The 288,358-nt window shown below is 38.8% G+C and overlaps 1 protein-coding gene across 1 annotated transcript; it reads left to right on the top strand.

Moving 5' to 3' along the window:
• The first annotated feature begins 57,690 nt into the window (after positions 1–57,690).
• On the top strand, positions 57,691–284,660 carry LOC139744111 (uncharacterized). Its single transcript, XM_071654568.1, has 32 exons — positions 57,691–57,801; positions 85,932–86,045; positions 105,475–105,588; positions 112,888–113,001; positions 119,514–126,578; positions 128,325–128,452; positions 129,119–129,353; positions 131,078–131,159; positions 136,066–136,103; positions 137,826–138,113; positions 146,737–146,933; positions 157,394–157,631; positions 160,560–160,661; positions 165,788–165,978; positions 190,649–190,789; positions 199,141–199,220; positions 204,432–204,472; positions 206,559–206,655; positions 208,381–208,486; positions 222,931–223,050; positions 226,519–226,622; positions 227,063–227,201; positions 230,383–230,472; positions 231,080–231,370; positions 252,995–253,126; positions 253,591–253,750; positions 254,656–254,894; positions 260,723–260,824; positions 263,407–263,628; positions 266,075–266,125; positions 280,789–280,843; positions 284,008–284,660. The coding sequence occupies exons 5-32, from the start codon at positions 119,663–119,665 to the stop codon at positions 284,358–284,360; spliced, it is 10,938 nt and encodes a 3,645-aa protein (XP_071510669.1). The 5' UTR covers positions 57,691–57,801; positions 85,932–86,045; positions 105,475–105,588; positions 112,888–113,001; positions 119,514–119,662; the 3' UTR covers positions 284,361–284,660.
• Positions 284,661–288,358: the final 3,698 nt, after the last annotated feature.

The following is a 288,358-nucleotide window of genomic DNA, read 5'->3' as shown; positions in this document are numbered from 1 at the left end:
GCATTTCTACAGAAGAGGGATTTTTTACACTTGCCATTTGAGGCAGTATAGCAAACACCGGAAAATGGTCTGTCATATCAGACACAATTATCCCTGTTTTGGGGGTTGGATTTATGTTTGTAATTATATTATCGATAAGAGTATGTGACTGATCAGCAATACGAGTTGGCTTGGTAATTAACGGGAAGAAGGAATAGGATAAGATGGTGTCGATGAATAATTGACAGTAAGGATTTACCTGAGAGCACAGTGATAAGTCAATATTAAAATCTCCAACCAGAATACAATGTTTGTTGTTTACCTCACTGGAAGACAATATATCATTCAGAGCCGTCATAAATTCATCTTGTTTAGCTTGGGGAGGCCTGTAAACCACTCCAACTAAAATATTTTTGCAGTCAGAAGATTTGATTTCGATGAAGAGTGTTTCAATAAAATCAGTCATATGTGTTAAATCGTCCTTCCTGACATATTTTAGCTTAGATAGAACATAAAAGCCCACTCCACCACCAGTTCTGTTGGGTCGACTATTGGCTATAAAATCATATTCCTCCAAAATGAGGATGGTGTAGAATTGCGAGTCCAAGTCTCAGTCAGAGCAATTACTGAAGGGGAACCTGAAAGAGTATTGAGCAATTGCTCTAAGGGATCAAAATGTTTATTTAGGCTCCTAATATTGAGATGTAATACAGAAAAATCATTTTGCTTCAGATCTGAAAGTGCATCACCAAACTGTTGAGCTGTACAGTACATAGACTCAGTACAAGAGACACTTCTATCGTTGTCATCGCAACTGATTTCAAAACTTGGCATACCTGCATTTAGGTCACTCAGAATGGTTTCATCAGAGATACTGTATAATGGATTTGAAGATGAACTCATAGAGTTGTCTTTTCTTCTACTTTCACCAACACTTTGCACATTTAAAAAGAGCTCATCATTATCTAATGTATGGAAAGGAAACAGGTTTACAGAGGCCATGACTTGGATACTTCAAAATTGTAGGGGATGAACATGCTGCATGGATATAAGAAATTTGCACGTGAGGTCAGGTACAATGTAGCAACTGGATAAGATACCAGTTGACGTAAGTCAAAAGTGAGAACATTACAACATGTAGTGCGAGATACATTTACTGATAAATCTGTTGTATCATTCAGCCCGTTCCTACTGACAGTTACGCAGGTATTTTCTTCTAATTCAATGGAAAGGAGAAGTAGCCATCTCATCTGCTCTAATAGAATTAACAGAACACTTGTCATAACAGTGTACAACAATATTGTACATCAATAATCAACATGAACAATAACAATAACTAGCAAAAAAGACCAGTGCATGTGCAACAAGAAAAAAGGGTCAACACCATCAACGCAGTATTGACTAATGAGAAATAAGAGGGAAAAAAAGTGGCAAAAAATGTACACTCGGACCATCGCATGGTCTAGGTCAGCATTGTAAGTCGTTTGAACTTACAATGTACATCTCATCGGCCTAGGTGTTATGTTATTATTAGCCTAGTAGGCAGAGACATCGTGGAAGAGAAGGGATGATAGAAGAATAGCGGAAAGGGTGAGGACAGAACAGAGAAAACAGACAGCTAGGGGGTGGAGGGTGCTGAGCTCCTCTCTCTGACATTACCCGTTACCCGTTACCAAGGTTGCAAGCATGGGATGTGAAAATGAATCACAAATAAGAAGCGTTGTCATCATCGGTCACGAGACGACGTTGAGTATATCGACGTTGAGTATATCGATGGTATACATGTGTATGGAGTTCTCCCAGTGAGTGGGTATTTAAATGAATTCAGACGATTAGAGACCTCTACCAGCATCAGGCCTATAGGTAGTGGAATAGAGAAAGAGGGAAAGAAACATCAAATATTAAAATACTGGTTTGTGTCCTTTACATACTGAAGCAGGTAGTCCATGGACTGCTGGTTCGAGAAAAGATCAGACAGCTGTAGGGTGGATTTATTTATGTAGTCTTTGTGCTAAAGCTGTACGTTGTTTTAGGAATCGTGTGCAGTATAGCAGGTAGTGCCCTACAGTTTCTGGAGAGTTGCAGGTATAACAAAGGCCAGTGGGGGTGTTTGTGAATTAATGTAGGAAAGCAGGGAGTCGAGCACGACCCATCCTGAGTCGATGAATGATAATTTCATCTCGGCGGCAAGTGCAATCGATGGAGAAAAGCTGTTTGACATTACTATGAATGAAGTATAGATGACGACCATGGGTGGATGTGCGCCAGGCCTCGTTCCAGGCGTCCAAGCATTTTGTCGAGATCAATTGTCTAATTTCAGAAACGGTAGGAGGAATCATAATGGTTATGTAATCTTTTTTTAAGCTTTGCTTTGCAAGAAAGTCTGCACAGTCATTACCTTTTAGACCACAATGTGAGGGGATCCATACTTATAGGGAGAGAGAAAATCCATTTGATAATAAATTTGAACATTTCAATAGAATATCGCAAATTAGGTCGAGTTTATTAGAAGAGTAATTTTCTAATAAAGACAGAGCGCTGAGGGAGTCTGAAAATATCGCTGCAGCTTTCTGCGGAGAAGAAGTTTCTAGCCAGGTAAGCGCTTCTAAAATTGCAGTGAGTTCAGCACGGCATATGGATATCCGGGAGATTCTTTCATGAATTTTGATTTCAAATATATATAAATCCCAATACCAACCCTGTTGCTGGTGGGGTCATAGGAGCCGTCCGTGTAGAGATGAAGATGTTTAGCATAAGTAGTGTTGATTATCTGGAGAGCAGTTTGTTTTTGCATTTCAGGGTGGGAAGTCTTTGAGCAGTGGTCATGAATAGAGAGATCAATAATTGTTGGATATAATATTGACCATGGCGGACACGGGCAGTCAGATTGCGGGATGAGTTTGCTGAAAGTGGGAAATAAATATGAGGTACGGAGGGCAAACGGTTTTTTGTGTTCCGGCCATTTTTGACTGAAGCAAACTGCCAGCAGTCCGAGATGGCGGCCCGGGCTTGGTGAGTGGTGGAGAGAGTAAACATGCACAGTAGTTGAAAGCGGCCCTCTCACGGCGTATGTCTAAAGGAGCTTCATGGCATTCCACTTGGAGAGAGTGTAGTGGGGTGGAGGGGAGAGCACCAGTGGCAATACGGAGGGCGTGGCCTTGGATTGAGTCCAGCTTCTTGGCGAGCGTTGGGGAAATGGAATTGTAGATTTCACATGAGTAATCAAGGTGGGGACGAATTAATGAACGATATAACAATAGCAAAGTTTTAGTATCAGCACCCCATGACGTGCCGGATATAGACCGAAGAAGATTAAGACGTCTATCACATTAACATATTCAGTATGTAATTTACATGAGATGACCACGTTAACGAGGAGTCAAAAATGACACCGAGGTATTTGTAATTTTGCACAATTTCTAAAGGAGTATCAGATACATGTATATTGAAATTACTGGCGGCGACTGATCGTGGATAAAAAATCATTACTTTGGATTTATTGCTTGATAAGGTGAGGCCCCATTGTTTCAGCCAAGAGGCGATGTTGTCGACGTCCATCTGTAATTTGAAGTTGATGTATCGTAGGTTGGTGGAAGTGCGCCAAATCGCTACATCATCTGCGTAAAGAGATTTATTGGATCTGCTGCAGTAAGAGATGTCGTTGATGAAAAGAGTGAAGAGAATTGGACTAATAACGCTTCCTTGAGGAAGACCGATATTTTGGTGATAAAATTATGTGTCTGAATCAACGCGTACTTGTGGAGTCCGCGAATCTAAAAAGTTGCGAATCCAGTCAAGGAATCTACCTTGTAGTCCGATGGATTTGAGTTTGGCAATGAGGGCGTTGTGGTCGACGGTGTCGAATGCTTGGCTGAAATCTAGAAAAATAGCTGCGGTTTAGTGATTAGGGATTTACGGACATCTGATTCAAGAAGATGAAGGTTGTTGGCTATTCTGCGATGAGGTAAGAAAGCGGATTGAGTGTGAGACACCAGATGGTGTTTGTTTATAACATATTAAGTTAATCTGTTGGATATCATTCGTTCCATGGTCTTGCACAGAAAAGGAGTCAGAGAGATAGGACGATAAGAACGTATGTCGTGCTTATCCTTGCCGGGTTTCAGAATGGGTATATTGTAAACGACAATAGAGTGCTTCCATTGGGGTGGTAGGGTGGAAGTGTCCCATATGTGATTTATCATTCGTAACAGCGAATGAATCATGCTATCACAGTCAGGTGGGATATGAGAGCTTTGTTGATCCCGTCAGCACCAGGTGAGGAATTTTTGGCTATGCGGATGGCTCTTTTCAGTTCCCTGAGTGTAAAGGGGGAGTTTAATGGGGAGTTGTTATCATAAATAATATTCGGTGTAGCCAGAGTGGGTAGTTCACGTGTTGAGAAGGGTGAAGAGGCGGACTTCTCACAGAAGGAGGCTGCTAAAAACGTTGACTATAGTTAGAGAGTCAGATGTGTGGGGGATTGGTAGAGGTGTTAATGTGGTGAACTAGTTCATGCCCGTTGGACGACATTCCACGGGCGTTCCACTGCCAGAGGGTTTAAACTGCATAGTGAACAGGGGAGGGGAACACAGTATAAGACAGAGTAGCAGTATATCCATAATTGAGAGATGGATGTTAACAGCTCATGGATTTTTTCAGGTGGTATTATTGTGCCAAAGCAGGTGTTGGCGGCCTGTACTGTTAGCTTTATTCTGTTGCTCTTCGATTTGGCAGTCTCTAGGTTATTGATAACAAAAACGAGGAAGGTGACCAGGTTTTCGACTGTAAGTGGAAAACCTGGAGAGCATTGCGAAGACTGGTTGACCTTGTCTACCTGTGTTGAGGCGTCTGAAGTCGAAGGTCTTTTGGGGGGAGGGTTTGGGGTTGGGAGGACTCGAGATGAGTGTTTGGCTGTAGCGGGAAAGTGTTGAGGATGAGGGGTGGCAGACGATGTAGCAGTAAGGGGTGGGTTCGTATGGGAAGAAGAGGGTTGGTTAATCGGCGTGGGGAGAGTGACGGGGTCTGAGATGACTTGAGAAGCTGTGTTTTCGGGAGAAGAGTTATGGGCAGATTGTGCTGAGTTCCGTACGTGCTGGACCGCATCGATCTGCATAAGATAATTTGTTTAGTACTTTAACCGATTGTATTTTCCTTGCTTGTTTGTATTCTGGGCATCCGGCATAAGCGGCACTGTGGGGACCTCCACATCTCAAGCATCGAGGAGTACCTTTTATGGGACACTGGTCAAGTTGGTGGGGCTCGCCACACCTGACACATCGCAGCTTGAACCGGCAGGTGTCGATGCCGTGCCCAAATCTTTGGCATCTGAAGCAGCGCGTGATGGGTTGGGAATGTACGTCGATACCTCAAAACGTTCGTACCCTAATGATACAGCTGAAGGAAGAGATTTGAGTTTAAAAGTGACAATGACAACGGATGTGGCAGAGCGAGTGTTATTGACCTTTTTGTAAATGCGGGGTACATCGGTGACTCCCTGATCCCGTAATTCTTGATGAATTGAGTCGTCTGATAAATCAACTAGAACGCGCTTTATTACTCCCTTTGTTAAGTTGAGGGGGGTATTGGTGTTGGTCACAGAGACTGAAGTGTTGCAGAAGTTGGTTGTCGCTAAAAAAGAATGGACTTGTTTTGAGTTGGCGCATTTAATGACGAACGATTTAGGGTGGCGTTGTACTTGTACGACGTGTCCTGCTATGCGGTTGATTTCTCTTGCTACTTGAAAAGGGTTGGATTGAGTTATGTTTTTGTCAACTCCGGTTATTGTAACAAGAAGTGAGATTGATGGTCGTGAGGGGGTGTGGAATTCATCTTCGTTGTCTTCGAGTGATATAGTGTCTTTTCGGGATCGGTTTTTTTTTTTTTTTTCTTTTGACAGGAGTGAACATAGTGTCATTGGGGTCAGGGTCAGGTTCCGTTTCAGTGTCCTCCATCTATTTGATGGATTTGATTGAACTGAACCTATGTCTTCTAGTGATTGTATGGGAGTGCTGAAAACACAACAAAACAAGAGAGTGAGAAGAAGGGGACTGAACAGGTGCACTGGAGAGGACCTATACCACAGGCACAGATTGGTCCTAATTCACTGATGAAAGGATTAGGGAAAGTGCGAGGAAGAAAATGTGGAGGCTAAATAGAGGTCGTCGGCTTGTGAGAGGTGCTGAAAACGGATTGTTATTGCTGAGGGAAGAAAAGAAATTCCCGGAAAGTTTCAGATGAGCTTGCAGTGAGTATCTGGGCTAATCTCCGTGCTTAGGATGTCCACTGTTCGTTGAAAGAAAGACAGTGTATGAAATATGGAGTATAGAGAAACTGTACAGATCTTAGTGCACCTAACTGTTGTAGTGAAAACTGTGGAAACCAGTGGGAAAGATAGGGAGCGTTGTAGTTATACCGCGCTCAACTGGAAAACTAGAAGAGAAGAGAGAGAGAAAAAAACAGCAATGCGGGGTGTGATGGAAAGTTCTCCACCTCAGCCTGCGAAAAAGATATTAATGAAATTAAAAGACTGTTGTATAATACAGTGATGAGTATGCAGATAATCGATACAAACAAAGATATGAGGAATAGATGGTGTACGGGTTTGCAGATAATCGATACAAATAAAGATATGAGGAATATATCGTGTATAAGTATCCAGATAATCAATACAAACATAAGATATAAGGAATAAATCGTCTGCAGGCAGAAGTACTATTACAAACAACAAAAATCAAAGTATACTTAAAAAGCAGGCCCGTAGCCAGGGGGGGTGCGTCGGGTGCGTACGCACCCCCCCCCCCCCCAAATTCTGAAAGGTCCACTTTTTCATAATAACGGTTTTTAGCAATTCTCAAGATAACAATCCAAATGAATATAAAGACACATTATATGCTACGTAAATGTGGAAGAGTACGTTTAACAATGTTAAAAATAATTGTACGAAACCCTTTTGTTGTATGAACCATCGGATCGTCCCCATGCACACAAACACAAATGTTATGTATCAATTTGTGCGAGCTATTATTATATTGGCACTGCATGCCATGGCCCTTGGCGCGTGTGACCGGTGTTTTTTTTTTCCACTGGCCGCCCGAGTACGTGCGATTCGTGGATGACATTGAGGTTGACACTTGCATTTTTCACAGGAACAGAGGTAAGTGGATGAAAATCTAATAGCCTCAAGTTTACATATATGATAAAAATTAAAGAAATTTCCTCGAAATTACCATAATCGAAAACCTGAGACATTTTATATCTACGTCTCACAAAGATATAGTACCTTTAATAATATTATTAAATCTAAAATGATTATTTGAAAGTTCGGAAATGCTGGAAATATCCTACCACAAGGAGGCAAAATATAAATGGTTCACATTTACAATTCATTTTGTTTTAAAAATTTTCTTATTTATTTTCGTTTTTGACAAACTCGCATACCAACGGCTGATATACTGTATAGTAAAGTGAATGTTTCATCTTCCAAACAGCATCCAATGGGATGGAAAATTCCAACTGAAAGGTGGACACCGTGACCATATATACTCGCTAAAGAAAACGCGTAATAGGGGTCGTTTTTTCTCACGGATTAGATGGAAAGTGTGATGTACGAGCGTATATAATCAAAGGGTATCAAAAAGGCCGAAATTTGGGAAAATGGTATATTGTTCAATCATGATGAAGTACTTCTTTAGGGTGCAGGAAACATTTAAGGAATACTTGTTTTTAAGGCCCGAAAAAATCATATGATCATTACTCGTTTAGGGGCCATTTTGAAAGTCCATGTATGAGCATGGTGTCCACCTTTTAATTGTCGCTACCCCTCCCGGGACAGTGTCAAAGGACCGTTTTGTTAATTAACGCAATCCCCCCTTCCTTTAAAAATCCTGGCTTCAGGCCTGCTAACGCGGGTATACAATAGAAAAAATAAAAGTTAAAACAACACCAGGAAAATCACTATTCTCAATTTTGCGGCGCGCTACGCGCGCAGAGTCTCGAACACAATTAAACTTTGCAACTTCCTGGCAAAATGAGTTTTTACTATTTCCTAGATGAAATACCGTAACGCGATTGCATGCAACAGACAAAAATACAAATTTCCTCGAAACTTTAAAACGTCATTAAAACAGTCAAATTCACAATTTGCGGCGCGCTTCGCGCGCAAATTCTTATATAACTTCTGTAGTTCGGTCGTCCAAAGAATATATATATATATATATATATATATATATATAATTGTGTGTGTGTGTGTGTGTGTGTGTGTGTGTCATCATTGGTATTGGTACCGAAGGTCCGTTTTTTTAGTGACCGCACCCCCCCTTGAAAAATCCTGGCTACGGGCCTGAAAAGTATACAGTATGATTGTATGTAAGCGTAGCAAATTGCTAAGCGGAGGGCCGGTAAGTGTGATACAAGGAATGGAAAGGTATCGGGAGAGGAAACACGATGAGATATATCACTCAGAAACCGATGAGTATTAATGAAACAGAACCGTGTGTATCACGGAAAACTGAAGTAAAGAGTAGGGAGAGAGAGAAAAAAAAAGAAAAAAGAAAAATAGTATAGACAGACAATGTCAAAGGTATTTAGGGGCACAGGTGCCTCAGAGAAAAGCTACTGTAAATTACACAAATTTTATTTATAAATTATCCTAGTATTTATTAAACTAACATTATCTACTGATTATCTAAAGTGGTACTCATCAAAAACCCGGCTCAGCCTTCACCCGTATCGCTCGCGAGAGAGGTCCACGTGAGGAGAGGGGCGAAGGGAGGCGGAGAGGTGAAGAGATACGTCCGTCACCGATGACAGCCACCACCATACACGTGCTGTAGGCCCTACGTATATAGTACGCTCATGGGCGAAAAACTGACGCCATTAGCCGACAGACAGGTAGAGGGCGTATATTACGTGATCATAACCCTGATTTTATAGTAGTGATGTAGTCTGCCTTTCATTTTTCCCCTTTTTAGGGGGTATACGGGGGAAGAGATGTATACTTAGGACTTCGTTTTAATACAGAAGTATCATTCCTGTCTAACCATGAAATGCAAATGAAGAAATGTCATTTATTTTCCAATATGCAGTCCCACAAAGTTTGAGCTAAAGTAGCCCGAGAGAAAAAGAGAGAGACGGCGTTTGTCAGCTCAAATACAATCTTTGAAGGACTATAGATTAAAAAGTAATGAAATTTCTTCAAATTTTTTGTAACGTATCGACAGAAAATATACTTCTGCTGATATTTTGAGGTCTGAAACACAATTCTACCGCTGTGTTTTTCCTTAAAATGAAGAAAATGAAAGGAAGGTAGGGTTCGCTCCATAGGCTTACGTGTTAAGAAGCTCGCGGTTTTATTACTAAAATGGCCACCGTTGGGCTCCATATGGGGCTCCATGGCGTACTACACCCGTTTGCGTGCGTAATCGCGAGAGTATACCCTCTTAGCGTAGCTTCTATACTCTTTGCTGGTAAGCAAAGAGTATAGAAGCTACAGAAGCGGATCTAGGGGGGGGGGGGGGGGGGTTGGGAGGGGGGTTGCAAACCCCCCCCCCCCCCCCCCCCCCCCCCCCACAAAAAAAAAAAAAAAAAAATCCGGGGACCATTTTTTTTATCTTATCTTTTTTTTTAAACTTTATTAAATAGTGGTGTTTTAGATGCAAGAAAACGCCATTTTCACACACAGATTTTCAAAAATTCTCCCTACTGTGCGAGGGGGGACACCCCCCTCCCACACCCTCCCCCCCCCCTCGCTCGCTCCGCTCCCTCGCATACCGCCCCCAAACCCAACCCCCCCCCCTTTATAAAAAGCTAGATCCGCCCCTGAGCTACGCTACTCTTTTCTTACCAGCGTGAAGTTAGTTACTTTTTCCCGTTTCCTTTTTCAATATCCAAATACGGTGTGAAGCAAAGAGCGTAGAAACCTAAGAGGTTGCACTCTCGAGAGTTTGCGTAGTACGCTCACGGGCAGGTGCAAGCGCCATTTTAGGAAGCATAGCGATCGATAGCGGGCGGATTTTTACGTGACCCTCAATGGAGAGGTGTCTGCTTCCCTTTCATTTTCTCCTTTTTAAGGAGGCATTCAGGGTAAAAGAGGAACTTCGGACCTCATTACGGCATTTATAAGTATCATTCCTGCCTAAGAACGAAATATGAATGAAGGAATGCTCTTTAATATCCAATCTGTTGTCCCTCAAAATTCGAGCTAACTCCTAATGATAGGGAGTATACCTAAACCATGATGTGTGATATGCATGAGGGTGCTCACAGCTTCAGAGCCCTCTCTCACTCTCTCCCTCCCTCCCTCCCTCCCTGTCAACTCTTCTCTTGGTCAGCAATGCAGGCTAATATACCATGATTTTCAATATAGAACAACTGATAGAAATCATTGTAGGCTGTCAATACAATTTTCCTTTCTATACAGTCGTTTACAGAAAAGCTGCAGAACATTATTCTATTGGATTTTCTTCTTTTGGGGGTTATCTTTTTTTCTTACTTTTTTGTTGATGGGGGGGGGGGTGAATACCGTAGATGGGGTAATGTAGACATCATGATAGGTGTGAACTTTCTCGCTGTGTTGTACTTTTACAATTTGTGAATTGTATGTCTCTTTTTAGCACTGATCATAATTATAGACATGAACACGTTAATATCCCTGCATAATGACCCGGTCGCTGTGTATATTTTCAACGACACCCATGTCAAATTTCACATAAATTCCTCGGACATTTTGTTGAAAAAGTGAAAATAAAATCTGAATTTAAATTGGAATTGGAATTGGAAGGACCAAACGGATGCGGTATTATCATTAACATAATTATTATTATCATTATTATTATTATTATTATTATTATTATTATCATTATCATCATTTTATTGTAATGATGCACGGACATGAGGAACAGCCCTTTTGGCTGAATAATGTGCCGTCCTGGGGGTGTCCTGGGGGCGCACTCGACTGTACTCGTGCGCAAAGTGTATACAGTATACCTACACTGTAACACGCGTTTCCAAGAAGGTTTCGTTCAGCAAGCCGTTAACTTATTCCCCGTATCAAGTACAGCATTTTAGTACATGGTCAGTAATCAAGGACCGATATAGGGACACCAAAAACCACATGTGCCAGGCTCAAACTTTGCCAGATTGTTTTATATTCAAGTAATTCGCTGACAAACAGAAGTAACAGCCTTTCAGCCGGGCCCCATGATGGTCAAATTTAAAATTATTTTCTGTCTTTTTTTTTTTTTTAGAAATATGTAGACCCTGCTACATTCATTTTCGTTAGATAATCGGATTCAGATCTACGCAGGGTATACACTTGGGCATGGGCCAGTCTCAAACGTATTTTTCAGAGTGTTTCATTTTTTAATGGAAAAAAAAATAGCCCTTTTCCCGGCCCTTGATGGTCAAATGTACCGTTTTATACGCCTACTGTTGAAGATCGCTACTATATTTTCGTTTAATATCATCATAATATATTGACTTGAATATAATATATTTCATATAAGTGGTACCATTTGGACACCAAGAACAACATGGGCCAGGCTCAAATTTTGCCAGATTATTGTATAATACTTGACAAATAAATATAATAGCATTTGACAAGGCCCATGATGGTCAGGAGAAAATAAACGGAAAGATGTTAACTCCGCAAATGCCATGGGTCGTCAGCAGCACACCAGGGATCACCAGTGTTTCGGCCATTTAAGTGCTGTACACCTCCCCCTGGCTGGCCGGTGCTGCGTTGGGATCCCCTTGACAGCACCCCCATGGCATTTCAAAGAGAAAAACAAAAAACAAAACAAAACAAAACAAAACATCACAAAACAAGACAGAAAAGAAAAAGCTTGGCATCAATCACCTCTCCTCACTCCCGAAACACTCTCTCTACACCCCCCTATTCCCACCACCCCCCAAGCCTTCCCTACTATCCATGCAGATCCTGTCTCCGCTGCCCCACAAATTCTCCTGATCCACCTTTCCCCGTCCCTACCACCTATTCCCATCCCTCTGACCCACCTCCTTACCGATCGACCAGCATATCCCCTGCACCCCACCTCCACAGTATGCACCTCCGCTCTCCACCCCCTTTTCTCACACTCCTCCCTCAACTCAGCATACCTATCCAGCTTCCTTTCCCTTGCCTCATCCATCCTTGTCTCCCATGGCACAGTCAGCTCCACCATTGCTAACCTGTGCACAGACCTAGCCACCAGCACCATGTCCGGCCGAAGGGCAGTTACTACCACCTCCTCTGGCACTGTACGGTTTCCCTCATCCACCCGCACCTCCCAATCATCCCCCGCTGCTAAGATTCCCCCACCATCATCCCTCTGACCCTTCCTTCTCACACTGCATCTCACACCCTCCTTCACAAACCGGATTCCCCTCACCCTAGGAGGCCCATTCTTCTTCCTTGCCTCCACTGCCACCCTCGCCACCTCCGCCATCTCCTTCAACACCTGGTTATGCCTCCATGTATAGGCCTGTAATAGACCTCTACATGCTGACAGAGTGTGCTCTAGTGAGCCCTTCGCCTTGTTGCAGACCCTGCATCCACCATCCTCCACAATGCCCCATCTCTGGAGATTTACTGGAGACGGCAAAACATCAAAGGTGGAACTGATCATGAAGCGCACAGCTCCAGAGGACATTGACCAAAGGTCATTCCATGACACCTTCCTCTGCTCCACCCCTTCCCATCGGGTCCATGCTCCCTGCACTCCCTGCTGTACAGCCTTGGCAAAGCGGTACTCCTCCTCCTTCTCCTTAACCGCCTCCACCACCAACTCCCTCCTACCCTTCCTGCCTTGCTTGCTGTACCATCTGACACCCTGATGAAACCCGACCCCTTTCCGACCCACCTGAACCGCACCCTGCATCTCCTTCCACTTTGCCATTGCCACTGCCTCGTCCGCAGCCTCCTCCGCCCTCCACTTCCTCCCTGTGCGGATCGGTGGCCTAACTCCTGCTATTACCTGGTCCTTTGACTCCCTCATCATCATCACTAGCCTAACCTTGCCAGCTTTGAACTCCTCCACCACTGACGTCATAGGCAATTGCAACCTGCCTGATCTGCAAAAGAATGCCAGATCTGTAAGCATTCTTGGAACGCCTAACCACTTCCGGTAGTATGAGTTCATCTTCTGCTGCATCCTCTCAACCCTGGACACTGCCACCTCGTACACCTGCAGTTGCCACATGATCCGTGGTAGCAAGCCAAACTGGCAGCACCACACCTTCGCATTCCCAGGGATGAGTGTCCTGTCCACCCTCTTCAACCACTCCACCACTTTCTCATAGATCTGAACTCCTCGGTGCCTGTCATTCAACTTGCACTCATACCACCGCCCAAGGCTCTTTACTCCCTGCTCAGTGACCTGAGGGATATCTTCTCCCCCAATCTGAAATCTCCTTGCGACCACCTTCCCCTTCCGCACTGACACTGAGCGGCTCTTCTTGGCCTTGAACTTCATCCGTGTCCAGGCCACCAACTCCTCCAACCTATGGAGGCCATCTTTGACCTGGGTCTCGTTGCCAGACACGATTGTGAGATCATCCATGAAAGCCCTAATCGACGGCACAACCACATCTGCAGCCAGCATCAACCCTTCAATTCTCGGGCCACACACCGGGTTAACACTTCCATCCCAAGGACAAACAGCAGCGGCGAGACTGGACACCCCATGGGGATGCCAATTTCTAGCGCTTGCCATTCTGTTGTGTAAGTCTGGGTCGTGAATCTCATCCTGAACTGGCTGTAGTAGCTCTGCACCATCTCCCGGATCACCCTAGGGACCCAGAAAAACTCAAGAGCAAAGCTTGAGATACCTGTGAGGAACTGATCCATATGCATTTGCAAGATCCAACCAGATGACATCCACATCCTCCTTCTCACGTTTGCACCTCTGGATTGACTCCCAAATCATCTGGACATGCTCCGTACACCCAGGGAAACCTGGTATCCCTGCCTTCTGTATAGAGGTGTCCACAAACTTGTTCTTCATGACAAATTCTGACAACCGCCTTGCTAAGACACTAAAGAGGATCTTACCATCCACGTTGAGAAGCGAAATCGGTCTAAACTGGCCAATGCCTTTGGCATCCCTCTCCTTTGGGATATATACCCCTTCTGCCACACACCAGCTGACTGGAACAATCCGCTCCCGCCATAGCACCCTTAGGATCCGCCACAGCACCCTTCGGACACGAGGACAGTACTTGAACAGCTTGTAGGACAAGCCATTCTGCCCAGCTGCACTGCCAGCTCGGGCCTTTTTAACCACGGCTTCAACCTCCCACAACTTCAACTCACTCAAGTCAAAACTGACCTCTGGCTCCTGTGGCCTCAATAGCCCTGCCACCCCAGTAAAAGGCTCCTCTCTCCTCTCATCACAGTATGTGGCCTTCAGATGCCTCTCGAGCTCTTCCTTCGACACCTCCAAACTTCCTGAAACCCCTTCCTCAAACAACCTCTTTGTGAACCTGTGCGGATTCTTATAGAACTCCCTCCTCTCCCTCCTCCTCCTCCTCCTCTTCCTACACTGATATTCGGCCCTCCTAACATCCGCATACCTCTTCTTCAGGTCCTCATACAAACCCTTCAGACTAGCCCTTTCTCCGTCTGCCTGCCTCCACCTACGCCGCAAGCTCTTCTTCTCCGCCCTCAATTGGGCCATCAACCGCTGTCTCCTCGACCCTGACTTTCCAAAATCCCCCTCCACATTCCCCCCACCTCCACTACCCACAGGCTTTATCCCAAACTCTTCTGCACAAGCCCCATAACACAACCCCTCAAACATACGCATCTTCTTTTCAACACTCCCAGCCAATTCCACTTTCAAAACTCCCGCAAGCTTGATGTCAAAAAGCTCCCACTTCTCACTTCTCGCCGGTGGCCATGCAATCGGCTCCTTCCGCTCAAACACAGCATGTAGAGCATGCTGAGGGTCTCCGGCTCTGTGGTCTGAAACCTGACTGGGACCTCCCACTGTCTCACCCAGCTCATTGCTGGTGCAGTCATGCCCTACTGCCACTCTTCCACAGCTCGTTCTTGCTCTGTGAACTGCCACACCTCTCTTCCCCTTGAACCTCCTCCCGCATCCCGCACACACACCCTCTTGATCTTTGTTCATTGTCGTGAGTCAAAGTACCCGCCCTTTCAGAATCCAGTATGGATTCTTATTCAGCACGACTCAATGCGAAAAAGCGGATGAGGCGGGTGAGTAGCCTTTCAGTCAAGTGGGCACACACTCACCAATAGGGGTGAAAACCCCTCCCACTGCCACCCCTCAGCCCTGGCGCACAGCCCTACGCCGCAAATGGGCCACACTAATTTAAAACCGGTAACTCTGAGGGGCCGGTTATTTGCTTGCCATAGCCATCAGGGTAGCCTTCCCTGATGCCCCACCTATCCGGGGTGTCACTGCTCTATTCGCAGTCGTCACCTGGCCTCTCCCAAGCGTCTCAAAAGCAAGAAAATAAACGGAAAGATGTTAACTCCGCAAATGCCATGGGTCGTCAGCAGCACACCAGGGATCACCAGTGTGTCTAAATTGGCTATATACTTCTTGCATTATACATTGAGCTTCATATCTATATTATGACAAAAATGTACTTTTTTTTTTAATAGCAAATGTGAAAGGATGCGTCATTTTTGTCATAATATAGATATGAAGCTCAATGTATAATGCAAGAAGTATATAGCCAATTTAGACACATAAAACAGCATGGGCCAGGCTCAAACATTGCCAGATTATTTCATATTTACTGTAAAATAAATGTAATATATTATGTACTATCATTTGTAATTCGGAGCCAATTTGGGCAAGTAAAACAGCATGGACCAGGCGCCAACTTTGCAAGAATAGCGTAATTTAAGACTTAATACAAAAAAAAAAGTACATTGAACCACCATGGGCCAGGCTAAAAGGCTTTTTTTTTTTAAATTTGTCAGTAAATATAAAATAATCCGGCAAAGTTTGAGCCTGGCCCATGCTGTTTTAGGTGTCTAATTTGGCTATAATACTTCTTGCAATATACATTCAGCTTTATATAGGATATCATAACGGAAATAAATGAAGCATCCTTCCACATTTGCTATTTTTGGAAAAAAAATAAATAAATTGGACCATCATGGGCCGGGTAACTTCACATTGGTTTACGCACCCATCGAATATCGAAACGGGAATAAGTAACTAGCTTCACACCGTATTTGAATATTGAATGAGGAAACGGGAAAAAGTAACTAACTTCACACGCTGGTTGTTTACTTGTGGATTCGATCTTGCATGTTGGCGTGCGCGCTAGCACGCACGGAGATCCCTCGCCTCTCGTATAGCTCGATCCGTATAGTTCGACTGAGCTAACCAAGCTTGCCCGATCATCTCATCAGCAGTAGATGCTGTCTGTAGGCCTAATTTAGGCAAAAAAAGTTTTCACACTGTTCAAATGGGAAAATTGAACATTTTTTCACGTATCCTTGATTGTTGTGTATGCAACTAGGCCTATAAGATACATGAAGCCTGATTTTTTTACTTACCAGGCACTAAACTGAATTTTAGTATTATTTTTTCATGTTTTTCAATTTCAATTACTTAATTTAGGCCCTAAAATTCGATTGTTATTGGAAAAAGAAAAGTATTTTTTAGAAACAAATAATGGAAACTTCTGTTCTCTCCAGTGGCGGATCCAGAGGGGGACGGAAGGGGGCATACGCCCCCCTTTATTTATCGTTAAAAACGAAAGAGATAAAAAGAAAAAAATTAAATGAAACCCGGAAGTGGCATCAGAAATATTAGTTGCGCCCCCCCCCCCTTTACGGAATTCCTGGATCCACCCCTGCTTTCTTTATCTTTTGAGAATTAAGCACATTTGTGAAAGACATAACAATAGACTTATAAGTATAACTGTTACGCAGATGATTATAATTGTGTCTTTTCCACCAACCAGGATTGGATTCTCTGCATGAAGCTTTAAAACAATTAGAATAGGTAAGCCTATGTATTGATATTGACGGGATGGCAGGCCTTATATTCCGTTGAGGTGGGGCCATGGACGTAAATCGGGGGGGGGGGGTAATGGTGGATGCAACCCCCCCCCCCCCCCCCAGAAATGGAGGAGGGGATGGCCTGTACAATCATCCCCCCCCCCTTGAAATTTGAAAACAAAAATGAAAGAAGCAGAATGTAATTGTATCACTTTTGGCATGCTGCGTGACGATTATACGCCCGCCTTCAAAGAGCTATTTAAGGAGGTGTGACAATTTTATTTATCCTTTAGGGTATAGTTCATCAAGCGCGAGCTCGCTCGCTTCGCTTGCTCGCGAAAACATTAGTAATACAGTAACATCGACATAAGACATGCATGCTCCAAGCGTTGACAACGTCAATTTTTTCAATTCAATTCAATTCATTGACAACCAAACATAGTCACAGCAATGAAAGAACATGAAGCAAATGGATATGAGTCCCCAAGAAGCAGAACTTGTGAGTGGGGCCCATTATGAATGGATTTCTCGATCCCAGCTGACCAGCAAAGAGACCCACAACACCCTACGGTATACGGTAAACATTATATTATTTTTTTTAAAAATCCAACCACCACCGTGCAGAGTCCCAAGAATAAGCAGATCCCATGCAGGGCCAGCCAGCCGAGATCGAGAAGTAGGCCTACATACATGAACAACGACATGGTAATATAAAAAATGGCAAGGTTTGATGTGCAGTGCGACCCAAAAGAAAGGAAACTTGATTATATAGATGAGACGTCTCCATTGCCTCTCAAAAACTCTTAGAAAAACCATACCCTCCATTATGAAGATCGGCGTCACATATGTACCAGAAACGAATTTTGAACATAATGTAAATCCTCCCCAGGCAGTAAAGAAACAGTTCCCTGGCAAGATAAATCAATGCATTGAGTTTCCCTCCTCACACAATATATAACATAGTTATCATATATAACAGAAGTACGAGAAAAAAAAACTTAAAACATTGAAGATAAAATGAGTCCCCCCCCCCCCCACGCTGATAATGATATTTGAAATGTGCTATATACAGAGCAATCGATCACACACACACACACACACACACAGAGTGGTTCGTCGGCACCACAGAGGAAAATCGATAGAAATAGATGATTATATCCAACAGGCCTATAACAAAACCTGGTAAAAGCAAACTGATTTCATCAGTCCCAATTACACTTTAGGGCGGTTTTGTACTTTTTTTGAAAGTATAGGCCTGTTGTATACATGCTATGACACGCGCAACTCGGGACCATCTGCAAATTACGTACGAAAACAAAATAACGCACAAACAGACAAACAAACAAACAAACTAACACCATAATTGAACCCCTCCATTTCCTGAATCACTGAGCAAACGATGATGACTCAGTCAGGATACATATTATTATGGGCATACACAGGGATGATCAGGGCCGTCGATACGGGGGTGCAAAGGGGCATTTGCCCCGCACCCATGGAAATGTTGGGGGCAAACAACTGGTACCCCCAAACGATTCCCGAGATGAGGACATCTATCGGAAACGTTCTTGATGAAAAATTGTCCAAACACCCCCGGGAAGTATATATACTGCACAAGATCGTTAAATTGCAATCATAAACATGCAGAAGCTCCCCCACTGGGTTCCTTTCGATAGACTTTGTACATTTTTTAGATTGACTATTTCCTATCGAATCATTTTATCAAAGCGTGTGAAACAGATCTTTCACTTACAAAATTTCCCTCATAGCAGAGGCGTCGATGGGGATGGGGGGGGGGATGGTTCCCCCATAAAAGTATTGGGAGCAACAACAAACAAGGAAATGTAGAAATTACGCGGTGCGTAATATATGTCCCCGCCGGAAGTAGCATTTTGTAGCAAAATGTGCAATATAGGTAAAAAATCAAGGTCAAAGGTCAAAGAAGTCAAAGGTCAAAATTCTGTGTAAAAGTTTTGAAGCCCTCACCTAGTGCCATCACATAAAGCAAACGGAATCGAAATCGGGTTAGAAATGGCGAAGGAGTAGCATTTTGTAGCAAAATGTACAATATAGGTCAAAAATCAAGGTCAAAGGTCAAAGAAGTCAAAGGTCAATATTCTGTGTAGAAGTTTTGAAGCCCTCACCTAGTGCTATCATATAAAGCAAACGGAATCGAAATCGGGTTAGAAATGGCGAAGGAGTAGCATTTTGTAGCAAAATGTACAATATAGGTCAAAGGTCACGACTGAAATTCTGTGTAGAAGTTTCAAAGCTCCCATGTAGTGCTATCATATAAAGCAAACAGAATCAAAATTGGCTCATAAATGACAGAGAAGTAGCAAATTGAAGATTTTGATCACACACGGACGCACACACGGACACACGGACGGACGGACGGACGGACGGACGGACGGACACACGGACACACACACGTACGGAGCCCGTTTCATAGTCCCCTGCTCGAACTCGTTCGGCGGGGACAAAAAATATCATTTTGCTCCTCCTCGTAATTCCCGAGATGTGGAAATTTTCTTGCTATTTTGATAGAAAATTGTCTAAATATTTCACCCAAATATGGCTGAATTTCAATCCTGAAAATGCAAAATCTCTCTCGCGTGAGAAGGGGATAGGTTTATCCCCATCCATACCTTCCCCGTTCGGTCCTTTCTGTAAATATACTTTTAGATGGACAGATTTCCAAATTTTTCATCTAAAGTGTGCACCGGGTCTGTCACTTCGGTTTTTTTTTAAAAATGCACAAGTTCCGTAGTGTGGGTGAGGGGAGATTTTCTAGATGCTTCTCAATTAACGGAGGGGTTTCCCCATAGATTTAGTATACTTCTGGGATTGAATTTTTCCCAGATTCCAGCATAAGTGTGTTTACGACATAATATCATCTTAATTGTAAAAATGCAAAAGCTTCCTCGTATGCAGGGGTGACGATCCTGGAGGGCTACAGGGCGCAGGCATGCCATTTTGTCCCCTATCAAAAGATTCCCGAAATGAGGACAATTTCCCTGTTTTTAATAACAATTGTCCAAATATTTCACCCATAAATTATATGCACTGGATCCTTGAATTTCAGTTCTGGAAATGGAAAATCTTCCTCGCGTAGGAGGGGTATAGCCCCACACCCTCCCCCATTTCGTCTCCTATCTTTATACTTCTATAATACACTTGGGAGAGTTGGGCAAGTGCAGAATATTTCATCAAAAAGTGTTCATCAAAATACATCTGTCACTTCAGTTCTAATAAATTTAGAAGCTCCCTCAACCCACTCGGTTCCTATCCATAAAGAATTAGACCTGGCACACCTTGGGGATTGACAATTTTCTGCATCCCACAAAAGTGTGCATCAGATCGTTTTATTTCAATTCTATAAATGCAAAAACTCCATCGTGTGGAAGCGGACTACCCTCTCCCACACAGTCCCCCGTCAACTTCCATACACTTGGTACACAGTGATAACGCACACGATGATCAAGAATTGAGATACCGCGATTTAGTTATTCACATATACATGTATCTGTGAATATTTATTTTTCTTACCTTTCTGATAGGGAACAAATCCAAAAATTTCACCAAAAGTGTGTACCGGATCTCTGAAAATCAGATCTGAAAAGGCAAAATCTCCCTCGTGTGGGAGTAGCCACAATCACACACATTCTCCTAAGTCTAGTTTATATTTTACAATTCTTACTCTTTCCATAGAAACAGACCTCCAATATCTCACCAAAAGTGTGCACCATAGGATTATCTCTGAATTTCAGGCCTGAAAATGCAAAATCTCCCTTGTGTGAGAGGGAGCCTTTATATATTCCCCTCCCACACCCTTTCACAGCACATTTTCCTGAATACAAATGTTTCTTACTTTTTTGATGGAAGCAAAACTGGAATATTTCACAAAAATGTGTGCAGATGTGTAGATCTCTGAAGTACAGGTCTGATATTGCAAAATCTCCCTCATGTTGGAGGGGGTAACCCCCTGCCTATAGATGCGTTGATCCTGGGGGCAGGGGGTAGTTGCCCCCCCCCCCCCCATGAAAATATTGGAGGGGCAATCATATTATTTTGCCCCCCCCCCCCCCCCCATAATTCCCGAGATTTGAATCTTTATTTTTTGCTTTGTTGATAGAAAATTGTTAAAATATTTCATCCAAAGTGAGCACCAAATTACTGAATTTTGATTCTGCGAATGCGAAATCTCTCTCGCGTATAAGGAGGGGGATATCCCCTCCCACACCCTCCCTCGTTCGGTCCTCTTCCTATATAGAATTAGTACACTTTTATAAAATGACCGATTTCCAAATGTTTCAGCTAAAGGGAGCATCAGGTCTGTCACTTCGGTTTAAAAAAAATGCAAAAGTTCCGTCGGGTGGGTGGGAGGAGACATCACCTCTATAGATATACTTTCAATTAACGGAGGGTTTCCCCCATAGATTTAGTACACTTCTGGGATTGAAATTTTCCCAGAATTCATCATAAATGTAATTACGAGGAATCTTTTATTTTTTGCTTTTTCGATAGAAAACTGTCTACATATCTTATGCAAAGTGTGCACCAGATTGCTGAATTTCAATTCTGAAAATGCAAAATCTCTCTCGCGTTGGAGAGGGATACCCCCTCTCAAACCCTCCCCCGTTCGGTCCTTTTCCTATAGACTTGGTACACTTTTATAGATTGACAGATTTCGAAATGTTTCATCTAAAAGTGTGCGCCAGGTCTGTTTGTTTTTTTAAAGTTCCACTTTTGTGCACTAAAGATTGCTGAATTTCAATTCTGAAAATGCATAATCTCTCTCGCGTGGATCCACCCCTCCCCGTTTCGGTCATTTTCCTGTAGACTTATTACACATTTGGATTGACAGATTTCCAAATGTTTTATTTAAGTGTGCATCAGATCTATTACCTCAATTCTAATGAATTTAAAAGTTCCCTCATCCTCTTGTAATTTACCTTTCCCCCGCTCGGTTCCCATCCATTGATTTAGACTCTGCACACTTTGGGGATTGACAATTTTCCGAATGTTTCACGAAATTGCACATCAGTTCGTTCTTTGTCAATCCCCAAAATGCAAAAGCTCCGTCGTGTGGGAGGGGGCTGACCCCTCCTACACCCTCCCCTTCCCCTGACAACTTTCATGTACCATTTAGTAGGCCTACACAGTGATGTCGCACACGCGGAGCAACAGCTGAGATACCGCGTGATTTACTCATTCAATTATCTGTGAATATTTCTTTTTCTTACTTTTTTGAAAGGAAAAAAAATCCAAAATTTCACCAAAAGTGTGCACCAGATCGCTGAATTTCAGGTCTGAAAATGCAAAATCTTCCTCCCACACCCTCCCCCGCTTGGTCGCTCCGCTCCCTCGCACAGATATTAAATTCCAACTCCAAGTCCCCCCCCCCCCCCCTCCAAATCGTGAAAACGGATCAACGCATGCATATCGGGCAAACACAAAGTTGGTAAATCTTTCAAGGAAGCGCCTAAGAATTTTTACTTTGGATTGCTGGCTTCTCACTAGTTTTGTGGGTCCGAAGGTGCAGCTAAGAAGGGGCCCTCCATACCTCCTGCCCAATTTTCGTGTTCAAAAACAACATCAACAACAACAAAAACATGAGAATTTCGTCTAAAGCGACACAAGCATACAAAACTCTTTTCTCAGGGAACAATATCTGTTAGACGCAATTACTTGTCTTTGAGGAACATCTCATCTTAATATTGCCATGGGAACTATTATGTTTTTGTTGTTTCTTGCGTTTGTAATGTAATGTATTTTTGTTAGGCAGCTCACCACAAGCTCTGCTTTTTTGAGGTTCTGCCTTCCTTGTAGAATCTTATGTATGTGATATACAACATGAAAAAGATGGAAAATAAATGCTTTACAAACTTGAACTTGAAACTATATGATTTTTTTTATATAAGATTAAGTTGGGAAATCTTTCAAGGAAGCGCCTAAGAATTTTTACTTTGGATTGCTGGCTTCTCACTAGTTTTGTGGGTCCGAAGGTGCAGCTAAGAAGGGGCCCTCCATACCTCCTGCCCAATTTTCGTGTTCAAAAACAACATCAACAACAACAAAAACATGAGAATTTCGACTAAAGCGACACAAGCATACAAAACTCTTTTCTCAGGGGAACTATATCTGTTAGACTGCAATACTTGTCTTTGAGGAACATCTCATCTTAATATTGCCATGGGAACTATGTTTTTGTTGTTTCTTGTGTTTGTGATGTAATGTATTTTTGTTAGGCAGCTCACCACAAGCTCTGCTTTTTTGAGGTTCTGCCTTCCTTGTAGAATCTTATGTATGTGATATACAACATTAAAAAGATGGAAAATAAATGTTTTACAAACTTGAACTTGAAACCATATGATTTGTTTATATAAGATTCTGTTTTTAGTGGCAATCATACATATGTATAAAAACAAGGATATCAGATCTCCCCCCCCCCCCTCTCTCTCTCTCTCTCCCTCTTTCTATCTATCTGTCTCTTCCTCACTTTATCAGGACCTATAGCCTCTTCATTCCGGGCGATGCCCAAATACTTGCTATGCACATGCAGTCCCACTATCACATACAACCACAAAGGGACAGAAGAGCCAGTTTGGTCCTTACTAAAACGGAACATTTTGAAGAGCGCGCTAAACGCCCTTGATTGTTAATGAGATAGTTATGAAGTCGTACAGTCTCAGCACTCTCACGAGTCAGAAAAGAAAAACGTTCCTCTTCAGTAGCTTGAATCGATCAAAAACGGTCATTTTAGCATTGTTGGAATAATAAGGCTTTGTTGTTAATGCACTCTGTAATAGGGCCTATAAATGCTCAAAAAGATAATTGAGGAGCTAAAGAGCTGTCCTGCACTCGCCTCACCCTCTCATCATATCCCGGCTACATCCAGGAGCTGTATCACAACACTGCCAGTTGGATCTCGTGTTTGCGAGACCATGTTTTTTACTTTACATTCCATGAACATTGTAAACTATCTAGTCTAAAGTCGTGAATCAGTTACGAAATGTGATACCAGACGTTGATAGATAAAAACTTTGCCCAGATTAAAAGTTATTGTGTTCGTATAGAATATGAACAGTTTAGTGTTTATTATCAACTGCGAAATTAATGAATGTTCGTTGCAAAGGTCCCAATGTAGGGAAGGGGCATGACCTCCTCCCTTGCTGAAGAGCGTATCCATCTACTGCATAGACTATTAAGTATAGACACACACGAGAGGTGACAAACAGCGCAATTTAGCTGTTCACATATTCCCTGAATATCTTCTTTTTTTCGAATGACTATATATTTCCCAAACTATTCTACCAAAAGTGGCCACCAGGTCGTTGAATTCATGACCTTTATTTGCCCATGGGTGGGGGCTAACAGAAAAAAAAAATGGTCATGAAAATGTATACGCTAATGGCAATGGGTGTGGTGTACGCTGACGCCGGGCTTGCTACCGTGAGAGAACTACAAAAGTGGCACGGTAAGAGAAAACAGAACTTGTGTGAGTAAACAACTGATGCGTAAATAGGACACAAAGACATGGAGATGGAGTTCGTTATGCGTGTATATGTCAAGACAGGGAGGGGTTATGCAACAGCCCTATTATTTCGTTTATTCGAGTTCTAGCTTATGACGATCATGCGAAACCTTGCGAGTACCTCGCCCAATTTGCCATCGGCGGTTTTTTTGTTAACGGGCGGAGTCATTCTTTGTTATCATCTTGGCAGGCATAGTAAAATGACGGACCTCTCTTGCTTAGTATCTCAGCAGCGCGCGTGCCGCTCCGCATTATTTTCTTCACCAGGAGATGTAGTGGTACATGTACTTACTATGCAGTGATCTCTTATGGATACTTGAAGAGTCATTAAGGAATCACCAAGCTGAGAAATTTCAACTTGAGACGAATGAACGATGCGCAACGACTAAAAGATGCTTATAAGCGTTTCAACAGTTCCTGCTGCTCTCGTTCTGGTTGGGCTGATAAGCTTTTGTGGGACTGTGCGCTGCCAAACAGGTGTGTTAAATCTTGAGAATAATGCATGCCGACTCCATTTGAAATAATCACAGTAAAACAAAACATACTTGTATACGTAAACAAGGAAAAAATAGGATTCCCATGGTTTGTGTGTGTGTGTGTGTGTGTGTGTGTGTGTGTGCTCGGACATATCAATGCTCTTGTTGAAGATCCCAGATGAGTTTGACAGAGAAAGAGAGACATAAACTCGTTTGAGCATGAAACAGAAAGTTAAGATCAAAAAGTGATTGGAACATTTTTCTTGAAAGTGGTGTTTCTTTAAATGTTTGTTTGTCTGTCTGTTTGCTTGTTTTTAGAACAGTCTTTTTTTACAGTAGATCTGGTTATAAGACAAAGGGAAGGAGATCCTCACATTGAGGACTGAACGAACGCACTCACATACACACACACACACACACACACAAAATATGTCTCTGTGAGTGTATGTGTGTGTGTGTGCGTGCGTGATGTGCATTTTAGAAAAAGCAAAATGCCTGTTCTCTCGTCAGAACGGATCTATATTTTCCATTTCTTTATCATAAACTTGCTTTAAGTGTTATTTTCACCCTTCTCTCTCTCTCTCTCCCTCTCTCCTTTTGAAACGTCCGCTGTTAAAAACATCATTATGACGTTCGTCTGTGCGCATGCACACAAAATCCACAATCGTAAGACATCCCAAAGATTCCTTTAAAATCAGCATATTCTGTAATAACGGCTATCCTAATGCTCCCTTCTCAAACCTCTCTTTCTGAGATGCAAAATGCACCTACTTTCATAATGAGACCTGTAGGCCTATACTGACTGCACCAGAATATTAATGCTTTTTACTTAGATAAGATAATAGCACACGGAAGATTTTTCTTGTTTCGTGACAATTTTCTAATGCCTCCTTATGATAATTGTAACGTATGATAAACATCAACTGATAATAAAGATCTATTATAAGAGAAAGGGAGAGAAGGGAAGAAATACGACCTCGTCTCACAGCAGCCTGAATATCTGACTTATATAGACCAGCAAAGAACTCAAAACTTGTATAACTCCGACTGGATGATACTTCATATACTTCAATATCTTTATTAGTGTATAACCATAATATTGTTTCATTTTTTTTTTTCTGTATAAGCCCTGAGTATATCCAACGTATCTGTCCGGGTAATCCACATAGTTTCCGAGCTAATAAACGTATAACATCATGATCACTGCTAATATGCACTGCCTTCAATGTCATTGTTCATTTAACACCATTAAGTAATTATTACTTGCAATGAAATTGCAGAAACTGCGACATTATTGATTATTAAAAAGTGATGCTTATCTTTCTTTCATTTATGACCTCATATAAATGTTATGTGGTTTTATACTACGCAAGTTTTTAAATATGTCCTGGTATCAAATTGTTAGTGAATGGTTTCCGCTATGAATATTTGGCCACAAAAACAGAGCAGGGACTACAATTCTTTTCTTAAAAAGAGCATACGAAATTTTATCTAACTTTAGATTAAATTGTGGCAAAATATAAGTATACATTGTGTGTACGTCTGAACACAAAAACAAAGCAGGGACTATACACATTGGTTCCTTAAAAAGAGCATACGAAATTTTATCTAACTTTAGATTGAATTATGGCAAAATATAAGTACATTGTGTGTACGTCTTAACACAATCGAATGTCGAAATCAACTATGATAAACTCGCAACAGCTAAAAAACGATGCTTATGATGCTGCAATTTTATATTTTCCATTACCATCATGACATCTAAATATATGATGCATTTCTATAGGTATGATAATGTATGGCAGTACATACATAATGATTATTTCTACATGTATATCTATACATTTTGTTGTACAGCCGCTATCATTAAATTGATTGTGTCTTGTGTGCTGCTTCGAAACTACAGGAATTAATTAAAATGCACATTCATTGCCGGCGGTTGGTTACCTGTTTTAGAACTATAGTATATGCAAATATTTTGATTATAACGTACAATGTTTGACGTTGGGCAGCCTCGCATTTCTCGTATAGGCCTATACTGTGGGAGCGTTGCTCTGTTGTATATAATGTGAACAGATAAGAACCAAAGAAAAGACACCAAGAAATACAGTATTCAGGAGCCACACAATCCGAATTTGTTGGGTTCGTAAATATACAACTGATAAGATTTGGCATTACTCGTTCAGCAATTTGCGTATAGAGATATAATGACCACTCTTTATTATCAATTTTTATGAAATTTACTTTGACTGTTATACGAGAAAATGACACATTCATCAGGTTTCTGATCAATACTCTGGTATTGTGCTATCAACTTATGGGAGGCCTCTCTCCTTTTTTCTTTTTTTTTTTGTTCGTTAATTTGCTTGCTTTAGCGTCTTGACAGTGTTCAGAAACAAGAGTAATACTCCTTTGTTTTAGCAGCATTTAAACACACACAAAATCAGACGCACGAATCGTAGGCATATTATGTTACTCGTGTAAAATTGCCTTAGGAGCTCCCCGATTTATTGTCGGATATGGTTGTGATCCGCAAAAAAATATATATATATATTTTTAAAAATCGTATAATACATAATTTCTTGTGTAAAAGCTTAATTCCTTGTGTTAAACGGTCGTGCATTTCCCGGCATGTAAAGTTTTACTGAGATTAAAATGAATGCGCAGGAAAACATTGTAAACTTAGATTTGGGGATGATTATAATAACCGGATTATGACACTTTAGAGTATTTTCTGATGTGTGAGCAAATTAACCAAACACATCTATATAACGAAAGACTGGATAATCACATAACACAAGGTTAGATAGATTCTGTGGTAAAAGATTGAAAAAAAAAGAGAAAGTAGGCATGAGTATTCCATTTTAAAGGACAATTTACTTCAACAATTCATGTGGATTCAGTCGACGCAGTAATGTTATTGTAATATATCAAATGGAGAAGTGTTGTTGCTACAAACCAGAGCTTCACTACAGACATGGGGGAAAACTCCTTCAGTGCTATTCCTAGAATTTTGTCCTACCCGACTGGTCATCACATCCTGTGGTCAGTCTACACACCCTACCTCCCTAGTAGCCTAACCTCTCCCATAAACATTTCTGGATAAACTTGTCTCCCCATTGTCTACCAGTGCTAAGTTTCTCCCCCATCATCCCCATCATATAATATGTGAGTCACTGGTGTCAATGACCCATTGACTGACCGTGGTCAGTACCAACCTACACTTTTATTTTTTTCTAATTTGAATCCCTTTATTTTGAATATTGTAGATTAAGCCCCTCCTTCTAGTATACATGACATTGTATTATAAAAGTGCACATGTGCTTTGGAAAAAGAGTTCTCTCTTTCCCCCTCTTCGGGTAAAGACATATTGCGTTGGTCTCCCTTGCCATCCCTCTTTAGGGCAATACTATTATGGCCGTCGGAGGGGAGTACCTATTATCCCAAATATTAAATCTTATATCTCTCATCGTCGCCTGTGATTAAATAAAGAGGCTGGATTGTACATGCATATCAACTGTCATCGTGGTCTTTTCTGTGGAGCTGAACGTCGAGAAAAGGTTTATACAGTACCAATGTAACACCGACATTAATACGCCATCGAACAACACAACTACAAATTAAAAGGTGTTACATTAGTTTACTGTATACAATTCCCATAAGTGAAGTTGGGGATAAATCGTGCAATACGTTCAAAAAGTATGATTAGCTGAAAATTTTTTGACATCACTGGATAAGCACACTACAACAGTTCGTGATGTCACAGTAGGGCAATGATATAGAGAAAATATAAGGAAAATTCAACTCCAAGGCAAGCTATCCGCCTGTATCCACTCAGTAATACTTGGGTTAAGAGGGATATTCCTGATGAAACATTCTCTCCAAAAACCAATGTACATCTATTATCTATTCTGCGATGACACATTTTTTTTTCGAATTTACCCTAACGTATATACAAAATAAATTAGAATGAATAACAAAGAAATATGATAGTAATAATATAATAATAATAATAATAATAATAATAAGGTCTTATTTATCCAGGGTAGCCTCTTCAGTGTTGTCACTGCTCTACCAGAGGGCCCTGCCATTATTATTACCCTAGCGTTACCAGGTACCCATTTATACACCTGGGTCGAGAGGGACATTGTGGGTAAAAACATCTTGTCCAAGGACGTAAGCGCTGAGCGGGACTCGAACTCGGGCCCTCCGATCGGGAGTCGGGAGTCTTATCCACTATGCCACAGCATAGGAAGAAGTTTCAATTTATTCAGACATCGAATTAGCAGCTCATGGAATTTCAAGTTTTCGAAATGTCTAAACGGAAGCGATGTTAGTGATGTAAATCACAAATGCACATATCTATATTCACTGAACATCCTGACTTCAAATAAAGTAAAAATAAATAAATTGAATCCCTGCTCGCTTTTGGTCAAATATTCAATTTTTGTATCTATCAAAAAAGCAAGGGAAATATTATATTGAGGAAAATTCGACAAGTGGGAGAGGGATACCCCTCCCACACGAGGGAGATTTTTGTATTTTCGAACTTGAAATTCAGAGATCTGGTGCCTTTTGGTCAATTATATTGTTGTTTCTATCAAAAGAGTTAGAAAAATATACAGTAAGAAATGGTAATAATGATATATTGTAAGAAACATTAATGTTCAGGAAATGTGAGGGGAGAAGGTACATAAAAAGGAAGAGGGGTAGGCCCTCTCCCAAACGGAGGAGATTTTGCATATTCAGACATGAAAATCAGAGATAATTATGGTGCATATTTTAACGGTGAAAGATTCGATTGTTGTTGTTGCTATCAAAAGAGTAAGAAAATATATACAGTATAAAGAAGTATTCAGAGAAACGGACGGGGGAAGGATACCCCCTCCCATGCACACGAGGGGAATGTTTGCATCTTCAGAATTTAAATTTAGAGATCTGGCGCAACATATTTGTTAAAATATTCTTCTTTTTTTTTATCAAACAGTAAGATATAATTATATATATATATATATATATATATAGTATATGTATATATATATTCCGGGAAAAGTGCGGGGGAGGGTGTTGGGGGCGCCTCCCACACGAGGGAGATTTCTTGCAGTTTTCAAGACTTGAACAGAGCTCTGCTGCACCATTTTGGTCAAATATTAGATTTTTTTTTCTATAGATATCAAAAGAAAAAAAAGAGTAGGAAACATTCATATTCAGGGAAGCGTGAAATTCAGAGATCTTGTGCACCCTATATTTGGTCAAATATTCGATTTTTGTTCTCTCTCTCTCTCTCTCTCTCTCTCTCTATCAAACAGTAGGACCTAAGAGAAATGTGCAGGGCGAGGGTGTGTGAGGAGGGATAGCCCCTCCCACACGAGGTAGATTTTTGCATTTTCAGACTTGAAAATCAGAGATCCGGTGCAAACTATATATATATATATATATATATATATACACACACAGCTATATTCAATTTTTGTGTCTATCAAAAGATAAGATAATATATATATGTATATATATATATATATATATATATATATATTATGTAATAATCGAGTCAACCCTAAATGTAATACATTTTAACACTAAATGTAATAACCGGAGACAACCCTAAATGTAATAACAACCCTAAATGTAATGTCGACCCTAAATGCAACTAGAACTATCACCCACAACTGAGGGAATTAGCTCAACTAGGAATTTTTTTTTTCACTTCTTAATGGAAAAAAAATGTTACCATGGCAATGCACTGTTCAACAGTGAATAAATGTATTACCACTGTTAGTCTCATGTCCCAGATCTCTAGTCAAGTGCTCAAAAACTGAGTGAGCAAGATAAATAAACTGATGATTTCTACTATTTTCATTAAAAATTGTGTTACCATTTCAACTCAATATTGGACATCAAGAAAAAAATGAAGTTTGCACAACTATAATATATCATAGCCGTCACATGTGCCAAATTTTAAGAAAAATGCTATAAGGCTTACAGGCTTAGTTGTATTCACAATATCAGTTTATGATTTGTCATTCAAAATATGCTGTTACCATGGCAACGCATTGATCAACACTGACAAAAGATATTTTTTGCACATCTAGGTAATGTAGAGGTAACATGTGCCAAATTTGAAGCCAGAATGCTCTAAAACTGAGAGAATAAGGAGAATCGAAATGTTTGTATGATTTTCATCCAAAATACACTGTTATCATAGCAACACGTTGTTTCAACAATGATGAAATATGAAGTTTGCGTATCTCTGTACTGTAGTGGTCGCATGTGCCAAATTTCAAGCCAAATGCTTAGACTAAGGGAGTTACCTGAATCCACAATACTTGTGTATGATTTTCATTCAAAATATGCTGTTACCATGGAAACGCACTGATCAACAATAACAAAAGATTAAGTTTGCACATCTACGTTCCATTGTGGTGAGGTGTGCCAAATTTCTGAAGGACTGAAGGAGTTAATCGAATCCACAATATCTTGGTATGCTCTTTAGTGAAAAAATGCTGTTACCACGGCAACGCACTGTTCAACACTAATGAAATATTAAGTTTGCACATCTATATGCTATGGTGGTCATTATGTGCCAAATTTCAAGCTGAATGCTTAAAGACTGAGGGATTTAACTGAATCCACAATATTTTTGTATGATTTTCATTCAAAATATTATGCTGTTACCATGGCAACGCATGGTTCACCACTGACGACAGATTAAGTTTGCACATTGAAATAGTGGTCACATGTGCCAAATTTCAAGCCAAATGCTCACAGACTGAGGGAGTTAGCCGAATCTACAATATCTTTGTATGCTTTTTGGTGAAAACATGCCGTTACGATGGCAACGCATTGTTCAACACTAATGAAATATTAAGTTTGCACATCTATATGCTATGGTGGTCATATGTGCCAAATTTCAAGCTAAATGCTTAAAGACTGAGGGGGTAATTAACTGAATCCACAACATTTTTGTATGATTTTCACTCAAAATATGCTGTTACCATGGCAACACATTGTTCACCACTGACGAAAAGATTAAGTTTGCACATTTATATACTATAGTGGTCACATGTGCAAAATTTCAAGCCAAATGCTCACAGACTGAGGGAGTAAGCTGAATCCACAATATTTTTGTATGCTTTTTAGTGAAAATGCTGTTACCATGGCAACGCATTGTTTAACACCGACAAAAGATTAAGTCTGCACATCTTTATGCTAGAGTGATCACATGTGCCAAATTTCAAGCCAAATGCTCAAACACTGAGGGAGTTAGCTGAATCCACAATATTTTTGTATGATTTTCATTCAAGATATGCCATTACCATGACAACGCATTGATCTACAATAACGAAAGATTACGTTTGCACATCTATGTACCACAGTGGTCATGTGTGCCAAATTTCAAGCTAAATTCTCAAAGATTGAGGGAGTTAGCCGAATCCACAATATTTTTGTACACTTTTTTGTTTAAAAAAAGCTGTTACCATGGCAACGCATTGTTCAACACTGACAAAAGATTAAGTTTGAACATCTATATACTATAATGGTCATGTGTGCCAAATTTCAAGCCAAATGCTCAAAGACTGAGGGAGTTAACTGAATCCACAATATTTTTGTATGATTTTTCATTTAAAATATGCTGTTACCATGGCTACGCATTGATCAACAATGACGAAAGAATTTATAAGTATGCACATCTACGTACCATAGTGGTCACATATGCCAGTTTTCAAGCTAAATGCTTAAAAACTGAAGGAGTTAGGTTAATCCACACATTTAAAAAAAAAGAAACTGCTGTTGCCGTGGCAACAGATTTGTTAACACACACATCAAAGGTGTCTTGCACAACTACACATTACATTGATCGCATATCCCAAATTCAAACTGAATTAGCTACAAAACTGAGAGAGTAGTTTGATCCACAACATTTTGTAAGATTTTTATGAAAATCTTCCGTTGCCATGGCAACGCATTATCAAAACACTAATGAAAAAGATGTCTTGCACATCTGCCCGTGATAGTGGTCACACATGCCAAATTTGGAGTTAATTGCTCAAAAAATGAGAAAGTAGATCGATCCACAAGTTTTTACGAAAATTTGCCGTTGCCATGGCAACGCATTATGAAAAGGCGTCTTGCACATCTATCTTTGATAGCGATGTCAGTTTTGGTGTCAATTGCTCAAAAAATGAGAGAGTAGTTCGATCCACAACATTTTGCAGGATTTTTACAAAATTTGCTGTTGCCATGGCAATGCATAGTAAGATACTAACAAAAGAGGTATCTTGCACATTTTCCTTTCACAGTGGTCACACATGCCAAATAATAATAATAATAATAATAATAATAATAGTGGCTACTTGTATAGCGCACAGGTCCACTTTTCAGTGCTCATGGCGCTTCAAAAATGAAAAGATATCATATATTTACATGCATATATCAGGGCTCAACACTAACTTTATTTTTCGGTGGCCCAATGGGGCCACCAAAATCATTAATTTCAAATTTTTGGTGGCCCGAGAGAAAAATTTGGTGGCCCGAAAAAAAAATGATAAGAGTCCATTTATTAAAAATAAGTCGCACACTCATTGCATGCATTTATGCATTTCCGGCGCAAAATGTTACGAGTTTATTGACATACTTTTCAAAAAATTTTGGTGGCCCGAGGTGGGCCACCAAATTTGCCCTTTTCTGAAATTTGGTGGCCCGACTTTCATTTTTGGTGGCCCCGGGCCACCGGGCCACCGTTAGTGTCGAGCCCTGCATATATACATATTCAAACATTTCAACAAATAAGAAAATGGTAAACAAAAACAAATATATACCAAATAAAGAATACAACATCTACCAATTAAAAATACAATATTGATCCAATATTAATGACATACAGCAATTACAGTCCTCAGTATGAAAGGAACAGATAAGTTTTAAGTTTGGATTTGAATGACTCTGTAGATGACAGAACTGAAGAGGTAACTGATTCCACAATTTTGGTCCCATAACGGAAAAAGCACGATCACCATACCCATGTTTTACTCTGGGTGTTTGGAGTAAGAATGCATCTGATGATGAACGTAGCCTTCGTGTCGGATTGTATTTTTGAACAGAATTACTTATGTATATTGGGGAAAAAGAATGAACTGAATGATGTACTAATAACAGAATCTTGAAAATAATCCTTTTTTTCTACAGGTAACCAATGTAAGGAACGGAGAACTGGTGACATGGAATCAAACTTATTAGTAAAAGTTAACAATCGGGCAGCAGAATTTTGCAACCGTTGAAGTTTTGTGACATCTTTTTTTGAAAGATTACACAACAATGAATTCGAAAAATCCAACCGAGAAGAAACTAAAGCATGAATAAGTATCTCAGCTGCAGATTTAGACAAATATTTCCTTATGAAACTTAAATTACGCAACTGATATCGAACATTCCGCTGAATATGAGTTACATGACTTCGAAATGACATTTCCTGATCAAATATGACACCTAAATTACGGGCTGTTTTCGACGGAGTAATGCAAGTGCTACCGATGTTGACATGACATGACTGATAATCAACTTTGCTTAACATATGCTTTGATCCCAATAACAGAAACTCAGATTTATCATCATTTAGTTTAAGGCCATTGGATGTAAGCCAGATTTTCAGGTCTTGCAAACATGCTTCGAGTTTTGCAATGGCGGATGACAATGAAGACACAGTGGGTTTAAAAGACAAATATAGTTGTATATCATCCGCATAACAATGATAACTAATACAATGCTTGCGAAATACTTCACTAATTGGTTGCATATACAGAGAAAAAAGCAGCGGGCCTCCAACAGAACCTTGAGGTACACCAAACTTTGTCATAGTTTTACAAGAGGTAGAATCACCAATTCTGACATAATGAGATCGATCACATAAGTAGGATATAAACCAATCAAGAACAGTTCCTTTGATGCCCAAATATCTCAGTCGTTGAATCAGAATAGCATGATCGACTGTGTCAAAAGCTGAGCTCATATCAAGCATGATAAGAGCAGTGATGTTATACCACTATCTAATTCTCTGAACACAATATCTGATAAGTTGACTAACAGTGTTTCTACACTATGACCAGGCTTGTACGCAGATTGAAATGAATCAAGTAATTCATTATCTTGCAGATACATTGTCAGTTGTGAGAAAACAACCTTTTCAAGCAATTTACTTAAATAAGGTAAATTTGAAATTGGGCGGTAATTTTTTTAGACACTCCTGATCTAAGCCTGCTTTTTTCAAAGTTGGATGAATAACTGCTTTTTTACACACCTGTGGAACTACACCTAATCTCAGGCTAGCATTTATGATTCTTGTGATAACGGGTGTTAAAACTCTGCCACACTTCTTAACCAAATCTGTTGGGATTGGATCAAGTTCACATGATTTGTTAAGTGAGTTCTTAATAAGCTTTTCTATCTCATTAACAGTGACAGACTGAAACTCACTCAATTCTGACTTGACTTCACATACAATGTCATTTGGCTGTTCACAACGAGTTGGGAAACTCCGTTGGATTGCCACAATTTTATCAATGAAAAATTGATTAAATGAGCATTTTCACTCAAAATTCACTCCAATTTCACTCGAAATTCACTCTTTTTTGTATTCACTCTTTTTAGAGTGAAGATTTTCACTCGATTTTTTTTAGAGAGTGCAATCAACAAGTCAGACGAGCAGAGAAGCTGTCTATCGAGCACATTAGAAAACTCATCCAAGAAAATCTGAAACTGTACTGAACTGGGTGGACGATATACATTGATGAAATGCAACGATTTCTGCATATAATTCAGAGTCATCTGAATCATTTCAAATGTTGTAACATGTGGGGAATCTACAATTCTGACATCTAATTGACTTTTAAACAACACAGCTATTCCTCCTCCTCGTTTGCCAACTCTGGGAATGTGCTTAAATGTGAAGCTATGTGGTGTCAATCGACCAATCGGAGCAGCATCATTAGGCGTAAGCCATGTTTCACAAATAGCAACAATGTCTAATTCATGATCCAGAATATAATCTACAAATTCAGCGGTTTTGTTCTTCAGCGATCTGGCATTTAACATAGCAAATTTCAAATTCATACATGAAATATCAGAATTCACAAATTTTCTTTCGTGTAACAACTTCACAGTTTGATCTCTATTTTTTGTCTTACTACTCTTTTACCTCTGTCTTTTTCACTCTGTTAATCTGTAGTGCTGTTATTCGTTGCCATGTCACTTCATTAATCCTAAGGCACTTACAAGAAGGTTTAGTGGAGTAAACATTGTAAGGGTTCAGCTGTAAAAGGTCCGAAATACTATATGCACGTCTTGTACTGTTATCAACAGCATGATCTTTGGTAGCTGACACACTAAATGACGGACCTGGGTTGATTTCAACATATCCACTGGTAAGCAGTGACATGTGAAAAGTAGAGCTTGCATTCTTATAATACAAAATGCATGCTTTCGAGTAGCCTTTTACTCTGATACCGGTATGGTAGGTGTATAACCCACCGACCGGGTCCATAACGACCGACCGCGCATTATAATGGCATTGCGCGTACAGACAGAAAATGTACGCATGGGACTACGCGCAACGGTGTTCGATTCTTCACTGGGCTACGCTACCGAGTAAAATGTGGCGAAAACAACTAAGTATTCCCTCTAAATTACGGAAATTTAGCAAAATCGAATAAGGTTTATCGTGTAACTACATATAACTAGGCCTACCTTTGCTGACTCGTTGTTAGATGTAGAGTATCCTTCCGTAATAGATTTGACGATTTTGACCGCAAAATTGTCACCGCCGCTTGTACGATCGTGCACACACGTTACACATACACATGACAAACATTTTGTCGCCCGCTACGACCGTACGAGTTGATGCAGAAACGAGAAATGAATGTGAAAAAAAAACCGACTCATCTAATTTATTTCAATTACGATGAAAAGTTTCCTAATGAAAATCAAGTCAAATTCATCAAACAGTCCTTCAAAAGTAATATCGAAGGATTCCAAATATATTCAAATATTATTGGGGAAAAAATGACGGCTAGAAAAAAAAACAGCGGCCTGTCGAAAAAACGCATTTAAGTGCCCTTTATACGTATTGTCAGGGTGATCGGTAGAAATGAGCAGGGCAACTGAGTGCGGAAAAAATGACACCCCACGCGTTCGAAGCCGCCATCTAAGAGTGCGTACCTCAGATCGCATTTTCAGTGCGCGCTTGTGAATCCGGAGTATTTTCTCCACACGTGAGTAAAATTTCAGGCAAATTGTGAGATTTTTCACGTTTCTATTGATAGAAAAACGTTAGGTGTCCGGTATTATGAACACCCAACCATACTAGACATGTTCTTATCATTCTTCACAGTTGGTAGTATAGACCTACTAAAAGTGCATGTGGCTGTACAACAATACATACATGGCAAAAGAGTCAGTATTAGACTCACAACAAACATATACCTCATTCGTTCCATTATACTGATCATTATCATTACTGCGTTGTGCAAAACGTACATAAAAATTTAAAAAAGCTACAGCACATTCAAGTACAACAGTTGAGCGCATGAACACAAACGCGTATGACTTCTACGCGCTTAACAGCTCTAGGCTCGCATGAGCGCATAAACACATACCTGAATATGAAGGCTGTAGTGTGGCTCCCGTACAAACGATATCAAACCCCAAATCCAGTTTGCCGATTTTCAGCCAAATCCTCGAATTACCTCACACAAAATGGTCCAGGAGATTCACAAAGCACATACAATACAGTTGGCACAGTGGCACAAAACTGAATATCACAGAACAACACAAAAATCATAAACAACTCAGAGCAAAATCAAATCTGGGGCGAATTGCTCAAAAAATGAGAGAGTAGTTCAATCCACAATTTTTATGAAAATCTTCCGTTGCCATGGCAACGCATTATTTGATACTGACGAAAAAAAAACACCTCTTGCACATCTTCCTTTGATACCGGTCACACATGCCAAATTTGGAGTCAATTGCTCAAAAAATGAGAGAATAGTTCGATCCACAAGATTTTTGCATCGGACCGACCGACCGACCGACCGACCGACCGACCGACCGACCGACCGAACGCCCGACCGACCGACCGACCGACCACCCGGCCACCCGCCATCCAAGTGATTCCTATATACATACCCCCTTACACACTATGTGTGGGCGGGTTATAATAATTTTAACCATAAATGTAACATCGACCCTAGATGTAACACATCTTAACCCTAAATGTAATATCCATCCTAACATACTACATGTATATATCTTGACCGCGTCTTTTAGGAGCAGCAATATCATTGCTTAGATTTTTTTGTTTGTTTACCCAGATAAAAATCACACAGTCTTATTTGTTCCGTTGTTTACTACAAAGTTAATAAGGTCCACGTGACATAGTTTTTCATTCTATTACCTTAATCATGCAATCACACAAACATTTTGTATTCCAATTGTTATTCTGTGTTCATGATTGTTTACTGTTTTGTTGAAAATAAAAAAAGATAGATGGGTAAAAACGCTTTGCAAGGAAAATCTGAATCTGAATAATATTGCAAGAAAAAACCAACAACATAAGCCTACTGATGAAACGGGATGAAAGGTAGAGCGAGTAGGTTTAGAAAATTAGAAATTAAAAAGATTTATAAAGATATCGCAAACAACTCTTTATGAACCATAATGTTCTATATCGTGTTTCAATAACAAAATACCTGTCCCACATTGACAGGGCAGCAATTCACTGTCCGAAGTATTAGCCTCATGTTCACTACTCCTTGCAGTCACTTGACTACACTTAGTGACACGATACTGGGGCAATTGGGGTACATTGGGTACATAAAGGCAACAGCTCTAGTGCCCGTAAAGTAAAAGGAAGCATGGAACAAAAGGAACCGACTGATCTTTCAGCCTGATGAAGCGTCCCGGAGAGGACGTGAAACGTCGCTACTCCAATAATTACAAGTAAACCCAGTTGACTAGATTTACTGATAGTTCATGAGATACTTTACCTGGATGACAGAGAACATTCACAGACATGTCTTTTTATCATCTTTGAGTCACCATTTGTATCATTGACTTTCCTATGAAATATGAATGTATGAGTAAGGCAACTGACTTTAAGCGAAGTCTGAATTGTTGACTGAATTATAATATCAATTTTGCAGAACGTGAAGCAATTGATACATTACATGTATTATGCTGCACCAGTCCTTGGAAGGCCGCACAAGCTGCACAAGACAACCAAGAATAAATTCCAAACGCTCGTGTCATTGCCTATTGCATGATAATACCTGCGACTACTAAAGCTTCTTTCATATAAATCCTTTAAAATCCTAGAGTCTCAAACCGAAAAGGGGTGGATATTAAATTGAGGGGTCAAATTGAAAAGTATTACATTTAGGGTTAGCATGCATTAAATTTAGGGTTGTCTCCGGTTGTTAGAGTTCACGCACGATCATTACACTTAGCATAAAATGTATTACATTTTTAGGGTGTTATTACATTTAAATAGGGTAAAGGTGTATTACATTTTGGGTTGTAATTACATTTAGCTTTAAAATGTATTACATTTAGGGTAGACATGTATTACGTTTAGGTTGTTACACAGTAAGGGTTAAGGCGTATTACATATAGGGTCGTTATTACATTTAGCGTTAAAATGTATTATATTTAGGGTCGGTATTACATTTAGGGTTAAAATGTATTACATTTAGGGTGGGTATTACATCAAAGGTTAAAATTTATTACATTTAGGGTCGATATTACATTTAGGGTTGACGTGTATTACATTTAGGGCCGGGAAATGTGCAAATGTCTTGCCAGGAAATGTGCAAACGCCGGGAAATGTGCAAACGTCTCGCCGGGAAATGTGCAAATCATTTACTTTAGCGATCATATTGTGTATAAAGATAGTAGATAAACTCCATGTCAAAACTGCCCATGAACTTCCAGTATTTATATTTTCTTAATGGATTCCTTGACAAATTTTCAACAAAATTGGCAAGTAGCACGATTATGGCAATGGGATCTCAATTTGTTTATAGTAACCCCCCCCCCCGAAAAACTCAAAAGTCCCAGAACTACGGTTTAATCAAAATTCTTCTTATACTCTATAACCAAATAAGAATGAGCTAGGTTAGTTCTATTGAAACATTGATGACATAGTTCAAGTTTAATGGCAGATCCAGGGATGCAGGGCACGGGGCCATAAGTGGGGAGGAGGCTTCAAATTGAAGCCTCAGAGTCCCTAAACTAGTGTTATGAAGACATTAATGACTGGAATTGCATGTTTGATCATGACGGATTCAGGAGTGCCCGGATCGCTTGGGGGGGGGGGGGGGTGATGGGGAGGAGAGGGATTGTCTACATTTTTGGTATCTTCTTGAAAAGTCTAGGACAGATTTTCACCAAACTTCACGTCAGATAGCCTCATTACGGTGATATGATCTTTATAAGTTGAAAGTAGCCCCCAATCCCCCCCCCCCCCCGGCCGAAGGGGGGGGGGGAAGGGGTTGAAGCCTCAGAGTCTATAAACTCTGGATTTTTTAATCTTCTTCTGTTGTCTAACAAAAAAAGATAGAGCTAAGTTAGTGCCTTGAAGACATTAATGACTGAAATTTCATGTTTGATTATGGCGGATCCAGGTGTGCCCTGATCGGGGGGGGGGGGGTGGAGGGGAAGTGATGGAGAGGAGGATGATTTTCCACATTTACTGCATCTTCTCGATAAATCTCAAGAAGGATTTTCACCAAACTTGGCAGATAGCATCTTTACGGTGTGATATGATCTTTATTAAATTTTGTTAAAATGAGCCCCACCCCCTCCCACCGCCAAGGGGAGGGGGAGGAGTTGAAGCTTCAGGTCCCTAAACTCTGGAACTTGTAATCTTCTTCTGTCGAACCGAAGACTATAGAACTATGCTATATGAAGACATAACTTACTAAAATTTCAGGTTTGATTATAGCGGGTCCAGGAGTGGTCTGAAGGGGAGTGAGGGGGAGGAGGAGGAATTTCAAAATTTTCTCCATCTTCTTGAAAAATCTATGACGAATTTTCACCAAACTTGGCAGATAGCATCTTTATGGTGATGCAATCTTAATTTGTTAAAATGAGCCCCCCCCCCCCCCTCCGCCGAAGATTGAGGCCGGGGGGGGGGGAGGGGGAGAGTTGAAGTCTCCCATTCGCTAAACTCTAGATTTTTCTTTTTTAATCTTCTTAGATCTGTCGAACCGAAAAAAAGAAGAAGATAGAGCTAAGTTTTGTGAAGACTTTCACGTCTAATTATACTGGATCCAGGGGTGCCCTGATAGGGGCAGGGGGGGGGGGGAGGTGCGGGATGATGAAGGATTTATTTTCAGCATCTTCTTAAACAAATCTATGTGACAGATGTTCACCAAACGTGGGAGGTAGCATCCCTAGTGTAATAGAATTTCACCAAGGGGCAACAAACCGCGGGGGGGGGGGGGGACGGGCGTGGTTAAATGGGGGTGAGACGAAGGCTCAAACCTAAGGGATTAAGAGTGAGTATAATATCTCTCTCACCATACGTGAGAGAGATATAAAGCTAGTATTGTGCTTTATTAGTACGTACAGTTAATGCATGATATAGGCTCAAGTTTACTATGACAGATGAAGGGATGCCCACGTTTGGTGAAAATCTCAAAGATTTTTCAAGAGGGTGCAGAATATGTGAAAATCCCCCCTCCTCCCCCTCACTCACCCCCTCCCTTCCCCCCCCCCTCCCCGATAAGGACACCCCTCGATCCGCAAAAATCAAACGTGAAATAAAATTTCAGGCATAAAGTCTTCATAGCACTAACTAAGAAGAAGATAAAAATTCCAGAGTTTAGGGACTCTGAGGCTTCAACCCCCTCCGCTTCGGCGGTGTGTGTGTGTGTTTATGGGAGGGGGGCCCATTTAAACAAATTAAGAGCATATCACCATAAAGATGCTATCTGCCAAGTTTGGTGAAAATCCGTCGTAGATTTTTCAAGAAGATGTTGAAAATGTGGAAAATTCCTCTCCTTGCCCTCATCCCCCCCCCCCCCCGATCTGGAGACCCCTTGATCCGCCATATAACCAAGCATGAAATTTCAATCATTAACGCTGCGTCTTCATAGCACTAACTTAGCTCTATCTTTTTCGGTTTGACAGAAAAAGTTAAAGAAATTCCAGAGTTTAGGGACGCTGAAGCTTCACCCCCCCCCCCTTCGGCGGTGGGGGGGGGGGCTCATTTGAACAAATTAAAATCATATTACCATAAACATGCTCACCCCCCCCCCCCCGATCTGGGCACCCCTTGATCCGCCATATTTCATTCATTAATGTCTTCATAGCACTAACTTAGCTCTATCTTTGTCGGTTTGACAGAAGAAGATTAAAAAAAAATTCCAGATTTCAGGGACGCTGAGGCTTTAACCCCCTCCCCCCCCCCTCCTTCGGCGATGGGGTGGGGGGGAGGGACTCATTTTAACAAATCAAGATCATATTACCATAAATTATTATGTATGCCAAGTTGGGTGAAAATCCATCCTAGATTTTTCGAGAATATGCTGAAAATGAGGAAAATCCCCCTCCTCCCCCTCACCCCCCGATCAGGGCACCCCTTGGTCCGCCAAACATGAAATTTCATTCATTAATGTCTTCATAGCACTAACTTAGCTCTATCTTTTTCGGTTCGACAGATGAAGAATAAAACATTAAGCGTTTAGGGACTCTGAGGCTTCAACTCCTCCCCCCCCCCCCCCCTTTAGGAGTGGTGGGGGGCTCATTTTAACAAATTACGATCATATCACCATTAAGATGTTATCTGCCAAATCTGGTGAAAATTCGTCGTGGGGTTTACAATAAAATGCTGAAAATGTAACAAAAAAAACAAGACAGATGGTCACTAAGACAGGTGGTAAAGACGATAATGGTTAATGCGCAGCTTTGATTGAGAGTTTCTCTTCCATCTATACATAATATGATATATTATGTGAAATAAATGATTTGCACATTTCCCGGCAACGTTTGCACATTTCCCGGCGTCACGTTTGCACATTTCCCGTTGACGAAATTCAGGGATTTGCACATTTCCCGGCAAGACGTTTGCACATTTCCCGGCGTTTGCACATTTCCCGGCGCCACAAGGGTTGTCTCCGGTTGTTATTAAAATGTATTACATCTTAGGGTTGACTCGATTATTACATTTAGCGTTAAAATGTATTACATTTAGGGTTGATATTACATTTAGGGTTAAGGTGCATTACATTTAGGGTCGATATTACATTTAGCGTCGATATTACATTTATGGGTGACACAGTGGATACCCTCTTCCACGCGAGGAAGATTTTTGCGATTTCATACTCGAAAGTCAGAGATGTGGTGCCTTTAGTCCCCGACGGAGAGGTGGGGACTTTCGGATGTCACGATTTATATGTCCACCCTTTTGTTCAAATATTCGATTTTTGTTTCTATCAAAAAAAAAAAAGAGAAAAGAAAACGACGTACGAAACATTCACATTCAGGGAAACGTGCGGGAGAGGGTGTTAGAGGGGTATAGGCCCTCTCCCAAGCGGTGAAGATTTTGCATATTATGACTTCGTCATCACCTTTTTCTGAAGACATTTTCGCCACAAATGTACATTGTATTGTACATGCGTTGCGTGTACGTCATACTACTGTATTATTATAGATACACTACAATAGCAGACGACGCTAAACGAGCGAGGCGCTGGTCCGCTGGTGCCGGTCGGTCACGCACGCACGTCTTCACGCGACCAGCCGGCAGTCCGTCATTCATTTTTACACTCTGTAAAACGTAAAACCCACAAAAGTGGGTAGACTTCAGACTTCTACTGATAATAAATGATAGACTCTATTCTATTTCGTGGAGAATGCCCTATGTTTGATGGGGATTCAGAACCGTAGAGTGCCAACTACGTGCCTCGGCGCATTCAGGTCAGTAGTCTGCCCTGTAAATTTACGTTTCGTTCGTAGCAAATTGTAATACAGCTGTATCAGCATTTCTAACTCATTGGTGTGCCTAAGTAAAACACAGTCCCACACGTACTACTACAAGTAAGCCTACTATAACTAACGCGGTTAGACGTAGACCAATCTAAATTTAAGTGGTGCATGGTGTAAACAACCACCCGCACTGCACTGGATGATCGAATTAAAAACTCATATAGATGTCTACTAAGTAAAATTAGAAATAATGCTTCGTCAAGGGATTAGAAGAAAATAACCCCAAACCTTTCATCATGTTTCATCCTAACTGCGACCAGCCCCAACACTGTGTATACGGAGCGTCCCGGGGTTAGTTTCATCCTAACTACGACCAGCAACCCCATGGCCATGGCCTGTTGCTGGTCGTCGTAGTTCATTGTGAGTTAGTTTCATCCAAACGACATATAGTATCTAGATAGAACAGGCATCCGCATCCCCCCCCCCCCCCCCCCCCCCCCCCCCACTCAAGCAGATAGGAAACCTAAGGCTAAGTAAATTAAGTAGTAGGACCTAATCCATGACAGCAAAACCAGTTCGGGAAACCCACTCACAAGGGGGGCCCCTCCTTATAAGTAACCCGTCCCCCTTATAAGTAACCCCGTCCCCCTTATAAGTAACCCCCGGGGCACCCCTTATAAGGAGTCTCCACGCTTTTTTGCAATGCAACGCGAAAATGAAAGGACTGCGGCAATTCGCTTGATTATGTCCATAAAGCTTCACAAGTTTCCTAGTTACTCACGAAATTTGAGCAAAATCGGTTTGAGGCATCATATCTAAAATCATGGATTTAAATGCGATGTCAAACGACCCATGCGAACGCTGAAATGCGAGCGATTACTGGCGTGAGTGTCGCCAGGCGCGGCGGCGCGGCAATGCTTGAGTGCAGACGTGGCGACTGAGTACGTACTCAGTCGCCACGTCTGCACTCAAGCATTGCCGCGCCGCCGCGCCTGGCGACACTCACGCCAGTAATCGCTCGCATTTCAGCGTTCGCATGGGTCGTTTGACATCGCATTTAAATCCATGATTTTAGATATGATGCCTCAAACCGATTTTGCTCAAATTTCGTGAGTAACTAGGAAACTTGTGAAGCTTTATGGGCATAATCAAGCGAATTGCCGCAGTCCTTTCATTTTCGCGTTGCATTGCAAAAAAGCGTGGAGACTCCTTATAAGGGGTGCCCCGGGGGTTACTTATAAGGGGGACGGGGTTACTTATAAGGGGGACGGGTTACTTATAAGGAGGGGCCCCCCTTGTGAGTGGGTTTCCCGAACTGAAACTAAGGCACAGATGCTACTGAAACTAAAGGGCAATTCCGTGGGAATGTGGACATGGCACTAAAATTTAAAGTTTATCATATTGCAAAAGAATTACTCATTATGTATTACCAATATATTGAAGTTAAAGAAACTCAAAGAATTATATCAATCGGTCAAATATTTCCCGAGAAACAGCTACAAGTGTTGACTACAATTTTTCAGTCATCCAAGTAAAATGTTTGTTTAACTTGCTACACATTTTTTTAATAGAAAAATTCTGCTAGCACTTCAATTATTTTAAAGAAGCAAATTGGTTCTACTTCAGTCTCCCATGAGGAAATTTCTATGCCACCTTCAAAAAATTTTAATCACCACATGAAAGTTCAGCCCTTGAGCCATGTAACGCGAGTTACCAAAACAAGAAATATTTTTCATTCTGAAGGAAGCAGTGGAGGTAATTTGTTGGGAATCATAATTTTCTAAATTCATCACAACCTGAGTGATACTGTACACAGGATGTTGACTTGAATAAACACTGTCATCACATTGAAAAATGTCCATGAAAAGTGTAACGCGAGTTACCGACTATAAACACAAGTTTCCACCAACGTAAGCAAATTTTAACACTTAATTGAGCTAGATTGTGGTGAAAACAATCAAATGCAGTGTTATACACAATATGCTGGACTGAAACAAAGGAGGGCAGGCTAATAAATTGTGATTGTATAATACTAGCATCAAGGCCACTGATCACATGCCACATTGAAGAGTCTAGCTAGGCTTTCACTGAATGTGTACATGTACATCAAGCAGTGAATGAGAACATAAAGTTTATCTTCTGAATTTCCTGCACCAGTATTACAGAATTTTTATTACAGAATGCTATAAAGCAGCAAGTGTTGGTTCTAAACCTCATTCGGTGGTCTAGTAAAGATGACGCCTGTCCGGAGATCAGGAGGTTGTGAGTTCGAATCCTGCTCGAGTATGTATGCCCATGATTTTTTATCATGGCTACTACTAAAACACTGATCAATTCAGTGCTTGTTTATGTTGATGTAGGGCAATTTGTCAATCAGTTGCAATGAAAACATCTCGATGGAAAAATTTCATGAATTTGAATAATTACGCACTACCCGCTGCATGATATAAGGATTAGAAGCAACACTTCCTGTCGCGCGGAAGTTCAGTGGTCTAGTGGAGATGATGCCCGTCCGGAGATCAGGAGGTCTTAGGTTCGAATCCTGCTCGAGTATGTACGCCCATGACTTTTTTTATCATGGCTACTAATTGATCAATTCAGTGCTTATTTACATCGATGTAGGGTAATAAGCCAGTTCGTAGTTACACTGTACCTCATGTACACATTGGTGCAAATGACCTTTCTTTTTTTCTCAGTTGGTTCGGCACTTTACTCGTTTTCAAAGCAGCATAATGCATACCCTTGGTAAGCTTGCCCAACATAACAATTTATGGAATTCATGTTCAAAAAAAGAATGAACTTGCGTTTAGATCAGGGGATCAGAATATTCCATCAGTTTATAATTTAGCAGGCATCCATTTCATTGTTTTGTATTGAATGCAGTAACAGCCTATTTCCTTTTATATTGCAAAATACCATTCTTGCTGTCAGGTAGATGTGCTGGCAAGCACCATTTAGATAAGGATCATATGAATAATCATCGCATCACATACAGTGTAGATGCTAATATCTCAGTGAATTTACAAACCAAAATGCCTGTTCGAGTGGTACAAATGACCTTTTTCTGCTCATGCGCCAAGTGGAATTACGAACTGGTCTGTTTGTCAATCAGTTGTGAAGAAATACACTAGTTATCACTCCACACAAAGATAGGATTTTAATTTTTCAAAGATTGTAAGCTTTTTTGTAAACTTGTACATAGGGTTTGATACTTTTATGTAATGTTTTAGAAAGACTTTCAACATTTTTCATCTTTACACTCTGAAACTTACAATGTACTTATACACATAAATCATTTGGGTATATTTCAAACATATTCAAGGTCTACCATATATGAGGAGTGAAGCTCTTATTAGTCTTAAACACATTCTTCTTCAATTGGGTTTATTAGTAAAACATTTGTTTAACATTTATTCATTTTACTATTTACAAAAATAAGCATCTCTCAAAATATTCAACACAAGATTCAGTGCCATCTGAACAGTACATGTCATCAATTTGTGTCACCCTGTGTTAGTGGACATAATGTAACGTGAGCTTGCTCCAGGGTTGAGAGATGCTCTGATCTTCCAGCTGTCGGTTGACACCACAGGCACCCTACCATCTGACTGGAGGTCTGCTCATGTTACGCCAGTCTTCAAAAAGGGAGATGTACATCTAACTGGAAACTACAGACCTGTCTCCCTGACATCTGTGCTATGCAAGCAACTTTAGCACATTGTATGTAGGCATTAGCTGTCTATATGTTGCAACATTTGGAGGATCATAATATCCTATCACCCCTGAATCATGGATTCAGAGCTTGCCATTCAACAGAGACTCAACTTCTCACCACAATGCATGATCTTCTTCTAGCCCAGACCCAGACGGACATCATCATTTTGGACTTCTCCAAAGCATTCGATACAGTACCACATGATCTACTACTACACAAACTAACCCATTATGGCATAGACGAACCCATACATTGCTGGCTTACATCCTTCCCAAGCACACTGGAACACTTTTGGGTTTTTTTTTTTTTTTTTTTTTTGTTTGTTTGTTTGTTTGTTTTTTTGGGGGGGGGGGCAAAATCTCGACGGGGGCACATTATGTGACGGTGTGAAATCCTCGGCGAGGGTGTGGGAGGGGGGTATCACGGTAGGGACTTTTTGTAAAAACAGAGTGTAAACGTCGCGTTTACAGTAATATTTTAATTCAAATTTTTAGGGAATTAAACATAGTAAAACAAACATCACTGCAAAGGACTATCGTCATAACTTATGACAACTGTTCATTTTACTATATGTACGGGCAGAGCGAGGGAGCCACTTTCACTTTGCCATTCGTCTGAAATGTATTCATTCAAAGCTTATACGTGATAGCATTGTTTGAGCAAAAAAAAAAAAAATTATTCTTACATTGCTAAAAAGCAAAGAAGAAAGGGAAAATGTAAGGTTTACTATAGATATGTTTCAGAGGGCACACTCGAGGATGCGAGGCTACCATCTACAGTATACACTAAATTTAATAAGTAAATATTAGTGTATAGATATTATAATATATATCAATAATGAATTATGATTTTCAGCCCGTTAGGGGCGAGTGAAATTGACAACTTTTATACAAGAAAAGTGCCTTTATTGTTCATTTTGGTCTTCAAATACCTGATTGATTATTTGTTACAGGGGGCACTTTGGGGGGGGGGGGGGGGGCAAAAACTGGTTTTGCCCCCCCCCCCCCCCCCAAAAAAAAAAAATACGAGACATGAAAACTCGTCACATTGAGGACGAGTTAGGTGATACGCTTGTGGTCATCAGATGACGGTCATCTGTGATCGACAAGAAAAGAATGCGATATAGGCACCTTGAAGTTATATTGAGCGTGCATGCGAAACCGTTTCTGTAACCACTCGGCCACGGGTCATCCACGGAAATGGTAAGACAAAAAAAAAACCAACAATGTATAGATATAAGAGGGGGAAAGTCAATGCCTACTCAACTAACGTGGCCATGTGAACATCTATTGCATTGCTAGACGGAAAAGCGGCCTTGTAACGACTGAGGTCGCTATGCCATTTCTGGCAACTTAGGAAAAATACGTCCCGCAGACATAAAACCTATAATCGGCTGGTTTTGATACCTTGCCTTTAATCACAATTTTCAGTGTAATGACGTCATCAAATTACAAAACAATGACATCGTCTTGAAAGACAATTGTTCAAAGTACAGTGCACTCCCGTTATAACGAACACGGTTATAACGAAATTCCGGTTATAACGAAGTAAAAATTTGGGCTGCAATGCCATCCACACTATGTATTTCTATTGTTTATTTGTTCGGTTATAACGAAATTCCGATATAACGAAAGAAAACTGCTGGTCCCGAGGACTTCGTTATAACGGGAGTCCACTGTACAACACCTCAGTCGTCGTCATTACATACTATGATCGGTTTGACAAAGTCAACCTGTAAAATTTTGCTGCAGTCGAAGCAATGTGGTCTCCAACACACAAAAAAGAGGGATATGGCGTGTGTGTGTGTCTGTGTGTGTGTATAGGTGCGTTTATATACGAACGTGATTTCTACATGGACAAATATGTAATACAAAATTGAAGAAAAAAAAAGTAAAATAGCTAAGTATTTTGTTTCGTGATCTTGTGGGGTTCGAACCCGCAACCTCACGTCTCCGAGACGTCGACTTTATCCACTCGGCCATACGTCTCGACGAGAAAATATGGGGAACGTAAACTTATGTATGTGAAAGATACATGAGGAATCGTTTTGTCCACATTCCATTTTCATTTTCAGTTTTAAACTGCAAAATTGTCAATCTGATGAGAAGATTTCAAAGAATAAAATGCATGATTACTGCAGCTTATTGTTTCAGCTACAACATACTAAAGTTTCAGAGGAAATGAAGCAAAATCAGCTGAGATAAAGGTGCTTAAACGTTGTTAAGTCAATGCATGGTTTAAAAAAAAATCACCTCCCATAGACAATACACGTAAACTTGTCCGATTTTGCGTGTTTACCTTTAATCACAATTTAAGGTATGATGACGTCATCAAATATCAAAAGCATGACATGGACTTAAAAGGCAAATGTTCAAAGTACAACATATCTGAATTTGGGATAATATTCATTCATTCATTCATTCATTTTATTTTGTCACGGTACCGGGCTCAGCCGGAGGCTGTTTTTCAGCCAGTCCGTGAATTAAAAATACACGTTACACAATGAATTGTACAATACAAAAGTTACATAACTGAAAATGAGTAAGAAAACAAACAAAACAAAACAAAACAAAACAAATCAGCATAGCAAAAGTTTACAAATAACATGAGGTAACATGAGGTAACAAAAGTACAAAACTTAAAACCTACAAATATGTACAAAACAAACTTATCAAAAAATAATACAAAATTTCAGATAATTGTCATAGTAAAATACACAAACGATATCAGCTAATTGCAGACTGATCCCTCCCCCCCCCCCCCCCCCCCCGCCCACTCATTTATACTAATCTCCGGTGTTTACTACACTCAAATATTTCACGTTATGAAATTATTCACCTGTCTCCTGAAATCGTTCCAACCAAGCCCTTTTATCTCATTCGTTAAACTATTCCAAAGTCTTACCCCACTAAACGACAAACTTCTTTTTTTGAATTCAGTACGAACTTTTGGTAATTGAAAATTATTCATTTGATGTCTAAGATTATACTCATTCTTAAATTGAAAAAGTTTACAAATAACATATGGTAACATTTCATGTGCGATCTTATACATTGTATAAAGAGTTCGCTTTTTCCTCCGAATTTCAAGTTTATCAATTTTCAATTCACGATATATAGATTCGGAAGGAAATTCCCAGTTTACGCTCATAACTGTTCGAAGGGCACAATTTTGTTGCTTTTGAAGTCTGTTCTTTAATCCTATCCCCATAGTCCCCCAGACAATATCACAATAATCATATTTTGACTGAATTACGGTCTTATAAAACACCAATGCAACCTTTTGATTTATAAAAGTCTTAATCCTCTTAAGTAAATAAATATCCTTATTCACCTTTTTGATAACAAATTCTGTTTGAGCAGTCCAATCCAGGTGTTCGTCTAACATAACCCCTAAATATTTACATTTTCGTACTCGCTGAATTTGTTTTTGTCCTATATAAACACCTGGAACAGAAGCTTGTTTGATTCGTTTCCTCGAACCCATCATCAGAAATTCACATTTCTTCGCGTTCAGTGCTAATTTGTTATCATTAAACCATACATCCACTACTTTAAGTTCCCTATTCAACGTATCAACAACACTATGTGCATTCTTGCCATGCGCATAAATTAACGTGTCGTCGGCGTACAAAGAGATGTTACAATCCTTCAGACAGGTTGACATATCGTTAACGTATATAACAAAGAGAAGTGGGCCGAGGTTGCTACCCTGTGGAATACCACACTCGATCGGTTGCATTGTAGACGATATACCGTTAACTACAGTACATTGTGCCCGGTTCGTTAAGTAACTGTGGAACCATTTTAGTGATATTTCTCTAATCCCCAGACGTTTGAGTTTGGAAAGCAACAAATCGTGATCAACAGTGTCAAATGCCTTTTGAAAATCGAGGGTAAGTATTCCAACTACGTTCCCTTTATCGAGACAATCAGCCCAATTTTGTGTTACATTTATAAGTGCCGTCTCCGTGGAGTGTTTTGGTCTGAATCCAAATTGATTTTCACATAATAATGAGTGTTATTTAAGGTATCCATATAATTGTCCGAAAACGATTTTTTCAAAAATTTTTGTAAACACATTCAAAACTGATATTGGCCTGTAGTTTCCCAGATCTAATTTGTCTCCTCCCTTAAATATTGGAGTTACTCTAGATAACTTGCATGGTACAGGTACCGTTCCTTGAGTGAGAGACAAATTAATAATATAAACTAGTGGTTTAACAATGTAAGATGCTGTCTGCTGCACTATTGATACAGGTACGTTATCTAATCCACTTGCTTTCTTTACTTGTAAAGTTTTGATAATATCTAAAACTTCGCTTTCACAAATTTCACTGAAATGAAATAAGTTTGTATTTACATTTGGAGTGGTTTGCTTATCATTACAATCTTTATCTGAACTTATTTTAATGTTACCTTGAATCTTTTTACCAATACTTACAAAATGAGAATTGAATAACTCAGCTATTTCTTTTTTATCACTCACATCATTACCGTCATGCTTAATCTGAGTGATTGCACACGATTTATTTTTCTTGGGAAGTACGTATTGTAATGATTTCCATACGTCTCCTGATTGCCCCTTGCATAATTCTATTGAATTTGAAATGTAATGTCTCTTTGCAACTCGTATTTGAGAAGTTACTTTGTTACGAAGTTTTCTATACAGTTTCCAATCCTTATCCAGATTAGACTCCTTGGCTTTTTGTTTTTGCTTATTTCGCTCACGTATCATTTGCAGTATGTTATCATTAATCCATGGTGACTCTTCTGATGGCTACGAGCAATGTCCTTCTCATCTAGCAGAATGTTGAGGTGTTGCTGAACTACGTCACGTATGACGCTATCTGTGTCTTCCGATTGCTTTTCCGGCACACCGAAAAAGCGGAGGGACTCTCTTCGGCCATATTGCTCCAAGTCATCAAGGTTTTCTCTGAGTTTTTCCATTTCCTTTGTGATCCCTTTGATGTTTTCGCTCATTCTTTCTTGTTCCAGTTTGATGTTTGACAGATCGTGCGTCAGAGCCTCGTACACATCCTGTGTCACCTTCTCCACGATTGCCTCCATTATTACGGACTTAATCTTTTCAAGCACCTCGTCCGAACACAATGCACTCTTTATTCTGGGTTCAAGATTCTCGCTTATCTCCTCTAGCGTCTTTGGGGCATCTACACTTGACCGACCAGCCAGGCAGATGGGCTTTTCTGGGCGGGGACCGACCGGGGAACTCGGGCGAAGTCGTCCTGCCCATTGTCCGTTGTTTCCCTTCGTCTTGTTGTTTGCTTTTTGCGACGACATTTTCTCGCTAATTATCACATTTCTTCCAATGATTTTCACTCGGGTGCAATCAGTGACCAATTCTTGTTCAGATTCCAGTGATGGTTTCTCCACCTACTACTCAGGTAAACACAGAAAATGAGATTTCAGGGGCAAAATCCGTATCGAGCGTGTTCGAGCGTGTTCGCCTCCGTCTTTATATTGAGCTTAACAACAGAGATACGAGCAAATGAATGTCAAAAACAGTACCTTAAAAAATTAATTCCACTTTTTTGATTTCAGATGACAATATGATGACGTCATAATGTATTTATGGAAATAATGATACTTGAAACGTTATGTCCAATTTATAGGCTTTTGTAATATGCAATAAAAACATAGGGTCACCTGACGTTTTAAAGAGCTATGGCGAAATTAATAAAGACATGTTTTTTCACTATATTTGCACATAGATGCGCACGCGAAATTTCAACTTTGACGCCAGTGCATTGCTTTGTTATTTGTCAGAATCGATCAGAAATCAATGGATATTGTTACTCAAAGTATCAGGAATCCAAATCAGTCAAAAAAAGTGCATTTTCATGTTACTGACGCGCTGTGCGTGCGAAAATGCGCAGACGGACGCGCACGCGCAAAATTGTTTGAAACGCTTAAAATTGTCTGAAACTTCGAGATTTCCCATTGGAAAGTTGTTTTGAGCCTTTTAGATGTTTGACGCGCGCTTACGCGTCCTAGATGACGTCGGTAATTAGCATCAGAGAAAGAAAGATAGAGCGTGACCTGAACTTTATGTCCACAAAAAATGATGCAGAAATGACCTTTAGTTATGAAGTTATGATCGATCATGTAACATGGTCCGAAAATCACAAAATGGCGCCTAGATGATGTCATAGAGACGTTACTGTCATGAAAACCTTATTGTGGCTAGATATTGTCATGAGACATGTTGACTGAAAATGTCATGTTACTCCGTAATGTCATTCTTGAGATATTGACGACACAAAATGTGGCAGAAAGAGAGAAGAATAAGAAACGAGATATGAAACTCGTCACGCTGACGAGTTAGGTGATACGCTTGGGGTCATCAGGTGTCGGTCATCTGTGATCGACAAAGAAAAGAATGTGATATAGGCACCTTGAAGTTATATTGAGCGTGCATGCAAAACCGTTTCTCTAACCACTCGGCCACGGGACATCCCCGGAAATGGTAAGGCAAAAAAGAAATGTATGGATATTACACGGGGAAAAAGTCAATGCCCACTCAACAATCGTGGCCGCGTGAACATGTATTGCATTGCTAGACGGAAATGCGGCCTTGTAACGACTGATGTCGCTATGCCATTTCTGGCAACTTGGGAAAAATACGCGCCGTAGACATAAAGCCTACAATCGGCTGGTTTTGATACCTTGCCTTTAATCACAATTTTCAGTGTGATGACGTCATCAAAGTACAAAACAATGACATGGTCTTGAAAGACAATTGTTCAAAGTACAACACCTCAGTCGTCGTCATTACATACTATGATCGGTTTGACAAAGTCAGCCTGCACAATTTTACAGCAGTCGAAGCAATGTGGTCTCCAACACAAAAAAGAGGGATATGGTGTGTGTCTGTGTGTCTGTGTGGGTGTATAGGTGCGTTTATATACGAACGTGATTTCTACATAGACGAATATGTAATACAAAATTGAAGAAAAAAAAAGTAAAATAGCTAAGTATTTTTTTTTCGTGATCTTATGGGGTTCGAACCCGCAACCTCACGTCTATGAGACGTCGCCTTTAACCACTCGGCCATACGTCTCGGCGAGAAAATATGAGGAACGTAAACTTATGTATGTGAAAGATGAATCAGGAATCGTTTTGTCCACATTCCATTCTCATTTTCAGTTTTAAACTGCAAAATTGTCAACCTGATGAAGAGATTTCAAAAAATAAAATGCATGGTTACTGCAGCTTATTGTCTCAGCTACAACATACTTAAGTTTCAGAGGAAATGAAGCAAAATCAGCTGAGATAAAGGTGCTTAAATGTTGTCAAGTCAATGCATGGTTTAAAAGAAAATCACCTCCCATAGACATAACACGTAAACTTGTCCGATTTTGCATCTTTACCTTCAATCACAATTTAAGGTATGATGACGTCATCAAATTTCAAAACCATGATTTGGACTTGAAAGGCAAATGTTTGAAGTACAACATATCTGAATTTGGGATAATATTGAGCTTAAACAAGAGAGATACGAGCAAATGAATGTCAGAAACAGTACCTCAAAAAAATTAATTCCACTTTTTTGATTTCAGATGATGATATGATGACGTCATAATGTATTTAGTGAAATATTGGTACTTGAAACGTTATTTCCAATTCATATGCTTTTGTAATATACAATAAAAACATAGGGTCACCTGACGTTTGAAAGAGCTATGGCGAGATAAACAAAGACATGTTTTTCGCTATATTTCCACATAGACGCGCACACGAAATTTCAACTTTGACGCCAGCGCATTCCTTTGTTATAGGTCGAAATTGATCGAAAATCAATGGATATTGTTACTTAATGTATCAGGAATCCAAATCTGTCAAAAAATGTGCATTTTCATGTTGCTTACGCGCACTGCGCGCGGAAATGCGCGGACGGACGCGAACGCGCGGAACGCTTAAAATTGTCTGAAACTTCGAGATTTCCCATTGGGAAGTCGTTTTAAGCATTTAAAAACTTTGACGCGCGCTAATGCGCGCGTAATGATGTCCTAGGCAATTAGCATCAAAATGTAAGATAGAGTGTGACCTGAACATTATGTCCATCGAAAATGATACAGAAATGACCTTTAGTTATGAAGTTATGATTGATCATGTAACATGGTCCGAAAATCACAAAATGGCGCCTAGATGACGTCATAGATACGTTACTGTCATGAAAACCTTATTGTGGCTAGATATTGTCATGAGACATGTTGACTGAAAATGTCATGTTATTCCGTCATGTCAATGTTGAGATATTCACGACACAAAATGTGCCAGAAAGAAAGAAGAATAAAAAGAAAGAAAGGAAGATTTTGACAAACACAATAGGTGATACGCTAAAAGCGTATCACCTAAAAAGACAGATTTTGACAATCACAATAGGTGATACGCTAAAAGCGTATCACCTAAATATTTGGGGGGGCAAGTGCCACCAGCCGCCCCCCACTTCTGGCACCCTTGATCCTTCCTCACACAACGGAAGATGTCTGTCGTCATTGATGGTATACAGTCGGACTGTGTAGATGTCAGCTCAGGAGTCCCACAAGGAACAGTCCTCGGTCCGTGACTGTTCTTGTGCCACATCAACAATCTACCAAATACTGTCAAGTCCCAAGTACGTCTTTTCGCTGATGATTGCTTACTGTATCTACAAGTTAAATCTCAGTGAGATCATCTCAAGTTGCAAGAAGATTTATCTCAATTGGAAAAATGGGCATCTGACTGGGGAATGAGGTTCAATGCTGACAAATGCCAAGTGACAAGCACTGATGCCAAATCCTCATATTTTTATCATATGAATGGGCACATCCTCACGTACACATCACAACATCCATACCTTGGACTCACCATAGCTGATGACCTCAAATGGTCCCACAACATCAATAGATCAGTGAAGAAGGCAAACACAGAACTCGCACTATTACGCAGGAACATCAACTTTTGCCCTGAAAACTGCAAGAGAACAGCATACATTGCATTGGTACGGTCAATCCTAGAGTACAGTGCTTGTGTATGGGACCTGCATCTGCAAAAAGACATTGAATGCCTACAAAGAACACAACAGAGAGCAGCATGGTTTATATGCAGTGACTACACCTCCCGCAATCCAGGCTGTGTCACCCAAATGAAGGAAAATCTAAATCTGCCAACTCTTGCCTCGACACGCCAGGTCCTGAGATTAACATCCTTCTTCAAAGTGGTCGAGGGGTTGGTCCCAGCCCTACCTGTCTAAAACTTTCTTTCAAAAGTAAGACCAGAGCGAAATATCACAGCAAAGAAATCTGAAGATTGTAACGTAGACAACATTGTAGAGAAATATGTTACAAATCATACAAGGTGTTACTTAGTAAGACATTGTAAAACAGAGCAACTGATTTTTTTTTTTTTTTTGTGAAAACAACTCTGGCTCCCCACCGAAGGCGTCAATAGCACATCACCTAAAGTTTTCAAAGCAAAGATTGAGAAAAGTCATATTTGATTCGACCAGAGTACCACGCACCCTCTCTCAACCGGTGCCTTATACCGAAAGGTCCTGCACTGTATTACATCTAGATCCAGATCCAACTTCTAACAATTGTTAGATCTAAGCACCTAGACTGCTGTACTACACCTAATTACTGCGCCGGCACTCTCGCTACGTGGACTTTGCATATATATGTTCGAAGTCTATGTAGTGGAGACCATGCAGACTGCTACATCAATAGCAGTTCTTGCTGCGCTCTCAGTATGCTGTAGGAGTTCCCACTGTGTCATGGCCAATTTGCTTGGACGCAGCGAAAACTCCATGGACGTAGATCTGGTGTAAAAGGGGTATTACTATTAACTGACTGGTGACTTTGTGCAAGAGTGGAATATAACAAGTGTTGATGTACTATTTGTTGATTGCCATTGCATATTAATTTCAAGTGATTCCAGCAACCTGTGCATATGATGTAATAAGGACTTGGATATCATATTGCTGGTTTGTGTAATTCCTTTGTCCTGTGTTTATTTTGCAGATGTCAATGAGTGTGCCAGTGAGCCATGCTTGAATGGAGGAGTTTGTGTAAACTTTGAAAGCTTCTTTTTCTGCCTGTGTTCTACTGGTTTCACTGGAGTAAGGTGTGAAAATGGTGAGTACCAGTAAAAGTGGGTGAGAAACAATTACACTTCGGAACAGCATTCCTGTACTTAGTTACTCTGAAGTTACTTGTATTAGTAATTTATGCTTATGGTATAAGAAGGCATACGTCCTCATCTGAGATAAGAACCTCGTGAACTTTGGAAACAGGTGTGATTACTGCACTGTCTTCATAGCAGCATCTAGAAACAGGCGTATGTGCTCTCTAGGCTGGTAACACGTATGCAATATGCACCATAACTAGTTATCCTTCAATTATGACATCACCAGATTATTAAAGAATCGGTGAGTACAAACTCATTGTCCATTCAGCTGTAATTATATCTTGCTTGTCTCTTTCCTTCACTCTTTCATCCATCCCTTATCTTCCTTTTTTGATGAGTTTCCTGCCTGCTAGATTATAAATATTCTTGGGTAGGTAGGGTATAGGGACTCGCCCCCTGGAAAGGTCAAAATTTCACTGCCATGGACGGGAGGGCCTTGACCCAACGGCATAGCCAGGATTTGATCTTGGGGGGGGGGGGGGCGGTTAGTCTGCGAGGGAGCGAAGCAACCGAGCCAAAGTGAGCGGAGCAAGCGATGGCGGGGGGGGGGGGGGGGGGGGGGGGGGGGGGGGGGGATCCGAGGGTGTGGGAGGGGAGTGTCCCCCCTCCCAAGGTGAGAACTTTTTGCACTTTGATGTTGTAAATGGTGCAATTTGATGCATGTTTTTGCGTGCTTTATCGACTTGAAACAGTCCCACTTGTTTAAAGGTAGCAGTATATTTTGATGTGAATTATTATTGAACAATTTGCTTATAAAATGGTATTGTTAGATAAACTTCTTGTATTAATTCTTACACTGAATATCATGTATGCGACCGAACCCGAGCGAGCGGAGCAAGCGAGGGGGGGGGGGGGGGAAGGGTGTGTCCCCTCTCCAACGATGAGAACTTTTTGCATTTTTGACTCTTACATGGTGTAATTTGATGCATGTTTTTGCATGTTTTATCGACTTGAAACAGTCCCGCTTGTTTAAGGTAGCAGTATATTTTGATGTTGATTATTATTGAACAATTTGCTTATAAAATGGTATCGTTTAAATAAACTTCTTGTATTAATTCTTACACTGAATATAATAAATGCGACTGAGCCTGAGCGAGTGGAGCAAACGAGGGGGGAGGGGAGGGTGTGGGAGGGGGGTGCCCCCCCCCCCCCTCCCACGGTGAGAACTTTTTGTATTTTGAAGTTGCAAAGGTGCAATTTGATGCATGTTTTTGCGTGTTTCATCGACTTGAAACAGTCCCACTTGTTTAAGGTAGCAGGGTCATTCCATGGAGTTGGGTCTTCTCTAGATTTTCATGTTGTGTAGGGAATGAAAGTCATATTCTGAAAAATTTATCAAATGATTGTCTGCGGTTTGCGGTTATTCTTGGCGAGAAATGTGTGAAGAATTATATGATGAAAAAAAAACAAGCCTGTGTACAAAAGTATTTTGTCTGTGACTGTTTCACTATTGATGTCTCATGGTTTTTTGTGGTTTATGTTGTGACATAAATATATGCCATTTTCATGGCAATGTAAAACAGGAATATACAACCTTTCAGCATTATGCTTATCATAATAAAGAGAGGCCAGGTGACTTCTACAAAGACTATAAGGCACATAAACATTTGTAGCAAAATAAGAACACCAGAGCATCTTGAAAGCCACCTCATACCTATGTTACAACAAAGTCCGCGGCGATTTTTGTTGTAACATAGGTATAGCATGGTTTTACATACACTTCCAATCATAATATGATCAGAAACTTTATTTCTATAATGAGAGTTATATTTCAGGAGTATTCTTATCCAAAAATTAGCATCAAAATCCTCCAAATAAACGAGAAAATACGGAACATATCACTGTACTTCCATGCGATGTCCGGCCTCTTCGTGTAACGTAGGTAAAGAAAGTCGCGTCTCGCGACAAAAAGAAGAGCTACTAACTTCAGCAATCGTATTCATGTCACTGGCAGTCCTCCCCCAATAGCAGGAAAACTACTCACAGCCAGTATACACCTACTTGGACAGCGCAAGATCTGTTTTTCTGCCGATGTCCATGTAACGTAGGTACAGGAGTTTTGATGTTTCTGATGTCAATTGGTAAGCTTTTACGCTATTTTACGAAATAGATATAAACATTCGTCATATTCTGTAACTGTATTGGAGGAAAAAAACAATATCTAAACCTCTGAACTGGCCAAAAATACTGTGGACGATGATACTCTAGTCCCACATACTGAGATATTTGTTACTGGTTCATGTTCGTAATTTTGATCGCCAAATTTTCCTTCCATGCCGGTCTCTGCAAAAGGAGCACATATTCCTCTCTTAGAAAACCATACAAAAGTATATCAGTGTATCTTCACTGCAATATGAAATTATTTTACCTCCCGATTATTGTGAATTTTTGGACCTTACTTTTGTCATTAGGTATCTACCAAGGTAGACGTGCTAGAGTTAGTATTAATCACTATCATTTTATAATAGTTTGAAAACGTAGACGTCCAGACTGCATCTGAGCTAGAGAAATAGAGTTTGCCTTATTTTGCTGGTGATATTGAGGGAACTAGGAGCTGTGAAATTCTTTCTCTTTAACAGATTTACTTCGAAAATGTCAATGTTTTCCTTCCAAGATTTCACTGACCTGTTAGATGCTCTGATGAAGTTGTTAACATTTCACAAGGATACACCATTTCCATTCCATGTTCACCCACTGTGAAGTCTCAAATCTAAAATGCCAGTTTCCTATTCAGTTTGGGTGGGTAGTGGGTAGTAAAGACTTCAATAAAATTATGAACCCCAATCAAAATTGGACTATTATTGCTCTATACTATCATTCAAAAAGAGGGTGACAATTTTGATGGGGGTTGAATAAAAAATGGGGCCTACACTGTAGTATTTTGTTTGGAGTCTATTAAGGACCATAACCGTAACCGTAACCCTGACCCTAGCCCTAACCCTAGCTAGGACACCGGGGGCAGCGACCTGCCCTTGCTAGCTTACATCTGAAAACAAGTTTTTAGGGTAGAGTATGAAAATGATATTTTCCCATGTTTTACATGCTATATTATTATCATTGATATTTACATCATTTTAAGCATAACCCTTTTTTTTTTCAATTTTGGTGGGGGGTACACATGGAACTCTAGCTAATGGGTATGCCAAGAGGAAGAAATGTAAGCAAAATTGTTAGAATTATTTGATTCCATTCATAAACACACAGATACATCAACAGGAATATAAAGTCAACCCCGACAAAAATGTTCTTTTAATTTTTTTATTTTATTTCCCTTTACACCTTTTGTTCAGTTTGTTGATGAATCTGCCATGGCTCCTCCTCTGCCACCGCTACATGTTAAACTACATGAAAGAGTGAAAAGGACACATACACAGCACTCCACAAACAGAGAGGAAACCGACAAAGCAACACCCAAGAAGAGCGAACGTAACAGACTAGACAAGAAGAAAACTGTACAGAGGGAAAATGGACAGAAGAAAAACAAAAACCGAGGGCTAAATGGACATTGGACAAAAGAGCAGAAATTAACTTCAAACAAAGAACATGGAGAAGACAAGAAAACTTGTATGATTTCTCTTTATTAGTTTTCTTAGTCAGTTGACAACTAGTTGATGATGTTGTTAGTGTATATAAGGTCAAATTGTGTAAAGCTTCACTTTCTTCTTCTTCTTCTGATTAAGTTTGCCTTCTTTCATACCAGAGTTACAAAGAATTGAAGTCTGTGTAACATAGGTATTGTTCCACAGGTGTGCAGTAGGTATGATTCCAAAGAACTGTTACAATTAGTGTTATTTGTGGGAACATACATAAAGTCTATATGTGCAGGTTTTAACATCTCACACCACAATAAAGGAAATCAGTTGATATGTCGTAGTGTACCTATGTTACAAAGACACACCTGTACTGTCCGTGTATAAGTAGTACACTGTGGGCGAGGTTGTTGTATGAAAACCCCTGATTATAACAATAAAATCGTGTTTTCACTTGAATACCCATACAAATCACTTGCTTCAATTGTAGTATTTTTAAGAATATTGTTATTGTGTCACTCTCGATGAAAAAGTTAAACCTTTGATTGAAATTGTAAATGGTTTGTAGAAAAAACATGCTAATAAAAGTGGCTTGCAGTTGATATCAGAACATACAATCTTAACTAATAATGCTCTCATGCGCCTGTTAGATAACATGTTGATGTGCTATGGTGGAAAAAAACGTGGATGTGTTCATTGTTATCATTTCAGAACACAAAATTATTAAAGGACAAGTTCACCTTCATAGACATGTGGGTTGAGTGAATGCAGCAATATTAGTAGAACACATCAGTGAGAGTTTGAGCAAAATCGGACAATCCATTCAAAAGTTATGAATTTTTGAAGTTTCTGCTCAGTTACGGCTGGATGAAAAGACTAAGTAAGCTTGTGATGTCACATGAGTACAACGATATAAAGAAAGAATAAAGAAAATTCAACATATTTCCATTTTTCTTGCATAACAAAAGAACACTCGACTTCTCTCTTTCAGAAGGCAGGGGGAATAATATTACCCTTAACATACGTCAGTAGCAAGTCGAAGAAATGTGCACTTTATTCAAAAAGTAAAGTTTTGTGAAATTCTCTTTTTATTTTCCTTATATAGTTGTACGCATGTGACATCATACACTGTAGTAGTCTTCTCATCCAGCAGTGACTGCGCAGATACTTAAAATATTCATAACTTTTGAACGGATTGTCCGATTTTCCTCAAACTTTCACTGATGTGTTCTACTAATACTGCTGCATTCTCTCAATCCTAATGTATATGAAGGTGGACTTGTCCTTTAATTAAGGATGTCAAAAAATGAAGTCCATGTAACATTGGTATTTTGCCATACCTGTTTACCCATGCTGACTGAAAGAGTGCGAAGTAATAACAGATTTGTAGTGGAATAAGTTGAAGAATGGGAGTAACAAATCGGGGGGAAAAAGGAAATTTCAATTTACCCAACTTGAATTTTCAACTTGTATGTCACAATTTCAGTCCCAGCCCCATGGAATTACCCAGCAGTATATTTTGATGTAGATTATTATTGAACAATTTGGCTATAAAATGGCATCATTTGAATAAACTTAGCTTGTATTAATTCTTACACTGAATATCATGTACAGCTGTACGCTGTCTGTTCAGCAATCAAACAGAAAAGGCATGCACACGATGGTGTAGATAAGGAGCATTTCTCCTCCCACACAAAGGTGATTTTGCATTTTCAGACCTGAAATTCAGCAATCTGGTGCAAACTTTTGGTGCAATACTTGGAATTTTTTCCAGTGCCAAATGATAATGGAAATAGATAGGGTTTTTTCAGGGAAGTGCTAAAATCATTGAATTTAGCTCTTTTTGAGCATCATCTCTGTGTATGTACAAAGTCTAGTGAGGTAGAGCTTAGGGGAGCGTGAGGGAGGGGGATTCCCCCTACCGCTAGATGGAGCTTTTGCAATTTTAGAATTGAAATAAAGCTATCTGGAGCACACTTTTTTGTGGAAAAATCAGAAATTGTTTTTTCCCAAAGTGTACTATTAGAGTCTATGGTTGGTACCAAGCAATGTAAGGGTAGCAAAATACCTCTCCTATATTCAAGGGAGCTTTTTTCAGTTTTAGAACTGAAATTCAACAATCTGGTGCACACTTTTGTTGGAATATCTGGAAATTTGTCAATCAGAAGAGAAGTGTAGCAAGTCTGTGGAAGGAAATTCTGTATAATTTTCTGATTGTAGTTAAATGTTTTGGTGCACACATTTTGTGGCATATTTGGAAAACTGTTTATGTTCAAAGTGTAGCCACAGTCTACTTGTATATGGGGGGGGGGGGGGAGGGCTGGCGAGCAGGGTCTCATTTAAAGGGATAGTACAGTATTGGTGGAGATGAGAATTTGGATTTTAACTTTTTGTGAGATACCAAGAAAACACTAATTATGATATAGTACAGAGCATACCATTTTAAGAGGAATTTAAAGTTTAGTTGATGAAAATCGGGCTTGGAATGACTGAAACATCCAAAAACAAAGTAAAACAAGGTGATAGTAATAAAGTGTGGGTCCCACACTTTATTAAATCGCTCTTTTTTGGATATCTCAGCCATTTCAAAACCAATTTTCATCAAATAAACGTTGAATTCCTCATAGAATTACATGCTCTTTCATATTTCATAAGAGGTTTCTCATTATCTCACAAAAAAATGTTAGAAACCTGAAATTAGGTCTTAACCAAAACTGTACAATCCCTTTAATCACCTTACTTGTATTTTATGTATTTCTTTCATATCGACCTTTCTTTCATGTCCAATTCATCCCTAACAGTATGGATGTAACATTTAGGAAATAGTCATATCCTAGAATATTTTAGGGGTCCTATACGTCCAAATCCATATTGATCCATTTTGATTCCATTCCCTATAGTTCCCTGTGTCCCCTGTGTCCATATCATAAGTTGCCACAATTGGATCAGCTGTAGATAGACCTATTTCACCAAAGGATTATATCACCAGTTTTGCTGGTTGTCAAGGCGATGCTTCATTCACTAATTCTGTCTGTATTTGAGATGTTCATGCATACTCTGTATTGTAGCAATGACTAAAATCGTGCATGAATAAAGAGTAAATGCATGTGTCTGAAAGTGGGTTTATGAAGAGTTATTAGCTAGTATTTATTAAGTCAAAAATCATGCATTGAGGTATATCCAGTTTGCATGTATTTAAACAGCTGAGTATCTAGAAAGAATAAAAGCAGCAATGAAAAAGACTGCCCGTACTTTGTAATTATTTGCCTTATCATAAATTTGAATTTCTTAATGCTCTCCATGGCAGTGCTGATGTAAATTTGAATGTGTTGCACATGCATTTTTAATTTGAATGCCCCTCTTACACCCTTGTGTGAGAAACTCGTGAAATCGCATGCTGATGAAATTAAATTCAATGAAGTAGGTACGTACCTTTTTTAATGTCGATCTCGGCGATCATTCATATATTCACTCGAACTTGAATGACCGCATCATTAAATTGAATGCAAATCTGATGAAATTGGACGGGAAGACCTATATTTGTAGCCAAAGCCCCTATTCCACTATGCCATTCTCGCCACAATTTGGCAATTTCCTAAAGGCCGTGTCACACCATAACGCGGGCTTGTGGCGAGGAGGTAGTTTCCAGCACGTAGAAGATTTTCAGCGGGCGAACAAGAATGTTTGCAATTTTCATTCATGCCTTGTCATACCGTACGGGGGAACTTCTGCGGCTTGACTTGCGGGGGGAACAAATTTACTCCAAGGAGCTCTCCGCAGTTGGTCCGCACCTGACAGTATCTAGCGCGTAGTTTCCCGGAGGTGTTCACGCAAGTCCGATTTAACCGCAGCCAAGTTTTGAGCATGACCAAAACTTTTTCCGGGTGAGTCGCGGGAATGCCCGTAGAGGTCCATGCAGAATGCCAGTAGGAGACCCTTAGCGGCAGTACTTCCCAGTCAATTCCCACGCAGGTACTTCGCAGTCCCGTATGCAGCCAAGATAATGAAATTCTGTGAGATTTCAGCCATTCCATTAGAGGAATTCCTTCACTAAGTTGTCAGCCCCACGCGACTGGTACAAAGGTCACACAGTATACTCGCAAGTATAACGCATCCAGCAAGTAAGACACATGCGCTGACTCGCAGAAATCCTTTTCCGCCCTCCGGAATGTCCGGTATGCTAGAAAATCCCTACATGTAACAAGCCCGAGTAGCTTGCCCGGAAAGGTATGACAGGGCCTAAACACGGTTGCGGGTAAAAAAATATGCGTGCGCACCTCCGGGCGACTACTTTTGAGATACATGCTAGGTACTGTCATGTGCGGATATCTACGGGGACCTCCGGGTAGTCAAAATTGTTCTTTGCAAGTCGCACGCAAGGCTGGTGTGACACGGCCTTCAGATCTGGAAGGATCGAATAAAACATGAGCCCATTTGGAAATAGTACGATGTGAGAATGCTAAAGAACACTGTATTTACGACCAACAAGTGCTTCCTACACTTTTATTACGATGATCGGGAATGAGTCATTACAATCTCTGATGCTGCAGTCAGGCTTTAGAATAATGCTATACGCTGTCAGTGTGATATTGCCGATGTTATCCAATCTATGCATGCTGAAGTTATGCTGTGAAAGATTACAATCTTATCACAATGTTCCCACATCTAGAGAGCTGAAAAGTGCCCGATGTGCCCCGATGTACTCCGATTCGACTGCTGATCCCCAGTCAGTCAACTTGTCAGCATGCAGAACCAAAGAGATATAAACTGTGGACCTCGGAGAGGCTCCTCAACTCATAGGTCTTCTCCTACAGCAATTCATAATTAATCAAGACATGCTAATCTTTCCAAGGCTTTTTCTTGATGTCCTTGCTTTTATAGTCAATCTTCTTCATGTTGTACAGATAAGTACATGTAGATGATTTCATTTATTTTTAAAATTTCTAACATGTCCTCTTCTCCCTCCTCTGTTAGTATCACATGCAGTCTCTCTTTCTTCACCGTCAAGGGTAGCTGCTTCACTGCTTTCTTTTCTTCTTTCTCTGCATTCTCTTCTTCTTTGAAAATTTGCACTCTTTCTTCTTCATATATATATTCTGCCTCAATAGGTACAGCGACAATGTCGTCCTCCTCAACAGTTTTGCCTCTTGATCTCTTTGATCTTCTGGCAGACATTTTGGCTGCAAATTTTCAAGCCTATTCTGCAGCATCCCTTTTATATATATAGAGAGTGGTGAGAGCAGAGGACGTGAGTCTGGGAAGTCATGGAAAGCATAGGAATAATGTAGCTAAAGTGGAAACATTGTAATGAAAGTAGGTACACAGCATACTGAGAGCATTATTGAAACAAGCCTTAATTTTTTACGAGATTTGAGAATGTAGTGAGAGCAGCATTAAGGCGGGATGGTCGTGCTTTGGTCAAACAGAGTGAGTCGCAGCAGGACCACATTGGTGTCTAGTTTACTTCCAGATCTTGTGCTAATGTTGCCTGCTCAGAACGACTGTATTACGCTCATCCCATGGTGTTTTGCACTGTCAGTACGATCTCCCCACTTGCTTTATGATTCAAAATGGGACAGTTTTGATCAGGGAGAGTGGGAAAAATTTTTGAACATGTTCAAAATTTGTTCCCAATCCTAAAAAAGAAATGCCCGCTTCAACCCTGTCCTTCGTATGCTGCTGCTACGATGTTTCCGATTTAAACCGATCCCTCAAAATGCTTTTGCCCCTCTCTGCCGATCTAGATTGGGGTCAAGATCGTGGTAGTGGAACGAGGACTTAAACAATAAGATATCATTTAGTGTTGTCCTATGGCACTGCATCTGTGCCATGAGCATCATCACTGTGTAATGAAATGCAGTTACTACTGTTAGTATCTATTGATTCTTATACCATTATCATATCAACTTGTTCTTTGATGCTTTGATACTGTCATATTTTGATACATGTACTTTGTGCTGATCTTTCATTGTGTAACACTCATTCACTGCAAACATACACTTTAAAGGCCTCTTCTGTGCTGTTTGTATTTTCAAAAGTGATATGTTCTCTCAGACCCCGTTTACAGTGCGAGGCTCGGCCACGGCTCGGCTGCGGCCGTGCCCAGCCCCGCTTCAGTGTAAACGCGCAAAAGGCCAAATGCGAGGCCAAAATTGGCCTCGCATTTGGCCTCGCTCTGGAGGTGGTCTCGGCCTTTTCTTGGTGTAAACGCAAACTGGGCCAAATGCGCGGCCAATTGCGCGGCCAATTTTAGTCTGGCTTCCAAACCCTCTGCCTGTATCTTTTGCTATTCAGGATATTAACCCCCTCAACATCGAAAACTAGTATAGTTTAAGGTGGTTTTGTCCTGCAAAGGATTTGTTCCTTCGGCAAAGGCCTTTGCCCGAGCGGCGACTTCGTCGCCACGGAATTCATTTGGCAAAGGGTCTGAAAACCAGACAATACCAAATTGCGTTTGTTTACAAGCAGAGCGCCACTACGACAAAATATTTAGAGGTTTGAATCAAAAGCGCGGCCGAGCCCGGCAGTGTAAAAGGACAAAATTGCGGGGCCCGGCCTCGCAATTGAGGCTGGGCTCGGCCGCGGCTCGGCTGCGGCTCGGCCCAGCCCCGCACTGTAAACGGGGTCTCATACATTGTCAAGCCATGATCTGTATCTTAAAATGGGGAGGGAACTGCAAAAGGTGAATGTTGACTTTACTTTGCTAATTTCGTTGTGCGCATGACAGATTGTCTTTACAGCGCTTCCCTGCGCCAGGCAGATTGTTGTTAGCGCACTTCCCTGCGCATGGCAGAATGTTGTTAATCCTATGCGCATTCCCACACCAGAAGAACAATCTGCCATGCACACTCCTACATCCTAACACCAATCCACTATGCACAGGGAAGCGCAGTAACGACAATCTGCCATGTGCACGACAATTTGTTTTTTCTTTCACTCTCAGATCACTATGTTTTAAAGAATGTATCTTCAATAATTATTCATTGTGAATTTGAATGAAGGATGGGCAGTATCCATCGAATATATAATCTTTTCAAAGATAAACAAGAAATTTGCAAGTACAATACTCTCTGTGTAATAGGGTATCACTCCCTTTAATTGGGTAGTAATGTCAAAATCAGTTCCAATGCACATTAAAATTACCTGATAATCAGGTTGCCTCTCCGCATAAATGGGTAAATAATTTTTCTTCTTATCTAATTTCTACCCGCATTTTATCGCAGATATAACACTTAAAGAAATCATAAATGTCAAATTTTCCACGGCTAAACGCATTCTCTGCTTAATTTGCAAAGAAGACTGATCATTTGGGGAGTGATTAAACATGAAAACACATGTACAATTGTGCCAGCACCGACTTGCCACACGTAAACGAAAATTACACATGTAGCTGGCACTCACAACTGCGTAGACAGACAGGAGTTGAACACACTTGCGCTCCTCCCTTGCTCTGCAACAACATTCACAATACAAGAAGTTTGCAACGAAAATCAGGCCATTCACCAGCTCCATTATTTTGCTTTTCCCCAGTCACTTCTCGAAAAGTAACCCGACGTTCTACCTGACTAGTGCAGGCAAAGAGACATGTTCATTTTGGAAAACGCCTGCGTGTTTGCAAGGAGTCTATAGTCAAATGACAAAGTTTTCTGAAGACATAATTTGTTCATAAAAAGAGTGTAAATTATTGCTCGTGACTGAGCAAGTGTAAGGTATGCATAATGTGCCGTGCAAGCACACGTGTTAAGCATACAGTGTAGGTGTTTGGTGCAGTGTACAATGCATGTACATACACATTGTGTGTGTGTCAATTGTGAGTGAGACATGTTCTTCTGTTAATCGGGTACTCCGCTTAATCGGGTAAGAAACGCTCTGCCCGAGCCTACCCGATTATGCGGAGAGTACTGTATTCCCCTTTCTCCATATAAAAGCGCTTGACATTAGCGGTAGACAAGGCTCTTGTCCTTTTTTATGTCCTATCCTTTTTATGTCGGCCTCAAATTGCTACCCCACAAAAAAAGGTACTGCCTCTACGATCTACGAGCCCTTTCTGATATTGAGCTACAGAGGGCCTTCGGTTTACTGTTAAGTAACAATTGGGGGAAAAATACTGCCCGGGCAGCAGGCTACATAAGCGGTGACCCAGGGGCTACTAAAATTTATGTTTGGCCACCGAATTTCCAAGCAAGTTATCTTTTGATATCCTGATTGGGCATTTCAAATTTAAAATGAATTTTAGTATTTCCTCTTATTTTAAGCCACTGCATTTCTCTTTTGCACCAGCAACATTTCAGATTCCCCAGATTTTAAAAGCCCAAATGGGCCTCCAGACAAAAAAGAAGTGAATGTCAAGGCTTGCAGTACCAAAGATATATGACTTGTTTGTGTTGTCTTTTAGCTTACTTCAGAACAAGTACACTGATATATATATATATATATTTTTTTAATATCTGTTTTCTTTTGGGCAGATATCAGAGCTTGTAGTAGTGCTCCCTGTCAAAATGGTGGCAACTGCACAGATTTGACATTGAATTTCTTCAGTTGTACCTGCCCTCTTGGATTCAGTGGTACACGATGTCAGAGAAGTAAGTGATTTTCTATATCAAGAGATGTTTTAAAAAAAGAATTATGAGCATAACAGTGTGATAAAGTGTGACTATTTTAGGGGATGATATCAATCATGTCTTTAGGTATTCATTGTATTTTAGAACAGTCCAGTTGTAAGGGATATTACAACAGCACAGCAACTTAAAATGCTATTTTGATTGTTCCCAACAAAGACAATCCACTGCAATAAATTCATTCTGTTTTCATACTTTATCAACAGGGAAGAATTCAAGTTTCAGGCTTCATTAATTTTTTTGACTGTTGCACTTGTAGCATGTGTGATATCACTTTTTTCATCCATTCTTTCGAATTCACAAATGAAGCAAACCTCTCTATGAACATGATTGGTGTTATTATTAGTATATCTTGTGTTATTATCCACAGTTTATAATTGTCACATGTGTTTCTATTTGATATGTGACTTTGCATATTTGTATCCCCCAAACAGAGTTCGGAGGATACTATGGATTTGGCCTTGTTGCGCCGCCGCGTCTGCCGCCGCGTCCGCCGCAGAGATTTTCTTGTGAGCGCTCTACTGGCTGCAGTTCTTCTTAGATCATCTTCAAATTTGGCATGAAGGTGTATTATTGTAAAACGAAGACGCCTATTGTTTTTGGTGATGGCGCCCTTGCTTGTTCCGTCTTTATACATGAAAAGGTAGATTTAACAGGGTCTGCTTGTGTGTGCGACGCTGGCCTTGTTTCTTGACCGATTTTTTTCAAATTTGGTATGTAAATGTATCATAGTCAAATCTATACACCTTTACCTAGTGATAATGCTGCCCTCACTGTTCCACCTTTTACAGGGTCAAAGGTCACCCTGATGTCAAAATTTGCAAAAGTGCTTATTTATGCAATAACTTGATTGTTACTTAACGGATTTTATTCAGACTTGCTAAGGTGTATGGGTGGTCATTCTACATGAAGGACACAACAGTTTGTGGTAACAGCGCCCTCAGTGATCCAACTTGGATGCCATGTCACATTTCTTGTGTGCGCTCTATCAGCCACGTCACAGTTCTTATCAGATTTTCTTCAAATTTGGCAAAAAGGTGCATTATAGTAAAATGAAAATGCCTATATTGATTTTGGTGATGGCGCGCTCGCTTGTTCCATCTTTATACATAAAAAGGTAGATTTAAGAGGGTCTGCTTGTGTGTGCAATGCCAGCCTTGTTTCTTGACCGATTTTTTTTCAAATTTGGTATGTATATATGTATCATAGTCAAATCTACATACCTATACCTATTGATTATGCTGCCCTCACTGTTCCACCTTTTACAGGGTCAAAGGCCACCCTGATAATATCAAAATTTGCAAAAGTGCTTATTTATGCAGTAACTTGATTGTTACTCAACGGATTTTATTCAGACTTGCTAAGGAGGTGTTTGGGTGGTCATTCAACATGAAGGACACAACAGTTTGTGGTGACAGTGCCCTCAGTGTTCCGACTTGAATGCCATGTCACATTTCTTGTGTGCGCTCTATCAGCCACATTTCTTATCAGATTTTCTTCAAATTTGGCAAAGGTACATTATAGTGAAATGAAGATGCCTATTGTTTTTGGTGGTGACGCCCTCGCTTGTTCCGTCTTTATACATGAAGCGGTAAATATTTCAGGGTCTGCTTGTGTGTACAATCCTGGCTGTGTTTCTTGACTCCAAATGGGAAGGGGGGGGGGGGGGGGGGAGAGCGGGTTCGGGGGATGCATGTGCTCGATCAGGTCCCCCGGCCGAGTGCTCTAGTTGTTAAACATTATATGCTATATGCCTCTGTTTTTATTTTCCTGTCTCTAATGAACAAAGAAATCCAGCAAAAGTATATTGTATATGATATACTCACCTGAAGAAACTACAAGTAACATAAGAACAGCTTTCTTCATGGACGCAATTCTTTAGTGTATAAGTAATGATACAACTTGCCAATTAAAAGGAACCCAAACTCAAAGAGCAATGTGGATTGAGTGAAAGCAGCAACATTAGCAGAACACATCAGGGAAAGATTGAGGAAAATCGGACAATCGATGCAAAAGTTATGAATTTTTAAAGTTTTGGTGTTGGAACCGCTGGAAGAGGAGACTGCTAGAGGTTATGATGTATGTGTGGACAGCAATATAAAGAAAATATAAAGGGAATTCCCCAAAAATTCATTTTCCTGAAAACTACACATTTCATCAACTTGATACTGACATATGTTAAGGGTAGCAATTATTCCCTTACTTTCTAAAAGCGGTTAGTCAAGTGCTCTTTTATTAAGCTAGAAAAGTGAATTTTTGTGGAATTTTCTTTATATTGTTGTCCACACATCCTCAAACTTTCACTGATGTGTTCTACTAATGATGCTGCTTTTACTCAATCTACATTGCTCTTTGGGTTTGGGTTCCCTTTAAGGTATCTTAATGATTTTCTCTCATGGAAGAAAAGTAATCACTGTGCATGAATTTTTAATAGCTTCTCCTTTTTCAAGCTTGCACAAAAGAAATGGTTGAACCTAAAATAACCATAATGTAAGGAACATCCTTATTAACACAGGAATACTAAGAAATATATGCACGAAATAGAAACAGGCCTTTATTCATCCTGGACAATACATTTCATTAGTATGTAGATGTTGTGGTTACAGTTAATTATTACCTCCGCCAAGGGAGGAGGTTATGTTTTCGTTACCGTTGGTTTGTTTCTTTGTTTCTTTGTCCCTGTGCAAAATAACTAAAAAAGCAGTTAACGGATTTGGATGAAACTTATAGGGAAGGTTGAGAATGACACAAGTAACAAACAATTAAATTTTGATAGTGATTTCAAATTTTGGGGGAATTTATGAAGGATTTTTGATATTTTGACAGGTAGGGTAAATGAACTTGGGAGTTCAAGCTGCGCATTTTTGAGGTTTTCAAAAGCGCAGTAAAGTGTGTGCTCCAGTTTCTGCAGCTGGGCGAGGCGCGCCTCATGGCTGAGGGTTTATGACGTAACAAAGGCTTGTATATTGAGAAATCGGGCGATTTTTCAGCATGTATACCTATGGGTGTGGAAATCACTGATCTCTATGGAAGAGCCCAAAGAGCTTTTCCCCAGTGGTGGAGAGGAAAAAAATCTCTTTGGGAAGAGCAAGATCATCGGTGGAAAGTAGCTGCTTGGCGGTGGTCTGCGCTCTCAGAGTGCTTTTCTAGTTTTAAATATTTGTTAATCAGAAAATGAAAGAAGGTTCGTTATTCCAAAGGTTCCTTAATGCAAAAATGAAATGAAGTCTATTTTTCTGAAGGTTCGATTACTCAATTTTTTTTTAAAATTGTTATTCTGAAGGTTAGTGAATCCGAAAAGGAAATAAGGAAATCCTACGTAATTCTGAATATCCATTAATATGTACATATACTCAACTTACAAAATGCAGTACATGGTAACACTACTGTGATTAAGCTGTAAGTCCATAGTTTTATATATATATATATATAATAGCAAAAACTTTGCTCAAAGTTTTTGCTATTTATTATTAGGTGATACGCTATCAGCATATCACCTATTGTGATTGTCAAAATTTCTCTTTTTTTTTATTCTTCTTTCTTTCTGCCACATTTTGTGTCGTCAATATCTCAACAATGACATTACGGAATGACATGACATTTTCAGTGAACATGTCTCATAACAATATCTAGCCACAATAAGGTTTTCATGACAGTAACATATCTATGACGTCATCTAGGCGCCATTTTGTGATTTTCGGACCTTGTCACATGATCGATCATAACTTCATAACTAGATATCATTTCTGTATCATTTTCGGTGGACATAAAGTTCAGGTCACGCTCTATCTTACTTTTTAACGCTAGTTATCCAGGTCTTCATTACGCGCGCGTACGCGCGCGTCAAAATTTTAAAAGGCTCAAAACAACTTCCCAATGGGAAATCTCGAAGTTTCAGACAATTTTAAGCGTTTCAAACATTTTTTCGCGTGCGCGTCCGTCCGCGCAATTTCGCGCGCAGAGGGCGTAACCAACATGAAAATGCAATTTTTTTGACTGATTTGGATTTCTGATACTTTGAGTAACAATATCCATTGATATCCCATCGATTTTGACCTATAACAAAGGAATGCACTGGCGTCAAAGTTGAAATTCCGCGCGCGCGTTTTTCTGCAAATATAGTGAAAAAACATGTTTTTGTTTATGTCGCCATAGGTCTTTAAATCGTCCTGTGACCCTATATTTCTATTGCATATTACAAAAGCATATGAATTGGAAATAACGTTTCAAGTACCAATATTGCCAGGAAAACTCATGACGTCATCATATCATCATCTGAAATCAAAAAAGTGGAATTAATTTTTTTGAGGTACTGTTTCTGACATTCATTTGCTCGTATCTCTGTTGTTTAAGCTCAATATTATCCCAAATTCAGATATGTTGTACTTTGAACATTTGCCTCTCAAGTCCATGTAATGATGTTGAAATATGATGACGTCATCATACTAGAAATTGTGATTAAAGGTAAAGACTCAAAATCAGACAAGTTTACGTGTTATGTCTATGGGAGGTGATTTTTTTTTCAAACCATGCATTGACTTGACAACGTTTAAGCACCTTTACCTCATCTAATTTTGTTTCATTTCCTCTGAAACATAAATATGTTGTAGCTGAGACAATAAGCTTTAGTAATCATGCATTTTATGTTTTCAAATCTCCTCATCAGGTTGATAATTTTGTAGTTTAAATCTGAAAATGAGAATACAATCTGTACGGAACGATTCCCAATTTTTCTTTGCAACTATATATTGATCGAATCCACGCTGCCACTTGTGGGAAGTTGAATAGCGCCATCACAAGGCAACACACTCACGATGGTATTTAGATTTAAGTTTCGCACTCGATCTTCAGGACAGCCATGTGGCATAATCGGTTAGCGCGCTGGTTGTTCATAACGCCATACCGGAAGGCGAGAGGTTCGACTCCCGCAGGACTTTCATCCGTTCTTTCTTTTTTTCTCTTTTTTTCGGCAGTTCAGCTTTACTCCGATATCATTTATCGTATTATTTTATCAAGTGTACGTAACCCGTGAACACGGCTGCTCTATTTCCCTTGTTTTGTATTGGAGTTTGGAGATTGGGTTTGCTTCATTAATTTTGTCACACTTAATGTTGTAAATTGCCCCCTGTTACAGTGTCCCGCTTACCACCTTTCGTTTGCTCTTTCCTTTTCTCTTCATTGGTTATTGTTATACTGTAACAGGATAGGTGGTAGGAACATGTACGTTTAAATAACTGGCAGGAATGGGAGCTGAATTGATTAACTCTAGTCCAGGTGTATGGCGTCTCGCTCATCTCTTTGAAATTCCAGGTTGTTATTGTTTGACCCAATAACGGAGTTGTAGACAGGTTTTATGTTGCTATAGAGGTATCTTGTGCAACATGAATAGAAGGCATCACTGTTTAGTAGTAGTAATGAACTTTTTCATGTTGTAAATGATATAAAGATATGAATTTCATATCTAATCTTCGGGACAGCCGTGTGGCTTTATAGTCGCTTAGCGCGCTGCATGGTCATTATGCACTACCTTAGGACGAGATGTTCGGGACCCGCAGGACGCTATTATTTTTTTTCTCTCTCTCTTTCTTTGTTTTTCTTGTGGCAGTTCAGCTTCATTCCGATGTCATTACCCCACGACACACAGTCACTCAGGTTCCCTTTTTTTGTCGGAGGCTGGAGGTTGGATTTGCTTCATTTATCATACGTAATGTTGTAAAGTGCCCTTGGTATACAGTGCCCCGCTTGCCACCTTTCGTTTTCTCTTACCTTTTCTCAACGTTTGTTCCTGTTACACTGCACAAGACAGGTCGGAAAATAATTTACATAACTCAACTGGAGCAGGAATGGCAACTGAATAAATTAATTCTAGGCCAGGTGTATGGCGTCTCGCTCGTCTCTTTGAAATTCCAGGTTGTTATTGTTTGACCCAATAACGGAATTGTAGACAGGTTTTATGTTGCTATAGAGGTATCTTGTGCCACATGAGGAGAAAGCATCACTGTTTAGTAGTAGTAATGAACTTTTCCATGTCCCTCCATGTCAGTTATAGTGTGTTCAAAGGGGTTGTGTGTCTATCTGCCAAAGAAAAGGAAAACCTTATTTTAGTCATGGCTGTTTCTCTATACGTAGACGTAGGTAATGAGTGTTGTTGGTATCTGAGCAGTGAATAACACAGCATCAGGCTAAAATCCCCCTTAGTTATACGCGCTAAGCGTTCAATTTGATATATCTTTATTATTTTGTGTAGTCAATCACTGCTAATGGAGTTACAGAATTATGTTATGACACCTTTCACTGAAAGTTTGTAAAGCAAAGTTTATGGACAAGGCAAGCAATTGTACATGAATAATACCAATTATTTCAGAGGGAAATTATGGTATACCTAAATGTAAGGGTATCATTGCTTTGGAATTGCTGAGACAATAATCTAGGCACGAGGGCTTCCACTTCTAATAACTGATCCCTTTGAAGATGTGTCGGTCACGAGTGATCGTCATGATTCATCTTTCACGTAGAAGCTTCCGTTCCACACTCTTGGTTCGAGAAGACTTACACCATCATACTTCAAATTGTTATTAAAGGTAAAGACTCAAAATCGGACAAGTTTACGTGTATTGTCTATGGGAGGTGATTTTTTTTAAAACCATGCATTGACTTAACAACGTTTAAGCACCTTTATCTCAGCTGATTTTGCTTCATTTCCTCTGAAACTTTAGTATGTTGTAGCTGAGACAATAAGCTGCAGTAATCATGCATTTTATTCTTTGAAATCTCCTCATCAGTTTGACAATTTTGCAGCTTAAACCTGAAAATGAAAATGGAATGTGGACAAAACGATTCCTCATGTATCTTTCACATACATAAGTTTACGTTCCCCATATTTTCTCGTCGAGACGTATGGCCGAGTGGATAAAGGCGACGTCTCAGAGACTTGAGGTTGCGGGTTCGAACCCCACAAAATCACGAAACAAAATACTTAGCTATTTCACTTTTTTTTTCTTCAATTTTGTATTACATATTCGTCCATGTAGAAATCACGTTCGTATATAAACGCACCTACACACACACACACGCCATATCCCTCTTTTTTGTGTGTTGGAGACCACATTGCTTCGACTGCAGCAAAATTGTGCAGGTTGACTTTGTCAAACCGATCATAGTATGTAATGACGACGACTGAGGTGTTGTACTTTGAACAATTGTCTTTCAAGACGATGTCATTGTTTTGTAATTTGATGACGTCATTACACTGAAAATTGTGATTAAAGGCAAGGTATCAAAACCAGCCGATTATAGGTTTTATGTCTGCGGGACGTATTTTTCCCAAGTTGCCAGAAATAGCATAGCGACCTCAGTCGTTACAAGGCCGCTTTTCCGTCTAGCAATGCAATAGATGTTCACATGGCCACGTTAGTTGAGTGGGCATTGACTTTCCCCCTGTTATATCTATACATTGTTGTTGTTTTTTTCTTACCATTTCCGTGGATGACCCGCGGCCGAGTGGTTACAGAAACGGTTTCGCATGCACGCTCAATATAACTTCAAGGTGCCTATATCACATTCTTTCTTGTCGATCACAGATGACCGTCATCTGATGACCACAAGCGTATCACCTAACTCGTCCTCAATGTGACGAGTTTTCATGTCTCATTACAATTGTTTCTGGTCAGTTTTTCCTTCCTTGTTTCAAAATGTATCTACATATATATATATATATATATAGTGTTACAAAGTACACAGAGTATAAGAAGCATAATTATGATACAATCTTATGGGCCCAATGTAAAGTTTTAGGACTTACACCAGTGCTCGTTGCTGATACATACAGTATTATCCAGCATCCAAAAGCACGACTAGCGATAGGTATAAAGGACGCGTGCCTAATATGGCGGAAATTCAGAATGTTAGGGCAGTACCTAACTAAAAGACATTAAAGCCACGAAAGTAGTTTTTGATGTGTTATTTTAAATTTACTGCAATTTTATGTTCATGTGCATAAATTGATGGTTTTTAGTACACACAAAGAACACGATCACAACAGATAACTATCATCAATTCACTCAGTTGACTTCCTAATGCCTTTGTTTACCTCCACATACAGAATTGGGCTCCTCAGGTCCTATTTAGGTATTGGTACTTCCAAAAACATCGTACAGATTTAGTTTCCAATGACAATATTACATGGGAGGAGATTGGAAGTGATCAACACCCGTATTAAAAGAGACTTTTTGTAATACGCAGGTATGCCTCTTTTTTCCTGTTTTCCTATTGTTGGTACATTAAAGGGACTGTACAGTTCTGGTTGAGGTGAGGATTTAGCTTTTAATGTTTTGCGAGATATTCAGAAAGTACTCTATGAGTACATTGAATCCTACTTAAACTGACATGCTCTTTCATATTTCATAAGAGATTTCTCATTATCTCACTTGGGAATGTTAGAAACCTGAATCCCCACCTCAACCAGGGGAGCATTTCATGGAGGAACTTGTCGGATAAAATGTCCGACAAGTCAATTATATCCGACAAGTTCAGAGAAATCAGCCAATCAGACTAAAGAATTTCTCAAAACTTGTCGGATAAAAGAGACTTGTCAGATTTTTATCCGACAAGTTCTTTCATGAAATGCCCCCCAGTACTGTACAGTCCCTGTAACAACTTGCAGCAAACTGCGCCATAGCCGACAAACAAAACGTACCGACTCATTCATACAGCGGTATGAACACAAACGCACCAAAATTTACATTTAGGCTGCCGTATCGGTTGAAATCATTGATGATAGACCAGTCCTTTGATTGGATGATTGTCTCACACACCCATGCCATTGCCTTTAATGTACAAATGGTAGTGTGAGCAGTGGAGCCTAAATGGCATAGCTAAGATGGATTGCTTAAATTGTTTCATTCAGGAATACAACCTAAACTTTGAGAGCTATTTTCTCCATTTTTCAGAAAGTGGGCTGACACCATTAACATAGTTTGTATTCATTTTTAAAGGTTCTGTTTACCTTTGGGAGCAGTGATTTAAAAAGTGTTCAAGATATCACTTTTGATGCATATGTGTAGGTCAGTTGTATCACAAAACATCCTACCATATACAATTTTTGCAATAAAGCCTAAAATATAAGGAGATATCTCTATTTTTCTCATTAAACCATAACTGTAGAAGGTTAAGTCTGGAAACATTTTTATTATAACTATTGTTCACATTCTGTATATTTAACAATACTTAACATCGATTATACTGGTTCAAATTTTTACATTGGTCGTTCCTATCCCTAACTCACATTTTAGAACTATTTTGAAGCACTAATGCTGGGTTTTTGTTTCATCTGAAAATGATAAATTATGCCTTTAAGGTTTAGAGGGATGTGGCATTGGGCGTATTATTGTAAAGCTAGGGATGTGGCATTGGGTGTATTATTGTAAAGCTAGGAATCTGTAGAATTCACATTAACTAAAATTTCATTTTCTGTGACTCTCGACTCATTTGGACTCATTTTGACTCATTTCATATGCTTTATGCATTTTTATGCCTCCGCCACGAAGTGTCGCCGGGTTGTATGTTTTCGGGTTGTCCGTCCGTCCGTCCTTCCGTCCTTCCGTCCGTCCTTCTGTTCGTCAGTCCGTCCGTCCTTCCGTCCGTAATCAATTTTGTGGACAGCGTATCTAAAAAACTGTTACAGGTATGCTAATGAAACTTGTATGAGTGGGCGAAGTTGTGCCTATCAACTTTTGGGCGCACATGCTCGAGGTCAAAGGTCAAAAGGCCAAGGTCAAATGCTCAAAATTTCCCCTATATCTATGCAATGCCTGGAGGTATTTTCTTGAAACTTGGTGTATACATGAACTACCAAATAAAGATTCCCCAGAGAGAGCTTTGGGTCATGAGGTCAAAGGTCAAGTGAAAATGTTAAAATTTTACTTTTTTCTCCATATCTCACAAATATTTCAAGGTATCTTCATGTATAAACTTAGTATATATGCATATACTGATTGGCAGTGATCATGTAGGGGTCATGGGTCAAAGGTCATGGGGTCAAAGTTCAAGGTCAATTTACCAAGTTCAAGTTTCAAGTTTGTATAACATTTATTTTCCATCTTGTTTTCATGTAGGAAATCACATGCATGAAATTATTGTACAGGAAGGCAGAACCTCAAAAAAGCAAAGCTTGTGGTGAGCTGCCTTACAAAAATACATTACATCACAAACACAAACACACACACAAAAAAAAACAACGAAAACATGATAATAGTTCCCATGACAACATTGAAATGAAATATTCCTCAAAGGGAGTAGTACAGAGAGGCAACAATGAGTATGAAAATACAATGTAGTGACAAGCTACAGGCTATGGCAAATATTGCATATACCTGGGTACAGCAAACCTCGCACGAGCCGAAGCTCTAGGGACTGAAAAAGAAAAAAGAAAATGCGACTTTCCCGAGAGTCGATTTTTTTTTTTTTTTGACTCACAGTTATGTACATGTATAGTACATTTGCATGCATGCATGTGTGTGTGTGTGTGTGTGTGTGTGCATCAAAATGTCAAAATGTCAAAATGTGTGTGTGTGTGCATCAAAATGTGCATCAAAATGTCATTATTTCTCATTTATCCATGCAATGCCTGCAGGATTTTTTTCTTGAAACTTAGTGTATTCATATATTACCCAATACAGATTCTCTTGGAAGTTTCTTGCCAAAAGGTCAAAGGTCAAGTGAAAGTGCTAAATTTCATTTCTTCTTTTAACTTATAAAAGGGTCAAAAGTTGGGTACAAATCCTGCACTCGAAATACGTGCACTCTTTGATAGACAGTATAGCCATTCATCCAAATAAACCTAGTTCAAGGAAAGTGAACACTCAATGCATTTGTGACAAACCTGTCATTTTAATATTTTGCCCGTTACGTGAAACTGTCATCACACATCATCAAGACATTGTGCTATAGACCTCAGGGTTCTCGCCAGGAATTTCTTCACGCTTGTCGGCAGTTATACGCGTTGTTCTGGGGGTGGGTACGGGAGGGGTGTTCCCCCTCCCGCGCGAACGCGGAAGCCTTCGCTAATGCTTAATACAACACATATAAATCGCCGTTAAAATGCCACTAAATGCGACATTTTCACGGAGATGTAATGAACGTTGTGAGGGGCATATTCTCACAGAAACAATGCAGAAACTCCATACATTTTGTTGGCGGCAGTTCCTAAATAATAAATGAAAGAGAAGTAGGTGCCGATGGTGAAGGTTCCGATTTCTTTTAGGCCTTTCCTGTTTCACTGTTGCAATGATTGGCCGTCTCCGCATCGCAACAACGCGCGCCGTGTACTAGCTAACTATAGTGTTTTTGCTTTCTCGCCGTCTGCTCGACCACTTGGTAGGCCTACTGCATGCAATTAATGTGCGAGAAGCGATCGAGAACTTTCGGGACATCGTTGCACTTTCCTTTCTGGGTATACTGCGGTAGTTTGGCCGTGACATCAAAGAGACATCATACAAATCATACATGTAATGATGGTCATTATTCCGAAGGTTTGTTTAATCATAAAATGAAACGATTCATTTGTGAGTACTTCGAAGGTTTGTAATCGGAAACAACAACACCAAAGGTCGGTATTATAGATGAATTTTCAACATAAACAAAACTGATTTCGTTCGAAGATGAAAAAAAAAAATTTTCTTTTTTTCCGATCAACGAACCTTCAGAAAGGAATCTATCATCTATCATCGTTACTGTTTCGGAATAACAAACCTGGCTTCAGAGTAAGAAAACACCGTTTGGGGGCCGTTGTTGTATTCCGAAATTATACTGGCAGAACGTTCGACATAACAAAACTAATTTCGTTTGGATATAAACAAATATTTCTCCTTTATCATTTTTCGATTAACGATCATTCAGAATTAAGAATGTGGAGTATTATTTTACCATTATTCTTTCGGAGTAACGAACTCTCAGAGTACGAAAACTGTAACCGTTTTGGGCCGTTGTTTTATTCCGAAATTATACTGGCAGAACGTTCGAAATAACATAACTGATTTCGTTTGGAAATAAACGAACATTTCTTCTTTATCGTTTTCCGATTAACGATCATTCAGAACTAAGAATCTAAAGCATTTTATCATCATTATTCTTTGGAGTAACGAACCTTCAGAGTAAAAGAAAACTGTAACCGTTTTTGGGCCGTCCTTTTATTCCGAATTTTCACAGGCAGAAAACGTTCGAAATAACAAATCTGATTTCGTTGTGAAATGAACGGACATTTTTTCTTAATCACTTTTGGATTAACGAACCTTCAGAATAAAGAATGTAGCATTATTTTATCATTAATCTGTTGGAGTAACAAACCCCCAGAGTAAGAAAACTGCAACTGTTTTTGGGCAGTCGTTTTATTCCGAAATTTCAAGGCCAAACGTTCGAAATGACACACTGATTTCGTTTCGAAATTTACGAACATTTTTCTTTCTTTAATTTTCGGTTAACAAACCTTCAGAATAAAGAATCTACAATTTATTATTTTATCATCACTATTTCTGTCGGAGTAACAGACCCTTAGAGTACGAAAACACGCTGTTTTGTGCCGTCGTTTTATTCCCAAATTTCACTGGCAGAACGTTCAAAATAACAAAACTGATTGTGTTGTGAAATGAACGGACATTTTTTCTTAATCATTTTTGGATTAACGAACCTTCAGAATAAAGAATCTAGCATTATTTTATCATTAATCTGTCGTAGTAACGAACCCCCAGAGTAAGAAAGCTGCAACTGTTTTTGGGCAGTCGTTTTATTCCGAAATTTCACTGGCAAAACGTTCGAAATGACGCACTGATTTCGTTTTGAAATTAACGGACATTTTTCTTTATTTAATTTTCGGTTAAAAAACCTTCAGACTAAAGAATCTACAATTTATTATTTTATCATTACTATTTCTGTCGGAGTAACAGACCCTTAGAGTACTAAAACACGCTGTTTTGTACCGTCGTTTTACAATGTTTTCCGAAATTTCACTGGCAGAACGTTCGAAATAACAAAACTGATTGCGTTGTGAAATGAACAGACATTTTTTCTTAATCATTTTTGGATTAACGAACCTTCAGAATAAAGAATGTAGCATTATTTTATCATTAATCTGTCGGAGTAACGAAAAAAAAAAAAGAACCTTGGTGGTGATATTAACTGATGCTGGTGTAGAGAAAAACAAAGACAGCTTGCTCAAAAGATGCTTCCTTCTTTCAGTTTATTTTCACCCCAGTCATTCCTATTGTTCTCCTCCCATGAACCCCTGCCATGCACGGACGATGAACAAAACAAAATGTTACCGACGCTGCAGTGAAAAAAAAAAGAAAGAAACACGTGCTCGTAGCAAATTATCTACACTTTTCAAGTAAACAAATTGATGTTCGTAATGAAGAATTTTAAAAAACACGACCACAAGCAGTGGGGAAACTTGATATCATGGCTTGTGGAAATTTCCACGAAATTTCCACGAAAGCCAGGTGTCGGATAAAGGAATGCCGCGTGTACTGCCACCTTGCTTCAGTGGTCGTAAGCAGCGTGTACATAGCATGTAAACCAACTGGGAACTTGATGAATGATATTATCCTTTTATTTTCTGCCCATGAAGGCCCCCTAACCCACCTGTTAACAAACCAAGCCAGAAGCACGTGGAGCATTATGTACGTTGAACTTGAAAGACCATCATGACAGAATTACCATAAATTTCGGCCCGGAGAAGGAAAATGGAATATTCACGAATGACGTTTACAAATCCATGGAAAGTGAAGAGGCTCAAATGGAACGCATGGCTTTTTGAATAAAAAAAAATAAATAAATAACCCGCGGAAACTACCAAAACCAAAATAACAATTTGCATTTGCTTACTCCATCGCACGTTCTTTTTTCTTTTTTAAACGAAAGATGGAGTTAATTTTCTCTCTGCGGCAATGCTTTGAACGCATTGCCGATGGCCAGCTTCCTAAAGAATTGATACGAATCCTTTCAAATATATGAAACAAAGTCTAAAAATGCTGGATCCTGGCGGGGAATTCTGGTTGTATTATAAATTCTGCTCACTATCAAAATTTAATCATCTGTTCCTTGCGCAATTTTACCAACCAACTGTTCCTGAAATTTTCATCCTAATCTGTTCCCAAATTGTGACTCATTTTGCGAATAGAGAGACAGACAGGCAGACAAACGAACAAACAAACTAAAGCAGCAAAAAAAAAAAAAAAATACAACCTTTGGCGGAGGGGGGCATGCATTTCATATCGTTTGTTTTTGCGTAACCCGACAACAAGCGTGACATCAAGCGAGCACGTGTCAGCCTTCCTCAGCCTCCCTCGGCCTCCGACCCTCTCTTTCCGTCCTCTCTCATCTCTTTCTCTCACAATACCGTCATACACACAGGCCGCTGTGTGGCCGGCAGGGTGATGCATGTGTGTGTGGATCCCGAATCAGAGCGCATGTGAGTGAGCAAGTGTGTGATGTGGTGTGTACGTGTATGTGAAGCTAGTACGTCGCTATGTTGAGCCAAGGAGGTGAGTCTCACCTCCCTGGTTGAGCCGAGTTGTTGTGATCGGTGCGTGATAACTTTTAGCGCTTGTAAACTGCTGCTCCTTTCAACATCTAGTTTCTTTTCTAGCCAGATAATAAAGACTGAAAAAGGCGAGAAATTGGTCCGAACTTAGCTTGTCAAGCAAGCAGTTCACGCGTGGTGTTACCCTTGTCGGCAAGTTTTACCCTTGTCGGCAATTGTTTCTTCAAACCGCACGCTTGTCGGCGCCGACAAGGGTGACATACGCTGGCGAGATCCCTGGACCTATTCGGAGAACCATGCATTATGGCTGAGGCATACCAGTCGCCAAAGCGACATTTCTAGTATTCTTTTGTTTTTTATGCTGTCATATCGTCAAACTATTTGCTTATTTACTGACAGCCTTCTGTATACCTATCCCACAAAATGTACATTCTGCCATAATATCAGTCTGATCACTATTTGTTCCTTTATCCTCAATAGTGCTAAATCAACATGGGTTATTTTTTATTAGGCTATTGTACATGTTCCTTATGTAATGTACTGATATATTATTCCTGTTTTTAAATGACTATTTCATGTGTGATATGTTCAATGTAGAATATTCTGAATAAATTGAATCAAACTAAATTTTACTGAGAAATGAAATAAAAGGTTATGTTTTCGAAATCAGACAATCAGACTTGACACCTAGCCTGTAGTGGAAATACTCACATTGGAACTGGAGGAGTAACTCACATGAAATAACAGAGATTGCAAATTGTGTAATATTGTCATGATGATCAAGGTGTTATATCCCCGTCTCCACTGATATTGATATATTTTCCCAGAATGGAAGAAAAAAGTTCTCCCTGATTAGACTTTTTGGACTTCCGAAGTTTTACTACATTAGAATGTCCCTGTAGCACTTCTTTGTTCTGTGGCTGAGCCTGGAACAAACAACTTTCTCTCCTTAACTTCATCCATGACTGTATGTTTGTACAGGAATGGTTACGATACAACAGCATCTAGGCCCGGTAGTGATGTAGCACTTGTGTAAAAAAGTCTCATACAGCATGGTACAAGAGGAATGTTTTGGCACACTCTGCTAATGAACAGTCAACAGCATACAGGTCAGACTCACATATGCTCACAGCCACACATAAACAGATATATCACTATTGCTTATTAATGAATGATAGACCTACATATTTTACTATACAGTGTACATGTCTAGTTACAGTCAATGTTTATTTCATTTTCAAAGCCTGTCAAAAGTAGAAGGAATACAAGTGACATTCTGCTATTTAAGAAAGCACAATGTGATTTATTCAATATGTGGGTACTTTCCAATTTCTGGTAACAGAATTACTCATTAATTAGTTGCATCATTGTTTTCTTTTAATGAACATTTGATACAGACATTGACGAGTGTGCCAGCAATCCTTGCTTGAATGGAGGAAACTGCATCGATGAGGTCCAGGGTTACAGATGTGAGTGTGCTGTTGGATGGACTGGTCCTTCTTGTGCCATAGGTAAAGTATTAACATTTTGAATGTATTCCTTTTTCTCTAAAGGAGGATATGCAACCTCCTGTAGTCATCTCAGAATAAATTTAAAAAAAAAATCAGCCAACATACCTCATTTGTGTTTATGGTGTTCCATGCATGAATATGTTATTAATGTGTAATTTATAGAATTTATTTAAAAAAATTAAAAAAAATTAAAAAAAATTAAAAAATTAAAAATATAAAAAAAAATTAAAAAATTAACCAAAAATAAAAATTTGGGTGGCCCGAGGCGGGCCACCAAATTTGCCCTTTTTAAAAATTTGGTGGCCCGACTTTCATTTTTGGTGGCCCCGGGCCACCGGGCCACCGCTAGTGTCGAGCCCTGTTTTATGCATGGTCAGAAGTCCCATACTATGTACTTGATCCCCCTCTCTTGGTGGCCCAAGAGAAAAATTTGTTTGCCCCCCCAAAAACAATAAAAAAAGATAAAATTCCTGCTTTTTGGGGGGATGAGTCAAATATTTAAGTTTTATCATAGTAAGAATTGGAAGCTGGACATATCTACTCATGAATAAACCTCAACAAACTCGCAACACTCACTCTCAGGCACTCATTTAGTCCTTTTTATCCATCCTTTAAACAAATTTAACTGCTGAATGAGACTAAGTATAAATATTCATTGACAGGCACATGGCTTGCAACATCCTAACATAAATAAATGACACTTTTTAAAAAATTTTGGTCGCCTGAGGCGGGCCACCAAATTTGCCCTTTTTTGAAATTTGGTGGCCCGACTTTCATTTTTGGCGGCCCCGGGCCACCGGGCCACCGCTAGTGTCGAGCCCTGTTTTATGCATGGTCAGAAGTCCCATACTATGTACTTGATCAAGTACATAGTATGGGACTTCTGACCATGCATAAAACAGGGCTCGACACTAGCGGTGGCCCGGGGCCACCAAAAATGAAAGTTGGGCCACCAAATTTCAAAAAAGGGCAAATTTGGTGGCCTGCCTTGAGCCACCAAAATTTTTTGAAAAGTGTCATTTATTTATGTTAGGATGTTGCAAGCCATGTGCCTGTCGGGCCCCATCGGGCCACCAAATAAAAAAGTTAGTGTGGAGCCCTGCATAAAAGCATGATCACCACTGGGATAGGATCTAAATTTCTTTAGTTCTCTAATGAAACCTGCATTGTTAGAATTAATGGATTCTTGCACAAAATTAATCAGTATTTTTGTAATCACTCAAAGATTATGGCTACTACTGCAATCTGTTATTATCAGTTGCAATAAAAACAACTTGATGCTAGAAATCATCGATTTGAATCGGAAATACGCAGTACCTGCTGCATGCAATACTGATTGAAATCAGCACTGGCTGTTGGGCTGCAGCTTGCTGGTCCAGTGGATACAACGTCTCTCAGGTAGTCAGGAGATCGTTGGTTTGAGTCCAACCCGAGTATGTGTGCCCATGATTTTTTATCAGGGCCACTGCTTAAACACTGATTAATTGGTGTTTATTTACATCTATGTACCGCAATCTGTCAATCACTGCATTGTTGTTTGCATTTTTGTTATCAAAATGAACATAAAGAATGCAATGAACATTATGTAAGTATTTTTGATAATGCATAAGGAATTTGTAGATTTTTTTTTCTTTTACAAGTTTATCCAATATGCATGAGCAACAACTATACATGATGGAACGAACTTGAAGGTGAATTAAACTAACACTGCTCAGTCTTTTTTTTTTCTTCTTTCTTTTTTTTAAGGAGATGGGGATGACATAGCAGGGAGTATGTGAAAAAAAAAAAATTTAAAAACTCAAGAAAAGGAAAATATAGGTTTCAAAGTAAATATCTTAACTTGAATTAATGTAAAGGTGACTACTCTCATTTTGTAGCCAAAAAGTTAAAGTATCTCATTTTCAGCTATGGAAAGAAAGTATTAAATTATTTACATTTTTGCAAGAATTACTGCCTCCATTTGCATAATCAAAATGGCAGCCTTATGTTTCAGACAATTTTAAGATATTCGCCTAAATTAGTTGGATCATTTTAGATCAACTAATCAATTATGCAAAGAATGCATTTCCTGGGACAAAATGTCCTATACATGAGGATTTGAGTACATGCATTTTCTCAAGTTTTTTCTGAAGATTTCAAACATTGACCAGTCATACTAATTTCAGAAGTTCTGATTTATTAGTTTTAACTCCTTATTAACCAAACTAGGAGTTGACATTTGATAAGTCTTTCATTTTGTAACTAAACTAACTTCCATAGTATTTAAGCAATCAATTTCAAAATTGGTATCTATGATGATCTGTAAGTGTAGTTATGCGAGACGCTCTTTGTGTTTCAGCCGTAATCTAGCAGAACTCCCTAAGTCGATTTTGGTCGATTTTCAGGTTTTGAGTGTTTTGTGTGTTTTTTCTCATGCTCTTTCAAGTGGGCCAAAAAATAAGTTGTGATTCGGTACAGAAAGTTATTTTTAGAAAGTAATTTTGGCAAGTTTCCTGAGGAGAGAGGGCCATTAATCTGGCAGAACTGCGTAAGGCGAGATACGAAATGAATTTTCCGATGTTAATCAGGCAGAACTGCGTAAGTCGACTTACGACAACGCTTGGACCAAGGTGTTCCTGCATCCCGCACAGACATGGTATATCTTAACACGCGTGTGCGCGGCCTTGGTAGTGACGAACGCGCTGCGTGTTGTTTTGTAGTTAACCATGCAGCCGCCGCTGCGCAAGCTAGCAGTGCCTAGCTAGCTAGACACAGAGTACTCGACGACAGTCACGCTAAAGCAATGGATCCAAAAGCAATGACCCTCAACTCTTGGGGGAAATTGCCACTTTCTTTCCCTTCATAGACTGGCAGGCTTCAAAACAGGTCAATATGCGGTATGCCTTACTATTAAGTTTTGCCACAATCTAGGGTTTTTCAAGTCTAGAGCATTTCTAGATCTAACAAACGTTATAGTTTGCATCTTGTCTGACATCACGCTCCAGTCAACTTTAGGCCTAGGGTCTACTTAGTACTGCAGCACTTGTCCATTGTTAGTGTACGTGAAATCAATGTACTGTGCGGTAGGTCACGCGAACAACAATATCTGTAATCCATAGCTTCTCATTTTGTTTTTCATTGTAATAAGCGGTTAGTTGGCTTGGATCTATGGGATTGATCTCCCGAGAAGTTTAATGAATATCTAGGATACCGTCCATAACGATGGCATTTTCGATCCAATCCTAAAGACGTCAGAAATTGGCCACTACTAACACTTTTACAAGTTAACTCTTATATACCGGTACCGTACCGGTACTCCCGGTAGAGTTGTACATTACTACTGTTACTTAACTTAGGCCGAATCGCCGGTTATTCTGTCTTTACTCAAGTTTCTAGTTTTTTAGATTTTATTCGGCATAGACATTCTTTAAGTCTGTAATACGAATAATCTAGAATCTACAGGTTAAAAGCTAAATTATAACCATTTAGCCCTAGAAATAGATCTGAAACTAAGATCTAGATCTGTGATCTATATTACTATTACTAGACACTATAGGCTAGGCCCCTATAGATTTTATAGACTTAGCGTTAGTCATTAGATAGGCAGGTTAGGCTCTACGTTGTTCTTAGATCTACTATAACATTAGTACTAGATCCCCAATAGACAGTCTAGCTCTAGATTTAGCCCCTACCTGGATATAGATCTAGTGTCTAGACTAGAAACTAATTTTCATTGATATTAGTCTGTTAATGACGCCCCAAAATAGATGTCTGGATGTTACATAGACCTAGACGATTGAGTAGAAAGAGTTCGAGAGTTCTAGTACGTTTTAGGCCTGCGTAGAGAGTAGAACACTACTACCTACCCTAGTAGTGCTGTAGTACTGTAGGAGTGGCTAGTAGTTAGTCGGCACAAACGAGACCTAGGGTCTGTTTTCTATTTCTAATAAAGCTGTAAATAAACTTTTAGTCAGGCCTAGCTCCTAGTATTCTTTAGTTTAAATAGAGTTTAGGCCTTCAGCCAAAAGGGTCTAGGCATACTCTTACTTTGGGTATACAGTAGGAATGATGAGATCAGTAGGCCTATCGTATGCAGATCCCTATACCGCTCTACTACAGTACTAGTCTCTAGATGTCTAGTGTATCATTAGGCCTGAATAGACTACGGTCTAGACGGTCTACAATGTAGTACCTGCAGTCTTGATGAACATATAGCTGAACATCTAGTCTAATATCATTCTTAATCCAAATGCAATGCTTCATGAGATCGACAATAACCTAGTAGCTGCCAGGCTTTTGATGTAGCGTTACTTCTCTTGCCGCTAAATAATACTGAAACATGTACACAGACGGACAATATTTGAGGAAAGCAAGTTATTTTCTACATACGAAAGAATGGATAAAATGAAATTGAATGTGAATCAGTAATGATGACTTTATACAATGTGAACAACAGGGCTGCCAACCTTGAGTGAGAGTTTGGCGTGAGACACTGCGAGGGAGCGGAGCGACCTCCTGGCTAGCACCTGGCGGCCTGCTGTGCGGCCGTACGGACGTACGTACTACGTACACAGTCAGTGTATGTAAAGCGATGTAAAGCACACGTCATAGCCATACATGTACTGTAATTTGCCAAAAGTACCAGCTACACTCACGTGGTATAGGTAGAAGCCAATCGTAATCCAATAGCTCGTCTTTGCGCGCGAACCGAAAACGATTATTATTGGTTAAGCTTTACACCCGCGCTGGAAAATCTCGACATTTTGGGCTTGGGCATATTGATATTCGGAATATCAGAGAATTTAGAGATATATTTATTTTTGTAGTCATGTACAGTCCATTTAGGGGGTTTAGCGTGAGATTTCGTTTATCAGAGTGAGACAGTCAAAATTGGTTGAATTGCGTGAGTCTCACGCTCAATGCGTGAGAGTTGGCAGCCCTGGAACAAGTATTTCAAAAAAAATGTACTCGATCTAAAATATTCATTGTTTTGACACTGCATCCGCTGAATAGTAAGGGGGATGGATGGTAAAATCCGATGGACAATCCGCAGAAAATAGACTGAGATACGTAGTTCTGGCTGGTAAACCACGTGTTTATCAGTCAAAACTGCGTATCTCTAGGAGATACGCAGTTCTGGCTGATTAGCACGTGGTTAACGACGAAAAGAGATACGTAGTTCGGCCTGATGAAACACGTGCTTATCAGGCAGAACTGCGTATCTCCTAGAGATACGCAGTTCTGCCTGAAAAACCCCCCGCATGGCTAAAGACTTACGCAGTTCTGGCTGATCAACCCGGGCACGTGACCAGAGATACGCAGTTCTGCCAGATTATGATCGCAAAAATTTGGCGATGATTAATCTGGCAGAACTGCGTAAGTTTTTTAAAATGGTAATTATTACTACTTAAAAAGGTCAAATTGTCATTTTTTTGCTGGAAATAAATTCTTTAGACCAATTATGACCAAGAAAAGAAGAAAAATGCAACTCATCATATCCCAGTTTAGAAAGGTGTAACATTGAATCTTAAAACCCGATTTCTGGCGTAATGAGTTAAAGGAGATACACAGTTCTGCCAGATTACGGCCAGTTTGTACTTGACAAAGCGTTGCCATGGTAACCGCATGTTTTCTTCAAAATCTTGTGCAGTGAACAACTTCCACAGTTTTGAAGCAATTGAAATCAAATTTGTCAGGCATTATGGCCTTGAGGCATAGATGTGGAACACATAATTTTTGTGTTTGTCGGACAAAGCATTGCCATGGTAATCATAATTTTACCAAAACCTTGTGGATTGAATAACTTCCACATCACTCAAGCAATTAACGTCAAATTTAGTATGTATGATGATCGGGAGGTGTAGTTATGCAAGACACCAAAATGTGTTGATATAAGAAAAGTGTGTTGCCATGGTAACCACTCATTTTTGTATCAAATTGAACCATTTAATCTATGAAGGTGAAATTTGGTGTGTATGATGCTCCTTAAGTGTAGTTTTGCGAAATGTCCTTTGTACTTGTATCGGACAATGCGTTGCCATGGTAACCGCATTTTTTAAAAAAAAATCCTGTGGAGTGAACTTCTTCCACAGTTTTCAAGCGATTGAAACCAAATTTGGTAGACATTATGGCCCTGAGGTATAGATGTGGAACACATAATTTTTGTGTTTGTCACACAAACTGTTGCCATGGTAACCACAATTTTACCCAAACCTTGCAGATTAAATAACTTTTCCTTCATTCAATCAATTAAAGTCAAATTTAGTATGTATCATGATCTAGAAGTGTAGTTTTGAAAGACACCAATGTGTTAGTTTAAGGAAATGTGTTGCCATGGTAACTATTCATTTTTGTATCAACATAAACCATTCAAGCTATGAAGGTCAAATTTGGTGTGCATGATGGTCTTTAAAGTGAAAACAAAGTTCTGGTAAGGGCTTGAAAACCCGTCTGGCACCATTTCATATTTGCTTGCAATATATCGAAAGAGTCTACAAAGAAACTTACCTGGCTGATGCGGTTTGCCGGAATGATGAGTCGTTTTAGAGTATTTTGAGAAAAATAATAAAAGTCGGAAAACCGACTTTTATTCCAGAAGGCTCCAGACTAACTTGGTCTCAGGGAAAACTCGACCCTATTTCAGGCAATTTACACACAGTTCGTGATCGCCATATTCTACTGTATAATACCAAACGAGGCCTAACTGAACAGACAGGAAAGTGCGTGCTAATCCTGTACAAAACAAATGGACAGCGCGTGGTCCTCAAGCCTATACGCACATCACCTCAGTTGCTGAGACGCGCGGTCTTTGAAGTTTTTGTTGTTGTTTATCAAGCGTCTTTGATTGTTTTTAGAGGTGCTTGATAGGCGCACACTAATTTTGCAAGCGCGCCAAAGAGGTTTTTGATGCGCGCGTTGTAACAACTCGACCATTATACTGAAGGCAGCCAGAACGCGAAGCGCTACAATGTAGTTTATACAGGCCGCTCCCATAGTACAACACTGTACAATCCAGAGGGACAACCAACACAACTCAGCCCGCCGTCAAAGCGAGGCCGAGTTATCCCCGAGTCCGAGTTTAGCCTGACCCCGTTCGGGTAAGTTCTGAGACTGAACCTTTTTGGTTAATATTTCGCATTTTCGTCGTTACCCATCGTATATCTTGTTATTACAGCGTTATTCCGCACATTTCCTAGGCAAACGTTCACATTTGGGAGCGAAATTTGACAACTTTTGCAGGCGTATCAGAACTATGTTTTGGCTTTAAGTGTAGTTATGCAAAAGGTCCCTTGTGTTTGTATCAGACAATGCATTGCCATGGTAACCATACTTTTTACCCAAACCTTGTGGAACTCAGTGTCAACTCTGTAATTGTACAGTAAACTAAAATTATTCTATTTCCAATTCGACAAGTGCACAAACTTGGTATTAACGTCATTGCCCTCAGGACATCACATACTATAAAGCAACACTAGGTGCGGGGGTATTAATCACCTTCAGCGATAATTCTAGTTTTCAACAGGCAACCAGTGCAGTTGATTCAACAAAGGAGAGCTCTGTTATGCTTCTTAAAGACCTAATAAAATGGTTTAGGCATTTTTTTCTCAATGATGTAATAATATTAAATGTTAAATTCTAAGTAATTCTATGGTTGTGCGGGGTTTTTTACTGTTCTAAATTTTGTTCTATATTTGTTAACATAATGGATGCAATTTCCTCGGTTTTGGAAAACTTGCTATACTTTCACCGCATGCGGCGCACTATCACTTCTAAATTGTGATGACGTCTAAGAACGGAGTCGTTCACGACCAGTCTAGCTGTAGCCAGCGAGCTAGCAAGGCTATGCTAGCACAGCGCAGCGAGCGACAGCCGGCCATCGGCGGCTGCACTGGCTAGCGCTGGCGGGGGAGCGAGCTAGCGAGCGCATAGCAGGTGCTGCGCTGCACTATTGTCATTGGCTAAGCCTTTAGACAAAAGAATATTTAATGAACTGTATCGGATTTAATACTGCCAATAATACAGATTACAACTGTGATACGCTTGGATATCCATTATTTTCGGCAAACTCGTGAAATAGGCCCCACCACTGCGTGTCTGTACTAATAGTAATACTACGGCGACTCGCCTGTTTCAGCCCCACCGTGTGGCGTTCATCTCGGTAGGTAAGCACGGCGGTGGGGCTGCCTTCCACAGTGAATACTCGTGAATGCGGCGAAAATGACTTCATAATATGGCCCTCGACTAATTTAATGGCCAATTTAACCATAAATACAACCCTACCTAACCCTAAACCCTAGGAGGACCTACCCTTGCTTGCTATAAACGCACGGGTACGGTGCACGCGCACTGCGGTGGGGCCCATTTCACGATAGCCCTACCACCACTGCGTGTCTGTACTAATACTACGGCGACTCGCCTGCTTTATAGGCCTAGACCTACTCGTGAATCCAGCCCCACCGTGGCATTCATTGGTAGATAAGCACGGCGTTTGGGCTTCCTTCCACAGTATGATTTTTAGCATAAAACAAAAACTACTCGACCAAAATTGACGATAATTCTTGGTATCGTTTTTCTTAGAAAATGGCGCATCTAAATTACTGATAACAAATAGTGCAGAAACTGACTATGGGAAACTGGTTAGGCCTTTTTTTTTTCTTTTTTTTTTTGAGCCACGACCCACCCTGTGACAACATATCCCCCTAACCGTTAGGCGTTAGAGTGTAGCCTCTGTACTACTACCAAAGATTGCTATTACTACTTACTAGTCTACTAGACCTAGTGCGCCGTAGTGGTAATAGTACTACTACTAGTAGTAGTACTAGTAGACTGCTATTAGATCTACTACTAGACTACTACTGGTAGTTTAACTTGTAAGTGTAGCGCCGAAACTTTTAGGGTGGGGGAGGACCTTTCGTAAAACACAGATATTAATACGCAGCGGAAGAATTTTGGTTGGGCTTATTGTTATGTGTATGTACTATTATGTTAACATACACTAACACTCGAAATATATCCCCTCCTTTCGGTCTACGGGAAGGTTTCAAACATATGTGCAGTGTGTAACAAGTCACATCAACATCACTCAGTCACAACTATACACATTCACACATACAGCATGGTGAAACACTTTCATCTACGCTCACCATCATGCATACTATGCTCACCAGTAAGGAGTAATTAAATAAATTTACTACCATGACTGCTAATCAATAACTATTAGACAACTGTCTTTAAAGGAAATACATAGCTTCCTTTAATGATTATAATAAGAAACACATATACATTATGTACAATATGATTTAGTCATGCCAAGGGCATTCCAATCAGACCCTACATGTCTGGATTTAGTTGTCCTGTTTCTCAACGGTTTTATTTCTTAAGTCATTACAAGCTTGTTCCTAACAATTTAACCAAGTACGAGCCATTGCAACGATTGAGCAAGTTTTCAGTGCAGACATTTTACATAAGCCATTGTTTCAGGTCACTGTAGTCGAGTTGACCTGAAATACCAAAAGTTGTGAAGACTGTCAAAAGCTGGGATGCTCAACACATCCTCGCTCTTTGAAGAGCGGGAGCAAAAAAAGAGATTATCGAATGATTTCTTATATCTAACTTCAAAAACATAATTTATTAAATGAAGCAAAACTTCATGGATCAAACATGAATCAATTGAATCTTGAAACGTTGTGTTAAAACATAAATAACATTCGATACATAAATGCATTGAAAGTAATATACGGCAAGTGCATGATCTGTTCAGTTAAGCTTTACATAAATGCATTGTGAGCCTAATGTGATATCGCAGCAACAGATAGCTGCAGTCTATCTGGTTGTCCTGACAATACCACTTTATTTAAATCCAAAACAAATGTGACTTTCACTTCAAAGTCATGCAATTGAAGCGTCAAACAAAGCACCATGTGCGGCGTATATTAGCAACACTGAACAGATGAACAAATGACCTAATGTACAATTTACCAAAGTGTCAGTACTTATCATTAAAGCAAATGAGCTTAACTTGTGGAATCAATAAAATGTTAAGGCACGTGTTATCAATTGACTTGTTTCAAATACTTGAACTACAGCAAAATCTCATTAATCCTAAATGATATTACTTGAAAGCAATCACACATATCAATAACTACATACATTAAATTGAGTGCAAATAGCTTACCTGAAATACCAAAAGTCGTGAAGACTGTCAAAAGCTGGGATGCTCAACACATCCTCGCTCTTTGAAGAGCGGGAGCAAAAGAGGAGGAAGTTTGAGCCAAGATGATGCAAGTTGAGGTGGACAGTACCACCTTGCTAAATTAGAGGGTGGATACTGTAATCTGAGGGGGGGGGGGATGGTTGTGGAGTCTTCAGGTAAAGCATATTTGTACTACATAGTGTGCTGTTTTACCACATTGTAATTAGCACTTATACACATAACACATGAAACACATTGTCTTAAACTAATTACTCTCAAATATCATGATTTCAATATACTCGAGTAACTTTTATCCACCTTCATCTGTTGAGATGGAAGAGCCCATTTCTCATTAAATGACTAACGCTACTTTCTCGAGAAAAGGCAATAGAGAGGGGTAGGGAGAGGAAGTGGTAGGTAGAGGGAGTAAGGGGAGACAGAGAGAGAGGGAGTTTGGGAACCAAGAGTGGGAGTGGATAAAGCAAGAGAGAGGAGAGAGGGAAAGAAAAGGGCAGTGACGCAAGCTCCTACCAGAAGCTGGTATATATCATGTGCATTACCATGGCAACCACACTGGCTGGACTTCGGAACCTGTCAGCACACAGGTGTGTGTTTAGAGCGGTCCATTACTGACCGGTAGTGACCACAGTGCTTAGGAATGTGAGCTGCTTGCCCACTTTCATTTCGTTGCAGCATCCTGGTCATCCTATATACTAGTTTAAACCATTTAAACTATACAACATGAAACATATCATTTAATGTTGCACCAAACAGGGGCTACATAAGCGCCGGCCGACGGGCCAGGCCACGGCCGGGACGCTCCCGCTTGCTTGCTGCGGCTGGAGTAGCCGCTCACTTTGTGAGCGAGCTGGGCCTGTTCTTCTAATCTACTTACTAGACAAACAGTTACAACTTACAATGTCAATCATATTCTGAATACAGTATATCCTTTCTAAGGTTAAACTATATGGGGGCATACCAGACATACCAATCTGTATTTCCCAGGCGATCGTTTCCATGAGGTCTATTCTCGGGCTTGGTGCCATGTTCATACGCTCTTGCACTGGCAGCGGGGGAGATGCAGCTGGTTCATATCGGTAAGGTGCAGCCCCACGATAACGTTCTGGTTCATCGGCTGCCTCTCCCTCCCCATCTTCCCCTTCAACTTCACGTGCCTCCTTTTCTTCTCCGCTATCGTCAGAGCTGCAGTCTTCATCATCATCATCATCATCATCAATGTCGAAGTTTAACCATATAGGGGAAGACATTATACTCGAGGTACCAGGTATCTGTGCAAGCTAACTTAGTGATAATGTACGTGGTAATGCGTACATGTCGACAGTCAAGTGGGTCGACCGGGAGCGCACATCCCGCGGAGCCCGGGCCTGGCCGGGCTAGCTATCGTGTACGCGCGTGTACCAAGCTAGTAATCTGAGTGCTTGTGCTGAGCGGCGTCTGCTAACTGAGCACAACTCCGTGCTTATACGTCATCAATCGGTTCAGGGGTGTTGGTCACGTGTGTATCTTTTTCGCAAAAGCTGCAACGGGGTCCTCCAAAAATGTGATATTTGGGGGAGTTTCTAGAAGTGATAAAAACCGGAACGACACTGACAACATATTTACATTGATAATCATGACATATATTTTACATTTCTTTTGCATATTAAAACATTTTGCAAGCATTTTATTAGGTCTTTAACTTTGAATATAATTCGGGCAGTGCAATTTTGAATGTGCTTCAACCTCTCAACATCTGTTTTGTTGACATTAAGTTACAGAGAGTGTGAGTAATCCAGCCTACTGAGCATAAGGGATCGAATAGCATGCGTACTGGCCTCCTTTGTGAGCATCTTTCTTATTCTACAAATATTATACTGATGGAAATTGAGAGATTTACAAAGTGCAGTTACCTGATCAGACATCAAGAAGAGTCAATGTAGACACCAAGAGTCTTAATCAGAATTGGAGGGGACAATGAAAGCATTACCGACAGACACCGACACCCTTTGTGGAAGATGATGACTGACAAGTAACAATGCCTCTGTTTTTGCATCATTCAACTGTAACTTGTTCATCACCATCCACTGATTTACATCATGAATGCACCTTTCAATTGTTGATATTGCGTGGTATAAACTATCTGCACATTTAGGATCAATTCAAAGCTAGAATACATTTGAATATCATCGGCGTAAAAGTGAAACAATATTGTGATTCCTGATAATATCACCAAGCGATTTGACATGCAATGTGAAAAGCGTGGGTCTAATTACGGACCCCTGAGGCATGCCATATTCGAATGGACTTCTAATCTGACCTCTCATCCCCAACACAAACTAAAAATTAAAATTCCTTTAACATAAATACATGATGGATAGTCAACTTAGCCCTTGTCTGAAGGACATGTGTACCTTATGGCTCTTCTCTTATTGGAAAAAGGAGCAAAGAAAATGGGATTCCATCGGGATTCGAACCTGAGACCTCCAGATTGGTAGCCCAGTGCTCTACCAACTGAGCTATAGAAAGCCCTAGTTCCGTGTTCGTCCCAGAAACCCTAAATTCTCAAAGCTCAAATGGTTAGAAGCTGTGGCAATGTGTTTGTGTGTGACACACACGTACACACTTGAACCTGGCATAAACCTAAAGGATAATTCAACTTGGGGATTAATGCGAGGGATCACTGAAGTGATACAGCTTTTTGAGTATGTAACAAACTACACAGAAAAACTGACCAGAACGAATATTATTTATTAGTGGAAAAAGGAGCAAAGAAAATGGGATTCCATCGGGATTCGAACCCGAGACCTCCGGATTGCTAGCCCGGTGCTATACCAGCTATGGCTCTTCTAAATACAATAAATTTTGCTTTAAAAGATGACATCGCATATTAGTCGACAACTCACTCAATTCGACACGGCAAAATAGTCCTGACAACTCGCTTAAGTCGACGCGGCAAAAAAGTCCCAATTTTCCCCTATGTAATTCCTTGAAAATTTCCTCATCTTAGTCAACTTTTTTAAGTCAACAACTCACGTAAGCCGACATGATTTTCAGTGCCAACTGAGCTGAAATATGTGTTTTCACTCAAATTCTTATCGCCATACTCTGAAAAAAGAACTGTTTTCCCGCTTCGATTCATAGCATTACCACTCGCTAATTCGCTGTACGGCGCAGTACCAATTGCACCATGCCTCCGTTGTCTTGTACGCCTGAATATAAATGGCATACACTTTTACATTACTACTACCCAAGGTAGTTCAATTTCTTTCTCTCTCTCTCTCTCTCTCTCTGAGTGTTTGTGTCTGTGTGTATTGTATGGTGCTGCAGAGGTATTATATCAGTGTGATTTATGGTGCACACATGGAGCTACAGCTGCATTGTCCAATGAGGGTCTAGCAGGAAATTGTTCTTCAACACATTTTTCTTGCATTTTTATCATGTTTGAAATTACACTCATTGAACTGCACACTTGCCTTCTAAGACCCCGTTCACAGTGCGGGGCTGGGCCGAGCCGTGGCCGAGCCGCAGCCGAGCCCAGCCTCAATTGCGGGGCCGAGCCCCGCAATTCTGTCCATTTACAGTGTCGGGCTTGGCCCGGGCTTTTAATTCAAACCTTTCAATATTTTGTCGTAGTGGCGCTCTGCTTGTAAACAAACGCAATTTGGTATAGTCTGGTTTTCAGCCCCTTTACCAACTGGATTCCGTGGCGATGAAGTCACCGTTCGGCAAAGGCCTTTGCCGAAGGAAAAATCCTTTGCAGGACAAAACCACCTCAAACTATACTAGTTTTTGACGTTGAGGGGGTTAATATCCTGAATAGCGAAATAGTACGGGCAGAGGGTCAGGAAGCCAGACTAAATTTGGTACCGCATTTGGCCCAGTTTGCGTTTACAGTGAGAAAATGCCGGGCTCGGCCGCAGCCGAGCCGCGGCCGAGCCGCGGCCAAGACCACCTCCAGAGCATGGCCAAATGCGCCCCCAATTTTGGCCCCACATTTGGCCTTTTGCGCGTTTACACTGAAATGAAGGCCGGGCTTGGCCATGGCCGAGCCCGGCCTTTTTGCTCACTGTAAACGGGGTCTAAGCTAAGTCAAGAACATATTTTGTGTGGTGATAGTAATGTATGCAGTTTTGTCAAATAACCAGATATATCTCACTTCTTCTCTGCACTCTCATTATTTGTTCAGTTACATGCAGTTTGCAGGGATATGTTTTTTATGGGTGATGCTCATTAATATGTTCCAAAATTTTCTTCATCCGAAAATGCAAAATGTTATAAGCCTAAATCCTAGTAGGCCTAGGTGCTCGTCATCCACACATGAAATAGGCCCCTTCATTAAGCTGAATATATGTGACGTTAATCATTCGGAAGCGTGGGATTAGAACTCTGGGCCCGTTTCTTGCAACTTTGTGTTTAAATGCAACTCAGAAAATCAAATGCAAGTCTATCAAATCACATGCAATGTTGTATTCAAACGCACGAGCGTTGCACTGGGAAAAGACTTGCATTTTTGCCAACAAAACTAGAAACACAACTCTTAAAAGCAATACAAGTGCGTTGCTGAAAAGACTTTTGATTTCGTATGCCAGGGCTCCACACTAACATTTTTGTTAGTGGCCCGATGGGGCCACCAAAATCCTCAATTTCACATTTTTGGTGGCCCGAGAGAAAAATTTGGTGGCCCGAAAAAAAGCAATAAAAAACATTAAAAGTCCTGTTTTTTTAATGAGTCAAATATTTAAGTTTTATCATAGTAAGAATTGGAAGTTGGACATATTTATCTACTCATAAATAAACCTAAACAAATTTAACTGCTAATTTCCGGCCCAAAAAGTTACAAATTTATTGACATACTTTTCAAAAAATTTTGGTGGCCCGAGGCGGGCCACCAAATTTGCCACCGGCCACCGTTAGTGTCAAGCCCTGCGTATGCAAATATCAAATGCAACTTTCGCCGTGACCGAACTTAGCAGGGGAAAGACATTGTAACATTTACACGTCTCAAACTACCAAATTGCAATGCAGCTTAACGAAATATCAATGAAAACATTCTAACAAAGTGTTACAGTTCATTATGTCGAAGGTTTAAATGTCAGTCCAAAATTTCATTAGCCCAAAAGTGGAATGAGGCTTGTTCTTCCAAAGGGTAGTAAATCCGTCGTTGTCGGATTAACAAACTTTCCTTTTTTTGTCCCCGCCGAACAAGTTCGAGCAGGGGACTATGAAACGGGCTCCGTACGTGTGTGTGTCCGTGTGTCCGTCCGTCCGTCCATCCGTCCGTGTGTCCGTCCGTCCGTGTGTCCGTGTGTGCGTCCGTGTGTGATCAAAATCTTCAATTTGCTACTTCTCTGTCATTTATGAGCCAATTTTGATTCTGTTTGCTTTATATGATAGCACTACATGGGAGCTTTGAAACTTCTACAAAGAATTTCAGTCGTGACCTTTGACCTTGACCTTTGACCTATATTGTACATTTTGCTACAAAATGCTACTCCTTCGCCATTTCTAACCCGATTTTGATTCCGTTTGCTTTATATGATGGCACTAGGTGAGGGCTTCAAAACTTCTACACAGAATTTTGACCTTTGCCTTCTTTTACCTTTGACCTTGATTTTTGACCTATATTGTACATTTTGCTACAAAATGCTACTCCTTCGCCATTTCTAACCCGATTTCGATTCCGTTTGCTTTATGTGATGGCACTAGGTGAGGGCTTCAAAACTTCTACACAGAATTTTGACCTTTGCCTTCTTTTACCTTTGACCTTGATTTTTGACCTATATTGTACATTTTGCTACAAAATGCTACTCCTTCGCCATTTCTAACCCGATTTCGATTCCGTTTGCTTTATGTGATGGCACTAGTTGAGGGCTTCAAAACTTCTACACAGAATTTTGACCTTTGCCTTCTTTGACCTTTGACCTTGATTTTTGACCTATATTGTACATTTTGCTACAAAATGCTACTTCTTCGCCATTTCTAACCCGATTTCGATTCCGTTTGCTTTATGTGATGGCACTAGGTGAGGGCTTCAAAACTTGTACACAGAATTTTGACCTTTCCCTTCTTTGACCTTTGACCTTGATTTTTGACCTGTATTGTACATTGGCTACAAAATGCTACTCCTTCGCCATTTCTAACCCGATTTCGATTCCGTTTGCTTTATGTGATGGCACTAGGTGAGGGCTTCAACCTACACAGAATTTTGACCTTTGACTTCTTTGACCTTTGACCTTGATTTTTGACCTATATTGTACATTTTGCTACAAAATGCTACTCCTTCGCCATTTCTAACCCGATTTCGATTCTGTTTGCTTTATGTGATGGCACTAGGTGAGGGCTTCAAAACTTCTACACAGAATTTTGACCTTTGCCTTCTTTGACCTTTGACCTTGATTTTTGACCTATATTGTACATTTTGCTACAAAATGCTACTCCGCCATTTCTAACCCGATTTTGATTCCGTTTGCTTTATGTGATGGCACTAGGTGAGGGCTTCAAAACTTCTACACAGAATTTTGACCTTTGCCTTCTTTGACCTTTGACCTTGATTTTTGACCTATATTGTACATTGGCTACAAAATGCTACTCCTTCGCCATTTCTAACCCGATTTCGATTCCGTTTGCTTTATGTGATGGCACTAGGTGAGGGCTTCAAAACTTTACACAGAAATTTGACCTTTGCCTTCTTTGACCTTTGACCTTGATTTTTGACCTATATTGTACATTTTGCTACAAAATGCTACTCCTCCATTTCTAACCCGATTTTGATTCCGTTTGCTTTATGTGATGGCACTAGGTGAGGGCTTCAAAACTTCTACACAGAATTTTGACCTTTGCCTTCTTTGACCTTTGACCTTGATTTTTGACCTATATTGTACATTGGCTACAAAATGCTACTCCTTCGCCATTTCTAACCCGATTTCGATTCCGTTTGCTTTATGTGATGGCACTAGGTGAGGGCTTCAAAACTTTACACAGAATTTTGACCTTTGCCTTCTTTGACCTTTGACCTTGATTTTTGACCTGTATTGTACATTGGCTATAAAATGCTACTCCTTCGCCATTTCTAACCCGATTTCGATTCCGTTTGCTTTATGTGATGGCACTAGGTGAGGGCTTCAAAACTTTTACACAGAATTTTGACCTTTGACTTCTTTGACCTTTGACCTTGATTTTTTACCTATATTGCACATTTTGCTACAAAATGCTACTTCCGGCGGGGACATATATTACGCACCGCGTAATTTCTACTTTTCCTTGTTTTCAGAGCGGTAATGCTGTGAATCGGAGGGCGAGATCAATTCTTTTTCAGAATATGAATGGCAATAGAAATTTGGGCAAATGATACGGTGACTTTTAATAGGAGAGGCAGTGATAATCATTTCTACAAAATCATACTAAATCAAATGCAAGACTTTTCAGCAGCACACTTGAATTTAAACCACAAAGTTGCATGTGATTTAGGGAATTTGCATTTGATTTTTCAAGTTGAGTTTAGTTGAGTTGAGTAAATATTCTAGAAACAGACCCAGGTTTCCAATCCTGCTCTCCAAAATCTCTCAAGAGATTTTGCAATTGGCGCGTTTACCATCACTAATGAGCGCATGATTTATGCATGAATTAAAATATGATCGTTGCGAAGATACAGTAGGCATCTTTCGACGGCAAAAGGAATAAAATTTTTATAATGAGCCGCATCACGATCCAAATCTTACTCTGTAGATGAGAAATTATTTTCATTTATACGTCGACAAAATGTCGACTTATGCATAAGATGACTTTTGCGTATGTCAACATGTTTTACTCAGTCCTGATTATGTTGACTTATGTGAGGTTGGCTGTAGAAAGGTTAGAAGGAAAGCTCTATAATAAGATCATTCATTTTTGAGAAAAGGAGAAGAAGAAGTAGCTTTCTCTCTTATTGTTAATATCAGACTTTGCTCTGAACCACACTTTTGCAAATTTGAGCTAATGGCTTTTATGGCATCATGAAACTTTCATGAATTGCTAACACAAATGAATTGTTATAAGTATATTACAAGTACTAGTAATAAAGGAATTTGTTGAACTTTCTTATGCATTATACGTCAGCAAATCCGCACACTTTACTAAATTTGTGAAAGTTTTATACAAATCAACCTTTCTGGTTTTACAGTAGCCTCTTTATTTTGTATGACTTAACATGCAATATTTGATATGTTGATAAAGCCATTGCAATTATTCCACGTTTAAAACTTTACCTGTCTATGAAATATATTTGTTCAACTGGAATAGAATTTTAAGTGCCATTATTAATGTATACAGCTAACTCTGCAGAACTGAATTATGAATATACTTACGTAAGGCAGATGTAGAATTATTTTCAAACATGAATGTTAATTAGATAATCTTTTGTTAATTTATTTCAGCTTGTATTGGGTTTCTGAATCTGGGATGTGACTACACCTTAAAACTTCTAGCTGTGCTATTTGTTGCATGTTGAATTAGTTTCATGAATGCACTTGCTCATTGGGGACAACTGTGCAATATGAATCATATTTTTTTTACTCAGATTAAAGGGGCTGTACAGTACTGGTTGAGGTGGGGATACATGTTTTTTACATTCCTAAGTGAGATAAAGAGAAACTTCTAATGAAATATGAAAGAGCGTTTAATTTTAAGAAGGATTCAACGTTTATTTGATGAAAATTGTTTTTCAAATGGCTGAGATATCCAAAAAAGTGATAGTAATAAAAGACTATAGGCCACGCCTTTTATTAGGATCTCTTTGTTTCACCTTGTTTTCGGATATCTCAGCCATTTCAAAACCAATTTTCTTCTAATAAACTTTTGATACCCCTTAGAATTGCATGCTCTTTGACATCTTATAGAGTGGTTTCTGAATGTCTCGCAAAATGTTAAAAGCTACATCCTCACCTCGACCAGAACTGTACACATCCTTTAACAGCAACAAAACATGCTTCCTCTTTAAGGTTGAAAATCCTTGTATGTTCCATATGTAAAATGTGCAATATATCTTGGACTTGCCCTTTAAAAACTGGTATTTTATAAGAATATCTGATCTCCTGTTGAAGTTATGAGACTCATTTTTCGTCAGATAATCATTCAACTGAGTTCAGAATAGAGGATAGGGGGTGTGCTTGCAAAATGTACTTTTCTTTCAAGTGCTTGATAGAAAAAACAATACTCGTATAGATTAAGTTAAATATCAATGTATTGACAAATTCTGTGTACCATTTGTTTTCTTTTTTTCAGAAATCAATGAGTGTGCCAGTTTACCATGTTTGCATGCTGGGACGTGCCTTGATCAAATCGGCCACTACAATTGTTATTGTGCCCGTGGCTGGACAGGTACCAACTGTGAAACACGTGAGTAGGAGCTCTAATATGTGTGTATACATTGCTTCTCTCGATGCAACCAGAATGGTATTCCTTGAATCACACATAATGATGAAGCATACAAACAAGTTTGATTCTATTTGAAATAAACAATTACTGATAGTAAATTTGGCAAGGGTGAAAAATGATGATAACAACATTATCTTGTAAAAATTGTCTCAATGGGTAAAAGGGTTATATACACAAAGAGACATTATTATGCATTTTTCTTACCTCTTATATGCCTAATTTATGCATATTACCCCTATAAAGCGTTGAGGTTTTGTTAAATATCAAATTGTTTTATTATACGCAACCCTCTGTAGTCATCTTTATAATTTTCAACCAAGTTGTTATTTCCAACCTGGATTCAGTTCTGTAAGGACCTATTTTATTGCCGCAGACATTGCTGCAAGCCTGCAACTGCTGCACTTGATCAGTTGTGGTCAATTGGGCAACTCAAGAAACAAAAAAATCCTTGTGCTCTCACCAAGGTGACTCCAGGGCTGTTTGAGGCATCTCCAGACAAGGTGATAAACAATATTGGTTTCTAGTCAAGTCACCACTGGAACCATCTTCTTAACATTCTCTATCATCATTGCTGTCTCAGCATCCACAAACTGTGCTGAAGCTGCCTCGTTTAACTCACAAATGTAGAAATGCCCTAGAGGTCAATGATATACATGTCTGCATACATGTGGAACCCCACATATCAAAAATAATTTACATTAATGTGAGGACAAGGAGAAATTAGTGCAAATTAGCATTATTTTAGACCCATTCTTTCTATAAACATGAATTTGACTGAATATGGAAAAGCACACAGAGAAACTAACACCTTCAGTATTCTCGGAATTCTCATATTAGCCTCGTTCACTCCCAAATATGCTGTAATTCACTGTATACGCCGAATATTTTGCGAGATTTTATTTTCGCAGATTTTGCGAGTCAGCTGCTATTCGCGAAATTAAAGACGGGCAAAAATATTGGCTCTGATCCCAATATGAATGTAACGCACCTATACATTTCTCCGTTCAGTGCAGGACTCCACGATCGCGAATTTAACCACTCGCGAAATCGATGAGAAGTCTTGATTCATAAAGATTTACACTTGCTAAATATATGGCGTATACAGTACATAACTTGACTTGTCATAGTTACTCTTCAGTTGAATGTTTCATCGAATCAAGCTTTGAACAAGGGCAGGTGTGAGTTATTGAAGCGAACAGCTAGTGTATGGACAGTGTGTTCATTGTAACATCTCGATGATTGGTGTGTGCCGGTGTCTAATGCAAGAGTGCATTTGCAATCAGGAAAGCCCTTGTAATGAAGCGAAGCTACAATGTCAATATTTCTGTGATAAACATAAATTGTGCATCCTGATGTTCAATTTATGTGACTGATATGCTTAAAAAGTGTGCAGGAGCCATGTTTTGGGGTTGTCCATCTCTCTGGTTATCCATCCCACATATCGTTCTGATGAAAGAAGAACCACTCAGTGGAAGACATATGCTAATTAAATTTTTGGCAAAATTTCTCAAGGTCAGAGGTCACTAAACTTTGACAGAAATTACATTTTCAGCTTTGACATGCACTAGGAAGAGATGTACACTCAGCAAAAAAAGAAAGTAAAGACTTTTTCCAGTTAATATTTTTCATAGACGATTTCGATGAAAATCATTGTGTCATATACCATATTAAAGATTATTTAATTGGCTATCAATGTGGTAGGTTTATACAAAGGGAAACTTTACGCATGAGTGAACACATTCATTTTTGTCCTCCAAGGCAGAAAAGGAAAAATTGCAGAGATTGACATATTGAAATTCATTTGCAAATGCCCTCCAAGGTAGCAATGATAACAAAAGACCAATTTAACGCAGTGAGAGACATGAATAGAATAGCAGAAATAAGTTTCCGTTCCCTCGTTTCTCTTTATATTCTAAAACAAAAACATAGTGGGGAAACTGAAGGTGGAACATGATAATTTTCTATCAATTAATTCAAACTTTAAATGGCAAAGGGATTGCTGCAAAGGTGATAAAATTGACAGAATCTATTCATTTCACCTTTTAATTAAGGAGTTTAAGAATGCATGACACAAATTTAAGAACCAAAAATTATTTCAGATTTTCTTAATTTGGAATAACGCTTCAAATTTAACCCTCTCTGTTACCATTACTTATTCTCTTATGTCTTTTGACTATGGATTTGACAGAAGATTCTTCAATTTCTTCCATTATTGTTATTTTTTGTCTGTCTTTATCTTTGGAGGGTTACAGAGACATTATAGAGATCATAGGTTGAGTTTTGCAAATTAATTTGCATTCTTATTGTGTTGAATTTGTCTTTTGTTACCTCCGCCAAGGGAGGAGGTTATGTTTTCGTTACCGTTACCGTTACCGTTACCGTTGGTTTTTTAGTTTGTCCGTGTGCGAAATAACTCAAAAAGTAGTTAACGGATTGGGATGAAACTTGCAGGAAAGGTTGAGAATGACACAAGTACCAAACAATTAACTTTTGGGAGTGATCCGAGAATTTTTATGGAATTTATGAAGGATTTTTGACATTTTGGCAGGTAGGGTCAATGAACTTGGGAGTTCAGGCTGCGCATATTTGAGGTTTGCCTTCGCGCACTAAAGTGCGTGCTCTAGTTTCTGCTGGGGTGAGGCGTGCCATGCAGCCGAGTATTTATGACGTAACAAAGGCTTCTATATTGGGAAATCTGGCAACTTTCAGCACACAATGCTATAAGTACGTATGGGTGGAAATCACTGATATCTCTACGGAAGAACAAGATCACGAAAATGATTTGCATGCTTGGCGGAGGTCTGCGCTCTCAGAGTGCTTTTCTAGTTCTCATTGTTATATGGAACAGCATACACACCTGAATAACAGCTTGTCCATTTTTAAATTAAGGTAATTAAATTACCTTTAACATGGTATATAAAACACCATTATTAGCCAAATGGTCTATGAGAAAGATGAACTCGAAAAAGTGATTGCCTTTTTTTTTTTACTGAGAGTATTTTAAATAGATTTTAAATAGATTAAAACTGGAAACTGATATCTATAGGCAGAGGGTCAATACTTAAAGGGAATCTCTCCCCTAAAATTTAAATTAAACCATTATTAGCCAAATAGTCCATGAGAAAGATGAACTCGAAAAAGTGTTTGCTTTCTTTTTTTTGCTGAGTGTATTTTAAATAGATTAAGACTGGAAACTGATATCTATAGGCAGAGGGTCAATACTTTAAAGGGAATCTCTCCCCTAAGATTTAAATTTGAGAGGTGTGAGAGCATATCCTAAGAACTCTAGAGAAAATTCTATCCCATCATAAAAAATGCCCGAACTGTGAAATAGTAATTTGAATAAATCAGCACGCACTAGTAGCCAGATCTGAAAATACTAGCCGCGCGTAGACCATCGGTGTGTGCACATTTCCTTCGTTAGCCTCTGTCTGCACACAGCTATATCGAATACATTCTATCGGTACCGCCTCATCGAGCCATATGCATCCGCATGAGTAGATGCTGCCGCGGCTGCCTGTTCAGTGGCCCACAGCAGCGCGGCTGCCTGGTCAGTGGCCCAGCGCAGCGCGGCAGCACCAACCAAGCTAGCTGCGTACGTGGACATTTGCGTGCGTTTGCGTGTTTTGAGAGTATCGTAATACACTGATCATACAGAAAATTATTGAACTACACAATCGAATGCAGTCGATAACGCCAGATGACTTCTCTTAGATCAAGGCGTATGTAATTTTTAGCATTTTAGAGATTGCTCTATGTCTCTTTATATGTAATTACTATATCTCTGTATGTGAGTATCATTGCGCTCTTATATTTCATAGCGGGTTACCAGTACAATAACCTACAATGTACAATGTCAGAAAACTAAATTTCTGTGTACAGATACACTCTAAGGTTAGTGGTCAAGATCACTGAACTGCATCAAAATTTCAATAAATGGCAGAATACAGTGCTTGCCTGAGAAAATGGTAGGTATCCTAGTTTAATTCTTCTTAACTTTTTATCAGGTGATCCGAGTATCCTCTCGGATCACCTTCTGTATCTGTACTGATTCTTTGTTCTTCTTCTTCTTCTTCTTCTTCTTTTTCTTCTTTCTCCTCAAAAGTTGTGCAGAGATAAACTCAGAAAGTCCTGAGACTATCAATGTCAAAATTATACCATGTATGTATCATGTCCCAAAGACGACAAATCTAATGTATCATTGTGATCAGTCGACCGTGACGTCACTATGACGTCATTATATGAAAACACATTCTCATTCATATATCATGAATGGAATGGAATTATTCAATGAAATTTACGTCACATATATTTCAAGTCAAGCGCATTCTACTCATATTCTCAAAATTCATATTTATCCTTAAAGCGTGCGCGTACGCGCGCGTTGAAATATTTGTATGCTCAAATCGAGCTCAATTTTTTTTTCCATACGTTTCAGACGATTTGGAGCATTTTTGGAAAAATTGAAAAAATTGGACGGACGCGTACGTGCGCGCACATATACGCACGCACAGCTCTTATGCTATAGAAATTTCCCGTTTTTTCACTCTTATCGGATGCCTGAAATGTCAAGGAATATTTCTACCAAGTTTAAAGTCAATCCGATTCAATATGACGTCATACGGGCCCGTCAAAGTTGAAATTCCGCGCGCGCGTCAATGGCGATATACAGTGCAACTATGCCAAAAAACCACCAATTTTAAATCCGAATTTACTCGTCAGAATGGACGGTGACCCCCCATTTTTGTTACATATTCTGAAAGCTGATGAGTTGTACATATCATTTCATGGGTTGGCGATGCTGGAAAAGTGATTAAAAGATATCAAATTTCTTAATAAAATAAAAGAAGTAAATTTTCAAAATGACGTCATCAAATTTCAAGTTCACTCGAGCGTATCTCACTTATCCTTTGCCAATTTTTACCCAGATTTCAGTATGTTGTAGCTTATCAAATGTTCTTTCATTAATGTACTAACAACATTTTGATTAGATGACGGCATCACCTCATAAAAATGGATTGAAAGTAATCTTGTCAAATTTGATCAGTTTACGTGTTATATCAATGGGAGTGCAGTTTTTCTGGAAATGAAAATTGACATGACTATCTTTTTCGAGCACTAGCTCACCTATGCTTCGGTGAATCTCTCTAAGATTTTAATATGTTGTAGCTGAGACTTTGGGCTATCGTTAGTGTGCCCTTCATTTTTTCATACGGTACCGGGATCACGTCCAAAAACTTGGTTGAAATCAAAGCCTATCTTAGATGTATTTTCATATTTCTTTCTTTTTCCAACTTTCTTTGCAATAACTCAAGAAAAACATACCCTATCACCACCATATTTTGCACATGTTTAGTTCATGTCACATACATTATTTCATAAAATAACAATTACTTCATCAGACGCCATCTTGGGTATGTAAATTAAGGTCAAAGGTCATAAATGTTTCATCCTTTATCTTGGTAAATACATGTCCTATCTTTCCCATATTTTGCACATTCAAAGACCATGTTACAAGAATCATTTCACAAAAATAACCACTTTTTGCTCAGAAGCCATCTTGTCTGTGCAAAGTGGGGTCAAATGTCATACGTACTTTTTTCTCTATCTTCGTTATGACGTGTTATCTCTATGGGAGGAAATTTTTCTAGATGTGACAATTGACATGATTGTCTTTATCGAACACTAGCTCACTTATGCTTCGATGACTTTCTCCTAGAATTTAATATGTTGTAGCTGAGACTTTCGGCTATCGTTGTGTACCCTCATTTTTTTCATACGACGTCGACATTACATCAAGAAACTTTGTTGAAAAAATTAAAGCTTATCTTCGATGTACAGAGATATTTCTTTCTCTCTGCAACTTTCTTTGCAATAACTCAAGAAAAACAGCCCCTATCACCTTCATATTTTGCACATCTGTAGTTCATGTCACGTACATTATAATTTCATAAAATAACAACTACTTGATCGGACACTATCTTGGGTATGTAAATTAGGGTCAAAGGTCACAAATGTTTCATCCTGTATCTTGGTGAATACATGTCCTATCTCTCCCATATTTTGCACACGTAAAGACCATGTTACAAGAATCATTTCACAAACTAACCACTTTTTGCTCAGATGCCATCTTCGGTGTCCAAAGTGGGGTCAAAGGTCAAATATACTTCATTGTGTATCTTCGTTAGTGTATACGGAATTCGGTACCAAAGATGGCAGGTCTGACTCCCTTTTCTAAATGAGAATCCAAACATAATACGACCAATGTCCCTAATCTCAGGTGAAAACTGTATGGTCATGCCTTTTGGGATCAGGAATCAAATCATTGATTTCCAAAAAGATCGGATCACCTAATTTGTCAGTCTTGACAAATTCCGAGTCTAGTTAATTGTTGTGATTAGTGCATTTACTTTTTAATTGGCTATATGTAGAGTGTACTGCTGAGCTTAAGCTCGAATTGTCATCCTAGAATACATAGAATCAAAGTGACTTACAGCAAGCATGTGACCGCACATCATAAAATCAACAAAAAGTCGCACACCCTGATCTTACATGAGGACTCAAAATATGTGATATGTATCAAAGTAGTCGATCTTGAGTTTTTGATATTTTCTGAAAGAGAAATTCTTCTACATTATTCTAAAGTCTTAGAACATAAAACAAATGGAAAATTGTGTTTTTACCAGTTTTTCTATATTTCTTTGTAGAATAGTGGGATTACGTGTGTCGTACCAGAGGCCCCTTTCCATTTCTTAAAAATCCTTGACACAGTCTTCACTTTCAACTCCAATAATTTTTGAAAAGATGATGCTGCTGCTTTGAAAGTTGGTATTTGTCATGGATAGAATGTGTTGATAAAGCTTACACAATTTAAGCTTAATTTGATAATCCTTTCATTGTTGCTATGGTATTTTTACATCCTTTTCTTTTTTGTCCCATTCATTGCACTGTAAGCACGGCTTGGTAAGATTGAGCGCTTGAATAGACCCTATACTTTGGAGCCTCTTTTCTCTGTACCACACTTTTCCAGAGTTTTTGCTTTCTTTCCAACATTTAGATAGGTTAGGAGAGTCCATTGCACTTGAGTTAGACATCATTTTAAGGCCTAAAGTCTGCTCTTTCAGAATTTGCTTGTAACTAAAAATTCATCTCTGGCAACATTTTGTTGGTTTTGTGATGCAGGTGACATGTGCAGTCCGCTGTTGTGTATCTGAATCATTCTGATCCTTTTCGTTTGATGTGTAATTTTTCCTGTTGCAGCGCGGAATGTGTGTGAAACACTGCCTTGTCTGAATGGAGCGACTTGTGTGGATTTCCAGACATTTGGTATTTGCCTCTGCCCCACTGGTTACAGTGGTGTTATTTGTCAAAATGGTAAGTCAGTGCCTGTTTTGCCCACAATCAAATAACATTTCACCTGACTTGCATAGATCTTCAACTACTTCAGATAATGTGAAAAACACAACTGAGTCTATTTCGTGCAAATAATTTTTTTACTAGATAGTTGAAGATTGTAGGTTTCATATGACTGCTTATTTGCTTTAAAATAGAGATATATTCATTAAAAAGACATTTTTCTCTTGCGATTCAGAGATCCTATTTCACAATAGATTTTCATAATTTAGAGAGGTAAATTCAATAGACTAATAATTATGAAGATCACTCCTGAGCATTCTGGATTAAATACAATGATAATTATTACATGTTTGACAGAGTTTCTAGTCTATCAGGATAATACTAATTTGTTTGTTATTTTCAAACTTGTGTAAGAAAGTTCGAAACGCCTTATAGGGTATGGTATACAAGTATATGCCACAATAGCAAAATTTGCCATTTAGGGAATGTGATGGTCCTGGTAAAGCCATGTTGGGTATAGGTGTATTTTCAGGTGTCACACCATTAACGTGGTCACAGATTGGATGTGCCATAGTATGCCATTCGTGGCATCATGTATGGTCCATTACCATTCTAGAGTGCTTGGTTGCCAATGGGTATCACATGTGCTTTAAAGGACTTTATAAGTGGATATCTTGTTGGTCTGAAGACTAAGTTGCAACCAGGTTGCAACTGTGCTTCTTCTTCTCTTTCTTCTGGTTAAGTTTGCCTCCTTCAATACACTGAAAATTTTTGCAGACTGTATTATTTACATTATAATACAGTTTATTTACAGATATTCACAAGTACATAGACTTCGTTTACCATGTAGGGCTGGGCCAAGCCTGGCCTCAATTGCGGTACTCGGCCCCGCAGTTCAGTGGATTTACAGTGGCTGGCTTGGCTTGGGCTGCATTCAAACCTTTCAATATTTTGTTGTAGTGGTGCTCTGCTTGTAAACAAACCAGAGCCGTAAATAGAGAACAAACGATTATTTGGGAGCGCGCCAGGGTCACAGTGTAGAAGCACTGGTGCAGGCTACGGTTTTTATAAAAGGCGAACTTTCGAACATCATACTCACAACTGCTCTTTCCTTACTTTTTATCTGCTTTCTACGCACAAGAACACAAGGATATGGACAAGGACGAATGAAACTATATAGTACAGTTATGATGATTTGATGATAACCTAAATTTAAACACAAATTTGGAAATACTACCTGTCCTCGTACTGACATGCTAATGATGAAGATTCTGTAGCGTACACCGAAGACTTTTTGCTGAACGTGGGATTATGACGTCATGATGTCACAATCATTGCACTTTTGGGGTTGCAATTTGGTACCACATTTGGCCCAGCTTGCGTTCACAGGGAGAAAAGGCTGGGCGGAGCCCGAATCGAGTCGAATGTTGCACTCTAGTCTTTATTCAATTCTTCACCTTGTTCTGTATGCGCATGTGCCCAATTGTGTACGCATTTATGTGTGTATGGTAAAACTGCAAGTGAAACAATGAATGATAAACTGTATGAACATGTTAAACATACATTTCAGGGATCACAGTAGGTTGAACAAATATAGTTCTCAATAAACAAAAAGGTTTTGCTTTTTCTGAACAAACAATACACTTGAACTCCATTATACATGTGTAATACATCCATGTATTCCTCCATGTATTCACTAAACATCATGAAATGATTGACAGTTCTGTAACTTTGTCATCCATTTACTGTTGCAATGTCTGGAAAACATTTAATGTTTGCAGGTCAATCTACAAATTAAGGCCCTGCAACACACTTACAGACTTGTGCTCTTCTAAGCTTAGAAGCCATACCCTTCTGACGCATTCAGATTACAGATCTTGTCCCTTTCTGCGACATGATGCAATAAATTGCAAAAGTTTGTGTGGAAATATGAAGGTAACATACTCTAGAAAATTTATACACATAACTTTAGGTTTCCACAAGGTAAATAACATTTCCTTTAAGCCAGTGCTGTTTAAGAGGCTCTAGAGTTTTAATTTCCTTTCACACAGAGATCTAGAAGTGATTCAGCCTGTGCCCAAAATGTTGCCATTATGTATGAGATGACATACGAGTGTAAGACGGAAAGCATGTATCAGTATCTGAATACCGACGTCTTGATATGCATTATATCCACATTGTTCAGACAGCAAAGTTATCACTAGCCTCTGCCATTAACATTACTGGTGTCAAATCCAACCTGGATTTTTATGCCACCGCCACGAAGTGTCGCCGGAGGCATTATGTTTTCGGGTTGTCCGTCCGTTCGCAATAAATTTTGTGGACAGCGTAACTAAAAAAAGCTTAAGGTATCCTAATTAGACTTGGTATGCATATGCATGAGTGGACGAAATTGTGCCTATTAACTTTTGGGTGCACATGCTTAAGGTCAAAGGTCATATGCTCAAAATTTCACTATTTCACTAGTTATCCTACATAGGATTTCTTTGCGTAGATCACCTCTAAATTGTTACAAGGCTGAAGTGTTGTGAGATCACAATTCCTGTTTGATACTACAGTCTTCAATCAGATGCTCATCAGAATGAGTTTTCCATCCCATTTATTCTTGGAGATCTGTGTGCTCATAAATGAGAACAGTTCTTTTTTTTATCACTTATTTTTTACGAAGCAGCTTTTTCAATCATACTTTGAGATTTGAGTGCTGCCATCACCATCTCTTGTTAGTTGACCACACATTGTTGCTTTTAATTTTTACTTATAAATTTTAAGATAATTCTCCTCAGGATAATTATCCTATACAACATCAATGTGTGCTCAGTCTCCCTAGTCATGTGCACCTCCAGAAAAGCCAGGTGTCTCTTGTATTAAAGGTGAAGCAAAGTGTTCAAAATGAAGAATAAGAAAAACGATAGTAGAGAAGAGCTCCGGAACACCTTTAGTTGTTTGTTTTGTTTTGTTTTTATTTGGGGGGGGGGGGGGGCAAAGTCTCGATGGGGGGCACATTTACGTGACAGTGTGAGGTCCTCAGCAATGGAGCAAGGTGAGGGTGGATACCCCCCTCCCATGGTAGGGACTTTTGTAAAAAGAGAGTATAAAATTAATATGTATATTATGATTTTTTTTCCATCATCATTATTGTGTCATTCATTTTCATGTGCATGTCTGTGTAATGATTTTTGTACTTCATAACTCACTTTTTCTACTGCGCCTTGAGCATGTTATGTGGAATTGGCGCATTATAAGTACTCTGTATTATTATTATTATTGTTATTATTAAAAGTCATGTTTACAGAGCATTTAAAAAAAATTCTAGGGAATTAAACATAGTGAAAAATCACTGCAAAAGATTATGATCATAACTTATGAAAACGATTAATTTTACTATTTCAAGTACAGGCAGAGCTAGCGAGCGCTTCGGAATGTATAGATTTTCATGTCTGATCAATTAAATTCTGTATTACACAATAACATTTGTTATTTAAGAATACAGTAATTAATGAATGGAGTATATGTGTGCATGTCACAGTCATGTCAGGATATGTGTGCATGTCACAGTCATGTCAGGATTACGATCAATATTTTTCGCATGTTGTTAAGATTTGCAAATAGCACCTGACTTGCAAAAATAAGAACCACACAAAATATATGTTGTATACAATAATTGATATCATTGTGGGTAGTTAAACAGGAGCTAATTTTGAACAATGAACAAAACAGCTGCGATCAGTGCAGTTCATATTGGTAAAGCTCTTGATGTATGGGTGAACAATAGTTTTGACCTACACAGTAGATTAGAGATCTTTGTGCACAACATGATGTCCAGTCATGTGCCACCAAGTAGGCCAAACCCATTGATGAGGACTTTGCTCAAACCTTAAGTCACACACTACTCCCAGTTTCATTTTATCCCCAACTAATATTCATCTCACATTTTCCATCATTTGAAATCTAGATCCTTGCTTTAACTACTTTGTTTAAAGGGCATTTCCCTTCCAAGACAGTTAACCATCTTTTATTAAATTTTGTGTTCCTCTTTCTGATGAATTAAAAAAAAAAAAAAACATTTTTTACATGATTTTGTAACTCACACCTGAAATCATGCCAAATCGCATGCATTTTCTTTTATTTCATGTGAAATCAACAAGTGGAGCATTGTTTCTGTTGGTACAAAAGGTTAGTAGAGAGAAGAGATAATTAGGTGATCCGAATATCCTTCGGATCACCTTCTGTATCTGTACTGATTGTTTATTTCTGGACAAAAGTTGTGCAGAGGTTAGCTCAGAAAGTGCATTGCCTCTCAATGTCAAAATTATACCATACATGCATCATGTCGCAAAGACGACAGCGCAAGTAAAATCATAGTGATCAGTCGACCGTGACGTCACTATGACGTCATTATATGAAAACACATTTTCATGCATATCTCATTAATGGAATGGAATATTTTAATGAAATTTACGTCACATATATTTCAAGTCAAGTGGATTCTACTCATATTCTCAAATTTCATTTTTATATCAAAACGCGCACGTACGCGCACGTTGAAATATTTGTATGCTCAAATTGAGCTCAATTTTTTTTTGCACACGTTTCAGACCATTTGGAGCATTTTTGGAAAAATTGAAAAAATTGGACGGACGCGTACGCGCGCGCACATATTCGCACGCACAGCTAATATGAAATAGAAATGTTCAATTTTTTCACACGGATCGGATGTCCGAAATGTCAAGGAATAGTTCTACCAAGTTTTAAGTTGATCCGATTCAATATGACGTCATACGGGCCCGTCAAATTCAAAATTCCGCGCGTGCGTCAATGGGGATACACAGTGCAACTATGCCAAAAAACCGCCAATTTTAAATTCAATTTTACTCCTCGGGATGGACGGTGACCCCCTATTTTCTTTACATATTCTGAAAGCTTATGAGTTGTACAAAAAAGTAAATTTTCAAAATGATGTAATCAAATTTCAAGTTTACTCGAGCGTATCTCACTTATCCTTAGCTAATTTTCACCCAAATTTCAATATGTTGTAGCTTATGAAATGTTCTTTCAGAAGTGTAATTACACAATTTTGATTAGATGACGACATCACCTCGAAAAAATTGATTGAAGGTAACCTTGTCAAATTTGACCAGTTTACGTGTAATCTCTATGGGAGTGCAATTTTTATGGAAATGAAAATTGACATGACTATCTTTATCGAGCACCAGCTCACTTATGCTTCGGTGAATTTCTCTAAGATTTTAATATGTTATAACTGAGACGTAGGGCTATCGTTAGTGTGCCCTTCGTTTTTTCATACGTTGTCGGGATCACGTCAAAAAACTTGGTTGAAATTACAGTTTATCTTACATGTATTGAAATATTCCTTTCTTTTGCAACTTTATGTACAATAACTCAAGAAAAACATACCCTATCACCACCATATTTTGCGCATGTTTAGTTCATGTCACGAACATTATTTCATAAAATAACAACTACTTGATCAAACGCCATCTTGGGTATGTAAATTAGGGTCAAAGGTCATAGATGTTTCATCTTGTATCTTGGTGAATACATGTCCTATCTATCCCATATTTTGCACACACAAAGACCATGTTACAAAGATCATTTCACAAAATAACCACTTTTTGCCCAGATGCCATCTTGTTTGTGCAAATTGGGGTCAAAGGTCATATGTACTTTTTTCTCTATCTTCGTTATGACGTGTTATCTCTATGGGAAGGTATTTCTCTAGATGTGTAAATTGACATGATTGTCTTTATCGAGCACTAGCTCACTTACCCTTCGGTGAATTTCTCCCAGATTTTGATATGTTGTAGCTAAGACTTTGCGCTACCGCTAAAGTGCCCTTCGTTTTTCATTCGATGTCGGGATCACGTTAAAAAAATTGGTTGAAATTAAACCTTATCTTCTATGAATTGAGATATTTCTTTCTTTCTGCTACTTTCTTTGCAATAACTCAAGAAAAAAAACCTATCGCCCCCATATTTTGCACATGTTTAGTTCATGTCATGTACATTATTTCATAAAATTACAACTACTTAATCGGCCAACATCTTGGGTATGTAAATTAGGGTCAAAGGTCATAAATGTTTCATCTTGTATCTTGGTGAATACCTGTCCTATCTTTCCCATATTTTTCACATGTATAGACGATGTCGCAAGAATCATTTTACAAAATAACCACTATTTCATCAGATGCCATGTTGGGAGTGCAAAGGTGGGTCAAAGGTCATATGTACTTGTTGCTGTTTCTTCGTTATAGTGTATACAGAATTTGGTACCAAACATGGCAGATATGACTCCCTTTGCTAAATGAGAATCCAAACATCAGACGGCCAATGTCTCTAAACACAGATGAAACTTGTATGGTCATGCCTATTGCGATCAGTACTCGAATCATTGATAAAAAAAAATCGGATCACCTTAATTTGTCAGTGATGACAAATTACAATCTCTCGTTTGTATTGTGTCTTTGACGGTGAAATATGAACTGATATATATATATTTCTTTCCCTACTCAGGCCCTGTTGTGCCCCCAACAACTACAGCAAAGAGCACCACACTATTAGGTATACCTTTCACTACTAGTGAACACTCCGCGGTGACAGCTTCAGCATTGCCTGTTGTGATATCCTCTACAACTGCTCCTCCACCCACAATAGTAACGTCAATGGCTGATGCATCAACTGCAAAAGTTGATTCTACAAATAAGGTGATAACAAATCTACCTTCTCCTATGTCCACATCAGTAATTTCATCATCTAAGCCAACCACGTTACTTGCTACAGGGTCCTCGGCGGCTAACCCTACAACTGGGGTGACAATATCACAGCCTTCTGCTATGTCATCAACTAAAGGGACAACATCTGGGCCAACCTCCTCTCAGTCTCCTTTCTCTTCTAAGCAAACAACAATAAAAACAAGTTATGGAAAAGACATGATGACTGAGAATGCTTCAACAGTAAATCAACGATTTATCACATCCAAGCAGATGGGGACACTAACAAGTAGGCTTGTATCTGCATGGTTAACGTCAAACTCTTTTACAGGGGAAAATGTTATGGCTACTGGTCAAGAAGTAACACCTAGTCCAAGTGATACTTTGTCTTCAAATGTTACTGCACAAGCCAAAAACGTGACTGAGTTTATATCCACAACAGACCAATTAGTTAGTGTGAATGTCACTGGTTCTTCAGCATCTTCAAAATCTGCAGATGGATCAGCTCCACCTATGATTGAGCATACCATTCTTTCAACTATTGCAAACCTGTCAGAGATAAGAACACAGTTCACTCCTGTCTTTACCACAGTCGAACAGGCTATTACATCATCCATCCCAGCAGATGGCAACTATAGCACCATAGCAGAAGTTACTACTTTAGCTGCAGAACTTGAAAATCCAGCTTCTAGCATATCCATTGCATCACCAAATACAGACCAGCAAGGTTACACCATGAATGGAAAGGCTTCATTGGAGGCCACAATGACAAACTCAGTGGTGACAGAACCAGAATTTGTCACATCTGTCGGCAATGCTGTTACAAGCAATGGGACTCTCACAACAGGAATGAGCCAAATGAGTACTGAATCTGAAGAGGAAATAACAAGAATTATGGCAAGTGATATATTTGTAACTGGTTTTTCAGTTACACAGTCCAACACTGATTCGATAAAGGACACATCTACACAGATTGGTGAAGCACTACTGACAAAAGACAGCAAAACCCCACGTACTGATTATATAGTGACGATTGCTGATGAGAATACCATAGCACAGGCAATGCTTACTTCTTCTGCAGGAGAGGACATATTCACAGCAAAAACTTGGCCTGAAGCAACTACAACAGAGGAAGGGACATCACATCCCTACCCCTCTACCAGCCATGTTGATGCCATTTCAAACCAGTCTTTCACTTCTGAACAAAGTATGGAAGTAACAGTACCTTCTTTAACTTCAAGATTACTAGTGATTGGAACAGAAGGAATGACAAAAGCGATGACAACTTTTGAAGAAAAAAGTGAGTTTGCAACCAGCAAATTCTTTGGTTCTACCATTGGTAGTAACCAAAATTCTCAACATACTGTGCCTGGAACAACAGATGAAAGTGTTACTTTCTCTTCTACAGCATCATCCAAAATTGCATCAAAAGCAACACCAATTGCTACAGGGACAGTTCAGCAAACTGGAGAATTGCTCGGATCACAGTCACAACATCCTCCCGTCCAAGCTTCTCAAACCACATCTGTCTCACAGGGTCTCACCAAAAATGGACCCATTGATACAAATACACCAAATGAAATAACACAAGAAAGAGCCACACAGGAAATAACCAGTGAAATTCTGACAAGTGGATCCATTGTTACTGTTCAGGGTGAAAATTCTACCCCTAGTGGAGGAATGACATCTGAAACATTGGCAATGGAACATATCTCTCCAAGAAATGAAGAGTTTACAGATATAACTAGTAACATGGAAGCATTGATACAAAGTACTGCTGCACAAGTACCTCATGAAACTATCCCAGGTGATGCATATACACCCCAGCATTCAACAAAGGAATTTGAAGGTACAATTCCAGGAGGTTTTTCATCAGACTATTTTCATCATACTACAATGGCATCATATTCTACCTCAGGTGCCCCAGCTACTAAAGTTAGTACAGATGACAGTTATACAATAGAGGGAACACTGTTGAGTAAAGTACACACTCCCCTGCCAGTCTTCCTATACAATGCAACTGATGATAATCTGATACATTCAAACCCATCACAAACTTTCATGACAACTTCTGAGTATGGAGGTATAGACACTGGAACTGAAGAAGTGAAAACTGTTGATTCCTCCACTATTTTTCCTAATTTTCCAACAGATAGTACACATGATGTTTCAAGCATGTCATATGCTCAGACCAGTGGGCTCACACAGCAAACAAAGGCTAGTGCAAAAGTGTCAGCAGGCCATACAACATTGATAACTAACATAATAACAACAGATGAGAGCAAAGTCACCACTTTTGAAGAACGAAAAGAAGATATCACCATTATTGCTCCTGCTGTCACAAGTGAAGAGATGAGACCCATGAGCACTCTGAATGAAGCCATAGAAGTGAGCACAGGAGAACAACATGATTTCTCAGTAACTACAACCATGATGACCAAAATTTTTACAGAACTAAGTTATGAAAATTCTGCTGCTTCAGACAAAAAAACAGCATATACAAGTACATCAGATGGAGGTTCACACGTAGCAACAACAAGCAAGAACCAGGATGATATTACTTCAGACTTACCTAGTGATGTGTCCAGTGCAACTATTTCAGATTTTCAGACAGAAAATTCTGCTTTTACTTCTGAAAGCCAGCAACTCGGGAGGAATGGCTCTGATGTAAATACTAATATGTCAACTGATGTTTATGCAACATTTGATGTTGGCAGGCAGACTACAAGTTCTATTTTGACTGACACTGAAGATAGTAGACGCTTATCCACCGTCACAAATGAAGGAGGTCCACAACCATTTCTGACTGATACCAGTACAACTACTGTAGAAATGAAAGATACTCGGACAGATGGCCTCACAAATTCTCCCTTGCCAGATGTAAACAGTCAAATAATAAATCAGAGATTGCAGAGTGATGCAACAACTGAGAGTGAATCAGTTACAAGCACTTTAGCTGAAGTGGAGTCTCTGCACACAACGGTCACTGCTTCAACAGGTGCAGACGCTCTTGATATAACCTCATATCACATCTCTGCAAATGGAGAATCTACTGAGATCATTACACCAGCACCTCAAAACCCAGATGGCTCAATCCTGTATCAAACTGGCATGACTCTTATTACTAACGATGGAGCATTTCCTACAGCTACCCCATTATATACACAAACAAGGAAAGTAAAAGAAATTACTCTTTCCACAAGGGAGACATCTACTCTTAGAGAAGGAACTCATTACAGTGAAAAGACTGCACTTAACACTGGTTTCTCGTCAACAGCTTCTCCAAGTATTTCCAAGCTTCTCCACAAAGAGACAGAAGCAACAACCTCTCAAGAAGTAAGCACCAAAGATAGTACTGATGACAAGACTGGAATGATTCCACATGAAGGGCTTACTAGTGACTTTTTTAGCCCTGCTGTGGAAGAAATTGGCACAACAGTCGCTCAAAAGAACACGTCAAGCGTGGGAAGGGGCTCTGATGCTTCAACAACGGGACCATTTGGAGGAAAAAGTGTTACACCAAGCAAAGAAACCAGTTTAGAGACACAGTTTTCAGAAACAAGTGAAAGAGAAACTACTTCCAATTATGTAAACACAGCCATAATAGACAGTGGCCTAGTTAATATGACTGACAAGGGCACAACTAGTGAGGATGGTGCCTCTACACAGCAAGAGACAAGCTATTATACTTCAATCAGCGTACATCCGAGTCATCACAGAGAAGATACTATTCAGGGAGGTGTCACAACCTTTCAGAATGAGTTTAGGCAGACCACTCTGGGTGTTAGTATTACAAGAGAAATGTCCTCTAAATATGACATGTTATCAATGTCTGCTAATCCTTCAAGTGTTGCAGCAATTCAAAGCAGAACTAAAGTGAATGGGAATGATATATCGGAAGAAGTGACAGCTTCCTCGAGGAATGGTGACCACACTTCTTTTTTTTCGCAAACTATGCCTGAGGGTCCTGTAAATATTGTTGTGACTGAACAGAGTACAGTCAAAAGTGAGGAAACAATCATTCCAACACAGATACCTCCTAGCAGTGAGGCCAGAGATACATTTACTCATGACCTAAGTACAATAAGCAGTGATATAAGTGCAATGAGCAGTATGATTAAAAGCGAATATATCACCCCAGCACTCACCTCTATTTCAGAAACTAGCACTGAAGATGCATCTACAGAAGCAAAATCTTCTGATTTTATTCAAACCATGGCAGTGACAGAAGCAGGAGAAACAACTAGATCAGTGCCTATTGCCTCATCCATTACTGAAGAAATAGAACTTACAACACCTTTAACTGATGGAGTTTCAGATGTGGGAAATATGCACACAAGCTCTACATTAATGACAGTGCCCCAGGAATCAACGTCCCAGGTGCTCACTTCTGAAGGCAGTAGAAAGATCAATATGAAGACATTTTATGGAGTTCTGTCAACCATTGTAACTACCGCAGATCAAGCTTTTCGGACTAGTTCAGTTGGGGGTAAGAGCACAATGACACCAGCAAGTATTTCAGTTGAAAGTGGAGCCCCTGTTGAGGAAGATCATACTGTAGGCAGTATGATATCAACTCAGAAAAGAACAGCAACAGAGGACTTTCCAGATTCATTAACACAAGGGCCTACATTGAGTTCTACAACAGGGTTTAAGCCCCTTTATACTCTGGAAACAACAGTCCAGATGACAGAACAGGGAAGTACAGGTCTTACCACCCAATTTCCTGTAACTGAGGGAGTGACAGGGGATGAATATACGCTATCTATGCATACGTCATTATCAGTAGCTGATGGAAAGACCAGTGCATCTACAGAAGATAGCCTTGATACAGTGACTAATGTCATTACTCAAGATGGAGTCATTTTCTTAGCATCCACTTCAGTGCCAGTACAAACACATGGATTGTCATCCAAGACAGCAACAGAAACGTCAGCAGGAGTTCCAGTTGAGGTTACCACAAAGTCTCATTTTGCATCAACAGAACACGATATCATCAATATATCAAGCAATAGTGTTGCATCTACACAAGATATTCTCAATTTCTCAACTGAACCCAGAGTAACTGTGCAGGAAAGTGAAGGAATAATATCACAACACTCACTAACTCAACGGCTCTTTACTGCAACTCTGGGCTCTCTGCCAGTTTCAGACATTACTGCTGACCTTGCCATAACAGCTAAGAGTGAACTGATGAATGACATTGCAGGAACTCCAAGTGCTAGTTCACCATTGGGCTATTCTACATTGGAACCATTCACATCTGCCAGCCAAGATGAGAGCACTACTGGCCATCTTGTCCAGGAAACTAGTCAAGAAACGACCCATGAAATTTCCACATCACAACAACTTGCAGAGAAAACAGAACAAGAAGTGGAAACTACTTGGTCTCTAGTAACAAGACCAGGATCAGATATTGATGCAACACAAGATCCACTTGCTAATACCACACAGCCAACTGTTACAATGCAATTTATGGGTACAACTGATGGGCATACACAAAGCTTTAAGCCAACAGTGGTACCACATCTTGCAACGAGAGCATCATCCACTGAACCAACAAGGAAGCATAGAGCTTCATCACAACCAGTTGTGCCTTCTACAGGGCAACAAACTTTATCTTCACAGCAGTTTTTTCCAGGCACTCATGAATCTGCCATTTCAGACAATATCACTGATGATTCACACCAAACTGCACTGACCACAAAGCTTCCAATGTCACTTTCAACAACACAAACATTCATCACGCAAGACATGAAGACCGAGGCCAGACCAGGAGCAGAGACTGGGGAAATGATTCTACAATCAGAAATAACAGCAAAGCCTGTTACCCTTGTCACAACTCGACAACAATCTTTTATATCTAGGGAGCCGACAGTCGCAACTCAGACAAGGCATCCCAGAGATACAACATTTTCACAAACTACTCTTAAAGGCTGGCATAGAGTAACTACTCCAGTATCAAATGTGTCAGACCAGCAGTTAGTTCTTACATCACAATCAGACACAAGTACTGACAAATTTGTTGTCACAACTATAAAGCCTGAAGTTACAGAACCAACTGAGATTTCAGCAAAGCAGTCATTTACAACCACTTTGTCACACAGAGGAACACCACAAGCCTCTGATGTAACCACAAGGCAGCGAGGACATACCACAGAAATGACCATGACCACAGGGAACCAGCCTGTAGTTAACACAACAACTTACCCCTCATTTTTTTCTTCTGGGCAGTTAGTCACGACTTCAAAATCTCATCCTTTCACTGATCAACTAGTCATTACAACAGGGAAGTCAGTGGTGACAATGAATCTTGCAAATGTTACAACAAAAGAGCCTGAAGCACAAACAGAATCAATACTCATAACAACTGAAGAGCCAGCAGTTATGACGAGACAAACAGTTGTCACTACAAAAGAAGCAGTGGCTTCATCAAGTCAGGAAGTTGTATCAACACAGCCACCGCTTGCAACAGCAATATCGCCAATGCTGAACACTCGTCCAACAGTCAAAACAAGGCATCCAGAGGTTAACACTCCACCACAGGTTACTACAAGAGATCAGGTATATTTCACTAGTCAGCCATCAACCCCTAAGACAGGGCAGCCTGCTAGGACAGCTACAGCAGCTACACACTTGACAACAGGAGGTAGTTTACAACATGGAATGACACATACACAACCACAAAGTTCTTCAACAGCAGCACTACATACTCCAACACAAGTGTATTTTAGGACAACACCAGCATTCGTGACTCAACCTACAATAGTTTCCACTGATAACACTACCACAGCTGATGGACTCCTGAAATATACTTCACAGCAGACAATGAGGACTATGGCAAGGACCACACTGGAAGAAGCTCAATGTAAGAATTAAGACAGTCTAAGAAACCACATTTTTGTGTGTTTACACTGTATTGGTTTTATTTGTCACCCTGCATCACAAAACGAGCAAAAAGTCGCCAAACATGGGTTTTTAATTAAGGGCAGATTCTGAAAGAGTGCTAAGACTCGAAAGCTTTCAAACAATGTATAACTCAGTTCAAATGGACTCTTCTAACCTATCTAGATATTGGAAAGAAAACACACACTCTGGAAAAGGATGAACTGAGAAAAGAGGCTGTGAAGTATGCAGAGTCTATTCGAGCGCTTATTTTTTACCAAGCTGTGCTAGCTGCACTGTGAATGGGACAGAAAAACAGGATGTAAACCACTGGAGCAACAATGAAGGGATTATCAAATTAAGCTGAAATCAACCATGCGCTGTTCGTGATTAATGCCAACTTTCAAAGCAGTAGCACCAACCTTTCAAAAGTTTTTAAAGTTGAAATTGAAGAATGTGCAAAGGATTTTCAAAAAAGGAGAAGGGCCTTTATTGAAGATATAGCTGATCACACTTCTCTACAAACAAGGTTGTAGAAAAGCAGCTGAAAAGACACTCTCCCATTCATTTCATGATTTGGTTGACCCATTTCACCTTTTGGAGTCCTTACCTCTCAAGGGCCACAACTTTTTGTTGGTTTTGTGATGCACTGTCAGTATAATTGTCTCATGAAAGAGAGTAAGAAATGTGTGCTTCTTTCATTCATTGTTCATATAGTTTCAGTCATTTCAGTTGCAGAATTTGGAAAATCTAAACTGGAAACTGTGAAAAGTGATTGGTAAATTGAACAACACATTAAAGAAGATAAGAGTACATGTTTCTGTCTCAATTTGGCAACGTTTTGCAAATTTAGTGGATTCAAAGTATTTACTATTTAAGTAGTAGGGGGTAATTTCCCTCATACGGTATCATCACAAATATTAATTGGGTGCAAGGTGTGAATAGAGCATGTGCCAATGGGCTCGCAACCTCTTTTCTGATACACAAAAAAGGCACCTGAACGGGGTCAGAGAAAAGCAAAATCCACTGAACTCTGTTTTGATCACTATGTACAACTCCATAAATGTTTTATAGCAAAATAAGCTCACACTACATTGGAAAAAAAGGTAGATAATACTGTGGTACATGCAGTGTTCATACAGAAACAGAACAGATGTTGATAGAAGAAACTGTAATCTTTCTATCAAAGCCATTTTTCTGAGCAACATAACCCAAATAAACATGAATTTAGGCCACAAATGCAGGCACTCTTGTCTACATTTTGGGAACCTGGTATACCAGGTTGCCATATATCAGTTGACCCCCATGGGAACATGGCAACATTTTGATACAAATTCTAGGGGTGACTGTATAATGAGAAATGGTCCAAAAATTTTGGAATACAGTGATTTTATTGACCTGCATGGCATGTAGAGGTATGGCATTTTGTACTGCAGTTTCAGCTCTCCAGAAGATGAGTTTTTGCCATCTTGTGTCATTAATCGTTTTTGTTATGGTGATGAGGATTTTGCCAATAGATTCTTTTGGATGGGAGTTTTATTAAATGCTTTTACATCAAATATGAGCCCATCCATGGATGCAAATTTGTGTACAGATGATGGTTCCTGGTAGGTGTATGTTCATTAATGTACCTTTGTTACTCTTTAGATTTTGACATTGCATGCAAATTCCTCACTAGATGCAGTATATAGGTACAAACTGAGATGAGTGGAATCTTTGTTTGTTTCAGATGCAGAGGTCCTCACAGCAACTGTAACTATATTGAAAATCAATGGTATCGAGACATTTGTGTCTATGGAGATGCGCAACCAATCCAGTCACACCTTTTTCAACTTCCAAGCGCAGTTATGCAATGCAGTGAGTATATACAGGGTATAGGACATTAATAATCTGATTATCAGACTGAGGTTCAGGGAGTATTGTACAGTTGTTAACAAGGTGTTCGTGCAATGATGTGTATTTCAAGCCTTTTGTATATGAGGGTATGAAAATGTCAGTGGTTGTATAACAGTTTTAATCTTTTCTGGATGATGGAGAAATGCAATATAATTATATCCCATTGAAATTAACACCAAAAAACTCTGGCCACTAATTGCATACTGATGCATAAACAAAGCTGAAATCATTAGAATATCGCACATAAATGTAACTCTGCATCTGCCAACAGCTGCAGCAAAGGCTTGATGGCATCAGGAATAATGCTTGGCTTTCAGACTCAAACAGATACAGGCATCTTGAAATTTTTGCACATTTCATGCAGCAAGAAACTAGCAATAATAAAACATGTCAATATTTTTGCTTGCCCTGTGTTCCAGTGATTAATGCCTCAATTCTGTAGCATATAAAACATGTGAAATTCATCTTTAATACCCAACTGAGCAGAAAAAAATGACTCGTGTGAAAATATCCACTATTGCAGTAAAAATGCTTCTCAATGCAAATGCAATTTGCCTGATGCAGAGTCAGGTACCTGACATTCCAAGTATACAGACAACAAAATTTGATTTCATTTGTTCTCTTTAGCTGCTGGAGTACTTTGTAAGCCTCCCCATCAACACTGTTGGCATCATATGCAGAGTAACGAGCCTGGTGAATGGTAGCATTATTGCATCTCTGGAGTTTAATGTGACAGCTGGCACACAGGATGATGCTCTCAATAGGGCAACCCAGATTTATAATGCTCAAATCACAAGCAACACTGTCATCACTGATCCTGTCAGCAGAAATGAGTTCACCCTGGCTACCTTCACTGTCAATGGTATGTCATTGTACTGTACTTGAATGTTTGCAGAGGATGGTATTTCATTCAAATTTAAGATATCATTAATGATTCTTTGCATTTATAAAAAATGAAACAATGTTTATGTATATGTATATTTATATGTACTTAGTTATGTACAATATGTCACTTGTAAGTGACATTTGCTTAGTGTTTAGTGGAAGCATAGAAGGTTAGAAAACTTAATTATGAAATGTTTTACCTGAAACAAATTTAGCGTAAGTTACCATATTGTGCACAACTCCTAATCAAACTTTAAATACTACCCTTACTTTGAAAGAATTTATCAGTAGAAAGCTGATTAATCTGTCAAATACTTCTTCACAAAGTAAATTTTGAGATTCCCATATGCATATTGTTCATTGAATTACTTAACTTGGAAATGCACTTCATTGTAAACACTGCATAAACGTGTGCATGTTTTTGGCAAAACCACATACATTTGTATCTCTGTTTTGACACTTTTGAGGATATTCATCGTGTAGATTTTTAACTTCTTACCACTGTATTTTTTGACTTGACATGCTGTGTGTGATTTGTGTAATTCTTTTAATATTCACACACATACACAAATGAAATCATGAGTTTTATTTTATATCAGATTTTCTTCAGATACATGGTTAAGCCAACATAATCATAACCATTTTGTTTAGCATTCGTTTGGTAAAATCATATACATGTATGTCAGAGTAACCATCATCACTCCACCCGTTGTTTTGGCAAAACTATGTTTTTGCCAAATAATGTAGCAGCTGATGTAGGCCTTTTAATTTGACAAAACCATGTATCTTGTAGAACAGAGATATGTGGTTTTGCTAAATCATTCAGAGCTAAAATCAGAAATTGCTAAAATTTATATTCATATAATTAAAGAAATAAAGTTGAGTTAAAGGCCTACAATGTGACAAATTAGCCATGTGTTCACAAACCTATGCATCTCTGTTTCGGCCCATTTAAAATATTTGAAGAAATAGATGTCCAAGTTTGCAACATCAAAATCATTCCTGTATCCTACCACTTACTTCTTTTGACTGGACACATTATTCTTATCTGCATTTAGTATTTAGAAATACCATGTATTTTCTCTAGGCATGTGATTTCCAATATTTTTTTTTTTATTTTTTTTTTTTTGCATCGTTATGAAAAGCTTGTGTCACAGGGAGCGATGATTTCTGCTCCATGCACTCTTTTGGCAAAACCACATACCCTGAAGACCAGAGATATGTGGTTTGCTAAATCATTTGATCATAAATCAGAAATTGTTAAAATTTAAATCTATATTATTTGAAAGCCAATACCCAAATTTTGACAGCTGAGAAATCATGCATACATATATATGAAAAGTTACAAAACCTGAAATTGGCAATATTTTGAGATACTTGGTTCTGCCAAATCTAGGCCATACAAACGTATTACTTAACTACATACACATGTCATCTAGAGCCCGTCTTCATATCTTAAAATTAAATGATTATTCAGGGTTTGTTTGTTTTTAACTGATGTCAAGTTGTTTAATGCCACTGTTCTGGGAATTTCACCGTTTTATACCTGAATATAACTGCCTTTCTGTACTTATTAATAAATTGTATTACTCCTGATATATGTGGAAAGACGTGAAATCATATCCAGACTGTCAAAGTGGTATACATCTGTAGGGATTGAAATAGGTTTACTCCTTCGATACTTTTTCATTTTTGTTGCAGGCAGGGATATTTGCAGAACTCAGGCACCATGTCAAAATGGAGCAACTTGCATTGATCTAGGTTTTGATAGCCATCGGTGCATGTAAGTGCTATTGGCCTTTCTCTTACTTTCTTTCAGTCTCTGCCACCTTACATTTTCCTGTTCCTTTACAATGACATTGCATGCCAACATAAAGTATATCCTCATATTTGTTATCTCTTCAAAGTGGGAGATAATTTGTTCTTGGAAAGCATGAGAGCAAAGATGCTCTCAATTATTATTATTATTATTTTTTTAGTTGCAAGATTCAGAAAATACTTACTCTGTGATTGTCTCGTGTGCTCAGTGGAAGCAAAACATATCCATCATTATTACCTATGTAAGGTAGTTTTACTGGGCAATTGTAATTGGTATTTTGATTGGTCGGAAAATCACCAGTTTCCAGTGGGCAATATTAGTGGGTATTTTTCGTCTTCCAGGTTTCACCATTATCTTTACATGTAAACACTCTTGTCAATCACAAAGAAAAAAATTGATATGCACAAACAGCTGGCATCCGGGTACTTAAGCTCCTGGTGATGAAAATTTGCTGTTGATGAGAGTTTCTCGCGGAGAGGTTTCGCGACGAAGGGCAAATTCCCATACGTTAACACGATTAGAAGACGATCGCTGCACCATGTGTAGGTGTGTGTCTGACTGTGTGCGCTGGCTGTTATGCACACAGCATACCTGAGTTTCACAACAGAGGGCAAATTCCCATACATTAGCATGTAAAAATAGAAGACGATCACTGCAACTGTGTAAGCTGCATGTGCCGCGTACCTGAATTGTGCAGAGGGATTGTATGCATGCGTGTGTATAGTTGAGCGCAGTAGTGTTGGGTTCGACCTGGCAACGAGTGGAAATTTGTTACCTTAAATCGGGAAGTTTACATTGTAATGGTTTAAAGTTAATTCTCAAGATGCCTAATATGGGTAATAGTGATGATATGGACTGTGTACTTTTGGGGGGATACAACATTAATTGCCCTCACTGGAATTGTATTGCCCTCGTCGAATACAATTCTAGTTCGGGCAATAAATGTCATATCCCCCTCGAGGCCAGTCCATATTATATAATTATTTCCCTCACAAATCATTCAATGTCCTCTGATTGGTTGAGGGCATTGAAAGTGACAAAGCATTGTACTAGGTGTTACCAAAACATTTCCCACTTTTGATCCTTAACCCATTGAGGACGAGTCCCGAGTAAACTCGGGCAGGGGTCTATGGGAAATGCATGTTGTAGCAAAATCAAACCATCCTCATGCACGGGTTAATATTTCGAACACTATACATCAGATAACACTGTCATTGATATGAGTAATAGATGAATAGTGTACAGTTTAGTTGGTGGTGGTTTGAATATTGAAGCATGAATCAGTTTCATTAAATCCCTGATTAAAATATAATTCAAAGGTAAGTTCCTTATTTTGGTCTAATTTGAACCCTCTGTACAAAATTGAACTGTACATGGAAACCAATGATGTGTATTTGAGTGTGTGCTTACAATGACCCTGAACAATAGACATGAATACCAAGAAAACCACCTTTTCAGAGCTCTGGTGACTAGGCTTCTGGTCTCTTGCTCAAAGGCACATGAATGCTTTACTAATGATTCATGATGGAATTGCCCTGGGCACTGCTAGTCTGAAACCATGGTAAAGGGCAAAATGCATGCATATGTTTTCATGTGCTTGCATACACTACATTTCAAGATGAATAAAGACTAGCGGTGATACTGGAATTTCTTATGAATATGTAATAGAACATTCAAACCCTGGCCATTGTTCAAAACCATTGTCTGGGTGTTAACCACACACCCCCATACACACCAATTGATCCTTGTGCAAAGTTTTGTACAGAAGACAGAAAAATAGAGCAAAATCTGAAACCTAACTAAAAAATAAATCTTTAATTTTATCTATCTGGTTGAAGCTTTCATTTTGAAAATTACCTCCAACAAAATTGTACACTATTCAGCTATTGCTCATATCAATGTCAGTGTTATCTGATATATAGTATTTTAACTATTAAGGATCAAAAGAGTTTTTTTGTAACACATTGTATTTCCACCATGAAAATCCAAGTCAAACTATTCACTAGTGAAATAGGGAAAAAAAAGACTAGTACATCTTGTATACCATGCTGCCATGGTGATATTTGTGAAGCACATGCACACCACTCTTAATTACAAGTGCGCATTCAGTGCATGAGATGCCATGTCACGGTCTGATGTGTAAAATTATTAGGAAAACCCCTAGAAAGAATCACAAGGATTCTTTTCCTCACCAGAAGGATTATTTTCCAATCAATTCCTAATAGATTAAGCTGATTGCACAGTCCAAGCATTTGCTGTTACACAGTAGAACACAATGCAGGCAGTTACACAGAAAGATGTACAAGACACCTTTTTCGTTATTTTTGCATAATGCATTGCCATGGCAATGGCAAATTTGGAAATTTGCAAATTTGTTACACAATGTGATACCATGGTAACAGCATTTGTTCACTTAGACCAGGCATCCACTAGGGAGCAGACAAGACGCGGACAAGACCCGGAAAGCAAATTTGGTATTCCGCACTCATTCGGCAACCTGTCCGCATGTTCCTGAAAGTGTCCCCTCACTGTGCTAAACATGTCCGGGCGTTTCCACACCTTCAGGAGAGAGAGAAATTTCCGCATCAAAATTTTAATCGAGACCAAAATTTGGACAGGGAAATGAACTTCATGACACCTTCAGCAACTTGTCCTGACGATGTCCTCAGGACATCCCGCCTGTCTGGAACCCGTCCGCTCCTTCCGTAAATGCTCCTGAAAGAATCCCGCGGAGTGGGGAAGCTTCGCCAATGAAAGCGGAAGACACCAGGAATGTTTTTAGGACAGCGCGGAGCCGATGCGGATCTATATATGCAAGTGTCCGGAGCCAATGCGGACATTTTGTGATCAAGACATGAAAGAGTCAACACATTCCATGAGCGAAATGATTTTGAAAGTTGAAAAAATAGATCAATGCAGCATTATGTCAATGAAACGCAAAAAGACCAATAAGGGAGGCGAGGTCCCCATGCAAGCCCCACAACCATAACTCTCTTCCACTGATTAGGAAAAGGTAAATACAAAGGCAGTGGATATTTTGCCAACTGTAACTAGGAAAAAGAGGAAGCAGCACTATCCGCTACGAGTAAACTTTGGGGATTTTTTTAATGTTCTTTTCAGAAGTCATTTTCATTAGAGGGATTTTTAATAGTTGCCATTACATCTATACATGGTGCATCGTTTAGTTCGCTTTAAATGTGACCGCCCAACTCAAACACCACAAAAGTGGAACTAGGTCATTTTTTATATATAAATTATAGGCATAGGGCCTACTATGTTATAAGCTTGAAAATTATATAACTTGTTTGATAATGACCATCCTAAGGGACCAGGGCCAGTGCTCATTCGTTCGTTCGTATTTATTTTGCTTCTCAAATCAAATCAAATCAAAAAATGAATTACATCCATGTGACAAATTAAAGCCAAACATAACCAAATGACAAAGGAGCAACACAAAAGTTTCTACATTACAAGAGTATGCTTTAGAGGGAAAAGAAGATGTGAGTGAGTGCTGTGCGAGTGCAATAGGTGAGTTGAATGTTTTTGTTGGGGTCATTTTATGGTATATGATTATTCTTCAGTATATCAGACTTGAGTATAATAATACTAATAAATTCAGACCAAAACATAAACAAACTCATATCAATTATTATATGCTATTTTACTAAATATATTGAGTTAAAATATTTTTCTTTAAACCAGCTATGAAAGAAAACAGAGTTGTTTATGTTTGTAGGGAGTCGGGTAAAGCATTCCGTGTATCAGGTCCGTGATGCCTCACTGACCTGTGAGCTATAAGTGCTATCTCAGCATCTGTCACAGCTGGTATTTGAAGCAATAGTGCAAAGCGAATTTCAGCTGGTGTGACCTCCATGACGACTAGCAGTCAAATGAGAAAAATTCAAAGTCAGCGCCAAATTTATACTTTTCCATTTTCCTGGTGTTGTCCGCATGTCTAACTTATGTTGTCCGGAAGACATCCTGATTGTCCGTGTTCATTCCTGGTGTAATCCTAGATGTTTCCGTGCTGCCCGGCTACGATTAGCATATTCCGAGGTATTTCGCGCTCTTCCGGAGTGATTCCCAGGACACTCCTAGGAATGTCCGCAGTGAGTCCGCGGACAGTCCACTTGGGGATTAGGGTTGAAAGGTCAAATCATACTACTTAATTATTTGTTACAGACTGCTAATATTGTCATCACTAATTGTAACGTCATTACCTGCATGTACACATTGCATGCATGCATACTATACTGTGAATTGTGTGTGTACACATAAAACATAATTATATGTAATACAAAGCGCGCGCATGAGTTCAAAGATTTCTGGTTCCGGTCAACATCCACTGTTTGTGCGGGCGAGACCTTTCATACTGGACCAACATCAAGTGCATGTTCCATCCACTTTTCATCCACTGTTCACCAGGGTGTCTCTTTTTGGGTACCTTTCATACCAACAGTGGTCTAGCATAAACAGTGGATGACCTCTGGACGTCATTTACTGTTCAGTGTCTGGTATAAAAGGGGTGTTAGTAACTGTACAGTCTTTGCTAGGTCCACCAAACTCACAACACAGGTACATAACCTAAAAATGCTGTTCAAGTTGGAATGTTGGTTAAGTCCAACAAGGTCAAAGGTCAAAATGTCAATGCATTTTATCTGATAGGCACTGTACTTGCAATATTGAGGTGTACTGCAGTAACTTTCCACAGCTTTGAGCTACAATTTGTACATGTATGACCACCAAATTCACACCGCAAGTGTGTCACATAAAGATGTTTTGTAAGTTCTAGCACTTTCTATCACTCTCACTTTGCTAGTCAAAATTGCATTTTGTTTAGCATTGATCACATGTATCAATTTTGTTACAGGTGTTGGGACCAATACACTGGGCCAAATTGTGAAGAGGGTAAGTGGTGTAAGTGTTACGGCAAATGACAAACTTGTTTCATCTTTGTTGTTTAACTAGTTTCTAGGAAGCACTATAAGTAGAGTATTGTATGCTTCAGTAGCAAGTTAGGGTAAATTAAATCTAAATTTCAATTTTCTAAATTGTAATTACAAAACAATTTGTACTGTAAAAGTGGTTTCTTTTGCGTACAGATACTTTCGCGGTTTTCATCGGTGCCCACTTTTTCGCGTGTGTTTAAATTCACGGTAGGCAAAATCTGTGAATTCACAGTCGGCAAAAACGGTTTATTTTGCTCATGAAACCCGAAACTTTAATCCAATTATTCCTTTAGTTATTAAATAGAAATTAAAATTAAATGCAGGCTTACCTGAAATCCCGTCTCTCGAGTACTTTATAACTTGCTTGTACCTACGTGTACATTGCGCGGTATTGCTGTGTGTGTTAACCATCAATAGGCCTACACTCAATGCACAGAATCTTCGTGTGTGCATGTGCGCAATAGCGTTGTGCATGTAACAAGCGGTGAGTTCAAAACATTTTCGCGTGATGTTAAATTCGCGGTTCAACCTCAAAGCGCGAAAAGCGCGAAAAGCGAAAATAAAACCACCGCGAAAGAAACCACTTTTACAGTATTCATGAATGACATCAGCATAAAGTGATGCCCTTTTCGGGGTTTACTGAGGGACAGTTTATTATGACGAAATTTAGTGCCACTAGTGGAGCTTTCTGCTGATTTCATATGCAACGGATTTCAATTTATTAGATTTACTTGATTTTATTAGGCTTTTGGTAAATGTGAGTCATGATTTCAGAGATAAACATTCAGTTTGCAAATTATGCAATAATGCCACATAGCAACATTTGATGTAAATACATTTCTCTTTCAAATTATTGATAAGTGTCAGGGGAGCTTAATCAGATGTTATTCATATTGTAATTTCAACAGACCTCTTTCTGTCTTCATTATTAATACACTGCAGTATTAGTACAAATGCATTAGTATTTAGTATAATTAGTGTTAGTATTCATTCAGCATTTGAAAGGCATTACACGTGAATGATCACACAACAGCTACAAACAAACAAAACAAGCGTGATACAAGGGTACAAGATGTCAGGGAACTTCCCTAAGTTGCCGGGTTGGAAAAAAACTCCATCAAAATCACTATGGCCCGAATTCATGAAGGTGGTACAAATGAAACCATGGTTTAAACCACGGGCGAAAACCATGGAGTGCCAAGTGTTGCATGAAATATTTCGTTACGAAATCAGTCATTTCGTTTATGAAATGATTATTTTGTAACGAAATTACAACATTTTGTAACTGAACATTTCGTCCACAAAATGATAACTTCGTTAATGAAACGGTCATTTTGTCAAAGAAATGACCAATTTCGTAACGAAATATTCCGTGGTTTTTGTCCATGATTTAAACCATGGTTTCATTTGTACCACCTTCGTGAATTCAGGCCTATGGGTCTCTCCAACCAACTCCACCCGTTGAAGACTAGTCCCAAGTATACTCGGGCAGATGTCTATGGGAGATGTGTGTTATGGCAAAATCAGCTTGTCCTCAATGATTTAAGGAAGCACATCAGGGAATACCTGATATTTACTAATTAGCTGGTATTTACAAATTATTCTGCTCACATAGTGCTTGTATTCATCTACTATGTTGCACAGAAACCATAATCCTCTTCCACGCCATGTTTCTCTACAGCTCTGCTTCTTGTACTCAATGTTGTGAGTAAGACAGACACAACAGCAACTCTTGCCTGGAAATACCCTGAGAATCTTGGCAATATTGATGCATTCTTCTTTGAGATAAGGGTGTCTGGTGAAGAAGAACAATGGATTCGCACCCAACTCATCAGTGAAGTGGTCCATCAATTCACAATCACAGATCTGCAACCAGATACCTTTTACTTCATTCGTCTCCTGGCTGTCTTCTCAGGCTTATTTGACCCCTCAGTCATTTCATTTCAGGTTGCCTTTCAAACAATGGAAGGTAAGAAATGTGAAATGCAGCTGATGATTGATATCTTATCTTTCTTATCATTTGGAAAAGTGTATTCCTATCGATCTTTCTAATTGCTAACTGTTTGTGAAGTTATTTAATTTGGATGAAATTTTCATGAAACAATAGAAATGGACCAACAAACAACTCATTAAATGTTTGGTGGTGATCTCTTTAAGTGATTTTTTTTCAGGACAGGATATGGGCATCACAAAGAAAATCTAATAAGGTGAACCATTTTAAATCACTGTTATTGAATGCAGAATGTCATGGCTAAATTAGTTTAAAATATGTTCTCATATGAATCTTTGTAGTGCAGTGTCTGTATTCTTTAAAAGAAGACTGTACTGACATTTTCTAAATGTCTGATAATTCTAATCTACATTTTTTGATGCCTACTACTGGAAAGAGAGGATTCTAAAACCCAGGATAAGCCTGTAATAATTTTTGAAAAAAATGAAAACGAGCAAGCCATGGAACGATCCACACAACTTGGCGTACGTCACAGGTGCTCGGTGGTGCACAACTCCGACTTTAGCAAGACGAACTACACATGTCAATTTACTGATGAAATCTCACACAAAGTACTGCAAAAGCTGTTATTTAGTAAAATTGCAATATGGAGCTGAAATAAGCATGTTAAACAATATTTATTGACTTTTAAAAGGAATCTCTTCAAAAGCTTTTTATTTAGATAAAACTTGTGGGGAATATTCCAGATATGCAAAATGAATTTGGCATCGTTATCCAAACGTGCTGCCCATAGAAAACTGTGTGTAAGTAACGTTACACTAACTATGCATTTATGAGCGATACATGGTTCAACAGTTCAAACTATCTAACGTAGATGAGGGCTGAGTGATGATCTTAAAATCTAAATCCAAATAGAGTCAACGGCAATCACGATTTACGCCTAGTTAGAAGAAAACGGCACCCAGTACACATAGACTCTAGACTAGAACTAGGACTAGGACTACTGAGCAGTCAAGGACCGAGTAGATTCTACGTGGCAGTCCAAGTTTTGATGAGTACACTCTCTCGCCGTCGACAGCTGTACGTGCACAGCGCTAATAAGGCACAGCGTAACATTATAGTATACATACCCTTGCTGCCAGAACTTGAAGAAAGTCTGGACTTTCATCTGGATGTTCTGGCAGCAGGGGTATGTATACTATAACTAGATCTAGACCCTTGTGCTGCAGGCACTGCTGTTCCTGTGCTGAATTTTGTAGGTACATGTAAGGTATCTGCTTTATGGATTTCCAATGTTTTTGTAGTTGAGATAAATCTCATGGTGGTCGTATTTACACCAAGGACTAGATCTAACAATTATTTTTAGTAGGACCCATCTCGGAAGAGTGGCCTGACCACGTAGGCCTAATAGAGATACTAACAGTGCCGCCGCTTTGCGATCCAAGCGTTGGTGTAGGTATAGTGCTAGCGTACTTCCGTATCCATGTAGATACACTTTGTATCTCAAAATTCACTTTACCAAATTGCACCAAAATCACAGGAAATACTTTATGACTCATATCCAATTGCTCACGCTAATTGGAACCAAATCGGGAAGCGTAAGTGTAGTTGTCCGTACTTCCCTGTTGTTGCTAAAAATAATCTACTCTAACGTTAGTACGACTAAACATGAGTGATCGCGGCGTAGGCCCTACCTGCGCACGCACAGACTGAAGTTAGCCAAGAAATTTCATGAGACAAATCTTTCAAGTATTCGGGAGCAAAAAATCAATTTACAAATTATTTGTGGTAAGTTGAATGAAAAATATGGTGCCTAAATCACACAAGTCGCCACAATCATTACACTTTTGAATTTAGTTCCCGCGTAAATTCCCCGTTCGCACAGTACTAGTCGGCTAACTTCAGTTCTAGATTGTGCAGGTTGCGTTTGCCAAGATCTCTCGCGAAGAGTGAGTTTGTTTTGAGTGACAACTTGAAAGTTGCCATCGATATTGATACTTCCCGATTACCAATTTCGTTCAAATATAAGAGAGTACTTCGAAATATGCTTAGAAGTATATCCTGTAATTTTGGTGCGATTTGGTTCAGCAAAATTTGAGATATCTACATGGATAGGACAGTACACAAGCACTGCCTGCTAGCTAAATTAGGCCTAAGCGTCGTCTGCTACTCGGTACGAATTAACGCACGCGTATGCGAGCGCTTGTAATCAGTAATATAGTGAGCACCTTTGACATCATGACATCCGGGCTCGTCAGCTCATTAGCATGATTCTCACCTAAAAAGTTCAATTTTTAACGTGAAATTACGGACTAAATCGTTATGAAATTTTGATTCTGTTCGCACCGCTGGGTCTTTTAGAATTAAAAGAAGAACATATAAAAAAATAAAAAACCGATACAATGCCCTTTTAACATAACTCATTAGAGAAAAGAAGGATGATAGATCATGAAAGGCCTACAATGCATGTAATAGCAATTTGATCTAGAATGTATACTGGTACTAGTCTGGACTAGGTGCTTAAGAGTTAAATTACCCTGTAAATTCAAATGTCATTCCTAAATGAAAAATACAGAACTATTGCATGAAATGCAAAGTATGTGGACAAATAACTCTCCAAGGCAAAGGTCTGTCATCTTTAAGCTTTTTCTTTTCCTGTAGGCCTAAACTATATAGGGTTTTTATGCCTCAGTCATGAAGTGTCGCTGGAGGCATTGTTTTCAGGTTGTCCATCTGTCCTTCCCTCTACCCATAATCAATTTTGTGGACAGTGTAACTTAAAAACTCTTTGAGGTATCCTAATGGAACTTGGCATATGTATGTGGTGTGAGTGGACTAAGTTGTGCCTATCAGCTTTTGGGTGCACATGCTCATGGTCAAAGGTCAAGGTCAAATTCTCAGAATTTCACTATTTCACTCATATCATATTAAGTACTTGAAAGTATTTTCTTGAAAATGTGATACCCAGGAATGATTCTCAAGGGAAAGTTTTGAAAGTTTTGGGCCATGGGGTCAAAGGTCAAATGAAAGGCTAAAATTTCACTTTTTCTGTTTATCTCGGAAATTGTTTGAAGTATCTTCATGGAACTTAGTACATATGCATGTATTGCCTGACAGTGATTCTCTCAGACTTTTGGGGTCATGGGGCCAAAGAGGAAGGTCAAATTCTCAAAATTTTGCTATTCCCCCCCCCCCCCCATATCCATGCAATCCCCAAAGGTATTTTTTTAACTTACCGTTTACATATATTCCGACCCAGATAAAGATTTTCTGAAAAGGTTTTGGGCCATGGGGTCAAAGGTCAAGGAAAAATAATGAAATTTCTAATTTTTTCTCTATATATTGGAAATGACTTAAGTTAGTGTTATGAAATCTGTACATATGTACTGCCTGACAGTGACTCTCTTGGTAATTTGGGGGTCATTGGGTCAAAGGTCAGTTTAAATTGCTGCAATCCTCCTGTGTAATGCTGAAATTACACTAAAGGTCACTTTTTCTCCATTCCTTGCTCAATGCATAAACTTAACAATTATAGGTAAGTACATGTATGACTGCACAATGATTCTGTAGGGAAAGATTTTGGCCAGGCAGTCACAGTCATGAAGGGAAAATGTTCAAATGCCACATTTTTCCCCATATTCTTAAAATAGCTCAGTATATTGTTATGAAAATGGGTGTTACAAGTTAATAATTAGTCAAAGAATTATGATCATATGGTCAAAGGGGTTCCATGACATATGCTCCTGCAACAATTGCTCCCATGGGATATCTGTACTCCAAGTCAAACATAAATTCTACCCATGAATATAACCCTAACCCTAATCCTAATCCTCACATCAAACTAAACCTAAAACCCTGTCACAACCCTAACCCTAGCCCTAACCTTAAGTCCTTGGAGATAATAAGACGGAAGCAAAATCAAATGTCGCAGAAGCAAATGTCATTTCACAGGTTAAAGAGCAAGGATCAAAGGTCAATCGAAAATGCTCAAATCCCTGAATACCTGCTTTCTTAAACAATTTACCCATCCATTCAAATGAAATCTACATCAAGGAAAGTAAATACTCAACACATAACAATTAAGCGTGTCATTTTACTTTATTGCCAATTATGTGACAGTTTCGTTTCATATTGTCAAGATGTACTGTAGATGCATTGGGAAAACCATGTAATTTGGTGGAGACATACATGATGTTGGCATTTACCAGTCGCCATAGCGACATTTCTATTTGATCCATATGCTTTGACCAAAAGAAATGATTTAAAGCAGCTCTATTGAAAACAACAAGGTCCTATGTGTAACAAGTGGAGTATTGTGAAACACAATATATGACCTGCAACAACGGTCTCAGGCCAAAGTCGCAAGAGCAAAATCCCTCCTATGCAGGGTACAAAGATTTTGACCGTTATTTTTGTTGATTTTGTTTTTTGCAGAAATAGAATTGTTGATATGTTTACTACATCTGCACTAAATTTCATAGCAGAAGACAGTTCTCTTGTTTATATTTCATCATTATTTCCATTACTCACTGTTCCACCATCCATGACATAAATGACAGAGATGTGTTGTGAAAAAGGTGCATTGTAATAACACCAAAGTAAAGGATATTACCACAAACAAGACAAAGACCAGCCAGTTAGAACCAGCTTTTAATTCCAAAAGCCAAAATGAGTCAGGTTCCAGACCAAGCTAGGTATTTGAGCAATTTGGTTTTGCAAAGTTTTGCACAAATTGTCATCAGCCATTTCAGCAGCAGCATTGTGTGCATTTCAAGTTCAGCTCTAGTGCTGGTGTTAGTGCATGTGTTAGTGCTATCTCAACACTAGCAGCAGCAATAATCCCAAACTTTTGAAATCAGCCTGTGTTTGCAGGTTGACCTCAAAATTATGACATCAATATTTTTGATAGCTGGGGTGGGGTCCCGTATTGAATGTGTCTTCTGAACCAAGCTTCACTGTTTGTGTTGGCAATTTACATGGTGCTACTGTTTGTTATTTCAATGTGGGTGTTGGTGTTAGCTATTACTTCTTGTGAGACTCACTTTCACGTACATGGATTATGTACATTTTGCCTTCATACTCTATGCAAAGGCAATGGTCACCAGCAAAATGTACATGAACAATCTAGACATGGTTACATACGATACAGATCTGAGCCTTGGAACAAAATATTAAAATCATTGTATTTTGAATAAAGAATGAAATTTGAAGCATTTTAAACCATCTTGCCCTTAATGTGTCTAAAACTAATAATAGCAGTAATGCCAACTTAACTTGATAAAAGGGCCAGCACTTTTATTATTGAGCAATTCCAGCATGATAACACGGACTTCGTAGTAATTTGTAAATAAACACTAGTTACAGTGTAAGTGTTAGGGATTGATGATTGTGATAAGTATGGTTTGCATTGATCTGACTATCAGTTTTAGAGCATGATATAAGGCAGATGCCTGGGAGATAGAACTATATAACACCAACACTGCCATTGAACTTGAAATCATACATTGTATGCTGCATTATCTTCATTCTTTGTTTCAAGTGTAATGCGGCCACAAAAACAAAATGTGGTTGCATATAGTATTTCATTTGGTTTAAGTCAACCTCCTGGAGAATACTGTTGGCTGTCAAGAATAACTGAGTAGAGGGTAATTCATATGTGACCCGCTACAACAAAATGATCCTAAAGTCGGGCGAGGTCGATTATTTGAAAATTGCATGACACAATTCCCTAATCTTTCTGCTTTAAATTGATATACAACACGTCTTATAACAATAATCGGCTGCGGAGATATCAATGTTTAAAAGAGAGCATGTCAAGACGTCTGGGAAATCACTGTTTCGAGAAAGCGCCCTAAAAGTTCTCCTCGCAACGCAATCACAGTCAAGAGACACGCAAGTCAGTATTCACCTGCGGACAATAGAAGGTAAGCCCTAGCAACCCCCGAAATGCTCATTCAATCACAGCGTCGGCGGTCTCCTCACCGACCAATCAGTGACCAGGATGTCAGGAGAAGCGGCTGGGCATAGCGCAACCCGCCCGCACGCACCAGTCGACTGGGCAGAGTGCGAGCTTCACGCTTCAGTTAGCGGCAAGCAGCAAACTGACCAATGAGATCACTCTGGTCGTTGTTAGGGGCGGAGCCTATGTGTGGCGCTCAATCCAAATGTTCGAATCAGTTTCTGCTTCGTTGAAACGCCAAAAAACATGGCCCAGAAAAACGCTATTTTTTGGTCTTTCCTTTCATCATTTTGCTTCAAAATTTCGACAGATGATAGAAGACATGTCAGACTCTAATGATATGTCAAATTCAGAAAATCGTAAGTTTTGACCAGTTTTGATGCTCTAACTTCAAACTCGATTTTCACGGCTTCGACCGTGCACGACTTTAGGACCATTTTGTTGTAGCGGGTCACATATATATCCCCCCAGACCATGGCATTTAACTCTTTATGTGCCATGTTTGCACATCCCACTCAATCGACGGCGTGCCAACTTCGCATATTCCGCTCAAACCCACTAATCCGCTTAAACCCATCGATAAATCGCCTAATCCCGCGGTACAATGAAAGCTTTTCTCGCGCTTTTGTTCTGTTGAGGATTTGAAACTACCAAATATATTCATACATATTCTTTCGTGTATAACGTCCAAAAACTATAAGAAATCGGTTGGGACAGCACAAATATCAACAAATGTAAACAAAGGAATTAATTAAATGATTGATTATGTTCTTTTATTATTAAAACAATAAAACATTCAATTCTTCAGTGTATTTCTTAACCTGAACTTGAAATTATATCTGTTTGTAAACAATGACAGAAATGAGGACTTGGCATTTGTATTGGGATTCAAAATAAATCTAATAAAAGTAATAGACAACGTTCTTGTGACTCTCTTGGATTATAAACAACTTCAATATAGGCCTACACTCATCAAGATAGATTACTTTGAATTGTACAAATGCCCGAATAATAACCAAAATAAGGCAATTGAATAAGGCAATTGAATGTTACCGTGACAATCGAGAATATTATTAAATACGTCTATATACGAACAGTCAGGCCAGGAGAAATCAGGTGGAAGTCTCTGGTGAGAAATAAAATGAATGTCCTGGTAGCAGGAAACTTGGAATAACGATGCTGCAGTTGGGAGATTTCGCGGTGATGATGGAGTCTAACAATAGATCCGGTAGCGATGCAACAGGTAAAAGGTAGTTCTCGGAGATGATGGAGTCTAGTTCTGGTGGCAATGCAACAGTTAAAAGGTAGTTCTCAGAGATGATGGAGTCTAGTTCTGGTGGCAATGCAACAGTTAAAAGGTAGTTCTCGGAGATGATGGAGTCTAGTTCTGGTGGCAATGCAACAGTTAAAAGGTAGTTCTCAGAGATGATGGAGTCTAGTTCTGGTGGCAATGCAACAGTTGAAAGGTAGTTCCTGGAGATGATGGAGTCTAGTTCTGGTGGCAATGCAACAATTAAAAAGGAGTTCGCAGAGATGAAAAACCAGGAAAAACCAGGTAGTGATGAGAGAGTTCAGAGAAAACCAGATAACGATGAGAGTGGTGTTGACAGTCAGATCGAAGAAATCGAAGTTCTCAGAGATGATGGAGTCTAGTTCTGGTGGCAATGCAACAGTTGAAAGGTAGTTCCTGGAGATGATGGAGTCTAGTTCTGGTGGCAATGCAACAATTAAAAAGGAGTTCGCAGAGATGAAAAACCAGGAAAAACCAGGTAGTGATGAGAGAGTTCAGAGAAAACCAGATAACGATGAGAGTGGTGTTGACAGTCAGATCGAAGAAATCGGGTAACGATGAAACTGAGTGTAACAACAAAGTCCGAACGGAAAGTGTCTCTGAAGAAAAACGGTGTCAAGTTCTCTCCGTGAAAATCTATCGAGCAATTATATGATCATCTCCTGCTTTGTGAATTGTCTAGTAAGTAAGTAAGTATCTATCTCTATCTTTTAAAATGTCTGCAAAACAATGCGTTGGTAGAATCCCACGTCTTAGCAAAGACAACAATGCTAAAAAAATGAGCGCGACGCGCTCAGAAAACGCACAAAGAGGCGCGCCTCAAATAGAGCAGCGCTCATTATTACTCAATAATAGAATACGCATATAACTTATTTACAGGCACATACGTCATAATCATACATTAAATATACATAGACTGTGGCTAAGACGTAGGCCACAATAAGAACATGCTACAGTTCCTTTTACATACAGCGTGAATTCTATGTGGTGATTGACTAGCAAGCGGTGCTCCCAACTAAATCTGCGTGTAAATTCTAAGTTTCTCTCACGGTTTCATGTGCAAAAGTCATGCCTTTACAGTAATGTAGCAACTGCTCATTAAAACAATAAATAGAAATAGATTTGTCATACAATTCATATCAAAGCAAAGCTTGGCATTCCTCTTCAACTTTGCTCACTATTATGTCCAGCTTAACAGAAATTTGTAGAAGTTATATAGATTGGAAAAACAGAATTCTTTCTCAAAGCATGACTACCTTCGTGTCTCAGAATATTAAATGTGGCACACAGATGGTTTCCACCATGGCAAATAAAGAGTTAAAGAGTAGAGGCTGGATAAGGATTGCTTGGATTTTATGCACATGGTATACATTTCTTTTTACATCGTTTAGCTTCAGTGATGCCAGAAAAGGGTGCTGATGTCCAAGCTTCTGTGTCTTACTCCACACTGATATGGATCCTGATCATCATTGCCATCATGGCCTTTATCCTCTTTCTGTTTGTGGTGATGATGGCATATCGGAGGCGGGACTCTGTCAGATTGCCCTTTAAAGGAGACAACAAAGGACGATTTGAAGCTTGCATCAGGGTGAGTAAAACTTGCTGCAGATTTCATTACTTTTTAGTTGTTGTGTGTCATTTTCCTTTTCTTAACTGTGCTGATATGCCAGTAAATTTAATTTGCTGTTCACATGTTACGATACTGATTTCACAATGCGTTTTGACTGCATGGGTATCAAAGTGAGTATCTATCAGCAAGAAAAAAAAAGGCATAAGAATAACATCATTTGAAGTTTCGTTTGTATGTCAGTGTTTGATAATGTGGCTCTAAATGTATAACATATTATGTACAGTCAACTTTTAACCCATATCCACCGGTCGCGTAATGCAGTTCAAAGACTGTTGCTGCCGGAGACTATTTCCCATAAGTTCACTACACTGTGCCATCTCAAATTCAAGGTGATGTCACCAACACTTCTGGGCCCCATTTCATAAAAGGTTGATACGATAACAACTCTTGCTGGAATGGCAATTGTCATGGTAACAACACGAATCCAGCTTCCTGATTGGCTGTTGCTATTGGAAGTTAACATTCCAGCAAGAGTTGTCATTCTAACATCTTTTATGAAACAGGGCCCTGAAGAGAAAACTATGGAAAACTATATATCAATTGAAAGAGAGAGTAATGGCCTTTCATATAAGTTGTAAATCAGTGTCATGTCATGAATTATGTGACGTCATATGATTTTAGTATCTACAAATGATTAGCATACTTCTTCGAAAGAAACCACTATTAGAAAATATTTATAACCTTCATACCGGTACAGAAAAACAACTATCAATTTTGATATTGTCGTAATGTAAGCTTTCCGTCGGTTTATAACTCATAGGGTATATTGCTGAAACAAATACAAAGAAATGTCGAATAATAACTCAATGATCTGCGCTCTGCAAACCAGTCTGGTCTATAAACTCATAGACGCTATGGATGGGACTATTGGAAAGTAGACTTATACGTACACACACAGGAGTATTCGATCTCACCTATTCTGTCAGCAGCCTGCTGTAAACCTCCAAGTGAATACAAACTCAAATGAAAATATCACTAACAGGAAGTGATGCAAAGGACTGGGGGATATCAGGTCAGAGTTCACAAGCTATAATAAGCTACATAAATGACGTCATCGTCCAAGCCATTTCTGCTACAGATTATCCCATAGACTGGCGTTTGCGCAACTATGGAATATCCCATAGATATCGGCGGATATGGGTTAATCATCCCAACATGAACTGTTTGCCACTAAACCTTGACAAGGTGATGTGCGTCAGTGTGTATATACTTTTCATGTTGTAGTTACTGTGAACAATGCAGGGTTACCCACAGAGACAAAGTGGTGTGTATACAAGTACAAATGTATATCATAATGTAGTAGCATACATGGCATGCAAATAGAGTCATATTTGGCACTGATATTTGCTGGCATGGACCATCACTCAGATTCAAACAGAAGTCAAAACTTTTGAAATTCAGGGTTTTTTAATGAAATGGATTTCCGTGTTTGTAACATTGAAATAGAATGATCATGTCTATATTTAAAGCAAATAGATTAAATATATTAAAGCACATAATTATACATTATATTCCCAAATCACACAGAAAAACAAAGATGGAAAAACTGCCATCAAAATATGATAATGTCAAAGACCATTCCAAGAAAGTGAGCAGTTTGTGATCAAGAGAGAGAGAGAGAGGGAGAAATAAAGGGGATGGTAGGGGAGAGTTTTGTGCTCATGGTATGTGAAAAGTTCATACATACTTTAATTTTCATAAGAGTTCTTTTTGGCAAATCTTCAGTGAAAATTGTGTGCATTGAGCGTCTGCCAAAAAGAAAGTGTGTGCCGAGCACATTATTAATGCAAGATTAGGCTGCTAGTCATTATAGCACTGAATAGGTCAGCACTGATTTAGCCGATGTATTTGTTAAAAAGCTCAGCACATTTGGGTTGATCAAATGGTGCATTAAGTGTATGCTGCAATATTAGCAGAACACATCAGCAAAGTTTGGAGCAAATCTTAGTATCTGTTGAAAAAATATAAGAAGTTTACTGTAGGTCATGATATCACTTATGGAAAAAGGAAATTAAGAAAATGTGAGAATATAATAAATATAAATATTTTTGTAACAAGTACAAATTCCCATGACATGAGGCAAATCTCTCGTTTGAAGAAGCTACACCCCTGTAGACAATGCCAGTGTATATCTTGGCAATCAAGGACTTAAAAACCAAAGATATAAAACACCTGTTTCTTGACAATGGCCTAATCTAAGCATCAGTCACTGCCACGGGGGGGGGGGGGGGGGGGGGGGGGGGGGGGCACCCGCGAGAGGAGGAGATTGTTTTGGTTTTGGCATGGGCTATGTCGCTCCATGGTGCGTGTGTGTGTCGACAAACTTGTACAATGCTCTCCTTCTAATTCCTGTATTTTCGTTATTTATGGGTCAAATTTTTTCGTTCGAAATTCAAAACGGATGACTATAGAATTTCTCAATAGAATATAAAATCTAAAACTTTAGAAAGAATAGAGAAAATTGAGTGCACTTTGAATGGTCTGCCACAGGCAGATATCCTTATCATGCTCTTACGTAATATGACAGCTGTTGCAGTCATTAAACCCTGGCTTGTCCTCCAGGTTTGCCACGCCTGAGTAGAAAGTTATTTTGCAGTGGGCAAATACATCTACTCCCACTTCTCAAACGAGGAATCGTTAGGGGGGTATAGCACCCCATCAGCTTCGTTTGGCGATGGGGTCTCGCCTCAAATGGGGGTTTGACAGCATGACTTGTTGCTGACATATTTTAAGAGCAGCATTAGTTCCCCTGCTTTCTGACAGAGGAAAGTCAAGTACTCTTTCATTATGCAGGAAGAGTGACAAAATATTATCCGTACATCACATCATATAATGTTGTAGTGTTCTAATCCAGCAATGGAGGCACCAAATTTTTGAAAAATCGTAACTATTGAACGAATTGTCTGATGTGCCTTAAACTTCACCGATGTGTTCTACTAATATTGCCACATTTTTTATCAATCCATAGATATGTTTGGGTTTCCTTGTTTTATTGAAGGTGATTGCTCTGTTTTTTGCAGCCGCTTTTCTTAAGTGTCCCAAAAAGTTTTTCATTTTCTTTCAAATTCTTCCGCTTTGAAGGTTTGATAGTTTGTCCCAGAATCATAAAGTATAACTGATATTACAGCTCACATAACAATTGACAGAAACATTGACAATATGGAACCAAGGTCCACTGCTTTCTTTAAATATATTTCCTCTGGTTAATATCATCAGGCTCAGGTTTTTGCTGTTTCCTCTGGCCATTATGCTGTTCCCTGTGGTCAAATGAATGTCAGGTTTATAGTTGTTGGTGGGAGGGGGGGATCAAGGGTAAATGTGTGAGTGACTTTGTGTATGTACCTGTCAGAGAGGGCTCCTGTATTTTTTTTTAAGGGCGGGGTGGCTGTGGGAGAAATGTGGGGGGATCAAGGGCAAATGTTAAGGCCACCCCCCTCCCTTGATGACTGGAAGAGTCTTTAAGCAAAACCCTCAGGGAGGCATAGGCTTTTATCTTTCTTTCTTTTCTTTTTTTTTTTTAGCAAAATGTGGGTGAGAGTGGTGGTGGGGGGGGGGGGATGGTGCCAGAAGACAAACCTTGAGTTTCTGCTCACCTCTCAATACTCAAGTTACATGCTAAAAGCAAGCAAAAGGGAGAAGCAAACAAATGAAGGAGAAATATTTCAGGTTTTTTTTCTTTAAATAAAAATGTGGCAAAGTATACATGAATGAAAAAACAAAAACAACAACATGAAGCCCAGAGACCCGTTGATTTTTGTCATAACCTTGCAGATCACCATCTCTCCCTCTGATTATGAACCAGTGAATGTAATGAGACTACAATTTACTTATTGTACATTTAACAATACTTAACATTGATCATACTGATTAACATTTTACATTGGTTGATTCTATCCATAATTCACATTGTAGAACTATTTGAAGCACTAGAGCTGGATTCTTTTGTCTGCAAGTGGTTAATAGTGGCTTAATAAAGCCACTGTTTACCATTGGGAGCAGTGATTAAAAAAAAATATTGGAGATTTCATATTTGATGCTTATGTACAAGTGTATAGTCCAGTAGTATCACAAAATGTCCTACCATATAGGAATTTCGCAGTAAAGCCACAAATATAATATTCCAGAAATGATTTTGATAATACTATAGTTTATGTTTCGTGTATTTAACAATACTTAACATTGATTATACTGACTAACATGTTTATATTGGTTGTTTCTATCCATAGCTCACATTTTAGAAGTATTTGAAGCACTAAAGCTGGTTTTTTTTTTAAATCTGCAAATGGTAAATACAGTGCACTCCCGTTATAACAAACACAGTTATAACGAAATTGCAGTTACAACGAAGGAAAAATTTAGGCCGCAACATTATCCACTCTGTGTACTTTTATTGTTTATTTGTTCGGTTATAAAATAATTTCGAAATACATGTAGCGAAAGAAATCTGCCGGTCCCGAGGACTTCATTATAAAGGGAGTCCACTGTAGTGGCTTTGATATTCACCGGGGTAAACAGATGAAGAAGATCATGAATATTAATTCTTTGTCCACAGTTTCTACAAGGAAGAGGAATCAGACCACAGTACCTCAGCTTCTGCTGAGTTTATTTTCAGTTTCAAGATTTCTTTCATTTCATCTGTTACATTAATGATATGTGACCTTGCATCACAAGCAAAAAGTTGCATGCCTTGATTTTACATGAGGTCTCAAATAGTTGAAATATGTGAACCTTATCAATCTTCAGGGTTTTTTTTATATTTTCTGAAAGAGATCATTAAACAAATGGGAAATTGTGATTGGTTTGCCCTTTTTTTAAACACTTTTATTTTATTTTATTTCTTTTTTTGAGAATAGTGTGATTAGTTGGATGTCTTTAGAGGCCCTCTTTCATTTCTTAAAAACCCTTCAAACACTCCTAATTTTCAGTGCTGATGACTTTTCAAAGAATAGTGCTACTGCATTTAAAGTTGGTATCAGTCATAAGTAAAATGTGCATAGTAACATTTCTGAAGTAAAATTTCAGCTTAATCTGATAATCTCTTCAATGTGTTTGCTACAGAGTTTTACATCCTGTTGCATGTCCCATGTATTGCACATAGTTCAGCACGGTGAGATTAAGCACTTGTACAGACCCCAAGCTCCAAAGCCTCTTTTCTCAGTAAATAAATACTTTTCCGGAATCTGTATTTATATTGAGTTCTACATCATTTTTAAGCTTAAAATCTGTAATTTCAGAATCTTCCCTGAACTAAAAATTCATGTCTGACGACTATTTGGTGGTTTTGTGATGCAGAGTCACATATCAATCAGTTAATCTACATGTATAGTCACTACTGAGACACAGCAGCCATGGCAAGTAATTGACTTCAAAAAATTCGGTTCCGTGGAGGTGAGCGATGCCCCAATGCCTGAATCGTCTGAGGCTTGTAGCAATGCCAAGGATTATGAGAAGGAGGAGGAGGAAGGGGAAGAAGGTAAACAGGACACGATGGCTAGCAGGCTAATGAGAGAGAGGGGGAGGGGAGAGACTTAAGTTGGTGGGGAACAAATAACTTTGCATTATATTTATATAATATTGGATGGCTATGAATGGGATACCAGGGAATATTGTACGAGTTAGGGCCAATATTGCACGAATCGAAGATGAGTGCAATATTGACCCTAACGAGTGCAATATTCCCTGGTATTCCATGAATCAAGGCCATCCAATATAATTATTATCATCTATACAATCAAGTAAAGCTAGCATAAACTGCACAAAATTACCCGGCTTCTACTCATCTTGGAAGTTGACTCGGCAGTCACATCCCAGCGCTGAAAAAGGGAAGCCCCTAAAACTGCGTATGAAACAAACAGCTAGCAAGATGTTTGCACGCTTGTGAATTGTAACAAACTGACGCACACTAGTAGCAAGCGATTGCGCATTCAGCAAGCGCTCGTGCAATAGACGAGACAGAATTGAATATGGTGTGATCTTGAACAGCAAAAAACAACGGTAGCACGTTGGCCTATGCGCTTCGTTCAATATGCTCTGATATTGAACGGTAAAAATTGAGCGGACTGCAATACGCATTTTTAATGCGCTGTTAAAACGTCCTATATAGATGATATAGATGATTGGAAATAAACTATGATTGAATTGATAATTCCTCATATTGTCTGTGTGTGTCAAATGGTTGTCGCAAAGTCATCCTGATTGTCCTAGTCCCTGACTTGACCACTCCTACTGTACAATCCTTGATGTGTCTGCACTGTCCTGCTACAATCACCTTTTTCTGCAGCATTGTATGCCCTTCCCAATTCATTTCTAGGACACTCTTATGTTTGTCTGCAGTCAGTCCTTATAGATTCCTAGTAATGTCTTTGGACAAGTTAATTCACACACTTTTTCTGCGTCTGACGCAGTAAGAATGCCGAAATGGCATAATTTGCTTCTGCAACCTTTCTTAGTCTTTTTGGGGCTCTAGTGGACGTCAGCCCTAAAGGGCATTCAAGGTTTAAAATTTCATTTTTATCTCTTTACAAATCAGAGTTTCATCAAACATGGTGGATAAACAAATGAGTCTTTAGTTCAACTTTAAAAGCAGTCAATATTCAAATGTAATGGATAGCTTGAGGCAATCGATTCCAGACATTATCACATCAAATGATCAAATTTTACAAGGTTGACGTCAATTGATGTATTCGCACTGATGACATCAAATTTAAAATGCTATTATTGCAATTTCCGTAGAGAATTTCACAAGCTAAAAATACTGAAAATCTGGCTGAAATAAGTCATTAAGGAGAAAAATATGCTCAGATATGTTTGACATTTGATGACACCCACAAATAAATCAATCAAATTTTACAGACTGAAAGTAAATCGATGTTTTCACAGTAATAATGTCATCAAATCAAAAAGCTTTTATAACTACAATAGAGATTTTTTAAAGCTACTTGTTTTATTGCATACTTTCTTTTGATGAATGCCTTGTAAAATGTACTGAAACCTTTGTTTAAATATGTAAGATATGCTTAAAACAGTTTGAAATTTGATGATGTCATTTTTTATTTCTCGTTTTTTCGTATCAGTCAAAATTTGACATCAATTCCATCATGCAGGGCGGGTGCACATCTAAATAACCCAAAGTATCTGCTACAATACATCAAAGTTTTGGATAAATTTGTCCAAAGACAAGTAAGCTATTGTGCAATGAACACAGTCATATCAATGGGCATTTTCAATGAGAATTGAAGTACGTCCTCTTTTATAAACCTTTATGCTATTTGTTTTATTGTGGGGAGGAGAGAACATGCTGATTTGCTGAGCTCAGGTCCTTTCATCCTAACTTTCCCTTTATAAAAATAATGTATAACTAAAAGGTTTCTGATGATGGATTCGGCACATTTTTACTGAACTTTTTGGTAATTCACTCTGGGAAATGTCCCAAACCATATAAAAGAGGTGGAGATGTGAAGCTCCTCAGATGAGGGAGCAAGGAGACAGCTTGTGTGCGAGCTGAGGACATCTCAACATAGCTGTACAACAAAAGAACTCTCACAATAAACCCTGCAGGAAGGTGATCAACTGTACACATGAATTGTGTTATGCTGTTCCATTCCTGTGCTAACATGTGGCTTAACCCTAAAAAGACTGGGGGAGGCCTAAAAGGCCCCCCCCCCCTCGACATTTCGCGCAATTACTCTGCAACACGCAATGCTCTCGCCACGATGTTCTACGACTTTTTTTCTTTCAAGTTTCCCACACATTTTGACACCAAATTTGTGACACCCGGGGGTACGGTTCTGAAGTTACATAACATTTTGTACATGCATGTAAGGCCGAAAATGGCTCAAAAATATAATTTTGTGTACAAAGTCAATGCAAATTGAGTTTTTTCACATGGTTCATATATCTACTCTCAATGGCTAAAATTAATTTGTTTTAGGAGTATTATGCTTCAAAAAGTGTCTGCCACAAATTTTGTTTAAAAAAACAACAAAAACAAAACGTCAAAAACAAAGAAATACATAAGAAATCCATGAAACAATAGAATAAATAAGAAATTAATTTTGATACCGATTTTTTTTAAGTGCATTTGCTTAGAATGCCACAAAGAATAATTAGACAAAAAATGAGCACTTTTGGAGCTTTATTTACTGATTGAGATCAAAGAGTCTGATTTGTCGCATAAATTAGCATAATCAATCAAAATGAAATAAAAGAAGACCATTTTGGAAAATTCAAATATACGATCTTGTAGATTACATGGCACACTACCATTGTGCAAATTTTCGCGGCGATCGCGCGATCCACGGCTGAGATCTTAAGGGGGGCCCTTTAGGCCCCCCCCCCCAGTCTTTCGAGCTACCAAAATAGCCCAGTCTTTTTAGGGTTAATGGTGGTGAGTATCTCTGTCAGCGACAAAGCCAGTATCAGCTTTGTCACATGAAGACAGGCCTAAAGAGTCACTGGACAGTGGTATCGTGTGGTATCGTTCCGGCGTCTTGAAGAATTGCTAATGTAACACTACTATTCAAAAATGGCGACAAAAGAAACCCAATACTGTTGGCAAAGTCATGGAAAAGATATACAGTACTCCCTCTGAGAAAATGTAACATCCTTCATCATCACCTATGACTTGATCAATTTTTCCTTCAGAACGACAGACTATCAAAAGAAGAATGCCTCTTCTATTGCTTGCCTTAGACCCTTGACTTCAATTCATTTGGCCACCCCAGTGTCATTTCTCAATATTTTGTGAACTACAATCGTGGGTATGTGTTTCCTGTAAACCTCATCTCCTTTTGATCCATTCAAACATTCTATTCTTTAGTTTTAGCTCTTATGCCTCTAGTATTTACAAATATTAACATTGAACTTGCTATTTTGTGTAAGCACATATTCTCCAGGCTAACTCTGTGACTGTATTGCAGAAACATAATCTGGTTCCTTTTGAATATCTTGTAACATGAACAGTGATACATAATACCTCCTCCCCCATATGTAGCCAACTATGGCCACCATTCTCAGATTTCTATTAATTCTAAAGTCATGTAGCCAATTCTAGCATATCAGAATGTGAGCACGAATAAACACACCCTTTACAACATCATTCTTCAAAACATTGACACATTCATAACCCCCTAAACTTAACCTTACAAAGTTCCCCTTTGACCCTACATACAAGTGTGTACATTGCTTGGGTCCCTCCTAATAAAACCTCCATTCTCTTCCCACCTCCCTGCTCCATCCCTGCAATAGTTAAAGGAACGTTGCATCCAACTTCTCCAACCTACCCAATATCATGTGAAACTCACAATCAGCAATGCATCCTGCAGTGCATACAGTCACTTTGGGTTTTTGTTCTCATTGTGTACTTCGTCATTCTTCAGTTGCAAAATAGTCCAAGGCAAAAGGTGTATTGTCCAGGAACAATGGGAACCTTGAGAGGAGATTATGCAAACAGTGAGGGAGGGAGAGAAAAAGAGAAGAGCTTTATACAGAGAGACATACAGAAAATAGGGAGAGAAAGAAAAGGGAAAGAGAAGGAAAAAGGAATGGGATACACACACACACACACACACACACACACACACACACACACACATGTAAGATGAGTGCAATGAACTGTGCGATTTCAGAGGGTTTTGTGTTGTTCATATTCAGATCTTGACAATGTAATATGGTTTAAATTCTGCATGATGAGAATTTGTTTCTCAGACGTGGGTGATACTAATTATTCTTCTGTTCAGTCACAATGCATGCACTGACATGCTTCATTGATTTGCACTATCGTTTGTGTGTTGTTCAGGCATAACTCCATGGTGTACAAAGTTTGGGTGTGCATGAGAATAACTCCAAGCCAGTGAGGTGTGCCAATGAGTGGGAGAACAGCAATGGAGCATATGATTACGTAGCATATGTGAAGGTGTTCTGTGGAATGAAAATGCATGACAATGGGAGTCAGTTGCGGTAAACGAACAGGAATTCTAAAACTTAGGGTGTTGGCTTGTGACGGCAAGAAACTTGATTGGAAGACCCAAGTCTAACTCAACTTTAAAAACAACTAAATTTAGAAGTGTTGCTTTTGATAACACAAAGTGTTGCCTTTTCTTTGATGCCAGCAAGAAACAGTAATGTCCTGGAGGTTTAATGCCCAGAAACACAGTGGTGTGAGGAGTAACACAGCGCATCAGTTACACATGACTGTTGATGACATGCCACTGTCGGATTCTTCCCAAGGACCAGTGGGTACCCAGCCTCAAAACACCACACCAGTCAGCCAAGGCAGCATAAAAATGAAACGTAACAATTCACTCCAAAGCTTCAGCATCTTTCGCAGCTTTCCTGGTAAACCTGCTTCCCTATCAAAGGTCTTTGGCCGCAAATCAAAACTTTCCTTATCAAGTTCCAAATCGTTATCTCTTTCACAGGACAATGTGGCTTATGACTTTGAATCACAGCTGGCAATGCCTGCATCAGCTCGTTCAACTTCGCATATGGCTTTAACTCTGGAGGAGGAGAAAGCAAATAGCCCAGCATACTGGGAGATTCCCCTAGATAAGCTCGTGGTGGGAAAAAGAAAGCAATATGGCAAGTTTGGAGAGACTTTCTTTGGCAAGGTCCTTATTGGCAACCAATCCTTGTCTGTTGACGTCAAGAAGAAACCTGGTAAGTCACATAGTACATTTCAAGTCCAAAGATTTATTTTGTTGTTGTTGTTGCTTTGTCATTATACTGCCTCTCTGCTTAGTTATGGAAGTAATGATAACTGTGATCATAAGGAAAACATTCACAAATAAATCAGCTACAGAAACTAATTGTATTATGGCATCATTGTTTCTACACTGTTACGCCCTACATCATTAGTAATAGTGACTGTAAAAACAGTAGTAATAGTAAAGGTAGCAGCTGTAGTAGTCGTGACTGTAGATGTGTTTAAAGTACTGTTATAATGCACATATGCAATATATTCCTTGGTGATTTTATTTTCACTAATTTCTTGAGTCAGATTATATTTTGTTATATTAAAAACATGCAAAGATATTGCTTTCATTTAAAACAAATGCATTGTATATCATCAATGCTCACTGTGGGAAAAGGCGTAACTTTGCTACCCTACTGTATGTGAAGAGGGAATTCCAAACACCTTATGCATTCCAATTTAATGCTGTGGTTCTCAGTCATGAATCTAACCTCTTTTTAAATTGTCTTTTATGTTCTGATTCATAGAAAGTTATCCTCACAAAATGTACCTACAATGTAAGGTGTTCACAGTACTACTCGTACTTGTATCAGAAGCAGAAGTTGAGTACATCAGTTATAAACTTGAACATGAGAAGTAATTGCTAGTGCTGCATGAAAAAGTAAAAATAATTCATAATGGAAGCTTCAGCTTTCTTGAAAGCAGTGAAAGTACATTGGTAGGCGTGGCCAGGCCAGGAGTGATTTATTATCAGTAGTAGAAGTAGAAGTGGTAGTAGTAATAGTAGTATCATTATCATAACAAGTCTTGGTGGCAGCCTACTACATGTACATATGGAAAAGAGTAGCTCCCTATACAAAAATAATTTAAAAAAGTGCCTCAAACCTAAAATCAGCAAAGCGGACCAAACATCTGCTTATTTCAGGTCCACTGGAAAATCAACTCAACTTTTGCAGGAAATTGTGATGCATGGTATACATGTGTATGTATGTGTATGTGTAAAACACGAAAAAGCTTTGGCCATGTGCATGATGGGTGCTGCATCTTTTCAAACAATTGTGCCTGAAGGAGGAGCCTGTGGGACATACAATGTAAGCAGAATTGTTCACTTACTAATTACAATGTATATGCTTTTATTTTCCAAACTTTCAACCATATTGTATATGCCACGTGTTCATATAGGCATGCATGTATGTGTGGATGTTATGATCGGATGTTCATGTGTTTTATGTGTATGAGTGTGTGTGCTGCCACACAAATCATGTGAATGCATGAAGTTTGGCCTAATGGTAGCACCACCACCAATTGTGACCCGCGACAACGGTTTCAGGCAAAACTCGCAAGAACAAATTTCCTCCTAGGCCGGGTACAAAGATTTTGACCATTATTTTTGTCGATTTTGGGTTTTTTCAGAAATTGAATCTTTGATATGTTTTGTACATCTACACTAAATTTCACAGCATAACACTAAGTTTTTCCTACCGAAAATGGAATTTTAAACACCCTATGTTTGATCGCACTCGTCAGTTTCGATCTTCTTTCGAACGCCGCGCTACTATGCCCAGTGTTGCTACAGCGAGGCATCTCGTGTGCGATTGGATAGTGCGTCTCACACATTTACATAATTCGGCTTTCGGCGATATGCCTCGCAGCGTGTCGGAAATGTTTTGTCCACGCATGCATGCTCCATTGTTGTTGCTACAATAGATATCAGTACGCTCGGTCTTTAGTGTATGGTCTTCATTTCGCTTTCTATCCGAGCTTTTCTACCGCAATGTTCGACAACAGAAGTGAAACAAAAAGTGAACAGCAACACTAGACAGCACTAACTTAACGTAAAATAGATAGATACGAAGCGTATCAGAGTGACAAATCACCACACAAATCGTGCAACATACGATCGGAAACTGATTTTTTAATTGTGCTTGTAGTTAATGTGACAGCAGGTTGACTCAAAAAGGCAGCAGAAGAGAGAAAAGGAGTGGTCATAAATGACCAGTATTCAAATAATACACTTGTAGTAAACGTCAAAATTGCACCAAACTAAGTCAAGTCGTGTTTGTTGTTTGTTCGTTTGTTTGTTCGCTTGTCTACCACACAATGCAACACATTCAGGGCTTGAAAAAAAAACAGGAAGCGTGACCCTTTTCATCTTTCTGCCTTCGAAAAGGTCCCAATGACGAAATTTACAAGACAAATCAACCGCTATGAAAACGTGATTTGTAAAGATGTGGAAGGTGCCACCCGCTCCCGTGACGTACACACACAGGCATAGCGTGTGGATGCCATTGAGTAATACGTGCACCATACACACGCAACCAGCAGCTTGTAATTATCGTATCTGCCATCTTGAAAGATGTACTGGTAAACAAACCCGAGCGAAACGCATTGTGCATTCGGCTCCATACACTGAGTGCCGAGAGAGGTGCCCGGGAAATTTGACTCTCTCAGTGAACCAATCAGCTGCTATGGTTGCTAGAGGCGTAGCTTAATCTCGATTGGCACCATTGTATGGATGGGTGATTCTCACCTCGCATCGCCGTTGGGCATTGTCTTTGAGCATGAGGGGAATCTTCAAAGCCCGTTTTCTCGCAATTTTGTCAGGCTAACAAATCAAAAAGTGCGTTATATTTCGCTTTATATGACCACTTACAGTACCGGAGAATACAAGTGTTTTATATCAATGTAAAGCTTAGGAAATGGGCAACGTGATTCAATGAAAAAATGAATTTTTAAAATTCCCGACTTTTGCCTGAGACCGTTGTCGCCGGTCACAATTATGTCTTGCCATCAGCATTCAAACCTCTTTTGATTGCTGAACCAATCAACATTTACATTAATGTGTGTGTGTATCTGTGTTTCTGATTCAGCCTTTTAATACTCTTTTGTCATAGCTCCATCTGAAAGGAAGAAGATCATGGCGGAACTTGCTGTGCTTGGACGACTAGGTCATCATAGTAACATTCTGAATCTTGTTGGAGCTTCCACAAAGTTGAGTGAGTAGTAACCACAAGATTCTGTTTGATCATGATTGCATGAATTTAGGTGTAGACCTACAATTTTTTGGCCTCTTCCCCTCAAAGGAATAGTATGTTTGTCAATCCATCTTCCCCAGACCTGGTACTGTATAACATTGAAGACCTATCTAAATTGTTACAAACTTATTGTTAGTAATCTCATCATGTAAACTGTTGATTCCTGAGCAACTATTATTTTCTGGAAACTTCTTGGCTTTTCAGACTTTTTGTTTTGTTAGATTAGTGAGGATGTCATTTCCTTGGATTTTTGAAAAATGTAATGTTCACACGCCCGACCCAGTCGACGGCTTGCCAACTTCACGCATTCTGCTCAAACACACAAATCCGCCCAAACCAATAAATTGCCAAATGCCACAGTACGATGAAAGCATTTCTCGCGAATTTGTTCCTCTCACATATAGCTTACATTCTATGTGGTGATTGGCTAGCAAGCGGTGTTCCCTACTGAGTTTCTGTCACTGTTTTTTGTGCAAAAGTCATGCTTTTACAATCACATGATTACCTTTGTATTGGGCATTTGAAATAACAACAATCATAGAGTTGTCATACAATCTACATCAAAGCAAAGCGTGGCATTTTTTCTACAACTTTACTCACTGCATGCCCAAACAAAACATAAATTCATAAAAGTTACTTTGATTTGAAAAGCAGAATGTGTTTCCAAAGCATGCCTATGTTGCTGTCTCAGAATAATGTGGCACTCAGGGGGTTTACACCATGGTACGTAGAGAGTTAAAAAACATTTTTCAGTGCAGTATATCTCACCTGAGCCAAGGGCTCTGTTTTGGGGTTTGAGAACACAAAGTTGTTCAAATGGAGAAACAGTTAGGGAATGCTAAATTTTAGTAGTCTTTTTCAGAACTCCACATTAAGATTGAAAATCATAATGTAAACTAGACTTAATAGAAATTTGTCAAGACTGAAAAATTACATGTAGGTGATCCATTTAAATTGCGATTGGGAGCAACTGACCATGCAATTTTTTAGATGTTCATCAGAGAACAGGGATTTGAACTTAACAACCATTTTTGCGTACCATAGGATGCAGGTTTTGCCTATTCTGTGAGTCAAGATGTGTATTGCACAAAATCTCCATAAATTGATGCCCAAGTTTCACATTCAACCACAACTTAAGACTTAATTACATTATGCAATCAATGATCAATGGCCATAGCCCACAGGGATAGCTACAACATATAATTATCAAATGGCGCTTTCAGACACACCGAGTTATCGTATATTCATGCGACGTATGGATATACAACGTTTTGTTATGAGAGCATTCAGACTCAGCACCCCGTTATATGGCAATCATATTGGAGCATTCAGACCTATCGCACAAGTGATATTTCTTGAGTAGACGTGAATCTCTTCCTTGCGCAGGACGTAATATACGCAGGCTTTGTGCATAGTGTTTATACTCTGCCTTGGATTCATCCGGTATTTAGCTAGTTCGCGCTGCAAATAAGCCCCTCATACTCATACGATGTATGGATATGAGAGCATTCAGACACAAATATACATCGTATGGATATACATTTGTAGGATAATGATTTGAAACGATGCTCAAACCATCGTGTCGATATACAGCATATATTGATACGACATTTCAGTATAAGAGCATTCAGACACATAAAAACGTCCTATCTCCATTCGTCCTATATCCATACGAGAACTCTGTAGTCTGAAAGGGGGGTTAATCTAGGAGAAATCAAGCCAAGGATAAGTGAGCTACTGCTTAATTCATATCCATAGTCGTTTCAATCGACATTTCCCTCAAAAATGGACTGCCATAGAGATATCATTTAAAATGGTCAAATTTTACAAGGGTAATTTCAATTGATTTTTTTTTCACAATTATGATGTCATCAAAGTGAAAAACTACATACAAATACAATATAGAATTTGATATGCTACTACATACTGAAATCTGGATATAAATAGTCAAAAATAAGTGAGAAACACTCAAATGAATTTGAAAGCTTATGTGTTGCTTGAAGGTTTGAATGATGGAGCAAATAAGGGAGAATGGTTTGCAGTAGCACCATGTGAATGTATATCATTGTAGTCCTTGATTGATTGATATGAACAAAAGTATGAAACAAACTAAGTTACAATGATTATTACAATTATTACTCTGCAATGATATTTTGTCAATTTTTATGTACAAAAATAATTGAAACAATAATGCATACTAATAACATCACTTGCAACACGTGGAGTCATAATTGCCAAAGTAGGGGAGACTAAATCAAGAGCCTGGCTTGTATTACTGAGGCCACTGAGAAAAAAAAAGATGTCATCATTATGAGACAAATATAACAATAAAAAGAATTCATACCGGAATGGCATAGAAAACAACAACAATAACTAAAACTGAAGCTCCATATTAAAAGAGAGAGAGAGAGAGAGAGATAACAGGAGAGGATATGAAATCAAGGAAATAGATGAGATAAGTTGAGAGGAGAGGGAAAGAAGAGATGGAGAGAGGAGAGGATGTCAAGTAGGGGAGGATCCTTGTTGGAATCTTGGCTTGACAAAGGAAGATCGTAGAAAGAAGAGAGTTGAGGAGGGAAGCAATATAGGGAGAATATAAGGAAGGCAAAGAGTAACAATTGAGGGGCAGCAGAGAGCTGGAAGTTGAAGTTGCACTAGTGGAGACAAGAAAAAAGGGGACAGAAAGAGTTGTAAGAAAGGAAATACTGAAAATCAGGTAAAAGGTTCGGACATCAATGGGAGGAAAAAGATAAAATAGACAAGAGGGGGGAGAGGGAGAAGTTGAGGATTGGAAAATCATGGCGATAGAAGAGAGGAGTGAAGATACATGAAACCAAGGGGGGAAAATAAAATCTGATGGCACCATTGTGATTTTTTTTAATTTCATGAGTAAATTTGATAACTTTAAATCATTTTGCCAGCCGTGAAGACACTACTTACATCTCAACTCATCAGCTTTCAGAATATAACAAAATGTGGATTCATTGTCCTTCCTTAGGCCCCCATCTCACTAGGAAGGTGACCATGGCGATCTGTGAAAAATTTACAAATTGTGGCGCAGTCGCCATCCGTCTCCATTTTTGGCCTCCGAGGCGATTACACTACAGTTTCTCTACGCTCAACCTGCGCTGTAGGCGATAGCGCCATGATGATAATACGACTCTGCCATGTTGTTGCCGCATTTCCAGGCCGATGAGACGTGCTGCTTCTGCGATTGAACCAACTGTACTGCGATATTTGTATGCTTATCAAGACCTCGCTACAACAATGATACGATCGGAGCGACAGTGATACATTTACCCCTGGCCAGGCTTATGCAACGATCTCAAGCGATTGGGGTATAAAATGGGTGTCATGATTGTTCTTCAGTCAGATGTCAGTGTCAAACCAACATGGATATGCAGAATATGGTTTTACCCTTACATCTTAGCATTCCAGAACACACCAGTTAGAACCTGATGTGAAATCGCGCTATTCGTTAAGTTAACCATTCAATTTAAAGGGTAAAATGTGTATATAATATTAAAGAAATGGCTTATGATCAAACTACAAATCGTATCCTACAATGAGACAATTTTATGAAGATATATTTGAAAAGATTTACAACTTAATTTACTTTCATTGACTTGCAATGAAATATGACAAACAAGCAATTTAATAAACAGGGTAGATTCATACTGAGTGTACATGAAAAAAGGAATTTTATCCACTTTCCTCCATGTCCACCTTCCTGGTCTGGTGCATCACTTCCTTTTGTTCATGGATGGTTCCTGGTACGTAATACTGTAAATGTGGTTATTTTCATCAGTGATGGGGGCCGCTTTCAATGTGTTTGAGTTACACTTTACACGTTGCTACCCCGTCAGAGCTACAAATATGGCGCTTTTAATGCGCTCGTGAGGGGATTGTGATATGCTCTAAAACCACGGCGACCTCGCTTCGGAAGTCTTGGACATGTTCAAAACTTGGCAGTGACCATGGCAATGGTGGCTACCCTCCACACTTCTGAACCGCTCAGGATACGATGGAGAAGATTTAAAGTGAACAAGCCACGATCCGCCGCTCTTTGTCGATTTTTTATGATCGTAGCGGAATTGCCGACTGGTGAGATGGGGGTATAATGAGCTATAACAGATTTTTTGAAAAGGAATTTTTTTTTAATAGTTACACTCTATATCACCATTGACATACGCACAGAATATCAACTTGATGCGCCCATCTGACATCATATCAAGTGAGATAGGCTTGAAATTTGACTGAAATATTCTTGATTAAATTCAAAGCTGATTTCATGGGGGAAAAAAATGATGTGCATGCAAAATTTTTAAGTGCTCAAAATCGTCTGAAACATGCAAAATGATTTCTAGCTCAATTTTAGCATTTCAGAATTTTGCACATAGTGGCAATATTTTATATTGAAAATAAAGACCATTACATGAGATATGGATCAGTCAAGTTTCATTGACAAAATAACATTTTAAAATGGAAATAGAGATAATGTGATTTTAGAGAATTACTTCATAATGGTGTCATGGTTGACCAATCACAATGACATTTTAAGATTTTTCATCCTTGAGACATAGACAAAAATAAGTAATGAAAGTTCTGTGAAATTTGCAAAAATTATGAGAAAACATTAGGGTACGTAAGATTAGTGCAAAAAAAAAAAAAAGAAATTAAAAAGAAAAATAAAGAATTCATACAAAATCAGTAGGTGATCAGTGATTTCACATGGATCACCTAATTATGAAATGCTGTACATAGCCATTTTCTTGAGAAGATGTTAAATCAGGGAAATTTCTAGATTATCAGAAAATGTAAATCTGGACTTTTGCATGATACATATTATTACACACTTGCGTTGATTGGTGATAACATGTTTTGTTTCTTATTATTATTCAGAGCATAACATCTCACTGATTACTAGCATTTGGTATTGTTGTTGATTACTATGCTTCAATAACTTTTTTTCTTTGTTAGTTCCAGCATCTACTTGTCAACAATCAGCCAATTGTTCTTCCTACACAGATGGAACACAAGAGGAATTCTAATATGTTTTCACTTTTTTCTAACCTTTCCTTCATCAGATACTGTTTACCTGGTCTATGAAGCCATGGAACCTGTCCAACTAGATGTCTTTGTCCAGACAATCCATGATGTTCACAAACCAGTCAAACTCCATGTCCCTGATTTTGACGTCACCATGCCACTGATGCCTCTCCTGATGCAGTTTGCCATTGACATAGCCTCAGGTCTTTCATATCTATCTTCCAAGGGAGTGAGTTTCAAGCCAGTTTCAGAAAATTACAATTTCCTACTGTAAATGTATCATCTGCAATTATGTATTTTACTTTCTTTTTCGTCATTAATGTTTTAAAACATACATCATGTCTCCAGTCCCCTTATGAGCATTGTAGCCATCAACATGTGTCTTCTGATATTGTTTTCAGCTTAAATGTGGTCAGTCAGTAAGCAGATTTCACTCTTATCCTTCAAATGACAATTTTCTTCTTTTTCCCAACAAATACCAATCATATAGGACATTAAAATGACAAGCTGAAAGGATAAGGGGATATAGGAGTTTCCAATGATGTATAGTACATTCTAGTGATTAAGTTTCCTCAAGTAGCAAGCAATTTAACCAGCAGTCAACCTGAATGATTAAAAAAAGAAAAGGATTGCCCTTAATGTTAGACATTGTTTTGTCAAGCTTGTAAACTGCATGTGATCAGCATACTTGATATGTTTCCAATCAAGTGATACTTCCCTTATCTTAACTTTCTCCTTTTTTTTGGGGGGGGGTTTACTAGTTAGTGCAACAAGTAACTAAATTGGCTATCAAGACACATTATGCATGAGAACAGGAATCACAGAACCTTCAGAAATTAAACTCAAAATTTTTACAACTGTGTATGGAAAGTTCTCATAGATTGTCACATACAAATGCTCTTGTGTATTTAATGGGCCACAAGAATCAGTGCTCAAATTTTGCAGTGGGTCTGATTGCTTAGACCAATTGCAGTAGCTCCAAGGGTGTGTGAATATCTTGAACTGTTTAGCATACACAGTGTCTCACAGCTGCTTCCTCGTTCTTGCCAAGTGATTCAGAGATATGTAACAAAGCAATGCTTTCTTGCCAGTTACGCCAGAGTGACTTCTGCGTGTAATGTCAACTTTATGTGCTCAAGAAGCTTCCCATGTAATGATTCACTTATTTTTTTTTTAAGGCGATGCCGTCATTCATGATGGCAATTCAGTATGAATACTCAGATATGAATACTCATTGAAGAGCTGTTGGATCAAATGACCATTATTTCTATTACTATTCCTCTAATCATCTTTCATTGTGCATTATTGATAAACTTCTACATATTAGTCTTTTGTAAGATATAACCAAACAAGGCAGTTATCATTCTTAACCCCATAAAGCCCAAGCTATTTTGACCCCTTCCAGGCCCAAGGGGAGGGGGCACATTGTTAGGGTGTGTGCTAAAATCATGTTTTTTCTTTATATTTCTTTATCCCCAGTATTTATGTTTTTATTTTATACCAAACAGAGGAAAAGCAAGTTAACCTTCACTGTTTTTTATAGTTGAAATTTCTCAAGGTCAACACATGGGGATGCTATTCATTAAAATATAAAGAAATATGAGATCTACATATGATGTATTGTTTGGGATCTAATAGAAACATATTGGTATCACATTTGATATTTTCATAATACTGGAATTTTTAGTTTGCAGATTGATCAAATGATTAACAAATGATTATACTGGCAAAATTTGTGTGAAAATGATGCAAAATAAAAGAGTGGTCTTTGGAAAAAGGTGGTATTTTCAATAATTACTATTATACCTATTGTTTGATGCCTATGTCATATAAAAATAAAGGAAATACTAAGAAGACCTTTTCAGGGTTATTCACATCCATAATTACTTCACATTTTGGTCCTCCAGCAAATTACAGCCAAGAATTCCCCCTTTCATCCATTACTATATTGTTAACTGAAATTGGAACAGAAAAGCATGCAAAATCTGATGAACATGGTTGACAGTTTATGGTTGCCATGGCAACCAGCAATATTGGATATAGCTAAATTATATGTCAAACTGTTTGCAATAAAATTTTAGGAAAAGTCACCAAATTTGGTTGAAATTGGGTAAAAGGCATAGGAGTGGCAGATGAAAATATGGTAGGGGGCACGATATGCCCCCCTTGGGCTTTATAGGGTTAAATTTCAAAGTTTTCAGATTTAGACAGTTGACCCCAAAATGATGGAGGTGTTATGAGGATGATCAGAGCTGAAGTAGTTCTTGAAATATATAAACTACTGGATATGCCACATATTTTTGTTGGATTTTTATTTTTGCAAACATTGTGAAATTTTGCATGGTTTAAAGTATTACTGTAAAACCAGAAATATTTGCAGCATTAAACTTTTTACATGTAAAAGCCAACGACTTCTTTTGTGGCATGAAATTTTTGTGAATTGCCACTGGCATTCAGTGCAGAAGTGTATAGACAAGTAAGAACTTTCATGGACATTTTAATTTCTCAAATCGTAGCTCCTCGCAATATTTGCAAAAATTTCGTCTACACAAAGATTTATGGTTCTACAGTATATCTTCCAACATCATGTATGAAATTGCAACTGATTGACAAATTGCCCTACATCGACGTAAATAAGCACTGAATTGATCAGTGTTTTAGTAGTAGCCATGATAAAAAATCATGGGCGTACATACTCGAGCAGGATTCGAACCTACGACCTCCTGATCACCGGACAGGCGTCATCTCCACTAGACCACCGAGCTTTCGCCCGAAAGCAAGTGTTGGTTCTAATCCTTATAGCATGCAGCGGGTACTGCTTTGTTATTCAAATTCATGAATTTCTTCCGTCGAGATGTTTTCATTGCAACTGATTGACAAATTGCCCTACATCGACGTAAATAAGCACTGAATTGATCAGTGTTTTAGTAGTAGCCATGATAAAAAATCATGGGCGTACATACTCGAGCAGGATTCGAACCTACGACCTCCTGATCACCGGACAGGCGTCATCTCCACTAGACCACCGAGCTTTCGCCCGAAAGCAACACTTGCTTTCGGGCGAAAGCTCGGTGGTCTAGTGGAGATGACGCCTGTCCGGTGATCAGGAGGTCGTAGGTTCGAATCCTGCTCGAGTATGTACGCCCATGATTTTTTATCATGATGGCTACTACTAAAACACTGATCAATTCAGTGCTTATTTACGTCGATGTAGGGCAATTTGTCAATCAGTTGCAATGAAAACATCTCGACGGAAGAAATTCATGAATTTGAATAACAAAGCAGTACCCGCTGCATGCTATAAGGATTAGAACCAACACTTGCTTTCGGGCGAAAGCTCGGTGGTCTAGTGGAGATGACGCCTGTCCGGTGATCAGGAGGTCGTAGGTTCGAATCCTGCTCGAGTATGTACGCCCATGATTTTTTATCATGGCTACTACTAAAACACTGATCAATTCAGTGCTTATTTACGTCGATGTAGGGCAATTTGTCAATCAGTTGCAATGAAAACATCTCGACGGAAGAAATTCATGAATTTGAATAACAAAGCAGTACCCGCTGCATGCTATAAGGATTAGAACCAACACTTGCTTTCGGGCGAAAGCTCGGTGGTCTAGTGGAGATGACGCCTGTCCGGTGATCAGGAGGTCGTAGGTTCGAATCCTGCTCGAGTATGTACGCCCATGATTTTTTATCATGGCTACTACTAAAACACTGATCAATTCAGTGCTTATTTACGTCGATGTAGGGCAATTTGTCAATCAGTTGCAATGAAAACATCTCGACGGAAGAAATTCATGAATTTGAATAACAAAGCAGTACCTGCTGCATGCTATAAAAAGGATTAGAACCAACACTTGCTTTCGGGCGAAAGCTCGGTGGTCTAGTGGAGATGACGCCTGTCCGGTGATCAGGAGGTCGTAGGTTCGAATCCTGCTCGAGTATGTACGCCCATGATTTTTTATCATGGCTACTACTAAAACACTGATCAATTCAGTGCTTATTTACGTCGATGTAGGGCAATTTGTCAATCAGTTGCAATGAAAACATCTCGACGGAAGAAATTCATGAATTTGAATAACAAAGCAGTACCCGCTGCATGCTATAAGGATTAGAACCAACACTTGCTTTCGGGCGAAAGCTCGGTGGTCTAGTGGAGATGACGCCTGTCCGGTGATCAGGAGGTCGTAGGTTCGAATCCTGCTCGAGTATGTACGCCCATGATTTTTTATCATGGCTACTACTAAAACACTGATCAATTCAGTGCTTATTTACGTCGATGTAGGGCAATTTGTCAATCAGTTGCAATGAAAACATCTCGACGGAAGAAATTCATGAATTTGAATAACAAAGCAGTACCCGCTGCATGCTATAAGGATTAGAACCAACACTTGCTTTCGGGCGAAAGCTCGGTGGTCTAGTGGAGATGACGCCTGTCCGGTGATCAGGAGGTCGTAGGTTCGAATCCTGCTCGAGTATGTACGCCCATGATTTTTTATCATGGCTACTACTAAAACACTGATCAATTCAGTGCTTATTTACGTCGATGTAGGGCAATTTGTCAATCAGTTGCAATGAAAACATCTCGACGGAAGAAATTCATGAATTTGAATAACAAAGCAGTACCCGCTGCATGCTATAAGGATTAGAACCAACACTTGCTTTCGGGCGAAAGCTCGGTGGTCTAGTGGAGATGACGCCTGTCCGGTGATCAGGAGGTCGTAGGTTCGAATCCTGCTCGAGTATGTACGCCCATGATTTTTTATCATGGCTACTACTAAAACACTGATCAATTCAGTGCTTATTTACGTCGATGTAGGGCAATTTGTCAATCAGTTGCAATGAAAACATCTCGACGGAAGAAATTCATGAATTTGAATAATCATGTATGAAATGTCTTCTAAAAAGATATGAAACACTAACACACTTCAAAGTTTTTTAAAAAGGTGTGAAACACTAGCCCCATGTCACTCAAGAATGTGCCACCCCTGTTGTTCTCAGAATAATGGTTGCAATTTCTCAGGGTTTGAATATATTCACTGGATATCCATGGTATTATTTCCCCCTCCATCATAAAGAAGTTTCCAGTTTTGTCATTCTTAGGAATGGTCTGAATTTCCTAACTCTACGATATACATTTGTACCACCTTATGAATGGAATCTTATTTCCAGGGTTGCAAAATAATGATCAGGAGGTTGTACAATATGTAGGTTTGAATCCTGCCCAAGTGTGTTTACTCATGATTTCTATCATGGCTACTACTAAAACACTGATTAATTGAATAACACTTAAATGAGGTAAATTATGGTCAACACACACTGTCTACAATATTCTTCAGCTAATCAAAGGAGGCAGACTTAACAAGAAGAAGAACAACAACACCCCCAAACCACAGATTTGAATATGTCTAAATATAGACAGAATTTATGAACAACATTATGTATGGTGATCACATGTACTTCCTAGTCCAAGAAGACAATTTCCTGATACTTTGCCCACCCCTTCCAAGTTTTTACTCTGCCATCTGTTAGCTTACTTGAAATGTCTGAACTATTCAAGCTTTTCATTTTTTTGTCTTTGTGCCCATAAAGAATGATTTTTCCGAAATTGAAAAGGAATTTTCCATATGTGTCATCATCAATGAATTCACTTACAAATATGATGTACGTCCTATAGTTGATCCTTATGCAAGTCAGCAGTGGGCTTGCCTCTATCTGACTACCACACATGCATACACAGTTTCAAACAAGTTTATGCACTATTTCAAATGACAATACATCATTGGCCATAAATATTTGCACTTTTATTCAGTTCATTCCTGTCGCTGCTGGGTGTTATGAATGCAGATGATGATCATCATCACTTTATTGAAGTCAAACAACTAAGGAAAACAAGACATAACAACACAATGGGAATAAGAGTTATTATCTCAATACATTGCCTAGGACAAGACATACAATTGTATGAATGAACTTGGAGGGCAAATGAGAAAAAGACGTAGAATACACATAGGAATGTTAAAGAAAAGTACAACACATGTAGTTCTATTTGGATCTCATCTCAGAATAGCCCTTTGTTGAACCCACAAATGTAGAAGTGCTCACTTATGTTGACGAACAACAAATGTAGAAATCAGCCACAAATGTTGAAAACATCAACCACTAATGTAGAAAATTCCAGTCGTAGATGTAAACAGAAACAGCACCCACTAATGTCAAATCCTTCCAACTTAGAGTACAGTGCTCACCTGTTAATCGGGTACCAATATAGCGGGAACACCGCTTAGGTGCAACAAAACTTGATTGATGTAATACATTTTTCATGTGTTATTTCCACGACATAATCTGAACCCAGTTACTGCTTTATTCGGGCAAATTCTGGCTGAAACACTTCCATTGTCTTTCATTAATATCTAAAAATAATAAGTAAGTCCTTAGAAAAGCTTGCAGGGATTTCATTTCCTTACCAGAAGGGTTATTTTCTAACCAATTGCAAATAGATTATTATTGCACGGTCTAAGCATTTGTGACCAGCGACAACGGTTTCAGGAAAAAGTCGGGGATTTTGAAAATTCATTTTTTCACTGAATCACATTGCCCATTTCCTAAGCTTTGCATTGATATAAAACACTATTCTTTGGCACCATAAGTGGGCATGGAAAGCGAAATAAAATGCACTTTTTAAGTTGTTAGCCTGACAAAATTGCGAGAAAACGGTCTTTGAAGATTCACCTCTTTCTCAAAGACAATGTCCGAGCGGCGATGCGAGGTGAGAATCACCCATTCGTACGATGGTGCCAATCGATGTTAAGCTCCGCCTCTAGCAACCACATCGCCTTCTGATTGGCTCACTGAGAAAGTCAAATTTCCCGGGCACCCTTCCTAGGAGCGCAGCGTATAGAGCCGAAAAACAATGCGGTTCGCTCGGGTTTGTTTTACCATTACGTCTTTCAAGATGGCGGATACGATAATTGCACGTATGGTGTACATGTGTATGGGCGCACGCATTACGCAATGGCATCCACACGCCATGACCATGGGCATGTATCAGGAGCGGGTGGCGAATCCAAAACACATTTACAAATCGCGTTTTCATTGTTGTTGATTTGACTTTATCATTGGCGACCCTTTTGTAGGCAGAAAAATGCCAGTGCTGGCAAAGGTCACGCTTCCTGTTTGTTTTGCTTTTACAAGCCGTGCATATGTTGCCTTGTTCGGTGGTGTTAATTATATTAAAACAAACAAACAAACACGACTCGTTAGTTTCGTGCGATCTTGATGTGTAGTATTTGAATATAGGCCTAACTGGTTTCATGTGACCTGTTGCTCTCCTTTCCTCTCATCTACCTTCCCTTGAGTCAGTCTGCTGTTATAATTTTTACTACATGTACAAGTAGACTATTGTTTTTTCTTTTCACACAATTATGTCGTGCTAAATGATATTTGTTTCACTTCCGTTGTCGAACATTGTGGTAGAATAGTTTGGATAGAAAGCCAAACGAAGAGCACGCACTACAGCGTATAAACCACTATAGCAAGAACAATGGAGCATGTAATCATGCATGCGTGGACAAAGCATTCCCCAAACGCTGCAACTCTGAACTGGTGTCTCCCAAAGCCGAATTATGTAAATGTGTGCGACGCACCAGCCAATTGCATGCGAGACCTTGCGCCGTAGCAACGCTGGGGATATTGGTGCGGCGTTCGAAAGAAGCTCGAAACTGACGGGTGCGATCCAACATAGGGTGCTTAAAATTCCATTTTCGTTAGGAAAAACGTAGTCTTATGCTGTGAAATTTAGTGTAGATGTAGAAAACATATCAAAGATTCGATTTCTGCAAAAAACCCAAATCGACAAAAATAATGGTAAAGAAATTTGCTCTTGCGACTTTTGCCTGAAACCGTTGTCGCGGGTCACATTTGCTGTTATACAGTAGGATGTAGTGCAGCTTCTACTCGTGCACTTACCACCCCTTCAGTGCGATACAAAGAGTCACCTTCTCCACGTGCCGCCCACATTCTCCCTCAATTAGGCGGGTGACCACTGTACTTGTCCACATAACACCAAGAAAATTAACAGAATCTCATAACTGTAAAAAAAAAATCTAAGTCTACATGTACTTTTACAAATTCCCAGTATCCTGTAGCACACCCTTCCTTTTAAACTGGACACATTGTGTTTTACTAATATCTAAAGATTATTATTTTTCTCAAACCATCTATACACTGTATGAGAAAAACTTCTATTAAGAATGCAGACCAATGCATTGATATCTTCATGAGATGGCAGGACCATAGAATCATTTGCATATAAAATAAAATGACAATCAGGTTAGGCGTGCACATTACCATCTCTCTCTCTCTCTCTCTCTCTCTCTCTCTCTGGATGTCTGTCATGTCGAAAAAGACTGTTCACAATCAGAAAGTTTTGACTCTAATGCTGCTGGGTGCAAGGTGGCTATGAAGACATAAGTGTATTCTTGAGTGCCAGTGTTTGCCACACACATTGTAGTAATAGTCATTTGGACTGCTTACCACTGCTGTAGATGCAGGTAACATAAAGCATGTTTGTTCTCAGCAGCAATTCTATTGGATTCCTCCAGGCATGCCACACCTGCTTGTTGTGTTCGACGCCAGTCAGTTCTGTGGGTTGTTTTTTCTTCCCAGGTAGTGGGATTAATTTTACACTTTTTCAAGGATGCCTTTATAAAGTTGTCCCTAAACAGTGTTCGTTGTCCCCCTACAGATCTTCCTGTATGGGCAATTAGTCTTCAGTCATCCTTACCACATGGCCTACCCATCTTAACTGGAAATTGGTGACTTTTGATTCGATGCTTGTTGTGTCAGCTCTTGCAAACACTTCTTGGTTGGTGATGAGATCTTACCTGATCCTCAGCAAAGTTCACAGCTTCCTCTTGTGGAATAAATTTTTTGAGGGCCTTGATGTGTCTTCTGTACACTGTCAATGTCACAATGCAGCAATGAAGACAGGACAACAGACCCATAGACTTTGACCATGGTCTTATGTCTGATATCATAGAACTTGAATACTTGCAAATGCAGTAGACCAAAGGAGGAGTTAGCTTGGCTGATTTGGTTTATTTTTTCTCATCTATGGTGGCATTGGAAGACAGGTTACTCCCAAGGTACATGTACTTGGAAGGATTGAACGGATGGCATGTGCAAAGCAGACAGAGTCAGCAAGTTGTGTTCTGTGCAAGAAGTGACTACACAATCATCTGCAAACATGACTTCCCTTACTAGCTCCTTCTGTACCAGTCCTTCGTGTTGGCTTTTAGGCAGGCAATGTTGAATAATTTACCATCAGTGCAATACAGATGTAGATGCCCTTATCTCTGTCTTTATAGTCTTCTTGAATCACAGCTGTGAGGAAAATGCCACAAAGTGATGGAGCTGATATACAGCTGTTTTTGACACCTTTTGAGATGGAGAAAGATTTAGATGCAGATTTACCAAGAAAAACTTAACCTCTTATGTCATCATGGAAGAGGTGGATGACACTGATGAACTTGGCAGAGCATCTGTATCTTTTTACAACCCATTCTCTTCTCTGCATTTCTCTTTGATCTTCCTTGCAGCAAAGATCATCAGTCAGTCGTCACGGCGTGCGAATCTCGCACAGAGCGCGGAGGACGTATGCACGCTCGGAGCGATCATGAATACATAATTAGCTGTGCAGTGTTCTTTTTAAACTATCGTTGTGCAGCCCCAGCATAACATTTACAGCTCATTTTTACATTAAATGAAAGAAGAAAGCTCAAGGTCTAATTCAATGACAATGATTTGATAATACTGGAAAGGGAATTAGGGTAAAAATACGAGTAATTTCACACGTTGAAAATATAAAATTTAAACCCGAAAGAAGTGGGTCAAATACGTTCTTAACCACCTTGCATCTCTTTCAAACTAAATAAGTAGTATCTTATTTTCAAAATATGGAAAAATCAAGTCACTCTATCGTTTATACCTCATGGGATCCAGCAAATTACAACAGTATGTCACATCGCTCTTTGTTCGAAATCGTCCATTAGCGCATTTGTACAATGCTGGATCGTGATTGTCAGAAACGACGGTCGCATCACATCATCACATCGTCTGCTACTGTGGTTTTTTTACTTCCTGTGTCGCGTCTCGAAGACTGAAACTCGGCTTAAACATGTATATAATAGGTTTATTCTGTCATATTCTGTCAAAATTTTGTAGATAATTATTTAAGGATTCGTTATCGCCACTTTGTGTTCGTATGGATTTGTCATTTGTTTGACTACTTGCAGATACGAGCACGTCAGCAATTTCACGCATTGTAAAAAAAAAACACTTGGGTTTAGTCCCGTATACTAATATTTGTGTTACGATGTTTCTCATGCCTTTTCTTTTCTGAAATGTTCCATTGTGATTTTCTTTTCATGTTTAGTTTTACATCAAGTCGTCTTGCAAGTTACGGTTTAATAAACAAAATAACCTTGTGTTTGTTTTTTCCTTTGACATTCTCACTCCTTCAAATTATATTTCTGGTTTTGATGATATGTCCGCTAGATTATGATTTATCCATTAATTTTTTTATTTTAATTGTTTTTTTTTAACTGGAACTTGGAAGCTGCAGCTGGGGACTACTGGTGATTTGCATGAATGTTAATCTTAAATAATCTGATGAACTATTAATCATGCCACATGTTTTCATTATTATTATATTATTATTATTATTATTATTATTATTATTATTATTATTATTATTATTCTAGAGCCCGAAGGCCTGGATTCATGAAGCAAGCAGTTTCGTTTTCTTTTCAGGGTGATTATTTAAAATGCTAATTTCCCCTTCTTTTTTCTTTTCTTTTTTTTTTTTTTTTTGGGGGGGGGGGACTCCCAATTCCACAGAAGACTCTCTGGAAATGAACAATTATGAACCAGCATAGAATCAGAAGCATGTCATTGAACAATCTCCCTGATAATTGCATTTCAATGTTGGCAGCTCTATATTATGAATGCAAACAACCCCCCCCAAAAAACACACACACACACACACACACACACACACACACACACACACATCTCAGAGAGAAAGGGAGAAGGAGCATGAACAAACACTCCCCTCACACAGCAACAAACATTAGTGAATATATTTGACTACACAATCAGGCTAAAGATGAAGAAACCTAAATATGAAAATAAACTTGTGAAGCAGAGTTTAGAAAAAAACAAGTTTTTTATTTGTGGACAATACCACCATAGAAGTACACAGGAATACATGGAATGTAAAAGAGGTACACAATGTGCGCAAACCATGTGCAATTCATCCATCAAGGTGTAAATAATGTGAATATCTTGACTTCGGCGATCGCAACTTCCGGTGCAAGTCTCTTTTTAGTCAGTTTTTTAACAAATTTTTAAGTAACTTACAGATATTGCATCTTTTCGATTTTTATAACAAGTATCGGTACATTCTTCCTCTGCCGAATTAAAAAAAAATTAGAGTATGAAAAGTTTTATACCAGCCAGGATCCAGCAAAGTAGAGGTTTATGTTTCGAATACATCAAAACTACGAGCAAAATATATGGTAAATTTAATGAGAGATTAAACATTGAAAATATTTTTAAGTATGGACAAATTTTATATCAAAATGAAGAGTACGAAACGGGTAATTGGACTCACCCCACCATGTCGAAATCGTATACACTAGCGCTAACTGCATGGCAACTGTATTGGAGCTTGTACAGAGTCTCGCAAAATCCCGTGAAACCTCAAATTCGCGAGACGGTCATGCGCATCGAGTAAACACTGGCACATGGAACCTCATTATGCCTACATGTAATTTGCATTCGGCGTGACGACTGACTGTCATGTGGATGGTGCTACAGTCTCGCTGGAAGCCATACTGAGTTTTTGGAAAAAAAGTTTCTGATGCCTATTACCAAGGGGCTGGAGGAGGAGACAAGCAAAGATTTTTCCTATGACTGCAAGCAGGGAGATTCCTCTACAGTTTTGCAGTCTGCTCTGTCACCTTCTTGTAGATGGTTACAATGTTGGCATCTCTCCATTCATTAGGGATGGTCTTTGCTTCCCATACCATTACAATGATGGCATTAACTCATCGGTAAAGTTGAAGTCCACCATATTTGAAGATTTCACCTAGTAGTCCATCTAGGCCTGGTGACTTCCTGTTCTTTATTCTTCTAAGAGCTGTTTCCACTACATTTAGAGATGGTGTCTGATAGGATACTGAGGTATTTGATTGATTGTGTCATCGTCTACTACAGATGGTCTGTTTAGGAGATCACTGAAGTGTTCAGTCCATGTATTTTGTATGCCAATATGACAAGTGATAAGAATGCCATCCTGGCTATTCAGGATAGGAAGAGTTTTGTTTTGGAGTGACTATACACACACAGATTTGATCTCCTCAAAGAGAGCCTTTGCATCATGTCTGTCTGCAGCTGATTGGATGTCACAATCTTATTGAACCCACCATGAATCCTTCAACTCATGTACACATGCCTTTCTGTAAGGAGGTACTCACATTGTAGACATTTGAAGTTTCTCTTTTTCTCTGAAGATGCTGGACATGCTAGATACTGGATGTAGGCCTTCCTCCTCTCTGCCATTGAAGACATCAAGGATTTATTGTCATTGAAACAGACCTTATGTTCCTTTTGGGAATGACTGATGGTTCAACTGCTGCATCACACAGCATTGCTTTGTTTGTTAATGTCTAGGCTGTAAGTAGATTGTGGATGCTATTGGAGACATGTACCAGAATACTATGGCAAAAGTTATATCCCCTGATGGTGAAACAGACCTATTTGAGATCTTAGCTGGTGTTCTGCAGGGGGATACTCTTGCACCATACCTGTTTGTCATCGTACAGGACTATGCCCTAAGGTTTGCAATTGAAGGAAAAGAGGAAGAACTTGGATTTCATTTGATAAAACGAAGATCTGGAAGAATTGGGCCAGAGGTGGTTGCAGACCTCGAATTTGCAGATGACGTCGCCCTGTTATCAGAAGAGATGCACCAGGCACAGGAACTTTTGCAAAGAATTGAAACATCAGTGGCTAAGGTTGGATTAAAGATGAATGCAAAGAAAACAAAACTCATGTCGAGCAACCATACTGGTGTTGTGAAGCTACACACAAAGGATGGGGCTAATGTAGACCAGGTACAAGATTTCAAGTATAGTAGGCTAATGGATGGAAAGTACGGCTAAGGATGTTAAGCAGAGGAAAGCGGAAGCATGGCGTACCTGTAACAAACTCGTTAAGCTTTGGAAGTCAACTCTCTTAAGAGTCGTTGAAAATGTTAGCTGGAGGCATCATATGACCAACACAGAACTGTATAGGGATCTACCCAAAATAAGATCAAGAAAAGGAGGCTTTGCTTTGCCAGCCACTGCTTCAGGAGCAATGAGTGTGTTTCTAACTTGATACACTAGATTCCCAAGCATGGGAGCAGGAAACCAAGCAGACCAGTGACCAACTTTGTTGACATGCGTAAGAGAGACACTGGTCTAGACACCAACGAGCTAAAGACTGCAATGCTGGACAGACAAACTTGGAGTGCCATTGTGGATTGAGAACACCACTTGAATTAAGCAAGTAAGCAAGTGAGCATTTGTATCCTTTGCTTTGTGTTGAGGAGCCAGGCGAATCCTAAGCTCGGCCCGAATGAGATTATGATTAATCCAGCAGCATATACATGTACCGTATATACACATGTAGCTCTGATGATGAGAGTGTCTCTATGGCATTTTGTTTTGTGATGATACAGTCAATGAGATACCAGTGCCATGTTCTTGGGTTTTGCAGAGACATTTATATTTTGAAGACTGTGTTTGTGATACAAAGTTCGAACTAGGTGCACAGTCAGTGAAGGAGTCCATTGGAATTGATCCTGCCAACCCCATTTCTTCCATCACATGTGGCAATTGGTTATGCTCAGGCCCCACATGAGCATTAAAATCTCCAATAACATATAGTGATGTCATTCCTTAGAACAGATGAGAGTAGGGTGTTCAGCTCAATATTTAAAGCTTGTCTTCATCACGACTTGTGAGTGTGTGAACATATACAATAATGACTGTCATGTGTTGCTTAAACTTCAGTGGATGCCTGCAGGTCATACAGTAAGTCAAGCATTGTGGCCCTTCAGCAACTCATTTAGGTTTTATGTAAGTGATGGGTTTCCAGAAGAAAGTATATCCTCCATATATACTTCTTTGAGTTCACAAATTTTGTTTCGGATAGGCCAGCAATATCAATGTCATAATTGCCAAAGCTCTGAAGCAACTGAGACCATGCATCTCACGGGACTGTCAGTATTGGTGGCATCCTGAAGTGTTCTCAAATTCCAGGTTGCTAATTTCAGTGATTTACTTTTGTGTTTGGAATTATGTCTTGTTTCTCAACTGCATGAGAGAGTGACAAACCCTCAGCTGTGGTATGATGGGTAAGTGGATGTTGAGAATGCTCTATGTGTAGGATGCAATGTATTGTCCCATCCCCAGATTGGGGTGACCAGAGCTGTCCCTAAAATAAGGACCGGTCAGTTGCTACAGAAGGACCCCCCCCCCCCCCTGCACTCGGTCCTTGAGTTAGTAAGAGGATGGCCATCACTCTACAGCTGCCTTACATGTAGGTTTGTGACTGTCAGCTCCCAGTGTCAACAACACCTGCTGATTTCACCACTTGCCTATGGCCGTAGGGCTTGGAAGAAAGATGTTGATAGCAAAAGATGATGGTGATACCTGTGCGTGAGTGGTTTCGGGTGGGAAAGTCTTCGCACAGTGATAGTTTCACACACTTGACCAAATTGCTGCTGAGCCCAATGGCATGACAAGTCCTGACAACTGGAGCAACACCTTGGCTGCAATGGCTGGTAAATATGGTTTGCCACACCTGAGGATGTGAACCTTGAAATTGAGGACTAGCGACATAGCCCTTGCTGTACCCATGATGTAGGGAAAGGACACAGACTGCAGAAGGGGGAGGGGGAGTCAGGCAGTCCCTGAGGTGAGAATTTTCAATGATATGACACTATAAGATGATGGCTAAGAAGATCTTCATAGCCTACCTAAGCCTAACCTCACCAGGAAACCTCTGCTTGAACGTACTGCTCTGTTCTCCGGCAGTTTAAGGCAAAAACTATAGGGTATGGCAAGCTGGTACATCACTCAGAAGAAGCTATAATGAGGTCAAGCCTAGTCTAAAATCTTATCAAAGCCATGATTTTTTTTTCAGAAACACCAGCAACAGATACTGTGCATTATTGGCTGTACTAGTCTGCAGAATTATGGTACTTGGCTTGTCTTAAGGTCTCCAGGAGAGACTAGACAGACAACTCCTTTTAGTGGAGCGGCATAGCCGAACAATTGTGCATTTTGTGATAAAAGCACCAAATTTCGTACACAGTCACGTTCAGATTAAATTTAGATATTGGTCCATCGTAAATAGCGCCCTCAACGTCCATGGCAGCCGTTTTTCAAAATGGCTGCCATAAATGGCATGTTTTCGTAAAATTTGCTAATTTTAGGAGAGAAAAGTCAATAAGATTTTGGTTACAAATGGGAAATTACATCAAAAATAAATCTAGATATCTGGCCATCGGAAATAGCGCCCTCAATGGCCATGGCAGCCATTTTGAAAAATGGCTGCCATAAATGGCATGTTTTCGTAAAATTTGCTAATTCTAGGAGAGAAAAGTCAATAAGATTTTGGTTACAAATGGAAAATTACATTAAAAATAAATCTAGATATCGGGCCATTGGAAATAGCGCCCTCAATGGCAATGGCAGCCATTTTTCAAAATGGCCGCCATAAATGCCATCTTTTTCGAAATATTTGCTAACTTCAGAAGGGAAAGCCAGTAAGATTTTGCAAACAAGTGGAAAATTACATTCAAAATGAATTCAACTTCAGAAGGGAAAGCCAGTAAGATTTTGCAAACAAGTGGAAAATTACATTCAAAATGAATTTAGATATTTGGCCATTGTTAATTGCACCCTCAACGTCCATGACAGCCATTTTTCAAAATGTTGTCTAATGTGCAACTTCTTTGTTGATTTTGCAAATTTCAGAAGGGAAAAGTTAATAAGATTTTGCCCATAAATGTTAATTACATTAAAAATACATCTAGATATTTGGCCATCAGAAATTGCGTCCTCAACGGCCATGGTAGTCATTTTTTTCAAAATGGCCGCCATAAATGCCATTTTTTTGTTTAAAAATGCACATTTCAGAAGGGAAAGCCAGTTTCTTTTTGTCTTTTTTGCAAACAAGTGGGAAATTACATCCAAAATAAATCCAGATATTGGGCAATTGAAAATTGCGCTATCAATGGCTATGGCAGCCATTTTTTTTTTTAATGGGCACCATAAGTGCCACTTTTTGCATTTCAATTTAAAAGGAAAAGTCAATGAAATTTTGGTTATAAATAAGAAATAACATGTAAAATAAATCTCAATATTGGGCCATCGGAAATTGAGCCCTCAGTGGTCATGACAGCCATTTTTCAAAATGGCCACCATAAATGCTATATTTTCAAAAAGATTTACTAAAATCAGCAGGGAAAGCCAACGAGATTCTGCAAACAGGTGGGACATTACATTCAAAAGTAAACTTATAGGGCCATTGCAAATTGCCCCCTCAATGGCCATTCCAGCCATTTTTCAAAATGGCCACCATGAATGTCTTCTTTTCTTAAAGTGTTGCAGATGTCAATCAAAATTTCCACAAAGGTGGAAAATTACATTCAAACTGAATTTGATAATAGGCCATCCAAAAGTGCACCCTCAACAGCCTTAGCAGCCAAGTTTCAAAACAGCTGCCATGGATGCCCCTCCCCCCCCCCCCTTTTTTGGGGGCAAAAATTTGTGTATGTCAAAAGGAAAAGTCAATAAGACTTTGCAAACAAGTTGAAAATTATGCTAAAAAAAAATCGAAGTATAAGGTCTTCTTAGAAGGCGCCCTCAAGGGCCATGCTGACCGCCATGGATGTCTGCTTCTTCCTCTTTTTTGGAAAGATTTGCTAATTTCAGAGAGAAAAATCAATGAAATTTGTACATATGTTGAAAATCATATTCAAAACAAAATAATATATCGCGTCATTGCAAATGGCACCATCAACGACCATGGCAGCCATTTTCCAAATGGCCACTATAGATGCTATTCATTTCTTGAAAATATGATAATGCCAGAAGAAGACAATACAATTTCTTGTGCAAATTGACAAAAGACATTCAAATAAATTCAAGTTTGAATTTGAATTTGAAATGAAGATATTGAGCCACTATTTAAACATCGTCCCCAACGGCTATGGCAGCTCTTTGTCAAAAGGGCTCCACACACTCTTTTTTTTTATTTGCTTATTCCAGAAGGAGAAAGCAATAGAATACTGCTAAACAGCCATTATATCTAATGCAATCTGGTGTTCAAAGAAATTTAAATTTTAAAAAAGGCTTCATTGATGGGTTAGTTCTAAATTCATGTTTTCAGTTTAGTTCTAATTGCAGTATTTCGCGTGCGACGGCTAACAGTATGGATATCAAAGGTATGTGTTTTAATGGAAGCATAGGAAGTAAATTTACTTTTTTCGTAAAATGAAAGGCCATTTTTACGTATCTGTCTTCAGAATATTTTGGAAGTTACATTTTAGAATAGATACACGTCATATAGTCCCATATATTCAACGATATGGTGTTACTGTCAAAGTTAATACATGGCGCCATTATCCCTAGATATTCATATTACTCTTTTTTGGAAATTTTTCATGTTTGCCACCTAAAATATGCATTCAACATTGGTGAGATATAATCGCTAAGCATTTGCCTTGTTCGTTTTAGTTGTTCCTCAAATGATTTCTTTAACACCATATTTCAGATTGTATAATGTCTCTGTGAGTATTCTACTGTCTTCTCCTTCTGAAGTTAAGCGAATTTTCAAGACAAAAAAAGAAGAAGAGTGTATTGTAGCCATTTTGACAAATAGCTGAAATAGCCATTGAGAACACAGCTTATGATGGCTCAATGTCTAAACTTCTTTGTATGTAATTGTCAACTTGCGCAAAAATTTTTTACTATTGTCCTCTTCCGGCATTAGGACATCTTCATAAAAGAAAATGAAATATTGCATTTATTGCATCTTCTCTAATCACCGGAGTGGACGACCCGGAGGTGGAGTAGCAATATACGCTAAGCACCACCTTAAACCAAGTCTTCTGTCTGTCAAAATACCAGATAACATTGAAACTATATGGTTACATCTGAGACCGCCACGTTTACCTCGGCAGTTATCTAGTCTCATCGTCTGTGTTGTATACTACCCCCCTCGCCACCCATATGCTGAACAATACATTGATCATTTGATATCTACAAGTGATGCACTGATGTTACAGTATCCTGAAGCGGGAATATCATTCATGGGGGATTTCAACGATTTGAATCTTGAAATGATTCTCGCTAATAACAAATTCACCCAAGTAGTGATGGAACCCACCAGAGGAAACAATGTTTTGGATAAGATAGTGACTAATCATGCCAATCTTTACTCTCATGTTCAAGTTATCTCTCCTATTGCTGCCAGCGATCATAATTGTGTTCTTTGGATCCCAGCCAACCGATCACGTCCACAAAATACAACAAAGAAAAGAGTCGTACGTCCCCTAAATGATAGTGGATTGAGGTCTTTTGGAGATTGGATTACTCACCATACTTGGGAAGAACTTGCGCAGATTGGTGATCCTTCCAAAAAGTGTGATGTGCTCTTGGAAAACATTCGCTCTCGTCTTGACACTTACCTTCCAACAAAGACCATCCGGCTGCACAAATCAGATAAACCATGGGTTACCGCTAAAGTCAAAACTTTAATACGTCGCAGGCAGATAGCTTTTGCTAGTAAACAATTATCTCTGTGGCGCCATCTAAGAAACAAAATACTACGAGAAATAACAAAAGCAAAAAATCGTTATTACAACACCAGAATTCGCGATCTGAAGGCAAGAGATCCTGCATCATGGTATAGACAAATAAAACTCATCACACATGGTGCGCAAGATGATACTACCATCCACATTCCAGACAATGATACAGCTGATGACGTGTCAATTGCCAATTATATCAATGAATATTTCTGTTCGATAGCAGCTGACTTACCTTCACTGGACAGAAGCAGGTTACCAGCCTTCCTTCCAGCCCAACATCAGTGTCCTATAGTACGGCCCTGGGAGGTGTTTAAAATCTTGAGCACTTTAAACCAGGAAAAGGCGAGCATTACAGGAGACCTACCTGTACGGATCCTGAGAGAATTCGCTTGTGAATTAGCTTCTCCCCTTGCTGATATTTTGAATGCTTCTTTCCGAAAGGGTGTAGTACCACATCAGTGGAAATGTGCTGAAATAGTTCCGATCCCCAAGTGTGTATCCCCCATCGTACAGGATTTGCGCCCGATAGCCCTCACGAGTTACTTTGCAAAAACTGTGGAATCGTTCATTGCTAAATGGTTAGTTGAAGACATAGCTCAGCATATTGATCCCAACCAGTACGGAAATCGGAAAGGCCTGTCAACAAATCACTACCTCATCCAGTTGCTTCACCAAATACTGACAAATGCTGAAAATTCAAAGGCGATATCAACGATTGTTTTGACCGATTTTTCTAAAGCATTCGATAACATAGACCATAACATCCTCGTACAGAAGTTGCTTGACATGAGTGTAAGACCCTGCCTTGTTTCTTGGATTGTGAGTTTTCTTGAATTTCGTTCTCAATGTGTTAAGTACCATGGAAAGCTATCAGACTGGAAAAACATAAATGCAGGTGTCCCCCAGGGCACTAAACTTGGGCCAATTTTATTTCTGTTAGTGACCAATGATGTATGTTCAAATGTTCCAGTCCAGCATTTAAAGTATGTGGATGATATGACTTTGATTGAGAGTAGGAAAATGACTCAACCATCCAACATGCAGCATGCTTTGGATGAAATTAACCAGTGGACCAGACACAACAATATGAAATTGAACCCCTCAAAGTGTGTATCAATGACAATAACTTTCTGTAGAAACCCTCCTCTGCATAATGCTTTGTTCATTGCAGACGTTGAACTAGGTACTGTCACCCAGACAAGGATATTAGGTGTTGTGATTCAATCAAACTTGAAATGGGATGGTCATGTTACAGAGGTCCTACAAAAGTGCAACAAAAAGTTATACGTGCTTCGCTCCCTCAAACGTTTCCACCTCCCCACAGCTGATTTAGTTACTGTATATTCAGGATACATACGTCCTGTTCTTGAGTATGGCTGCCCAGTGTTCAGTGGCTCCCTCACAAAGAAACTTGAAAGTCAGTTGGAAATGATTCAGAAAAGAGCCTGCAGAATAATATTAGGCAAAAATTACACATCGTACATTACAGCTCTTGAAATCTGCAAGTTGGGCACTTTAGCTGAAAGGAGAAGACAGCTGAGTCTAGAATTTGCTTGTCGGATGGTTAAAAACCCGCTCGTATCTCACTGGCTACCTGCTAAACACCAAGGGCATCAATACACATTGCGTTCGAACACAAGGTACCAGCAATACAAATGCAAAACAAAACGGTTTCAGGACAGTGCAATTCCATATTTCATTAATCTACTGAATAATAAAGATTAGAAGTTTTTATGCATTTGTATAAGTAGCATTTCAAGTATGATGTTTTCCGGCTGTTTGTTCATCAGTCTATTTGCCTGTGTTGTTTTTGATATGGTATTATTTGTAATAGAAAAATATATTGCCGATTTGAGTAAATGACCGGATATTTGGTACATATGAAGTAATAGTGAGGATTTAACTGATTTTATCAGTTTTTGAGCCATAATTTTTATGATTGTTATAGCAGAGACGGGTAGATTTCGCTTTTCCTTTTTTAATTTCAAACATTGTTTTGTTATGGCAACCGCATTTTTTTTTTATATATAAAGAAAAACAATGAGTGTGAATTGAGTTGATCTCTTTTTTATTTCAGATTTTGATTTGAGATATAGTTTCTTTTTTTTTCTGATGGATGTAGTTTTTTGATATGTAGACCTAAAAGATATGTTTTATTTATGTTGAAGGATGAGCTGTCATGATGATAATAATTGTTTAAAAGAAAAGAAAGAAATATTGTTTATTTTATTGAAATTTGGCACACATGATCAATGTGATGTGTAAGGTGTGATTTTTTTAAAATACAAAATTAATATATGTAAATGAAATAGTAATGGAATTTTTTAATGACTAGTTGTGTAATGATATGTTGACAGTGAATTTTTCCCCTTTTTCCTCATTTCTTCTTTTTTCGTTTTTTCTTTTCTTTTTGAAAAAAGTAATCTGAGTATTGATGGGCTGGTACCCTCACTGTTCTCATTATCAGCTGTAATAGTAATAATTTTTTTTATTCAGTGTTGAGCAGTGTTGCCATGTGAACAGGATATTTCTTATCTCCTTTTTCTTTTCGTTTTTGTAAAAGCAATTTCAGAATTGACTGGGCTGGTACCCTCATAGATTGATCACTTCTTGTGATTTACCACATGTGACCACTGTAATATTTGTTCTTTTTATGTCATGTCGCTATATCATTGGTTGTACAGAGCACCGAAATAATCTGTCTGTTTTTATAAATATGATTGTAAAACATGTGCAATTCAGCCTTTGGCTGCCAGACATGATTTTTAATAAAACCTGTTCAATTCAATTCAATTCAATTCAATTATGGCGACCATTTGTGACCGTGCATCACAAAGCAAACAAAAAGTCGCACACACTGATTTTGTGCAAGGACTGAAAAGAGGTGAAATGGGTCAACCGAGCTGATCTTGACTTTTTCGTATTTTCTGAAAGAGCAAGTCTTCTACATTATGCTAAAATTTGGGATCATAAAACGGGCAGGAAAGTGTGTTTTTTAGCAGTTTATCTCGAACATTTTTGGGCGGAATAGTGTGATTAAGTGTCTTTATAGTCCCCTTTTAATTTCTTAAAAACCTTGTACACACTCTTCACTTTCAACTCCTATAACTTTTGAAAGGATGATGCTACTGCTTTGAAAGTTGGCATTAATTATGGACAGAATGTGTTAATAAGGCATCTTCAATTTTAGTTTAATCTGATAATCCCTTCATTGTTGTTACTCCAGTAGTTTACATCCTGTGTTTTGTCCCATTCATCATTCAGCCAGCATGGCTTGGTAAAGATTAAGCGCTTGAATAGACACTGTACTTCAGAACCTCTTTTCTCAGTCCATTTCATTTGAGTTATACATCATTTTAAAGCTTAAAGTCTGCTCTTTCATATATGCTTTCAACTAAAATTTCATGTCTGGCGACTTTCTGTTTGTTTTGTGATGCAGGGTCACATTTTGAAAAAAAAAAAATGGCTGCCATGACCGTTAGGGGGCGCAATTTGCGATGGCCCAATATCTAAATTTATTTTAAATGTTATATCCCACTCGTTTGCAAAATCTTATTGATTTTCCCTTCTGAATTTGTAAAATTTTACAAAAACTGGCATTTATGGCGGCCATTTTGAAAAATCCCTGCCTTGGCCATTGAGGGCGCAATTTGCGATGGCCCAATATCTGAATTTATTTTGAATGCTATTTCCGACACGTTTTCAAAATCTTATTGATTATCCCTTCTGAAATTTGTAAATTTTTACGAAAAATGGCATCTATGGCGGCCATTTTTGAAAAAAAAAATGGCTGCTATGGCTGTTGAGGGCGCTGTTTATGATGGCCCAATATCTGAATTTATTTTGAATGTTATTTCCCACTCGTTCGCAAAATCTTATTGATTTTCCCTTCTATAATTTTTTATTTTTTGCGAAAAATGGCATTTATGGCAGCCATTTTGAAAAATGGCTGCCAAAATGGCTGCCATGGCCGTTGAGGGCGCTATTTATAATGGTCCAATTTCTGAATTTATTTCAAATGTAATTGTCAACATGTGTGTGAAATTTGGTGCTTTTATCATAAAATGCACAATTCCTCTAATTTTTCAAGCTATGCCGCTCTACTATTTGTAAAATTAATAGTGGGAGGAAGGTGCCATGAAAGAGCAATAGCCAGTGGTTGATGATGAGTTGGCTGAGGACATCACAAAGTGTTACATTGTTATCAGTGCACAATGTCATACTCAAAGGATGGCATGCCTGCCCCATCGCACACACACGCAAACGCACACATTCTCGTACATGTGAGATGCTTCAACCTTGGATGTGATAGTTGGTCATATCAGGGCAATTACCCCCCAAGGACAATCACCCCTGGCTAAATACTGGTTAGTGACAAGATTAGAGTAAAGATTAGGGTTAGGTTTAGGGTTAGAGTTAGGGTTAGGGTTAGGATTTGGTTCAGGAGTAGGATTAGGGGTAGGGTCAGGAGAAGGGTCTGGGGTAATTGTCCCTGGGGTAATTGCCCTAGTACCAGTTTGCTCAAGGTAACTGGGCATATTCCATTATTGTTTCTGGGGGATTTCTTTTTCTGATAAATTGACTAATCTAAATTGAAATTCATGAAAAATAAAACTGAAATTCAGTTTCATAAGGTTTCATGTAGTGTATACAAGTAGGTGCAATCAAGGATATATGTAAGGATATGCATAAAAGTTTTCAATTTCCCCATAAATTTGAAAAGTGTGAAAACTTGTCGCCTACATAGGCCTACAGGTCCTTAATATGCAGAACGAGGATGTGCCTATATCCCAAAGGTAGTACCCCTAAGGCCTTAAGAGGGCACTTTTTCATATGTTTTAAATACTCTGAACAAAGGGGCATATGCCCAGTGTGAAATATATCCCAGTTGCCTGTAATGAAACACAATAATATTCTCGATTGGAGCCATTTGCAAGAATGTGCGCACACACACACACACACACACACATATACTTATACAGCAGGTACATATACTTTATAAAACATCAACAAAAGCCAATATTGCCATTTTGCCGTTGCACATTTGCGAACCATGTCTGTGTATCATTTCTACATTTGTGGGTGATTTTCTGCATTAATGGTTGATGTTCTGCATTAGTGGGCATTTCTCCATTTGAGGGTGTTTCTGCATATGTGGTTTATCAGCTCCCCCCCCCCCCCAAAAAAAAATAATAATAATAATAATTGATTAATTAATAAAATTGATAATGAATAAATAGATTAATAAATGTCAGACTTATATTGAACACATAATATCACAATCTGATCATAACAATATAGTATTTGCCAGCTGAGCCAAAAACTTCACCTTATATTCAAACAGGACTTTGTGTATGAAGCATTCATTTGTTTATCTTTGCTACAAACACATCCCATTATAGTGCATATACATGTACATGTATACAACTTGTATGTTTCCATGATGTAAAAATATCACTGTATCCAACAATGTATATCACATACATTGTATGTCACTGTCTACCAGACCTAATTTAGATACTATATTCTGCCGTTGTGCGGTACAGCTGCATCCTTTCATGTATTTCAAAAGACTTAGGAAGTATGATTGTACCCTTTGTCCACTGCAAGTCTAGAGTACATTATATCTATAATGTTACCAAGAAGCATACCTTGTGCTGCTCTTCAGGTGGGAAAAAGAGACTTAACTGATAGTGCAAATAATGATAATGTGTTCAATATAATGTCTATGATACACTTACCTTTTCACTCTTGTAAATTGCTATCTTGTCTCCAGAGCTTATTTTGATACTGATGAATTTGTTCTTTGAGAAATACATGAATTATTTCAGATATGTACAGTTTCATATTCACAAAGATTGTTTTGTGGTTATATTTTACATATCTTACATGCTTTATGTTGGAAATTTGAGCTGAGACTCCCTTTTTAACAGATTATTAGGAATCATTTTGATATTTTCCCTTACAGGTTGTTCACCACAGTCTTGGGGTGAGGAACATTGCTCTTACTACAGACCTAGTTGCAAAAGTGACAGATTTCAAGGTTCATAGACAGATGTTAACAGGTAGACATTCAACATATGGCCACCGCAGTGAACTAGAAGAAGGGGTAAGTACTTACATAATGAAAATGCATTTACATATATATGTACATGTGTCAGTGCTTCTGATGTATATGTGTGTCCTACTGAATTCAACATTTTATTTTGTAAACCACAACTTTATTCAACAGAAGTGATTTATTCAATTGAAAGAACTAAGATATATTGAAAACAATTCAAGGTGACTTTGAAATTTTATGTTTCTAAATGTTTTGAGTCCCACCCAGTGCTTACATCCTTGGACAAGATGTTTTTACCCACCATGTCCCTCTCGACCCAGGTGTACAAATGGGTACCTGGCAACGCTGGGGTAATAATAATGGCAGGGCCCTCTGGTAGAGCAGTGGCAACACTGAAGAGGCTACCCTGGATAAATAAGACCTTATTACATGTATTATTATTAGGTGATCCGAGTATCCTCTCGGATCACCTTCTGTATCTGTACTGATTCTTTATTCTTCTTTCTTTATTTCTTTATTTTTCCCCAAAAGTTGTGCAGAGGTTAGCTCAGAAAGTCCTAGGCCTATCAATTTCAAAATTATACCATATATGTATCATGTCCCAAAGACGACAGATCTAATAAAATCATAGTGATCAGTCGACCGTGACGTCATTATATGAAAACACATTGTCATTCATATCTCATTAATGGAATGGAATTCTTCAATGAAATTTACGTCACATATATTTCAGGTCAAGTGGATTCTACTCATATTCTCAAAATTCATATCTACCCTTCAAACGCGTTTGTACGCGCGCGTTGAAATATTTACATGCTCCAATCGAGCTCGAAATTTTTTTGCACACGTTTCAGACCATTTGGAGCATTTTTTGAAAAATTGAAAAAATTGGATGGACGCGCGCACACATATACGCACGCATAGCTCATATGCAATAGAAATTTCCCGTTTTTTCACATGGATCGGATGTCAGAAATGTCAAGGAATATTTTTACCAAGTTTCAAGTCAATCCGACTCAATATGATGTCATACGGGCCCGTCAAAGTTGAAATTCCGCGCGCGCGTCAATGGCGATAAACAGTGCAACTATGCCAAAAAAACGTCAATTTTAAATCTGATTTTATTCGTCAGGATGGACAGTGACCCCCCATTTTCTTTCCACATTCTGAAAGCTGATGAATTGTACGTGTCATTTCATGGGTTGGCGATGCTGGAAAAATGATTAAAAGATATCAAATTTCTTAATGAAATAAAAAAAGTAAATTTTCAAAATGACGTCATCAAAATTCAAGTTCACTCGAGCGTATCTCACTTATCCTTTGCCGATTTTCATCCAAATTGCAGTATGTTGTAGCTAATTACATGTTCTTTAAGTTTTGTTAAACAGAGTTTTAATCAGATGATGTCTTCACCTCGTAAAAATGGATTTAATGTAACCTTGTCAAATTTGACCAGTTTACGTGTCATCTCTATGGGAGTGCAGTTTTTCCGGAAATGAAAATTGACATGACTGTCTTTATCGAGCACTAGCTCACTTACCCTTCGGTGAATTTCTCCCAGATTTTAATATGTTGTAGCTGAGACTTTGCACTATCGTGAATGTACCCTTCGTTTTTTCATAGGGTGTCGGGATCACGTCAAAAAACTTGGTTGAAATTAAAGCTTATCTTCGATGTATTGAAATATTTCTTTCTTTGCAATAACTCAAGAAAAACAGCCCCTATCACCCCTATATTTTGCACATGTTTAGTTCATGTCACGTACATTATTTCATAAAATAACAACTACTTGATTGGACACCATCTTGGGTATGTAAATTAGGGTCAAAGGTCATAAATGTTTCATCTTGTATTTTGGTGAATACCTGTCCTATCTTTCCCATATTTTGCACACGTATAGACGATGTCGCAAGAATCATTTCACAAAATAACTACTTTTTCCTCAGATGCCATCTTGGGAGTGCAAAGGTGGGTCAAAGGTCAAATATACTTCATTCTGTATCTTTGTTATAGTGTATACGGAATTTGGTACCAAAGGTGGCAGATCTGACTCCCTTTTCTAAATGAGAATCCAAACATCATACGGCCAATGTCTCTAAACACAGATGAAACCTGTATGGTCATGCCTATCGCGATCAGGACTTGAATCATTGATTTCCAAACAGATCGTATCACCTTGATTTGTCAGTGTTGACAAATTACAATATCAAGTTATTATTATTATTATTATTATTATCATTATTATTTCTAGAAGAAATCTGGGAAAATTTGTAAATGAGCATATGGCAGTCAATTCATCAAGATATTTTGAAAAGTTTTGTGTATCTATAGTAATATGAGAAAAGATGATTACAAATTTCATGTTAAGTGGTTAAGTCATTGTTGAGATATTTTGTGAACAAAATGTGTGAGAAAGAAAGAAGAACAAAAGAAAGTAAGATTCCTTACAATAAACCTCAGTGATATGTTGTTAGCATATCCAAAAAATAAAAATAAAAACATGCACCAACAGTTCAAGAGTTATCTGCAGCCAGTCGCAATGGGGCAACAAAAAAAGCTGTTGATGCACCCCAAAGAGTAGGAAGGAAAAGACTCATAGGGTAGAACTCGAGAGCACAGACACTAGGCTCAAGTTTGTTCACAAAGCAACAACCGAGCAGTAGAGCAGATCATTAAATACATGGTTAAAACAAACATGTTAGTGAACTTGCGTGGTGTAATTATTCATTAAAAAAAATAATAATAATAATTGTTTGGATATAAACTCCAAATTTTATTGTCCAAGAATGGAAATTCTTTTTGCCCAATTGATCGTGGGCCCGGCAGCCACTGAGCAGCGCCAGATCGACGTTGCTCTAACCTTTTCAACTGTTGAACGGCAAACAGGGTAGCAGCAACTCCCATCTTTTAACGTCTTTTGGTATGACGCGGCCGGGGTTTGAACCCACGACCTCCCGATTGTGAAGGCAGCCGCTCTACTCACTGAGCCAACACATCTGTCTTTATATGTGGAGGATGATAATGATAAATAGCATGTAACTTCTTTGGATAGATTGTTCCAGTACTTTCGCCCTGTATGGGTAGTTATCTTTATGCCTGCGCCCGAAGGGGGCCGGAGGCATTATGTTTCAGGCTGTCCGTACGTCCGTCCCCATGCGTTTACACGATAACTTGAGTAACATTGAGTGAAATTCTACCAAACTGGTCCAAGTATAAAGTATGATAGAGCAATAACTTGATTAGATTTTGGGTGAAATTGGCCAGAGGTCATAGGTCAAAGATCAAGGTCAAATCCTAAAATTTATCTGTTTACGCGATGACTCAAGACTGGATCAAGCAAATTTCACCAAACTTGGTCCAAGGATGACGTATGATTCAGCAATTACTTGATTAGTTTTTTAGTGAAATCTGCCAGAGGTCAAAGGTCAAAGATCAAGGTCAAATCCTAAAATTTATCTGTTTACGCAATAACTTAAGGCTGGATGAAGCAACTTTCACCAAACTTGGTCCAATAATGACGTATGATAGGGTAAATAAGTAAGTAGTTTTTGAGTGAAATTGGCAAGAGGTCAAAGGTCAAGGTCAAATGCTATTTCTCCAAAATCTATGCAATGCCTGAAGGTATTTTCTTGAAACTTGGTGTAGACATGTACTACTGAATAATTTTCCAGAGAGAGTTTTAGGTCACGAGGGCAAAGGTCAAAGGGTCAAAAGTCAGGTGAAAATGTTAAAATTTAACTTTTTTCCATATCTCGCAAAGGATTCATTTGAGATATCTTCATGGAACTTTGTACATATGCATGTACTGACTGGCAGGGATTATTTAGGGAAAATAGAAGGTCATGGGTCAACGGTCAGGGGGTCAAAGGTCAAGGTCAACCCCTCAAAATTTCACTATTTCCCTCATATAATATATACAATGCTTGCAGGATTTTTTTTGAAACTTGATATATACATACAGGGACAAAGGCCAGGCTAAAATGCAACATTTTTTCTATCTTGTAATGAAATTACACGTTTCTTCATACCTTGAAAATTACTCAATGCATAAACTTTATAAAAGGGTCAAAAGTCAAGTAAAAATCCTCAAATTCCCAAATACATATACCTGCACTCTTATACAATATAGCAAACCTAGTTCAAGGAAAGTGAACATTCAACACATTTGTAACAAACCTGTCATTTCAATAGTTTGCCAGTTATGTGAAACTGCCATTACACATTGTGAAGACATTGTATTATACACCTATTAGGAGAACCATGCATTATGGCGGAGGCATACCAGTCACCATAGCGACATTTCTAGTTATTTGTTGAGATTGTTACGGTATGTGGAAGGTGATATTAAAGTGCAACATTGGCAGGTTGGACAGTTATGGATAGTATTGTTGCTTTTATACATTTGTAGAAACACATCAGGAAGATTATTCAAGAAATATTCATACATACTAGGATTGCCTTTACTATAGTCAAATATGTCTGTCAGTTTTTAATTTCTTTTTTATGTCTACACCCGAAGGGTGCAGGAGGCCTTATGTTTTTGGGTTGTCCGTCCATCCGTACGTCCGTTCCCATTTGTTTATGCAATAACTTGAGTAATATTGAGTGGAATTTTACCAAACTTCGTCCAAGTATAGAATATGATAGGGCAATTACTTGAACAGATTTTAAGTGAAATCAGCCAGAGGTCAAAGGTCAAGGTCAAATCCCAAAATTTATCCATTTATGCATTAAATCAAGACTGGAGGAAGCAAATTTCATCAAACTTGGTCCAAGGATGATATATGATGGGGCAATTAATTAAGTAGACTTTTAGTGAAATCAGCAAGAGGTCAAAGTCAAAAGGTCAAGGTCAAATGCTCAAAAATTTCACTATTTCCCCGATATCTATGCAATGCCTAAAAGTATTTTCTTGAAATGTAGCGTATACATGTAATACCAAATAAAGATTCTCCAGAGAGAGAGAGAGTTTCAGGTCATGAGGTCAAATGGTCAAAGGTCAGGTGAAAATGTTAAAATATCATTTTTTTTTCTCCATATCTCACAAATGGTTCAATGTATCTTCCTCGAACTTGATACATATACATGTACTGACTGGTAAGGATTATCAAGGGAATTTAGGTGTCAATAGATTAAAAATCAGGGTTGAAGGTCAAGGTCAAATCCTCAAAATTTCACTTTTCCCTCATTTTTCCAATGCTTGCAGGAGCTTTCTTCAAACTTAATATAGACAATGTCATGTATTACACCATTACCAAATGGAGATTCTCTGGGAAATTTCCTGCCAAAAGATCAAAACCTCAAGTGAAAGTGCTATATTTTACTATTTCCTCCATATCTTGAAAGTGAGTCTGGGTATCATGAAACTTAGTACATATTTATGCATGTTCTTCGTGACAGTGATTCTCTTGGGAATTGTAGAGGCAAAGGCCAGGCTAAAAAAAAAAAAAAAAAAAAAAATCTATTTGATACTAAAATTACACTTTTCTTCATACCTTGAAAATTACTCCATGCATTAACTTATAAAAGGGTCAAAAGTCAAGTAAAAATCCTCAAATCCCAAGATACATGTACCTGCACTCTTAGACAATATAGCAAACTAGTTCAAGGAAAGTGAACATTCAAAACATTTGTGACAAACCTGTCATTTTAATAGTTTGCCAGTTATGTGAAATTGCCATCACATATTGTGAAGACATTATATTATACACGTATTAGGAGAACCATGCATTATGATGGACGCATACCAGTCACCATAGCAACATTTCTTAAATAAAATCATTTGTGTGAGATGAATACCAAGTTCTGTAAACTATTGATTTATATATTTGTATAATATATAAATAACTAGATGAATATACACTCAGAAGAAGATTCGTCATTTTGCTCCATTATTTTAGCTTTTATTGATCTTTTCGGCTTTAAAGATGTATAATAGAGATCATAGGTGTGTTTTTGCAACTTAATTCATGTTTCTTTTTGTGTGAAATTTGTCTTTGGCTATATGGAAGAGCACTTGCGCATGAATGACTACCCGTTCATTTTTGCAATTTTTACTTTTGTGTCTTGTTTTGAATGTTTACACAAGAGAAGCTGCTATCTTAATTCTATAAGGATTTGACTGCCATACCCAGAAGAGGCATTACCAACGGAAAGGGATTAGCTCTCTTATGACAGAGCCCCCCCCCCCCCCAACTTTGTTTTTATCTCAGTCTGGCAAGTGTAAAATGACTGCATGCATGGGTGCACGCACACATCAGTGTGCTCTGCCGCACATTGCTGTTGCTTTGTTGTCATGAGTATTCCACAGAACTCTGAGTTCTGTGGAGTATTCTCTCTGCCATTTCTACATGCCAGGGAGGTGGGAAGAGACTTCCCCACCTCCGAGAAAATGATATCTTAAATACAGTTCATGTTTTAGACCTTGCAATTCCCTAAAACAGTGTTGAATCAATCCCTAGACCAGAGTGGTAAAGACCTGTGAAGCACTCTTGCAGAGAATTTTTTTCTGCACAAAATGATAAAGATGCCACTTTCTTGAATACATGATAAAAAAAAATCCTGCAGCCTGTGTTTGGTAGAAAATTAACACAATATTACGAATGCCCACATCACAATCACGCAGCTAGAAGTATTGGTCATCAGCAATGCATTTCCACTGCCGCAAATGTTTAAGAGTGTCTTTGATGTAGACTACACATCAAGAAACTGGTGCTGAAATAATCCTCAAACCCCAGTTGGAGGAGGAGTTGCACATCTAAAATCTTTCCCAACTCAGGTTTGGGGATTATTTGGACACCATTTTCTGGATAAGGGTAGTCTGAAATCAAGACCCTTTGCCAATTAGATCAGCTTTGCCACTCGTGTATGGATTCAAAGGAGTACTTTCTTCTGTTATAGGTCAATGTTTGTAAAAGGGATTAACTGTGCAGATAAGACACTTGGCTGGTGAGACAAAACGGTGTCGAAAACCCTAGCAGAGCGTTGTTTTACTCGGGTTGCCTTAGACGGGACTGTATTCCTAATGAAAACAAAGGTGTTCACTCATCTGTAAAGTTTCCCTTCTTATTGACCTACCAGGTTGATAGCCAATGAAATTACCTTTAATATGGTATATAATACATTAACTTTCAGCCAAATATTCTATCAAAAATATAAATTTGAAAAAGTGTTTACTTTTTTCTTTTATTGCTGAGTGTGTTATATTTATTCATATTCATGTGCATATTATAAGCACCAGTTGCATTGTTTATGTATATTAACCACACCCCCTCTTGCCACTGAAAAAAAAAGTGTGGGTAGTTACAAGATGTGAATACGTCCATCTGTGATTACATGCTACTGTTAACTAATAATTGTTTTTCCTTTTGATAATTTTTCAGAATTGTGATGTAATGTCAAAATAGATACAGAGAATTAAAGATACCAAAGAATAAAGTATGGGCAATAACAAGAAGCAGTAGCAATCCACTAAAAAATTCCAGATTTGGAGAACTGTTATGGCTGTGTGGGTTAACACTGTTAACTTATAGCTATGATTCAACTGAACGTTTCTGCCATCATTGTTGCTTTGTAACATTTAATGTTTCTTGTAATGTTCATGACATTATTGATTAATTATTGGAGCTGTTGCACAACTTTGCATCAATTGACATGATTTCTTTCTTAAGCTCTGTGTAGTGAAACCTATCACATCTCTTCTATTTGCTTCATTGAAAACATGGGCAATACACTGTATGTGTGATTCAATTGGAATAGTACCCCATTTTTACTTAGCACAGAGAGGGTTCTGAGGCCTCCTTTAGCAGCTACAAGCATTCTTTCACCTCAGTATAAACAGACAGAATTCCAGAAAAGGAGATCCAATCAGGTCAAGTTCTGGAACCACTTTGTAGGGGCTGGTTTTAGAGCAGTGCTATGGCAGCCTTGGGGAGCATTGACGGCAGTATAACTCTAGAGGGTTCGAGAAGCCACTTTTTTGCCAACCTTGAAGTTATCACTGAAGGTCATTGCCAGCTAACATAAACAACCCATCTCTTGGCAACCAACCACTGCTGATAACTGCTGCACAACTTGCACACTTACTGCTCTCAACCTTGTTTTTTTAATTCAAACGGCTGCGCTGAGTATCAATTACCATGGGAATTCATGCAGCCAGTTAGTCCTGCTTTAGGAAAAATCAGCTGGCACAATATAAACAGACAAGAAACCACTTTTTCAGAGTTGGCTTTTGAACCTCCTTGAGGAGGCTATGAAACCCACTTCCAGTACAAACAAGTTGTAAGATGTTTCAAGATTTAAATACCGTGCATGCTTGAGGGCAGTTTTTGTCAATGTGATATATGTTTCATGACCAAGGCAATGGGAATCAGAGTATGAATGTAATTCTGCTTGCTCAGGTAACAGGCAACTCTCCCAGTACAAAGTGGATGGCATACGAGTCGTTGGTATTCAACACCTACACAGACAAGAGTAATGTGTAAGTTTGAGCCATAAAAATCATATTTAACACCTAAGTTCTCTATATTAAAATGCTGAAGTGTTTTTGATGTTTAGTGTTGTGTGCGTCTGATGAATGTGCTTAAGGCATTCAAATTAACATTTCCGTGTTTATTACTGTACAAACTTGAACTTGTAGTCTGGGTGCCAGAAGCTGAACCTTGTTTTACCGTCCACCCAATGTTTTTTGATGGTTCTACCCTATTTCGGGGGTGCTGAATCCGAATCTGGAAGATGCAACTCTTGCATCCTTGAGGGTTTTGAGATATTCAAGATGGCCGCCAAAATGGCCGCCAAAATTGGAAATTCCCACGTATTTCCTTCTAAATGGTGAGATATTGAAAACAATTGATGGTTTAACCCTATTTCAAGGGTGCTGAATCCGAATCTGGATGATGCAACTCCTGCATCCTTGAGGGTTTTGAGATATTCAAGATGGCCGCCAAAATGGCCACCAAAACCGAAAATTCTCACATATTTTCTTCTAAATGGTGTGAAATTGAAAATAATTGATGATTCTCCCTATTTGGAAGGTGCTGAATCCGAATCTGGATGATGCAACTCATGCATCCATGAAGTTTTTGAGTAATTCAAGATGGCCGCCAAAGTGGCCGCCATTTAAAACTGGAAATTCCCATGTATTTCCTTCTAAATGTTGAGAAATCAAAAACAATTGATGGTTTTACCCTATTTCGAGGGTGGTGAATCCGAATCTGGATGATACAACTCTTGCATCCATGAAATTTTTGAGATATTCAAGATGGCCACCAAAATGGCCGCCAATTAAAACCATAAATTCCCACGTATTTCCTTCTAAATGGTGATATGTTGAAAACAATTGATGATTTTACCTTATTTCGAGGTGCATGCTGAATCTGAATCTGGATGATGCAACTCTTGCATCCTTGAGGATTTTGAGATATTCAAGATGGCCACCAAAATGGCCACCAAAACCGAAAATTCCCACGTATTTCCTTCTAAATGGTGAGAAATTGAAAACAATTGATGGTTTTACCCTATTTCGAGGGTGCTGAATCAGAATCTAGATGGTGCAACTCCTGCATTGTTGATGATTTTGAGATATTCAATATGGCCATTAAAATGCCCAAAACGGAAGTTCCCATGTATTTCCTTCTAAATGGTGACAATTTGAAAGCAGTTGGTGGTTTTTATTTTATTTTGAGTGTGCTGAATCCGAAGCTCAGGATACAGCTCTTGCATCCTTAAGGGTTTTGAGATGATAAAGATGGTCGCCGAAAATGACCGCCAAAAACGGAAATTCATATGTAGACCCCCTATTTCCTTCTAAATGGTGTAAAATATAAAACAGTTGGTGGTTTTACACTATATTGATTTTGCTGAATTTGAAGCTCCAGGATACAGCTCTTACTTCCTTGAGGGTTTTGAGATAATAAAGATGGCTGCCAGAATGGCCCCTAAATGGCCGTCAAAAACGAAAATTTCCATGTAAGCCCTATATTACCTTCTAAATGGTGTAAAATTGAAAATAATTGGCGGTTTTACTCTATTTCGAGGGTGCTGAACCCAAACCTGGTTGATGCAACTTTCGTGTTCTTTTTTTAAGGGTTTTGAGATGTCCAAGACGACCGCTAAAATAACTGTCAAAAATTTTTTTAAATTTTAGGCCATATTCAACACCCTCGAAACTTGGTTGTTGAAATTCGTCCATCCTTTAGGGTTTTTAGATGTCCAAGATGACAGCCAAAATAAGTGGCAGGAATTCCAATGTTAATATATTTTTTCTTAATGGTAAAAATTTTAGAATAAATTGATGGTCTTATTCTATTTCGAGGGTGCTGAAGGTCTTTGAAGGTTTTCGGACATCTATAAATGTCCTGTATGAATGGAAACTCCTTAACATTTTCTTATACTGAAATGGTGAAGTATTGTGCTCTAACGCGAAGTGGGGGATTAAACCCATGCAGGGTGAAAAGCAATAATTCGTATTCTTAGATTCAAATCAGTTGAGCGAATTTGTCAAATCAGCCAAAAGTTATTGACATCCAAAATGACTGTCACAGTGGTATTGTAATATACTGAGATATGCCGATATGTCTCAAACGGAACTTCAACACATACTGGAAAAAAAAGAAGTGATATTGACATCATACTGTAACGTACAAACACAAAGAAAGATACAACTGAAAATATCTTTATGCATAATTGTTTTAAAATAATGCTTGTGGTCGCCAATAATATGGCTCCACAGATGTGAAGTTCATCCTTTTTCGGCTATCAATAGAGTAAAATTAAATTATGGCATGTTGGTATTTGGTGTTGAAACTTGTTTTGTATTCTGACGAGTCTCGCCTCGTATTCTTATGAAACTTGTTGCATATTCTGATTAGGTCATTGGAAATGGTTGCATCCATGACCACCATAGTAGATATCAATAAGGGTAATTTCAAAAGCACTCTGCATGATTATGATATTCGTAAGTACTGGATTACTGTATAAGCTATAATTTTCGCGTACACAAATTTTCGCGAATTGCCGCTGTCATACATTTTCGCGAGTGGTTAAATTTGCGATCGGGGGACCAGAAAAAATATGAAGTGGCAAAGAAAGTGTGAATTTTCAACTTACTAGCAAATAAGAATGATACTAGTTATACACTGCATGAAAAAAACTTACCAAACTCTGCGAACTAGTAAGTTAGAATTCAACATTTTTGAAGTGGTTAAGTCCATCGCGCTAGATTTCTGATGAGTGGTCCCCTTGCGATAATGGATTGGCTCTCTGTAAGTAGACATGGACAAGCTTAGCCAGTATGGTCTGTTCGGTAAGCCGTGACATGGTATACTAGTACTGAAATGTTCGTATCATCAAGGCAAGGGATTCATTTTGGATGGTAATATTTTCGCATGTTGTTATTTTCGCAAATAGCTCCCAACTCGCGAAATTCGCGAAAATAAAACCCCCGCGAAATATATAGCATATACAGTATCAACTATTACCTTCCATGTTGTCGTTTGTTTTTTTTATTTTTTTTTTCACGACGCGTTACCTGTGATTTGTCCGTCCCCTCGTGTGTGTTTGTAATAGATTATATATATATATATATATATATATAGATTATATATACATATATATATATAGATTATATATACATATATATATATATATACATACATAATGTTACATCATATTGAAGAAGAAATTGAATCATAACTATAAAAATGTCCCACTTGTGTCTTCAACATTGTCATCAAGACAACCAATATAAACCAAATAACCAATTTGAGTGTTCATGGATGAAGAGATTAAAACTGCTCATGGATTAAGACAGGTAATGTTGGGTAATTTCAGTACACTTCTCTACATCACTATCACAATATGATTTAGATGAACATGTCTTGTCCATTAATTGTTAGTGTTCAAAACTTATCCATTATATGTAGAGGAAACAGTGTAACCTTGCAGTTATTCAAACGCATCTGTAGTCTTGAAGGGTTCATTGCTGGCACACTTGTGTCGTACCAACTCAAAGATATCCGGTAGAGCTGGTTTCACTGTATATACAGCATGTTCAAACTGTGCCACTGACGAAAACCTGAAATCTTTCAGTCAAAAAAAAATGGGGTAAAGCCATCAATTGTTATCAATTTCTCACCATTTATAAGAAGGAAATACATGAGAGTTTCCGTTTCGGCGGCCATTTTGGCGGCCATCTTGACTATCTTGACGTGCATCATCCAGATTCGGATTCAGCACCCTCGAAATAGGGTAAAACCATCAATTGTTTTCTATTCTTCACCATTTAAAAGCTAATACATAGAAATTTCCGGTTTTAATTGGCGGCCATTTTGGCGGCCATCTTGAATATCTCCATACCCTCAGGGATGCAAGGTTTGCATCATCCAGACTCGGATTCAACACCCAAGAAATAGGGTAGATTCATCAATTGTTTTCAATTTCTCACCATTTAGAAGGAAATACATGGGAATTTCCGGTTTTAATTGGCGGCCATTTTGGCAGCCATCTTGAATATCTAAAAAACTTCATGGATGCATGAGTTACATCATCCAGATTCGGATTCAGCACCTTCCAAATAGGGAGAATCATCAATTATTTTCAATTTCACACCATTTAGAAGGAAATACGTGCAAATTTTCGGTTTTGGGCGGCCATTTTGGCGGCCATCTTGAATATCTCAAAACCCTCAAGGATGCAAGAGTTGCATCATCCAGATTCGGATTCAGCACCCTCGAAATAGGGTAAAACCAATTGTTTTCAATATCTCACCATTAATTTAGAAGGAAATACATGGGAATTTCCAGTTTTGGCGGCCATTTTGGTGGCCATCTTGAATATCTCAAAACCCTCAAGGATGCAAGAGTTGCATCATCCAGATTCGGATTCAGCACCCTCGAAACAGGGTAAAACCATTAATTGTTTTCAATATTTCATCATGTAGAAGGAAATACGTGGGAATTTCCGGTTTTGGCGGCCATTTTGGCGGCCATCTTGAATATCTCAAAACCCTCAAGGATGCAAGAGTTGCATCATCCAGATTCGGATTTAGCACCCCCGAAATAGGGTAAAACCATCATAAAACATTGGGTGGACGGTAAAACAAGGTTAGGCCCAAAAAGTGGCTTTGGCACCCGGACTATTGTAATTCATATGATGTACTGTAATGCTGTGAAAGCTGCAATTTTCCTTAGGGTTTACTTTTTGTGAATTTAGCAAATCACAGTTGGGCCGCCAATCTAACAACATGCAAAAATATCGCAAACAGAAAGATAAACTGTAATATAAAATACATAACTGCATAATAACACGAGACTCACGGACCTGTCACCACTGTAGATAATTCAATGAAAGAGAGTCACAATGTTCATCACAAGTTTGCGTCCAACTCTTAGGCTCAAAGTATGTATACAACCTCACTATTGATATGTATTCATGAATCATTGTGTTTAAAGTATAAATGATGTCTTTCTCACAGATACAGTTGTGAATCAAATTTTTGACCTAACATTCTTCACTATGAACTCAAAATCAAATCAAAGTGCAACAGAGCATTTGTTCAACAAGTTAGCAGAGTAGGGACCTACACGTCATTTGTTAGTTTGTGATGGCCAGTCTGTGTATAGCATGTATATGCTAATGTTTATCTCAGTGTCATACTAATGTTGAACTTGCAATATAATAATTTATTTTTCAGGTGGTCCCTTGGAGTGATGATCTGGGAGATCATGTCTTTTGGTAGGTTGCTAATTCTCATATTTTTGTAGATTATAAATACAGTGCTCACCGCTTAATCGGGAGGTAACCTTTATGCAACAGGCCCCTGAAGTTTAATTGTATCCCTCGGCATGTATGCCAGAGGATACTTTGGATTTACTTGTAGCAGTGTTACGCCACCGCCGCCGCGCGTCGCGTCGCATTCTTGTGTGCGTTCAAGCAGCCACAAACCTTGACGGATTTCTTTTAGATTTTGTATTGAGGTTTATATTGGTAATATCTCCACACCTATAACTTTGGGTGATGCTGCCCCCAGTGTTCCATCTTTTATAGGGTAAAATGCCACATTTTTGTGCATAGTTTTTGTGCGCTCTAGAGGTCACATTTGTTAACAGATTTTGTTCAAATTTGGTTTAGAGGTTTATCATGTTGTAGTCTACAAGCCTATAGATTGTGGATCTGCTGCTCCCAGTATTCCGTCTTTTATAGGGTCAAAGGTCATATGGATGATGGATGGTTTGTGTGTGCTCTGAGGGCTACATTTGTTAAAGGATTTTGTTCAAATTTGGTATGGAAGTTTATCATGATGTAATCTACAAGCCTATAGATTTTGGATATGCTGCCCCCAGTGTTCAGTCCTTTATAGGGTCAAAGGTCATATTGTTGGTGGATGGTTTGTGTGCGCTCTATAGGCTACATTTCTTAACGGATTTTGTTCAAATGGTATGAAGGTCTACCATGATATGAGCTACAAGTCGAAAGATTTTAGATGTATCTATACTTAATGTAATGCTCTTATGGATCCACTATTTTTTTACAGGAACAAATATCACATTTTAATTTTTGTCTTGCTTTTTCTCCAGCAATCACCTTTTTTTTCAGTTGATTCCATTCAGATTTGTAAGGAGTACCATACATGTACTTCACTCTGCCTAATTTTATTCTGATGCTGCCCCAGTGTTCCATCTTTTACAGGTCAAATGTCGCATATTGGTTGCTGTCTTGCATGCACTTGACAGTCACATTTTAGACTGACTTCTTCCAGATTATATATAGTGTAAATCATAATTCACTCTCCCACAGTTTTTGATGCTTCTCCTGATGTTCCTTATACATGGTCAAATATCACATTTTAAGCCCCAGTCACACAGTCGCTCAAACAATCCCCCTGCATCCAAAAAGTCCATTAAAAAATTACACTTTTTAGGGGATACAATCGCATTGCATGGCAATGGACATTTCTTGTTTTGTATTCTGCTAGGCCTTGATTGACATCAGGCTCTACCCTCTAGACCCCCTACATAGAGTTCTAGATCTAGCCTTAGGTTATTTACATACATTGTAAATGGTAGTGCATGATGTGCAATGGGTGGCATTAGGTATTCATGTAGTATACTGTGCTGTGTCCTACTGGGCTTTATCAGGCTAGCACTACGTTCTACAGATAGGTTAGGCTAGGCGTATGTGGGCCTAAACCAAGTCCTAGGCCTATTTGGCGCTTACAATACTAGACTATGTACAAGTTGCAGGTCTATAGATTCTAGCAGGTCTGGTACAGTGGACTTTCATTATAACAAAGTCATGGGCACTGCAGTTTTCTTTTGTTATACAATTGTATATTGAAATGTTGTTATAATTGAGCAAATAAACAATAAAAATCATGGAGTGGATAATGGTGCTGCCCGAATTTTTACGTGTACTTCGTTTTAACTGGAATTTCATTGTAAACGTGTTCGTTATATCGGGAGTGCACTGTAACAATTGGATATCTTGCGTACACGTTTGTGGCCGGCTAGCTGTATCCAGCATAGCCACTCGTTCCATGCCATCGCGGAAATGCAACATACCACATGCTTGCATGTGGCTACTCTCTATGTACTACATGCAGTAAAACTTGGCTGGCCTTCCTGGTATTGCACTGCACTGCTGTGTTCAGCCATTATTAGACTCAAATTTAATTCGAAATAAATCTTACCCAACATGTAGGTAGATTTAATTCAAACCCGATTTAGACCACAGCTGGACTTAGTAGAATACAAATTAAACCTCAGACTAAAGTGGGTTTAAACTTAGGTGTTTCAAACAATCTGTGTTCTGTATTTTACAGGTCGTGAACCATTTGAGGGTTTCAGTGATGATGATCTTGCCAGAAGGCTGATGGAGGGCTACACATTGAACCAACCAGATGGCTGTTTGGATGATGTGTGAGAACATTTGTGTTTCTATAGTACTACAGATATATGTGACTGACCTTTAAATGTGTCTCTTGGCAGAGTGCATGCATGTGTACTACAGTTGATAAATACAATTGTGCCATTATTATCAAAATCGCTGTTTATCAACCTACCCACTTATTTTTATCAAATAATGCACTTTACATAGAACTTCTCATATACTAGTGATGAGTTTTCATTACATGTATTCCTCAAGCACTACACTTTTACATACAACTAGTTGTAGAAAACTGCCATAAAATGTGTTTGCTCACAGTTACTGGCATATCTTTCTCGTTTGGATGATGACAAGTAAATAAGTGTAGCAGTGAAGGGATTGAGATGAAAACTTTAATTAGGGCAATTTTGATTTGGAATCTAAGAGAATCTAAGAGTCACAAAATCAGCCAAGCAAAGAATTGTTATTAGTTCTCTCACAAATACAATTATGCTGTCCATGAAAGAAAGATATTATTCAGAGGGGTGAAGGCTCAAGTTTGAGTTTCTTCAGTTTGTCTCCCTCTACAAATGATGACAGTAGATGACAGGTTCGAGTCCCACTGGTTCATTTTTTCCGACATGTTTGTTAATTTACAGATCAGCAGTTCGCAAATTTTCATTTGTAGAGGGAGGCAAACTGAAGAAACTCAAACTTATGCTGTCCATATTTTACAAGAGTTCCTCATTGAGGAGTATCTAAAGGAGAGGATTGGAATAGAAGATATGGTCCACTTTGCAATCATATTTTCAATCATTGAAACACAATATACCCCAGTCAGCAAATATCTATCAAAGGGAGTGTCCAGCACAGTTAATGATGATAATGATGAAACAGCATTTATATAGCCCCATTTTTCTGTAGAAACATTCAAGGGCACCCAGCTCCCACAAAATGTCACACATCATTCACAAATGATTATTTATTTGTGTAAAAATCATACTGCATTCAAGATCTTGTTTTTAAAAATAAGTTGTTGATTAAGCATGCAACACAGACTGTAGTTCTAAAATGCCAAAGCAGCAAAACTTGGCACTGATCTCGATAAAAGATTGTACACAATGTCGAAGACACTTTTCTTCTGACAAGGACACAAATACTTGCATTTGCAGTATCCTGTACAAAACAACATATTAAAATTCAAGTTAAATTATTTACCAATAAGTGTATGTTTCTCAGTTCAGGCATGCCCAGCATAGTTGACAATGCAATTCAATGGATATGGAACGCAATGCATTCAATGTTTATTCTTACTAACTTTTAGTGTCGTGTGATATGTTCATATTGTCTCCTGTCCAGCAGAAGGACACTGCTAAGGCTTGCAAACTCATAAATAAACAAAAAAAAAGAATAATGAACTCATATGAAACCTGTCAAAACTCTGTCAAATTATGCCATGATCAAAAATTCAATTTTGGGGTAAAATTTTATGCTAGCGCCCTTCTGCTGAGCAGGCGGCAATATGGGCTCATGCATTTTTAGACTATCAAGATTAGAGTCTATCGCTATCACTGAAGGGCAAATTTTCATCTCTTCAAGGAGCTGTTGATTTCAACTTTCTTTTTCTATATGAGTGTATCTTCCTGTGAGACATAGTTATTATCCTGAATCAAAACACTCTTTTCAAAACCCGCCATGAGTTGAATTGTCTAAGCAGCACCATAATATGCAGACGTTAGATAATGAATCTTTTTTTTTTCTATTTGCACTGAATTCAGATATGAAATGATTCAGAGCTGCCTGAGACTAGAGGCAAAGGAGAGACCAACCCTCAGAAGTTTTCATGCAAGACTGGTCAGGAGAAAGCAGTGTATCAAACTGCAGGTGACTAATTACAACAAATGAACAAATCTACTTTGAGTTTACGTCTTCTGTCATCCTGTATTTGGGTATACCTATCCAAGTTACTGCTTGTATGGAAATTTACCAATCTGTATAACCATGAGTCTCTTAAGCATATCAATTTCATCACAACTTTATTGCATTCACAGATCTTAAAAGTAATTTTTTAGTATTCAGGATGAATGTCTTATGCTATTACCATTCAATATGTAAATTATTTCAGGAGAGGACCCCACCTGTAAGCTTAACGTTTTCTATGGAGAGGGGAGGCTCATATGTGCAGCATACAAAAGAGTCTGTACACCTCTTATATTTGCTGCAATCTCTCATGGTCCCTACCCCTGCTTTGTTGGAGAACTGAGTTGGGTTCATAAACTTATATTTTTTTAAGGTTGCACCGGATAAAATCTGACTTTCTCAAAGAATTGTGATAGAAGCAAAAAATGTGGATAGCTACATTGTTGGAAAGCAGTATAACTGCTTTACAATGTAGTTGCTCAATTCGGTGGATTCCAAATACGGTGCGCCACCTATTGGTTGTAGCGGACAGGCCGATTTTCAACTTTGGGGTCGACATCGCGCTATGCAGCTAGAGCTACGCTGCAGCGCATTTGCAGCAGACGGTAGCTGCATGCGCAATGCACTGTTTACTGTACAATAACTGTACTGGCCTAGCGCCTAGCGATCGGTATACGCGGTAACTAGAGGTAAACGTCTACGGCGTTACAACGGTCGCGTCGCCACAAAGCACAGCGGACAAAAAAATGGCAGACCCCCCAAACCCAAGGCCCAAGGCGAAAATGGCAGACCCCCAAGACCTAGCTGTCTTCCGGCGAATGCGAGTCGACAAACTGAAGAACTACCTGAATGATCGTGGCATACCAACCCGAGGAAAAACAAAGGACGAACTAGTTCAGCTGTCGGAGAAATGTGGGGATAAATATGATGTTCTTGAACCGTGTGACCACGCAGAATCGGAAAAGAAACGAAGGTGTGTACGATCAGCTGATATCGGATGGGACTGAAGTGAACTTGTACGATAGGCCAGTAAGATGGACTAGGGATCTGAGTACTATACCCGATCTGTCGCTTGGAGATGTGTTTGCCTACCTTATCAAACAGTGTGATTGGACCCCAGAAAGGCTAGCGAGCTTCAAAAAAGATGATGGCTACCTATGTTTAAGGACAATCACATTGAAGATGTCCATATGGGACACATCCAGAACCACCCAGACCACATTTACATCAAGGCAACTGTGAAGCCTGAGCAGCGTCAAATGGCAGAACGGTACGCTACATGGGTACTACTCACAACAGACGCTTTAGTCCATTCTACTGGCTGTGGATGTGTTGCAGCGTAAGTTTGCTTTTTCTGTGATTCGTTGATTTTGTCATCTGTTGTAGTGTCACTCATGTTAGGGCCTAACTTCAGGCCAACCAGCCCGGGCGCCCGCCCGCCCGGCATGGCCGGCTGAGCTGAGCTGCGCTGCTGCATGTGCATAATGCAAGTAATTTTGATGTCGACTTTTTCCCATAAGGCATTGCGGATTTCGGCCTGTCCGCTACAACCGATAGGTGGTGCACCGTATATGGAATCCACCGAATCCAGTGACCATATCACCTGGAGAGTCACTGGCTCTCTCATGCCACCAAACCATACAACAGGAAGAATTTGACCAGCAAAATAAGGTCTTCACATGATGTCATCAGTGAAATCCCCCAAAATAGCAGGGCTATATCCATTGATAACTCTAGAGGGAAAGAAAATTGTTTTCAGATGACCAATCAGATTGCCCATTGTTAAACTAACAGTGTGCTATTAAACCTACTGGTCTGTAGAGAAATTCAACCAGCTACACTGACAAACTAGGACCAGGTATGAGGGATATACTTATCAGCAGATACCTAGCCCTGTTTATTGTCCCCGCCGAACGAGTTCGAGCAGGGGACTATGAAACGGGCTCCGTACGTGTGTGTGTCCGTGTGTGTGTCCGTGTGTGCGTCCGTGTGTGATCAAAATCGTCAATTTGCTACTTCTCTGTCATTTATGCGCCAATTTTGATTCTGTTTGCTTTGTATGATAGCACTACGTGGGAGCTTTGAAACTTCTACACAGAATTGCAGTTGTGACCTTTGACTTTGACCTTTGACCTATATTGTACATTTTGTTACAAAATGCTACTCCTTCGCCATTTCTAACCCGATTTCGATTCCGTTTGCTTTATGTGATGGCACTAGTTGAGGGCTTCAAAACTTGTACACAGAATTTTGACCTTTGACTTCTTTGACCTTTGACCTTGATTTTTTTACCTGTATTGTACATTTTGCTGCAAAATGCTACTCCTTCGCCATTTCTAACCCGATTTCGATTCCCTTGGCTTTATGTGATGGCACTAGGTGAGGGCTTCAAAGCTTGTACACAGAATTTTGACCTTTGACTTCTTTGACCTTTGACCTTGATTTTTGACCTGTATTGTACATTTTGCTACAAAATGCCACTCCTTCGCCATTTCTAACCCGATTTCGATTCCGTTTGCTTTATGTGATGGCACTAGGTGAGGGCTTCAAAACTTGTACACAGAATTTTGACCTTTGACTTCTTTGACCTTTGACCGTGATTTTTTACATATATTGTACATTGACTACAAAATGCTACTCCTTCGCCATTTCTAACCCGATTTTGATTCCGTTTGCTTTATGAGATGGCGCTAGTTGAGGGCTTCAAAACTTGTATACAGAATTTTGACCTTTGACTTCTTTGACCTTTGACCTTGATTTTTGACCTATATTGTACAATGGCTACAAAATGCTCCTCCTTCACCATTTCTAACCCGATTTTGATTCTGTTTGCTTTATGTGATGGCACTAGGTAAGGGCTTCAAAACTTCTACACAGAATTTTGACCTTTGACCTTGATTTTTGACCTGTATTGTACATTTTGCTACAAAATGCTACTTCCGGCAGGGACATTATTACGCACCGCGTAATTTCTACTTTTCCTTGTGTTGATTATTTATTTATGAAGCACTAGCTCTATAGCTGAAGAAGACAGCGATATACTACAGTAGAGTGTGGCATGGACAGGTTACTGTCAATAATTAAGTGGCTGGTTTGAAGATCACATCAACCCAGATTCAGAAACATATTATACACACTTGTACAACCCTTACTACTAGCAATTAACTCCTGTTTGGCAATGATTTTGTAAAGCATGTCAGAGACTCCTAATATTAACAAATGGCAGCTGCAATAACACATGGGGAAGGGAGACTCAAAACCCAACATCATCACAGTCACCTTCATTCAGGACAAGAATTTCAGCCAACACTGACTGTTTGGCAATAGAATTGTGTACATGTGCCGGGGCCGGCAAATGGAACTTTTTAGACCATCAGCACTAATGAGACGGGCAGGCAGTTACCTCCACGCTCCCAGATGCTGAGCTTCACCCAACCCCATAGCCAACCTTTCCAGCTACCAGTACTAGCAGAACTGTCCTTCAAACTCAAAAAAAGAAGCACTCAAACATGATCAGCAATTAAATGTCCCATTGTAGTGGTATGTACATGTATTAACCCCGCTCTGATTTGTGAGAGTGTAATTCATGTGACATATTTTACAATACTCCTGGACAGAATCATGCAAATCAACTTTGATGAGGAAATATTTCAAGGCATGAATATTGCAGAGCCACAAATGTCCAGAAATCATGCTTGCAGATGCACAGGTTCAAGCAGAAATAACATTTACAGGGAAAAAGGAATGATCTCATATGCCATGCATACATGAAGAGAAAGAATTAAGTTTAAGGGTATTCCTTTGAGACCCAAAATAGAATAGACACATCCTTGTTTCCTCCAAGTCTATGTTCTCGTTGTTCATATGTTTGTTTGTTGTTGTTGTTGCTTTTTAGCTCACCTGAGCCAAAGGCTCAAGTGAGCTACTGCGATCGCCCTTCGTCCGGCGTCCGTCGTGCGTCGTGCATAAACTTTTTACATTTTCATCTTCTTCTTGAAAACCCCAAGACCGATTTTCATCAAACTTGGCAGGTAGCATTCCTAGGGGGTTAGGGACTCAATTTGCTAAAATGGGCACCATGCCCCACCCAGGGGTCCCCAGGGGGGCCCAAACCCCCCAAAATTAAGGAATCTGTAAAAATCTTCTTCTCTAGAACCAGAAGTGATAGAGCTAAGTTAATATTATGAGTTAGTACATTGATGACTGTAGTTTCAAGTTTGTTCATGGCAGAACCAGGGGTGCCCCCCTTGGGACCCAGGGGAGGGGGGTGAGGAGGGGTCCTAATGGGGCCTAAATTGTACATTTTTATTTTCTTCTTGAGAACCCCATGACCCATTTTCACCAAACTTGGCAGGTAGCATCCCTAGGGGGTTAGGATCTCAATTTGTTAAAATGGGCACCATACCCCACCCAGGGGGCCCCCAGGGGGGCCCAAACCCCCAAAATGAAGGAATCTTTAAAAATCTTCTCTAGAATCAGAAGTTATAGAGCTGAGAGGAGTGAGTACATGAATGACTGTAGTTTCAAGTTTGTTCATAGGAGATCCAGGGGTGCCCCTCTTGGGTGCAGGGGTTGGTTGGGAAGGTCCAAATGGGACTCGAGCCTGAATTGTACATTTTCATCTTCTTCCTGAAAACCTCATGATGGATTTTCATCAAACTTGGCAGGTAGCATCCCCAATTTATCAAAATAAGCACCATGCCCCACCCAGAGGGCCCCAGGGGCCCCAATCCCTCCAAATTAAGGAATCTTAAAAAAATTGGGCACTTATTGTACATTTTCATCTTCTACTTGAGAATGCCTGGTCAAATTTTGGTAGAGCTGTGAATAATTTAGATTAGTGACTGCGTGAAAGGTGAACTTGCGATACTCAGGTGAGCGCTAGACCCGCGGGTCTCTTGTTTCAATTCAATTCAGGAATACAATTACACTTATTTCCATCAAACAAAAGACAATACATACATGTATTGCAAAAATATACATTTGTCAACTCATATTATTAATGATTCAAAAGAAGACAAGTCAAAGTAAAATACAAAAGATAAATATAGGCCTATGAATAACTATATAGTGAGAAAAAAATGCACACTTCAGTGGTGACAAAAGGTAAATATATACATGTAGCAATGAAAAAGAGTGATCTACTGAAAAGGGGAGCTTGTAAGACGTGGATCACTCGGAAAAACAATGAACCAATAACGTTTTAACACTTTATGTTGGGGAAAAAAAGCATCCACACAGTGTTGCAGTCTTTCTACCCTACCAATTCTGTAGCCTCTGCTAACCTCTAGAATGCATGATACCATCCACCCAAATGGCAGGAAACATCTCAAAATTCACTGTAATGATCAATGCTGGCAATATGAAGCTCTTGCAAATCTTTTGGTAGTTTCCATAAATGAGTGTTTGCAACACTGAGACAAGTGGGTTACCTTGTTATCAGACATGTTAATGATATATGTTTTTAATGGGAAATCTAGGAGTAACTCTGACCATTGGCTTCCATGAAATTAACAACTCGGGATCATTTTTCATACGAACAAATCAATGCAACATCATATTGATGGGCACATCTATTTTTGCCTTTGTATTGCAATATCTATATTGCAGTTCCTCAGTGCAGTGGACAGGGAAATATTCAAGCACAAGAGGGCCTCAAAACTCAATCCTCTCCCATCACACGATACCCAGTGCTACCCTTTAAAGAGTGAATAGCATGTGCATAATGGAGTCTTTGATGTTGACATAATTTCTTTCATTTTATCTGTCATCTACTAACTCATCATTCATTTCACATATCAGTAATAATAATTTGCAAACAGGTTTATACCCTATGTGTATCATCATGATCATACCAGTTTTTATTTAGGTCTGTCTTCGATAACAGGGGTGGGCAGAATTACCTCACAGCTCTCACAGCAATAGCTATCACATCTTCCCGCCAACTCTCCCATTTGGGGGCATCATCTTTTCTTAGCCAACCATCACAAGCTCTTCCTCCACCTGTCTGTTCTACATTTTCTGTGGTTGCTCTTGCTTTCTTCATAATTGGCTCATTTACGTACTTTAAACTCTAGCACTTTCCTCAGGACATCGTCCTCATCTTCCTCAACACATGCCCATACCATCACACTCCATTCACCCTTGCCACCTGTTCCATGGATTCCTTCAACCCAAGCATCTCCATCATATCCTCATCAGTTTCTCACCACAAATTGCTTTTATCATAGCTCTCTCTGACCTCCTCAAATTGCCATTTCCCGCTTTCACCCGCTTTCCCTCAAACGATATGTCTTACACCCATACAACATCACAGATCTCACACAACTCCAATAAACCCTTCCTTTCATCTTCAAGGAAAACCTTTTTCCATATCATAACTCTCCACATTCCCTGAACTTTGCCCTGCTAAGCCTTGTTCTTGCTGTCACAGCTACTTCATACCCACCACTTGCTTTCACCCTATCCCCCAAATAGCAAAACCCACTCATTGTTTCCATGTCATCACACAATGTTTCCATTGGATCCACTATCTCTCTCTTCTAGCAACTTCCACAAATTAATCTCTTGCCAGTCTTAGGGTCATTATCTTCACTTTCATATATATGCCATTAATCCATTTCCCATATTTCGTACACATAAAATTTGCCATGACCCTCTTCCTGCACACACCACATGAATCTACCTCAGTGGCTGACAGTTCTCCTGCTTGTCCACTCACCATCACTCTCGTCTTCTTGAGATCTCAATATTCCTCTTGCAATCTCCTCAGGATAATAATGCATCTATCGTCCCTTTTCCTGGCATAAAGCCTTATTGCATCTCACTCAAAGTTATGATTTTCCAAATTCTCTTCTCCAATGCCCTCTCCACAATCTTCATTGCATGTTCTAGTAACTTCACTCCCCTGGATGCCTCACAGCTCATCATATCCCCCTTTCCTGTAAATATCAGTACCATCACACTTAGTGCCCAGTCATTTTGCATTCCTCTTCCCTCCAGTACACTCTGACAGAGTTCCATCATCACAACAATACATATCTCTCCACTTGCAATTATCATTTCTAGACTTACTTCTTAGAGACCAGCTGCTTTTCCTCTTTTGACTTTTCCTCATTGCCCCTCCTACTTCTTGAGTAGCAGTTTCTATCCTGTCATCCCATTCATTCTTCTCATTAATAATTCTCTCCACATACTCTCTCTAAACTCTTCCTCTGTCTTTCTCATTAAAATTCAACCTTCCATCATTCTTTCTCATGCACCTTCCTTCTTCAATATCTCTTCCATCCTTTTTCATTGACTTTATAAGCCTAAACTTTCTGTTTGGGTTTCCATCCAACTTGCTGAGCTCCTCCTCAGCCTCTTTCCTCATTGATTTTGCAAACACCTTCTTTGCATAATTCCTCATGCTCTTATACCTGTTGTTGCGACAAAGATTGTCGCCCCCGGCTCCGGGCGACAATCTTTGACGGAGTTGGCGTCAAAGATTGTCGCCCCGTCATAAATTGTCGTCTGGCGACAATCTTTGACGCTTGTGCAGTTCCCAATTTTTGACCTCGATGGCGACAATTTATGATGGCAAAAAAATTGTTGCGACATAAATTGTCGCCCAGTCAAAAAATGTCGCCCCTTACTCGGGGTGGTTGCTCCGGTGTTATGCTATGGTGGGATGGGTATGACTGGTTAGTTATGCATATGTGTGGGTGTGTGTGTGTGTTTGTGTGTGTGTGTGTGTGTGTGTGTGTTGGGGGCTGCATGGTATGTGCTATGTATGATTTGTGGGTGCGTACAATAAGTTACTTGTGTATGCGTTTGCGTATAGCTGTGTGTGTGTGTGTGTGTGTGTGTGTGTTTGGAGTATAATGATACAATATGTAGAAACTGTGCATGTGTGGTGGTTGTATAGTGGTAGTGGTTTGTTTGTCTGTGTGTATACGTGTGTCTATTTGTGTTTGTGTTTTAATGTTTTAAAAGGCATTCGAGGGAGGTACCCTCCCTAAATGTTATCTGCCTTTGTTCATTTTTTCACTGCAGTCATATTCTTCCATCAGTCTTAACTACAACTTCCATATCACTATTCTTTGTCATATGCACACCGCCAATACATATGTATTGTAAACAAACACAAACAAACACTCAAACAAATCCTCATAATGCAAATAAACCACCTCAACACTTTTTTTTTTTGGTTTTTCCTTGATATTAATTGATTTCATTCAAATCATTCATAAATCAACCCATTCTAGATGTAACATGAACAAAAACGTTACAAATGCAATTCAAAACACAAACAAATCCGTTCGTCAATTTATACTACAAATAATCTCACTTCAACATAGATAACTCGATTATAAATCAACCCTACTAACAATTTCTTCATGAGAAAGTTTTGACATGTACCAAACCTATATCCCTTGAATATATTGGTTTGGATCATGTAACTCCTTCTTACTTACAAGGGCATATACTTACAAAAAAACCAAATACATTACACAAATCTAGAATGAAATCATTCATAAAAAACCCGACCAACCCTCCCCCCAAACCGAAACAAATCTACATCTATCCTAAATATCAAATCCCACCAAAATCTGTCTTACCATTTATAACTATCCTTCTTCAGATCAAATCCCCATCCCACCAACCCCCGATTAACCAAAACCTAAGTCATCCCACACCCACATTCACCAACCCACATACATACACACACCAACACACATACGCACACATGGGTGCTGTTCGTTATTCCGAAGGTTCGTTATTCCGAAGATTCGTTTTTCCGAAGGTTAATTCATTTATCCGAAACACACAAATTCCCTATACCTAGATGTTCGTTAATCCGAAAATGAATAAGGGTTCGTTAATCCGAACATTTGTGGCGTTATTCCAAAGGTTCGTTATTCCGAAGGTTCGTTAAATCTGAAAATGAATTCAGAATAACGAACCTTCGAAATAACGAAATGTAACCCACACAAACACACACACACACACACCCGACCTGATACCACCTTCCTTCCTGATGACGACTTCCCAATGTCGATACATAAGACATAATGGACCATATGCATAAAAGCAGCATCCGCCTGTACGCAAGCTCCACTCCGAATTCATATACAAATCCGTCAAACAAACTCATCAAACTCAAAGCTGCTGATAAAATCAATATAATGTTTATGCCAGCAACAGCTTATCCCTCCCCACGCGCAGCCAAAACACATACGCTGACATAAACACATTCTTCCATCATATACACTGACACGCACACACACGCACACACACACACACACACAAACGGACACTAAATCATCCTGTGCGCGCGCACATACACACTTCCTGGAAACCTCACCATGACTTTTTACATGGCATGTTTGCATGGATGTAGCCATGTAAGTTATGTGTTGGTATTTCAATGACTATGTCAAGAACGATATTACCCAACAAAATGTGCTTCGAGGGCGGGCGACAATCTTTGCCGCCAGCCCTCATCAAAGATTGTCGCCAGATGACAATTTATGACGGGGCGACAATCTTTGATGCCAACTCTGTCAAAGATTGTCGCCCCCGACCCGGGGGCGACAATCTTTGTCGCAACACCTGTCTTTCATTTGTTCAGTCCTATCATTGCATAAGTCTTTGTGCACCTCTTTCTTGCTTGCTATTGCATCCCTCACCTCTATGTACCACCACCATGTACCTCCTCAACATCTTCCCCCCTTTCTTCTTTCCACTTACTTCATCACATGTTTTTAATACCCCTTCCTTAAAAGCTTTTCACAAATTTGGTGCAGCAATGCTTACTAGCTCTTTGGCTCTCTCCTTAGTTTTACTCTTGTCTCTTCTACCCTTTTACTCTCGACCATTCCTTTTCTAACAAACTTCTTGAGCTTCATCTTATCCAAATCAGTAACTGCTAGCCTGTGTTGCGACAGGTTTTTCTCATTCCTCAGATACTTTCTCTGTTCTTTGCCAACCAACACAAAATGAATCTCTACCTCATTCCCTCGTGCACATTGTGTACTCTTTCTCTTTTCCATTTTTCTGAATTATGTACTGTACGAGCTGAAATTTTCGCGTACAGATATTTTCACGAATTGCTACTTGGAGGACATTTTCGCGTGTTGTTAATTTTGCGGTTGCGAGGGTCTAACTGAACTTACTAGTTATTCATGCATTGTTATTTTCACGGTTCAAAGGCGATTCGCAAAATTCGCGAAAATAAAACCACCGCGAAAATATCAGCTCGTACAGTATTTGCCACACACAACTCCTCATCGCAAAACTCCAATAGCATCCTTCTTTCCTTATTTCTCTCCCCAGTTACTGTATGTTTCCTCCGTGCACACCTTCCAAGCTCATGATCCATTTCCCAACATGTCCATTAAAGCCAAAACATAGTTCTAGTACGTCTGCAAAAGTTGTCAAATTTCACTCCCAAATGTGCACGTATGCCTAAGAAATGTGTGGAATAACGCTGTAATAACAAGATGTTCTACAGTTAACGACAAAAATGCGAAATAATAACCAAAAAGGTTCGCCGGAGTCGCAGTCTCAGAACTTTCCCGATCGGGGTCAGGCTAAACTCGGACTCAGGGACAACACGGCCTCACTTTGACGGCGGGACGAATTGTCCCTCTGGACTGTACAGTGTTGTACTATGGGAGCGGCCTGTAGCGCTTCGTGTTCTGGCTGGTCACAGCTATGGTCCGAGTTGATACCAAAGACGCTTAACTGAAAAGACAGTAAAGTACGCGCTAATCCTGTACAAAACAAATGGACAGCGCGCGGTCCTCAAGCGTATTACACACATCACCTGAGACGCGCTGTCTTTGAAGTTGTTTTGTTGTTTATCAAGTGTCTTTGATTGTCTTTTAGTACGGCGATCACGAACTGCGTGTAAATTGTCTGAAATAGGGCCGAGTTTTCCCGAGACTGAGTTAGTCTGGATCCTTCTGGAATGAAAGTCGGTATATCGACTCTTATTTTTGATCTCGAAATAGTCCGAAACAACTCCTCATCCCGGCAAATTGCGTCAGCCAGGTAAGTTTCTTGGTAGACTCTTTCGATATATTGCAAGCAAATATGAAATGGTGCCAGACAGGTTCTCAAATCCTTACCAAAACTATGTTTTCACTTTAACCCATTGAGGATGGTTTGATTTTGCTACAACATGCATGTCGCATAGACACTTGCCCGAGTATACTCAGGACTCGTCCTCAACCAGGTAAAGTCACCCAATTCCAGAACTAATTCATCCTTGCTAAGCATAATCACTTGCCATTTCATCAAAGAACCTTTCTTTGATGACCCTTGTTCTCTCACTTTGTGGACAATAGCCACAAAGCACCCTTATCACTTCTTCCTCAAAGGCTAACACAACTGCTGTCACTCTGTCACTCTTTCTTCTTACCTCTGCTACCTTCTCACAGCTTTCTTCCTTCACCATGACTCCCACACCTCCAATTCCCTCACTATTTCCTAATCACCACAGCTTGTACCTTCTTCCTGTGGTCCCCACAAATCTCATCCCCAGGCCTTTCAATCTCACATCCACCCTCTCTATTCCTCAGTTCATCACATACCTCATTACCCCTTTCATGAACACTACCCATGTACCAACTTCCCAACCTCACCCCAAGCCGCTTGTCAGGCTGCTGGCCATCATACATTTTAGCTCATCTGAGCCAAAGGCTCAAAAGTGAGCTATTGCAATCGCTCTTCATCCGGCATCCATCGTGCATCATCCGTTGTGCATAAACTTTTTACATTTTCATCTTCTTGAAAACCCCATAATGAATTTTCACCAAACTTAGCAGGTAGCATCCCTAGGGGGGATAGAATCTCAATTCTTGCTATCGCCAATGACATAAAAAGTACCCGGATGTGGCTTTTTCGTCAAGATTCAGTGCACTTCCGGGACTGGGGCACTTCCGGCGCGGGGCATATTTTGCACAGCGCTAGCGTGCGCGTACGTGTACCTTACCTATAGCGCCGCGCCAACCACGGATACTAGTACAGTAGGCGGCTGTACCCGAGCCAGCCAGTGGCCAGGCCTTTGATACTCGTACACTGTAGCTATAGCCCCCGCATTGCCCTAGGCCTTGCATTAGCATGCACCACCGCACGCATACAAGCTAGACATACCAGTACATCGTACTGCTTGATCATGCGACCGATGTGCACATCACTGATCAGTCATCTCTGCATGCGCTGAAAGTATGCTGGAAAATATTCACCCACCTGGATATCGTCATGGAATGCCCATCTTTTTTTTATTTGTTCTCTGTCGAGGTGCTGCGAACACAATCGTGAACAAACCGTGATCTCGAACTTATCCTGTCTCCAAAGCAATTTCTTCCAAGCAAGTACTACTACTAGTAAGTCGCGTGCGCGCTGCGCTGTGGTTATGGAGTCACCCGCAAACTTCACCCATGCAGCCACGTCACATCTTGCATGCCAGTAAGGGACCTATTTCTGTAGAATTTGTTCATTTATAGTCATGCGAACAACACATGGCAGCTTTGCAGTAACAACCCATAGTCGTATTAACAGCAATTTCTTAAGAATGGAGAAATTTCAAATCATATTAAAGCTAAAATTCAAGTCAAGAAAACAGTAAGTGCATGTAGAATACAGTCAGTTGTATGTGTAAATAGCATTAGTCACGTATCACGCACGTACGAACGGAAGTGACTTGGCTCCCGGACTATCCCATAATGCACCATAAATGATGCTTAAATTAACATCCAGGTACTTTTTACGTCATTGGCGATAGCGAGAATTCCTTCAAATGGGCACCATGCACCTCCTGGGGGGCCCGAGGGGGGCCCAATGCACCCCCAGTGAATAATCTTCAAAGATTTTTTGTAGAACCAGAAGTGATTGAGCTAAGATAATACAATGTGTCAGTATATTGATAACTGTTGTTTCAAGTTTGTTCATGGCAGACTCAGGGGTGCCCCCCCCCCCCCTCCCTTGTGATCCAGGGGAGTGGGATGGGTATAAATGAGGACCTAAATTGTACATGTTCATATTCTTTTTGAAAACCCCTTGATGAATGTTCACCAAACTTGCCAGGGGGTTAACATCTCAATTTGTTCAACTGGGTACCATGCTCTCCTTGGTGGCCCAACCCCCCCCCCCCCCCACCCCAACATTGAGGAATATATGTATCTCCTTCTGTAGTCCGGGGGAGGGGGAAGGGGGGGGGAAGGGGGAGGGATCCAAATGCGGACCTAAATTGTACATTTCATTCTTCTTGCTGAAAACAACATAATGGATTTTCACCAAACTTGGCAAGTAGCATTCCTGGGGGGATAGGATCTCAAAGTATTTGAATGGGACCCATGCTTTCCTTTGGGGCCCCAGGGTGCCCAAACCTCCTAAATTAAAGGGAGGCAGTCCCGAGAATTTTCACTGTATGATAATTAAGAAGAGTAAAAAATATAACCTTTCACCAATTTATACACGTGGAAAGCAAACACTGTCTCTGTACACGATTTTTTAGAAATAATTCCTGCAAGCGATCTTGTAAGAGCCTGCAAAAAGGTGCAACGTCATTGATGCCCAACTCACTAAGTTGACAGCCTTGCCTCAGAAAACCAATTTAAGTGTTCAAAATGATCATATCTGATTTTGTTATAAAATGTGACAATATGTGGTTTTATTATTTCAAACAAAATATTTCAAGCTTATTCATATATATAATTAATATAAAAATAAATAGTAAACATGAATTTATAAATAACTAGGGAGTGTACGCATGACGAGCAGAACACGGCTGGGAAGAGTTGTGCCTCGGTGACGTCTAACTCTCCGCCAAGACTTGCTCATTAGCATATTCACCATGCAGATTCACACTTTTTCAATCAAAATTTACGAGCTTATTTGATGATTTGGAAGTTTGTTTTTTGGTGAAAGTAGTTCATTTATTGGAGGTACCAACAACAACATTTTTTTTTTGGAAATTCGTGAGGACTGCTTTACTTTAAGGAATACTCAATGATATTCTTCTCTAGAATCAGAAGTGATAGAACTTTCAGTCTTTTTTTTTTCCAAAATGCACAATCCAACCTTCTATAAAGATGTACTTGGCAGGTATGTTTACCAGTGTGATGGAATATGCAAACGGACACCATGCCCCCAGCTCTCAAAAACTGCCCCCGCCCCAAGTTTCCAATGTTCTCAGGTGAGCCGAGACACCCCCCCCCCCCCCCCCCCCCCCCGTCTCTTGTTTGTAAATCAAGTCATGCTCGCACAACCTAAACGAGGGTTTGCACCTGCAAAACTAGTTCAGGAGGGCAGAGACACCACTCCCTGAGACTCTCTTACGGAGGCCCCCCCATATATGAATGTATATTTGTGTATGTAAGCACTTCCACATGACAGAATTCTTGTGCATGTTCTTTCAGGACAACAATACAAGGGCTAAAGTGTTCCAGTCATTGGCCCAGCTGAGTGACAACCATGACAGTATGAGCCCACCTCAGGTGCGGAGCATGGAGATGTTGGTCAACAGCAATGCAAACAAGGTAAGGAAGTTAACTTTGTACTCTCTTTTAGAAATGAACAGTGTGACACTAAACATCGTGCAATCAACACTGTTTGTCATGACAAACGTTGCGGTAGTAGATGCAGTCACTGACACGCATGTGAGAATCTGCAACAGTCCAATCACTTATTAGTTCATCAATCTAATAAAACATTGAAATGATACAGAAAACCATGATATTTTGTGCAAATTGATAGGTATGATAAAGTGCTTCGAATACCACATAATGAGACTAAGAAGTAAAAAAAATAAAATTAGGAAATGAAATGATATAATAAATGTTAATTTATAAGCCTCAATAATTATGTGATAATTGGCAGGTATGATAAGGGCTTCAAATCCCACATACTATGACTAAGTTCACTATGTCTAACTTATTCAATTTTGAATTGAGACACACAAAACAAGACTTTTCCATGACACCACATATTCATGAAATGATTATATCGAACATATTGGTATACTTACTTCTATTTTTAGATAAATGAAATTCAGCTGTGAGAAAAAAAAAGCTCAGTTTGGCCGAATATGGGCATATATAGACTGAGTTTGACCATGAAGACTAGTAGCAATCTGAACACACTCATAATTTTTTTTTCTATTATCATTATTATTATTGCCTGATCAGACTACCAAAACATATCATTTCTTACATAATGGCCCAGTATCTGCGCAGTTGCTGCTGAATGAGAAGACTATGTCAGTGTATGATGTCACATGCATAGAACGATATAAGGAAAATATAGAGATGATTTCACATTTTATTTTTGAAAATCTGTGCACATTTCCTCAGTTTGTCACTGATGTATGTTAAGGGTAATATTATTCCCCGTTTTCTGAAAGAGGCAAGTCAAGTGTTCTATATTATTCAAGAAATGTGAAAATATGTTGAATTTTCTTCATATTTTCTGTAAATCTTTCTCCACATGTAACATCACAAGCTGTAGTAGTCTTTTCATGCAGCTGTGACTGAGCAGAAACCTCAAAAATTCATAACGTTTGAATGGATTGTCCAATTTTCCTCAAATTCTCACTGATGTGTTCTACTAATATTTTTTTTTATTTTATCAAAACATAGTTATTCAGGATTGCTTGATCAGCATGAGCCATTTTTCATCAAGGTCCTGAGATAAAACATAAAAATACAAACAAAAATTCAATCATTAGAATGAATTGTCATCAGTATAAAAATCCAAATCAGCTGAAGTAATTTTGATATTGCTGCATCCACTCGATCCACATGTCTATGCAAGGTGAACTTGTCCTTTAATGTTGAGCCTTGACTTATATTTTATGTGTGTGTGGTCACATTCTGTGCATGTACACTCAGCAAAAAAAGAAAGTAAACACTTTTTCGAGTTCATATTTTTCATAGAAGATTTTAATCAAAATCAATGTATTACCGGGTATATACCATATTAAAGGTAATTTAATTGCCTATCAAGCTAGTAGGTTAATACAAAAGGAAATTTTACACATGAGTGAACACATTCGTTTTTGTCCTCCAAAGCACAAAAGTAAGAATTGCAAAAAATTGACATGCTGCCTTTCATTTGCAAATACCCTTCACGATAACAATGACAACAAAAGACAAGTTTAACACAATAGGCGTTTTCACATCAGCCCAATGTTTCGAAATAGCGCGCTATTTTGCTAACTATTTTCTGCGAAAAATATCTCGAGCTTGGATTTTTATCGGACTGATGTGAAAACGCCTAATGAGAGAAATGAATGAAATAGCAAAAATAAGTTTTGTTCTCGTTATCTCTTTATAACCTCCAACAAAAAACAAAATGGGGCACGAAAGGGGGAAAATAAGAATTTTCTGTCAACTCAAACTTAAAATGATATAGGGAGTAATATGCATAAACATGGTTAAATGAACAGAATTTTTTTATTAAAGAACCAAACATTATTGACAATTTTCTAATGTAAAAAACAAACAACTAAAATTTCTGTCTTTTTCGTCGAGCCCACCGGAGGTGAGGGAGGCTAAGGGATCGCCTTGGGCGTCCGTCCGTCTGTCGTCTGTCCGTAACGCTACAAAAACTTCAATAACTCTTTACTCTGGGCTTCAATTGCAATCAAACTTCGAGGGAAGAGGGGTCATACAAAGTTTCACATTTTATAATATATGAAGGTCACCTCAAGGTCAAGGCTCACAGGCAGGGGTCAATGAACTTTTAGAGCCCAATGTTCAGTTATGAGGAGTTTCTATTATGGGTCATAACTTTTGATCCATAACTCCATTTGTGACCAAACTTGGATGGTAGATGTCCCTTGGGGAGTGGATGGTCACCACAAGGTCAATGGTCACAAGCATGGGTCAACAAACTTTTAGAGCCCAAGTTTTTATGGCGCGTTTCTATTATGGGTCATAACTTTTGATCCATAACTCCATTTCTGACTAAACTTGGATGGTAGATGTCCCTTTGGGAGTTGATGATCACCACAAGGTCAAAGGTCAGAAGCAGGGGTCAACGAACTTTTAGAGCCCAATGTTAAGTTTTTATGGCTCGTTTCTATTATGGGTCATAACTTTTGATCCATAACTCCATTTGTGACTAAACTTGGATGGTAGATGTCCCTTGGGGAGTGGATGGTCACCACAAGGTCAATGGTCACGAGCATGGGTCAACAAACTTTTAGAGCCCAATGTTAAGTTTTTATGGCGCGTTTCTATTATAGGTCGTAACTTTTGATCCATAGGTCTGTTTGTGACCATACTTGGATGGTAGATGTCCCTTGGGGAGTGGATGGTCACCACAAGGTCAAAGGTCACAGGCAGGGGTCAACAAACTTTAAGGGCCCAATGTTAAATTTTTATGGCACGTTTCTTTTTTGCCATTAATTTTTACCCTTTCATATCTCTTTTTGTCTGTTATCTCTTTTTTTATCTGTTATATCCCATTCGCGTACAATTTCTTGTACGCGAATGGGCAAGACACACTATGGCACTTGCCTTGTTGTTAATTATTGCTTCTTCTCTTATTTCATTTGAATGTAGATTTGACAGAAGATTCTTCATTTCCCTCCATTATTTTTAGCCTTCATTGATCTTTGGGGCTTTGAAGATATCATGGAGATCATAGGTTTATTTTTGCAACTTAATTCATGTTGCTTTTTGTGTGAAATTTGTTGTTTGTTCTCATTGTTATATGGAAGGGCGCCTACGCATGAATGACAACTTGCTCAGTTTTGCAATTTTCACTTTTGTGCCCTGGAAGAGAAAAACGAAGGTGTTCACTCGTGCGTAAAGTTTTCCTTTTTGTTGACCTACCGAATTGTTAGCCAATTAAATTATCTTTAATACACGTATGGTGTATAATACATGAACTTTTAGCCAAATATTATATGAGAAATATAATCTTGAAAAAGTGTTTACTTTCTTTTTTTGCTGAGTGTACATTGCACTTTCTACCATAAAAATTTTGTTCACCATGTTCAGGAATTACCACAGGACAGACTAATGGCAGTGCAATATGCTGCAACCGCCTTCCCTGGTAACCATGTTGCCTCCAAGTACATGTTACTCTCAGCATGTGGAGATGAGTAAGTGTGATTCATTACATTTGAAGGTTTGACAGCATGGATGACAAATCTGTGAGAATCACTCCTGGCAAAGCCGTAGTGATGTTATCAGAGTCAACTTTTAAAGCAGAAGCAAACATATTGTGATTACATTGTAAAACAGTGAAAACATCCAACATTTTTCTGGTATTTGAAAACAATTGACAATGTACATGTATGAGAAAAAAAAAGTGCATGTACATAGCAGAGTCACATACTTTTTCACATAAGGAAAAGATAAGAAAAAGAAATGAAGTGCAATTCAGAGTACAAGATTAAATGAGCCATTGAGTCGTCATGCATAGCAGGCTTTTTTTTTTACCTGGTGTCTCCGAAAATGTAGAAGAAATTTATCATTTGATTTTTAGATGCCATATGTAAAACACTTATGGTACATTCAATTCATTTTCCATCAACATAAGAAATGAAGTTGTGAGGACTGAAGCTACAAACATCATCAAAATGCAAGCCAGGATTGGTGAAATGGATATTGAGTCAGAGATGCCTACACACAAAGCTCTGCCCTCCTTCCCTCAGATGATAAGCTATGTGAGACAAAAGGTCAGTTTACCAAGCATGTTCCTCTGCCTTCCTGTTTAACTAGAAACATGATGCTAGTGAGTAAGAAACAAAAGTGAATTTTCAAATTAATAGTTTTGCTATGACCAGAATCACTTGAGAGACTAAAATTTTGTTAAATTGAGTATGAAGTGATTTCTTACTGAGTTGGAACATTACCCCTTACATGAATGAACTTGAGTAAACATGCCATTTTTTTTTTTTTTTAACTGTAGTGTATCTGCCTAGGCCATATATGAATTTATAATCCACCATTTCCAGCAAATTCTTGATCGACCGCCTTAATATTCACAGACTGTACATTTTCAGGGGCAGATCCAGGAATTCTGTAAAAGGGTGGTGCCTTTACAAAATTTAAGGGGGGTGCATGCACCCCACTTCCCCCCCCCCATTTTTCTCTTTATTTCTTTTGTTTTAACAAAAAATAAAGGGGGTGTGCACCCTGTGCGCCCCTGCCTGGATCTGCCACTGATTGTGATACGAAATAAATAAAACTTTAGAATTATGAAAATACTCATTTGGGTTTATTTCTACATGTCTGTCATTTCAATTAAGCTTGTCAGTTGAGTCTTGTGATTGTATGATAAGTATGTAGATTTCAAATGGATATAAGACAAGCAATTAGCTGTACCTCTCTACTTAAACTTTATGGTTTGTTCCTCTTTCTACTCTCACATTATACATTCCTACTTGTTTTTTCTGTGCTTGATACATTAACATCTGACTGAATTGTCAAAACATTCAGGTAGCTTGTTTCACTGTTGAAGGGAAATGTAAAACAGGAGGGCACTTACTTTTATCATTTCAGTAATACTGTGCATGTCACACATTTAATGCATTGGAATGGGACTCGTGAGACAATTTTGCAAGTGATTGAATTCATGATAGTTAAAGGGGGTATCTCACTGAGCTGTAAATGTTTGCGAATGCAACAAATTCTATTAAGGAAATTTAGATTTCGCCAGGCTTTGTGTACAGTTGCAATCAAATTTGCAAACAGTTTTCATTGTCATAAATGTTTTTTCTTGTTGCAAAGAATTTTCAACATGCTTTGTGACCAGAAATTTTGTTTACGACATTGAAAACTGTTTGCAAATTTGATTGCAATTGTTTTCAAATTTAATTGTAACTGTTTATGAACCCTGAAATTCCCTAGAATTAACTACACTCACAAACATTTGCAGCTCAGTGAGTTACCCCCTTAACCAGAGTGATGGAATGAGAAATAAGTATACCCTTTTTCAGGAGAAGCATTTGTGAGTTCCCCCCCCCCCCCCCCTCCTGGGCAATATAGAGTATGTTTGTAGGATTTTTGCATGTCATTAATTTCGGAATATCATTTGACTTGCAAAGTTTAGTATTAAAATAGAAACACGAAATGTACAGCATATGAAGTAGTACAGTCAACTCCGCGTAAGTCGAAGTCAAAACTTGAAGAAAAATCGACTTACGATTTTTGTACTTATTACAACACAAGAGCATTCCACCCAGCTCGACGGCAGCCAGAAAGCCATGAGGTGTGGGTGGCAGAAGCAGGGAGAATTTAATCTCTTTATTTAGATTGTCATAGTGCATCATTCACTAAAAGAACATGCATTGTACAATACCTCCGTACTCCTGTGACAACTGGAACAATCTGGAACAGTAAAGAACACGATTTAAAAAACAAACTCGTTCGTATGCATATTCCAGTGTTATAAATCTACAGCTTCCATGAACAATGTTTGGATTTGATGTACATTGTACACGAGCTTATGTATGTATCGTCTCGCGCTACTTCACCCGCTTGCTATTCATGTACACCCATGGCCATCCGGAACTTGCACACCAAGTAGACAAGTTCAAAATCACTGCAGCACACAGTGCAAGTATTAGTCATACGCAAGACTGAACATGACATTGGTAGTCGTGTGTGTACTTAGGATAGATTTACATTGTTCTGCAATGGCAAAGCACTTGTTAACCTCTCAAATCACTCACATCAAATGTGATTGTTTTCCTTCGCTTCAAATTCCCCTTTCGGGCATCCGATGGATTTTCACCAGCATGTATGATTTTATCCTTGTCTGGCAAGATGTCTGACAAACCCTGTTTGGTTTCATGTTGAACTTTAATGCAACATCTTTCCTCTTCATAGTCAGATTTTTTCCAACAAACTTGATGATTTCATACTTCTCGTCATATGATTTCGTATTCAGTTTTCTCTTGGTAGCCATACTAAACGGGAGCTTCAACAGAACAGAGTGAGTGAGTGAGCTAGCGAGTGGAAAGTGAAGGTTGCTTCATAGATGCGGGCTCAGCGATTATGCCCCAGCTTATTAAACCAGATTTCTAATGCTTTCTTTTAACATTCCATGCACAATCATGACTTTTTTCGAACACTCCTAGAGTGTACCATACAGAACTAAACTGAGCCAAAAGCAGACCACTTGCCGATGTGCTCCAAAAGGGTTCCAAAAGCATACCAAAAGTTTGCATGTGGAGAAGCATACCATGCACATAATATGTCATAATGCAAAGAGTTCATTCTCTTTGTGCAGGACATCTGTCGGTAGTTTAAGCATGCCAGGTGAATGACCCTCTTGCTACAAAACTTGTGACCCCCTCTAAAAATAACTAATGAGGTACACTTTCCTCAACGAGTTCTCAAACGCTCCAAATCTGGAACAGTTGAGTTTGGTACGCTTTGGTTTAGTTCGCTTTGGTTTGCTTCAGAGCGCTTGAATACACCTGAAGAGTCTTTGCCAATACTTGCTATCTTCTTCCCTTCCGTCTTTCTCATATCACTGTGCAACAGCAACATGTGTATTAGTGTGAGATACATCAATGATCCACAAATAAAATGAAAGATTTTATTAAAACTGTAATAATGTATGGTGCTGAGGACAAAAAAAAAGATGTTTAATAAATTCATGAGAGCGTTACGACCTTCCCCACCCTCACAATCAAATAATCCTCATTGCCTGTTATTGTCATGTTTTCTCCTTCTCTCTTCTTTGAGGTATCGTTAACAAATATCTTTCCTGCAGACAGATGATTGATTTTATGTCGTGCCCATATCAAACTTACTTTGTACATAGCTTGGACATGTATAATTTTGATTGTGGTTTCTGTTGCATGCATTGTACTGATGTTCATCATTTTCATTGTCATTGTCAAACAGGCAATTGACAACCTCCCAAACTCCAGCCAGAAATCTCAAGGACCTCTTGGGGTCTTCACAATACCTTTTAAAGCATTGGTATATGAAAAGGTAATAGACTAAAAAATTCCTTGTGCATGGTGTTATTGAATTAAGTCACTTATCAGTATGATCTAATTTGTGCTTATCTCATCCCTAATCTCTCCCCTATGTTGGGTGTGAAATGTTCATGACAGACATTGTTTTATGTATCATCCCCTCTCTAGCAAAGCAATGCATTTTCCCATAAATCAATATAATTTTCTTTGATTACTGATACTTCCATCGTATAATTTGTGAAATTATTAAAGTCAAAATAAGGGTGTTCATAAAAATGAAATAATACAAAGAAAAATAAAGTAAAACAATAGAATGAGAAATATCAATAAAATGTGTCAAAGAATCTGCCCAACAGATTTTATTTATGACTAAGCATTATTTGCTCAGCGATAACCAAATTCCAAGCCACTTTGCACGTTCAAATAAGAAATATGGGCAGGGTATGAGATGTTGCAAAAATATATGTGAGAACAAAGTATGTCTTGCAAAGCCTGCTATTTGCAAGATCTGTAAGCGACTGAAATTTTGTATTTTAGTCGCTTTGTCTTTAAATCTCAGCTTTAAATTTTTAGACTAGCTAATTACGTACAGAATCTTGTATACTGTATTTGTTCATCAGGTGGCAGTATTTCTTCGAATGTGCCTGGCGTATTCTGCTGGAACCTCCCCTAATGCATTCAAGACTGCAGAGATGATGCAGCAGGGACCCATCATGAACACTTATGTCAATGACCTCATAGAGAGGTATGCAGGGGACCCATGTGGTCCTGTCTTAACCTACATGGGTCTCCTTCGCCAGTATGTCTCAGCCATTGGGGATGGCAGGGGCCTCTACTCTCTCCTGGAACTTGTTGCCATGGCACCAGAAAAACTTGCGCAGCAGTTTGTCAAGAAGGTTGACAGTCTCAAGGTGAGGAGCCTAAAACTTTTCCTCTGTTTTTATGTGCTAAGAATGTGTATTTATGATTGCCATCCACTATTTGCTTATGCTGTAAATGCAATCAGGGCTGAGCAAGAGTGCAGATTTAGATCAACAGTGCATTGCGATTATATATTACAATGTGAAAAAAAAAATTGCTTATATTAAATATGCATCCTAATGTAATACTAACGTTGGTCATCACATTCTGTTTGCACTGTCTCTTGCTCATTTCTTCTTTAAGGGACTGTAGAATTCCAAGTATGTATCTGTCTTCAGACCATTACCTCTTTAATTCTCCAAAACTATAGAGTACAGGACACATGCCACTGGTACCCACATCCTGGGCCATTCTCACTTAAAGTGTCTTTAATACAAGGATACAAGATACAAGGAACTTTATTGTCTGTTAAAAATACAGAAATTCGTCTTCCACTGGCATAACAAAGGAAAAAAGAGCAGACAGCATGTATTGCATGTATTATAATAATAGTATATACACGTGTAACATACAGGCAGACAAAAGCATTGAACAGACAGTGTCTTGAATAATTTAGATAAGAAGTCTGTAATTCATATAAAAAATATATACACAAACACCCGCATGAAGGTACACATACATTTTTTTTGGTTTTTCCTTGATATTTTATTGATTTCATTCAAATCATTCCTAAATCAACCCATTCTGGATGTAACATGAACATAAAAGGTACAAATGCAATTCAAAACACAAACAAATCCATTTGTCAATTTATACTGCAAATCATCTCTCTTCAACATAAACAACTCGATTATAAATCAACCCTACTGACAATTTCTTCACGAGAAAGTATTGACATTTACCAAATAAATATCCTTTGAATATACTGAATCATGTAACCCACATTTACAAAAGCATATACATGAAAAGACTAAAAAAAATATGTTAAACAAATCTAGAATGAAATCATTCATGAAAAAACCCAACCAACCCTTCCCCTACCAACAAAACAAAACTACATCTATCCTAATTATTAAATTCTACTAGTATCTTTCATACAATTTATAACTATCCTTCTTCAACTCAAGTCCCCATCCCCACCAACCCCCGATTCACCACACCCACAACCACAGCCACCAACCCACATACACACCAAACACCAATACACAAACACACATACACCCCCCCACACACACACACACCCGAAACGATACCACCTTCTTTCCTGATGAACGACTTCCAAATGTTGATATGTAAAACATAACGGACTGTATGCATAAAAGCAGCATCCGCCCGCACGCAAGCACCGCTCCAAATTCAAATACAAATCCGTCAAACAAAACTCATCAAACTCCTAACTGCTGATAAAATCATCTAACCTTTATGCCAACAAAATCTTATCCCTTTCCGCGCGAGGCCAATAACACATTATATTACCTTCACAAATGATAACTACTAAAAAAAAAATAAAAAATACTCAGGCTCTTGTTTCAGAAACATTTTCCCATTTCAGCAAATGTAATCCCAACTTATTTCTTTTTAAAGCAATTTCTTTTTCTTCATCCCGAAATCTATTATTCTTTTATGAATTTCCTCAAAAGTAGGAATTGTTCCCTCCGACCTAGATCTAAAAATGATATATTTCAAAATAAAAATCATTGTATTATAAAGCTTCATTTTTGGGTCCCTTCCCATAACACCGAAATGAACACCTTTCCAATCTATATTTCAAAGATCTGTCATCTCAAACCTATCTATCACTTTCTGCCACAAATTCTTAACATACACACAATCCCAAAATAAGTGTTTATATGTTTCTACCGATTGCTCACAAAAAGAACACCGGTTATTTTCAACGAAACCAAGCTCAAAAAGATTTTCCTTTGTATAAACAGCTCCTTGTAATAATCTATACTGAAATTCCCTGAGTTTTGATAAAAGTGTTGTCACTCGTGGTCTTAAAAATATATATGTAATTTCCTTTTTCGAAAACAAATAATCATTTTGGCCATCTTTAATTCGTAAAATGTATGATCGCTGTAAATTTGTAACTAAGAGTTCATACACCTTTCTAAATGAAACATCTTTCAATAAAGTTACATTGTCAAAAATTTTTAAAGAAATATTATATTCCTCTTTATCAACCGAATAAAAATCATACATATTTCCCTCAAATTTCTGGCTTCTTACAACAACCTCCCCTATTTTCCAAACTTTAACTATATTTTCATTATCTAATCCTAACCTGTGAAAATATACTGCTACTCTAATACAATCTTTTTCCAAAATTTGCTTTACTAAGTGAATATTTTTCCTATACAAATTTTCACACACCAAAAAATTCCCTTTACACAAATAATCCTTATTATTAAAAAAAAATTGGATTAATCTTACCTTCTTGATAATTCTGGTTATTCTCCATTTCTTGCCATGCCCTCAAAATTTCTAAATAAAACAATGGTACTTTAAGCTTTAATAATCGTATATCATAATTACACAAAAATATAAATCTTCCTCCCACAGTCCTAAAAATGTAATTTAAAAAAAGTTTCCATCCCATAAGCTTCTCGCCGTATAACAATCGCTTCAACCACATAATTCTTTGACTCTTGACAAATAATTCAAAATTTGTCATTCTGAGGCCACCCTCACTATAATCCTGATAACATATAACCCTTTTGATTTGGTCTTTACCATTCCATATAAATTCAAAACAAATTTTATTAATACCTGCCACTACCCACTTTGGAACCTCTACTGATGAAGAAACATAAATATAATTTAGACAAAGCATATGTTTTAAGCAAATATATTTTTCCCATTACAGTTAAATCTCTTTGTCTCCACCATCCCAAAAGTCTTTTAATCTTACTCAATATCTCTTTATAATTCAGTTCTTCTCTAACCTTAATATCCAATGCAAAATACACTCCTAAAATCTTTATTTCAGTTACAACATTGCCCATGGGTAACCTTTCAGATCCTCCCTTTTTCTTCCCTATCCTCATTACCTTTGTTTTATCAATATTTACCTTCAAACCACTTAATTCATAAAAATCCATAAATATTTCCTGTATTCTGATAATTGACGACCTATGTCTAACAAATAAATTCATGTCATCAGCATATAAAACTTGCTGAACCTCAAAATTATCAAACTGAAATCCTCTAATCCCATTATCTCTTCTCACCACCTGTGCCAAAATTTCCATTACCAACAAAAACAAATGTGGTGATAATGGGTCACCTTACCTCACCCCTCGCTTTATATCAAAATAACCTGTCGAAACACCTCCATTCATAACACAACTACTAATTCCGTTATACATGATTTTTACCCAGGAACAAAATGACTCACCAAACCCAAATAATTCCAACGCTTTAAACAAAAATTTGTGCGAAACTGAATCAAATTCTTTTTCAAAACCAACTGCTATCAAATATGCCTCTTCTTCACAATAATCATTACAATAAAAAATCATATCATCTATCAAACGCAAAGCCTCACCAATATACCTGTTTTCTATATAACCAACTTGATCCAAATGAACAACCTCATGTAAAACTCCCTTTATTCGCTTTGCCATTATCTTAGAAAGCATCTTATAATCCGTATTTAACAAAGTAATCAGTCTATAATTCTTTATATACAATGAATCTTTACCCTCTTTTTCAAGCAATGTTATTACACCTTGTTTTTGAGACGTTGCTAAACAACCTTTCTCAAACGCTTCGTTAAAAACTTCAACCAATAAACTTCCTATCTGTGGCCAAAATCTAAGATAAAATTCAACTGTGAATCCATCATTTCCAGGTGATTTATTCAATTTCATACTTTTTAAACACTCCCAACATTCTTCTCTAGTAATTTTTCCTTCACAAAAACTCTTACTTTCATCACTTAATTGAGGAATATCTTACAAAATACACTTTCTCTAAAATCATCACACACTAATTCATTTTCTGAATACAAATTTGTATAAAAATCTCTAATTAATCGCATTATCACATCCTTATCTTTATCTCCCTTATCATCACATATTTCCCATATAACCGTTTTCTCTTTATTCGCCTTAAGCAACTGCTCAAAATACTCTTGATTCTGTTTACCCTCTTCATACCAGACCACTCTTGACCTAACTGTTAATCCATCCATATACACATTATACAATTTCTTCAATTCAGTTTTTTTACTCTTTATATCCTTTAAAATTCCACCACTATCAGGAGACCGTCTCCTGATAGCATCACTATCAGGAGACCGTCACTATCAGGAGACAGTCACTATCAGGAGACCGTCTCCTGATAGTGGTGGAATTTTAAAGGATATAGAGAGTAAAGAAACTGAATTGAAGAAATTGTATAATGTGTATATGGCTGGATTAACGACAAAAGATCCTTCTCCAAAATATCTATTTCATATTCCAATTGCTGTGTACTTGATCTTCTCTCCTTTGATTTTTTTCTTCGAAAATTTCATTGCAAAATTTCTCATTTTAATCTTTAAAAAATCCCAGAAAGAAGATTTAGTATCAAACTCCTTCAACCACCATAATTCAATACTTTTTATTTCTTCAATCATTCCCTGTACAAATTCCTTATCAAAACACAAACTATCATTAAATTTCCAATACGACTTCCCATAACTTTCATTATGTCGAATAGATTTCAATTGTAAAAAAATCCCAGAATGATCAGGTGCTACTGATGATATAATCTCACATGTTCGTACTGAACGTTCCAAATCCTTTGATATAAACCAGTAGTCTATCAAAACGACTTTGAACCAGCGGAGCAATTTGCCTGAAAGTAAATTGCTTTAATATTGGGTTCTGTTTCCGCCATATGTGTGGCGCTCCGTCGGAATGAGTCAAAAGTCGCAAAAAATGAAATCGAAGTTATGCCTATAAGTGAATTCTACAGACTCTAAGCTTTACACTGATATGTAATACAACTCATTTTGACATCCCTATAGATCATAAAAACAAATATTAACCACGTTTGTTATGTCAGTTGATTTTCTAAATAACGGAGAAAATCGCTCTCAAAGTTCAGGCTATGTTCATGCTCACAACCTGTTTCTTTCACGGGACGAAACAATACAACTGTCCTGCTTAGCGACGGCGTTTACGCTCCATCGCACGCACTACTGTATAAGGCGATAGCTTGGGTACGTAAGATAATCAACCAATCGCAGGACAGGTCTATCATTAACGATTCTGACCAATACGGCAGCCCGAATGTAAACTTCGGCGCGTTTGTGTCCGTGCCGCTGCCGCCGCATGAATGAGTCGGTACGCGTTGTGTGTCGGCTGCGTTGTGGTTTGCCGCAAGTTTTTAACTCACAAACGATAGGAAATAGTAGAAAGAAAAGAAGGCACGCAGTGCGTCTTACGAGAAGCGTCTTTTAGCGAGGGCGTTGATCGCTTCCATTCTCCTCCCATGTTGTTGTCAATGGAAACTAAAGAGGATGCGTCCAGCAAGTACCAATACCTAAATAGAACCTGAGAACCTATTGTAGGCGGGCACGCAATGTGTCTTACGAGAAGCGTCTTTTAGCGAGGGCGTTCATCGCTTCCATTCTCCTCCCATGTTGTTGTCAATGGAAACTAAAGAGGATGCGTTTAGCAAGTACCAATACCTATTAAATAGAACCTGAGAACCTATTCTAGGCGGGGGTTCAAAAGACAGCATCGGTAGAAAAAGTCAATGAAGTTGATTAACGATAGTCGTCTTTTGAGATCGTGTTCTTTGCGTGTACTTAAAACCCTCAAATTACGCACATGGTCGTAATGTTGCAGAGCATCAAAAACTGCTTTCGCGTCTTTTCTGCTGCAGCTGTATACAGCCGTAACATTATGAATTCCCGCCATATTAAAGGCACATTTCCTTTATAGGCGTTGCGTGCACAGTAATTATCGCTTATCACGCTTGCCAATGCTGCACATATTATACGTATCAGAAGCAAAGGTTGATGTAGGCTTGACAGCTTCACGTTGGATTTACAATGATTCTCAGTCACTTTTCTAATAGCATAGCATATAAAAAAACAATTAACTTGTTGTAGCTTAAGCGGAATTATTTTTTTTTACATCACATGTGCAGTTACAATCTTTCTGCGTTTGAGAAGTGGATCATGAATAATAATACTGAAAAATATTCGGAATTAATACTTAGGCCTTCTTCACTTCGTTTTGTATTCACAAACCTTATCAGAAAAATGATTGCTTGATTACTTTCGGCAGTTCGGGTAAAGGAACTACCGGAAAGGAACCGCATTTAATTTTCTTTTTAACGAACCTAAGCTAATAGCAAACCATATTTCATTGTGTGATTAACGAACCTTCAGAATAATCAATTGTATTACCCCCCTCCCCCAAGGAAAAAAAAAAGCATTTCAATGTCATGCGTTGTCAATAGCGATAAAAGGCCCGTTTTTATTTCGTAGTGTGTCTCAGTACTCCTGTGCTTATTTCTAAGGATGTGCCTCTCTTAATGATTGCGATTGATGTTCAACTATTTCTTTCACGCGAGCTTGAACAGGAAGAAGCTAAAATTCAGGCAAGGAGACGAGTTTTCTTCCATGAGATGCAATCATTAAGACACATCTATTCACGAAAGTTGTGTGATTGCTTACATGGCTTATGTGTTAAAGAATTGTGTCCATTACATGAATCAAGCACTATACAAAACGGTTGAAATCTACTGAAAGTCGAACTTCGTTTTGTTTTTTGTTTTTTGTTCAATTTCATTTCAGTTTTAAGCGGGGATAGACTAGAAATTAGTTTGTCTATACTGGCAGGAGACATTACAGTTTTCCAGTACATGCTCCGCATTTAAACAGTCGCCATATTTTCGTGGTCAGAATCAGATAATGGACACGTGATATATTATAAAAATGAAAATAGAAAACAACGAACACGCCATATGTACAAACATTATGAACTTCAATGAATTAAACTTACCTGTGATATTCTGCGTAAAAAACAAGCACGCCGATTAAATGATTTAATATAATTAATAGAGCACACAGCGATATCATGCATGGCAGATCAAATCAAGTTCAATTGGTGAGAAAGCTAAATGAAGTTAAATAGTTGACTTCTTTTCGTTTCTCTTTCAATTCATGAAAACAGAATTACATTGTATATCTATTGAAGAGGATTGTCTCTGTTGCGAACGATCGCCATTATATATAGCACTGTTAGTCTCCTGCGCAAATCCGAATCCCTTAATACTTTAATTTTTGCTTGATAATGTAATAACCCTGCTTATAATTTCATAAAGGACTCGCAAATTCAAAGTTTCAAACCGTATACTAAAACATTATATTGTATACGGTGTATTTCAAAAAACATTTTGAATGCGTTGCGTGTTAGCATGTCAATAGCACCAATCTGCCTTTTATTTTCCGTACGTAAAGCGAACAGAAACGTAACCAAATGTTACAAAATACAGTGAAATGCATTGTACGGCGTGGTACTATCATTAGAAGTATATCCCATTCCTTTTATTTGCTTGAACCAAACCATGTGTCATTTTCGTAGCGACATCACTAGGAATTAGAATGTATGAAGATAATCGTTACTCATTTTTTTTTTTGCGCTACTATTATAGCATTTACATTTTCCAACTTTTATTGACATGCAGTACTATGTTACTGTATTGCTACAATTACGAATGTTGGTTATGAATTCAAAAGACTGGTTTATTAATCGAACTACAAAGGTAATAGCTGTTTTGAAAGTACTTCGATACAAGTTCAAAACGCGATCGAAGTCATTGTCATATAGGGGGAACTGATATCTCTAGAAAACTTGTTTAGGCTAGTAAAGATTGCCGTATAGGCAATCTTTGTAGAAAGTTTTGACTTAGGCCATCTTTTGAGTATTTTGAGAAATTTAATAAAGAATTATTTGTTTTGATTATGTCAAGAATTAGTTTGAACTATGAGAATAAAAAGGCGCGGTTACCCAAACAATGTCGTAGTTCGATTAGACAGTCATGATGGGTAAAGTGAATTCATGACTTGACTAATCCTTACTGAATTGATGATCACTTCTGTAAACCATCAGTTATGTCTTGTAATCGTAGTCAAAATTCTTTTGAGCGATGAGACGAAAACCAACAAACAAAATGCCGTGTATCATCGCTCGAGATTCCAACATTTGGCGTCACCCGACCAACAATAAGTGACAAATCAAATGGAATACTATGTTGTGGGATAGCAGACTGTGTTACGATTTTTAAATGTTTCGAGCAATTGTTTAAAAAAAAGAGAGAAAATGAGGCAAAGTTCAAGAAATTAGAAAAAAGCACGTAAATGCAGGCGATCATGTTTGATCATCAAAGTAAGAGATTACAATCGGCCGTGCGGATGTATATGATTGCCTTATTTACATGTCTGATTTCTGTAAACTATGTGATATTTAACGTTAAGTTCCCTTCCCTCCTTGATAGAAGTTTTGTTGGGTTTTCGCTATGGGCATTTATTAGGAAACGCTGTAAAAACGACAACAAATGCCTACTATACATTAAGAGATGACCTATACATACATGAAACACAAAAAATCTCTACGTTCTGATATAAATCAACTGCTTGTTTGTTTGTTTGTTTGTTTGTTTGTTTGTTTGTTTTGAATTATCATGGTCTTTGTCGGGGGAAAGATGAAGAAAAGTAGTAGAGTGTATCACTCTCAAATCAGGATGATTGCGATAAGTGTGTATCCCCGCCCTTTCTATACAGGTAAACGATTTAAGCTTGGTATGCTATTATAAAAGCCTACATGTGTCACGCGGAAGAACTGATTCCGTGATTACTTTTAGCCTTTCATAAAATTCACGTTTTAAGATGGTAACGATAGCTTGTAGGAGATAGAGTAAGATAGCGTCACTGACTGTGGTTCTGAACACAAAAGGAGACTGAAAAATTCCTTTACAAATTAGCAGACATAATGCCGATCCTCCAACACTGTTGCTCCATTCCGTCACTGATTCTGCTATCAATGGCGAAGAAAGAATACTGGTTGCGTGATTATCCATCCCTTGATAGCAGGAAGTTTACCTTTCATTGTTAAAGGCTTCGTTGATGCGGGGTTTCAAATACTCGGATACAAGGCGTGAACATTGCCGTCCTAGTTCTTTCATTCGAAATTCCTCAGAATACGCAATTCAATGGGCAATTAGCGCTGCTACTTGGCAAAGCTGTTAGCCAACCCAATTCTTTGCAGACTTGACCTCTCACATGTCAGCTACACGCAATACACGGCAAACAGCTATCATTACAAACATTCTGATTAAAAAACAAAACAAAATGAAGAAGCACACTTTTGAGTAGCGACACAGCTTTCTGTCCCTTTCTCATATAGGTCCTACTTCTAAAAAATACACAGATGACTAGAGTCAGAATATCCTCCAAATGGAACACGAGCTATCTGGGCATTAATAATGTTTGTCTTCCGATTTCTCTCCATGCCGTCACGGCCCAAACCATCATAAGAAATAAGGCAATAAGTTTCATTAACCAGGGAAATAATAGTACGCATTACATACATTTGGCGAATTATCACACAAATGTCCACTTTATAAAAACGAGAATAATTGACAACTTAGGCCCTACTATATCTCCTGACATGAACTTTAAACAGCAAGTCACATACCAGGGAACGAAAGTAATGATTATTTGAATGAATTAATTAATGAGGCCAATTAATAACCGTTGTAAAAGTACACACACGCATAAAGAGGTTTCAAGTTCGATATGTGATCATTGTATCAGCTCATAGATAAAGTATCATAAATTTTGCTCGATCGTTCGTTGGAATTATTTTTTTTTCAGTGCGATTTGTGCGTCATGTCAATCACCACTCATTGAAATGGAGTGCATGTATCAAACGAAACTCGCTGGTCATGCAATCAATAGCCTTGGTCAGCTCACTATTATTGCGTAATTCTATAGCCCTCGCCGCTTGGCCGCCGACGCCGACGCGCGCACCATGCTTTGTTTTGTCTTCAAAGGGGTCAAGAGCAATGCCTCATTAGCATACACCCTAGCAACGGAGGCGGAGTCTCGATCTGGCAAGAACAATAGGTGCGAAACGCAACGCAAAGGCGAGCGTTAGAAAAAAATGTAACCGAAAAAAATTGTCTCAGAAAAACGGTGATTTGGGACACTTGTACTCATTTTCACACGCTGAAATTTTCTGTACAAACAGATAAAACGTAAAGGAATCAAAATCCGTCATAAAAAAATTTCGACCCGAGTAGTGCTTCCCCTTCATTTTCGGCTCATTACGGGAAAACTCCCCGTGCGACTTATGACTCATTTTGTCGGAGCGCCACACATATATCAATCAAATTCATTTTCTTTAAAAAACCCTCTAATTCTTTACTACCACTCATTCTCAAATTAGTACTTACACCCATATAATCCAAATCTTTATTCATTACTACATTAAAATCTCCACCTAAAATTAACGAATAATTCATGGAATATAAATTTGACAAACAATTATCGAAATTCACAAGAAAATCAATTTGTCGATGCATCCTATCCCTTGTTGGGAAATAAACATTTCCCAGAAGCAGTTTATAACCTAACAAATCCCCTCTTAATACCACAAAACGCCCTTCATCATCTTTCATAACCTGATCAATCTTAAAATTCAATCCTGGAGCTAACACACACGCACACACACACACACACACACACACACATGAATACCCACATACACTCACACACACACACACACACACGTAAGCTGTCTAAAAATACCCTAGGAGACCCTAGTCACACATTTCCTCAGTTCCTGATGTCACAGGGCACTGCCGTCCGCACCACCCAGTAACTGGATCAAAGGCTTTCTCTTCTGAGAGTCTACAAAGTAGGCAAACAAATGCTTCTTCAGTTCAATAATTGCGTGGTTTATTGTACTGAATTTTGAAAATGTATTTACAACATTGGAATAAAAATGGTGATTAACAAACATTGACAAAACTGTTGCCAATTAAGAGATACATTGATTTGATGTTATTGCTAATTGCGGTAGATTCTTGGGATGAGATCATCTGTTACAGTCTTCGCCCCTGGGTCCTAGTTCATCAAACTTGAGTACCCCCTTAGGCAAGGTCCCCTCGATCCCTCTCTAGGTTGTCTACACTCTTTAGTCCGATTCAGTTGAAGCTTACTCCAACATTAAACTCCTTGCTCCAACATTAAACGCCCTGTCAATTACAATGAGTGGCATACACTCATAAGTTCAGTAATCTTAACAAAACACTATTATAAAATTTCTCAATTAGATTGTTCCTTCATGACTGAAACACCTACATTTCATGAGTTTAAGTCAGGTTTTGGCTTGTACGTTTACATGAACAAATCTGTCAACGCTGGGTCAGCCAGCAAAGATTAACTATCATGTAAATTGTGTTCCCGGTTGTGGCCCTAGGTCACTGGTGCAATAAATCTTATGGTCTTTTAGCTCAGTATTCTGAAATGGCTTGTAGTAGTACTGGCTAAACTATCTAACATTTCCTCACTCTTACACTGATGCATGTAACAAAATACTGTGAGGTAATATGACATAACAATATTATATCTTGACTCTCCATCTCCTTATTAAGGCTTACATAATTACATAAAAATTACTATGAGAAAGATTGGTTAACTTACAACTTTCATTGGCATTTCTCCCCTTTCTGCGCAAGCTACTCTCTCCCTGGCCCTGCCGCAACCTCCTTCGGGTTGATGAGAGATTCCCTCTGCTCAGATTTTCAGACACTGAATGTGGCCTTTTTGCCACCGCAACTTTCTCCTCGTTCCAAATTCATCTATCAAAGGGCAGACCAGTATGTCGGCGACACTGATGTACACCGAACCCTCCCGACGAACTGGATAAACACGTACTGATTCACAAACAATTTTGTGCTCTGGTCTGAAGAATTTTGGGTTTTGCATCCCGGTTTTGTTCTCCAAAATTTCCTTCTTAACTACACCTGTCTATGTAGGACCAATCACTGTATATTAATTCATTAAACAAGTTATCTTATTGGAGGAGGGGGTGAAGTGGTTCCCAAAACTTCCTACCAATTAGTCAGAATGGTTACACCCCTACGAGTGACTTTTCCTAATTTCAAAGAATTGTTTTTGAACACGGTTTCCAAAGAAGGAGGATATGCCTTTATCGTCAATTGACCACTACAGCTGGGTGCGACTACCAGTTTCTTAACTTATGCCTCTTCTGGGCTGTCCTCCCACTGGTGGACATTTGGCAGGTTTACGACCCTCGCTCCTGGTAGCGGTCTCCACTTGGTGTGAGTCACCCTCTCCCTCTATGTTACCCTTTATTTCACTCGTGCCCCTGACGTAATAAAGGGCTGAGGGGTTACTGCCCTCTTGCTTCCTGTGCAGTGTAAACTCATTTTAATGGATGCCTTGCACATAAACATAAATTTGATGTAAAAGGGCTGATGAGATTATCAGTAGAACTTTCACATGGACAATGTAACCTACCATGTCGTGACACCTGAATATCATCTATTTAACTTCTCGTCCCCCCCCCCCTCATCTCCCCCATCTCCCCTGTAAGTTATGATGAAAAGTAGATGAAAGGGAAAGGGGAAAAGTCATGTCATAGAGAGAAGTAAGGAAAAGAAGAAAGGTAGAAGGTATTGACTGGTAGAGATGAGGAGGGGCACTAAAAAGCACCTGACCAAAAAAAAAAAACCTGACCAAGAAAAAAAAAATACACCAATATTTAACCAAAAAAAACAATTGACTTAAGACTTCAGAAAAAATCTTACACAACACCTGTGAATTATACGAGACATAATAACAAACATACACGTATAAATAAATCATGTCTTCCTCCGAAACCACTCGTCCAAACTACCGACCACGACAGCACCCGCCAAGGTGCTTGGCCAGCACAAAACAGCACACAGTGCTGCCCTGCTCAAGTTTACACAGAGAGAGCCGTGAAGGGCGGGCGGCGCACCCAAAGAAACTCCTCCCACCCTGCATTCTCTTAACCAGTCCTGTACAACGCCGGCCAATAGTGAGGCAGTAAGACTATATCAGCAGACCCTCAACCCTTCAATTGAAAGGCGCGCCACACCCAGGAGGTGGAGCAGTGAACAAGGCGCTGAGTACATCACATATTATACAAAGTACTGATTACTAATATCGATCAAAATAAAAACTAATATCAACCACAAAATCTGCAGCGACCCTTTTTTATTTGAGTAAATGCAGTCATTACCAGGACATCTAATGGGAGGTTGCAGTGAATTCGCAGCAACCTCTTTATGCATGAGACTTGCATTTTCAGATGCATTCTGTTGCAACCTGCAGCAACCTAGTTGATAATAGAAATGTACAATACGTATTAAAGTGCTCAAATACCCATTAACCCATTGAGGATGGACTGATTTTGCTACAACTTGTGCAACACGCATTTCTTATAGACACCTGCCCGAGTACACTCAGATCTCGTCCTCAACGGGTTAAGATGAACAGGCCATTGTTTTACATACTGTAATAGTCTGAAAAGGGGATTGTTGTCAGGACAGGCACTATCAGACAAAACATGAAGACTCGGGGGTTGAATGGTTGAATGAGATTTATTATGGCTGTAATTTGCTGTATACAGACTCAACCTCCAGAAAGAAGAAGCAAGGTTTACAATTTGATTATTATCCAGCATTCAATGTTTGCAATGAAACAAGTAATTTCACCACTGCCCATGAATCTAATTAGCAATCACCTTCCATTACCATGATGGATTATGCATCACATGTCTAAAATAAGAGTATTGGCTAACAATGATGATCACCCTTCCTCTCTAGCTCAGGGTTATCACCAAAAATACTATTTAACTCCTTGGACATAACAATCCAGAGCACTTCCAAACAACTATGTTTGGCAGTAATCAATATTATGTATGACTGTAATAATAATAATAGTAGTCAGTTCTTAGAAACGCATAATACCATAAGATAATCTCTATGCCTGTATTAACCCAACAACCAACAAAAGCATGTAATTGACATAGGCCTATTATGTTCCTCATGTGTGCATTCTAACTGAGAAAGCTACCCTTAATACAACTTCAAAGACAATCTAATGAAGAGAAGATTATTAAAACTAAAAAAAAAAAATACAATGTACATTATGTTACATAGTATTCAGCCACCCTTTCTCACCCAACCAACTCAAACTGTAATGATGCTGATTCCTCCTTGTAGTTGCATCACATAATCTTCCCTGGATACAATGAGCCATAGTACAGCCCTTATCAATATCCGATACACTGTATAGGATATTATTAAACATATCTATCATGAAAACCACCTTCTCGGCTACAATGAAAGCCTTCACCGACAAAAGAGGAAATCCACTCATAACCTAACTTTTGCCATTTTTTTTTTCACTGTGGAGACAACTTTGCATTGAGGCACTCTTATTACCATGATACAGCAACAACAAAAAATCATGTTAGCATGTCTTTAACTAGAGTAAGTCGTATACAATTGTACTATACACAGCATACAAAAATACAGTATAAGTAAAATCTGTCCATCCAAAAATACCTTTTGTTATGAAAAATCTCATGTTTTATCATCCATAACATAAGAGGAAGTTATATATAAACACCTATATCTGTTCAAACAGCATCCATGACACTAGTGCAGTGCTGTGTAGTCTTCACATTGTTATGGGTCTGGCTTAAAGACTAATCATCTTTTCTGATAAAATTTTATATGTAAGGTTGAAAAACATTATTTAACACATATTTTGTACAAGTTATCTCCAATCTCACTAACTACACACAATAATTACTTATTTTTCATACAACACAATCCTGTCCAGTAACCACCAATGATCCAATTAACTCCAAACATTTCATTTATGTCATTTCTATACACACTACACAGTGTCTCTCTAGGGTCTGAACTAGCTTAGAAGACGGTGCATTCATCCAACAAGTAAATATTATAAAGCAAACTTGCACTGCATGTGTGCTCTGTGATTGTTCTCCACATGCACACGCATCAAAAGTGAGCCTCAACTTACAGATGTACTCATTTATTTTCCTATACACAAGCTTCCTGATCTAAATGTATATATCACACCTTAACTATGTCCTTTGCTTAAGGGCTGATTTCACAGAGCACGCCATCGATTTGCGAAGGATGCGAATATCGACAATAATGGCAAAATCCAACCAAACTAGCACAAGGATTCAGAAGAGTTGTAAACTGTTTGTGAATGTTGTTTTTATATTAGTTCGGCGGTGATTTTTTTTTTTTTCTTATTGAAATTTCTTGCAAGCATCTCCCGCACACTGGGTTGTGATTTGCACCTGCAAATGTCTTGAAAGCCTCTCCATGTTTGCAAAATCTTTGTGAAACCCCAAACAGATCAAGACAGTTTGGAGAATGTCTCACGTATGTTTCACAAAAGCTTGCAAAGCTCTTCGGATCATTTTACGACATATCTGCAAGCTGTTTGCATACTTTTTCAAACACCCTCACCAATGTTTGGTCCATATTTAGGGGCAGATCCACACGATGTGATGTCTGACCTCTATGAAGTACATTGCCAACGTGTCTGACTTCATAATGACTTCATTTCATTAATTAGATTTTCTACATATTGAGATTGTAACATACATCTATACACTTCCAACAATCCTACAGTATCCACAATTTTGAAGTAAAAAAAAACAATTAGAGAATAAAATCTGTGATCAAATTCATAAATTTGTTCGGGGAACCTACAAAAAAAAAGATGCATGTGGGGGTAGAGCCTTTTAAAAGAAGTCGGCACAAACACACACAAGTGTTGCATGTGTAAAGGCCTCAAGAAAATAGACCCCCCTAAATTTTTTGGAAGTTTCTAGATATATGCATTGGAATAAATAGAGAAATTCACCCTCACAAGTTTATTTCACTCACCCCTGAAATCAGAGTGGAGTTTACCCAGTCTCTTCAATTTCTAAGAAAAATGCCTTCATCATGATGGATGTGGTTTTGAGTTCCACACTTTCATACCTGCATCCATTGTGACTAGACGTGGCATTTTTCCCTTCCTTCAGGTAAGAAATCTTACTTCTACTTCCGTTCAATTATTCTAAATCATTCTTTCTGACTGGTAAATTTGTTGAATTCTATAATGTTTAGTGTTTTGTAGTTGAACTACATGGTTCCTCCTTCAGTAAAATTGGAATTAAGACCAAAGATGATGTTCTCAGTGAAGTTATTGAATTATTGTTTAATGCCAGATATGATTGCCTGTTTGCTTGTTTATGATGTGCTAGTGACCATATGAGTATTAGTGCTTGTGTCATTATTAGATTTCTGTAGTGATTTAACAGTATTCATTATGAAAGATGTAAAATTGCTATTTAAGCTGATTTAGTTTCGGATTAAGTTCCGCTAGTGCGAGTGTGAACAAGCCATAGGCTGTGCCATTCCATGTAGAAAGCTGAGTGGAACGGTCAGTGTAAACACTCTCCTAGACGGTGCGTCGCACCGGAGTCCACTGACTTTATTATTGATGATACAGCTCTCTTGAGATTGATTGCTAGGTAGCTGACATTATGCTTTTCTGAATGGAAACCCAAACGCCTGAATAGGTATGCAGATTGTGAATATATGGATACTTTGTACAATGTTATCAGAGTTGCATTGTAGTATTGTACAAGATAGAAACAGTGAGAAGTAATTTAGAGTACATATTTAGAGTGTAGATGTAGAGATGGAGGTCCAATGTGAACACAGCTTGGATGACTCATGCAGGGACCTCCGCACCTTATCGGCCAGAGCTCTGACCACCAGCCCTCTGGACGGAGTGTTTATAGTTGTGGTCAGTACCTCTCTCACTTTCCCAGCTCCTCAGTTCCTCACTTTTGGCCAGTTTTTCACTTTGGTATAAAGAAACTAAAAAGGAATTGATCAGAAGCGTTTTGTTTTATATGCGAGGAATGAAATACAGAAGCGAGCAGGAAAGAGAGAGAAAACCTGGCTTTTAGAGAAATAAAGGAAAACTAAAGAAGTTAGATTTGTTTTGCAGTGTATAAAGACTACCGGTTTTCCTACTTGCTTTTAAACAATTCTTGCCAAATAAGTGAATGCATTCCAGGTTAAGGTTTATTTAAACATTGCGTTTTGATTTACGGATACAAGAGATTAAACAAATGATATTTAGTTGTGTTTATTTGATTAAATCATTAATATTTTAAATGACTAAATGAGGTAAAGCTAGATTGCTTTATTAAAGGAGAATTTTACAGTTAATTATGCTTACTTTAAAGGAATATTAAGATTGACTGTAATGAGTAAGTGCTATAATTAACCTTTGATTTTAGAGATTCTTTGAGGTATAAATCAAAAATCATATTGAGCAAGGAAAACTATCGATTACACTGATGAAGAATCAGGTATTCATATCAGCAAACTGGCATGTGTCATTCACATTGCGTTGATAAGAAGAAGTGTTTGATAATTAATTTGATTGTGATCAATATGATCATTGAGAGTCGGTATGATTTATACCAGAATAAAGACACACTTTCATACCTGCATCCATTGTGACTAGACGTGGCATTTTTCCCTTCCTTCAGTACACAGTTTTTAAACACCCCTTGCCGCATCGGGACGGGTGTAACACATGCATGAACCAACAAACAACAGAGAGGAATGAAAGGGAGAGAAAGGAAAGAGAAAAGAGAACAAATTTGACTTCAACTCAAGACAGCTGTCAACTCTCTTTGGAAACAATTTGGCTATGATCATTGGAAAATTTGTTCTATGCACATTTAAGTGACGTGTTCTTTGTGTATGTGACTGGCCATAGTTCTGTAATGGTACATACAGCATTCGCACATATGTCATGAGAACTACGCACAAACTGTGCAAGACTGTGGTTTACGGCTGCATTATTGGAATGCATTCAGAGAAAAACTTTTCCAAATGTTACATGACATTGCTATTTTTTTTTTTACATTGGCGTCCTTCACAATTGTTCGCGCCCTCAGTAAATTGATCCCCTTACAGTCCTCTGCTTGTATTTATAACTTTTTGATTATGGACCCAGTAGTGTGGGGACTCATGGGTGGTTCCATTGGGGTACATACGACAGGTATGAATGACACCGGTCAGAGAATATGTGCATCAAAGCGTAAGCTCATTGGTAGTAGTCAACTCCAGTCAAGATTCTGCAGGGTCTTTGTGTGTACTTACATAGAGATCAGTGATAAAGTTGTGCACAATTCATTACGAGGATTCTCGAATATATCTGAACGGGGCCAACATTCAATTCCCACTCCATGAATCCCCATGCTACATAGTCTTTAGCTTTCCTCAGTGATAAAATAGTCTTGCGGATGTGCACATTGTGCAACTTGGTCTGACCTCTCTTTTTTCCTGTGCAATGTTATATATGAACAATGCAAACTTCTACTTACTGGATCTGGATAATTTCATCAGCAAAATATCCTCAGGAGACACATCTGCACTAACTAATGACACAAGAAGCACGCTGCATGTGGAATAACGTAGTGTTATTGTTTTGACTTGGACCTAAATGTTTCCAAAGAAAGACTGTTCACTTAATAATAAAGTCATTTAGTTGGATATCAATGAGCCCATTTTTAAATCTTGTACAACTGACAAGGAAAACTTCCTCATTCGCTACGCTTTTGTCTAAACATGATTTTGTAGTACAGAAAGAAGAAAAAAAATCTGTTTTTTTTACCATCAGTGAGGACTGATAAATCACCTTCATGCTTTAGACGTGTAATCCTAGCATTTATTTAATACAAATCTTACATGCGTTTTCTTTTTCTATTTGCTTGGTATTTTCCTTCTCACTTTCTTATCTCCTCCTAAACTAAATTTGAGGTCTCAGTTTTAGAAATGGTCAACTCACTGTCACTCAGTGAACAATAAACACTAGAAATTTGACTCACTGCAAAACGGACAGATCCAGTTACAACTAAAATTCATGGGTGAAGAGTAGAAATCGTCAGCAACAGCAAGCAAGGTGAAGCCATTTATTGCAGCTATCACATTGCACTGCATGGTGGTGCAGAAACACATTGCCATCACACACACTACATGGTGCACAATGGGTAAAGCAGTTCCAATTAAGGCACAGAGCAGTGATGTTACTTGCTTCCGCAGACTTGATACCAGCACACTTCTGTTGAAAATATGCTCGACAATCAAAACTAGGAGTTTGGATTTCCAAGTCCTAGTTTCTTGCATGTTTGACAAGATACTTTTTGCATCTCACTGTCGAACTACCAGTAGATGGTACTGACAGATTCACAGGCCCAGGGTTCACTTGCACATCCCCAGCACAAATGATCAATCCCATAAATAAAGTTTTTGAATCAACAACTTGGCATCGATTATCGGACTGTATCCCAAAATGAGCATTCCTGAGGTAGGCTGGTTTGGAAGTCATCTTCCACATAATCATGGATTCAAAAGTACTTACAGGTAGCAATCCCAGTCCCCGTTTCTCAGTTACCAGATCAAAACAGCTTGAAGATGGAGAGAGGGAGGTACTGGCTTATTAACTTGACATAGGTGCGCCCAGAAGATGAACTATCAATCTTGCAGTCACAAATATAAGCAGAGCATTACTGAAGGTGATATGGTGTCTTGAAGAGGCCATGATATCCCATCCAATACCTAAGGACACAATATTCCATAATGGGGGCATAAGGTTCAGAGGTCAGGCAAACCCAGCCAAAAATGGAAAGAGACTAAAATGACAAGCCTCACAAGGCGGACAAGATGGGTTGAAGCCATAAAACAACGTAAAACCCAACAGATGTAAAATAGATGCTCATATGAAAACTAAAATGACAATTGCATGCCACAAAAACTTCAAAACACAAAAAATTAAAAGAATTGAAGACCAAGAAAGAGGACAAAGGTTCTGTCGTGTCGGTAGCATTACTTTGCATAGCTATACTTTATTGTAATGTATCCAAAGCCATTGCTGACAGGATGAAAAATCAACAAAAATATAGCCAAATATACATTGACCTCCCGCAAAACGTAGCAAATCAAACAAATCATGTTTGATAGGTAAAAAAATGAAGATGACATATCTTAAATGACAAAGCGATGTTTTAGCCAGCCACAAGAGCAAAAAAATTCATGTCCTGTCACAATCAAGAGCATCTTCTCTTGCTAACATATTCCAACATTTTGTAACTCTTAAACTGTACATCCCTTAGTTTCAATACTCCAGCTATAATAAGTGCAAATGATAACAAACTGAAATCTTTACTTTACATATCTCAGTGTTGTATCATAATACACAAAATTCTGCTCTGGAATCAGCAACCAGCATGACCCATCTTGTGCTGTCATCCTTCAGCATGGTCATGACTTTGAACGAGGTCAGCGCTTTCTAAAGAAGTCATCTATGACAACCTTCTGTTATTACTTGATGATCTGAAAAGTCTGCTGCAAGCTCGCACTGCAACAACCTACCCACAACCTTTTTAGCTGAGCCCTTGGTGCAAATATGCAGCATGTACAGGATCTGCAGCAACTCATTTTCTACAGTAACCTTGCCTGTTGGAAAATTTCATCTGTATAGTAACCTTTGGCATCCTTTTTGCGTCCCATGAGAAAAGCTGACACTGCATTCTTTCAAAGTGGCTTTGTGGGAGAGACACCATGATGAGCTAGTACTTCTTAGCATTGAGGACTTTAAGCACCATGATCCCCTGATAGATTATATGCTTTGCAAATAAGATCTCAAAAAAGGGGGGAGGTTAGATGTTCTATGACTTCAAAATATGCAAAGATTTGTCAAAATTTCAAGTTTTTCATATGTTTGAGAATATTTTTTTTTTCTGAAGCACAATTGTTGGGCACTTGTTCCAAGTTTACCCAAAGGTATATAAAAAATACATGATACATGATACAAATGGATGATATATATATTTTTTTTAATGTTAATGCGTACTGTATATTAAGTATGACGCAAAATATATCAACAAAGGATTGCTCAAGTGAAACAACAAAGTTTGACATCCTGCTTTTAACCCATAATCTTTCTTTTTCATGTCATGTTAATTTCAAAGTTGATTTTCACAAGACCATGTACAAGTACATGTATATTTGGTTGTTAGGTTCTTTGCAACTGATTGACAAATTGCCCTGCATCGACGTTAGGTTCTTGGAGTGTATTGATAGGATCTTGTAAAGAAAGTGAAATAAATCATATACAGGTACCACTGTAAAGCTTAAAAATTCTTAGGAGCAAAAGATGCAAAAATTAGAAAACAGTGCTTAGTGACTGTGTATGAATGCTTTGATTGTGATGAGTCATATATGCACTGCAAATGCCTAAATAGTCCAGGTGCAGTTTTACATTACCTCAGCCTTCAGCCTTGATGAAATGGATTTGCATGAGGATTATTAATGCATTTATAGTGGATATAGTATAGGACAATCCATGAAAAAGCATACACCAAATGATGTATCACGTGGAATAAAGCTGAAACAACTAATGTCACACGGTATTACAGCACAAATAATGCCAATTTCGTTATAAAGTAAACCATTAAGTCTATGTGTATTATGTGTATGTATATCTCCTCAAGATGTTGCTACACTCTGATGATGAAGCAGTGCGTTTCTATGCTGGCCAACTCATGGCAGTGGTGCTGTGTTACACCCCACCAAGTGTAGTGATTGACACTATTACACAGTTAACAATGAAGCTTGACACAGAGGTTAGTAATAATGACATTACATTCTTGTAAATACAACTGCATGTATACTAGTAAAGACAGTTTATTACTTTGATAGTGCATATGACATGTTGCAATGTACTTTTTTTCATATGTTATTTCATGGCAGCTTATCCACTAAAGATAATGATAGCATGATATGCCTAATTAGACCATACATGCTTGTATCATACAACATGACCTTGTGCTATAACAACATGCATTTGACAGTGTGATTTTGGCTATTACATTATCTTCATTTATGATAGCAAATCAAAATTAGCATCTGTTAAAATGCTATATTTGTCAGCAATTGTCATGTTCTTAATTTACTCCACAAACATATTTATTGTAAATGCAATAATAAGTTATGTGTTTATTCCAGCATTACAAAATAATATCATAATGTAAGTACATGTTGTTTGGTGTTCATATTTATGTTTTTGTGTATCTTTAATACTGTCCAGTCCACAGAAATCTCACAGGCCATGATCTGGGCTCTTGGCTATATCATTGGCCGGCAAATACAGAAGGAGGTCCTTGCCAACAAGGACACATTCACCAAGCTGACAGACACTCAAAATATGATGGAAGGAAATGTGTATAGGAGAGCTACTGAGGCAATTGGTATAGTATATTTAGTCCTTATAGTGTATCTTCAAATCTCAAGTAAACACTACAAATGATAGAATTGCACTAATTAATACAATAGGCCTTCTTGGGCTACATGACTGGCCTTATAGATCCATTGCAATGGCCCCTGCTTAGTTGGAAGGGGTGGGGAGACAAACTTTTCATGAGAAAAAAAAAAAGTGTCTTCTGAAGGTAAAGGTCAGCTCTTGCCTTTATTTATGTGGGTTTCAGGATGGCTCCTCAGTGTCTAACTCTTGTCCTCACCAGGCTGTTTGGGCCTTCTTTCTGAAACATCCTCCTCCCCAAACCTGTTTTCTGCTAGAGTCTCCCACCAGTCCTGCGAACCCTTGCCAGGGCTCCTTTCAAACCTCTGCATCAGGCTCCCCATACCACTTCTCTCTTGAGACGATTTTGCTAATTATTTTAACCTCCAGGCAACACAATTCATGCTCTGTCTTTAGATCGGGATAATTTATGATGGGTGAATGTGACCATTCTCCTTGTCCCAAAGCCTCCTTTCTAGTGAAGAATTGGGGGGGGGGGGGTGTACCACTTCACCTGGATAATGCACCCTGCCCTAGCAATTAATGAATGAAGGAGGATCTTCTACGTGCGTGGGTTGTGGCTCTATCACACACGTAACTTCATTTTACGTCCTATCGGAGGGACAGTGATAACATTGAACAGGAAATTAATATCATCATGCAATGTTCGTTTCATCTGATATGATGTTAAAATTTGAAATCACTTCTTTCATAGCGATGCGATCACCATTGATAATAGTAAATAGTTTGTATGGGATATCATATGATGTTAGAAAACCTGGGGTACAAATTTGCAAGTGAAATGCTTGAAATTGACTAAAAAGACCTCATGAAATTTTCTCACTTTTCCTGCAGTCGTTAAACTAGAGAGCGATGATCCCACAATTGTGAAGGCAGCTTGTACAGCTGTGGCCGAAATTGGCCGCAGTGGACCAATACCCCTTTCCAAAGGGGGCAAGAACAATTCAAAGGGGTCACCAAAGAGCAGTGTTGATTCTGTTGAAAGCAGAAACGGGACCTCAAGCGCTACAAAGCTGAGTGTGGTACAAAGACTAGGAGAGATCCTGAATGCCGACTCCATGCCCTTTCTAGAGGTGAGGAAATCATGCAAACTGATGTGCTCTCTGTGCATCCATTTCACCATATTTGCAGTACATTTCATTTCATATTTCTCTGATTGTTTGATATTACATGAGATCCCACTCGCGTGTGCGCAGTCAGTTAAAGACACTGGGAAAGCAACTTTCCCTCAACAGTCAAAATACTATAATTTCAGCATGTTTTCAGGCACCGGCCCAGAAAAAGATTTTCTTGGCGAGAGAAACTCTCTTTTGTGTTCAATTTTAAGAATAATGAGAAATTGTGACAGATTTCAGCCATTAAAGTTTTTCTACCATAATCCACGAACAAGATGGCAATGCTAGTAGGCAACACCACCACTCCAAAGCCACAGAAAAACAGCGAAACACTGAGCACTGCCATGGGCACATCTATAGTTACAAAGTTCGGGCCCAAGCGCTCATCGGCAGGGAAACCCTGAAATACGAAATTGAAAAAATGTAACCCGGTAAAACCCACCTGGAATGTGTGTAAGATCGCAGGACCTTAACCCATATCAGCCAATCGCATAATGCAATGTACAGGTTGTTGCTACCAGAGGCTATTATACGTACAATGTATGTTCACTAAACTGTGCTGTCTCAAAGTCAAGGTGATGTCACTGACACTTATGAAAAGAAAACTATGGAAAGCTATACATCAATTGAAAGAGAAAGTAGTGGCCTTTCATATAAGATGTAAATCAGCGTCATGTCATCAATTATGTGATGTCATATGATTTTAGTATTTTTGTATGATTTACATATCTATGAATAATCACATCACTTTTTCAAAAGAGACCACTAAATGAAAAATATTCATAGCCTTTATACAGAAAAACAACTATCAATTTTGAAATATTCATAATTTAAGCTTTCCGATGGTATTTAACTCATAGGGTATAATGCTTGGAAATATGAAATATATAAAATAATTCCCCAAAGATCTGCGCTCTTCGGACTAGTCTGGTCTACAAACTCAGGATAGGCCCGTATTCTGCTAAAAAATTGAACCAAGTTTAAACCAGTGTCTGATCTAAAGTGGGTCTATCAAGTGAGTTTAAAATGGGTTTAAAACACCAAGTTTAAACCCACATTAGTCTGAGGTTAAATTTGTATTCTGCTAAATCCATCTGTGGTCTAAATCCGGTTTTAAATTAAACCTACCCAGGAGGAGGTTTATTGCGAGTTTAATTCGAGTCTAACGATGACTGGTAAGGCAGCGTATGTGTACCCGCGCACAGAGCGTGCATTGCATGGATCAATGGCGTGAAACGAGTGGCTGGATACAGCAGCTAGCCGGCCACATGCATTATACACAAGATACGCAATTGTACACTAGACATACTACTTTTAAGAGTCTGTTGTACGTAGTCTAGTTTGTGTCGGTAGGCCTAGGACTTGGTTTAGGCCTACGCCTAGCCAATCCGTAGGATGACATAGTGCTAGCCTGATAAGCCCAGCAGAAAACAGAACGGTAAACATTACCTTTGTTGGTATACCCCATGCAATGCAATGTACATTATGCACGAGCTAACTTAATTGTCAGAAACATATTTACCTATCATTTACAATGAAAATAACCTGAAGGCTAAACCAAGAACTCTATGTAGGGGGTCTATTCCAGAGGGTAGAGCCTGAGGTCGCGATCTAGGCTTAGACTAGAGAGCGCCAGTATTTGAATAGCTAGACTACAATTCTAGGACTACCGTTAGATATACACATGTAGGTAGAATATCTGCTTCTAATTTCAAAACAGGGTTGCTATATTTCTAAATCTTAAAGTGGTTTCCATATTTTATTAACTCACAATCTTTCGGGTGCTTAAGTGAACGCCTTCGAAGGAGAGCTTTTATTTACTTTCCTACCTCAACGTCCTGGTTTGGTCAATCGTCAATCCATTCCGAATTCACGATGTAATCGACAGCCCATCCAGCGCACAGCAACCGTGCCGCCGGTGCGGCGCGATGACTGGCTGGCTATGAGCTAGGAATAGCGCTAGCTGCGCTATTTATTCTGTGATGTGGGCCGCACACATACACACAAGCTGCAAGGACCTAGAGTATAGGCCTACTAATACAGTGCTTTCCGAGTCGTCACAGGCTGAAATACAGCATGCTCTTAGTTCGATGTAAATATCGGTAAAACTGTTCACATTCCAAGAAAATCACATTCATGTGGCTGATACACTGCCAATAATAAATTTGGGTGGATTTGTGGAACGAAATGTACTCAGAGAGAGAGTTTTTTTTTCTTCCACTGAGCACACCATGGTGGCTTGACCCAAGTGTAATTCGGGTTTAATATAAACCCGAAATAGACTTGGGTTTAACTAAACCTCGCTAGCAGAATACAAAATTAAACTTCAGGTCCAGCTAAACCAAAGGTGAGTCTAAAATGGGTTTAAATCTTGGTCTGCAGTAGAATATGGGCTATAGACGCTATGGATGGAACTACAGTAAAGTAGGCCTATATGTACGCTTACAGCAGTGTTCAATCCCACATAGATGTAGACCTATTCTGTCAGCAGCCTGCTGTAAACCTCCAAAGTGAATACAAATCCAAATGAAAATATCAGTAACAGGAAGATATGCAAAGGACTGTGGGATATCATGTCAGAGTTCACAGGCTATAATAAGCTATATAAATGACGTCATCGTCAGAGCCATTACTGCTACAGATTATCCCGTAGGTAGGCATTCACAGCGTTTGCACAAACTATTTGGGATATCCTGTAGATCGGCGGATATGGGTTAAAAGAAGATCAACAAACCGAAAGAAAAGGAGGAATTCATGGAATTGCAGGGCAGACTGGACAAATTAGATTTTTTGATGGAAAGAATGGTAAAGTCTTTGCCGAATTCAAATGCAACCACAACTCGGCCCACTGGTCTTTAGTACTTACATGTGCAGATATACAGAAACCTGGAATATTACATCATAACTCAGTCCTCATGTTTCTATGAAAATGGGCTCCTGCAACGTCGCTGAGCAGTCAAAGTGTGTATATGCTAATGGCTTTTAGTATTGGCACAAGGAGTACATGGTGTACATACTTTTCATGTATTGAAGATGGACAAGATGACCCTGAGTTGGAGCCTAAATATGTGTTTCCAATCGGATGAACTCTTGAAGCAAAGCAAAGCAGGGAATTCCAATTTTCATGAGTTTAAACTAGAAGCATACCCACTTGATAGAAGATTGTGCATTGTAAGATATGTAAAGCAATATGTCCAGTGCATGAAAACAGTTCATGGGATCAAGAACTCATTCTTTGTAAGCTACACCAGACCACACAGCAGAGTAACTACACAAACTTTGCTGCTCTGGATCAAGACCTTCTTACAAAGAGCAGGTGTGGATACTGATGTTTACAAGACCCACTCATTGTGGGCAGCAGCAACTTCAGCTGCTGCCATGGCAGGTCTTCCAGTGTACCAGATCCTAGCCTCATAACTGGATGGTCATGAGAGAAAACGTTGAGGAGAATTTACAGGAAATGTCTTCAAAGCATGAGAAATATTACTCCAGCAGTCTTACAAGATAACTCACTTTATCAGGAACTGCCTCTTAAAACTTGAATAGAATTGAAAATGAAGAGACCAGCTATCTAGAACTGCAGAACTAAAAATAACCAGATGTCTAGAATACTAATCTACATGCATGCATGCATGCTTGTATGAAAAGAACAATGTCCTTTGGAACATCATGACATCTACCAAATGGATGGTTTATGCATGAGATCATTGCCCACATGTATGCAGACAGAGTAATGGTCATAAAGTATGATGAGTCATTGTTAATAGAAGGAGTAATTCAATCTACATGTAATACAGTATTTACATCCCATGGATTGTGCCAAATGTGGCTCTTAATTGGCTTCAAAATCTCATGTAATGATGATCGGAGAAATACATTGTATGAAATAAAATAGTAGATTAAACAAGAATTTACCATTTGAAGTTTGATCTTTATTTCATTGATATTTAGGAGGAAGTTATTACAAGCCCTCCTCGCCCACCCAAACTTCAAATAGAAGTGTAAGTTCTCTTAAGTATCTTGATCTCCAGAGAGTAGCCACAGTTGTAGCTCTGAATATTGACAGCACACACGTGTTCAGGATCTCATATAGTAACTTCCTCCTTAACCCATTGAGGACAAGTCCCGAGTATACTCAGGCAAGTGTCTATGGGAAATGCGTGTTCTAGCAAAATCAGCCTGTCCTCAATGGGTTAATATTCATTAAATAAAGATCAAACTTCAAACTGTAAGTTCTCATTTAATGTACTATTAATGTTGCACTTTCATCTTTTCCATACTTGGAAAGCTTGCAAACTTTCATATATCATTTTCTCATATAATCAATTTCGTTAGCGGTACTTTAAACAATGCTGGATTGCTTTAAGAGGATTGCTTAAAATGTTCAGTGGGTTTGGAATGTTCAAATATACTTTTGTATCTGTGAATGAACGTTGCCATGTTACTATCATTCATTGTCCGTCGTGTAGCATGAGTCAAATTGTTACATTTTCAGCTTTTTTGAAAACCCCATGACAGTTTTTCACCAAACATTGGAGGTAGCGTTCCTAGGATGACAGAATCTCAATTTGTTCAAATTGGCACCATCCCACCCCCTTCACCCAGCGGGTGGTGGGGGGAAGTAAGTAGATTGGTAACTGTAGTTTGTTCATGGCTGATGTGAAGTTGCCTCCATGGGGTCCCTTATGGGGACCAAATTAGGGCCCAATTTGTAGCTCACCTGAGCCAAAGAAGTGAGCTACATGTACTATCATTATTCATCATGTGGCATACATAAACTTTATACCTTTTTTATCTTCCTGAACACCATATGACAGATATTCACCAAACTTGGCAGGTACATGTACACCAAGTATGTAGCATTCCTAGGGAGATAGGATCTCAATTTGTTCAAAAGGACACCATGCCCCTGGGGAAGCTCATGAACAATAGGCCCCCAAAGCAGGAGATCTCCACCAATCTTTTTGGAGCTACAGTTTAAGTTAGTGCTATGAGTATCTAGATTGCCAAGTTTGCTCCTGGCAGATCTTGGGATTTGGTTGGGGAGGGGGAGGGGAACAAAATTGGGCATAAATTTTCAGATTTTCATCTTTTTTCTTGAAAAAAAAAATCAACAATATGGTACGGTATGTCACAAAATTTGACTGGCATTGTCATAACCTTCCCTCCCCTGGGACCCCCATGGGACCCTAACGCCCCAAAATTGGAAAATCTCAAAATCTCAAAATCTCTCCTTAACCAGCCAAACTCTGAATTTATACATAGGTGCGAGTACTTAAAAACTGCATGGTCAAGTTTTCTACGATCTTGGCAGGTATCATCACCAATGTGATGTACAATGTACAGATGGACACCATACCCTCCTGGAGGCCCCCAAAGACCCCTCCCCCCCCCCCCCCCCCAAGTTTGTCATGTTCTTCTTAGGTATAAACAGGCAAGAATGCGTGGAAGGTGAATTTAACATTCACGGCTTGAAACTTTTGTGAATTGGAGCAGACATCCATTTTTGCAGCATGAAACTTTCACTAATTTGCCACTGTCATTCAATCCTTGTGCGAACAAAAAAAAAAAATTCATGCATTTTACTTTCGCAAATATTGGCTTCTCGTGAAACGAGTGAAAGTTTCATGCACACAAAAATTTGTTATCTTACAGTACTTAAGTGAGAAAGAAATACAGTGGTTAATATGACTTGAATGTTACACATGATAACTTCTTGAAGCTATGTCTGACCCATATGCTTGACTGGTACATGTACCTGCTCACTCCCTTGATTTCATTTGCAGGTAAAGAAAGAAGCATCATTGGCCCTTGCACACCTCACAGTAGGAGAAGCAGAATTTCCCTATCGCAAGCTTGTCATTGACGCATTATGTAATTCAGTCAGGGTAAGTTTTATGGATCATATGGCCACATTCTTAAAATGTTAACACTTCTATGAATTCTGATATTAATTTTGTCTGTGAAAACTTCTCAATTTTCATTATAATTGGTGTACATGAATAATGTTTAGAATATAAGCAATTGCTGTATTTTAACTTATTTTATCTCTAGTATATTACAACATTCAGATCCATCAATTGCTGATGGAATTGTACCATTCATCTTCTACAGTGCTTGCCCGTTAGTCAGGAACCGCTTTAGTGGGAACCCCACAGAAGTGCAGCAAAACTTGGTGGAACAAATTTCTCACATTTTATTTCCAGTACTTAATCGGAACCATAAACCACTTGATCGGGACAAAGTCTTCCTTTTGTCCATTGTTAATGTCTAAAACTAGTGAGTAAATCCGTATAAGTACATTCAATCATAGGGATTTCATTTCCTTACCAGAATGGTTATTTTCTAACAAATTCCAGATTGTCAATCAGTTGCAATGAAATTCCAGATAGATTATGCCAATTTCACAGTCTAAACATTCCCCATTATGCATGTAGGATGTAGCGCAGGCATTCTATTGAGCGCCGTCAGCATCTATACACGCACTTACTACCCCTTCAGTGCACACATCACTGCGAGTCTCCTTCTCCACATGCAGCCCATACTCTCCCTCTTTGTGCATAGTATGTGTGTAGTGTGTGTGTATGTGTCTCTGTGTGGCATACAATGTAGCATGTGACGGAGTCATGTACGCTGAGTTAGCAGTGCTGCCTCTCTTACTGCATTGATAGGGTTGAAGGGGTTTTGCAGTAGGATGTTAATAAATCGGAGATCATTTATCCTTCTACTCTCCATTCGTTGTTTCTATACATGATAAAATACTCTGCACTTTAGGGCTGCATCTGGAGTTGATGATGTTGCAGGAAATGGTCCTCCGATTGAAATTTTGATTATTGCACTTCTCCCGTTTAGCAAATATACAAGAACAAAATGCGACACAAAATGTGATTCCGGTACATGAGGTGAAATGGCACAATGGCACAAAGAGACACCGAGGGATAGATAGATTAAGAGAGAGAGAGAGAGTTGGGCAAGTTTACAACTTGAAGTTTCCATGCTTTCATGTCGAAAGCTGGTGAAAGAGTGTGTGTGGGTGAAGGAGTGTGTGTGAATGAATAGTTGTAAAAGGCATGCGAAACTTCTTCGAGATGTGGAGCAAAGGAAGAAGGAGATAAGTTGGAAAGAGGATGTCCATCTCGCATTGCTATGATGACCGTAGGAGTGTCCGGAGTTGAAGTTAGGTTGTTCGTCAGGAATTTCAAATAGATGATACATAAATGCTCGCGCTACAGTGGACCAGAGCAGTCATAAAATTGTGCTTGCAGAGTGATCACGAGCGGATATGGTCAGAGAGTGGACGAAAACAATTCTCAGTAAAGAGAGAAAATGAAAGCTTAACCCGTTGAGGACGGCTTGATTTTGCTACAACACGCATTTTACATAGACACCTGCCCGAGAATACTCGGGACTCGTCCTCAACGGGTTAAGGCTCATTATGCTGCTTCAGGGTTGTAGGCATTGTGACTTGATTTGTACTGTGAACTGTGAACTGAGTTATTTTATGGGTCAAATGAACGAAAGTTTGCTCCGATGATGCATTTGCCAAAATTATGAGATTGATGTCTTTTTTTATTGCCGCTTTGTGTCATAGTGCATGTGTACTTGTTGATGTGGTTATTGGTGGGTTTAATAACTGTGCATGAATAGTGTAATGCCCACATACTGGGCTTCATGTTGTATGGTTTGCACTGGCCAATACCAGCTGCCACTTAGACAGGAGCACAACCTTACCGGGAGAAAATCTTGTCTCCCAACCCCTCCCAATTAAGCAGTTACCACTGTACATGTATTTTCAAACAAACTAAAAATGTTGTAAGACATCTTTGAAGTACATTCAGGTAAGCACATACATTCAAGTTAGTGTTTCTTTACCACAGTTGAACTAGTGTAGTGGTATGTTGGTACATTTGTATTTTTATTCTTCATTAACTACAGTAAGACAACATCCTTCACCTCTGTTGACCAAGGGTGGCTTTGACAGCACTAGAAGTTTTCCCCAACAGTCTTTGTATTTGTTTAGTTTCCTTTAAAAAAAAAATTTGAATTTACCAAATGTACTGTAATGATATGTCTTGTAAGTTTTTTATAAGTGTATATATATCTTCAATACTTTTTTTAGCAGATGAAATTGGCAAGAATTGTAAATCATGAACAAAATATGTAGAAAAGACAACTTGTAATCAGCATAATAATGTCTTTGTAATTCAACAGGATAGATTTATTCTCAGTATTTTTCAATGTTCCAATTGATATTACAGTGGTCACAGCTGATTCTATTATGGCCTTAATTTTGCCTGTATTGCCTATGATCTGTATTTTTGTTTGCTTGTGTTCATTTGAAATAGCTAAGCTTTACATTGTACAAGTGTAGCTGCTCTGAGAAATGCACAGTGCATGTATGTGTATTGCAGACATTATTGCATCTAAAATTACCTGACTAAACAAACTCATGTCTTTGCTTTTCTTTTAGGTGTCAGCACCAATCAAGGAGGAATTTCTTCCCTACCACTTTTATCTTGCCGATTCCCTTGCTACTGCCCTTCAAGGTCCCATGGCCCCAGTGGCCGTGGACCCTTGGCATCAAAGCACCATGCCTCAAAACCATTCCATTCCTGTGACTACTGATGTGAAGGTGATTCTCAATTCCCTCGTGACCGACAGCAGGCTGAAGGGATGGTCAGAAGAGAGAGAGGTGTGCTCTTATTCTTGATTGTTTGTGTGTTTTTACAAACTTTCTACTAAATTTTGCATTCTCAGGATTCACCTACCCCAATGGTGTACATGAATATAAAGTACAATCTATTCTTTATTGAAGCTGGGAGTGTACATGTATAAGTTGCATTCCTGTGCAATCTTTGCGAGAGGGATTTTTTTTTTATGCCTCTGCCATGAAGTGTCGCCGGAGGCATTAAGTTTTCAAGTCTGTCCGTCCTTCCTTTCATCTGTAATCGATTTTGTGGACAGCATAACTTAAGAACCATTTGAGGTATCCAAATAAAACTTGGCCTATGTATGTAAGAGTGGACAAAGTTGTGCCTATCAACTTTTGGGTGCACATATTCAATAATAATAATAATAATAAAAATAGCTGGTCTTTATGCCTCCGCCACGTAGTGTCGCCAGAGGCATTATGTTTTTCGGGTTGTCGTCTGTAGTCAATTTTGTGGACAGCGTAACTAAAAAGATGTTTGAGGTATCCTAATGAAACTTGGCATATATATGTATGAGTGAGCAAAGTTGTGCCTGTCAACTTTTGGGTGCACATGCTTAAGGTCAAAAGCTCAAGAACAAATTATCAAAATTTCACTATTTCCCCCATATCAATGCATTGCCTGAAGGTATTTTCTTGAAACTTAGTGTATACACGTACTACCAAATAAAGATTCTGCAGAGAGAGTTTTGTGTCATGAGGTCAAAGGTTACATGAAAATGTTAAAATTTCATTTCTTTTTCTCCATATCTCGCAAATGGTTCGAGTTAACTTCATAGAAATTAGTACATATGTACATTGTATGTACTGACTGACAATGATTATCTAGGGAATTTTGGGGGTCATGGGTCAAAGTTCAGGGTTCAAAGGTCATGGTCAACTCCTCAAAATTTCACGGTTTCCATCATATTTATGCAATGCCTGCAGGATTTTTCTTGAAACTTAATATATACATGGATTACCCAATAGAAATTCTCTGGGAAGTTTCTTGCCAGAACTTCAAAGGTCAAAGGTCATGTGAAAGTGCTGAACTTCACTTCTCCCTTCATATCTTGAAAGTGACTTTAAATAAGATATCATCATGAAACTTAGTGCATATTTATGCATGTTCTACCTGATAGTGATTCTCTTGGCAATTTTAGGGTCATAAGGTCAGGCAAGGGTCAAAGGCCAGGTTAAAATGCTAAAATTTTACTATTTACTACTGAGATTATCGTCGCTTGGGTGACAAGATCTTGTATCTTCAATTTTGGTGAAAATGACTTTTTAGGATTAATGGTCAAATAATGGGTTAAGTGATGTCCTGTCCAAATCCCAACTGTCTTACTCCAAAAATGAAGCCACCATGGCATGTCAAAGGAAAGGCTATCCCATTCGCCACAGTGCTTTGGCCGCCATGTTTTTTGGCTCTCCTGAACATTTGACATTTTGTAGATACGAGGTCTTGTCGCCCCAGCGACGTTATACTCTTTCTCCATACCTTAAAAATTACTCAATGCATAACTTATAAAAGGATCAAAAGTCAAGTAAAAATCCTCCAATCCCCAAATACCTTCACCCTTTACAATATAGCAAACCTAGTTCAAGGAAAGTGAACATTCAACACATTTGTGACAAACCTGTCATTTTATTATTTTACCATAATGTGAGACTGTCATCACACACTGTCAAAACGTGGTACTATAGACCTATTAGGAGAACCAGGCATCATGGCAGAGGCATACCAGTTGCCATAGCGATATTTCTAGTTATATAGTGCATTTCACACTTGTTAAGTATCTCAATGCGCGTTACAGACTATTATTACCCTGGTCACTGGATACATTATTTCCAACCAGCACTAACAGTACTCACTCTCCACTCCTTGGGGAGCATTCCAGCCAGTCACAGCCATTTTAAAGTTGATCTTAATTTTCAAGTAACTATTAAAGAGGACCGCAAACAATTTATTAAAGATCAACGAGAAAGCTATTGAATATTTATTAGCAAAACAGCCAATGACGGAAGCTGTCTCATGAAAAACACCCTGTGTACAAAATGAATGCCAGATGAGTGTGTCAGAAAAAATGGGTCAGCAAATGGTGGAGCCCGACTGACACTTGCACACATTATGGCATGACAGTGAGTGCTGTTTAATGACACATAGTCAATTTTGGGTCATGTTGACTTACAAATACATGTTGCTCACAAAGTGCAGAATCTTCAGGACACACATTATCATGTCATGTTTATGCTACACTTATGCATTGTTCATGCATTGGTGTTCATTGCGATGACATTCCAGCAGTGGTCACTTTCTTAATCTTTTTTTCGACATGTGACTTCTTTGAAACTAGTTCATCGGGTAATTCCACACTGCCTAACAAACAGTTATTTTGGGCACATGTTGCGTGTAATTCACACTCTTGCTCTCATCTATCTTATGCAGGCCATTTCAGTCAGACTCCTCGTTCTTCTAGAAACCTTCCAAGATATAGAGGTAAGGATTTTGAATACAATACTGTAAAACCAATAACGTTTGCAGCATGAGACTGTCATGAATTGCCATTGGCAGTCAATGTATTGTGTGAAAAAACCTTCGGCATGCACCTTTCATTTCATGAATCTTGGCTTGCAAAATTCATGAAAGTTTCATGCGTGCCGAAAATTCTGGTTATATAGTATGTCATCAGTTGATTGGAAGAACTTTCAAATTATTCTGGCTTTCTTCTTCAGGGTATTTACACACACAGTTGCAGCGGACGACTATAATTAACTCCCCCAAAACCCACAAAACGTTTTGAATTTTCAACCGTCATCGAGGCAGTGCGAATTGGGCGTTCTCATTTTCACCAAAATTTCACCTTTTCATATCTCCGCTATACATTGACCAAAATCGCTCAAACTTTCAGTATCAATGCAAAATGATGATTTCTATCTACATACGAAAAATCATGAGAAGCGATTGAGAACTTTTTAAGTTATTCAACATTTCATGTTTCCCTGTCTCGGAAAACTACCCTCCGATTATTTCCAGACACATCTAGTCGCACCACTTAATATTCATGAAACTTGATATACATATTCATGAGACATGGGCGGACGTTAGCAGAGTGGTGTTTGCTTTGTCGAAGACCTACTATTGAAGTTACAAGTGAAAATAAACAAGGTATCTTGTCAGAAATCTCGGAGCAGCAAACGAGAATAATGACATCATATTCTAAGAAAAACTGATTTGCACTTGCGCAATGAATGGACTTTCCCATGCTGCTTCGATCCAGCGAGCTGATTGGTCGATGCAATGCAGCGTACTGTTACTGTGCGATGCGAGGTGGCTGCATGCTGCGGATGCCTAGTACACTGCACATGCATGCTATGAGAGGTCGCGGGGTGTCGATAAGTACAATTTAGCAGTGTGCTGCAGGGGACTTCGCCACCTCAAAAACAAGCACTTATGTTATCAGAACTGGCTTACTAAAAAGAAAGTAGCAAAAATGTGAATATCTACCAGATATGATACCAGCTATGATACCACTTGCAAATTCATGACATTGGATTATTCGGACTTTACGCAGATTTTACTGCACTAGTAAGTAACATTAAAACTACGAATTCCCAGTACGAGTTACGATCAGAGTCCAGCAGTGCCATACGGCACTGAAGTACAGGTGACGTGAGCGCAACAAAGATGTGGGTACGTAGGACTGTACCCTGTCTTCCTGTGTGCGAATGACTATGAAATTTCGTGCTCGGAACGAAGGTAGAAAGTGCACCTCTTTCGATTATTTCCAGACATATCCAGACGCATGACTTCTCGAATGTGATATTTTAGAGTTCCGTAAAGAAATACATACTTAGTAACATACTTGAAAGTTTTTTGTTGTTCACGAAGTCAAAATGTGAAATTTTAGCAACGATTTCTGACAATTATTTTCCGTTTTGAGAGTGAGATTATGCTCCATTTTGGAATATTTTATCGTCGTTATTTAAAAAAGGTAACATAATGGCAAGTTAAACTGAGGTTTTTACTTTTCATAACCGTTTGGATTATCAAAAAATATGAATTGATAGTTACAGCAGTTTTGCTGCGACACTTTCGAAGCAGTTTTCGTGCGAAACATGTTCATTCAAGAGGAAAGCGAGGTCACGTCAAAATGAAAACAGTGAGTTAATTGCACCCGTCCGCTGCGACTGCACACACACACACATAGAGCTTTTATATTGATCCCAACCATCCATGAATATGAAGCTTTATCATTTAATGATGGTGAATTCTGTTATTTGATTTGTAAATCAACCACGCTATATATCTCTTATTATGTAAATTAGGTCATTGTCAGCGTTGTATTTCATATTTTTGCAATTCGCATTCTAGTGCATTCTAAGGGCATAAAATGGGTTGTTTGGTTCAGATTCTTCCGAAAGCACCAAATTTGGCCCACCAATCCCTTGTATCATACTTCTTCTTTTTTTTTGATGGGGGCCAAAACTAATAACCCGTGGGGCAGCCATATAATAATAATACAGGGTACTTATAATGTGCCAATTCCACATAACTAACGTGCTCAAGGCGCAGTAGAAGAAGTGAGTTATGAAATACAAAAATCCTTACACAAACATGCACATGAAAATGAATGACACAGTAATGATGATGAAAAAAAAAAAACTCTTTAGATACAATTCTACTGGAAAACGGTTACAAACAAATGAGTCTTGAGGGCATCTTTAAAGGAGTCAACATTCGAAATGTAACGGATAGCTTGAGGCAACTGATTCCACAGGTATGGTGCAGCATGTACAAATGACCAATCCCCCCATGATTTCTTCATTTTTGGAACAACAAGCAATCTACATTCTGATGACCTTAAACATCTGGGAGGATTATGAAATGTCAGCAAATTAACATTGTACTCTGGGGCAGATCTGTGTATGCAATGAAAAACAAATAGTAATAATTCAAATACAATGCGAGATTCAATGGGTAACCAGTGGAATGAGGACAAAATAAGGGTAATGTGAGTATTTCTCCTGGTAAGGGTAACATTGTGAGCTGCTGAATTTTGCAATTTTTGTAACCGTGAAAGTTGAGATTGTGGTAGCTGAAATAGGAGTGCATTACCAAAGTCAAGTCGGACGATATAAGAGCATGAACTATTTTTCTGTGGCTGAACGAGTTAAATACTTGCAAATAATGCCCAATATTGGTGAAATCCAATATGGCCACCATCCAGGTTAAAGGTCAACTGCAATTACAAAACTGAAATAATGATAATGATAATGAATAACACTTATGTAGCACTTGATACTGATGTTTCTAGGGGCATCCATCTGGAAAAAAAAAATATTGAGGTAAGATACAGCGTTATGTACATATATAACGACAACAAAAATTAGAAATGAGTAGATAGATAAATTTTCAGCAATGATTTGAACTTCTCAACACTTTCAGCATTACGAATATACAGAGGGAGCTTATTTAAAAGAGATAGGAAAATAACAGAAAAAGCCCTATCGCCATAACAGGTACAGGTGCGGGGGCCAGTGATAATTGGAGAGTGAAGGAAGAACGGAGAGAATGGATTGAAATGGAGGAGCGGAAGGAAATCAAGTCTTTAAAATAAGATGGAGCAAAATTGCTACATCTCTTATAAACAATTAGAAGGACTTTAGAGGTGATACGTTGATGTATGGGGAGCCAGTGGAAGGATTGGAGAGCGGGAGTAATGTGGTCAGATCTTTTTGTAACAGTCACAAAATACAACTGTATTTTGAATTCTTTGAAAGGGTTTATTAACGATTCTGCTGTGAAGGAGTATTAGGGGTTAGAGAATGTGATTCTAATATCATTTCTGCAATGCAAGGTCACTTTCATCCCTCAACGTCACTTTCAAGGTCAAATTAGTGTCAAGACAGGCATTTAGGGCATTTATCGAAATGATGTGTATGAGCATTCAGCTGCAATTCACTGGTACCCCCATTTTTGCCCCGTATGTCATCTTTTCCATACTCCTTCAATGATCAATTATTACCAAGAGCGGTGCCATCCCCCTACTTATTGATGATAATTATGATAAATAAATGAAAATAATATATAGGTCTTATAATTAGCCATACAATTATGCATATCTATATATATATAGAGAGAGAGAGAGCCATGTATACAAGGCGTATAAAAAAAAACTTTACACTTTTGAAAAAATTTTCATGATTACATCTGAAAATGTTTCAGAGATTTTTTTCATATTTATGGATGCCCAATAGTCTCATCTATCAAGTGCAATCAACAAAACAAATGTTTGTTCACGCTTGGCTGAACACTGACGCTCTTTGTCCAGAGTGTGAAAAATGACTTGCGCCAAATTGAAAGGAGATGGAAAATTCAGCCAGCAGTCCAAATAAGTGTTCTCATTCAAACAAATTGCTCTTTTGCTCACAGTTTTGATGATGTTATGATAGTTGAGGAATTTTCTGGTGATTTTCTTTCACGTTTTAAATGATTTCATTGTGTTATGGAAGGTTGATTAACAACATCAAGATCTTTTAAGCACAGTTATCACAAATCATGCGCAGACATATCAAACCCACATGCCAGTCACTCAGTCAAGAAGAAAAGTACAAAATTAATGCATCCTCAGTTCATTCAATCAATACAATCAATCCAATCAATCAATCCAATCAATCAATCAATCAATCAATCCAATCAAGCAAGTGAGCAAGCAATCAATCATTCATTCAATCAATTAATCATTCATTTAATCAATCAATCAATCAGTCACAATTGTATGCATGTTTAAAGTGGCAGATCGACATAGGGAATATCACCTCCCCCCCCCCCCCCCCCGGTTTAAAGGGTGATCAATGTTTGAAAAACTGATTAATTTGTTAATTTATTCATTCAATCAGCCGATTGATTATTTCAGTGACTGAAAAGTGATTAATTTATTATTGGGTTGATTCACTGATTGATTGAACGACTCAATGACTGACTAACTGATATATTGGTTGATGTATTGATGGGTTGATTGATTGATTGATTGATTGATTGATTGATTGATTAATTGGTCAATCAATTGATTGATTAATGGGATGAATGGTTTGAATGTTGATTAATTTGGTACCACCACCACATTAATGAACAACTGGCATATGGTATTGATGTGTCCGTGTATTGTGAAAACTGTGCTTTAAAGATCTTGAAGTAATTACACACTCTAATTCTCACCAATTAATTTAGAAATGAAATAATTATAATTACGATAAAGCTGACAAAAAATCTCAGACTATCATAACATCAAAGCTTTAAGCAAGAGAGCAATTTGTTTGAATGGGAGCACTTATTTGGACTGCTGGCTGAATATTCCATCTTCTTTCAATTTGGCGCAAGTCATTTTTCACACTCTGGACAAAGAGCGTCAGTGTTTAGCCAAGCGTGAACAAAAATTTGTTTTGTTGATTGCACTTGATAGATGAGACTATTGGGCATCCATAAATATGAAAAAAAAAAAATCTTCCAAATATTTTGAAATGTAATTTAGACAATTTTTTCAAAAGTGTAACTTTTTTTGATAAGCTCTGTATAAGCTAGGGGAAGATCTGCGATCTTCCACTAGCTTCCATTGTGACATGTTTTTCCCTACTTTCTTAGTGTTCTTTGTGACATCTTATTTTGTGTGCTTTTTGTATTTTCCCTGCCTTCTTAGTATTCTTTGTGACGTCCTATTTTTTGTGCTACTTGTATACCGTGTATGTGCGCAAATTATTATGGGGCGCTACCATTGACGATGTATCTTTTATTTTGATTTATGTCATTTTCAATATAAAATCTGCTATTGATTTGCCAAAGCCCTATGGGCAAAAATTCATTAAAATGTCTTTCACTGAGTTTGATTACTACTATTTGGACTATATATATATATATATATATATATATATATATATATGTTATATAAATATATGAAAATTTTGAATGATGTACAATTGCCAATTTTCACACCTTATGGCACTCTTTCCCTTAGTACACACCACCTTAGTGCACACCAAGATGATCTAAGAAACCAGTTTCGTTCTTGTCATCTCAAAGCCTGGTAAATTTCCTTTCAGGAAATGTATGGGTTGGTATACTTTTGACTGATATTTTGCATTTGACGAGGACATAAATTGTAAAAATATGGTAAAAACGTTTTTTTCATAATTTTTTTTTTCAAACCAATGATGTTACTTTTTTAAGGTACGTGATTATCTGACTATTATCTGACCGTGTTCTGGATCTGACATATCTTGGGTATGTACCACAAAATTATAAGAAACCTATGAAGACGTATAGAATTACAGAGAACAAGTGAAATATCAAAGTCCTAAACAGACGAATGTCCGTGATGCTTTTATCTCTATCGCTGCGGCAAGTTCTACTTTGTTGTCCCGACTGTAATGTATACAAAAATTTGGTGTTCCACCTAATGTACATATCCTGCAAAACTTGTAGGTCTGCTGGCTGTACTTTCTGCTGTTACTTTTATGCAAGATTATACTCAGTTTACTTCATGGAGGTTTGTCCTCTATTTCCTGATAAAGATCGCAGCCCATTAAACGTTGTTGGCGATATTGTTCTCAGTCGTAATCAACTAAGATGTAGCCACATGGTAATATGTATGTTTTGAGTTTCTGTCCACCCCCTGTCAAATGTGAACCGAAATTACATTTTTGGACAAACCTCCGAGGAAAAAAAGAACATCCATGATGATTAAAGAATTATTGAATGGGGCACCATCTTGCTTTGATGGCACAGGTGAATCTTATTTTTGGCTCTCTAGCTGAGGAGCTGTATGCCATGTTTGGAGTGAACTGGGGCTTATCTGCCATTTTTGGACCATACGATTCACCGAAAACCAAGCAATTAGTGAATATTTTCTCTGAAAACCCACCTCTTGCTCTCTGAGGAATATATATGTTCAAAAGGTGTCAAATTTCTAATAATTTTGCATTGAAAATACCTTTTCACAAGTTTGAAAGAGTTTGGAAGGCTACGTACTCTCTATCGATTAGTTATCCGTCCTGGAACAGAACCCCGTTTGTAGAAAAAATGTCTGTGACAATTTTTGCAAACATCTGTGATGTAAACAATCCGACCGATAGGGATATTTTGTCTCAAAAGAGTTCTTTATTTTTTCAAGCTTTCAGCTCAAATAGCGAAAAGTAAAGTTTTACAAAGGAAACAATGAGCTTAGAGCAGCAGTTTCAGAATTTCTAAGACGGTATGTGATCATGATGAACAAACAGCTCAAAATTTATTTGCTATTTTATAATAATAATAATACAGGGTACTTATAATGCGCCAGTTCCACATAGTTAACGTGCTCAAGGCGCAGTAGAAGAGTAAGTTATGAAATACAAAAATCCTTACACAAACATGCACATGAAAATGAATGACACAATAATGATAATGAAAAAATATACATCATAATATACAATTCTACTGGAAAATGGTCATGAACAAATGAGTCTTGAGGGCAACTTTAAAGGAGTCAACATTCGAAATGTGACGGATAGCTTGAGGCAACTGATTCCACAGGTAAGGTCCAGCATGTGCAAATGACCGATCCCCCCATGATTTCTTCATTTTTGGAACAGCAAGCAATCTACAATCGGATTTTACACTTGTATTCCCTCAAATTATATAAATACAGCTAAATACTGAACACCAAGTCTTAGGAAACTGGAAGTTTGCATAATCTGTCATTTCTGTGCATTTAAATTTCTTTCTGATGAGGTTTTGGAGACAATCTGCACTGTTATAGGTTCTGAAAGTTTCGCTCACGGACATTTGGTCCAAGAAAAGAAATATCCGATAACTACAATTATATAATTATACAATTTTGCTCACAGATGTTCGTTGGTAGAAGAAGTCCATGGATTACATAGTAGGAGATAGAGGAACAGTGCCACTTTTTAGTGACAGATGCTCCCCATGTATATCTTTTGCGTAAGGTAGCTGCCATGTCAAACAGAACACATCCATTTTTGGTCTCCATCATGGACATTTGCTGTAATTACCATATAATCTATGCTTTTTTACACTCTTTTTTTCACTTTCACAATGATTTTTCTCTCATTCCCTATGTAGCCTGAACATGCTGCAAAAAGAAAAAAATAAATAAATACAAAAAGTGCTGCGCAGTCACATTTGGTATACATTGAAAGGAAAAGGATGAAATGACGGAAGAAGCCCGTAATGGGCGTCCGCATGTAGCAAGAAGAAACGTAAAAGTTTAAAAGAACGTGGAAGCAGTTGAGTGAAAATTACAAGAAACGGAGAAGGATCAACCTCCAACACGTATAGAAAAGAACTGCCAGTGCATTCTTGTTATGCCAAATTCCTCTGAAGGGGCTGTTTTTTGTTTGTTTGTTTTTTTATTCATCAACATTCTGTCATAAGAGAACAAAAAATAATGCAGTGCACAATTATTGTATGATGAAAAGATGCAAACCTTGCTTTTATCATTACATGGTGTTTTTTTGTACTCATCAATGAAAAGCAATGTTACTTTGCAATTCTATCTCATACATCTTTTTTTTTTTTTAATTATTACATTTGAGAGATCGTCAAGTTTTTGGTGCTTTTGTGCTTACTTTGAAAACTCATGTTTAATAAGTGATGATTTAGTAATAGGTTTAAGGTCGCAATTCGATACATTCGCTATTCCAAAGATTTGTTACTCGGAATGTCCGTTATTCCCTGGATTCATTATTCCAAAGTGCGTTATTCCGAGAATGAAAAAGAAGAGGGTTCCTAATAAATTCAGGAGGTTCCTTGTTCAAAAGGTTCTTATTCCGAAAGTTTGTTTATCTGGAATAAATCAAGAAGGTCCGTTCTTCTAAAAGTGGAATGGGCCCGATATTTGTTTAGATGAAAACGATTTGAGGTTTTTAAATCTGGAAGCTGTGGTTGTTTATTTATTTCTCCACATTTGGATTAACAAACTTCTTTTTCAAGTTCCAATAAGAAACTTTCGATTAACCTGCGGAGATGCCTATCATTTCCGAATAACAATTTAAGCTTCATGATTACGAAACTTAAATAATTTTCGGAATGACAAACCATATGAATAATGAGCTTTCAAAGTAACGCGCTACAAAATGTTTTTTTTTATAAGGAACCATATTGTATAATATCGAAGTCACAAACAGCAATCTAAGTTATACAGACTTAGTGTGTTTTGTTATGATGAAACTTCGGAGTAACAAACCTTATATCATTTCTGACTAATATAATAACACAAATTCTCCTCGGTGACAGTGTGTAAGGAGCAAACGCAAAGGGATTGCTGCTTAAACACACTGAAACATGAAGCGTTTGCCCTCCGCAGCTAAACTTCGTATTTCAATAACAGAGCACACTTCTTTTCTTCTTCTTTGTCAATTCTTTGTCATTTTCAGCTCTGACTGTGGTCGTCTTAAGAAAATTTGCACTGTTGACTTTAGATAAAAGATTTATTACCTGAATCTTCTTGATTACGAAATTTTGATAATGATATTCGATGTCAAGGATGTGCACTGTATCGCAATTACATGGGAGCGTTAAATTTTTTAAATCAGTCAACTCTCAATGCGATCTTGTTTTATGTCTTTTTTTCATACAGACTTGGGTTAATAACCGATCTTCAGTTAAGACATCTAGAACTGTAATACAACATGTCAAAACATTGTCAATTTATTTGTGTGATGGTATAATGAAAATAACGTGTGTGGAAATTTTTTTTAATTTCCAGAGTTTACCGATGGCCTGCTTACAACTGCCAAGACATGACATTTCATTTGATTCTTTTAACCTGAAGTGTAAATTTAGAAATGGTAGTCATTATAATTGCCAAGTTACTGTAACAGATTTGCTTGATGGAACATACTAATGACAAGGCGTAATATTTTATCAGATGGACTGTAAGTCACTGAGCTTACATGTACATTCGTACGTCTATCTATGCAATAGATGGAAAAAGTGTTTTCTTTGATTTCTCAGCATGAAAAGAGTAACAAGCTTTTACAATTGAGAATTGGTAATAATTATTTAGGATTTTGCAGAGGAGTTTGTTCTCAACATAAAATTTCTATTTGTTGCCAATAGAATGTGTTTCCAACTCCACAGAACTGCATTGTTCAATATCTTGTTTGTTCCGAATGTCCGTGAGCTATATGCGAACCTCCGTGATGAAAACTCTGCTATGTTTGTTTTGTTTTAGAGACTGCCTAGATCAGATACAAAAAAGCATCTTGTTATTTGGGAGTAAGGACTAAAGTGTGGGATAGTGAAATAAGAGGTCGAAATATTGAGTTTCTGTTAAATGCGCGTAAATTGGAGAAAGTGTTTAACGAAAGAGTTATATTTCAACAGAAACAACAAATTTGGTTAAATCTTCAGTCATCTACCCATTATGGACAGGTTAAGAGTACAAGCTCAATATTCTGCCAACACATACACATATCCCTTAAGATATTGACATTACCATTTGGAACTGAATCAGATCGATGCAAGCTATGTTAAATGGTATTCATATGTATATTATGCAGTAGCATTCCTCACAGATGTTCGATGCTCTGAACATGCTTAACTTCAGCGGTGAATAAAAACTTGTTCCTCTGGGAAGATCCTGGTATAATTGGGCTCATATTAAAGCTTGATTTATACTCTTTCAGGTAAGATAAATGATTTTGAGTAATTTTGAGTAATTTTTCTAATTTGGTGCTGTTTTGGCTCAATTGTACATCGTTCAAAATTCTGTCCCATGTATATACATATATATAGATGGTGTTATTAATAGCAAGTTTGTGATTGGCCAGATTGATACCACATGACGTGCGTAAATTGTGTTATAGTGTACAATAACTATCTTGTCTACATTTGGGCACTACTGCGCAGTCATAGCGTAGGGTACGTAAAGTCTAGTGTCTCTGTAGTACTGATAGCATATTTTCTATGCATACGTGGACAAGTAGTGCACACATGTAATAGGTGTATCGCTACAAGTATGCTATCGCTTCATACACACTGTGCCTATACGCTGCACCCCGCGTTCACATTAGTCCCCGCAATGTGGGGAAAGTCCCACGCTGCGGGACTTTCTCCTCCAAAACCATAATGTGAACACTCACTGGGACTTGTCCCCTTGTCCCCACGAAGCTAGTTGGGTACGGGGACAAGATTTGGAGGGGAGAGTGACCTTGGGGCGCAATTGATAGCGTCCAGCTGTGGTCATCAAATGTGCGCATGCGCCATGCCTGGTTTCAAGTGACAGAGCTCGCCCCAAGCCCCAATTGCCCCCACAGCTCGGGGACAGATGAAATAGCAGTCCGGACAGTCAGTCGTAAAAAAGATAAGATCTCTTGTGGCTGTCCCCGCAATGCGGGGACTTATGTGAATGCGGGGGCAGTGTAAGGCGTAGGCACAGTGTGTACGAAGCACAGCACAGGCATATACTCGCTGGGTACAGTCGATACACAACATCCCAACTTTAGTATTCCTAAAAGCAAGCAATCTGAAATGAAAGCCCCTTTTAAGGTCATAACACAACAGTGGAATATATAGAACCCTCCGTTGTATGGATGTTGACAACATCTTTATTTGCTTATTTTATTTTTGAGGAGGGTAGGCATCATTTTTTGATAACGTTGAGCAAATCATCAGAAAACACCCTATCTACTCAAGCAGCTCTGTATCAACACTTCAAAGATGAGTGCTGCTACAAGCGAGTTTCTACTGGAATCATGACACCATGGGTCATGATGTAATTCCTGACTCCAGGGAATGGAGTTGGAGTAAAGATGGCACTGATACATGGCAATTACTGTCAGCCCCTCTTCTCAATACTTCAGTCCCAAAATGCATTCTTCTGTACTACATCTGTTTCAAGGCATGCATAGGGAGGTAGAAAAAATGGAAATAGAAAAAAAATAAATGAATGAAAGACACAGATGCACATGTAGAGTAGGTGTCAGACGAGCCATGATCAGTAGTTTGATATTGCTGCAAAGTTAAAGCTGGGGGGGGGGGGGGGGGGGGGGAATAAAGGGCCTATCTGATGGGAGGAGACATTTTGATTTCAGCATCTCAAAGGAAAAGAAATGGTTTGTGCTCTCACAACTTAGGCAATTCCAGGGCAACATCCAAGACATCTCCAAACAAAAGGACAACTTATTTGCTTGGAAGTTCTGGGGATGTCGGCACAACTTTTGCAGTCACAGGGATTTATCAGAGACGTCTTCTCTCAGTGACTTCTCCATATCATCACCATTAGGTTATCAAGGGTCTCCATGAGTTTGGGGACGTCTCAAAGACGTTGCAGACAAACAGTTCCCACGACATGGCCACAAGACTAGTGATGGAGACGTCGCGGAGACATCTCTGAGACGAGTTGGAAGCCGGAAAAGGTCTCCACAAGAGCAAAAAATGTTTGATTCTCCTACAACTCCCGGAGATTCGACTTGTCTCCAGGAGACGTGCGTTGTAGAGATGTTGCAACCTGGTCGCAACATAATCTTCAGATTTTAAGCACAAATCACAAAATAATCATTACCTTGTCATTTGTACAAGCTATGAATATAGAAATATGATGATAATCAGAAAATATCTTTGCTTGAATTTTGTTGCTTAAAATTTGGATATACCAAAACATACATTTCTCTGACTGTGAAGATTCCCGGCATATTCAATAGCAATTCACTCTTAACCCATTATGATGGACTGATTTTGCTACAACACACATTTCCCATAGACACCTGCCCAAGTATACTCGGGACCCGTCCTCAATGGGTTAATGACACAGGAAATCGAAAGACATGTTAGCAAATGATCACCTATGTGATTGTGAAAGTTGTTAATGTATGAATGATAATACAACACTACACTGAACTGCAAACTCTGATAATATTCACAACTTGTACACAATATTTAAACAAATACTACTCTGAAAGTAAAGTTTTTATTTTAGATCTTACATATGGCATTTTTGCAACAGTATACACAATGCCAATCTTTTGGCAACTCTTTTCTTCTGATAGCTTGAAAGCAATGAGATTTTGACAGGAAGCAATATGAATATTTTCCAGAGGATTTAAACTAACTGTAGATACATAATGATCATTTATTGTCTGTGAAAGGTGTTAGTTAATGAATTTTTCTTATGTCTTGTTTCATTGTGTAGCTCATCTACATAGCAGTTAAAACAAAATAAAAGAACTTCACATTTGATTCTCATTGGGATATCTTAATGGGGGACATGACATTCTTCCAGATCTTGTGTATGAAGTGTTCTAGAATTGTGTTCCTAGAAAATGACTGATGATGTTCAAGATATGATTTCAAAGGTGTGTGCAGGCTTTCAAGTGATCCTACTCTTTCCTACTTTTTTACTGCTGTTCCTACATTTCCTTTTTTTTTTTGCTTGAAATCCCACTTTTTCCTACTTTTTTGGTTAAAAGCCCTCAAAAAATGTGCAAGGCTACTTGAATAGTTGATATTCAGAATTTTTAGTGGCCCTGGGCTACTGCTGTCAAGCCCTGATCATGTGAAACTGTCATCTCACATTGCCAAGACATACTCTAGACCTATTGGCAGAACCATGTTATATGGCAAAGGCATGCAAGTCACATAGTGATGTTTCTAGTGTTTTCTTTGATGTGCATTGTATCAACATCCTATAGTGAAACAACTCAGGGGATACACCATCATTATGTGGTAACAGATATTTCTAGTTGGTGATCATTGGAATGTCATTGTGTCAGCTGGCATGGTGCCTTTCAAGGGAGAGGTGCTGTTCCATGATTATGCTATGTTACATGTTCATCAATTCCTAGATATGTTAAATGTTGTTTGTTGTCAGTGTCAGTTTGACCTGTTGAATCCTGTTCAGAAAAGCATCCTTTATTTCAGTCCCTATAGTAAGTCATCCATTGCATACGTCCTGTTCAAGAGTTGTTGTGTCCAGGTGTTTTTATGCCTCCGCCACGAAGTGGTGCCAGAGGCATTATGTGTTCGGGTTGTCCGTCCTTCCGTCCGTCCGTAATGAATTTTGTGGACAGCATATCTTAAAAAAAAAACTTTGAGGTATCCTAATGAAACTTGGCATGTATGTGTATTAGGGGGTTAAGTTGTGCTTATCAACTCTTTGGTGAACATGTTCAAGGTCGAAGGTCAAGGTCAAAAGCTCAACATTTCACTATTTCCCCCATATCAATGCAGTGCCTGAAGATATTTTCTTGAAACTTAGTGTATACATGTATTACTCAATTAAGACTCTCTGGTGAAAGTTTGGGGTCATGAGGTCAAAGGTCAAAATGTAAAGTAAAAATGTTCAAATTTCACTTTTTTATCCATATCTTGGAAATGGTTCAAGGTTTCTTCATGGAACATAGTATATATGCATGCACTGACTGGCAGTGATTTTCTAGGGAATTTTGGGTTCATGGGGTCAAAGGTCAAGGGCAACACTTCAATTTCCCTCATATTTATGCAATGCCTACAGGATTATTATTAACTTTGTTGTATGCATGTATAACCCAATAGAAATTCTCTGGGAAGTTTTTTTTTTTTTTTTTGCCAAAAGGTCAAAGGTCAAAGATCAAGTAAAAGTGCTGAACTTTACTTTTTCCTCCATATCCTGGAAGTGGCTCAAGTTATCTTGAAACTTACTACCTGGTACATATTTATACATGTTCTGCCTGACAGTAATTATCATATGAATTTTAGGGTCAAAGGTCAAGGGTCAAAGGCCAGATGAAAATGATAACAATTTACTATTCAATATAGAAATTGCACTTTTTCTTCGTACCTTGACAAATACTAAATGCATTTAAACTTATGACAGGGTCAAAGTCAAGTAAGTGTCCTAAAATTCCCAAATACTAGTACATGCTCTCCCATTCATCCAATTAAACCTAGATCAAGGAAGGTGAACATTCAGCACTTTTGTGACAAACATGCCATATTAATATTTTGCCAATTTTGTGAAAATGTAATCACACATTGAACACATGAACTATAGACCTATCAGGAGAATCATGCATTATGGCAGAGACATACCAGTCGCCATAGCGACATTTCTAGTTCTGTATTATTTCTCTAACTGCCAGATTGTCGGTAATGTCAATGAGAAATGTTTTCCATTTTTATCACAGCCAAATAGATCTGAAATGATGCAAATTGTCATGGAAACTGTCAACCTGTGGGATGGTAAGATGTTTTCATTGCTGTTTCATTAGCAAATGTGAATCATATTTTCTCCTTATGCTATATTTACGCCATGTTCCCATAGCCATGCCAGTCCCGTTCCAGGCCACCGTGAAGAAAATGGGATGGACGTGTGACAACGCGGGGGGATGTGATGAACAAACATTCAAATGTCGTAATTGCCGTGGATGCTGTGTCAGATTTTTAAACTGTCAACATATTTGCAATGGCAGTCATGGTGCTGATTAGAGACCAAGGCCGTTATAACATGGGGTGAACGCAGCACAATGTGACAGCTTGTAACAGGCTGTAGCAAAACTTAGCAGTGGTCCATAGTGGAACCTGACTAGAAGTATGTGCAGTCTAGCCAGTCCAAACTCCGTGAAAAACAGTACTGTAAAAGTGGATATTTTCGCACTACTAATTTTTTGCACTCAGCTGGGTAAGTTGAGTTTCGCCTGTTTTTAATTCTGTGGAATTAAGACATCAACTAATGGAACTCATGGCAAGCAAAAATGTTTGCATGCTTTTATTTTTACACTAGTTTCTTGTTGGGCGAATTGCGCAAAAATTTCAACACCACAAAAATTTCCACTTTTACAGTATCTGATAGCTAAAATTTTCACTTGAGTGAGGACGGGAATGAATAGGACTAGATTACTTCGGAAAGAAAAGGAGAATATCGCTCCTGCCCGCGGCACATTACGTTTCAAGCAAACGGGGCTACCATGGCTGCCGGAAACATGGTGTAAGCATAGCATTACTGACACATCTAGCTAAATTTTCCATTTACACCTTAAGCCATCTTGATGCTGCTCTATATAAAGTGGTGTAGGCTGGCTTTCCAGCAGGTATTTTAATAATGTGTTTGTTTGTTTGGGTTTTTTTTTTTGTAAGTTTCTGTATTTTATTGAAAGGGGGGTCCTTCTATTAAAGTGTCTTGAGCGTTAGATTGTTAACTTGAGCATAAGTGTTGTCATTTACAAATTTTGTTAATGATTGTGTGGTTTCATTATTTTTCTCAACTTTCTACCCATATGAAGTATGCATGAAAAACCCTACACAACTTTTTAAAATGGTCTGCAGTAGCATGGATACAGTGTGCCAAATTATAGTATACCAGTGTCAGAATAACCAGAATAAACCACTTTTACAGTAGACCATTTACTTTAAAAACTCTTTCTTCTCTCTTATAAATGACATTTCTGGATTCAGGCATTAAGATCTGGTATGGCAGTGTGTTGGAAATATCCACTTAAATGAATTAGACCCCGTTTACAGTGCGGGGCTCGACCGAGTCGCGGCCGAGCCCGGCCTCAATTGCGGGGCCGAGCCCCGCAATTCTGTCTGTTTACAGTGTGGGGCTGGGCCCGGGCTTTTCATTCAAACCTTTCAATATTTTGTTGTAGTGGCGCTCTGCTTGTAAACAAACGCAATTTGGTATAGTCTGGTTTTCAGACCCTTTGCCAACTGGATTCCATGGTGACGAAGTCGCCGTTCGGGCAAAGGCCTTTGCCGAAGGAAAAATTCTTTGCAGGACAAAACCACCTTAAACTATACTAGTTTTTGACGTTGAGGGGGTTAATATTCTGAATAGCGAAATAGTACGGGCAGAGGGTCTGGAAGCCAGACTAAAATTGGCCGCGCATTCGGCCCAATTTACTGTTTACACTGAGAAAAGGCCGAGCTCGGACGCGGCCGAGGCCACCTCCAGAGCGTAGCCAAATGTGCGGCCAATTTTGGCCCCGTGTTTGGCCTTTTGCGTGTTTACACTGAAATGAAGGCGGGCTTGGCCACGGCCAAGCCACGGCCCAGCCCCGCACTGTAAAGGGGGTCTTATATGTCATTTTCAGCTGAGAATCTCTTCTTACGATACTTCAACACCACTATAAAATTTCACATAATGTTTGTTTGTGGTGTGATGCACATATGTGACCGTGCACCTCAAAACGAACATAAAGTCGCACACACTGATTTTGCGTGAGGACTGAAAATAAGTGAAATGGGTCAACCTAGCCTAATTTGACTTTTTCATATTTTCTGAAAGAGCGGGTCTTCTTTTACATTATGCTAAAATTTGGTATCATACAACGGGCAGGAAAGTGTGTTTTTAGCAGTTTATCTCGAACATTTTTGGTAGAATAGTGTGATTAGGTGTGTCTTTAGAATCCCTTTTTCATTTCTGAAAAACCTTGTCCACACTCTTCACTTTCAACTGTAATAACTTTTGAAAGGATAGTGCTACTGCTTTGAAAGTTGGCATTAATTATGGACAGAATGTGTTAGTGAGGCATGTTTAATTTCAGTTTAATTTGATAATCCCTTCATTGTTGTTACTCTGGTGGTTTACTTCCTGTTTTTTGTCCCATTCATCGCACAGCCAGCACGGTTTGGTAAAGATTAAGCGCTTGAATAGACACTGTACTTCAGAGCCTCTTTTCTCAGTTCACACTTTCCTGAGTTTGTGCTTTCTTTCCAATATTTAGATAGGCTAGGAGGGTCCGTTTGATTTGAGTTATACATCATTTTAAAGCTTAAAATCAGCTCTTTCAGAATATGGTCTAAAGTAAAATTCATGTCTGGCGACTTTTTGTTTGTTTTGAGGTGCAGAGTCACATATGGTAATGTGTGATGAACACTTGTTTAACAAATACCCATGGAACAGAGTGCAACATCCATCTGAGAGCAAGAATGGATCATTGAATGATCTGGATTGGATTTGATCAAAAAAAGAAGAATTGTGCCGCAGTCCTTGCCGCTACACAGAATTCTCTGCATATAACATTAGCAGCTATTCAAAGACTTCTAGCTCACCCGCCCAAATGTTTTTTATTTAATTACACATTTCCATATTGTGGACTAAAATTGATTGTTGACAAGTTTAGGTGCATGTCGTATGCCTATTCAATGTCTAAATTGTGGTACAGAGTGTCATAACAGACTATCTTGAAGAGTCAATACTAGTCTTCTTGAACATAGCTCTTGCAAAGTTGAAGAAGCTTACTGGCAAGATGATAACTGTATTCTCTGCAGTTCAAAATACATTGTAGTATATATCTTGATATTCTTTCAACACATGGAAATAATGACTCATGTTTCCACCACTTTCTTTCACTTACCGGGTTTTGCACCTCTCAAACTATATGTTTCTCTTTATCAATTTGCAGCTCAAGGCTCCATTACTATGTTACAGGAAGAACTTCAAAAGAGGATATTGGAAGTGCTCAAACTCTGCCGGAATTCCAGCAAAACCTTTACTCCCTCGAACATCAGCCACCACGTTTCCAATGAAATTCCAGATGACCCCTTGGTATATGACATGGCAGCTGAGACACAAGATCTTAACAGTGAAGTCACCAATGACAACTGCTCAAATGAACTAGACCTGCTGCCTTCACCAAGTAGCTCCTCTGACTTGCAAGAATATTCTGAATGTGATATTATTACTGATGGAAACAGTGAGTTCAATGTCATGCAGGATGACTTCATGAATGAAGACAATGAGGTGACAGCATTGTAAACTGGTGATGCACTGAAGCATGTTAGTGAGTGAAACAGAAGTTACTGATTCAAATGACTACAACCTGTCAACTTTAACTTTGTGTCAAGATTATGTCTGAAGCCGATGCACATTCACATGAGTGTTAAGCTTGATTGAATTGGTGCCAGATGCATTTGGTACTGGATATTCTGTGGACATACCTCATGTGTCTCATGTGACAGCTTTGAAATCTATGCAGGATGAGATGGAGGTTATATGTATTATCCTCAGATGTAACAGGAATTTGGGGATTTGTTTGATGTAGAGTTAAAATGAGAAGTAGGGTAGATTAGCTGTTACAATTTTTTTTTGCATGAATTGAAGCATGTGTGTTAAATAATGTGAAGCGTTATATATATTGCTCTCATTTGACATGGACTTTTCACAAACGGGAAAGTTTGCATTACACTTGTATATCTTTTATTGTAACTGATATTTTCAACATTTTTGAATACCCATTATCATAGCAATCATGCCTCCATCAGCAAGAAATGAAGATGGCTTATATCATATGTGTTGGGCAAGCTGCACATTGAGTTATAGTTTATGGTTACTACTCCACAGAATAAAATTCTCCTAGTTTCTCTATGAATGAGATAAAGCCTGGTTCACATGTCGACTTGATGGTGCAAATTTGTAAGACATATTTTATGTGCATGTCAATTACAGTGTTTGATGATATAGTGACCACATTTTGCTGCTTTAACCTTGTACAACAAATTACATCTGTACTTTCTTCATAGTATTTGAGAAAACGGGTACATGGGACAACATTAAGGCAGGGACTTGCATAACAGGACAAATATATTGGCAGCCATCATGGTTTGTGACCTAGGGAGTAAACTATTTCTACATCTATTGAATGAAACCTAAGTAAGTATTATGAGGAAGATGTTAAAGACAACATGACCATCAGTTGCAATGGCAACCATCCTTTTGCTATTACATCCTGGAAAAGTAAAATAGTGTTTATGCCACATATTTCATGGGCATGATATTTTGCACTTGGAGATTTTTACAAAATTTTTGAGAGAGACAGAATTCGCAATGAGAAATGGGATGAGAAAGAAGTGCTATCCCTATCAAGACAAAACTTGATTTCCCACCTTGGAGATGATATGTAGAGATATTTGTCTCAGAAAAAGGCCAAATATTCTTGAGTTATTGATTTTATCTTTATATATCTGTCAACTCCCAAAATAAAGGCACCATGGCCAGGTGTAACAGTAAGATATTCTACAGTTTGGTACATCCAAGATGAACACTGATTTATATCATTTCTGTTACCTAAACCTGAACTTGCAAACAACTTTAACATGCTTCTCCCTCCCCAAATTGTCACTTCCCAATATCCTGAAGTGAGAAGATATTATTCAATATATTTAAGTTCATTTCAGTTATGATCCTTATCCAGCATAAATTGTCATGGCTCAAAGGCTGTTTTGTACAGAAGATATTGTATGTTTCAAACATGTTTCTATTACTATTACACATCTTTGATGTTCTTATAAAAAAGGGAAAATATTGTAGAATGTTAAGAGATGCACATTATTTTGCTTGCAGGAAACATAAGTAAGACCTCAAAATTTTATGAATGACAATATTCCCTGGTGATGGGATTACAAAAATTTTATTTTTTAGAATGCTAAATGATTTTGATTTAGAATGTATGTATTTAAAGGGGTAGTATAGTATTGGTTGAGGAAAGGATTCAGTTTTTAACTTTTTGCGAGATACATAAAAACCACTTCATGAAATGTTAAAAAGCATACAACTCCATGATGAATTTTAAGTTTATTTGAAGAAAATAGGATTTGAAATGGCTGACAAATCCAAAAACATAGTAAAACAAAGCAAGATTGGTCCCACCTTTTATTAGGATTGTTTTGGATATCTCAGCTTATTCAAATCCGATTTTCATCAAATGAATTATGAATTCCTCTTGGAATATATGCTCTTTCATATTTCAGAGAGGATTTTTATCATTTCAAAAAATCATCAAAAAATGTTGGAAACCTGAAACCTCATCTCAACTGAAACATTGCCATCCCTTTAAAAGGAATGGAGAGTTAATATTAATGATAGTATGATAAGTATGTTCAAAGAACAAATTAAAAGCAAAGTGAATGCATGTCGTACAATATGCACTCAATATAGAATGTTAATCAAAACTACTTTGAGATTTGGTAAGATCATTCACTCTTACAAGAGGTTTAAATATAGATGTATTGCATTGTCACAAAAATATATTACTCATAGAAAATGAGAGGATAATGGAAAAAAGTTTGATTAAAACAGTTGGCAAGAGATGTGAGTACAGGAAGAGTTGAAAGGAGAAAAAGGACATTAGGAAAGAAATATAGCTAGAAGAAGAGAGCAATACAGGGAGAGAAATATAGTGATGCTGCGAATTACAGACAAAATATATTGAGATTGGTATATCAGTAAATTGTGCTAGAGCACGAAGGAATGCTAATGCATTATGTACATTTTGTTTACCATTATAGTTGAGGAAATATACTCATATGTCTCACATTTCCATAGTGTGATGGTATTTGTATTATGATTTTTTTAAATAAAAATTAACTATATTGTAGCTGTCTCTATTGCAATAAAAGATTGCAAAGAACAAGATTTTTACCATTGGAGCAGCTTGTGAGAAAAATTAATCAGAATATCCTTTCCTTGTTTTTCTCTACATTTTTGGTTTTCTGTGAGTGCACCACTCCTAATGGACTCTCACAGGTGTACTGATCATGGTAAAACTGCAATCATATTATGTTAGTTTAAAGTTATGGTATGGTAAATATTGTGAAGTTGGCAATTCACTCAGTTTTTATGCCTCCACCACAAAGTGTGGCCGGAAGCATTATGTTTTTGGGTTGTCCGTCCGTCCGTCCTTCCATCTGTCCTTTCGTCCATAATAAATTTTTTGGACAGTGTAACTAAAAACTAAACAACTGTTGAATGTATCCTAATGAAACTTGGCATGTACATGTATGAGTGGGCAAAGTTGTGCCTATCAACTTTTGGGGGCACATGCTCAAGGTCAAAGTCAAATGCTCAAGATTGTACTATATCCCCATATCTATGCACTGCCTGTGCCTGTGAAGATATGTATTGCCTGTTAAAGATTCTCTAAAGAAAGTTTTGGGCCGTGAGGTCAAAGGTCAAGTGAAATGCTAAAATTTCACTTTTTCCCCCATATCTTAGAAATGGTTTATGGATTTTAGCACATATGCATGTACTATCTGACAGTGATTATCTTGGGAATTTTGAGGTCATGGGTCAAGGTCAACTCCTCAAAATGTCAATATTTCTCTCATGCAATGCCTAAAGATATTTTTGAAACCTAATGTATACAGCTTTGTAAAAGCAATACATGAGTTAAGAAAGAGAAAGAGAAAGTTTTGGGCCATGAGGTCACAGGTCAAGGTCATTTTGAAATTTAAGTATTTCCCTAATATCTATGCAATGCCTGGAGGTATTTTCTTGAAACTTTGTGTATTGTATTGCCTGATAAAGATTATCTAGAGAAAGTTTGGGGCCTTGAGGTCAAAGTTCCAAGGTCAAGTGAAAATTCTAAATTTCACTTCTTCCTCCATATCTTTGATATAGCTCAAGGTATCATTATTAAACTAATACATATTTATGCATATGTACATAGGCTATTTATGCACTCTCAGGCAATAGCCTGCCAGTGATTCTCCTGAGAATCAAGTACAGTGCACTCCTATTACAATGAAATCCTTGGGACCAGTAGTTTTCTTTCATTATAACGAAATTATGTTATAACCGAACCAATACTGTATATGATGAAAACATGCAAACCATGCGTATATTGTATGTTGTTTAACCCTTTCTGTGCCAATGAGTCAAATGTGTACAAATTTGACACACAAACCTATGAGCAGGTAACATGACATGGCACACAGAGGGTTAATAAATACTCATACATTGGAAAACTGTATCAAATG

Source organism: Diadema antillarum, unplaced genomic scaffold, assembly GCF_040938485.1.
Source record: "Diadema antillarum isolate AM-2024a unplaced genomic scaffold, OU_Dant_1.0 seq00001137_RagTag, whole genome shotgun sequence".
Taxonomy (NCBI): Eukaryota; Metazoa; Echinodermata; class Echinoidea; order Diadematoida; family Diadematidae; genus Diadema; species Diadema antillarum.
Note: the sequence above shows the minus strand (reverse complement) of the source record. Positions and strands in the feature narration are given on the sequence as shown.

Excerpts from the sequence above, each read along its gene's own strand:
- LOC139744111 (XM_071654568.1), top strand. The coding sequence starts at position 119,663 with ATGGCTGATGCATCAACTGCAAAAGTTGATTCTACAAATAAGGTGATA. Across the intron at positions 227,202-230,382 it reads TAAGCTATGTGAGACAAAAG|GCAATTGACAACCTCCCAAA; the intron begins GTCAGTTTACCA and ends ATTGTCAAACAG. Across the intron at positions 263,629-266,074 it reads GATGGTCAGAAGAGAGAGAG|GCCATTTCAGTCAGACTCCT; the intron begins GTGTGCTCTTAT and ends TATCTTATGCAG.